The sequence below is a fragment of the Dendrobates tinctorius genome, unplaced genomic scaffold (genome assembly GCF_039654945.1).
Source record: "Dendrobates tinctorius isolate UK_male_01 unplaced genomic scaffold, ASM3965494v1 ptg000017l, whole genome shotgun sequence".
Taxonomy (NCBI): Eukaryota; Metazoa; Chordata; class Amphibia; order Anura; family Dendrobatidae; genus Dendrobates; species Dendrobates tinctorius.
This window is the reverse complement of record NW_027361685.1, coordinates 18130348-18351856: the sequence shown is the minus strand read 5'-3', so window position 1 is coordinate 18351856 and position 221509 is coordinate 18130348. Positions and strand designations below refer to the sequence as shown.

General features: G+C 46.0%; 3 protein-coding genes and 1 long non-coding RNA gene across 4 annotated transcripts; 3 read left to right on the top strand and 1 right to left on the bottom strand.

Annotated features, from left to right (window-relative positions):
• The first annotated feature begins 54615 nt into the window (after window positions 1-54615).
• Window positions 54616-65984, top strand: LOC141082467 (uncharacterized). Its single transcript, XM_073566408.1, has 2 exons — window positions 54616-54652; window positions 64636-65984. The coding sequence occupies exons 1-2, from the start codon at window positions 54616-54618 to the stop codon at window positions 65910-65912; spliced, it is 1314 nt and encodes a 437-aa protein (XP_073422509.1). The 3' UTR covers window positions 65913-65984.
• A 15284-nt stretch (window positions 65985-81268) lies between these two features.
• LOC141082466 (uncharacterized) lies at window positions 81269-179535 on the bottom strand. The gene is made up of 7 exons (XM_073566407.1): window positions 179354-179535; window positions 125858-126007; window positions 125549-125728; window positions 112865-112988; window positions 112684-112781; window positions 93509-93599; window positions 81269-83550 (listed from the first exon to the last, which is right to left on the bottom strand). The coding sequence occupies exons 2-7, from the start codon at window positions 125933-125935 to the stop codon at window positions 81587-81589; spliced, it is 2535 nt and encodes an 844-aa protein (XP_073422508.1). The 5' UTR covers window positions 125936-126007; window positions 179354-179535; the 3' UTR covers window positions 81269-81586.
• On the top strand, window positions 117218-122503 carry LOC141082321 (uncharacterized). Its single transcript, XR_012230501.1, has 3 exons — window positions 117218-117451; window positions 119872-120301; window positions 120374-122503. It is a non-coding gene; the product is annotated as an uncharacterized lncRNA (long non-coding RNA).
• Window positions 179536-208759: 29224 nt separating the features above from the next.
• Window positions 208760-217208, top strand: LOC141082465 (uncharacterized). Its single transcript, XM_073566406.1, has 7 exons — window positions 208760-208777; window positions 209914-210063; window positions 210193-210372; window positions 210455-210578; window positions 210662-210759; window positions 210958-211048; window positions 215396-217208. The coding sequence occupies exons 1-7, from the start codon at window positions 208760-208762 to the stop codon at window positions 216994-216996; spliced, it is 2262 nt and encodes a 753-aa protein (XP_073422507.1). The 3' UTR covers window positions 216997-217208.
• Window positions 217209-221509: the final 4301 nt, after the last annotated feature.

Here is a 221509-nt window from a genome sequence, read left to right as displayed (position 1 = left end):
GTGAGAATATTATATGGGAGATTTATAGGATAAACCAAATACCAACAGAAAATAAACGACCCAAAACAAACATTTATCAGTAAAAATAACTCCTCTTTATTAGGTAAAGTATAAAATAATTGCACCATTTTCCGATACCCGTCGCATCTCCATTTTTCATGATCTCGGGTTGGGGGAAGGATTATTTTTTGTGTGCCGAGCTGACGTTTTTAATGATACCATTTTGGTGCAGATACGATCTTTTGATCGCCCGTTATTGCATTTTAATGCAAGGTTGCAGCGATCAAAAACCTAATTCTGGCGTTTTGACTTTTTTTCTTGTTACGCCGTTTAGCGATCGGGTTAATTCTTTTTTTATATTGATAGATCAAGTGATTCAGAATGCGACAATACCAAATATGTATATGTCTTATTTTCTTTGAAACAAACATTTTCGGGCCAATATACCATGACGGCACCAAAAATCATGAAGAGATCCAGTATGAAAATAAAATATCAAATTTTATTGAAAAAACATTAAAAATATTTAAAAAATTACAAAAATGCCCAGCAGGAGGCGCTCAAAACATTCATGCCATTAGTTATTATAGTCGCACAGACAAATGTGAATGCTTGCACATAAGTAATTATAAATAATTTCCAACAGGAGTATAATATCTCTATAAATGTAGAGAATATTCACACCACAGTATTAAAAAACACATTGAATATAAATCAGGCCCGATATATGTAACTTAATTAAATAACCTCAGTGTCAAAATAACTGAATATATCGTGACTGAAAAAAAAAATACTGTGTGGAAATCATCTGTGACAACACTACAGGCAGCTCACTCTGAATGTAATAGAGACCACATTAAATGGCACCGGAGTGATGGTAACCCAGTCTGATATATGCTGCAGGTAAAAGTAAATGACCTCAATGTCAGCACGATTAACTAATATCACGGCTGAGAAAGTACTAGAGGATTGCTGCATAAATCCACAAAGGTTCAACATAAAGGTAAAAAAGGTAATACCTATGAAAACGCTGATGCCGGGTCTCTGGTGAATGTGAATGACGCAACCTCCCTCACCCCAACGCGTGTTTCGCACTAGCTTCTTCCGGGGGCGTGTCTACGTGGTGGGTCTTGTGTGTTTAAATATACCCAGGAACCAATCAGAGAGCATCATAAGGTAATGAAGGCGTGAACTATCTGTGACATCACGAAACACCTCTTATAGCGCATGCCTAGATCTGCCCTGATGTAGGAATCACTTCCCAATGATGCGCTCCCTTAGACTCCAAGCTGACATGCACGAGGTCTAAGTGTGGAGCACTCATGGAAGCGAGCACCAATGCCTAAACTGTGCAGGCGAACCTAGTGTTCGAGACACAGTGATCACAAAAAGATTGTGTGTAATAAAGTTACTAAATAGAGGGGTTTATAAATTTCATATATAATGATTTTATTAAAGGAATAATTTATTATAATTATTAAAGTGTAAAAGTGCCTATAGTGCAATTATAATAAAATGAACTAGAACCGCAGTATAATGACTCGGAATTCATCTTTATTCCTTTACCATGTATGTGATAATTCTACACTGTTATATATTCAATAGTGTTTATGGTGCAAAGATAGTCACAAGAAGGAGTGGAATGGTCACAGAAAAAAATCTAATACCCTATATCAATAATTAGAATGACCACAGGGAAATTCCAATACAAATATTCCACGCAGCAAAAAAAGGAAGAAAAAGAAAAAATGAAAGGAAAAAATTGGGTAGAAAGGAGACTAGAAAAACCTAGTAATAGAATTCACACTTATCTAAGCATGCTCTCACAGCATCTACCAAAACCCTGATGAAAGGATGTAACAATTAGACTAATGATTCCATCAAATGCAGAATAGGAATAATAATACAAAACATATAATAATGCTGGAATCCCTGAAAAGCAGGCCAAAAGGATATCAACTATAGCCCGGATATCGTCCTGTACATTGGAATGAGCATGCACAATACACAGAGTAATTATTAGTCCACCTAGTATAATTCTTCTTCCCTCAACGATTCTTCTTATAACAGGAAAGGTCTCCTCTAAAGTGTGGAATATCCCAATGAAAGAGATCATGTGGAAGAAAGGGAACAGATAGGAACAAGCACAGGCATAATGAAAGCCAAATAAAATAAACCCCACCCCATAAAGAGATGCCGCAAACAATAGATCTCTACAAAAAAGAGACAAAACCTACATTTTCGTTAAGGCCCAACAGACTCCTCGTGCCCGGCCGATGTATGCATTGGCTTTCTTTTTGGGCAAGGATCTTAGATAGATCTCCCCCTCTGATATCCAAAACAACTTGATCTGTTCCCTTAATCATCAAACCACTTGCATTACATTGATGGTAACGTTTAAAACGCCTAGGCAAGGTTTTCAAAAGGGAGTCATCTGGAATGTTCTTGGCTTTTTCAATGTCCCTCACATGCTCACGGGTTCTGATCTTACGTTCACGTGTGGTAAGACCCTCCTAGATCTTCCCACACGGACACTGGGCATGATAGATAACACCCTGGGAGGAGCAATTGAAATGCCTTATTTTAAAAGTTTTGGACCCATCCTGATTCTGAAAAGTGCTTGTTTTTACCAAATTAAGACATCCCTTGCAAATGCCACATGGGAAAAAACAGGGTTTACCCGTATTTTTCTTTGCTCTTTTTTTTATTAGTGTCTGAAACGTAGTGGCTATGCACCAAGATGTCCTTCAAACTTTTAGATCTTCTGGCCACAAAATTCGGGGTAGATGGAAGTAATTGCTTCAGAATCGGATCTATTAGGAAAGTGTGCCAATGTTTATGGACTATCTCCGCGAGACCTTTCCATTGGCCATTAAAAGTAGAGATAAAACGTACCGTATCCATGTTTGATGATTCTTATTTGTGGATTGCCCATAGAGAAGTTGGTCCCTGTTCATTTTTGAAGCTCTCGAATATCCCCGCTTAATTGATCTCTTGCTGTAGCCTCTTTCTAGAAATCTTCTGACAAGATCTTCAGACTGTTTTTCAAATGCTTGATCATCTGAGCACATTCTTTATGTCCGAAGGAATTGACCAATCGGTATTCCATTTATCATAGATCTCGGATGTGAAGATTGTGCCAGCAAAAAGGAATTAGTTGCTGTTTGCTTACGAAAAATATCGGTATTCAGATGACCGTCAGGAGAGGCAGAAATAAAAATATCTAGAAATTCCAGATTTCTTCCATATTTAAAGGTTTCACATTGATCTCAGTTTGATTGAGCCTGTCAATAAGAGCACATAATTCATTATATATGAAATTTATAAACCCCTCTTTTTAGTAATTTTATTAGACACAATCTTTTTGTGATCCCTGTGTCTCGAACTCTAGGTGCGCCTGCACAGTTTAGGCATTGGTGCTCGCTTCCATGAGTGCTCCACACTTGGACCTCTTGCATGTCAGCTTGGAGTCTAAGGGAGCGCATCACTGGGAAGTGATTCATACATCAGTGCAGATCTAGGCATGCGCCATAAGAGGTGTTTCGTGATGTCACAGATAGTTCACGCCTTCATTACCTTATGATGCTCTCTGATTGGTTCCTGGGTATACTTAAACCCAGAAGGCCCACCACATAGACACGCCCTGGAAGAAGCTAGTGCGAAACACGTGTTGGGGTGAGGGAGGTCGCGTCATTCACATTCACCAGAGACCTGCAGTTTTCATAGGTATTACCCTTTTTTACCTTTATGCTGAACCTTTGTGGATTTATGCAGCAATCCTCTAGTACTTTCTCAGCCGTGATATTATTTAATTGTGCTGACATTGAGGTCATTTACTTTTACCTGCAGCATATATCAGACTGGGTTACCATCACTCAGGTGCCATTTAATGTGGGTCTCTATTGTCAGCGTCGGGATTTTTTCTCTAGTCACCCACCTCGGGTAGAGCTCAGGTGGAGCCTCTCTTACCTAGGAACCTAGGAGTGGAGAAATAAAACGAGAGACACAGGTTGCTTGTCTATCAAGTAAATCTCATTTATTAAAGGGGCAGGCTTGATCTTTTATAGTAAACCAGAAAAGGAAATGGACAAATATGGACAATTCCGTAACATTGTGTAACCATTGGCAAAATACAGATAAGGTTGTACAATTATTGGCAAGAAAGATAAGTTATATAATGATATGTCAACTATATCATGAGTTATGAGATATAATTTAATTGGAGGTGACGGGAACATGTGGGGGTTTTGGCATTTCCCTTAGGTCAATTTAACAATTCGTGGAACCATATCCTGCTAGTGCTTTTTGGCCAAGAAGATACTTGGCCTTGGCATATTTAGACATTATTCAAATATAGAAGGGGGGAATTTGGAGCTGACCACTGGCAAAAGCATCTAACCACGTAGACAGATGGTAGCAATTAAAATGGTGTCATGGGTTACGAAGTTGTTTTTCTGATGTTTTTCTAGACTTTAGAGTACTAAGATTAACCATTTCTTTGACAACTCCCGTCTTTTTAGCATTCTGTCTACCTTTCACCCTGCCTTTTTCCGAGGCCTGCAAGATAACCCTACTTCACAAAATACATGGCTTGTCCTATGTATATCATGGGACACCAGTCCTGCTGTGTATCCATTCAGATTATACTTGAGAATCAGACCTCCTTTCCCTTCTTCTCTTCTACTTATTGCCCTATCTCAGAGGAATACAGACTTTATTAGGGGAGTTATGTCTGTCTTGTGTGTAATGTGTTAAGATATAGCGAATACATAATTACTGTAATACATGGTAACGTATATTTTGATATATTAGTATATATGTATTCTTATATCTTTATTCATCAGTGTTAGTCATTTAAAATCCACAATGCATATAAATCTTCATTGTTGTAGTTCTTTGTAAAGTTCTTGTCTTTGGCTTTGTTCAGACCAGTGGTTTTCCACAATGCCTGCAATCAGCCAGGTCTACTGCAGTTTGCTTGTTGCAGAATGTACATTCACGCTGAACGGTGGTTATGAAGGTCGTCAGCACTTGGGTTTGCTTGATCTCTGAATCACTACGTTTACCTGGAAAACATTTACAATTAGAGCCAAGAATTTTCTTTATGAGTAAAACAAATAATCTTATCATTACTGCAATAACCAATATTACAAAGACTGCTTGAATTAGAAAATGAATTATTCCTGATATCCATCCGCCTATCCCTTTAAACAAATTCAAAGGATTTAACCATGCGAGCCATTCAGGGAGGGGCAGGTCCTCCAGGGAATTAACCTTCCGTATTCCTTCCTTTATCAGCCTAGCTTGTTCTATGTCATGAGTGACTCTCATCAGTCCGGACGGATCTATATAGTGGCAGCAGGCGGGTCCCACTACCTGACAGAATCCCCCTTGAGATGCTGTGAGATAGTCGAGCACCATAGAGTGTTGGTTGGTTATGACAATGAGCTGTCTCATATAAGCAGATCCTACATTAATGGCATCAAATAAATACTCAGTCACATTATCAAAGATATCACCCAATTCTTCTATCATCTGAGCATTCCTTAGAGTTCCGAACATAACTCCCAGAGGACCAGTGAGGACCATTCCGGTCTTAAGATACCATGGAGTGTGCATTAAATGCTTGGGTGGCTAGGAGAAGGTGCACTACGCTTTGCTATCATGTGACCAGGGACATTTTTATAAGGGAAGTCCTTTTCATCCCATACCCAGGTGGCCGGCTCTAACCTAGCCAGTGTACATGCTCCTTCAGCTCCTTTAGGAATCCACCTATACACATTGCTCCCACAGACTATATAAACTCCCTTCGGTAATTCAAACTGAAATTCATTAAGAAAAGCTATTGCTATTGAAACCAACCGGGTGGTGGCAGTGTAGAGGCACCAGGAGTTCTCCAGATCTGTAGTGACTGCCCTATAATATCGTAATGGCTGACATTCTGGGTCTGTATTAATGCTTATGGACATCTCAGCTGCTCCATCTCCATACTGACCTTCTCCGGTTTCCTCATCTACATGAACCGCCTCTCTTGCTGTACATTGTGCTGTATTACCATAAAGGAAGAAATGATTCCTTGTCCAATTAGTATCATGTAGGAATCATTCTAAACACACTTGGTCACTACAAATTTGCTTATCTCCCAGGGAAAAAGGAGTTTTTACTGCAAAACTAAGTTTTAGCTCCTGATCTGTCACCTTTCCTATATAATTTTTATCAGTAGCCTTGTTTCCCCAGTTTCCATCATATTCCTTAAATTCAAACAAATTGATTGGTCGCTTATTTACAGGTTCCTGTTTTCTGGTAAGATTGATTTGGAACCACGGCTGTTGTCCAACCAGTAATAGACAAGGCAGCAGAAGTTTCACTCTGCTGCTCAGCCAGATTGAGGGCCCGCATTTCCCAACACTTTCCTCTGAACAGCTCCTCTTCTGTCAGTGGAGTTATGAAATATGGCATAGTTTTTGCAGCAATGGGGGCATGTGAACAGATCCAACAGTTGGATAAATTTCGGACTTAATCATAGAATCATAGAATCGTAGAGTTGGAAGGGACCTCCTGGGCCATCTGGTCCAACCCCCTGCTCAAAGCAGGATTCGCTAAATCATCCCAGTCAGATGTCTGTCCAGCCTCTGTTTGAAGACTTCCATTGAAGGAGAACTCACCACTTCTCGTGGCAGCCTGTTCCACTCATTGATCACTCTAACTGTCAAAAAGTTTTTTCTAATATCTAATCTGTGTCTCTTCCCATTCAGTTTCATCCCATTCCTTCTAGTCTTTCCTTGTGCAAATGAGAATAAAGTTGATCCTTCTACAATGTGACAGCCCTTTAGATATTTGTAGACAGCTATTAAGTCTCCTCTCAGTCTTCTCTTTTGCAAACTAAACATTCCCAAATCCTGCAACCTTTCCTCATAAGACAGGGTTTGCAGACCGGTCACCATTCTGGTCGCTCTTTTCTGAACTTGCTCCAGTTTGCTGATGTCTTTTTTAAAATGTGGTGCCCAAAACTGGACACAATATTCCAGATGAGGTCTGACCAAAGAGGAGTAGAGGGAAATAATGACTTCACGTGATCTAGACTGTATGCTTCTGTTAATACATCCTAGAATTGCATTTGCCTTTTTTGCTGCTGCATCACACTGTTGACTCATATTCAGTCTGTGATCTATTAGTATACCCAAGTCTTTTTCACATGTGCTGTGACTTAGCCCTATTCCTCCCATTCTATATATGCTTTTTTCATTTTTATTGCCCAGATGTAGTACTTTGCATTTCTCCCTGTTAAAAACCATTCTGTTAGTTGCTGCCCACTTCTCCAGTTTATTTAAATCTTTTTGAATCCTCTCTCTCTCTTCTCTAGTATTAGCTATCCCTCCTAGCTTTGTGTCATCAGCAAATTTAATCAGTTTACCCTCAATTCCTTCATCTAAATCGTTGATAAAGATGTTGAACAATACAGGGCCCAGGACAGAGCCCTGTGGTACCCCACTTGAGACATTCTTCCAACTGGATGTGCAGCCATTTACGACCACTCTTTGGGTCCGATCACTAAGCCAGTTATGAATCCACCTAACAGTTGCCTTGTCCATTCCATACTTAGTCATTTTTTCAATAAGGATTGTATGAGAGACTTTGTCAAATGCTTTGCTGAAGTCAAGATATACTATATCTACAGCATTTCCTTGATCCACCCAATCAGTGATACCGTCATAGAAGGAAATTAAGTTAGTCTGACATGACTTATTAGTTAGAAACCCATGCTGACTCTGTTTAATCACTTCATTCTTATCCAGGTATTGACATACATGTTGTTTAATAATTTGTTCAAAGATCTTTCCTGGTATAGAAGTCAGACTCACCGGCCTATAGTTGCCTGGGTCCACCTTCTTCCCCTTTTTGAAGATAGGAACAACATTTGCTCTTCTCCAGTCTTCTGGCACTTCTCCTGTTCTCCAAGAATTTTCAAAGATTATGGAGAGGGGTTCAAAAATTTCTTCTGCTATCTCCTTCAGTACTCTGGGGTGTAATTCATCTGGACCTGGAGACTTGAATTCATTTAGGTTAGCTAAGTGTTTCCTCACTATCTTTCTGTTTATAGATATCCTGGATTCTTCTATTCCCTTAATAGGACAGTGAATAACAGTTGGTGTTGCATTTCCTTTCTGAGAGAAAACAGATGCAAAATAGGAATTTAAAAGTTCAGCCTTCTCAACATCCTGTCTTACCATTTCATCATTTTCATCCTGTAAAAATCCTATAGCATCTTTGACTTTTCTTTTACTTTTGACATATCCCCAAAATCCTTTATTATTGCTTTTGACATCTCTTGCAAGCCTCAGTTCATTTTCAGCTTTAGCTAATCTGATTTGTGCCCTGCAGGTTCTGCAGACAGCATTATATTCTTCTTTAGATATGCCTCCCTCTTTCCATTTTATAAACATTTTTTTCTTCCTTTTTAGCATGTGCTTAAGTTCTGTGTTCATCCATCCTGGTTTCCTTAAATGCTTCCTATTCTTCCCTCTTTTCGGAATTGTTAACAACTGTGCTTTGAGAATTTCATTTTTCAAGATTTCCCATCCTTCCTGGACATTTTTGTCTTTAAGGATATCCAGCCATTGGATCCCTCCAATTCTCTTTCTGAATCCCTTAAAATCTGCCTTTCTGAAATCTAACCTTGACGTCTGAGTCTTCACAGGTCTTCCACCTCTAGTAATCCAAAATTCTAAAATAGCATGGTCGCTACCTCCTAGGGTCCCAGCCACTTTTACCTCCTCAACCATTTCCTCCCTGTTTATAAGGATTAGATCCAAGGTAGCAGTTCCCCTTGTTTTCTCCCTTACCTTTTGGAAGATAAAGTTGTCAGCAAGAGAGGATAAGAATTTCCTTGACCTGTTAGTTTTGCCTGAGAGAGATTCCCAACAAATGTCTGGATAGTTGAAATCTCCCATGACAACTATGTCATATTTTTGGAGAACTTGGCCATCTGATGCATAAAGAGTTCATCCATATCTTCGGCTTGCACAGGCGGCCTGTAGTAAATGCCTACAATGGTGTCCTTTCCATTGTTCTGTCCTTGTATTCTTACCCAAACAGTTTCCACAGAACTCCCAGTCTCTGAAGCTTCAATCTCTGTGCAGATATACGCGTTTCGAACATACAATGCGACACCCCCTCCTCGTTTATCAAGTCTGTTTCTTGCAAATAAGTTGTATCCTTCTAGTCTTGTATTCCAATCATGTGTATTGTCCCACCAAGTTTCAGTGATTCCAATTACATCATATTTCTGTTCCTGTGTTAGTAGTTCCAATTCTCCTTGTTTGTTGCCCATGCTTTGTGCATTAGTATAGAAACATTTTAGTTTGTGATTGGTTTCTCTTTCTCCAATATTTTTATTAATTAGATTCTTTCGTCTTTGTTCTTCCTTTCCACTTCTAATAGCAGAGTTCTCAATAGCATTTGTCAGGTGTATGGCTTTTTCTGGTCTTTTGCTTCCCTTCCCATGTTGTTCTAGTTTAAAGCTCTCCTTACAAGTGTAGCAAGGCGACTTCCAAATACATGCTTTCCAGTCTTCGTAAGGTGCACCCCATCTCTAGCAAGTAGTCCATCGTATAAGTAGTTCACTCCGTGATCCAGAAATCCAAATCGTTGCTGACGGCACCATCGACGTAGCCAGTTGTTCACCTGCAGAATCTTATTCCACCTCCTTGTTCCATGGCCATCCACTGGGAGGATGGAAGAGAAGACCACCTGCGCTCCCAGTTCTTTCACTTTCTTGCCTAAGTCTTCAAAGTCTCTGCAGATGGTTTCCAGGTCGTTTCTTGCGGTGTCATTTGTCCCCACATGTAGTAGCAGGAATGGGTAGTCATCTGTAGGTCTGAAGAGTCCTGATATCCTGTCAGTCACATCTTTAATTTTTGCACCTGGAAGACAGCACATTTCTCTTGTAGTTATATCCGGTCTGCAGATAGCGGCCTCTGTTCCTCTCAGCAGGGAATCCCCCATGACCACCACTCTCCGTTTCTTCTTCACAACATTTTTCTTTCTCCATCCAGGAGGACTCTGAGGGCGTACAAGGTTGCTGTTTGTTGGCAAAGTCTTATCCTGATGTATTTCTTCATCGTTTTCCTGCGTGAGAGCCTGGTACTGGTTCCTGAGCAGTATGGGTGCTGACTGCCTCCTGATCCTCCTGCTTCTCTGGGTCACATGTCTCCATTCCTCTGTTTCTTCAGGTGCACTTCGAATTTCTTCTCTTTCTGTAACATGAAGAGATAATTGTGCTCTGTCCAAGAACTCTTCACCTTCCTTAATGATCTTCAACGTAGCTAACCTCTCTTCGAGATTTTGCAACTTTTCCTCCAACAGGGACACAAGCTTGCATTTGTGGCATGTGAAGTATGGCTTTTGCACTGGTAAATCTGTGAACATGTAGCAAGAAATGCAGCTCACCAAATGGCTCCTGGCCTCTTCCATCTTGAGATTTCTTAAAAACGATGAAAGATGAGCCAAATTTCGCGCGCCGATAGGCGCGTGGTTTTTCCAATTTCCTCTTTTCAGCTGCAACGGCCAAAACCCAGTGATCGTTGAGCTCGCGGAGACTCTTCACTTATCCCAGAAGGCACTGGGAATATGCAAATGATCTCCTCAAGACTCTTCCCCTGGTTTTCCGATTTCCTCTTTTCAGCTGCAACGGCCAAAACCCAGTGATCGTTGAGCTTGCGGAGACTCTTCACTTATCCCAGAAGGCACTGGGAATATGCAAATGATCTCCTCAAGACTCTTCCCCTGGTTTTCCGATTTCCTCTTTTCAGCTGCAACGGCCAAAACCCAGTGATCGTTGAGCTTGCGGAGACTCTTCACTTATCCCAGAAGGCACTGGGAATATGCAAATGATCTCCTCAAGACTCTTCCCCTGGACTTGGGCAATATAGCTATGGTACTGGACAAATTTATTAGCCCACAGTTTTGACACGTCATTATCCCATGGTTCAAAGACATCATTATCTTTTTTACATTGAATAGATATCACAGTGAGAAACAAGAATGGATAGTACTTCCCAAATTCCATTCTTTTAGTTCCTGTAAAATTTCTTGCAGCGAGACGTGTGTGGGCGTGATCAGCTGGACTTGATAGGGTCCCTCAAAGTGAGGATCTAGACTTTTCCTCAGGTGCTTTCGCGTCACCACCCAGTCACCAGGCTTAAGGTCATACGAATTTGCTGCAACACCTGTTGCAATGCTCCCACATAGGCCGTCATATTTGAATGAGAGGCCTGCATCTGCTGGGGAAAGTACAATCCTGTCTTGGGAGGGCTCCCAAACAATACCTCATATGGACTCAAACTTGTCTTTCTGTTGGGAGTTACCCTAACAGTGTACAATGCAATGGGAAGACACTCAGTCCATGGTTTACCTGTTTCTGCCATTGCTTTCTGAATTTTCAATTTCAGTGTACCATTTAACCCTTCCACCCTGCCACTGCTCTGAGGATGATAGGGAGTGTGAAATGATTGCTCCATTCCTAAGGCTCGGGTGATTCCTTGGCACACCTGTGAAGTGAAATAACTACCTTGGTCACTTTCAATTACCTCTGGCACTCCAAATCTGCAAACAACTTCTGACAACAGCTTTTTAACCATGGTGCGTGCATTTGCATGAGCACAGGGCCATGCGTCTGGCCAGTTGGAAAAAAGATCCACACATACCAGCACATATTCATAGTTGCCTATTCTTGGAAGCTGAATTAAATCAATCTGCAGTCGCTGAAAAGGGTGCAATGGCCTGGGGGTGCACTTTGGTGGCACCTTCACCGTTTTCCCCTACATTATGGCATGCACAGATAACACATCCCTGTACGAATTTTGCAGCTGCATAATGGAACCCTGGTGCGACCCAACTTGCTTTTACCTGGCTTACCATTCCATCCTTGGATTGGAGTGTTAATCCATGGGAGAGGGAGCACACTATAGGGAACAATGCCCTGGGCAAGCAATACCTACCGTCCGCTCTCCACAATCCATCTTCTTCCTTCACACCTGCGTACCTTTGCCATTCTTCCTTTTCTGGTGCAGAGGCCTGGTCTTGCAGGCTCTGGAGTAATTGAAGATCCACCTCCCCCGACACCTGTACAGTGTATGTTCCTGCGGGAAGAGGGAACAAAGCAACCTTGGCTGCAATATCAGCTCGGTTGTTGCCTTCGGCTTCCTTAGTGCGCTCTTTAGTGTGAGCTTGCACTTTCACTATAGCAACTTTCTTAGGCAGCTCCAATGCTCTGAGAAGCTGGGCCACCAAATCTGCATTTTTAATGGGCTTACCAGAGGAACCAACAAACTTTCTGCTCTTCCATATGGGACCATAATCATGGCAGATGCCAAATGCATAGCGGCTATCTGTGAAAGTATTTTCTGTCAAATGTTCAGCGATTACACACGCCTCAGCGAGTGCTTTCAATTCAGCTTCTTGAGTAGACATCCTAGACATCCTAGAATGCAAAGCTTTACTTTGTACCACCTTATGTTGATCAACCACGGAATAACCTGCATAAGGTACTTCATCTTGGTAAATCTGTGGCAAATCTACATAAAACTCTTGATCTACATTAGGGATTGGTGTCTCTTGCACATTGGCAAGTAGCCATGTTAAAAATACAGTATACCCTTAGCATGTCCCCCCCCAATTCATGACAAAGCAAATGGAAGTGGAGGTCATAATTTGGGATTTCTAGAGCCGAGGCTGAGAGAATGGCCTACTTCAAGTTCTTGAACCCCTCTTTTGCTTCCGGGGTCAGTTGGCATGGCTTCTCTACAGTAGCTGGTCAGCCCCAGGAATATACTCAGTGGCAGATGGAAGTGAGCTCCATTGCTTGGCTTATGGCTTTTTCTATGCAATGACCTAAGAAAAGAACTTTTTCCTTTGCTAATTGCAGTTACCTCTTGACACCTTACATCCTTCATGGTACAAAAATATTAACAAGGAAGCTGTTTCCATTAGACATACAGTACCTGTTTGATCTCTCTGCTCAGGGGATATCGTCTAATACGTACCGGGACAGTTCCTGGCTTCAATCTAATGAATACTGGCACTATCCTAAACCCACACCTGTTTTATCTTTTACCCATAGTGCAGCTGCTATCTGCTCGAGCATCTGCAGTATTTCCTCATCTTGCTCAACCTGTTGGTTTTCCTGTTCTTCTAACTGCATCATGGACATCACCGTGGATAGTGCTTCTTCCGATAAAGGGCCTGAAACAGTAATTCCCTTTTTCCCAAACTTAATGATTGCATTGACAGCATTCAAAATATCAGCGCCTATCAAGTTCAGCGGACATTTCTCTGAAACTAACAATTGGGCACATAAGTCAGTAGTCTGAGCTATTCGTACATTCATAGGTTCTGTTTCATACAAAGGATGAACCATTCCTCCTGCTCCTAATCCCTGTACCATTTTCCCTGTCCTGAATTGTTGTGGCATATCCTTTTTCTTATATATTATAGTACGGCTCACCCCCAATCAATCAGGCATTTTATTTGTTGGAGGAAGATTTAATTGTGTGATAGTGATTGGACCATCCTGTGGGGGAACCGCTATTCTTGTTTCCACTTCTCCGGGTCTGTTCTCCCATCTTTCCTTTTCTTCTCTCCCCCTGTGATGTATACCTGCCGCCTGCACCACAGTTTTCACAGCATTAATAAATGCATCCGGAGGTATATTCACCATAACAGGAGTCGCCTTCTGCTGCTTCTTCACTTTCCTATTATTAATCTGGTCCTCTATCCCCTGAACATGGGAAGGGATTGTATATACATTCTGGCCGTACTCTCATCACTTCTGTTCTCAGATCTTCCTTCAGTCCTATCAGTAACATATTTTTACAAATCTGGCCTCTCTGGGGTTTTACAAATCATAGTTATGAGGTGTAAGGGTTGTCTGCAAGTGTAATGTAAAATGTTTCCTCATTTCTCCCCTCCGTAGGAATTGCTTGGGGCTGTTCTTACCAGAGTGGAGAAACTGTCTGTGAACCCCTGTGGCAACCCAAGGGTAATAAGTATAGAGGAGAAGCATCATATACAAGTCAGCTAGTTTGCATCTGCGGAGACATGGGGATCAGTCCTCCCCCCGTGTTTGGCACCTATGGGACCCCTGGCTGATGGTATATCACCAGGGTCTACCAGAGATGGGGCGTATAGAATTATACAGATGTTAAGGCTGCAGACAGAAATCTCCTGTCAGCACATAACTTCGCTCTTTGGGCTGCTTAACCCCTTACCTACAAATGACGTAATATTCCGTCCATGTGACCATGGACCTAATTACCATGGACGGAATATTACGTCATCGCGATCAGCGGCGCCCACGTGGTGAGCGCCGCTGATCGCGGCCGAGTGTCAGCTAATTATCATAGCTGACACCCGGCACAATGTGTCAGGGGCGGTCACGGACCGCCCCCGACACGTTAACCCCTTGCACACCGCGATCAAACACGATCGCGGTGTACCGGGGGTTAAAGGGAAGCATCGGCAGGGAGGGGGCTCCCTCCGTGCTTCCCTGAGCCCCCCACGGCAGCGCAATTTGCAGCGCTGCTGCGGGGGACTCCTTTCCTGCAGGTCCCCGGATCCAATATGGCGACGGGGACCTCCGGGGGCCTGCAGGAAGCTGGCTTCCTCAGTGCCTGCAAAGCGCAGGCATGAGGAAGCCTGTGCAGTGCCTGTGACAGATCGCTGATCTGTCACAGTGATCTGTGATGTGACAGATCAGCGATCTGTCACAGGACAGTGATGTCCCCCCTGGGACATTGTAATAAAGTAAAAAAAAATAAAAAAAAAGTGTAAAAATAATTAAAAAAAAATCGCCAAATAAATAAAAAAAAAAAAAAAAATATTCCCCAATAAATTCATTTTTTGGAAATAAAAAAAAAGAAACAATAAAAGTACACATATTTGGTATCGCCGCGTCCGTAACGACCCGCCCTATAAAACTGTCCCAATAGTTAACCCCTTAAGCGAACCCCTTAAAAAATAAAAACAAAAAACGAAGCAAAAAATAATGATTTATTATCATACCGCCGAACAAAAAGTGCAATAACGCGCGATCAAAAAGACGCATATAAATATCCATGGTACCGCTGAAAACGTCATCTTGTCCCGCAAAAAACGAGCCACCATACAGCATCATCAGCAAAAAAATAAAAAAGTTATAGCTCGCAGAATAAAGTGATGCAAAAATAATTATTTTTTATATAAAATTGTTTTCATTGCATAAAAGTGCCAAAACATAAAAAAACGACCTAAATGAGGTATTGCTGTAACTGTACTGACCCGAAGAATAAAACCACCTTATAAATTTTACCGCACCCGGAACGGCGTAAACGCACCACCCAAAGGAAATTCATGAAACACTGGTTTTTGTAAATTCTGCGTCCCAAAAAACGAAATAAAAAGCGATCAAAAAATGTCACATGCCCAAACATGATACCAATAAAAGTGTCAACTCGTCCCGCAAAAAATAAGACCTCACATGACTCGGTGGATCAAAATATGGAAAAATTATAGCTCTCAATATGTGGTGATGCAAAAACTATTATTACAATAAAAAGCGTCTTTTAGCGTGCGACAGCTGTCAAACATAAAAACCGCCATAAATAGTAAATCAAACCCCCCGTTATCACCCCCTTAGTTAGGGAAAAATAATAAAATTAAAAAAATGTATTTATTTCCATTTTCCCATTAGGGTTAGGGCTAGGGTTAGGGCTCAGATTAGGGTTAGGGCTAGGGTTAGGGCTAGGGTTAGGGTTAGGGCTAGGGTTGGGGTTAGGGCTATGGTTAGGGTTAGAATTGGGGGTTTCCACTATTTGTGCACATCAGGTGCTCTCCAAATGCAACATGGCATCTGATCTCAATTCCAGCCAATTCTGCGTTGAAAAAGTCAAATGGTGCTCCTTCCCTTCCAAGCTCTGCCATGCACCCAAACAGTGTTTTACCCCCTCATATGGGGTATCAGCCTACTCAGGACAATTTGTAAAACAACTTTTGGGGTCCTATTTCTCCTGTTGCCCTTAGGAAAATAAAAATTTTGGGGCAAAAATATCATTTTTGTGGAAAAAAATTTTTTTGTTATTTTCACGCCTGGGCGTTATAAACTTCTGTGAAGCACTTGGGGGTTCAAAGTTCTCACCACATATCTAGATAAGTTCCTTAGGGGGTCTAGTTTCAAAAATGGGGTCACTTGTGGGGGGTTTCCACTGTTTAGGTACATCAGGGGCTCTCCAAATGCGACATGGCGTCCGATCAGAATTCCAGCCAATTTTGCATTGAAAAAGTCAAACGGCGCTCCTTCCCTTCTGAGCTCTGCCATGCACCGAAACAGTGGTTCCCCCCCACATATCAGGTATCAGCGTGCTCAGGACAAATTGCACAATAATTTTTGCAGTCCAATTTCTCCTGTTACACTTGGTAAAATAAAAAAAATTTAACCTGAAGTAATTTTTTTTGTGAAAAAAAGTTAAATGTTAATTTTTTTTAAATATTCAAAAAATTCCTGTGACGCACCTGAAGGGTTAATAAACTCCTTGAATGTGGTTTTAAGCACCTTAAGGGGTGCAGTTTTTAGAATGTTGTCACTTTTGGGTATTTTCTATCATATAGACCCCTCAAAGTGGCTTCAAATGTGATGTGGTCCGTAAAAATAAAATGGTGTTGCAAAAATGAGAGATCGCTGGTCAACTTTTAACCCTTATATCTTACTAACAAACAAAAATTTTGGTTCCAAAATTGTGCTGATGTAAAGTAAACATGTGGGAAATGTTACTTATTAACTTTTTTGTGTGCCATATCTCTGTGATTTAAGGGCATAAAAATTCAAAGTTGGAAAATTGCGGAATTTTCAAAATTTTCGCCAAATTTCCCTTTTTCTCATAAATAAATGCAAGTTATATGAATGAAATTTTACCACTAACATGAAGTACAATATGTCACGAGAAAACAATGTCAGAATCACCGGGATCCACGGAAGCGTTTCAGAGTTATGACCTCATAAAGGTACAGTGGTCAGAATTGTAAAAATTGGCCCGGTAGTTAACGTGCAAACCACCCTTGGTAGTGAAGGGGTAAAGGGGGGCCGGTCTCATCCCCTCCGCTACTACAGGGGTGGAGGGAGCTGTGGAAACACAGACTGATCTTGTGAAGGGGAGCAGCCTGTGTGTGGAGACGCTGCAGATTGCCTGACATACATTCTCTCATTCTAACATCATCACACTTAGTATTAACTTCATCATTCATCATAACTTCTTAGTAATAACTTCATCATTCTTAGTAATAAAACACAACATATCATTCAGAGGTTCTGATCCATGCTGCAACTTGCACACCATAATCACATTTTCCCAATGTCATACAGCATGCTCCTTACTTAAACACTCATCGTATCTCTCAGCATCCAAACATCCATTCCTTGGCACTTCTGCCTTTTCAAGAATTGTCAGCGGTATTGTTAACTGCTTCATAATCCTGCAGGTCCTTTATCTTATATCTCGGATCCATAGTCTATCCTGACCTGGTGTGCCTAGCACCATAACAGCTGTCAAGGGTAGCGACCCCTGTCTTCAGCCCTGTTATGTAATAGCGGGATCCCACTGGTCTACTACAATAGCCAGCAATCCCACTATCAAAGCAATAACCTGAACCGCAGCTCTCTGTTCTATCCTAATGATGATACACACTCTCCCAAATAATCAGACAGATTACTGTCAACAACACAGCTCCAAACACAAGCGCTATATACTCCTCATACATCTGGATCTGAGCCCTTACTAGACTCTGAATATGCAAGGTCTATTCCTGAATCCGCTCCGGGTTCAATAAGATAATATTCGTGCGTGATATTATCTTGCCACCTTGGCATATACCCTCTAGAGTCCAATACATCTACCCAGCTTTTGAACAATGCATATGACAAGAATATACTCTGTGCCTATACTGGTGAACTGAATACAGACCCTTATCACACAGCATATGGTGCACACATGGTAAGCATCTGTCTGACACTTCAATCACATCCATACACGCAGTACTTCTGTACTCTCCCGCTCCCCGCATCTTATCAAAAATGCTCTAGTGCCAATGGACGAAAACATGAATCGCATCTATTTGTAGAAACTCTTGCTTGGTTCACTATATCCTCTAATTAGTGTCCTATCTGAGTACCGGGTTACATACAAAAAACATTTACATTTATATTCCCATAGATTGTCTTCACGTGATTTTCCCTCTTCACTACAAACTCCCACCCAGGACCTTCCTGTAAATTTTTCAAGTAGCAACTAACTAGAGAGTTTTATCTTACTCACTGCTTTGAGTAAGAAAACTATTTTATACACTGAGCACCCATCATTTATCAAATTTCCTTTGATAATCCTTTAATTTTATTTTTGCAGATTCACACCAAACAATCAACCAATTCTTATCATTTTACTACTTACCAACTGGATTCTGTCCCTTGTAGGACTGCAACTACTGGTAACATTTGAGTCACTAAGAGAGATTTCCCTACTCTCACTCAAAGGGGCGGAGGGAGCTGCGGACACAGACTGTCGCTGTAAAGGAGGGGCTGCTGCTCGTCCCTGCGCTATTTGATTTCTCCCTCTCCTACTTTGGGCGAACTCCCTCTAGTCATCATTCTTATCAGTATTAAAATATGGATCATGCTGCTCAGCTGTTCTCATCCATGCGGCCACTTGCTCCTCATAACCATATTTCTTAATCCATTTATCATGTTCTCTGCTAAATTGCTTCCATCTCTCAATCTCAACAGCGCAGCTTAGTACCCAACAACACAGACATAGCAACATATCAGGACAGCATTATCAGTACTACTTATCAATTAACATTTGACAAGGCATCAACAAACAAAAGAAGAATAAAAGTTAGAACAAACATAAACCAAGTATAGCAAAGCAGGATCAAGACAATTTGATTGCAATATTTTCAATATTAACAAACACTGATATCATTACAAACAGAAAGACAGGAACCTTTGTTATAGATACAGACAAAACAAATGGAAAATCATCGCACTTCATCCTGAAACAAAACAATTGTTAACAGCACTTTTGGTCTATTGCCCGGTCTTTACTTTGCAACAACAATTAAGCACATAATATTAGAATGTTAAGATGGTTAGTATTTTTAGACAGATGAACAAGTGCAAATATGCAACAACAGACAAAGACACAAAAACAAAATAGATTAAAGCAAAGAGACAAAAATAAAATAAACCTAAATCTTTTAAATTTTGTTACCCGAGGGGATTCCCATTCAAAGATCCAGACAGACTGACCTACCTACCTTGCCTGAGGGAGACAAGAAAGGATGCGAGCAAAAATGCTCACTTACCCGGGTCCTCTTTCTGCTCTCCCTGACAAAAGCAAGGCAATCTTTTTCAGTCCAAATCGATAGTTAAAAGGGAATGCAATCCCGCTGTGGGCCTCCAAGTTGTCAGTGTCAGGATTTCTTTTCTACTCACCAATCTCAGGTAAAGCTCACTTAGAGCTTCTCTTACCTAGGATCCTAGGAGTGGAGAAATAAAAAGAGAGACACAGGTTGCTTGTCTTTCAAGTTAATCTCCTTTATTGGGAGGGTCAGGGTAGATCTTTTATAGCTCATCAGAAGAGGAAATGAACAAATATGGACAATTCCGTAATATTGTGTAACAATTAACAAAAATGGCGGAGAGCTTACACAATAACTGGCAAGAATGATAGTTATATAACAAGATGTCAACAGTATCATGTATCATAAGATATATTTAATTGGAGGTAACGGGAGTTTTTGGCATTTCCCTTTTATTAATTTAATAGTTCATGGAACCATATCCTGTTGGCCAGGAAATGGATTTGGCCTCAACATATCTAGACATTTATTATGAGAGAGATTTGGAACTGACCACTGGCAGAATTATCTAACCACGTAGACAGATGATAAAAATTAAAATGGTGTCATGGGTTACAAGTTGTTTTTCAGTTATTTTTCTAGAATTTAGAGAACTAGGATTAACCATTTCTTTGACACAATTGACTGTACGGAACCACAGATGGGTGAGTCTGAAGAGCTGTTCACACATTCTATCATGAATTCATCAGAAGTGTACTCAAAAGCTTCACAGAGTCAAGAGGAGGAAATCTGCACCGATGCCCATTTATTTAGCTGGATCCAGGGCAGAACGAAGTATGGTCTGAACAGCATCCTGACCCTCATCAGCAGACGCTTACCCCTGGGGGAGATGGTCCTGATGAGACTCAGATATCTGAGGCTCATATGGATTGTACTGTGCTGTCAGGGCAAGAAGAGGAGGAGGGTGACTCCAATGGCGAGGAATGTGATAACACGGAGGATGATGATGATGAGGTGATAGATCCCAGTTGGTGTGAACATAGAGACACACAGCTGAGTAGGTCATCTGAGGAAGATGAGGTTAGGTTGCGCTGTACATCGCAAACACGCAGTGAGGCAGCCACGACGAGCGATGCATCCTCAGCCACAACTGTGCCTCTGACCAGCAGCGTCCATGGGTCTGCAGTTCGCAGAGGTGGCAAGGGTTGCCTAATCTGGGCCTTTTTTGACACTGCAAATTATGAGCCAACTCATGTAATCTGCCAACTTTGCAAAAAAAAAAAACTGAGCCAAGGTAAAAAGTGCAATAATTTGACTACTTGTATGAAATTTCACATGCGCAATCAACACAAAGGCTTTAAAAGTGAACCTGGAAATTATAGGCCAGTAAGTCTAACCTCTATTGTTGGCAAAATATTTGAAGGGTTTCTGAGGGATGTTATTCTGGATTATCTCAATGAGAATAACTGTGTAACGCCATATCAGCATGGGGTTTTGAGGAATCGCTCATGTCAAACCAATCTAATCAGTTTTTATGAAGAGGTAAGCTATAGGCTGGACGTGGTATATCTTGATTTTCCAAAGCGTTTGGTACCGTGCCACACAAGAGGTTGGCACACAAAATGAGAATGCTGGGTCAGGGGGAAAATGTGTGTGAATGGGTAACAGGCTTAGTGATAGAAAGCAGAGGGTAGTTATAAACGGTATATTTTCTAACTGGGTCGCTGTGACCTGTGGGGTACCACAGGGGTCGGTGTTGGGACTATGATTCTATGATTCTATGACTTATTCTAATCAACATATTTATTAACAATCTGGAAGAAGGTTTACACAGTAAAATATCGATATTTGCAGATGATGCAAAACTATGTAAAGCAGTCAATACAAGAGAAGATAGTATTCTGCTACAGATGGATCTGGATAGGTTGGAAAGCTGGGCCGAAAGGTGGCAGATGCAGTTTAGCAATGATACATGTAAGGTTATACACATGGGAAGGAGTCCATATCACTATTACACACTGAACGGGAAACCACTGGGTAAATCTGACATGGAGAAGGACTTGGGGATCCTAGTTAATGATAAACTTACCTGGAGTAGCCAGTGCCAGGCAGCGACTTCCAAGGCAAACAGGATCATGGGGTGCATTAAAAGAGATCTGGATACACATGATGAAAGCATTATACTGCCTCTGTACAAATCCCTGGTTACACCACACATGGAGAACTGGTACAGTTTTGGACACCGGTGCTCAGGAAGAATATAATGGAACTAGAGCGAGTACAAAGGAGGGCAACAAAATTAATAAAGGGGATGTGGGAACTACAATACCCAGAGAGATTAGCAAAATTAGGATTATTTAGTCTAGAAAAAAACCAACTGAGGGGCGATCTAATAACCATGTATAAGTATTTAAGGGGACAATACAATCACTCCGAGGATCTGTTTATACTAAGGAAGGTGACGGTCACAAGGGGGTATTCTCTGCGTCTGGAGGAGAGAAGGTTTTTCCACCAACATAGAAAAGGATTATTTACTGTTAGGGCAGGGAGAATCTGGAATTCCTTGCCTGAGGAGGTGGTAAAGGCGAACTCAGTTGAGCGGTTCAAGAGAGGCCTGGATGTCTTCCTGGAGCGCAACAATATTGTATCTTACAGTTATTAGGTTCTTTAGAAGGACGTAGATCTGGGGATTTATTCTGATGGAATATAGGCTGAACTGGATGGACAAAAATCTTCTTTTTAACTATGTTAGCATGCTTTATTGTGGGAATTCAATTGCACAAAAATGCGGACCAGTGGACATCAACAACCATCAGCCGCCCCATCAATCACATCTGCTGCTTCCTCCTCCTCGGTTACTGTATCAACTATTGAGACACAGGTCTTCAACCACAAAACCTCACGTTCTGTACTTGCACCAATCACGCTGACTGAGATGCCGCCTTCAGATGTAACGGAACCGGACAAGCCTAGATTTTGACTGATCAGAGAGAACGATCACACCACAAGTTTCTCAAACCACAGTAACATCTCCGCTTGCAACTCTCTCACGGTCCAGCAGTTTGTCTGGTTCACCGTTCTCCGCCCTCTCTCAGCACTGCAGCCAGCCCATGGTTCCGCAGTTGTGGTCACGTAAAAGATAGCTTTGTCATGCGTAGGAGGAAATAAAGAGGTTGAACTCCACCATCTCCAATTTGTTGGCCACAGAAATGCTGCCTTTCTGCCTGATACAGACAGTTTACGAAATCTCATAGCCGTCGCAGTCCCCCAGTACCAATTACCCAGTAGTCATTACTTTTCTAAGAAAGCTGTGCCTGTGCTACACCAGCATGTCGCAGACATCACCCATTCCATGACAAAATCACTGTCTGCTAGAATGCATTTCATCACAGACACTTGGACGAGTAAGTATGGCCAAGGGGGTTACATCTCGCTGACTGGGCACTGGGTGACTCTACTGGCTGTGGGAACAGGTGCTGCTCCACAAGTCTTGGAATCCCCAAGGTTTGCAGGACAAACCTCTACATTTAACACTTCCTCCACTGCTTTTGCCTCCTCTATCACCTCTAGGGCCTCCACCTGTGCCCTCAACCTCTGCCTTAATGAGACACACGTTCCAAGTGCGGAGCAGACCCCCACCACCTCCGTACTGCACAACATGGGCTCTCTGCAATCAGGCAGTCTTAAAATTGATATGTCTTGGAGATTGCAGTCATACAGCTGAAGAGTTGTGGACAGTTCTCCAGGCTCAGTGTGATCAATGGCTGTCTCCGCTGAACCTGCATGCAGGGAAGGTGATAACGGTGCAAACTTGGTGGCGGCCCTACAGCAAGGCAAGCCCACACACGTGCCTTGCATGGCTCATGTCCTCAACTTGGTGGTACAGCGTATTCTCCACCACTATTCTGGCCTGGGTGAACTGCTCAAGAAGGCACGTAAGCTGTGTGCTCATTTCTGCCGTTCACACCCCTCTCCTCATCGACTTGCAGTGGAATTCCACTGTGCACGTTGGAGCAACTGTGGCAGCAGCAACAAGCCCTGACGCAGTATGTCATGTCATATAGCCTGGGCCAACGCAGTATGGACCTGGCGCATGTCACATTTAGAGTGCGCACAGATTAAGGACTTCTGAACCCTTCTGCACAGTTTCAAAATGGCTACTGAGATAGTTCTCACTGATGCCGCCATCATCAGCATCACTATTCCGGTCAGCTATATGCTGGAGAAGACATTGAAAAGCCTGCGGGAAGAGATGGTGGTCCCAGAAGAGGAGGAAGCAGAGGCGGATGCAGAAGGGATAATACTGTCTCTAAGTTCAAGACTGTCACCACACAGGTGGGTGCCAAGGGAGGGTGGATTACTGTGATCAAGTGGGGGTGGTGATAGACACGCTGTTATCGAAGGTGCAAGATCCAAGGAACAAATGGAGGAGAAAGAGGTGATGGGCGAGCAACTGTAAGATGAAGAGGATAATACTTCCCTCTCTGTTATTCGTGGTTGGAGGGATGGGACGGAGGAAATGAGCCTCATTGTTACCCAGCCACCAACACAGCATGGGCTTTGGGCTTAGACCTCATGGTAGAGCCCGACATATGAGTGCCTTCTTGCTACACTATCTGCAACATGATCCCCGTATAGTTATGATTAGGAATAATGCTGACTACTGGGTTGCCACTTTCTTAGATCCACGTTATAAAACCAAATTTTGCCAGACGATCCCCGCCCTAGAAAGGGAACAGCGAATGCTGGAGTATTGAAACACGCTTTTACACAACCTTAAGAGAGCTTTTCCCTAAGACAGCAGTGAAGCACACAGTTCGAATCGTGGTTGTAGACTTCCAACCTCCGGACCGTCAATTCTTCAATGCCAAAATATTAGCAGCAGCAGCAGTGGTGGAAGTAGAAGAAGCAATTTCTGTGAGTCCTTTGACACTTTTTTAGGCCAACGCATGACGTGGGTTACTTGCTTACGTATTTTGGCCAAAATATTTACTAATAACTCTCATATTTTTATATGTGTTTTTTGCACTATATTTTTCAGGGTGCAGTTGGGCCCATTCGGTCTTGCAAACTGTGGTGTCTGTTCACATGGGATGCATTTGGATAGCACTGGGCAGCCCGCCTGATCTAATAGTATGGGTGTAACTAATATGCTGTTAGCCTGGATGCTGTGCATTCCCATTGTGTGAACAGCGGAGCATACAAGTCTTCATTGTGCATTAAATATACCAAGCAACCGCCCCTCCATACATTGGTAGGTTGTGAGCGGTAGTCTCATCAGTATTCTTGCACCTGTGTTGCCCCCATCCTAACTATATGGGCCCACTCACCCTGATAGTGCATTTGTTTGGAGGTCTGGGCAGGTCAGCATCTCTGCTTTTTTACTGTGTTTTTGAACATTTGACATTTGCCTGAATTTTTATATCTACACATGATTTACACAAATTATATTTTCTTGTCTTAACTCTTTACTATTTAACATTAGAAGCTGTGTATTTCTGTATTTATTTGTATGTATACATGATTAATTACCACTTCTGTCTCTGTAAAAACAATCCCCTTTAACCCCTTTCTGACATCGGGTGTAAATGTACACTGATATCGGACTCCCTCCTTTTGATGTGGGCTCCGGCGCTGAGCCTACATCTTTTCTTGCACATGATGGGCCAGAAATCCTGCACTTCAGTGACCGTCACATGATTGCGGGTCACCGATAGGTTGGCATGACAACCAGAGGTCTCCAGCAGACCTCTATGGTTGTCACTGCCGGATCCTATGAGCGCTGCCCAGTGGTTGGCGCTCATAGCAAGTGAGCAACTCTGCTACATGCAGGTGATCTGATCATTGCCTGTATGTAGCAGAACCGATCGGGTTATAGCAGCTTCTAGCCTCCCATTCAGACTATTGAAGCATGCCTGTGGAGACATGGGGTGGTCAGCGCGCACCCCAGTGCGCTGACCGAAACGAGATGGATCAGGGATCCTCCCACCTAACGCAGGCTCTCCCTTTAACATGGGCATAATGCTACTCAGACAACACACAGTGAGGGTAATGCAGTGTGGCAATGCTTTATTGTACCACAAAACAGGCAGATAACACATAGAACAGTCCCAGCAAAATACCCAACAGAGTGCACATTACAGAGTCTCACCCTTCCGCTGATTTGCTCCTGGGGTCGCTACCCCACCTGTGGCACGCACAAAGAGGAGGTAACGACAAGTGTAGGAAGATGACAATCCATACAGTTCATACAAGGTAAAAGGCCAGTTGATCTGAGGATCACAACCTGGCTTCTCCAAATGTATCCATGGTTCAGCGATGGTCAGTGGAGCAGATCTGTATTCTTCCAACCGAGGCTGAAAACCCCTAGGTTGTTTCCTGTAGAATGATAGATCCGTGTCCCTCGTGATGTAAAAACTATACGAAGTATAAAATTTGAAGTCTGGGATCTGCCAATATGTGGCTAGTTTTCTGTTACAGATAACATGATTTTAATTTTTTTTTGTCTAGTCTCGCTTGAATATAGATCAATATTAAATAGTCAACTGATGACGCCTTTGGTGAGGACAATGAAACCCGTAGAAATGTGAGGCTTGGAGAGTGAGTGTGTATACATCACCTCACCCTATATACTGAGGTGTGGGGTATATGTTTTTTTCTATTAGTCACCTTCTGTCTAACATTCAGGGGGTGAATTATGTGTATAGTTTTACATTTGGAATTAATAAAGTTTAGTTTTAGCCTTTTTTCAGCATACATGAGGAATGACAAGAGACAACCCATTTAAGAAAATTCAATTTTGGTTAAAACTATTCCAACATTATGAACATAAAAAAAGGCTTCTACCCTATGTGATGTTTCTGATGTTTATTAACAGCTGATTTCCAAGTAAAATATTGACTACATTAAGAAAATCAAAAAGGCTTCTCCCCTGTGTAATTGCTCTGATGTCTAACAAGCGCTTTCCGGTTAAAATATTTCCCACATTCTGAACAGGAAAAAGGCTTCTCCCCTGTGTAAGGTCTGTTGAGGTGGCTCAGTGGTTAGCACTACAGCCTTGTAGTGCTGTAATCCTGGGTTCAACTCCCATCAAGGACAACATCTGCAAGGAGTTTGTATGTTCTCCCCGTGTTTGCGTGGGTTTCCTCCCACATTCCAAAGACATACTGATAGGGAATTTACATTGTGAGCCCCATTAGGGACAGTGATGATAATGTGTGCAAACTGTAAAGGGCTGCAGAATAGATTAGCGCTATATAAAAATAAATATTATTATTAGTAGTAAGATTTCATTTCTATTAAAAGATTTCCCACATTATAAACAGGAAAAATGGCTTCTCTGATGTGATCAAGATTTATTTTCGATTAAACATGAAGGAAGTTTCTCCCCTGTGTGAGTTATTTGGTGTGGAACAAGACTCCCTTTCTGGTTAAAAATTGTTCCACATTCTGAACATGAAAAAGGCTTCTCCCCTGGTGAGTTCTCTGGTGCCTAACACAATCTGATTTAGTGCAAAAACATTTCCCACATTCTGAACATGAAAAAGGCTTCTCCCCTGTGTGAATTCTCTGGTGTTTAACAAAATGTGATTTCCAGTGAAAACATTTCCCACATTCTGAACAGGAAAAAGGCTTCTCCCCTGTGTGAATTTTATGGTGATTAACCAAATCTGATTTCCGGTTAAAATATTTCCCACATTCTGAACAGGAAAAAGGCTTCTCCCCTGTGTGAGTTCTATGGTGATAAACCAATTGTGATTTCCAGTGAAAACATTTCCCACATTCTGAACAGGAAAAAGGCTTCTCCCCTGTGTGAGTTCTCTGGTGAGTAACAAAATTTGATTTCTGTATAAAACATTTCCCACATTCTGAACAGGAAAAAGACTTCTCCCCTGTGTGAGTTCTATGGTGATTAACCAAATCTGATTTCAGTGTAAAACATTTCCCACATTCTGAATAGGAAAAAGGCTTCTCCCCTGTGTGAGTTCTCTGGTGTGCAACAAAATGTGATTTCCATGTAAAACATTTCCCACATTCTGAACAGGAAAAACGTTTCTCCCCTGTGTGAGTTCTCTGGTGTGTAACAAAACGTGATTTCCACGTAAAACATTTCCCACATTCTGAACATGTGAATGACTTCTTTGCTTTAGTAGCAGTTTGTTTTTTATTGCCTCTTTTGTGACATTGCTTTCCCTTATTACTCAGTAAGGAATCAGAAGATGGGACCTCTTTCATAGGACCAGATGACAGATCTTTGCTGTGAATGGATGATGGTATATCTGGAGTAATAGCAATCACTTCAGTTGTATCTTGTAGGATCTCAAGATCATCAGATTTAAAAATTGAAGATGTCAAATGTCCCTCTGATCTCCTGGTACATTCATCTGCTAAGATAAAAAACAATTACTACTTATTAATAAAATATCCTTTGGTTTTATATTTTTGAACATTTCTACTTAAACTGTCCATAAAAATGGCAAGCTATGTAAAAAACTTTAATTATTTACCAAGTCAATGACAGTTCACAGTCTAATAGAAAACCTTGTTGGATGAGCCAGTAGTGTGTGGTGTTCAACTGTTTGTTCATTCTGCCTCCCAAATATCAAATATAAAGAAACCAATCAATGTTATGTAGGCGAAAATAATACCAATTCTCATCTCACAAAAACAAGTCCCCACTCAGGTCCATCATCTGTCATTGGAAAAACATAGGTTCCCACACGATTAGTGGCTCAAAGGCTGTTGAAAAGCAACAAGGTTTCTATAAACCAATCCAGCAAAATCCGCTCTCACTTCGGAGTCTTGCAGTGTGTGCAAACAACATTTAGGATCCCTGTATTTAGCAATATTGCTGGGTAATAAAATGGCAAATGTGTAATTTTCACTCCAACATCCACTGCGTGTTAATTTCCAGAAAGTTGCTGTGGAGTCAAATTATACACTCCTTCTACACATGTGGCCAAAATTGTTGGTACCAGTTGTTTAATGAAACCCACAATGGTCACAGAAATAACTTTAATCTGACAAAAGAAATAATAATTAAAAAATCTATGAAAATGAACAAATTAAAGTCAGACATTGCTTTTCATCCACGCTTCCACAGAACTTAAAAAAAATAAAACTCATGAAATAGGCCTGGGCAGAAATGATGGTACCCTAAAGTAAAATATTTTGTTGCACAACCTTTAGAGACAATTACTGAAATAAAATGATTCATGTACCTGTCAATGAGACTTCTGCACCTCTCGACAGGTATTTTGGCCCACCCCTCAAGGGCAACTGCTCCAGTCGTCTCGTGTTTGAAGGTTGCCTTTTCCAGACGGCATGTTTTCAGCTCTTTCCAAAGATGCTCATTAGGATTTAGGTCAGGGCTCATAGAAGGCCATTTCAGAATAGCCCAATATTTTCCTCTTAGCCATTCTTGCGTGTTTTAGCTGTGTATTGTGTGTCATTATCCTGTTGCAAGACCCATGACCTGCGACTGATACCAAGCTTTCTGACATTGGGCAGCACATTTCTCTCTAGAATCCCTTGATAGTCTTGAGATTTCATTGTACCCTGCACAGATTCTAGACACCCTGTGCCAGATGCAGCAAAGCAGCCCCAGAACGTAACAGAGTCTCCTCCATGCTTCACAGTAGGGATAGTGTTCTTTTTGTGATATGCCTCATTTTTCCATCTGAGAACATAGAGCTGATGTGCCTTGCCAGAAAGTTCCATTTTTGTCTCATCTGTCCATAGGAAATTATCCCAGAAGCTTTGTAGCATGTCAACATGTGGCTTGGCAAATTCCAGTCTGTTTTTTTATGATTTTTTTTTCAACAATGGTGTCCTCCTTGGTCGTCTCCGTGAAGTCCACTTTGGGTCATAGAATGACGGATGGTGTGATCTGACACTGATGTTCCTTTAGCTTCAAGTTCACCTTTAATCAGTTTACAAGTTATTCTGGGCTATATTACCATTCATATTATCTGTCTCTTTGATTTGTCATCAATTTTCCTCCTGCGGCCACGTCCAGGGAGGTTGGGTACAGTCCCATGGATATTAAATTTCTGAATAATATGTGCAACTTTAGTGACAAGAATATGAAGCTGCTTGGAGATGGTCTTATAATTTTTACCTGTAACATGTTTTTCTATAATTTTCCTTCTAATCTCCTGAGACAACTCTTTCCTTCGCTTCCTCTGGTCCATGTTGAGTGTGATACACACCATGTCACCAAACAGCACAGTGAGTATCTGTAGCCTCTATACAGGCCACTCACTGATTCCAGGATTGTAGACACCTGTGATGCTAATTAGTGGACACACCGCGATTTGCACATTCTGTTGAAGCTTGGTTGAAAAGCAATGTCTGACTTTCATTTGTTCATTTTCATAGATTTTTTATTTATTATTACTTTTGTCAGATTCAAGTTATTTCTGTGACCATTGTGGGTTTTTGTCATTAAACGAGTGGTAAAAACAATTTTGACCACGTGTGTATAGTTTATAACCATCAGTGAATTAATTAATTACATGGAATTACTTTATGGGGATTTCGACTGTTCTGGTTTTCTGTCATTTAGTTATATTAGGGCTTCTGCATATGGTGTGACCAATCTCATCTGGGATCTGTTCCTACTGTCCAGCTGGAGTAATCTGCTCCCTACTTCAGCCAATTGGAAAGTACCACACCCTACTAAAGCGCAAAGCACATGGCCGGAATCTGCCAGATACAGCGCTGTTCTTCTCTGGTTCAGTCCTCTGTGCTCAGCTTGTGGATTAAAAAACTGGAGTCTGAACTGAGAAAGTAAGTTAATGTGTATGCACAATGTAAGTGCATATTAACACATGACCATTAACCAGAGAAAACAAAAAGCAAAAAACACAACTATCCTAAACTAAAAAGTAAAAAATAAACTGCAAATAATGCATAAAGGTAATAATAATAAGGGTATTTAGTAAACATAATTTTGATCAAAATAATGTACAAGCCATCCCACCACGTCACGGCAACCCCGGTGGGACAGTCCTAACTCTAGTATTTAAAAGCTTTTCACTTGCCAAGTGACGTAAATGTGAACAAGGATCGAGCGACTAAACCACTAGTAAAAGCATAGGCCAGACAGGATGGTTTTCCCAGCTCAGAAAAGAGGGCGGTCACACCCTTATATGCACTGAATGCACAATAAAATGAATAAAAAACTGGAGTCTGAACTGAGAAAGTAAGTTAATGTGTATGCACAATGTAAGTGCATATTAACACATGACCATTAACCAGAGAAAACAAAAAGCAAAAAACACAAATATCCTAAACTAAAAAGTAAAAAATAAACTGCAAAGAATGCATTTTTTACTTTTTAGTTTAGGATATTTGTGTTTTTTGCTTTTTGCTTTCAGCTTGCAGATTGTGTATTTATCACCTGTTGTGACCGTGGCCCGTTTACTGACTACTCTTGTGTCTTCTGATTCTGTATTCTGTCCTTCTGGTTCTGACCCAGCTACCTGACTATTCTTCTTGCCATCTAACACCACAGAATAGCAGGTAACACCATGGTCCAAGCCTAGAGGTCCCTGTGTAAGTCCAGATCCATGTAATTGTGTTAAAGGGCGATGAGCAAGGCAATCCTTGGGATATGGAAAGCAGAGAAGATAGAGCCAAGCATGTTCATGGTGGACATCTTTTGAGCTGCCAGTTGACCATGAACAGTGCTCCCAATACAATGTGTCTGCAAACTATTCCAGCAAGATCTGCATTCAAATAGCTAAATGGCGCTCCTTCCCTTCTGAACACTGCCATGTGCCCAGACAGTAGTGTACAACCGTATGTAGGGTATAGTGAGAAGCTGGAAAATAATTTGTAAGATCCATTTGTTTTCTATTATCCTCTGTGAATAATTTATCACCACATAAAGTGACACACGTCAGTTATTAATAATGGGGCCTGATTAGGAACACAAAACTGGCTGCAGGAAGAGGTTAAATCAGAGGATTTTGGACACTACTGTAATCAAACACTGTGACTATAGACAATAACATCTACTGAAATGATCAAACTCCACAGTCTCCATCAGTAATAAATAAGCAGCTAGTGGTGAAACCTCTCTGGGGTAATTAGTGTATGGGGCTCGGTGACGTCACAATCTAAACTATCGTAAGGGCCAATATTTTCTGTCAGATGAGTTTCAAGAAGAAATATTACACATTTATAGAGAACTGTGTATAATAGTGCAGAGCTGAGATGTCTTAAAGGGAACCTGTCAGCAGGATTGTGCTCAGTAACCTACAGACACTGTCAGGTCGGCGCCGTTATACTGATTACAATGATACCTGGTGATGAAATCCGTCTTGTGGTTGTTGTTTAATCTGTATTTGTAATTTTCAGTTAATGATATTATCGTGCTCGGGGCGGGGCTGTGGGTGGGGCTGTGGGCGGGGCTTTATGTGGTGCTCTGATTACATATTCCTCTGTATTGGCTTATGACAGGTCGCTGATCCCTCACTGACCTGCCCCCATTATTACATAATGCATATAATAGCATTGATGTTATTGGTGATAATGCCTATAATATTGTGACTATTGTGAGGCTTAGAAAAAATTACATCCAGCAAAATGTCACCAGCGGCGCCAGCGCAGTAACCTCTGTCTCTTACTTATAGATGCTACTGCGCAGGCGCCGGATGTAATACAGATGAATATATAATCAGAGCACCACCTAAAGCGCATATTTTTCTTCAAGTGATTTTCTATCTTGTCAGCACATTCTACGTACGCTGTCATTTGGCTTTATAGTTACAGATCTGGGCAGGTAACGGTCAGCGTCTCCTAATGTGAAGGAGAGAATGGCTAATGAAATCAATTATTAAACCTTATATAAGTCAGTTCAGATATGGTGAACCAAGATGGCGTCTGTGTCTTCAGACAACACCCTGGAAGGAATCCTTGGAATGCAGAAGCTGAGATACTGGATACCATATATGGAAGTGAAGCTGAAATGGACCTATCATAGACTGACACTGGCTCCTCAGAAGATTGTGTGACACCCATTTCCTGTCTCTTTGTCTTGAGAATAAACTTCAGCTGTGTGCAAGCCTTTACTGAGAAAGGAGTAGACATCTAACTCTGTGCTCGGTGTGACTCTTTAAGCGTGCACTCGGCCTATATTGGGTCAGGTACAAGCAATCATATAGATCTTGCTTTAAGGATCACCCTCACACTAATCCCAGGGGTAGGTGGATCCTCCAGGTTGTAAGTTCTATAGAAAAGGGCTATCAATACCCAAAGTCATTTGAACAGTTTTGGGTGGAGGAGAATGTTGTGGTCTAGAGGCAAAATGGTGATCATGGTAATACGGCCGGACTACACCACCGATAAAGCAGCCACAGCCGTTGACTGAGAGGAATCTGTGACTTCTCTGCATTCAGTGGTTACTACTCACCTGGGTAGTCATATGTGGGAATCTCCTCTTTACACCACTCATCACCCCTCACATCTGTCTCTGTAGTATTAATATGGGTCAGATCTTCACCCTGAAACAAATATTGTAAGAAGTCCCATCTATGATCAGCTCTAATCCTGCCATCTTCACCGTTCTCATTACACAAGTATAAAACATACAATACTGGAGGATAAAACAAGATTGAGCACAAGACCTTCACAGCCGTCTACACATCATAGGGGAGATCTCCTGACACCTTCTCTCCATCTACCTGATGATCCTGGGGAGCACTGGGATCTTCTTGGTTACAGTCCTGTGGAAGAAGAGGACGGGGACATCTCTCTGGTGTTGTCCTCTTACTGGATAGATCTGGAGGAAACACATACAGGGACTGAATTCATTCTCTACATACAGATAATTATAGGCCGTGTGTATTTAGTCCTGTCTATTACCTGGTGATGTGAGGGGCTGGGGAACCTCCATTATGACGTTCTTGTACAGATCGTTGTGTTCTTCTAAATACTCCCACTCCTTCATGGAGAAATAGACAGCGACATCCTGACACCTTATAGGAACCTGACACATACAATGATACCATCATCCCCCCGATCCCTTCATCGTGTTACTGTATAATGTCCCAGCATTCCCAGCAGTGTCACCTCTCCAGTCAGCAGCTCAATCATCTTGTAGATGAGTTCTAGGATCTTCTGGTGATTGATGTCCTCATAGATCAGGGGGTGAGGTGGAGGCCCCGTAATTGGGCTCAGGGGTCTTCCCCATCCCTCAGACACAGGGTCCTGACAGCGATCACTAGAGGTCTTCTTCACCACTGTGTAATCCTGGTTATGGAGAGACACATTAATAAATCTCACTACAGACATTTCCAGAGTCCTCACCTCTCCAGTTCTGTCCATCTGTTATTCCCATAGATAAGAATGATGTAATGTGACGTCATCAGAATCTCTCACCTCTCCAGTGAGACGGAAGAGGATCTCTAGGGTGAGGTGTAACATCCTCTCCGCCATCTTGTCTCTGTCCATATCCATCCTTGATGGGTAAATCAGGAAAATTCTCTTCTGTAGAAGATCTTCACTGAGAGGATCCGATATTGTAGAGCCCTGAATGAGAAGAAGATGATCCGATGTAACATCATAAGAATCCTGTGTAATAATACAATTACTGGAGATAATAAGGGAAACATGAGGAGATTTATTATTCTACAGGGTTTAGTTTTCTTCCCTGACATCTACTAATAAAACCTATATATTTAGGCCCCAGACAACAAGCAGTTTCCTCCTCGGAGTCGGCAGCTGAACACGTTCCTCATAGACTCATCTTCCATAACGCTAATTCTCGTCTCATTACCGACACTGGAATCGGCATTAGCAATACTGCAGGAGATATTCATTACACGCGACATGAGAAATAACTCCTTCATGATGAGGACGACATCTTCATCTTCTACTGCGGCTCTAGAGACAGATTTGGCCAGAGTCGGTCACTGCCTCCATCCCCACCGGCCGTCTATATGAAGGTTTCCCGTCTTCCCCGCACTGGAATCTTCTATCACGTTAGATCTCAGCTCTGAGTCACACACAGAAGTTTGAGGCTTTTAGAAAAGATTTTTTGTTTCCACAAACACAATGGACAGAAATGATCTGATCCCAAAGTCTCCATGTACAGTGATTTATGGGGTTTATTTCTGGCCTTAGGCTTTCCTATATTACAAGAAAAACTCCAGAAAAAGCCGATATTAAAATGTTTCTAAAGAAAATTGGCTCCAACAATTCTTGTAAGAAGAAAAAAATATGCAAAAAGCAGAAGACACAATTTATAATTTTTAACATGTTGAACATTTATTAAAAAGAAATTAATCTGTTTGGGCCCCAGAACATAGATGTACACCGCAGGGACGGCACAGATGAGGCTGCAACAAAAACCCTGACAGTTTAACCACTTGCTGCTGTGAAAAGCAAACATGACATGTAAGAAGGTGTGACAGAGTTTGGCTGAATGCCCCCCGCCTCCAAGTACTCGATAGTATGGGGCGGCCTAGTTACTCCGATACTTACATGCCTAATAATGGGGTCTGGGCTGCAATGTATGAAGGTCTATTAGGCCGGGCCAGAGGCAGCGTCCAATAAGTTACCTCATAACGCCCCCATACACATTAGACTAAAGCTCCATGAAAGCACTGATTTCGGGGATTTGGCCGACCATACAATGTATTTGGGGGCCTCCCGACAGATGATGTCAGGGCAGAGAAGGATCTGACATCCTGAATTTCAGAGGATAATCCATCTGTTCTTCCTGTAGATAATCCTCCTCTAGAGGAGTCTGGAGGCGACTCTCTCATACAGACCACAGGAAAGCTGGAATATTTGTGTGTATGGGGGGTCGGGAGAGATCGCCGTCTGCCAAATGACCGTTCAGCCAACTCTGATCTCATGTGTATGGGGCCGTTAGTATTACACTGACAGGCAGTGATGATACACGGCACTACAGTAGTACAGGGCATCACCGGAGCCATCAGAGGCTTGTATGTTGTATGATCGCACTGATCAGAGGGGTTTAAAAAAGGTTTAAAGTGGAAAAAAATCACAGTTTCAGCAACAAGAAATATCCATCACTATATGGAAAGCAGAGTCACTGCACAATGTTAGTTACGTCACGTCCATAACTACTTTATTATACTCTATTATCCTGTACACAGTGGAGTAGATAGAAATCACAGATCCCACAGCAATAGCTGGAATTGGACCCTCCAATGTAAAGAAAAAAACTATCTATCTATATACACTGTTCAAAAAAATAAAGGGAACACTTAAACAACAGAATATAACTCCAAGTAAATCAAACTTCTGTGAAACCAAACTGTCCACTTAGGAAGCAACACTGATTGACAATCAATTTCACATGCTGTTGTGTAAATGGAATAGACAACAGATGGAAATTATTGGCAATTATCAAGACACCCTCAATAAAGGAGTGGTTCTGCAGGTGGGGACCACAGACCACATCTCAGTACCAATGCTTTCTGGCTGATGTTTTGGTCACTTTCGAATGTTGGTTGTGCTTTCACACTTGTGGTAGAATGAGACAGACTCTACAACACATACAAGTGGCTCAGGTAGTGCAGCTCATCCAGGATGGCACATCAATGCGAGCTGTGGCAAGAAAGTTTGCTGTGTCTGTCAGTAGTGTCCAGAGGCTGGAGGCACTACAAGGAGACAGGCCATTACACTAGGAGATGTGGAGGGGGCCGTATGAGGGCATCAACCCAGCAGGACCGCTACCTCCACCTTTATGCAAGGAGGAACAGGAGGAGCACTGCCAGAGACCTGCAAAATGATCTTCAGCAGGCCACAAATGTGCATGTGTCTGCACAAACGGTTAGAAACTGACTCCATTAGGATGGTCTGAGGTCACGACGTCCACAGATGGGGGTTGTACTCATAGCCCAACACCGTACAGGACGCTTGGCATTTGCCACAGAACACCAGGATTGGCAAATTTGCCACTGGTGCCCTGTTCTCTTCACAGATGAAAGCAGGTTCACACTGAGCACATGTGACAGCCGTGACAGAGTCTGGAGACGCCGTGGAGAGCGATCTGCTGCCTGCAACACCCTTCAGCATGACCGGTTTGGCAGTGGTCAGTAATGGTGCGGGGTGGCATTTCTTTGGAGGCCACACGATGTTGGGCTGTGAGCACAACCCCCATGGAGACACAATTGTGCCTTTACCTGGAGATAAATTCCCAGTGGGGGCAATTTCCAAAATGCAATAACTTAAGTGGGGAATTCAGCTCTTTTTGCACTTAAGGGATCTGTATATGGAGTCTACAAACTACAGTGGGGAAAATAAGGATTTGTTACGCTGCTAATTTTGGGGCTAAAGTCACATTTTTGTGAGTAAAAAAGTAAAATTGTCATTTTTTCCTTCCACATTGCTTATATTCCTGTCACACTGTCCGAATTCAGATATTGTCCTGTCAGAAAGGAGAATACAGGGAGCGAAAGGGTTAATAGGACTCACAGGAGGAACCGGCCCAGAAAGCAGAAGATCCAGGAGTGTCCGCCACATATATGACTGCTCTGTGCACAGGACCTGTGATGAGGTCACAGGAGGGGAGGAGTCAGGGGTCACATGATCAGGGGCCTCAGTGTGTGCAGGACTCAGTGTGCTGGAGCGCTCCCGATAATCAGCTGCGTGTGTCGCGCTGTGTGATAGTCACAGCACCTGCATGGAGGGCGACACATGCAGCTGATTATCGGGAGCGCTCCAGGGATCCGGGGTCCCGATGCAGCTATTCGGTAAGTGATATTAGCCAATAACAACTTCTCCGACGATATTCGCTCATCTCTAGTAATAACAGCTCAAAGAAATTCACCGAACTTTTCATTAAGTTTAATAGTGAGACCCTATTAAATATTGAGCACCAGCGGGATGAAGCATTGACAGCGGCATGTAAAAGTGTGGGCGCCCCGGGTCAAAATGACCGTTATTGTGAGCAGTAGTAAGATGAAGATGAAATGATCTCTAAAAGCCCGAACCTCTAAGATGACACATGGCCTTTGTATTTTAGGCAACAATAATAATAAAACATATATATATATATATAGACTTTTTTACAATTTCATAATTGCAAAAAGGAAAAAGGGCGATGCAAAACTTTGGGCACATTTAGAGATTTGTGTACTGAGATAATTTTGATCAAGATTTCACACCTTAATTAGCTTGTTTGGGTTATGGTGAGATCACATGGTGACCAGGAGCTACAGTCTGAGGAAAGGGCTAAAAAGCCTTCACTAGACCCCTGTACAGCTGTATAATGAGGCCCAGGCTTTATAGTGAAGGGACAGGAGTGAGGGCCTGTTCCCAGGAGCTACAGTCTGAGGAAAGGGCTAAAAAGCCTTCACTAGCCCCCTGTACAGCTGTATAATGAGGCCCAGGCTTTATAGTGAAGGGACAGGTGTGAGGGGCCTGTGCCCAGGAGCTACAGTCTGAGGAAAGGGCTAAAAAGCCTTCACTAGACCCCTGTACAGCTGTATAATGAGGCCCAGGCTTTATACAGAAGGGACAAGAGTGAGGGCCTGTGCCCAGGAGCTACAGTCTGAGGAAAGGGCTAAAAAGCCTTTACTAGACCCCTGTACAGCTGTATAATGAGGCCCAGGCTTTATAGTGAAGGGACAGGTGTGAGGGGCCTGTGCCCAGGAGCTACAGTCTGAGGAAAGGGCTAAAAAGCCTTCACTAGACCCCTGTACAGCTGTATAATGAGGCCCAGGCTTTATAGTGAAGGGACAGGAGTGAGGGCCTGTTCCCAGGAGCTACAGTCTGAGGAAAGGGCTAAAAAGCCTTCACTAGACCCCTGTACAGCTGTATAATGAGGCCCAGGCTTTATAGTGAAGGGACAGGAGTGAGGGCCTGTTCCCAGGAGCTACAGTCTGAGGAAAGGGCTAAAAAGCCTTCACTAGACCCCTGTACAGCTGTATAATGAGGCCCAGGCTTTATAGTGAAGGGACAGGAGTGAGGGCCTGTTCCCAGGAGCTACAGTCTGAGGAAAGGGCTAAAAAGCCTTCACTAGACCCCTGTACAGCTGTATAATGAGGCCCAGGCTTTATAGTGAAGGGACAGGAGTGAGGGCCTGTTCCCAGGAGCTACAGTCTGAGGAAAGGGCTAAAAGCCTTCACTAGACCCGTGTACAGCTGTATAATGAGGCCCAGGCTTTATAGTGAAGGGACAGGAGTGAGGGCCTGTTCCCAGGAGCTACAGTCTGAGGAAAGGGCTAAAAAGCCTTCACTAGCCCCCTGTACAGCTGTATAATGAGGCCCATGCTTTATAGTGAAGGGACAGGTGTGAGGGGCCTGTGCCCAGGAGCTACAGTCTGAGGAAAGGGCTAAAAAGCCTTCACTAGACCCCTGTACAGCTGTATAATGAGGCCCAGGCTTTATACAGAAGGGACAAGAGTGAGGGCCTGTGCCCAGGAGCTACAGTCTGAGGAAAGGGCTAAAAAGCCTTTACTAGACCCCTGTACAGCTGTATAATGAGGCCCATGCTTTATAGTGAAGGGACAGGTGTGAGGGGCCTGTGCCCAGGAGCTACAGTCTGAGGAAAGGGCTAAAAAGCCTTCACTAGACCCCTGTACAGCTGTATAATGAGGCCCAGGCTTTATAGTGAAGGGACAGGAGTGAGGGCCTGTTCCCAGGAGCTACAGTCTGAGGAAAGGGCTAAAAAGCCTTCACTAGACCCCTGTACAGCTGTATAATGAGGCCCAGGCTTTATAGTGAAGGGACAGGAGTGAGGGCCTGTTCCCAGGAGCTACAGTCTGAGGAAAGGGCTAAAAAGCCTTCACTAGACCCCTGTACAGCTGTATAATGAGGCCGAGGCTTTATAGTGAAGGGACAGGAGTGAGGGCCTGTTCCCAGGAGCTACAGTCTGAGGAAAGGGCTAAAAAGCCTTCACTAGACCCCTGTACAGCTGTATAATGAGGCCCAGGCTTTATAGTGAAGGGACAGGAGTGAGGGCCTGTTCCCAGGAGCTACAGTCTGAGGAAAGGGCTAAAAGCCTTCACTAGACCCGTGTACAGCTGTATAATGAGGCCCAGGCTTTATAGTGAAGGGAGAGGAGTGAGGGCCTGTTCCCAGGAGCTACAGACTGAGGAAAGGGCTAAAAAGCCTTCACTAGACCCCTGTACAGCTGTATAATGAGGCCCATGCTTTATAGTGAAGGGACAGGAGTGAGGGCCTGTTCCCAGGAGCTACAGTCTGAGGAAATTGCTAAAAAGCCTTCACTAGACCCCTGTACAGCTGTATAATGAGGCCCAGGCTTTATAGTGAAGGGACAGGAGTGAGGGCCTGTTCCCAGGAGCTACAGTCTGAGGAAAGGGCTAAAAGCCTTCACTAGACCCCTGTACAGCTGTATAATGAGGCCCAGGCTTTATAGTGAAGGGAGAGGAGTGAGGGCCTGATCCCAGGAGCTACAGACTGAGGAAAGGGCTAAAAAGCCTTCACTAGACCTCTGTACAGCTGTATAATGAGGCCCAGGCTTTATAGTGAAGGGACAGGAGTGAGGGCCTGTTCCCAGGAGCTACAGTATGAGGAAAGGGTTAAAAAGCCTTCACTAGACCTCTGTACAGCTGTATAATGAGGCCCAGGCTTTATAGTGAAGGGACTGGAGGGCCTGTTCCCAGGAGCTACAGTATGAGGAAAGGGCTAAAAAGCCTTCACTAGACCTCTGTACAGCTGTATAATGAGGCCCAGGCTTTATAGTGAAGGGACAGGAGTGAGGGCCTGTTCCCAGGAGCTACAGACTGAGGAAAGGGCTAAAAAGCCTTCACTAGACCCCTGTACAGCTGTATAATGAGGCCCAGGCTTTATAGTGAAGGGACAGGAGTGAGGGCCTGTTCCCAGGAGCTACAGTCTGAGGAAAGGGATAAAAAGCCTTCACTAGACCCCTGTACAGCTGTATAATGAGGCCCAGGCTTTATAGTGAAGGGACAGGAGGGAGAAAAGTGGGGGAAGGAGCCAGAAGAGCCGGACTGCTCATCACTAACCTGCAGAACCGCACTCCACATATATGGCTGCTCTGTGCACAGGACCTGTGATGAGGTCACAGGAGGGGAGGAGTCAGGGGTCACATGATCTCCGGAGTGCAGACCTCCATGGAGCCTTCTCCTCAGTCAGTGACATTCCCGCCATTATTCGCCCCTCACTACTGGCACAATTACCCCGCGCCGCCTTCTCTACACAGTGTTATGTGTGGAATGTAACGTGTGATTTCTCTGGAGGGAAATAGACCCCACACATGAGGGAATTCTCCCCAGTTACCGGCCGTCTACTATATGGCGGCATATGATTGTGCTATCGACTCCACACCAGGAGCTAAAATGCCCAAATCTCTAATGTAACCGCTATAAGAGAAGATATAACAAATTTCCCCTAAACTCACACAGCGGAGGAGGCCTCACTTGGAGCAATGTGACTCGCGCACAGAAAATCTATTCCCGGTTCTGTGATAAGTTATCGGCCGACAGGAAGAAGAAAGGTCTGAATTACATCCCAGACTGGAGGAGAAACTGCAGGAGTGAGAATTGGCCAATCAGCGCTCTTCACCCCTATACTTATCTACACAAATACAAGATATGAAATGACAATTAGACGCCATTCTCACCACCAGAACGGAGAGGCGCTAACTTGGAGTAAAGCCGCGTTTTATCACCATGCCAATAAGCCTAATAAGATGCCGCTCGTAAGCTCAGAATGAGAGAGTCACTGCATATAATCTCCTCTATAAAAGACCCTAAGGGTCAGACCTCAGCCCACCCCGATGTCATGTATAGCACTTATAATGAATACCCCCAGAGTTTGTATTCCCCCCACAATCACCCCCCTCACTACTGGAGTCATTCCTTCACACACTACATCTACCTAACCTGACTGAGTCCGCGGCACAACAACTCCATTTACACATCTCTGAGGAGGAAATAGTTTCAACAATCAAAAAACTAAAAAGAGGAAAGGCCCCGGGGCCGGATGGTCTTACAGCAATATATTATAAAAAATGCAGCGATGTGCTGACACCACATATAAAAACCTCTGTAATTCACTACTAAATGGCTCACAGCTGCCCCCTGAGCTCTACGTGGCGCATGTAACCGTAATCCCTAATCCTAAGAAAGATCATCTCACCACAAATTATAGACCTATATCCCTCTTATACATTGACTTCAAAATCTTTACATCCATTGTGACTAACAGGACCAATAAAATCCTCCCTCACCTCATCCATCGGGGTCAGGTTGGTTTTATACCAGTGTGACAGGCCCCAGATAATATTAGGAGAGCGTTAAATATTATTCATACAACTAACCTACAGCGAAAGCGACTTCTCCTGCCTGCATTAGATATTGAGAGGGCTTTCGATTCGGCGTCCTGGACGTATCTCTTTACGGTTCTATCAGAAGTCGGATTCTCCCCTAAACTTATAAAGTGCCTCCAATTGTTATATGATAGCCCTATCGCTTATGTAAAACTCCCGTCACCACATCCCCCTCCAATTAATATTCAGAGGGTACCAGGCGGGGCTGTCCTCTATCTCCGGATCTTTTTGCACTTGTAATGGAACCCATTGTGGAAGCAATAAGGAGAGATCAGAATATCCTGGTCCCTGAGAATATGGGAGACCAATATAAAGTCAGCCTCTTTGTGGATGATCTCCTGCTAACATTAATAAGTCCCCACACTACACTCCCTCACTTGTTTTCCCTCCTTCACAAATTTGAGAAGATTTCAGGGTTAAAGATTAACATTGATAAATCCGAAGCATTATTTGTAAATTTTCCTAAGACAGAGCAAACTAATATAGCCTCCCATTTTGGGTTTATAGACAAAGAACATTATCTAACATATCTGGGTATCAACTTAACAGCCAACAGGTCACCTCTGTTTAGGTGGAATTACACTCCACTGATCCAAAACTTCCAGAGGGACCTGGATAGATGGGCTTCCACAAAGTTATCCTGGCTCGGCAGAACACAGGCATTAAAAATGGTGTCACTGCCTCGCTTCTTATATCTATTTAGGTCCCTCCCAATTATGGTACCAGCCAGAACGTTCACTCAGTTACACTCCATGATGTCTAAGTTTCTTTGGCTCGGAAAACAACCCAGAATTGTGCAAAAACTTATGTTCCGTCATAGAAAAGAAGGGGGTTTATCCCTCCCTAATTTTACACTTTATTACAAGTCGGCACAGATTGCTCCATTAATAAGTGCGTGTTCATATCCCAATAGTCCGAGATGGGTTATTCTGGAATCATTTCTCTCCAAACCATTCTCTTTATCAGGCCTAATGTGGACCACAGACCGACTTCCACGGGGGTTAATGAATGTGGCTCCTTTTACAGTCCACTCGTTGCTTCTTTGGAGGAAAGTCCGGTTTCAATATAACTTACAATCAAGCCCTTCTCCCCTGACAGCTATATTACAAAACCCCATGTTCCCACCAGGCCTTGAGCCACAAATTTTTTCTTGGTGGAAGCTGAAAGGTATTCATATACTTAAACATTTGTGATCCCCATTTAATATCTTACTTGATAGACAGGAATTTGTTCAAAAATTTGACCCTCCAGTTAGGGAGGTAATGCGATTGAACCAGATCTTTCTACTTTGCAAAGCAGATCCTCCCGAGCGGTACTACTCTCAGGGCAAGGAGTTTTGAAAATTAATGTCTAAATGACCCTTTGGGCAGGGGAACGATCTCATTGATCTACTATGCTATAAATTCTCCACAAAATGATAAAAAATTGAAGTATATGTTACAATGGGAGGAGGATCTGGGGTTTGAACAGTCAATTGATGAATGGTATCGTAGCTGTGACACCATATCATGAGGCAGTCACCAGACTTCCCTTGTGGAGACCTCCTTAAAACTATTGTACAGAGTCTATTATGTACTGGAAAAAATTCACAGCATTTTTCCTAAAATCTCGGGAGACTGTTTTAGGGGCTGCAGAATATCTGGTGACATGAGACATATTTGGTGGTCTTGTACGGTGGTTTCTGGGTTTTGGGAGAAGGTGAAGCGTCTGATAGCACAGATGTATGGTTGACCGGTTGATCTGGAACCTTCTACCCTTTTACTGAGAACCAGGCCTTCCCGGCTTCCAGAAAGCTTTCAGAAGCTAGTAAACTACTTATGTATGGCCACTAAAATCCACATTGCGGCAAAGTGGAAGTCGCCCTCACTGCCAATATCTATGGTGAAAGAGAAGATGAACGACATTATGTTATTCTCATTTGTGGCCCCAGCGTTTCTTGTAGAATAAATCCCTTTCTCACACAGTCCTGTAGTAATGACTTTGTTCTCACGTTTTGTAGGAGGGTTCGTCTGACTCCATCTTATGTTATCAGTATAAGTGCGAGAGATGAGAGATCGACGACCGCAGTTTTACCGTGTGTGTCCGGCGTCTGTTCTACAGTGTGAGAGATGCAGGGTCTGTGACCGAAGCTGGGGGTAAAGGGGTGTATACAGCATACACAGGGGTCTACGACCGAAGCTGGGGGTATACGGGTGTATACAGAGTACACAGAGGTCTGTTACCGAAGCTGGGGATATACGGGTGTATACAGCATACACAGGGGTTTGCGACTGAAGCTGGGGGTATACGGGTGTATACAGAGTACACAGGGGTCTGCGACCGAAGCTGGGGGTAAACGGGTGTATACAGCATACACAGGGGTTTGCGACTGAAGCTGGGGGTATACGGGTGTATACAGCGTACACAGGGGTCTGCGACCGAAGCTGGGGGTATACGGGTGTATACAGAGTGCACAGGGGTCTGCAACCGAAGCTGGGGGTATACGGGTGTATACAGAGTACACAGGGGTCTGCGACCGAAGCTGGGGGTATACGGGTGTATACAGAGTACACAGGGGTCTGCGACCGAAGCTGGGGGTATACGGGTGTATACAGCGTACACAGGGGTCTGCGACCGAAGTTGGGGGTATACGGGTGTATACAGCGTACACAGGGGGTCTGTGACCAAAGCTGGGGGTATACAGGTGTATACAGCGTACACAGGGGTCTACGACCGAAGCTGGGGGTATACGGGTGTATACAGAGTACACAGAGGTCTGTTACCGAAGCTGGGGATATACGGGTGTATACAGCATACACAGGGGTTTGCGACTGAAGCTGGGGGTATACGGGTGTATACAGAGTACACAGGGGTCTGCGACCGAAGCTGGGGGTAAACGGGTGTATACAGCATACACAGGGGTTTGCGACTGAAGCTGGGGGTATACGGGTGTATACAGCGTACACAGGGGTCTGCGACCGAAGCTGGGGGTATACGGGTGTATACAGAGTGCACAGGGGTCTGCGACCGAAGCTGGGGGTATACGGGTGTATACAGAGTACACAGGGGTCTGCGACCGAAGCTGGGGGTATACGGGTGTATACAGAGTACACAGGGGTCTGCGACCGAAGCTGGGGGCATACGGGTGTATACAGCGTACACAGGGGTCTGCGACCGAAGTTGGGGGTATACGGGTGTATACAGCGTACACAGGGGGTCTGTGACCAAAGCTGGGGGTATACAGGTGTATACAGCGTACACAGGGGTCTGCGACCGAAGTTGGGGGTATACGGGTGTATACAGCGTACACAGGGGGTCTGTGACCAAAGCTGGGGGTATACAGGTACATACAGCGTACACAGAGGTGTCTGCGACCGAAACTGGGGATATACGGGTGTATACAGCATACACGGAGGGGTCTATGACCGAAGCTGGGGGTATACGGGTGCATACAGCGTACATAGGGGGATCTGTGACCAAAGCTGGGGTATACGGGTGTATACAGCGTACACAGGGGGGTCTGTGACTGAAGCTGGGGGTATACGGGTGTATACAGCATACACGGAGGGGTCTATGACCGAAGCTGGGGCTATACGGGTGCATACAGCGTACATAGGGGGATCTGTGACCAAAGCTGTGGGTATACGGGTGTATACAGAGTACACAGAGGGGTCTGCGACTGAAGCTGGGGGTATACGGGTGTATGCAGCGCACACAGGGGGGTCTGTGACCAAAGCTGGGGGTATACAGGTGTATACAGCGTACACAGGAGTCTGCAACCCAAGCTGGGGATTTACAGGTGTATACAGTGAACACAGGGGTCTGTGACCGAAGCTGGGGGTATACAGGTGTATACAGCGTACAGAGTGGTCTGCGACCGAAGTTGGTGGCATACGGGTGTATACAGAGTTCGCAGAGGCGTCTGTGACAGAAGCTGGGGGTATACAGTTGTATGCAGCATACACACAGGGTTCTGAGACTGAAGCTGGGGGTATACGGGTGTATACAGTGTGAGAGACATGGGGTCTGTGACCGAAGCTGGGGGTATACGGGTGTATACAGTGTACACAGAGGCGTCTGCGACCGAAGCTGGGGGTATACGGGTGTATAAAGAGCACACTGAGGGGTCTGCGACCAAAGCTGGGGAATACAGGTGTATACAGCATACAGAGGGGTCTGCAACTGAAGTTGGGGTTATACGGGTGTATACAGCATACAGAGGGGTCTGTAACCGAAGCTGGGGGTATACAGGTGTATACAGTGTACACACGGGTCTGAGACCGAAGCTGGGGAATACAGGTGTATACAGCATACAGAGGGGTCTGCAACTGAAGTTGGGGTTATACGGGTGTATACAGCATACAGAGGGGTCTGTAACCGAAGCTGGGGGTATATGGGTGTATACAGTGTACACACTGGTCTGAGACCGAAGCTGGGGTATACGGGTGTATACAGTGTACACACGGGTCTGAGACCGAAGCTGGGGAATACAGGTGTATACAGCATACAGAGGGGTCTGCAACTGAAGTTGGGGTTATACGGGTGTATACAGCATACAGAGGGGTCTGTAACCGAAGCTGGGGGTATATGGGTGTATACAGTGTACACACGGGTCTGAGACCGAAGCTGGGGTATACGGGTGTATACAGCATACACAGAGGCATCTGCGACCGAAGCTGGGAGTACACCTCGTACACACACAGCTCTGCTCGGTACATCTCGTACACACACGGCTCCACTCCGTACACCTCGTACACACACGGCTCCGCTCCGTACACCTCGTACACACACGGCTCCGCTCCGTACACCTCGTACACACACGGCTCCGCTCCGTACACCTCGTACACACACGGCTCCGCTCCGTACACCTCGTACACACACGGCTCCGCTCCGTACACTTCGTACACACATGGCTCTGCTCCGTACACCTCATACACACTCGGCTCCGCTCCGTACACCTCGTACACACGCGGCTCCGCTCCGTACACCTCATACACACTCGGCTCTGCTCCGTACACCTCATACACACTCGGCTCCGCTCCGTACACCTCGTACACACACGGCTCCGCTCCGTACACCTCGTACACACACGGCTCCGCTCCGTACACTTCGTACACACACGGCTCTGCTCCGTACACCTCATACACACTCGGCTCCGCTCCGTACACCTCGTACACACACGGATCCGCTCCATACACCTCGTACACACACGGCTCCGCTCCGTACACCTCGTACACACACGGCTCCGCTCCGTACACCTCGTACACACACGGCTCCGCTCCGTACACCTCGTACACACACGGCTCCGCTCCGTACACCTCGTACACACACGGCTCCGCTCCGTACACCTCGTACACACACGGCTCCGCTCCGTACACTTCGTACACACACGGCTCTGCTCCGTACACCTCATACACACTCGGCTCCGCTCCGTACACCTCGTACACACACGGCTCCGCTCCGTACACCTCGTACACACACGGCTCCGCTCCGTACACCTCGTACACACACGGATCCGCTCCATACACCTCGTACACACACGGCTCCGCTCCGTACACCTCGCACACACACGGCTCCGCTCCGTACACCTCGTACACACACGGCTCCGCTCCGTACACCTCGCACACACACGGCTCCGCTCCGTACACCTCGTACACACACGGCTCCGCTACATCCACCCTGTAAACCCCTCCTGACCCCACACATAAACTTCCCCTCATCCAGCACCATGACAACCAGCACAGCAGAGTCCTGCCCACACTGAGGCCCCTGATCATGTGACCCCTGACTCCGCCCCTCCTGTGACCTCATCACAGGTCCTGTGCGCACAGAGCAGCTGTAGAAATCTCCGGCCTCGGGGGTCTCACCAGACTTCGCTCTTTTCTTGCAGGGGCCGCAGTGGATTTCATCCTGGATCCATAGAGCTGAATAGAGGAGCGATGTTCCTTCACTCTGATGGGAATTGATGGTGACGTTTGTCCAACGTCCACGTTACCGGGTAAATCCCCCCAGGACTGCAGCCGGTAAAGACCCCGATATCCACAGGTGTCCCCTCTAATTGGGGGAAAGGGATAGAAAAGCCTCTTATCCCGAGGGGAAACCCTGTACATGGAGACATCGGCCTCAGATCTCTCCTGTCCTGTTCTTCCAGAAAAGCCTCAAACTTCTGTGTGTGACTCAGAGCTGAGATCTAACGGGAGAGAAGATTCCAGTGCGGGGAAGACGGGAAACCTTCATATAGACGGCCGGTGGGGATGGAGGCAGTGACCGACTCTGGCCACATCTGTCTCTAGAGCCGCAGTAGAAGATGAAGATGTCGTCCTCATCATGAAGGAGTTATTTCTCATGTCGCGTGTAATGAATCTCTCCTGCAGTATTGCTAATGCCGATTCCAGTGTCGGTAATGAGACGAGAATTAGCGTTATGGAAGATGAGTCTATGAGGAACGTGTTCAGCTGCCGACTCCGAGGAGGAAACTGCTTGTTGTCTGTGGCCTAAATATATAGGTTTTATTAGTAGATGTCGGGGAGAAAACTAAACCCTGTAAGATAATAAATCTCCTCATATGTTTCCCTTATTATCTCCAGTAATTGTATTATTACACAGGATTCTTATGATGTTACATCGGATCATCTTCTTCTCATTCAGGTCTCTACAATATCGGATCCTCTCAGTGAAGATCTTCTACAGAAGAGAATTTTCCTGATTTACCCATCAAGGATGGATATGGACAGAGACAAGATGGCGGAGAGGATGTTACACCTCACCCTAGAGATCCTCTTCCGTCTCACTGGAGAGGTGAGAGATTCTGATGACGTCACATTACATCATTATCTATGGGAATAACAGATGGACAGAACTGGAGAGGTGAGGACTCTGGGAATGTCGGTAGTGAGATTTATTAATGTGTCTCTCCATTACCAGGATTACACAGTGGTGAAGAAGACCTCTAGTGATCGCTGTCAGGACCCTGTGTCTGAGGGATGGGGAAGACCCCTGAGCCAAATCACGGGGCCTCCACCTCACCCCCTGATCCCTGAGGACATCAATGACCAGAAGATCCTAGAACTCCTCTACAAGATGATTGAGCTGCTGACTGGAGAGGTGACACTGCTGGGAATGCTGGGACATTATACTGTAACACTATGAAGGGATCGGGGGGATGACGGTATCATTGTATGTGTCAGGTTCCTATAAGGTGTCAGGATGTCGCTGTCTATTTCTCCATGGAGGAGTGGGAGTATTTAGAAGGACACAGAGAGCTGTACAAGAACGTCATAATGGTGGTTCCCCAGCCCCTCACATCTCCAGGTAATAGACAGGACTAAATACACACGGCCTATAATTATCTGTATGTAGAGAATGAATTCAGTCCCTGTATGTGTTTCCTCCAGATCTATCCAGTAAGAGGACAACACCAGAGAGATGTCCCCGTCCTCTTCTTCCACAGGACTGTAACCAAGAAGATCCCAGTGCTCCTCAGGATCATCAGGTAGATGGAGAGAAGGTGTCAGGAGATCTCCCCTATGATGTGTAGACGGCTGTGAAGGTCTTGTGCTCAGTCTTGCTGTATCTACCAGTATTATATGTTTTATACTTGTGTAATGAGGACGGTGGAGATGGCAGGATTAGAGCTGATCATAGATGGGACTTCTCCATCTGTCGGTGACTTTTACAATATTTGTTTCAGGGTGAAGATCTGACCCATATTAATCCTACAGAGACATATGTGAGGGGTGATGAGTGGTGTAAAGAGGAGATTCCCACATATGACTACCCAGGTGAGTAGTAACCACTGAATGCAGAGAAGTCACAGATTCCTCTCAGTCTCCGGCTGTGGCTGCTTTACCGGTGGTGTAGTCCAACCGTATTACCATGATCACCATTTTGCCTCTAGACCAGGGGTCCCCAACCGCCGGTCCGTGGCCCAGCACCGGGCCGCTGCAGTGCCCTTGCCGGTCCGCGGACACAAGGGGAGGCAGGGGCGGTCAGTGGCGTAGCGGGGGCTGGGGCGGCGCGCAGCAGTTCTTAGCGGCGGCCAGGGAGCGATCCAAGCAGCTCCGCTGCCTGCAAGAGGGAATAGCAGGAGCGGAGCTGCAATGACCCATCCACTGCATCCAGCTTCCTGCCCGCCGCCCACGCTTCCTGTCTCTGACTGACACAGAGAGGAGAGCGCGGCCGCTGCTGTGTCAGAGTGCGGAAGTGCGGGTGGCGGGCAGGTGAGAGGAGAGAGGTGGTGTGTGTGTGTGTGTGTGTTTGTGTAGCCTGGCCCTGGAGGAGATGGGGACATGAGGAGAAGGCCATGAGGGGAGTGATGGAGAGACAGCAGTGATGGGGAGAGGGGAGTGATGGGGTGAAGGCAATGATGGGGAGAAGGGAGTGATGGGGTGAAGGCAATGATGGGGAGACAGCAGTGATGGGGAGAGGGGAGTGATGGGGTGAAGGCAATGATGGAGAGATGGCAGTGATGGGGTGAAGGGAGTGATGGGGTGAAGGCAATGATGGGGAGACAGCAGTGATGGAGAGAAGGCAGTGATGGAGAGAAGGCAGTGATGGGGTGAAGGCAATGATGGGGAGAGGGGAGTGATGGGGTGAAGGCAATGATGGGGAGAGGGCAATGATGGAGAGATGGCAGTGATGGGGTGAATGGAGTGATGGGGTGAAGGCAATGATGGGGAGAGGGGAGTGATGGGGTGAAGGCAATGATGGGGAGACAGCAGTGATGGAGAGAAGGCAGAGATGGGGTGAAGGCAATGATGGGGAGAGGGGAGTGATGGGGTGAAGGCAATGATGGGGAGACAGCAGTGATGGGGAGAAGGCAGTGATGGGGTGAAGGCAATGATGGGGAGAGGGGAGTGATGGGGTGAAGGCAATGATGGGGAGACAGCAGTGATGGGGTGAAGGCAGTGATGGGGTGAAGGCAATGATGGGGAGAGGGGAGTGATCGGGTGAAGGCAATGATGGGGAGACAGCAGTGATGGGGTGAAGGCAATGATGGGGAGAAGGGAGTGATGGGGTGAAGGCAATGATGGGGTGAAGGCAATGATGGGGAGACAGCAGTGATGGGGTGAAGGCAATGATGGGGAGACAGCAGTGATGGGGTGAAGGCAATGATGGGGAGAAGGGGGTGATGGGGTGAAGGCAATGATGGGGAGAAGGGAGTGATGGGGTGAAGGCAATGATGGGGAGAAGGGGGTGATGGAGCACTTATTCAAAACCTATGGTGAGTTGAGTCACATTATAAATGTTATTTAATTATAAGTATGCACTGCTACACTACAACCGTGTCCATAGCCCCGCCCCCTTATGACCAAAGCCCCACCCCTGCCACACCTCCATCCCCGCCCTGCCGGGCCATGGAAGAATGGTCTTGCTTGAAACCGGTCCCTGGTGCAAAAAAGGTTGGGGACCACTGCTCTAGACCACAACATTCTCCTCCACCCAAAACTGTTCAAATTTCTTTGGGCATTGAAAGCCCTTTTCTATAGAACTTGCAACCTGGAGGATCCACTTGGTATTAGGAGATGCTGACCGTTACCTGCCCAGATCTGTAACTATAAAGCCAAATGACAGCGTACGTAGAATCTGCTGACAAGATAGAAAATCACTTGTAGAAAAATCTTATGGTGGGTCTGTAAGAGAAAGCGGAGGGTAATGATGCTGTTGGCTTCCTAGATCCCTGAGATCTTATCGGATGAATCTCCCTTCTGTGCTGCTGAATGTCTCATGGTCCCTAGGGATGAGCGAGTATACTCGTTAGGATTTGGTACTCGTAGTACTAGAATCCTGGCGAGTATTTCACAACTCGCCTCTCTAAGCTGTGCGTGGCTGATGGCTGTAATATACATTTATTCCCGCCTGCAGGAGATGTGTTGGCTCCAGCCCTGGTGTCATGGAGTCACTCCACGTCATAAATTACATTGTTTTTGATCCTAAGGAATTCAGATTACTGCACAATCTCTCCTGAAATGGGGAGCAATATTATTTTCTCTAATCTTCTGCTCCGGATCCATAGTAGCTCCAATGCTCCACCATAAATGAGGGCAACTCTGGTTTACTGTTGTGTAATCTGTATTTGTAGTTTTCAGTTAATGAGATTCTCGTGCTCTGGGGCGGGGCTGTGGGCCGGGCTGTGGGCGGGGCTTTATGTGGTGCTCTGATTACATATTCATCTGTATTGGCTTATGACAGGTCGCTGACCCCTCACTGACCTGCCCCCATTATTACATAATGCATATAATAGCATTGATATTATTGGTGATAATGCCTATAATATTGTGGCTATTGTGAGGCTTAGAAAAAAAATTACATCCAGCAAAATGTCACCAGCGATGGCGGCGCCTGCGCAGTAGCTTTTATCTCTTACTTTGCTGGTTGTCATTATCTTCTCTGCTTTCCATATCCCAAATATTGCCTTGCTCATCGCCCTTTAACACCCTCACATGGAATCTGGACTTACACTGGGACCCCTAGGCTTGGCCCATGGTGTTACCTGCTATTCTGTGGTGTTAGATGGCAAGAAGATTAGTCAGGTAGCTGGGTCAGAACCAGAAGGACAGAATACAGAATCAGAAGACACAAGAGTAGTCAGTAAACGGGCCACGGTCACAGCAGGAAACAAATACACAAGCCGCAAGCTGAGCACAGAGGACTGAACCAGAGGAGAACAGCGCTGTATCTGGCAGATTCCGGCCATGTGCTTTGCGCTATAGTAGGGTGTGGTACTTTCCAATTGGCTGGAGTAGGGAGCAGATTACTCCAGCTGGACAGCAGGAACAGATCCCAGATGAGATTGGACACACCATATGCAGAAGCCCTAATATAACTAAATGACAGAAAACCAGAATAGTCGAAATCCCCATAAAGTGATTCCATTTTATAAATTAATTCACTGAGGGTTACAATCTATACACACGGGGTCAAAATTGTTGGTACCCCTCGTTTAATGACAGAAAAACCCACAATGGTCACAGAAATAACTTGAATCTGACAAAAGTAGTAATAAATAAAGCATTTCTGAAAATTAAGAAATGAAAGTCAGACATTGCTTTTCCACCATGCTTCCACAGAATTTAAAAAAAAAATGAAACTCATGAAATAGGCCTGGACAGAAATGATGGAACCCCTGAAAATAATGTGACAAAAGGGACATGTTACATCACAGTGTGTTCACTAATTATCATCACAGGTGTCTACAATCCTGGAGTCAGTGAGTGGCCTGTATAGAGGCTACAGATACTCACTGTGCTGTGTGGTGACATGGTGTGTATCACACTCAACATGGACCAGAGGACGTGAAGGAAAGAGTTGTCTCAGGAGATTAGAAAGAAAATGATAGACAAACATTTCACAGGTAAAAGGTATAAGACCATCTCCAAGCAGCTCGATGTTCCTGTGACTAGAGCTGCACATAATATTCAGAAATTTAAGCTCCATGTGACTGTAGTCAACCTCCCTGGACGTGGCCGCAGGAGGAAAATTCATGCCAAATCAAAGAGATGGATAATACGAATGGTAACAAAAGAGCCCAGAAAAACTTCTAAACAAAAGGTGCACTTCAAGCTCAAGGAACATCAGTGTCAGATCCCACCATCACAAAAATTTTCCTTTAGACCTAATTTTTTTTTACTTTCGTAAGGGTAATAGAAGAAAATGGACTATACATTTTGTTTTGCAATTTCTCCTGAGCATGCCGATACCCCATATGTGGGGGAAATCTTCTGTTTGGGCACACGCCAGGGCTCGGAAGGGAAGGCGCGCCATTTGATTTTTTGAATGTAAAATATGCTGTAATAATTAGCGGTTGCCATGTCGCGTTTGGAGAGCCCCTGATGTGCCTAAACAGTGGAAACCCCCAGTAAGTGACACCATTTTGGAGACTAGACCCCTTTAGGAAACTTATCCAGATGTGTATTGAGCACCTTGAATCCACAGGTGCTTCACAGAAGTTTATAACTTAGAGTCGTCGAAATAAAAAAAATAACATTTTTCACAAATAATTCATTTTTTGCCCCATATTTTGCATTTTCATAAGGGTAACAGGAGAAATTGCTCCATACAATTTGTTGTGCAATTTCTCCTGAGCTCGCCGATACCCCACATGTGGGAGAATACTACTGTTTGGGCGCATGGCAGAGCTTGGAAAGGAAGGAGCGCCATATTGGAGAGCAGATTTTGCTGGAATTGTTTGTAGGTGACATGTCAGATTGTCAGAGCCCCTGAGGTGTCTAAACAGTGAAAACCCCCAACACATGACCCCATTTTTGAAACTAGACCCCCAAGGAGCTTATCTAGATGTGTGGTGGGCTCTTTGAACCCCCAAGTGCATCACAGAAGTTAATTACGTAGAAACGTGAAAGTAAAAAATCATATTTTTTTTTTAAAAAAAGATCTTTTCGCCCTCCATTTTTTATCCAAAGGGTAACAGGAGAAATTGGACCGCAAAATTTGTTGTGCAATTTGTCCTGAGTATTCTGACACCCCATATGTGGGGGTAAACCACTCTTTGGGCGCATGGCAGAGCTCGGAAGGGAAGGAGCGCCATATTGGAGAGCAGATTTTGCTGGAAGTGTTTGTGGGTGACGTCACATTGTCAGAGCCCCTGAGGTGCCAGATAAGCATAAGCCCCAAAAGTGACTGCATTTTACCAAATACTTCCCTGAATGAATTCTTCTAGTGGTGCAGTGAGCATACTGACACCACAGCTGTTCCATAGAAAATTACACCATTGGGCGGTGAAGAAAAATAATTACATTTTTACCACTAAAATGTTGTTTTAACCCCATATTTTACATTGGAAAATATATAGATAGGTAAATGGTCACTACACCCATAGATGAATTCACAGAGAGGGGTCGTTTCCAATTCCCAGAGGGGTGTCATTTCCAAAATGGGGTCACTTCAGGGGGGATTCTGCGGTTATGACACTTTGGAGAGCCGCTAAGTTTTTTGCGAATGGTCCCACAAGCCCCTATATTATGTTCAACCAGAGGTATGCTGGTGCAGTAGTTGTCAACATACAGATTGGAGCCTTTTTGTAAAAATGGAGTTATCAGCTCCCAAACCATTTTTCCAGACGTACCCAGATAAGTAGGGCATCCTGGTGGGTTTAGTTGGCTATCTTCCCCCTCATAAATGTGAATTGCTGATGTGTATCTGGTTGAACTCTCGCACATTTTATAGAGCTTTATTCCGAACCTTGCCCTCTTAGAAGGAATAAATTGCTTGAGGTGCAGTCTTCCTTTGAATTTTACAAGGGACTCATCAATGGAAATGTTTTCTGTTGGGGTGTAGAGCTTTAAGAACTTTTCTGTCAAGTCTTCGATGATAGGTCTGATTTTGAATAGTCTGTCATGTTCTGAGGCATCTCTGGGCAGGCATTGACTATTGTCGTTAAAATGCCAAAATTTCATGAGCATTTCATAACAGGTCCTAGGAAGAACGGCAGAAAGCATAGTGGTGGCTTGAACAGGGCAGTTGGACCAATAGGACCGAATGCTCGTTTTTTAAAAAGCCCCATAGCAAATGTAAGTCCTAAAAATGTTTTCATTTCTAGGACATTAGTTGGTGTCCATGAATTTGGCCTAGCATAATAAGATCGTGGATTCTGTCTGATGAATTGGGACCCATATAAATTTGTAGGACAATATGCTCTAGCAAGCTATCTGTCATAAACAAATTAGAAAAATTATTTGGTCCAAAATTTTCCACCTCCACATTTATACCAGGAATGGCATTAAAATTAGGGATGAATGGAGTAGCCGAATCTGAAGCCTCCCATCTGGGAAATGCTACATCAAGAGGCAAAGCCCCTTGGATATTGGTGTGCGCCAATTCACGAGCACTAGGGACAGCGCTAGTACTGGGCATTGTTCCCTGAATTGGAGACATTTCTCCAGAAGCGCTATTTGTCCTTCTTGCTGTACTGGTTGTGACGAACAGCCCACGGCCGTTCGTCCACTTACGGGCGACGACTAACGGGGGTCCCGCTGCCACCAAAACGCGACGGACAGCGGACCCTGTGTCACCACTATGTCACGATCCCACCACTGACACCGGTGTATCAGCGGACGGAGGGACGTGACACAATGCCGGCACACGGCTATCACAGGCGCAGTGGGGCTTATCTTAGTTATCCCACCACTGGCACCATGTGACAAAAATATCCAGCAAGCTAATCTCGCTCTACAATTTGCCGCAGGGGGAGTTTAATTTGGATGCCCCACCACTGCTATCAATCTTCCAAGTACTGCGGGGATTTGTGTATATCCCACTTTCTCAGTTCCACCTTGGAACTCGCAGCTCTCCGGCGCCCCCCTTACCCTCAGGTCAGTCAGGGAACTGCACCTAGGATAATTGGTCGCCGGACGGGCTGCCTGTTGTGAACCGGCAATTAGGCTTCTGCAGTAAGGGAATTATCAATGCTGTGGCCGCAGACCCTTATTCAGCAATATAAGACCCTTCTGTACTGCCAGCAAGCCGTAATAGCCGTACACAACGCGCTGCCACCAGTCACGGTTACTTAATTCACAGTGTTAAATTAAGAGGGTCCGTGGCAAACCCCTTGAATTAGTAGCGATTATCTATCAAAGGCGTATAGTTCGATTCTTAGAGCATGGAGACAGATCTAAATAATTTCATTTATTTTCCGAAAGAGGACAGTGATTACAGATAAAAGTTGCTATAAAATTGAGACATAAAATATGTACAGTACAGGTATAAAATAAAAGTGGAGAAAACAAAGAGATTACACTCACAGTTCCATATTGTTCCTTAGGCAGACCATGCGGCTAAGGTGGGTGGAGGCGGAGCTGCACTTCTCCGCTCATCTGAGTTCTTGTCAGCACGGATTCTGCAGCTGTTCTGAGCTGGTTCTGCCAGGGAATGCCTTATAGACTTTCCTATGTGACATCACAGAGAGGTGCATTCTGGGTTGATCCCACCTCTCTTATCCAAGTTATGTTTTGGCTACAAAACTTAGATTAGCTATAACTTTATGGGAGAAGCTGGTATGGACTCATCAGTGGTATCATGTTTCCCAGCGTAATGAGCCCATCAAGAAAACATCAAACATCTATGCGATATGACCGTCCATTTGGGCGCAAATCATATCTCAGGTTCTGGACATCCGAGAGTTTTGCAACAGGCACCACAGCGAAGCTGGGTCTGCTCGGATCGCAGAAATATGATTTTTATATTTCTGCTGGGTATGGTTTTCGCGGGACAATCCCTTATTGTTTTATTCAAACTTCTGGTTTCAAACAAAGAGTTTAGTTCCCGCACTTTTTTTCTCTTTCAGCTGAGAGAAGCCAAATGGTGTGAGGAAGAGGGTCTAGCTAATTAACATTCCTGCTCTTCCAGAGGAAGTGGCAGGGTTGATAAAACCTGGGGGGAAGGAATTCCTACTACTGACAGTTTACAATGTCCTAGGATGGAGGATTTGTTAGCACATTGCAACAGAAAACATATCTTCGGGCATTGTACATCACACCTCCCCCCTTAAGAGGGCGCTAAGGAGGCATTACCTCTCGGTAATCTGCCATGCGCACCTCAGCGGGTTCGCCCCGGCGGGACAACCCATTGGCATTGCCGTTTTCACTGCCCTTCCTGTGTTTTACAGTGAAGTCATACTGCTGAAGGGCAAGGCTCCAGCGGAGCAATCTTCCATTGGTTCCCGACACTGTGTGCAACCAGCTCAGAGGGTTGTGGTCAGTTACCACCGTGAAGGCGCGCCCGTACAGGTAGGGCTGCAAACGTTGCAGTGCCCACACCATGGCCAGACACTCCTTCTCGATGGTCGAGTATGCCACTTCCCTCGGCAGAAGTTTCCGGCTCAGGTACAACACGTGGTGCTCTTGGTCCCCCGAGTCGACCTGGCTAAGCACAGCACCGAGGCCAAACTCGCTGGCGTCGGTCTGTACCAGAAACGGGCGACTGCTGTCGACTGCTCTCAACACTGGAGAGTTGCACAGGGCTGCTTTCAAAGCTTGGAAAGCCGCCTCACAGTCATCTGTCCAGTTGACTGTTTGGGGTAGCCTCTGCTTGGTGAGGTCAGTCAAGGGTTTGGCAAGGGCGCTATAGTCCTGTACGAACCGCCTATAGTACCCTGCAGTGCCCAAGAAGGACTTCACCTGTTTCTTGGTCCTGGGGGTGGGCCAGGACACGATTGCGTCCACTTTTTCTGGCTCCGGGCTCATGGAACCCCCGCCTACCCGGTGCCCCAGGTAGTGGACCTTGTGCATGCCTATCTGGCACTTCCCCGGCTTGATGGTCAGGCCTGCCTGGTGAAGACGCTTGAGCACCTCCTGGAGGTGCTGAAGGTGTTCCTCCCAGGTGGAACTGAAGACGGCAATATCGTCTAAGTACGCCACCGCGTACTCCTCCAGTCCCCGAAGCAGGTGGTTGACCATCCGCTGGAAAGTGGCAGGGACATTCTTCATGCCGAAGGGCATGACCGTGGACTCGTACAGTCCAAAGGGGGTGATAAAGGCGGATTTCTCCTGCGCCTCAGGGCTCAGGGGAATCTGCCAGTATCCCCGACTCAAATCCATGATGGATATGTAGTTGGCGTTTGTCAACCGCTCGAGCAGATCCTCGATGCGCGGCATTGGGTGGGCATCAGAGGTTGTGATGGCGTTGAGCCCCCTGTAGTCCACGCAGAACCGGGTGGTTCGATCCTTTTTAGGCACGAGGACTACAGGTGAAGCCCACGCACCTTTTGACCGTCGAATCACTCCCAGCCTTAACATCTCATCGACCTCTTGGCGCATGACTTGTTGCACCGTTTCAGAGATCCGATAAGGTGTTCGCCGTAATGGGGCATGATTCCCGGTGTCCACCTCATGAACCGCTAACTCCGTCCTCCCAGGACGGTTGGTGAACACGGGCCGGAAGAGTTCCAGGGTGGCCATCAACTGCAACCGCTGGGACACGGTGAGCGAACCACTTATCTCCATGTCCTCAATGGACCCATCGGCCTTGGCCTGGGCCAGCATGTCCAGGAGGGGATCTTCCTCCCCATCCTCTGGCAGATTGCAGACCGGTAGGACGCAAGCTTCACGTTCGTAGTGCGCCTTCAGCATGTTGACGTGAAAGGCCTTGCGCCTACCCCGAGCATGGTCAAGCGTGACCACGTAGGTGACCGGGTTGAGCTGTTGGTGGACGACGTACGGGCCTTCCCAGGCTGCCTGAAGCTTATCCGTTGGTACAGGGACCAACACCCATACCTTTTGACCCACCTGGTAGGTCCGCTCCCGGGCGTTCTGGTCGTACCAGTGCTTCTGGTCAGCCTGAGCCTGCGTCATGTTGTCATGCACCAACTGCGTCAAGGTCTGCATCTTGTCACGGAAGCGCATGACATAATCCACGATGGACACTTCTGTGGGGTTTGGCTCATCTTCCCAGGATTCTCTTATCAACTCAAGGGGTCCCCGGACTCGCCTGCCATACAGGAGCTCGAAGGGGGAGAACCCGGTCGAGGCCTGCGGAACTTCTCTGTAAGCGAACAGCAGGTGTGGGAGGTACCGCTCCCAGTCGCGCCCTTGGGTCTCAACCAGTATGCGGAGCATCTGTTTGAGGGTACCGTTGAAACGTTCACACAAACCATTAGTCTGTGGGTGATACGGACTCGATACCAGCTGCGTCACCTGCATTTTCTCACAGAGAGCCTCCATTAGGCGAGACATGAATTGGGGCCCTTGATCGGTAAGCATCTCCCTGGGAAATCCTACTCTTGAAAAGATGGTCACCAGTGCGTCAGCCACCTTATCTGCCCTGGTTGAAGACAGAGCTACTGCCTCTGGGTACCGGGTAGCGTAGTCTACCACGGTGAGAATGTATCGCTTTCCGGAGCTGCTGGGGACGGACAGCGGTCCTACAATGTCCACCGCGATTCTCTGGAAAGGCTCCTCTATCACCGGCAAAGGAATAAGGGGAGCCTTAAGAGCAGGCCCCGCCTTACCCACTTTTTGACAGGTGGTGCAGGAGCGGCAGTAGTGTGTTACATCTGTCCCCATCTTGGGCCAATAGAAGTGTTGAGACAGCCGTGCCTTTGTTTTGCTGATCCCCAAGTGTCCAGCGAGTGGAATCTCATGGGCAATCCGCAACAACTCGCTTCTGAACTGATAGGGGACGACCAGCTGTCTTTCCCTCAACCACTCCTTTTTAGGATCTCCGGGTACTGTCTCCCGGTACAACCTTCCTCGTTCCCAGAACACCCTCTCCTTATCAGACTTGGAGGTGGGCGTCTCGGCGAGACCTCTCAATTTCTCCAGGCTGGCATCTGAGTGCAGAGCAGCCTGGAACTCCATGCTGGAGGCTGCCAGAAGTGACGTCAGGGTACCTCCTTTACTGGGACCCTCTGGAAACGGCTCTGGGTTCACCTCTGGTTCAGTCTCTCCTGTAGCAGCAGAGGGTCCAGAAGACAGTGCGTTACCTGCGATCTGGGCACTCTGACTGCGTGTGACAGCTGCTATGTATGCTGTCTCCCTGGGGATTTCTACAGACCCACCAGCCGGTGCTGCCCTGGGCTCTCCCTCCCCATCCACCCCCAACACTTTAGGAGCAGTGCTACTTATGAGCCAGTTACCTTCCTCGGTGGCACTGGTCAGCTGCATGGCATTACCTTCCTCATGGTCCCCATGCACCTCCCCATTCTCTTGAGCACCGTTGCTTGCTCCTGCCAGGGGTTCCTCAGCCGTCTCACTCCGCAGAGTGACGGGGCTGAGCACCTCGGTACCTGTGGACACATCTACCGTTTCAAAGAAAGGGTTAACGGGTTCAGTCGGCACAGATACATCATCATTCCTAGGAAAAGAATGGTTATCAGTTTGCTTTGGTACATTCACATCAGCATCAGCATCATACCTTGGGAAAGAATGGTTGTTAGTTGCATCATTACTCATCAAGGCATTAGCAGGTAACACATTCAGTTTCCCATCATCAACATCATCAGGGTTAACGTTACCCTCATTATCAGTTTGGGGAAGGGTGTCAGGGACATAGTATGCAACCATCCTCCCCAAGTCAGTCCCCAATAAAACATCAGTGGGCAAATTTTCAGACACTCCCACCTCCCTCAACCCGCTCCCGGCACCCCAATCAAGAAAAACTCGTGCCACTGGCAAGGGACAACGGGTGCCTCCAATCCCGGTGACAGTCAGGGTTTTCCCCTCAACAAACTCTTCAGGGGCCGCCAGTCCAGGACGGATGAGGGTTCGTTCAGCCCCGGTGTCCTTGAGGCCTGTAGCAAGACGGGCCCCCACCTGAACAGGTTGAACGTTGTCGTCAGCCCTCCCAACCACACCTCCCACCAAAAGAACAGAGGCGTTGGGCCCGGGGGCCTTGGCTGGGGGGTTCTTCGGCCTATTCGGACAGGTGTAAAAGAAGTGACCAGGCCGCTGGCAGTGGTGACACAGGCGACTGTCAGTAGCCGGCCTGCTGTTGGCAACAGGGACAGGGCCTCCGGAGGGACGGCTAGCTGGGGCATTGGGGTTGGTTGCTGGCTTACCCCCTTTCCAGCTGGTGGCGACTGGCCTCCGCGTCTCGGGCTTCCGTTTGGCCTCGTGGTTGTCGGCGATCTGCGCCGCTTTGTCCGCGTTCGTTGGTTCGCGGTCCAGGATGAACTGTCGGACCTCAGCTGGGCAGAGATGCAGGAACTGGTCTTTGATCATCAGGTCCCGTAGCTGCTCAAAGGTTTCAACGGACAGTCCATGGATCCACTGGTCAAAGTGGGTCCTGAGTCCTTGCACCACATCACTGTAGCTATCATGTGGGCCACGTTGGAGGTGCCGGAACTTCTTTCGGTATACCTCAGGTGTCAGCCGGTATTTGGCGATCAGCGCCTGCTTTATGTCGTCATAGTCGTCATCGGCTTCTGGCGGAAGAGAAGCAAATGCCTCCAGGGCTTTGCCTTTTAGCCCTGGGGTCAAGTACCTTGCCCATTGGTCTCTAGGCAGCTGGTACTGTCTGCAGGCTTTCTCAAAGGCTCGCAGAAATGTGTCCAAGTCCCCATCCTTTTCCATCACGGGAAAATGCTCTGGCCGGGGTTTAGGAGTCTGGACGCTGCTGGGCTCACTGCTTCGGGCTGTGGGGGCATTCCCACCCCGCTGGAGTACCTCCAGTTCATGGGCCCTCTGCGCCTGGCGCTCGGCTCTCTCAGCCTCAGCTTGGCGCTCACGTTCGGCTTGGGCCTCCTGCCGATATTGCTGGATCAGCCTCACCCGCCCATCCCTGTCTTCGGCGGGGAGTTCGTCCAAGGCCATTTGCAGATAGGGGTCCACCCCGTTCTGGTTGAATGTGGGGCCAGCGCTCAGGAGTGGAGCCTCTGCTGCAGCCCTATGGCAACTTGGGCCAACTTCTGCGCTCGCTGGATTCTGGTCGTTGTCCAGCTGCACTAGAGCCGCGATCATTTGATCTTTGGTTCCGCCTGCGGCGTCTATGCCTCGGTACGTGCATAACCCAGCAAGGGTGTCCTTTTTCTGCTTCTGATACCACTCCACTGTCATCGCCGCCATGGTTGCCAAATAAAAGATAGAAAAAGAAAAACGAAGAAACGGGAGGGGGATACTTGCAAGTACACACTAATGTCTCAGGACTAGTAACCACTGAGTCTGTTCTCCAAAACCTATGATGCAGGATTCCCGCAGGAACCGTGCAGGTCTTTAGTGAGAGGAATGATTGCTCAAACCAAATCACTAATGCTCTAGGATTATCCCACTGCTGCCACCAATATGTGACGAACAGCCCACGGCCGTTCGTCCACTTACGGGCGACGACTAACGGGGGTCCCGCTGCCACCAAAACGCGACGGACAGCGGACCCTGTGTCACCACTATGTCACGATCCCACCACTGACACCGGTGTATCAGCGGACGGAGGGACGTGACACAATGCCGGCACACGGCTATCACAGGCGCAGTGGGGCTTATCTTAGTTATCCCACCACTGGCACCATGTGACAAAAATATCCAGCAAGCTAATCTCGCTCTACAATTTGCCGCAGGGGGAGTTTAATTTGGATGCCCCACCACTGCTATCAATCTTCCAAGTACTGCGGGGATTTGTGTATATCCCACTTTCTCAGTTCCACCTTGGAACTCGCAGCTCTCCGGCGCCCCCCTTACCCTCAGGTCAGTCAGGGAACTGCACCTAGGATAATTGGTCGCCGGACGGGCTGCCTGTTGTGAACCGGCAATTAGGCTTCTGCAGTAAGGGAATTATCAATGCTGTGGCCGCAGACCCTTATTCAGCAATATAAGACCCTTCTGTACTGCCAGCAAGCCGTAATAGCCGTACACAACGCGCTGCCACCAGTCACGGTTACTTAATTCACAGTGTTAAATTAAGAGGGTCCGTGGCAAACCCCTTGAATTAGTAGCGATTATCTATCAAAGGCGTATAGTTCGATTCTTAGAGCATGGAGACAGATCTAAATAATTTCATTTATTTTCCGAAAGAGGACAGTGATTACAGATAAAAGTTGCTATAAAATTGAGACATAAAATATGTACAGTACAGGTATAAAATAAAAGTGGAGAAAACAAAGAGATTACACTCACAGTTCCATATTGTTCCTTAGGCAGACCATGCGGCTAAGGTGGGTGGAGGCGGAGCTGCACTTCTCCGCTCATCTGAGTTCTTGTCAGCACGGATTCTGCAGCTGTTCTGAGCTGGTTCTGCCAGGGAATGCCTTATAGACTTTCCTATGTGACATCACAGAGAGGTGCATTCTGGGTTGATCCCACCTCTCTTATCCAAGTTATGTTTTGGCTACAAAACTTAGATTAGCTATAACTTTATGGGAGAAGCTGGTATGGACTCATCAGTGGTATCATGTTTCCCAGCGTAATGAGCCCATCAAGAAAACATCAAACATCTATGCGATATGACCGTCCATTTGGGCGCAAATCATATCTCAGGTTCTGGACATCCGAGAGTTTTGCAACAGGCACCACAGCGAAGCTGGGTCTGCTCGGATCGCAGAAATATGATTTTTATATTTCTGCTGGGTATGGTTTTCGCGGGACAATCCCTTATTGTTTTATTCAAACTCCTGGTTTCAAACAAAGAGTTTAGTTCCCGCACTTTTTTTCTCTTTCAGCTGAGAGAAGCCAAATGGTGTGAGGAAGAGGGTCTAGCTAATTAACATTCCTGCTCTTCCAGAGGAAGTGGCAGGGTTGATAAAACCTGGGGGGAAGGAATTCCTACTACTGACAGTTTACAATGTCCTAGGATGGAGGATTTGTTAGCACATTGCAACAGAAAACATATCTTCGGGCATTGTACATCACACTGGTCCTTGTGTGTGAGGATGGACCAGAATCACTGCTCATTTCTGAGCTATCACTGTCACTGATACTAAAGCCCTCGAAATCCACATCGCCATCTGACACTGCACTTTCTTCACTGTCAGAACAGGAAAGTGCATAAGCCTCCTCTGTACTATAATACTGACGGGACATTTTATTCGTTTTTATTTTTTTTTTCTGGAAATAGAAAACTCTGACATGACCAAATTATTTGGGAGACAATTGAGAAAAGCCTAATTCTTTACCCTACCCCTAACTTCAGAATAAACCCTAACTTTAGAATAAACCCTGACTTTAGCCTAACAGTAACCCTAACTATAGCATTAACTGTAACCTGCGTTATCTGTTTTTCCATTGACAAATGATGGACCCGAGTGGGGACTTGTTTTTTGTGAGATGAGAATTGGTATTATTTTCGCCTACATAACATTGATTGGTTTCCTTTTATTCGATATTTGGGAGGCAGAATGAACAAACAGTTGAACACCACACACTATTGGCTCATCCAACAAGGTTTTCTATTAGACTGTGAACTGTCATTGTCTTGGTAAATAATTAAAGTTTTTTACATAGCTTGCCATTTTTATGGACAGTTTAAGTAGAAATGTTCAAAAATATCAAACTCAAAGATATTTTATTAAAAAAAATGTTTTTTTTATCTTAGCAGATGACTATAACAGGAGATCAGAGGGACAGCTGACATCTTCAATTTTTAAATCTGATAATCTTGAGATCCTACAAGATACAACTGAAGTGAATGCCGTTACTCCAGACACATCATCATCCATTCACAGCAAAGATCTGTCATCTGATCCTATGAAACAGGTCCCATCTCCTGATTCATTACTGATTACTAAGGGAAATCAAAGTCACAAAAGAGGCAATAAAAAAACTTCTCCTAAAGTAAATAAGTCATTTTCATGTTCAGAATGTGGGAAATGTTTTAACAAGAAATCTCTTTTTGTTACTCACCAGAGAATTCACACAGGGGAGAAGCCTTTTTCCTGTTCAGAATGTGGGAAATGTTTTAACAGTAAATCAGATTGTGTTAAGCACAAGAGAATCCACACAGGAGAGAAGCCTTTTTCATGTTCTGAATGTGGGAAATGTTTTAACGAGAAATCACATTTTGTTACTCACTATAGAACTCACACAGGGGAGAAGCCTTTTTCCTGTTCAGAATGTGGCAAATGTTTTAGCCAGAAAGCAATTCTTGTTAGACATCAGAGCAGTCACACGGGGGAGAAGCCTTTTTCCTGTTCAGAATGTGGGAAATGTTTTAGCCGGAAAGTGATTCTTGTTAGACATCAGAGCATTCACACGGGGGAGAAGCCTTTTTCCTGTTCAGAATGTGGGAAATGTTTTAACCGGAAATCAGATTTGTTTAATCACCATAGAACTCACACAGGGGAGAAGCCTTTTTCCTGTTCAGAATGTGGGAAATGTTTTAACAAGAAAGGACATCTTATTACTCACCAGAGAACTCACACAGGGGAGAAGCCTTTTTCCTGTTCAGAATGTGGGAAATATTTTAATAATAAATCAGATTGTGTTAAGCACCAGAGACTCCACACAGGGGAGAAGCCTTTTTCCTGTTCAGAATGTGAGAAATGTTTTAACCGGAAATCACAATTGGTTAATCACCAGAGAACTCACACAGGGGAAAAGCCTTTTTCCTGTTCAGAATGTGGGAAATGTTTTAACCAGAAATCACAATTGGTTAAGCACCAAAGAACTCATACAGGGGAGAAACCTTTTTCATGTTCAGAATGTGGGAAAACTTTTAACCAGAAATGTCATCTTGTTACTCACCAGAGAACTCACACAGGAGAGAAGCCTTATTCATGTTCAGAATGTGGGAAATGTTTTATCAATAAATCAGAATTGGCTAGGCACCAAAGAACTCACACAAGATTCATGTTCAGAATGTGGGAAATGTTTTAACCAGAAAGAGCTTCTTGTAAGACATCAGAGCAGTCACACAGAGGAGAATAGTTTTAACCAAAATTGAATCTTCTTAAATGGGTTGTCTCTTGTCATTCCTCATGTTTGCTGACAAAAGGATAAAACTAAACTTTATTAATTCCAAATGTAAAACCTTACCCATAATTCACCCCCTGAAGGTTAGTTAATAGGTGACTAATAGAAAAAACATGTACCCCACAGTTCAGTATATAGGGTGAGGTGATGTATACACACTCACTCTCCAAGCCTCTCATTTCTATGGTTTCATCGTCTTCACCAAAGGAGACTCATCAGGAGACTATTTAATATTGACCTATATTCAAGCGAGACTAGACGAAAAACTAAAATCATGTATCATGTTATCTGAAACAGTCAGAAAACTAGCCACATATTGGCAGATCCCAGACCTCAGACTATATACTACAGAGGTTTATAAGTCACTTCAGTGTCAGGAATAGATAGTATGTGATAATACAGTATAATTCTTGTGTTTTTCCCCTATAGGGACTGCCCTAGTTTGGTAATGTAACTGCTGTTAATTAGTAGTGCAGATAAATTGTCCTAGACTAAACTCAGTCTTCAGACGGCCCAATATGTACCACTCAGGGAAAACTTACCTGCTCCAAAGATCATTAGCAGCTTCTAACTAATGGCCATGCTGCGGTCTGTCAGGGAATGAGTGCAATATCGTTATAAAGACTAGGGATATGTGCAATCATAATGTCTGGGAGATCTGTGCCATTATTTAGTATGAATATGGAAATTATCTCTGAAAGGTAAGTGTTCCCTGAGCGGTATATACGGTATTGTCACATACTATCTGTTCCTGACACAGGAGGGGCTTATAAACTTACACAGTATATAGTTTGAGGTCTGGGATCTGCCAATATGGGGCTAGTTTTCTGACTGTTTCGGATAACATGATACATGATTTTAGGGTTTTCTTCATCTAGTCCCGCTTGAATATAGTTCAATATTAAATAATCTCCTGATGAATGAATGATGAATCCAATGAATATTCATTTCTCTTAAGCAGCGGCACACGTGACCACCGGCAGCTGACTCTGCGCTCTACTGAAGAGCAATGAATATTCACTCCGATCTCCGATGAACAGTCCCGGCGAGTACTCCGGTAGCTGTGCTCTGCTTGTGAGCAGCGTATGACGTCCCTGCCATGTGCTGCTTACAAGCATATAGCAGTTACTGACACCGGAGCAGGACGCTGTGAGGGAGCGCCGGGTAGGTAAGTGTAATTTTTTTTTTTTAATGTTTTCTGATGGTGCCATGCATACCAGGATGGGGGTGGAGGCTCTGCATACCAGGACGAGATGGGGCCCTGCATATTAGTAAAGGGATGAGGGCGATCATTCCTGCCAGGATAGGGATGAGGGATCCATACATACCAAGATAGGGATGAGGGGGGGTTGTGTATCGGGATGGGGGTGAGGGGACCATATATATCAGGATAGGATAGGGGATATTAACCCCTTCACGACCTTTGACGCCACGTAGGCGTCATGAAAAGTCGAGACAATACGACCCATGCCGCCTATGTGGCGTCATGAATTGATTGCCCCCCTGCGGGTCGGGTGACCGGGGTCACTGAAAGGTCACCCGACCCGCACACAAAGGACCCTTCAGAGTTAACACATGGGGGTGTGGCTTAGCCCCCACGTGCCTACGATCGCTCTGATTGGCTGTTAAAAGAAACTGCCAATCAGAGCGATTGTAATATTTCACCAATGAAAATTGGTGAAATATTACAATCCAGCCATGGCCGATGCTGAAATAGCATCGGACATGGTTGGACACCGAGACCCGACCCCCCCCACACCGACTGACGGCACCGATCGGCTGCCGCCACTGTCTGACAGCACCGATCGGCAGCCGCCGTCATAATCTGCTCCCCCGCCTTCCCTCCACCCCCCAGCCCTCCGATCATCCCCTCTCACCCTCCGATCACCCCCTCTCACCCTCCTTTGTGCCTCCGATCTCCCGCTATCCGTCCCGGTGTCCCGCGGTCCAGCGTCATGGGCGCCGCCATCTTGGAAGATGGTGGGCGCATGCGCAGTGCGCCGAATCGAATCTGCAACGCTGCAGATTCATTCATTTATTTTGATCACTATAATAAACTTTCATAGTGATCAAAATAAAAAAAAGTAAATCACCGCCCCCCTTATCACCCCCATAGGTAGGGACAAATAATAAAAAAACAAAATATTTTTTTTTATTTTTCCATTAGGGCTAGGGTTAGGGCTAGGGTTAGGGCTAGGGCTAGGGTTAGGGCTAGGGTTGGAATTAGGGTTAGGGTTAGAAATAGGGTTAGGGTTGGACTAAGGGTTAGGGTTGGACTAAGGGTTGGAATTAGGGTTAGGGTTGTAATTGGGATTAGGGTTGGGTTGGGGTTGGGATTACGGTTAGGCTTGTGGTTAGGGTTAGAGTTGGGATTTCGTTAGGGGTGTGTTGGGATTAGTGTTGTGGTTAGGGTTATGATTAGGGTTGGGATTAGGGTTGGAGATAGAATTGAGGGGTTTCCACTGTTTAGGCACATCACAGGGTCTCCAAATGCGACATGGAGCCACCATTTATTCCAGCCAATTTTGCGTTCAAAAAGTCAAACGGTGCTCCCTCCATTTCGAGCCCCGACATGTGCCCAAACAGTGGTGTACCCCCACTTATGGGGTATCAGGGTACTCAGGAAAAATTGCACAACAACTTTGGGGGTCTAATTTCTCCTGTTACCCTTGGGAAAATAAAAACATGAGGGCTAAAATAATTATTTTTGTGGAAAAAAATGATTTTTTATTTTCACGGTTCTGCGCTATAAACTTCTGTGAAGCACTTGGGGGTTCAACGTGCTCACCACACATCTAGATAAGTTCCTTGGGGGGTCTAGCTTCCAAAATGGGGTCACTTGTGGGGGGTTTCCACTGTTTAGGTACATCAGGAGCTCTGCAAATGTAACATGACGCCCACAGACAATTCCATCAAGTCGGCATTTCAAAACGTCACTACTTCCATTCCGAGCCCCAACGTGTCCCTGAACAGTGCCCCCCCCACATATGGGGTACCAGTGTACTCAGGACAAACTGGACAACAACTTTTTGGGTCCAATTTATCCTGTTACCCTTGTGAAAATAAAAAATAGTGGGCTAAAAATAATTTTTTGAGGAAAAAAAAAATAATTTTTTATTTTCACAGCTCTGCGTTATAAACTTCTGTGAAGCACTTGGGGGTTCAAAGTGCACACCTCACATCTAGATTAGTTCCTTGGGTGATCTAGTTTCCAAAATGGGGTCATTTGTGGGGGGTTTGCACTGTTTATGTACATCAGGAGCTCTGCAAACATAACATGACGCCCACAGACCATTCCATCAAGTCTTCATTTCAAAGCGTTACTACTTCCCTTCTGAGCCCCAACGTGTGCCCAAACAGTGGTCCCCCCCACTTATGGGGTACCAGCGTACTCAGGACACACTGGACAACAACTTTTGGGGTCCAATTTATCCTGTTACCCTTGTGAAAATAAAAAATAGTGGACTAAAAATCATTTTTTGAGGAAAAAAAATATTTTTTTATTTTCACGGCTCTGCGTTATAAACTTCTGTGAAGCACTTGGGGGTTCAAAGTGCTCACCTCACATCTAGATTAGTTCCTTGGGTGATCTAGTTTCCAAAATGGGGTCATTTGTGGGGGGTTTCCACTGTTTAGTTACATCAGGGGCTCTCCAAACGTGACATGACGCCCACAGACCATTCCATCAAGTCGGCATTTCAAAACGTCACTACTTCCCTTCCGAGCCCCAATGTGTGCCAACACAGTGGTCCCCCCCACTTATGGGGTACCAGCGTACTCAGGACACACTGGACAACAACTTCTGGGGTCCAAAATATCCTGTTACCCTTGTGAAAATAAAAAAATAGTGGACTAAAAATCATTTTTTGAGGAAAAAAAAATATTTTTTATTTTCAAGGCTCTGCGTTATAAACTTCTGTGAAGCACTTGGGGGTTCAAAGTGCTCACCTCACATCTAGATTAGTTCCTTGGGTGATCTAGTTTCCAAAATGGGGTCATTTGTGGGGGGTTTCCCCTGTTTAGGTACATCAGGGGCTCTGCAAAAGTAACATGACGCCCACAGACCATTCCATCAAGTCTTCATTTCAAAGCGTCACTACTTCCCTTCCGAGCCCCAAAGTGTGCCCAAACAGTGGTCCCCCCCACATATGGGGTACCAGCGTACTCAGGACAAGCTGGACAACAACTTTTGGGGTCCAATTTATCCTGTTACCCTTGTGAAAATAAAAAATAGCAGGCTAAAAATTTATTTTTTGAGGAAAAAAAAATATTTTTATTTTAACGGCTCTGCGTTATAAACTTCTGTGTAGCACCTGGGGGTTCAAAATGCTCACTATGCATCTAGATAAGTTCCTTAGGGGGTCTAGTTTCCAAAATGGGGTCATTTGTGGTGGAGCTCCAAAGTTTACGCACACAGGGGCTCTGCAAACACGACATGGTGTCCGCTAACGATTGGAGCTAATTTTCCATTCAAAAAGTCAAATGACGCTCCATCCCTTCTGAGCCATGCCGTGCGCTCAAACAGTGGTTTCCCCCCCCACATATGGGGTACGAGTGTACTCAGGACAAACTGGACAACAACTTTTGGGGTCCAATTTATCCTGTTACCCTTGGGGAAATTAAAAATAGCGGGCTAAAAAAATCATTTTTGAGGAAAAAAAAATATTTTTATATTTTCATGGCTCTGCATTTATAAACTTCTGAGAATCACTTGGGGATTCAGAGTGCTCACTACACATCTAGATAAGCTCCTTGGGGGTTCTAGTTTCCAAAATGGGGTCACTTATGGGGGTTTCTACTGTTTAGACACACAGAGGCTCTGCAAACGCAACATGACGCCCGCAGAACATTCCATCAAAGTCTACATTCCAAAATGGCGCTCCTTCCCTTCTGAGTTCTCCCGTGCTCCCAAACAGTGGTTCCCCCCACATATGGGGTATCGGTGTACTCAGGACAAATTGCACAACAACTTTTGTGGTTCAATTTCTCCTGTTAGCCTTGTGAAAATAAAAAATAGTGGGCTAAAAAATCATTTTTGAGCAAAAAAAAATGATTTTTTATTTTCACTGCTCTGCGTTATAAACTTCTGTGAAGCACTTGGGGGTTCAAAGTGCTCACCACACATCTAGATAAGTTCCTTCGAGGGTCTAGTTTCCAAAATGGGGTCACTTGTGGGGGAGCTCCAATGTTTAGGCACACGGGCTCTCCAAATGCGACATGGTGTCCGCTAACGAATGGAGCTAATTTTCCAATCAAAAAGTCACATGGCGCTCCTTCCCTTCCGGGCCCTGCCGTGCGCCCAAACTGTGGTTTATGACTACATATGAGATACCAATGTACTCAGGAGAAATTGCCCAACAAATTTTAGGATCCATTTTATCCTGTTGCCCATGTAAAAATGAAAAAACTGAGGCTAAATAAAATTTTTGTGAAAAAAAAAGTACTTTTTTTTTTACGGATCAATTTGTGAAGCACCTGGGGGTTCAAAGTGCTCACTATGCATCTTGATAAGTTCCTTGGAGGGTCTAGTTTCCAAAATGGGGTCACTTGTGGGGGAGCTACAATGTTTAGGCACACAGGGGCTCTTCAAACGCGACATGGCAACCGCTAAATATTCAAGCATATTTTCCATTCAAAAAGTAAAATGGCACTCCTTGCCTTCTGAGCCCTGCCGTGTGCCCAAACAGTGGTTTATGACCACATATGAGGTATCGGTGTACTCAGAAGAAATTGCCCAACAAATTTTAAGATACATTTTATCCTGTTACCCATGTGAAAATGAAAAAACTGATGCTAAAAGAACATTTTGGTTGGAAAAATTAAAATGTCCATTTTTTCATTCCATGTTGCTTTAGTTCCTGTGAAGCACCTGAAGGGTTAATAATCTTCTTGAATGTAGTTTTGAGTAGCTTGAGGGGTGCAGTTTTTAGAATGGTGTCACTTTTGAGTATTTTCTGCCATATAGACCCCTCAAAGTGACTTCAAATGTGAGGTGGTCCCTAAAAAAATGGTTTTGTAAATTTTGTTGTAAAAATGAGAAATTGCTGGTCAACTTTTAACCCTTATAACTTCCTAACAAAAAAAAATGTTGTTTCCAAAATTGTGCTGATGTAAAGTAAACATGTGGGAAATGTTATTTATTAACTATTTTGTGTCACATAACTCTCTGGTTTAACAGAATAAAAATTCAAAATTTGAAAATTGCAAAATTTTCACCAAATTTCCATTTTTTTCACAAATAAACGCAAAAGTTATCGACCTAAATTTACCACTAACATGAAGCCCAATATGTCACGAAAAAACATTCTCGGAATCGCTAGGATGCGTTGAAGCGTTCCTGAGTTATTACCTCATAAAGGGACACTGGTCAGAATTGCAAAAAATGGCCAGGTCATTAAGGTCAAAATAGGCTTGGTCATGAGGGGTTAAGTACAGAATTGACCAAATTTTTTGCTTTAATTTTTTTTTCCTAATTTCCTGCTCTAAAACCTAGGTGCGTCTTATAGTCCAAAAAATACGGTATATATATCTTTTTTTTCTTAGTGAACTCGCTCCTCATGTTTGGCCTCTTTAAAATAAAAACACTCCTACTCCACTGGCATGCCGGCTCCACTTCAGCGGTGCTGAGACTCACTGTCCCGGGGCTTATGTGTCACATCACACGAGCCCTGCACCCAATCAGCGGCAGCTTCACTGTTCCTTCCTTCGGACATATTGAACAGGAAGCCAGGGCTGCAGCTGCTCTCTGACGGCCTCATGATGATGGATTTGTCCGAAGGTGGGGACAGTGACGTCAGCGCTGATTGGGCACAGGGCTCACATGACGTAAAAACCTCAAAAGAGCCCCAAGAACGCAAGTGCCCACACCACTGAAACGAAGCCAGCATGGGAGGTTTGTGTAAGTGTTTTTATTTTTAACAGGACCGAACATGAGGAATGAGAAGGGGTTGTCCAACTAGTTCTCAACCTTTTTATCAAAAATCCCACACAGGGAAAAGTCATTATATAGGTATTATTATACCTAGAGTGAATTTAGACTTTTCAGACCATTTTACATCTTTCATATAATCTATTACTGATGACGGATCTTTTAAATAACCTGGGATTCTGGGAATGAATGGCTGTAGATAATCTACCCATCGGCTTAAATTCTCATTCAAGGAAGACATGCTCGATATAATGGGATGCAGAGGTGTAGGAAATTCTAATTTATGGGTTTTTGGAAGCCCATGAAATATTGGTGTTTTTCCTCTATGGTTAGATTATTTCTTTTGAGTGATACATTCTGTTTATTTTTTTGAGAAAGTTCTATCAAATCTCTTTCAATTAAAGACTGAAAAGTTGAAATACATTCTACCTTGGAATCTTTTCGGTAAAATAAGAAAAAAGCAATCACCAGCTTATCCCAAAGAGAAGACCTGGTGATTAAGAAATCCCATAAAGCCGGCTGCATTGTCCTTATGGATAAGAAACTTTATGGAAAATGGGTTTATGATTTCCTGGATTCAATTTGACCCTACAGAATCGTGCAGAAAAACCCTGGGTAACTGGTTGAAGATGGAGAGAAAATGGGGGTGTTCTTTAACCAAATAATTTGCAATATTATACCTGATAATCCGATAACACCAATATTCCATGGGCTTCCATAAATTAGATTTCCTACACCCTGCGTCCCATTATATCCAGCATTTCTTCCTTGAATGAGAATTTAAGCCGATGGGTAGATTTTTATCTACAGCCATTCATTCCCAGAAGCCCAGGTTATAAAAGATCCGTCATCAGTAATCGATTATATGAAAGATGTAAAATGGTCTGAAAAGTCTAAATGCCTGCCGTGTGATGTGGTGAACCTGTTCTCATCTATTCCACAGAACTTAGCACTGCTGTGTTCCATCACCTACAAAAATACAGCGGATACACGGATGAAACAAAGGAAATTATTATCCGCAGCACTGAATATCTGTTAGAGCATAACTTTATGTTCAATGAGGAATATTACTTCCAAATCAGAGGTTGCCCAATGGGCTCGTGCTTCGCTCCATCTTTAGCGGTACTTTTTGTATCGTGGTGGGAAGAAAACATTATTTTTACCGACAAAAATCCATTCAAAATTGACCTTGAGCTATATGTGAGATATTTGGATGATGTTCTATTAATATGGGTCGGGCAAGTGGAGAAAATCCCACATTTTGTATCCTATATCCATGCCAATGATGTAAATGTAAAATTTACATATACCGAACCACAGGGTAAAATCAGTCTCTTGGATTTGTTTCTTATGGGAGATGTAAAACAACAAAAAGTCAGATATCGGCACTACAGAAAATCAGTGGGAACACCACCCTTAGAGCGGACAGCTGCCACCCTGCACCCACTGCGAATTCATCCCTTATGGGGACTAAATAGAATCTATAGAAACCGCTCTGACATCACACTATGCCATGAGCAAGCAGAGACAGCGACATCGAGACTGATGGGGACACAGGAAGAAACAAACTGATACAGCAATAACAAAAGGTCTTGTAAGAAACACTCGAGATGACGGAATAAATAGTAATAACAAAGTAATAACAAAATGAAAAATAAAACCATTTTTAGTTCTCCATATAGTGGCCAATTTCAGGAAATAAAAACATTGTACATAGATATGTCCCTATATTATTCCAAGGTCAGGACTTATATAAAATCCTGGAAAATGGATTAGTATGTGTGCCGGGAAAAGGGCGATCAGTAGGTGCTACTCTTTCCCCAAGTCTATACAGGCCTCCAAAAGTGATAAAGAACCTTGGCTAAGCTGCAGAGGTTTATTAAATTTGCATGTCCCAAATGCGCCGTGTGTCAGTATACCCTGCAAACGCCAAAGATTGATGCCGCCAACGAGATCAGAAGATTCATCAATTGTAGCACAAACCATGCCGTGTATTGTATATTCTGCAAAGAACGTAAAATGAAATCCATGGGCCGCACAATGCGTAAATTACAGAAAAGGACACAGAACATGTTACTAACATCAGAGATAAGAAGGCCTCCTACTCAGGAGCAGGAAACACTGTGCAGAGAGACAGAAGGGGGAACAACCAATGTTTCACTCTATGGGATAGAAAGAGTGGAGAATCCTATCAGAGGCGGTGAGTGGAAGAAAAACTCCTCCGAAGAGAACGATTTTGGATCATCAGGCGTGACACAAAATGCCCCAATGGTAAGAATGATAGAAATGACACTATCTATATTAAATTCCGGTGGTTTGATTATGGAGTGTGATTTTTTTTTCCTTGGGATCTAGCTTGCTGATTATGCAAATTATTCTCAAAATGTGATTGATTGCTAACATGTGTGTTCATTGATCAGCGGTTGGTTACCATTTGTTTTTAGACCATGTATCATAAGGAATCTGCATCTCAGTGAATAAGGGCTTTTGCCAGAAACGCGTTGAGATGTATCCCCAACCTGTATGAGCTTTTAAAATATTTGAAATAAATTTGAGGATTTTGTCCATTTTTGGGACTCGCCAAGATTTCTTTCTTGTGATAAGTCACAAGTCACGACTATTGGCTGGAGACCCACTACATTGCAAGACGAACTGAATCCTAATATAGGACACAGTGAGGCTAATTTTTTTGTTTGTTTTACCTTGTTGTTAATGTGACTTTATTTAAATTTAAATAAAATCTTATGGAAAAAAACAGAGTTCTATGCCTCCAGGAGACTCATTTAGAGGGAAAAGGTGGAGGTGGAAGAGGAGGTGGATTGGTGGAGCATATCATTCCACGTATTCTTCATATGCTAGAGGGGTCTCGCCATTAATAGGAGCGTCTACGCCATGTGAAGAAATTGAAAGCCATGTTGATAGTGAAGGACGGTATATTTTTGTTATTTGTAGAATCTATGGGCAATCACTATGTATAGTAGCTATGTACATACCACCGCCATATAGCGGGAAAAAGCTATGTGAGGTTATGGAATTATATAAGCGGGGTACGGGATTACCACTACTTATTATTGGAGATGTCAATAATGTTATAGATGAGGGGTGGGATAGACCTAAACAGAGTGCAGGTAAAAGCATTAGGAAACTGACGGCATTTGGGAATTATATTACAGAGATTGGAATGATGGACCTGTGGAGGGTGAGGAATGAGAACGCGGTGTGCTACTCTTGTTATTCGGCGACACATGGGTCTCTCTCACGAATAGATATGGCACTGGGACATGAACTAATGGCGCAACTGGTCTGTGGAGTGGAATACCCCCCAAGGGTGATTCCAGACCATAAGCCTATAGAATTGTCCATTAGATGGGTAGGAGGGAAGATTGGGAAGGGAGGTGGGTGGAAGCTGAACCCAGTGTGGCTGGAATATATTGATATGAATACTATAAAGGAAGAACTGGAGGAGTATTGGCGGATTACTGAAGGCAGTGCTGATAGTCGGGTGGTGTGGGACGCTATGAAAGCGGTCCTAAGGGGTCTTTTGCTTCAAGAGATGTCCAGGTGTAGGTCGAAATCTCAGCTAGAAGACAGGAAAATAATAGAAACTTGGGAGAGGGTGGAGAGGGATGTGGTACTGGACCATCAGCAGAAAATCAGAGTAGGCCAAGGGGTGCACAGGAAGAGGTTAATAAGGTGTATCTGAGGAAAGCAGAGAGGAGGAGGGCCTTCCAGAAAACGCAATTTTATGATGAAGGTGAAAAAGTGGGGCCTCTGTTGTCAGTGGTGGTAGCGGCGCAGAGGGAATCGTCTTATGTATATAAATTGAAGACTGATGAGGGAAGGGAGGTGGGGGACACAGTATTTTGGAGGAATTTAGACGATTCTATAATCAGTTATATTCTTCGGGATCCGGGGACTCATTTAGGGACATAGAGGGTTTTCTTCAGGAAGCATGGCTCCCGAGTATTAAAGATAGTGATAGGGGGAGACTGGAGCTGCCCGTAACAAAAGACGAGATAGAAATGGCTATTACATCTATGGCTAATAATAGGGCCCCGGGGGCAGATGGTATCCGAGTGAAATTTACAAACAATTAATTGAGATGGTAACACCCAGCCTGCAAAAGGTTTTTGAAGAGACTCTTCAGCAGAGTGAATTACTGGCGTCCATGAGGGAGGCGGTGGTGGTGGTTATTCCGAAAGAGGCAAGAGATCCGGGGTTGGCAGAATCTTATAGGCCCATCTCGTTGCTGACGGTGGATGTAATGATTTTGGCTAGCCGTTTGGCGAGTGTGGTTCAGGATCTTGTCCATCCGGACCAATACGGTTTTATGCCAAAAAAAGTGTACGGCGATTAATTTGCGTAGAATTTTTCTGAACTTGCAGCTGCCGTCACACAATAGGGGCAGTAGGGTTGTGGTATCATTGGATGCGCGTAGAGCATTTGATAGTGTTGAGTGACAGTATCTTTGCAGGGTATTGGAACGCTTTGGTTTTGGGCCAACCTTTATTTCATGGATACGGTTGCTATATACTTTCCCGACCGCTAGGGTCAAAGTTAACGGGCAAATGTCTGGGAGTTTTTCGTTTCATAGGGGGACTAGGCAGGGGTGTCCACTGTCCCCCTACTTTTTGTATTGGCAGTGGAGCCCCTGGAGCAGACAATTAGGAGGACGGCTTCGGTTAAAGGGTTCAGATATGGCTTGGTAGAAGAAAAAGTATAACTGTATGAAGATGATGTGTTGCTTTTTTTGGAGGATTCCGGAGAGTCGTTGTTGAGAGCAATGGAAATTATTAAAACATTTAGGTCTACATCGGGATTAGAAATTAAGTGGGAAAAATCCACTGTCATGGCTGTAGATGATTGTGTTGTTGATTTGCCAGTGTCGGGGGAGGGTAGTAGGTTAGCAGTGGCGAGACAGTTTAAATACCTGGGCATTCAGGTGGCACTTCTGATTTTGAGCTATGCAGATTTGAATCTGATTCCACTGCTGAGTAAGTTTGGGAGTAAAGTAGGGGCGTGGTGTAAACTGTATCTTTCAGTAGAGGGAAGAATTAATCTGATTAAGATGATTTTGATGCCCCAACTGCTATACGCCTTGCACAATGCCCCTATCTGGTTCCCTAAGCGGTGGTTTCGTACTATTGACTCTATATTTAGGGATCTTGTGTGGGAAAATAGCAGCCAAGGATCAGACTTGAGATATTACAGAGGCCCAAGGATGGAGGGGGACTGGTGCTTCCGAACCCTTGGATTTATTACTTAGCTGCTCAGGGCCAACAGATGAGGGGGTGGAAGGATGTGTCTGGGGCTGGTTCAATACAAAGGGTCTTGGTCCAGGTGACGGGGAGGGATACCTTGGTTCAGGGGTTGGAGGCAGGAAGGTTTAGGAAGTTGGGTTTGATGTATCCTACTTTAGCGCTGATACATAAAGTCTGGGAGGCAATTAAAAAGATGAGGGGTTTGGAACACTTGACAAATTTTTCCCCGATATAGCAAAACGAGACTCTACCGGAATTTGTTAAAATGGGAGAATTTAAAAAATGCATGAGACTGGGAATACAGTACATGGTTCAGGTGCAGGACGCGCAGAGACTGGTGCCGTTTGGAAAGTTCCAGGAAGATTACGGGCTACGGGAGGTCTGCAGATTTCAATATGGGCAGTGTAGGCATGCTTATGGTACGCAGAGTAGGACGATGAATATGGAGGTTCACAAGGATATATTGATTATGTCTGTGCAGAGGGGGGAACAAAAGGGGTAGTGTCGGGCATTTATAAGGATCTAATGCATACTTTTTTAAATAATTATCCTATTAGAGCACAGGGGAAATGGGAGGAGTTGGGTAGGATAGAGGAAGATAAATGGGAAGTGATTATGGAATACATACCCCAATTATCGCTGAGTGAACCGGGCAGACTCTCGCAGATATATGTACTCCATAGAGTATATAGGACTCCTGGATGGCTGTATAGAGCGGGTCTGAGACAGACTTCTGAGTGTCCTCGGTGCCGAATGGAGGGGGCTGGAGTTCTCTATATGTTATGGCAGTGTCCAAATCTGAACCCATATTGGACGGCGGTGCTTAATGCCATAGGAGGCGCGTATGGTTGTAGGATTGAGAGGGATCCTGTGGTGTGTATACTGGGATATGTGGAGGAGGTCCAGGTACATAATAAATATAAGGTGGCTCTAGCTAGATTATTATATATTGCGCAAAAACTGATCGCCAGACACTGGATAAATGAAGATCCGCCGACACTGAGGGAATTTTTCAGACAATCTGACTATATTGTGAATACGGAAAAAAACATTTACATTAAAAGAAAAGGCAAAAGAACATCTGAGACACTGTGGACACCTTGGGTGGAGAGAAGATGACCCTGAACTTAGGTTACACCATCCATTATTTGCTGCTCTTGTATGTAATGGGGGGGAGAGAATTTCTGAAACTAATGACCATTGTTAATGCTGTTCTCATTGCGATTTTTGTTCTTTTGTTTTGTACCTTAAATTTGGTTAAATAAAAATTTATCTGATTTAAAAAAAACTATATGGGCCCACTCACCCTGACAGTGCATTTGTTTGGGGGCCTGGGCAGGTCAGCATCTCTGCCTCTTATCTGTGTTTTAAATTATATTTTGCACAAATTATATTTACCCAAATTATATTTTCTTGTCTTAACTCTATACTATTTAACATTAGAAGCTGTGTATTTTTGTAGTTATTTGTATGTATACATGATTGATTACCACTTCTGTCTGTAAAAACAATCCCTTTTAACCCCTTTCTGACATTGGGTGTAAATGTACGCTGTCAGACTCCGTCCTTTTGATGTGAGCCACGGCGCTGAGCCTACATCTTTTCTCGCACATGATGGGCCAGAAATCCCGCACATCAGTGACCCTGTCACATGAGCGCGGGTCACTGATGAGTTAGCATGACAACCAGAAGTCTCCAGCCGACCTCTATGGTTGTCACTGCCGGATCCTATGAGCGCTGCCCAGTGGTTGGCGCTCATAGCAAGTGAGCAACTCTGCTACATACAGGTGATCTGAGCATTGCCTGTATGTAGCAGAGCCGATCAGGTTATAGCAGCTTCTAGCCTCCCATTGAGACTATTGAAGCATGCCTGTGGAGACATGGGGTGGTCAGCGGGTGCCCCCATCCACTGGCTGAAACCACATGAATCAGGGATCGTCCTACCGAACGCCGGCTCTCCCTTTAACATGGGCATAACGCTACTCAGACAACACACAGTGAGGGTAAAACAGTGTGGCAATGCTTTTTTGAACCACAAAACAGGCAGCTAACACATAGAACAGTCCCAGCAAAATACCCAACAGAGTGAACATTACAGAGTCTCACCCTTCCGCTGATTCGCTCCCAGGGTCGCTACCCCACCTGTGGCACGCACAGAGAGGAGGTAACGACAAGTGTAGGAAGATGACAATCCATTCAGTCCATACAAGGTAAAAGGCCAGTTGATCCGAGGATCACAACCTGGCTTCTCCAATCGTATCCATGGTTCAGCAATAGTAGATCTGTATAGATCTGTATTCTTCCAACCGAGGCTGAAAACCCCTAGGTTGTTTCCTGTAGAATGATAGATCCATGTCTCTCGTGATGTGAAAACTATATGAAGTATATAGTTTGAAGTCTGGGATCTGCCTATATGGGGCTAGTTTTCTGTTTCGGATAACATGATACATGATTTTAATTGTTTTTTGTCCAGTCTCGCTTGAATATAGATCAATATTAAATAGTCACCTGATGACGCCTTTGGCGATCACAATGAAACCCATAGAAATGAGAGGCTTGGAGAGTGAGTGTGTATACATCACCTCACCCTATATACTGAAATGTGGGGTGTTTTTTTCTCTTAGTCACCTACTGACTAACCTTCAGGGGGTGAATTATGGGTATAGTTTTACATTTGGAATTAATGAAGTTTAGTTTTATCTCTTTGTCAGCAAACATGAGGAATGACAAGAGACAACCCATTTAAGAAAATTCAAGTTTGGTTAAAACTATTCCAACATTATGAACATAAAAAAGGCTTCTCCCTTACGGGACGTCTCTGATGTTTATTAACAGCTGATTTCCAAGTAAAATATTTCCCACATTAAGAAAATAAAAAAGACTTCTCCCCTGTGTGACTGCTCTGATGTTTAACAAGAAGCGCTTTCCAGTTAAAATATTTCCCAGATTCTGAACAGGAAAAAGGCTTCTCCCCTGTGTGGGTTCTCTGGTGAGGTGGCTCAGTAGTTATCTCTGCAGCCTTGTAGTGCTGTAATCCTGGGTTCAACTTCCCACCAAGGACAACATCTGCAAGGAGTTTGTATGTTCTTCCCGTGTTTGCGTGGGTTTCCTCCTGCATTTCAAAGACATACTGATAGGGAATTTACATTGTTATCCCCATTGGGGACAGTGATGATAATGTGTGCAAACTGAAAAGGGCTGCGGAATATGTAAGCGCTATATAAAAAGATAGATTATTATTAGTAAGATTCCATTTCTGGTTAAAACATTACCACATTATGAACAGGAAAAATGGCTTCTCTGATGTGATCAAGATTTATTTTTCATTTAACAAGAAAGAAGTTTCTCCCATGTGTGTTATTTGGTGTGGAACAAGACTCCCTTTCTGGCTAAAAATTGTTCCACATTATGAACATGAAAAAGGTTTCTCCCCTTGGGTGAGTTCTCTGGTGCCTAACACACTCTGATTTAGTGCAAAAACATTTCCCACATTCTGAACATGAAAAAGGCTTCTCCCCTGTGTGAATTCTCTGGTGTCTAACAAAATGTGATTTATGTGCAAAACATTTCCCACATTCTGAACAGCAAAAAGGCTTCTCCCCTGTGTGAGTTTTATGGTGATTAACCAAATCTGATTTCAGCTTAAAACATTTCCCACATTCTGAACAGGAAAAAGGCTTCTCCCCTGTGTGAGTTCTATGGTGATAAACCAATTGTGATTTCCGGTTAAAACATTTCCCACATTCTGAACAGGAAAAAGGCTTCTCCCCTGTGTGAGTTCTCTGGTGTCTAACAAAATCTGATTTATGTGCAAAACATTTCCCACATTCTGAACAGGAAAAAGGCTTCTCCCCTGTGTGAGTTCTCTGGTGTCTAACAAAATCTGATTTATGTGCAAAACATTTCCCACATTCTGAACAGGAAAAAGGCTTCTCCCCTGTGTGAGTTCTCTGGTGAGTAACAAAATGTGATTTCTGTATAAAACATTTCCCACATTCTGAACAGGAAAAAGGCTTCTCCCCTGTGTGAGTTCTATAGTGATTAACCAAATCTGATTTCTGGTTAAAACATTTCCCACATTCTGAACAGGAAAAAGTCTTCTCTCCTGTGTGAGTTCTCTGGTGAGTAACAAAATGTGATTTCTGTATAAAACATTTCCCACATTCTGAACAGGAAAAAGGCTTCTCCCCTGTGTGAGTGCTATGGTGATTAACCAAATCTGATTTCTGGTTAAAACATTTCCCACATTCTGAACAGGAAAAAGGCTTCTCCCCTGTGTGAGTTCTATGGTGATAAACCAATTGTGATTTCTGGTTAAAACATTTCCCACATTCTGAACATGAAAAAGGCTTCTCCCCTGTGTGAATTCTCTGGTGTCTAACAAAATGTGATTTATGTGCAAAACATTTCCCACATTCTGAACAGCAAAAAGGCTTCTCCCCTGTGTGAGTTTTATGGTGATTAACCAAATCTGATTTCAGGTTAAAACATTTCCCACATTCTAAACAGGAAAAAGGCTTCTCCCCTGTGTGAGTTCTATGGTGATAAACCAATTGTGATTTCCGGTTAAAACATTTCCCACATTCTGAACAGGAAAAAGGCTTCTCACCTGTGTGAGTTCTCTGGTGTCTAACAAAATCTGATTTATGTGCAAAACATTTCCCACATTCTGAACAGGAAAAAGGCTTCTCCCCTGTGTGAGTTCTCTGGTGAGTAACAAAATGTGATTTCTGTATAAAACATTTCCCACATTCTGAACAGGAAAAAGGCTTCTCCCCTGTGTGAGTTCTCTGGTGAGTAACAAAATGTGATTTCTGTATAAAACATTTCCCACATTCTGAACAGGAAAAAGGCTTCTCCCCTGTGTGAGTTCTCTGGTGAGTAACAAAATGTGATTTCTGTATAAAACATTTCCCACATTCTGAACTGGAAAAAGGCTTCTCCCCTTTGTGAGTTCTCTGGTGAGTAACAAAATGTGATTTAAGTGCAAAACATTTCCCACATTCTGAACAGCAAAAAGGCTTCTCCCCTGTGTGAGTTTTATGGTGATTAACCAAATCGGATTTCTGGTTAAAACATTTCCCACATTCTGAACATGAGAATGACTTCTTTGCTTTAGTAGCAGGTTGTTTTTTAATGCCTCTTTTGTGACATTGATTTCCCTTATTAGTCAGTAATGAATCAGAAGATGGGACCCGTTTCATAGGATCAGATGACAGATCTTTGCTGTGAATGGATGATGATATATCTGGAGTAACAGCAATCACTTCAGTTGTATCTTGTTGGATCTCAAGATGATCAGATTTAAAAATTGAAGATGTCAGCTGTCCCTCTGATCTCCTGGTACAGTCATCTGCTAAGATAAAAAACTATTATTTATTAATAAAATATCCTTGAGTTTTATATTTTTGAACATTTCTACTTACGGTAGCTTGCCATTTTTATGGACAGCTTATGTAAAAACCTTTAATTATTTACCAAGACAATGACAGTTCACAGTCTAATAGAAAACCTTGTTGGATGAACCAGTAGTGTGTGGTGTTCAACTGTTTGTTCATTCTGCCTCCCAAATATCAAATATAAAGAAACCATTCAATGTTATGTAGGCGAAAATAATACCAATTCTCATCTCACAAAACCAAGTCCCCACTCAGGTCCATCATCTGTCAATGGAAAAACAGAGGTTCCCGCACTATTAGTGGCTCAAAGGCTGCTGAAAAGCAACAAGGTTTCTATAAACCAATCCAGCAAAATCCGCTCTCATTTTGGAGTCTTGCAGTGTGCGCAAACAGCATTTAGGCTGTGCTCACACGTAGCGTTTTTTTCGCGCTTTTTCCACGGATTTGCCAAAAAAACGATTAAAATACACTTCCTATTCATTTCTATGCATTTTGCACTTTTTGTGCATATTGATGTTTTTTACCGCGAAAAAACAAAACCGCTTCGCTGTAAAAACGCAGCATGCTCATTAATTTCACGGATTTTTCCGCATTTCTGGCTAGTTCTATGTGTATGGAATTGCGCGGAAAAAAAACCGCATAAAAACCGTGCTTTTTTTTTGCGCAAAAACCATGCAAAAAACACACGGAAAACGCGCAGAAAAAACGTGCGGTTTCTGGGAAGGAATCCGGTTTATAAGCAGAAATTTTCTGCATACATGTGCACATAGCCTTAGGATCCCTGTATTTAGCAATATTATAGTGAGAAGAATCCACTTAATTTTTGGTGTGTGTCTCCTGGAGCACAATCTGGGCACTATGTGCTGGGTAAGAAAATGGCAAATGTGTAATTTTCACTCTCCAACATCCACTGCATGTTAATTTCCGGAAAGTGGCTGTAGAGTCAAAATATTCACTCCTCCTACACACATGGTCTAAATTGTTGGTACCCCTCGTTTAAGGACAGAAAAACCCACAATGGTCACAGAAATAACTTGAATCTGACAAAAGTAATAATAAATCAAAAATCTATGAAAATTAACAAATGAAAGTCAGACATTGCTTTTCAACCATGCTTCCACAGAATTTAAAAAAGGAAAACTCATGAAATCGGCCTGGACAGAAATGAAGGTTCCCTTAACTAAAATATTTTGTTGCACAACCTTTTGAGGCAATCACTGCAATCAAACGATTCCTGTACCTGTCACTGAGACTTCTGCACCTCTCGACAGGTATTTTGGCCCACTCGTCTCGTGTGTGAAGGTTGCCTTTTCCAGATGAAATGTTTCAGCTCTTTCCAAAGGTGCTCATTAGAATTTAGGTCAGGGCTCATAGAAGGCCACTTCAGCACAGTCCAATATTGTCCTCTTAGCCATTCTTGCCTGTTTTTAGCTGTGTATTGTGTCATTATCCTGTTGCAAGATCCATGACCTGCGACTGAGATCAAGATTTCTGACATCGGGCAGCACATTTCTCTCTAGAATCCCTTGATAGTCTTGAGATTTCATTGTACCCTGCAGATTCTAGACACCCTGTGCCAGATGCAGCAAAGCAGCCCCAGAACGTACAAAGTCTCCTCCATGTTTCACAGTAGGAACAGTGTTCTTTTTGTGATATGCCTCATTTTTCCGTCTATGAACATAGAGCTGATGTGCCTTGCCAGAAAGTTCCATTTTTATCTCATCTGTCCTTCGGAAATTCTCCCAGAAGCTTTGTAGCTTGTCAACATGTAGTTTGGCAAATTCCAGTCTGTTTTTCATGATTTTTTTTTCAACAATGGTGTCCTCCTTGGTCATCTCCCATGAAGTCCTCTTTGGCTCATACAACGACGGATGGTGCGATCTGACACCGATGTTCCTTGAGCTTAAACTTCACCTATAATCTGTTTAGAAGTTTTTCTGGGCACTTTTGTTACCATTCATATTATCCATCTATTTGATTTGTCATCAATTTTCCTCATATGGTCATGTCCAGGGAGGTTGGCTACAGTCCCATGGATATTAAATTTCTGAATAATATGGGCAACTTTAGTCACAAGAACATGAAGCTGCTTGGAGATGGTCTTATAATTTTTAAGGGGCCTGTCACACTAAGCGATATCGCTAGCAATATCGCTATAACGTCACTGGTTTTTGTGACGTTATAGCGATATTGCTAGCGATATCGCTATGTCTGATACTTACCTCCGACCGCTCCCCCGCTGGTTATCGCTGATCGCGCAAGAACATCCTGGACCGTTTCTCGTCGTCAGCCTCCTGCTGGGCTTCCTGTGGCGCCGACGAGCGATTGGTGGATGCGGGCGGGAGGACGTCAGGATCGCCTCGTCTGACAAGTAGCGACCCCCGACCCCTGCGATGTCGCTGGTGAGATTTGCCTGTGTGGCAGCTCACTAGCGACCACTTAGCGATGCACCAGAGATCCTGACTGCGTCATATCGCTGGTCGGGATCGCTGGTGCATCGCTAAGTGTGACAGTATCTTAACATGTTTGTCTATAACTTTCTTTCTAATCTCCTGAGACAACTCTTTCCTTCGCTTCCTCTGGTCCATGGTGAGTGTGATACGCACCATGTCAACACACAGCACAGTGAGGATCTGTAGCCTCTATACAGGCCACTCACTGATTCCAGGATTGTAGACACCTGTGATGCTAATTAGTGAACACCCCGTGATTTACACATTCTGTGGAAGCTTGATTGAAAAGCAATGTCTGACTTTCAATTGCTCATTTCCATAGATTTTTTCTTTATTATTACTTTTGTCAGATTCAAGTTATTTCTGTGACCATTGTGGGTTTTTCTGTCATTAAAAGAGGGGTACCAACAATTTTGACCCCGTGTATATAGATTACAACCATCAGTGAATTAATTAAAAAACATGGAATCACTTCATGGGGATTTTGACTATTCTGGTTTTCTGTCATTTAGTTATATTAGGGCTTCTGCATATGGTGTGTCCAATTTCATCTGGGATCTGTTCCTGCTGTCCAGCTGGAGTAATCTGCTCCCTACTTCAGCCAACTGGAAAGTACCACACCCTACTAAAGCGCAAAGCACATGGCCGGAATCTGCCAGATACAGCGCTGTCTCCTCTGGTTCAGTCCTCTGTGCTCAGCTTGCGGCTTGTGTATTTGTTTCCTGCTGTGACCGTGGCCCCTTTACTGACTACTCTTGTGTCTTCTGATTCTGTATTCTGTCCTTCTGGTTCTGACCCAGCTACCTGACTATTCTTCTTGCCATCTAACACCACAGAATAGCAGGTAACACCATGGTCCAAGCCTAGGGGTCCCAGTGTAAGTCCAGATTCCATGTAAGGGTGTTATAGGGCGATGAGCAAGGCAATCCTTGGGATATGGAAAGCAGAGAAGATAGAGCCAATCATGTTCATGGTGGACATCCTTTGAGCTGCCAGGTGACCATGAACAGTGCTCCCAATACATTGTGTCTGCAAACTATTCCAGCTAGATCTGCATTCAAACAGCTAAATGGCGCTCCTTCCCTTCTGAACACTGCCATGTGCCCAGACAGTAGTGTACAACCGTATGTAGGGTATAGTGCGAAGCTGGAGAATAATTTGTAAGATCCATTTGTTTTCTATTATCCTTTGTGAATAATTTACCACCACATAAAGTGACACACGTCAGATATTAATAATGGGGCCTGATTAAGAACACAAAACTGGCCGCAGGAAGAGGTTAAATCAGAGGATTTTGGACACTACTGTAATCACACACTGTGACTATAGACAATAACATCTACTGAAATGATCAAACTCCACAGTCTCCATCAGTAATAAATGAGCAGCTAGTGGTGAAATCTCTCTGGGGTAATTAGAGTATGGGGCTCGGTGACGTCACAATCTAAACTATCGTAAGCTCCAATATTTTCTGTCAGATGAGTTTCAAGAAGAAATATTACACATTTATAGAGAACTGTGTATAATAGTGCAGAGCTGAGATGTCTTAAAGGGAACCTGTCAGCAGGATTGTGCTCAGTAACCTACAGACACTGATTACAATGATACCTGGTGATGAAATCCGTCTTGTGGTTGTTGTGTAATCTGTATTTGTAGTTTTCAGTTAATGAGATTCTCGTGCTCTGGGGCGGGGCTGTGGGTGGGGCTGTGGGCGGGGTTTTATGTGGTGCTCTGATTACATATTCATCTGTATTGGCTTATGACAGGTCGCTGATCCCTCACTGACCTGCCCCCATTATTACATAATGCATATAATCAAGAAAAACACATCCAGCCCATAAACTGAACTTGGTCCACACCCTAAATCAAGTTTCTGAGACTGGGATAAAAGGCTGCTACTATATATAAGTGTAACTGAATTTTATACTATTAGGATTTGTACTGTGTTTTTATGATACCTGATGAAGGATATACACTGTATCCGAAACGCGTTGTCTCTCTTTTTTAACCTATGAAATAAAAAAATATGGAATATCATCTTTGGATGTGAGTCCTGGGAAGCGCTGCCGTTTATGGGCTGGATGTGCCTTTCTTGATTTACTCATCCTGTGTGAGCCTGAACCCGGCTCTTTCACTTGGATCCACCCGAGGCAAGCTGCAAGCCCTGTCTTCTGAGAAGTATTCCAAAAGGAAGGATTTTTGAGGATACATAATCCAAAGCTATATTAGTCTTCTATCAGGTGAGTGCATAAAATTGTGCACCCTTTAAAGACTACAATATTGTGTTTACGCACTTAGGGCTCCGCAAATTGTCTGTCTTCTCTCCCAAACAGGGGTTTTTTTGCATAATGCATATAATAGCATTGATATCACTGTTGATAATGCCTATAATTGTCACGTCCGCCATGTCTGTTTTGCCTCATGAACCCCTGGAGCGATGTGCATGCGCACCTTGGGTCTGCTATAACTGCTTGATCCCTAGAGCAGTGTGCACACTCACCTCAGGTCTGCTGGGCTGCAGGATGCCAAACATAAGGGATATGATGTAAAATTATTGGAAAAAACTACAGAAGTAGTTAGAAAAAATACAAAGGGACCAATTATTGGACTCTACAAAAGAACGGATTCCGAATGATTTTTTTGTCAAAAATGAAATTCCGATTATTTTACAATATAATTCGAACGTCAGGATTATTAGGAACATTGTCAATAGACATTGGAACATTTTACAAAATGATAAAATTATTGGGGAAACATTACCTATGTATCCGAGGTTTGTTTTTCGGAAGGCAAATAATCTTGGTAATTTGATTGCACCTTCAATTCCAAGAATTTCCAACGTTAACAGTAATGGTGGTCAAAATCTCTTATGTGGTTTTTTCTCGTGTAGGAAATGTGGACCATGTAAAAAATTAAACACTAAAAAACAAAAAATGATCACTAATAAAGGGATTGAGAATAGAATCACCGATTTTATTGATTGCAATACTAAAGGGGTTATTTATGGGTTTAGTTGTCCATGTGGCAAATTATATATTGGAAGAACCATTCGTCCAATGTGGGTACGAATCGCTGAACATCTTCGTAATATTATCAATAAATTTACTGGCCATCCTCTTTCCAATCACTTTTTTACACATCATGGAGGTTCTATTAGTGGTATTACGGTAACTGGTATTAGAATAGTTAAGAAAAACTGGAGAAAAGGAAATTTTATTGAACAAATGTCTAAAGTAGAAAGTGAGTGGATATTTAAAATGAACACTCTTAGACCACATGGCTTAAACAGCGAGATTGAATTATTTGCTTTCAATAAATAGGTCCAATACATTATATGGACTGGGTATATATGTGTCTCCTCAATGACAGCAAACATCTCTGAGGAAGGAGGCAGTAAGCCTCCGAAACGCGTAGGATTGGTTGCGAGTTCCGTCAGTCTTACTTTGCCGATCACGTGACCTAACACGTGACTGTGACGTCACGCAAGGTCCTGTACCTTGCCGGCATTTACCGCGTCTCCCGCTGCATGTTCCATTGTCCACGGACATTGCAGCACTGGGGAGACTGGGCGATTGCTACCGGCCGGAGCATCGCCCGTTAGTATATTAGAGGTGACCATATCATTTTTTACCCATTATTACTCCTCAATTTTTTGGACTTACTATTTCACCACTATTGGAGTTCATCAAAGTTCATCAGGAGAGGAATTGCCAGGTGGTGAATCCAAGACTGTCACACATCGCATATGGTCTGAACAACAACCTGTATGGTCAGTACGATTCCCCTCCTTTGGTGAGAGACGCACCAATGTATATTGAACATTAAGATTGGCTGCATTTTTTTTAAAAAGTTTTGCTCCTTGGTTGTAGTGAGATATACATATTTACACGTTTATACTTGAAATCCTGTTTTCTATGAAGTTAGTGTTTTATGTGGGTGGTTTTTCTCTTTATAGTGAGATATATAGGTTCTTATACGGAGACATATGAAACACTAGACAATAATCCTGCCTCCCACTAAGAGAGTGATTATATGTGGGTATTACTAGCGCAATTCTTTGTTTTTATTTTAATATATATATATATTTATCTTAAATTGTCTGTCATCCACTTCCGTCTGGATGTCGTCGAATCCCACAATCCACAGCGCCGCACCGGAAGTACGCCGACCGCCATATTGGAATACCAAAGTGATGGGTATTCCAATATGGCACATGCTGGTGATACCAGGCCCTCCCACAGTACCACCAGTGGGATACCGCCGGGACCCTCCCGCCACCACCGGACCCGCCGCTGCCTGCCCACCTACCTCTGTCACAGCCGGCAGTAAAGACCGCAGCTTGCGGCCTGTGCTGGAGATGGGGTGCGGGCGCCCTCTGGTGACGCCGCACCCCATCTCCAGCACAGGCCGCAAGCCACAGTCTTTCCTGCCAGCTGGCTGCTGCTAGAAACCCACCTCGCCGCTGGACCCGCCGCTGCCTGCCCATGTACATATACACACACGTACTCACATACACACATGTACTCACATACACACAGACACACCTCCAGCACAGGCCGCAAACCACCCTCTTTCCTGCCAGCTGTGACTGCACGGAGGTGGGTGCGCAGGCAGCTGCGGGACACACACACCCACATGTACACACACATACACTTCCCTCTCGATGCGATAACATCGGGCACACCTCTAGTCAACAATAATATCAATGCTATTATATGCATTATGTAATAATGGGGGGCAGGTCAGTGAGGGGTCAGTGACCTGTCATAAGCCAATACAGATGAATATGTAATCAGAGCACCACATAAAGCCCCGCCCACAGCCCCGCCCCAGAGCACGAGAATGTCATTAACTGAAAACTACAAATACAGATTACACAACAGTAAACCAGAGTGGCCCTCATTTATGGTGGACTATTGGAGCTACTATGACTCCTGAGCAGAAGATTAGAGGAAATAATATTGCTCCCCATTTCAGGAGAGATTGTGCAGTAATCTGAATTCCTTAGGATCAGAAACAATGTAATTTATGACGTGGAGAGAATCCATGACACCAGGGCTGGAGCCAACACATCTCCTGCAGGCGGGAATAAATGTATATTACAGCCCTCAGCCACACACAGCTTAGAGATCTATCATGGCACAGGTGGAATGTTTGTCCTGGAGATTATCACAATCCTCCTTGAAGTTAGTTGGTTTTAAAACAAATTGAAAAGTCAGGATAAAGCGAAATTCTGCTGTTATTCTACAGAAATTCACACTTAGCCTAAGGCCATGTGCACACGATGCAGATTTGCAGCGTTTCCGCAGCGGATTTTATCGCGCAGAAACGTTGCATATCCGCATTGTGATGTACAGTACCTTTAAAATGAATGAAAAAAAAAAAAAACGCTGTGCAGACGCTGCGGATTTTTGCGCGCGGTTTTCCTGCGGTACAAAATCCGCAGCATGTTACTTCTTTTGTGCGGTTTTCTATCTCCCCTGTTACCAAATCCGCAGGGGGAAGACCGCAATGGAAAACCGCGTGAAAAATGGAAGAAATCCGCAGGAAAAATGCAGGTCATTTGACCCGCGGTTTTCTTCCATTCTGCACGGAAAAATCCGCAGGGCTCAAAACTCCGTCTGCACTCAGCCTAAATGTGCAGTGAGGTTATGTGCACACGTTGCGGAACTCCAGCGGAAGTTACCGCGAGAATTCCGGAATTCCATTCCGCGGGAAAATCGCATTTTAAATTCCCGCGATTTTCCCATGGAAAAACTTGCGTTTTGCAAGTGTAATTAGCTTGCAGAATGCTAGCATTTTCCAAGCGATCTGTAGCATCCCTTGGAGAACTGATTCACAGGTTGGTCACACTCGTCAAACATAGTGTTTGACGAGTGTGACCAACGTTTTACTATTGAGGCTGCCTATGCGGCATCAATAGTAAAAGATCTAATGTTAAAAATAGTAAAAAAAAAACAAATACAAAAATTGGGCCATATTCACCTTCTGGCGTCCCGCGCAGCGTCCCCAGGCCTCCGCAATCCTCCGGCAGATCCCGTTCCCAGTGATGCATTGCGGCAATGACCTTTGACGTCGCGGTCTCACGAGATCGCTACATGATCGCGACACACGACGTCAGCAAAGGCATTGCAATGCATTACTGGGAACGGGAGCTGCCGCGTGTATTGCTGAGGCCTGGGGACGCTGCGCGGGACGCCGGAAGGTGAATATAACCCGATTTTTTTATTTTAATTCTATTTTTTACAGGGATATGGTACCCAGAGCCTGGAGGACAGTCTCCTCTCCTCCGGACCGTGGGTACCATCCGCAAATGTTCTGCTTACTTTTCGCATGGTGGGCACAGCCACATGCGGAAATTAAGCAGAACAATGCATCCCTACGTGGGTGGAATCGCCGCGATTCCACAAATTAATGAGCATGCTGCGGATTTTACCGCAAAGCGATTCCACCGCGGGAAAAGCCGCAGCATTAGCACAGCATTGCAGAATCCCATAGGATTGCATGGGTTGCTGTTTTTTCGTGTTTTCGCGGCAAAATCGCACGGTAAAAACCACCGCGAAAAAAACGCGATGTGTGAACGCAGCCTTACTGTTGTTAATCATAAAAGGGAAGTTTGGCCAGAAAGACTGGACCTGGTCTTGTAGGGACCATGAGACATTCAGCAGCACAGAAGGGAGAGAAGATTCATCCGATAAGATCTCAGGGATCTAGGAAGCCAACAGCATCATTACCCTCCGCTTTCTCTTACAGGCCCAGCATAAGATTTTTCTTCAAGTGATTTTCTATCTTGTCAGCACATTCTACGTACGCTGTCATTTGGCTTTATAGTTACAGATCTGGGCAGGTAACGGTCAGCGTCTCCTAATGTGAAGGAGAGAATGGCTAATTCCTGTCTCTTTGTCTTGAGAATAAACTTCAGTTTTGTGCAAGCCTTTACTGAGAAAAGAGAAGACATCTAAGGCCGGGATCACACTACTGTGTGTGATGCGAGAAACTCGCACGAGTCTCTCACATCAACAGCCATGTATTTCTATGCAGCCGCAGCTCCGGTCCTGAGTACAGGCAGCAGCGCTGGATGTTGATGCGAGAGACTCATGCGTTTCTTGTATCACACACGGTAGTGTGATTCCAGACTAACTCTGTGTTCGGTGTGACTCTTTAAGCGAGCTCTCGGCCTACATTGGGTCAGGTACAAGTAATCATATAGATCTCGCTATAAGGGATCACCCTCACACTAATCCCAGGGGGTAGGTGGATGCTCCAGGTGGTAAGTTCTATAGAAAAGGGCTTTCAATGGCCAAAGTCATTTGAACAGTTTTGGGTGGAGGAGGATGTTGTGGTCTAGAGTCAAAATGGTGACATGGTAATACGGCCGGACTACACCACCGATAAAGCAGCCACAGCCGGTGACTAAGAGGAATCTGTGACTTCTCTGCATTCAGTGGTTACTACTCACCTGGGTAGTCATATGTGGGAATCTCCTCTTTACACCGCTCATCATCTCTCACATATGTCTCTGTAGTATTAATATGGGTCAGATCTTCACCCTGAAACAAATATTGTAAGAGTCACAGACAGATGGAGAAGTCCCATCTATGATCAGCTCTAATCCTGCCATCTCCACCGTTCTCATTACACAAGTATAAAACATATAATACTGGTGGATAAAACAAGACTGAGCACAAGACCTTCACAGCCGTCTACACATCATAGGGGAGATCTCCTGACACCTTCTCTCCATCTACCTGATGATCCTGAGGAGCACTGGGATCTTCTTGGTTACAGTCCTGTGGAAGAAGAGGACGGGGACATCTCTCTGGTGTTGTCCTCTTACTGGATAGATCTGGAGGAAACACACACAGGGACTGAATTCATTCTCTACATACAGATAATTATAGGCCGTGTGTATTTAGTCCTGTCTATTACCTGGTGATGTGAGGGGCTGGGGAACCTCCATTATGACGTTCTTGTACAGATCTTTGTGTCCTTCTAAATACTCCCACTCCTCCATGGAGAAATAGACAGCGACATCCTGACACCTTATAGGAACCTGACACATACAATGATACCGTCATCCCCCGATCCCTTCATAGTGTTACAGTATAATGTCCCAGCATTCCCAGCAGTGTCACCTCTCCAGTCAGCAGCTCAATCATCTTGTAGATGAGTTCTAGGATCTTCTGGTCATTGATGTCCTCATGGATCAGGGGGTGAGGTGGAGGCCCCGTGATTGGGCTCAGGGGTCTTCCCCATCCCTCAGACACAGGGTCCTGACAGCGATCACTAGAGGTCTTCTTCACCACTGTGTAATCCTGGTTATGGAGAGACACATTAATAAATCTCACTACAGACATTTCCAGAGTCCTCACCTCTCCAGTTCTGTCCATCTGTTATTCCCATAGATAAGAATGATGTAATGTGACGTCATCAGAATCTCTCACCTCTCCAGTGAGACGGAAGAGGATCTCTAGGGTGAGGTGTAACATCCTCTCCGCCATCTTGTCTCTGTCCATATCCATCCTTGATGGGTAAATCAGGAAAATTCTCTTCTGTAGAAGATCTTCACTGAGAGGATCCGATATTGTAGAGACCTGAATGAGAAGATGATCCGATGTAACATCATAAGAATCCTGTGTAATAATACAATGACAGCAGCAATCTGCAGAGTCGGGAGATATGACTCTGCCAAATATAAATAGTATGAGATTCAGGACAGCCCTTAGTTCAGAACTACTACGGGCATACTCGCTGTCCCTATTTTTGATCACAAGGACCACATCCTTCATGAACCACTACATTGTTCAAGGCGACTTATGTGATCAAGGTCTTGAATGACCGAAACGTCATTCTGTCGCAATCACTATAAGAGCACTTGCTTTCAATAAATTTCACTAATAAGCAAATACTCCTTAAGTGTATGTGTGCAGGGATTCTAATAGACATATATATACATACACACACATTATATATATATATCTCTCTCTCTCTCTATCTATATACACACACACACACTAGCTGAAGAGCCCAGCGCTGCCCAGGCATAGTAACTAACTGTGGTTAGTTATAGCAAATTATAATTATCCTCCATCCCACAGAACCATGCCCATATACCCATCATACATATCCGCCATCCCATAGTCCCGTGCCCATATACTCATCATACATATTCGCCATCCCATAGTCGAGTGCCCATATACCCACCACACATTTTTCATCTCATAGTCCCATGCCCATATACCCATCATACATATCCTCCATCCCATAGTCCCATGCCCATATACCCATCATACATATCCACGATCCCATAGGCCAGTGCCCATATACCCATCATATATATCCTCCATCCCATAGTCCCATGCCCATATACCCATCACACATCCTCCATCCCATAGTCCCGTGCCCATATACCCATCATATATATCCTCCATCCCATAGTCCCATGCCCATATACCCATCATACATATCCTCCATCCCATAGTCGAGTGCCCATATACCCATCATATATATCCTCCATCCCATAGTCCCATGCCCATATACCCATCACACATCCTCCATCCCATAGTCCCGTGCCCATATACCCATCACACATCCTCAATCCCATAGTCCCGTGCCCATATACCCATCATACATATTCGCCATCCCATAGTCAGGTGTCCATATACCCATCACACATCCTCCATCCCATAGTCCCGCGCCCATATACCCATCATACATATTCTCCATCCCATAGTCCCGTGCCCATATACCCATCATACATATTCTCCATCCCATAGTCCCATGCCCATATACCCATCACACATCCTCAATCCCATAGTCCCGTGCCCATATACCCATCATACATATTCGCCATCCCATAGTCGTGTGCCCATATACCCATCATACATGTCCTCCATCCCATAGTCCCATGCCCATATACCAGTCATTCATATCCACGATCCCATAGGCCTGTGCCCATATACCCATCATACATATCCTCCATCCCATAGTCCCGTGCCCATATACCCATTACACATCCTCCATCCCATAGTCCAGTGCCCATATACCCATCACACATCCTCCATCTCATAGTCCCATGCCCATATACCCATCATACATATTCTCCATCCCATAGTCCCATGCCCATATACCCATCATACATATTCGCCATCCCATAGTCGAGTGCCCATATACCCATCACACATCCTCCATCCCATAGTCCCATGCCCATATACCCATCACACATTCTTCACCTCATAGTCCCATGCCCATATACCCATCATACATATCCTCCATCCCATAGCCCCGTGCCCATATACCCATCATACATGTCCTCCATCCCATAGTCCCATGCCCATATACCAGTCATTCATATCCACGATCCCATAGACCTGTCCCCATATACCCATCATACATATCCTCCATCCCATAGTCCCGTGCCCATATACCCATTACACATCCTCCATCCCATAGTCCCATGCCCATATACCCATCATACATATTCGCCATCCCATAGTCGAGTGCCCATATACCCATCACACATCCTTCATCTCATAGTCCCATGCCCATATACCCATCACACATCCTCAATCCCATAGTCCCGTGCCCATATACCCATCATACATATTCGCCATCCCATAGTCGAGTGCCCATATACCCATCACACATCCTCAATCCCATAGTCCCGTGCCCATATACCCATCATACATATCCTCCATCCCATAGCCCCGTGCCCATATACCCATCATACATGTCCTCCATCCCATAGTCCCATGCCCATATACCAGTCATTCATATCCACGATCCCATAGACCTGTCCCCATATACCCATCATACATATCCTCCATCCCATAGTCCCGTGCCCATATACCCATTACACATCCTCCATCCCATAGTCCCATGCCCATATACCCATCATACATATTCGCCATCCCATAGTCGAGTGCCCATATACCAATCACACATTCTTCATCTCATAGTCCCATGCCCATATACCCATCACACATCCTCAATCCCATAGTCCCGTGCCCATATACCCATCATACATATCCTCCATCCCATAGTCCCGTGCCCATATACCAGTCATTCATATCCACGATCCCATAGGCCTGTGCCCATATACCAGTCATTCATATCCACGATCCCATAGGCCTGTGCCCATATACCCATCATATATATCCTCCATCCCATAGTCCTATGCCCATTACACATCCTCCATCCCATAGTCCCATGCCCATATACCCATCATATATATTCTCCATCCCATAGTCCCATGCCCATATACCCATCATACATATTCGCCATCCCATTGTCGAGTGCCCATATAGCCATCACACATCCTTCATCCCATAGTCCCATGCCCATATACCCATCATATATATTCTCCATCCCATAGTCCCATGCCCATATACCCATCATACATATTCGCCATCCCATAGTCGAGTGCCCATATACCCATCATACATATTCTCCATCCCATAGTCCGATGCCCATATACCCATCATACATATTCGCCATCCCATAGTCGAGTGCCCATATACCCATCACACATCCTCCATCCCATAGTCCCATGCCCATATACCCATCACACATTCTTCACCTCATAGTCCCATGCCCATATACCCATCATACATATCCTCCATCCCATAGCCCCGTGCCCATATACCCATCATACATGTCCTCCATCCCATAGTCCCATGCCCACATACCAGTCATTCATATCCACGATCCCATAGGCCTGTCCCCATATACCCATCATACATATCCTCCAACCCATAGTCCCGTGCCCATATACCCATTACACATCCTCCATCCCATAGTCCCATGCCCATATACCCATCATACATATTCTCCATCCCATAGTCGAGTGCCCATATACCCATCACACATCCTTCATCTCATAGTCCCATGCCCATATACCCATCACACATCCTCAATCCCATAGTCCCGTGCCCATATACCCATCATACATATTCGCCATCCCATAGTCGAGTGCCCATATACCAATCACACATTCTTCATCTCATAGTCCCATGCCCATATACCCATCACACATCCTCAATCCCATAGTCCCGTGCCCATATACCCATCATACATATCCTCCATCCCATAGTCCCGTGCCCATATACCAGTCATTCATATCCACGATCCCATAGGCCTGTGCCCATATACCAGTCATTCATATCCACGATCCCATAGGCCTGTGCCCATATACCCATCATATATATCCTCCATCCCATAGTCCTATGCCCATTACACATCCTCCATCCCATAGTCCCATGCCCATATACCCATCATACATATTCGCCATCCCATTGTCGAGTGCCCATATACCCATCACACATCCTTCATCCCATAGTCCCATGCCCATATACCCATCATATATATTCTCCATCCCATAGTCCCATGCCCATATACCCATCATACATATTCGCCATCCCATAGTCGAGTGCCCATATACCCATCACATATCCTCCATCCCATAGTCACGTGCCCATATACCCATCATACATATCCTCCATCCCATAGTCCCGTGCCCATATACCCGTCATACATATCCTCCATCCCATAGTCCCGTGCCATATACCCATCATACATATCCTCCATCCCATAGTCCCGTGCCCATATACCCATCATACATATCCTCCATCCCATAGTCCTGTGCCCATATACCCTTCATACATATTCTCCATCCCATAGTCCCATGCCCATATACCCATCATACATATCCTCCATCCCATAGTCCAGTGCCCATATACCCATCACACATCCTCCTTCCCATAGTCCAGTGCCCATATACCCATCATACATATCCTCCATCCCATAGTCCAGTGCCCATATACCCATCATACATATCCTCCATCCCATAGTCCAGTGCCCATATACCCATCACATATCCTCCATCCCATAGTCCCATGCCCATATACCCATCATACATTTCCTCCATCCCATAGTCCCATGCCCATATACCCATAATACATATCCTCCATCCCATAGTCCAGTGCCCATATACCCATCATACATATCCTCCATCCCATAGTCCAGTGCCCATATACCCATCATACATATCCTCCATCCCATAGTCACGTGCCCATATACCCATCATACATATCCTCCATCCCATAGTCCAGTGCCCATATACCCATCATACATATCCTCCATCCCATAGTCCAGTGCCCATATACCCATCATACATATCCTCCATCCCATAGTCCCATGCCCATTTACCCATCATACATATCCTCCATCCCATAGTCCAGTGCCCATATACCCATCATACATATCCTCCATCACATAGTCCCATGCCCATATACCCATCACACATCCTCCATCCCATAGTCCCATGCCCATATACCCATCATACATATCCTCCATCCCATAGTCCAGTGCCCATATACCCATCATACATATCCTCCATCCCATAGTCCCATGCCCATTTACCCATCATACATATCCTCCATCCCATAGTCCAGTGCCCATATACCCATCATACATATCCTCCATCACATAGTCCCATGCCCATATACCCATCACACATCCACCATCCCATAGTCCCATGCCCATATACCCATCATACATATTCTCCATCCCATAGTCCCATGCCCATATACCCATCACACATCCTCCATCCCATAGTCCCATGCCCATATACACATCATACATATCCACCATCCCATAGTCCAGTGCCCATATACCCATCATACATATCCTCCATCCCATAGTCCCATGCCCATTTACCCATCATACATATCCTCCATCCCATAGTCCAGTGCCCATATACCCATCATACATATCCTCCATCACATAGTCCCATGCCCATATACCCATCACACATCCTCCATCCCATAGTCCCATGCCCATATACCCATCATACATATCCTCCATCCCATAGTCCAGTGCCCATATACCCATCATACATATCCTCCATCCCATAGTCCCATGCCCATTTACCCATCATACATATCCTCCATCCCATAGTCCAGTGCCCATATACCCATCATACATATCCTCCATCACATAGTCCCATGCCCATATACCCATCACACATCCTCCATCCCATAGTCCCATGCCCATATACCCATCATACATATTCTCCATCCCATAGTCCAGTGCCCATATACCCATCATACATATCCTCCATCCCATAGTCCCGTGCCCATATACCCATCATACATATCCTCCATCCCATAGTCCAGTGCCCATATACCCATCACACATCCTCCATCCCATAGTCCAGTGCCCATATACCCATCATACATATCCTCCATCCCATAGTCCCATGCCCATATACCCGTCATACATATCCACCATCCCATAGTCCAGTGCCCATATACCCATCACACATCCTCCATCCCATAGTCAACCATTATGACATAATGAGCGGCGGGGCTTGCAACCTATGACGACATCAGCGTCGCCATGGCAACCATTATGACATCATAATGAGGGGCGGGGCTTGACGTGCACACACTTTTTCTCCAGTATGTAGATAGAGGCAAAATTGTTTGGTGAATTGGACCGTGCAGGGTTAAAATTTCGCCTCACAACATAGCTTAGGACACTCTCGGGGTCCAGACGTGTGACTGTGCCAAATTTTGTGGCTGTAGCTGCGACGGTGCGGATGCCTATCCCGGACATACACACATACTTACATACACACTTGAGCTTTATATATTAGATATATATAATTTCACCATCAAAGAAAGTAAGGACTGCAGCACCCACTGATCCATATTGAAAGTCCATAGTTTATTTGTAGCAAAAGGTTAAAACTTCATGGCCGGGAGGCTGAAGAAAGGAGTGAGCAAACTCTGACGACGGCCTAACAGCGCTTCCACAGGTCAGCTATATATAACACATATATATATATTTATCTATTTATATAATCGTCTAATTCTGTCTGTCTGTAACGGAAATCCCGCGTCGCTGATTGGTCGCGCCTGGGGACATCACTGAAGGTGGAGGAAGATGGCGCCGCAGCAGTCCTCCACAGGAACTTCACCAACGATGTGCCCTGCCTTAACTTGAGCAGAGGAGGGCAAAACACCCCGGTCAGCAAGGGGCAAGCCTAAGGCAGGACGCAGATACTGTTCAGAAGGAAATCTCCACACCGCCCGAACACCGGGTAGCGGTGACGTCACCACAGAGTAGGAAGATGGCGCCCGCAGCAGTCCTCCACAGGAACTTCACCAACGATGTGCCCTGCCTTAACTTGAGCAGAGGAGGGCAAAACACCCCGGTCAGCAAGGGGCAAGCCTAAGGCAGGACGCAGATACTGTTCAGAAGGAAATCTCCACACCGCCCGAACACCGGGTAGCGGTGACGTCACCACAGAGTAGGAAGATGGCGCCCGCAGCAGTCCTCCACAGGAACTTCACCAACGATGTGCCCTGCCTTAACTTGAGCAGAGGAGGGCGAAAACCCGCGGTCAGCAAGGGGCAAGCCTAAGGCAGGACGCAGATGCTGTTCAGAAGGAAATCTCCACACCGCCCGAACACTGGGTAGCGGTGACGTCACCACAGAGTAGGAAGATGGCGCGTGCAGCAGGCAGACACGGAACCTTCACCAGCGGTGTGCCCATGGAGTACAAGGTCAGATGAGGGTCCAGCCCCCCAGGTCTGCAAGGGGCAATCCCAAAGTCGATCCCAGAAGCCTTTCCAAAGCAATTTTCTACACCGCCCGAACATGTATATTTGGCAGAGTCATAACTCCCGACTCCACAGATTGCTGCTGTCGTAGTAGGCCCAGACCAGATAGTATGGAGATGAATGAGGGAGACCAAAGTTCAAAAATAGACTTTCCTTTACTTAACAAGACCTTGATGAGAAGTATATACATCAGATGGCAGGCACAACACTTTATGAATGCTTCTTCTGCGTTATGCAGTCAGGAACTTTCCGGTGACATGCGGCAGTACATAACATTTGTTATATGCCACAATAGTGCAGCAAACCTGAGCTAATGACCTCTTCCTGCTCTGTGTCTCCGCTATGACCCCTGCCTGGAATCCGAATTCTTACTGCCATTATATCTTTGCTTTCCTTCAGAACGTACTATCTGATGTCTCCCTCCTGACACACAACACCATATCAATTCAGGAGGACGGCAATCAGATAGACCAAAGGCCTGGATTTCTCACTTTCTGACTCATCACAAGGAAATTGTTCTCCTGTGTGGCCATGTAGCTCAGTATGAGGTCTCCCTCACAGTATGACGGCCCCACAGCACCTCACACAGTATTATGGCGAGAGATGAGCGAATATTTCAATGCTCGGCCCACGATCGCCGAATTTGCAATATTTGCTGATTTAATCACAGAATATAGCGGAAAATGCACAACACAAAAGCCGGTGTTTCCCAAGCTGTGTGGCAGTGTGGTAAACACCGGTGTAGCACTTCTGATTGGCGGTAAACATCTCCGCCGGTCACAGAGCCGTGGTTCCCACACTGTCAGAACACAGCATGACCGCTCAGCTGTGATCGGAGGTAAAAAGTTTATCTCCGGTCACTGGTGTTGTTATGGAAAGATATATGTACAGTTGTGGTCAAAAGTATTGACACCCCTGCAATTCTGTCAGATAATACTCAGTTTCTTCCTGAAAATGATTGCAAACACAAATTCTTTGGTATTATTATCTTCATTCAATTTTTCTTAAATGAAAAAACACAAAAGAGAATGAAGCAAAAAGCAAAACATTGATCATTTCACACAAAACTCCAAAAATGGGCCAGACAAAAGTATTGGCACCCTCAGACTAATACTTGGTTGCACAACCTTTAGCCAAAATAACTGCGACCAACCGCTTCCGGTAACCATCAATGAGTTTCTTACAATGCTCTGCTGGAATTTTAGACCATTCTTCTTTGGCAAACTGCTCCAGGTCCCTGATATTTGAAGGGTGCCTTCTCCAAACTGCCATTTTTAGATCTCTCCACAGGTATTCTATGGGATTCAGGTCTGGACTCATTGCTGGCCACCTTAGAAGTCTCCAGTGCTTTCTCTCAAACCATTTTCTAGTGCTTTTTGAAGTGTGTTTTGGGTCATTGTCCTGCTGGAAGACCCATGACCTCTGAGGGAGACCCAGCTTTCTCACACTGGGCCCTACATTATGCTGCAAAATTTGTTGGTAGTCTTCAGACTTCATAATGCCATGCACACGGTCAAGCAGTCCAGTGCCAGAGGCAGCAAAGCAACCCCAAAACATCAGGGAACCTTCGCCATGTTTGACTGTAGGGACCGTGTTCTTTTCTTTGAATGCCTCTTTTTTTCTCCTGTAAACTCTATGTTGATGCCTTTGCCCAAAAAGCTCTACTTTTGTCTCATCTGACCAGAGAACATTCTTCCAAAACGTTTTAGGCTTTTTCAGGTAAGTTTTGGCAAACTCAAGCCTGGCTTTTTTATGTCTCGGGGTAAGAAGTGGGGTCTTCCTGGGTCTCCTACCATACAGTCCCTTTTCATTCAGACGCCAACGGATAGTACGGGTTGACACTGTTGTACCCTCGGACTGCAGGGCACCTTGAACTTGTTTGGATGTTAGTCGAGGTTCTTTATCCAACATCCGCACAATCTTGCGTTGAAATCTCTTGTCTATTTTTCTTTTCCATCCACATCTAGGAAGGTTAGCCACAGTGCCATGGGCTTTAAACTTCTTGATGACACTGCGCACGGTAGACACAGGAACATTCAGGTCTTTGGAGATGGACTTGTAGCCTTGAGATTGCTCATGCTTCCTCACAATTTGGTTTCTCAAGTCCTCAGACAGTTCTTTGGTCTTCTTTCTTTTCTCCATGCTCAATGTGGTACACACAAGGACACAGGACAGAGGTTGAGTCAACTTTAATCCATGTCAACTGGCTGCAAGTGTGATTTAGTTATTGCCAACACCTGTTAGGTGCCACAGGTAAGTTACAGGTGCTGTTAATTACACAAATTAGAGAAGCATCACGTGATTTTTCTAACAGTGCCAATACTTTTGTCCACCCTCTTTTTTATGTTTGGTGTGGAATTATATCCAATTTGGCTTTAGGACAATTCTTTTTGTGTTTTTTCATTTAAGACAAATTAAATGAAGATAATATACCAAAGAATTTGTGTTTGCAATCATTTTCAGGAAGAAACTGAGTATTATCTGACAGAATTGCAGGGGTGTCAATACTTTTGGCCACAACTGTATATGTATTTCATCTAGATCTCACTTGCCTGCTGTAGGCTATATGCTATATACTTACAGCATATACGCTATATACTCATTCATGTGCACCTAGATATAATCACAGCTGTCCTGAACTTTATAATCAGTTGCTAATGATGACCTAACCCCATGAGCCAGGGCCTGGGGAGCTGATGTTATCTCATGATAGCATTATCTTGTGACATTTGTCCCAGACATACAGAAGAGGAAGTAAGGCCAGATGTGCCAGCCGATATCTGAACATTGCTGACATTGTAAGACAAGGGGCAGTAAATCATCTGATTCTTAAATCACCTCAGGTCGGACACCCATATATGTACATGTATTTAAACTGACCAATTAGATAAGAAGTTCAGCCTTTATGTTAATGAGTAACCACTCCTTTGTACGAACTGATAAAACCAAGTATATTCAATAAACTTCCAGAGTTTTGCTGGAATGGATTGCTGCTAACTAGGTGTGGCGTCTTTCATTCCTTGAGCGCTCAATAAGACTCAGCCACAGCACGCACGAGGGTATATCTAACTAATCAATCAAATTTCCATGCCAATTGGCGCCCAGACGCGAGGCTGTGGACGAAAACGCAAGGGGATCCTGCTGACCGGAGAGGACAGAGGTGCCGGCCAAGGCCTTGGCTCATGAGAACGGAGATTTGCGCAATTCCATAAGTAAGGTAAGAAAATCTAGTTATCTTACCTGAATGTTCCCTGTGCCCAGTCCGGGTCAGCAACTCTAGCCGGTCAGTGTGGTCACCAAACCAAGGTAGTGTAAAAAAGTCCACCCTTATCCAAACCCTGGGATAAGCTAAGTGTCTGCTGTGGTCCTGTGTGTTTTGATCCGGGAGAGAGCTGGTGGAAACACGGTGACTGATTTGTGCTTGTGGCTGCTGGGAAACTGATAACAGGGTAGTTTGACTCGCTCAGATAGGTCCTCACAAATACACCTGGACACAGGGGAAGGACAGGAGAAGCCTTGCCCAGGGACAGGTGGTGGGGTCTTACAGAGTTATCACAAGGCGAATCTCACATCAAGCTATCACAATAAACACCTGTGCATAGGAATGGACAACAGCGCCCACGCCAGGCACGCGGTGGTGTTAGCTTAGGGGAAATATTGCAAGCCAAACCACTTGACAAATTGCCACCAACACACCTGGTCACAGGGAAGGACAGGAGAAGCCGGCCCAGGTATCAGGTGGTGGCAGTTTCGTGGGATTTATCACATTCCTGTTATGGACGAGCCAGCCAGGACGTCCGAAACAGCGTGGTAAACATTCCCGGGTCACCAAGCGTAGTGCACCTAGTGTGGTTAGCAGTTATGGGTTACCAGCAGCTGTTTGACAGACGTGTCACAAAACAAGGGCTTCGATCTCTACCCAGACGTCTATATGTGCATCAACCTGTTTTTTCCACTGCAGTTCTCCACAAAGATCTGAAGCAGAAAAAGTTTTTCCTTTTTTATTGTACACTTCCTCTTTTGCCTACAGGGTGTGCCCCTGAGATATATATATATTTTTTTCATATTGTCATATTTGTACTCTGCTTTTCCCTATTTTATGCTTTATCTTGCATTTTTGGTGGAGATTATTGTTACTGTAGTGTGAGCATTTTCGGGAAAGTTGGGTCTTTTTGAGTATATCACTGCAGTCTCCGTTAGGTTTTCTTTTTCTCTCTCTTCCATTGTTCTCAGAAGATTTCACTGAGAGACGCAGGCAGAAAAAAGGGAAGTGTGTGTGTTCTGCAGTCAGCACACTTTTTATATTGTTGGAAGTGTACTTGCATCGATCTTTGATTTTTTCGAAGTGGTTTCTAAGTTTTATCAACTTTTTGATTTGTTTTTCCTTTTAAAAATCTTTTACTCCCTGATCATTTTTCTCTTTTTCTTTTGGGTTTTTCCATTTTTGAGTTTTGTTTTCAGTCTTTTTGATTTTCACTTCTCAGACATTTTTCCTTTTCCTTTATTTTGTTTAAAACAGAAATTTTGCCTGCTTTTGGTTATTCCTGTGTTCTCTTGTCAATTTTGATTTTCCATTTTGTGTCCACTACTTTTGAAATTTTTTACTAAATATTTTTGTTTTGTTTTTCATTCCGTTTTAAGCAAGTTAAAAGGGGTTGCAAAGTTTTTAAAGTTTTGATCACTTTTTTCAGTTTTTAAAACAGACATAGTATGTGGTTTTGCAAGAACAGTTTCCTTTAAAGCTGTAGCATGGCATGATGTATTGAAAGGAAAAAGGGAAGTAGCTAGTAATTGCCGTCTGCATTTCTTAAAGTGACAGCGGATTTTACAGCGTAGAAGGCGCTAACAGATAGTGTGAACAGGAAAGGATTGTTTTTTTTACGTGTAGAGAAAAAGTGTTTTCAGCGGCATTCTAATCTGTGCCGTCTGAGAGGTACCACAGATCTAAGCATGCCTTCTGTGATGGCAGAAGGGGGGCAGCAGGTCGCTCCCCCCACCATCTCCTCTCTCCCCACTCTTCCCTCCTCCCATCTCTCTCACCTCTCTCCTCCCTCTATCTCCGCTATTCTCACTCCCAACTCCCCTCTCTCATCTATTTCTCCTCCTATACCTCATCCTCCCTCACCATATCTCTCTCTCCCTCCTCTATCTTATTCATCTCCACCTATCTCTCCCCCTTCTCTCTCTCATCTCTCCTCCCTCTCCACCATCATCACCAACATCATCTCTCATCCCCCTCATCTCCACTTTCTCCTCCTCTTTTGTCTCCTCCCCACTCTCCTCCTATTCCAAATCTCTCCTCCACCCTCCCCTGCTCCTCTCTCCCCCACCCACCTCTCAGTTCATCGTCACCAGCTGGCCCAGTGCCAGATCCAGACAATGAGGTGTCCCTATTTCCACAAGGCACCCTCTCTAAAGAGACAGCTATGACACCGGGAGAAGAAAGTGAATCACTCCCCACACATAACAAAACAGGTGCCCTCCCTATACAACAGCTAGCAGAAGGGAGGTGTGTGCCATCAGAGACTGCACCTGCTAAGTCTAACACGGAGCTGCAGTCTCAGAAGGGGGGAGTACTACCCACACAATGGCACAGTTCCTCCTCTGATGAATATGAAGAGGAGATTATGCTTCATAGTACTAGGAGAAACTCACAGACACCAAGTAGGCAGAGGCAGATAGAGCCAGAACTCTTACACTATGTGCCCTTCACCCCTAGTCAGGTGTTCAGTATTCTAAGAAATCTGCCAAACCCAGATATGGACCCAATGCCATTTTACCGAAGAATGCAGCAGAGCCAGCAGACATATGCTGCAACCTGGAGTGATCTCTGGTCCATAATGGCGATAAAAGCAGGTGAAACACTCTGGCCAATCATGAAGGAACACTTCAAGCTTCCATCAGAATTAGATGTGCATTCCTGGGAATCAGGATCAAAGCTAATTGAACAGCTCAGAGAGTGGGCCAAAGCCAGACAAGCACTCAGCATGCATAACATGAGCCAGGCCGAGACAGAGTCTGTACACGAGTTTCATGGCAGAGTGAGGCAAGTATTCCAAATTTTAGGCTTCACTATTCATGATCAGATACACGGACAAATGTTGGCACAAGCCTTTGTGCATGGACTAAGAAAACCAATCAAGAAACTACTGATAGTGGCCAGGCCTGAGTACAGAACAATAGCAGTAGATGTCATGCTCGCAGTAGCCAGAAGAATTGAGTCCCTCCCAGGAGTGCAGAGGACAGGCCCTCCTGTGGTGGCCACTGACGTGAAGGAGCAACTATCACACAGAGTCAGGAGAGCTAGCAAGTGTTTCAACTGTGGCAACCTTGGCCATTTCTGGAACCAGTGCACAGCACCCCAGGAACCCAGGTCATCCCGCGGAGGAATAGGCCAAGAAAGAAACACAGAAGACAATGAAGAACCCTGTCCATAGGACAGAGGCAAACCAGGTCTGCAGACGTCACGCCCCTGACATGTGAAACCCCGTCAGCGGACCCAATACCTCAAATCACTGGGGGCTGTCATATTTTTCCTTGTGGACACTGGTGCAGTCAGAAGTGAAAATCCCCGACCCCACCAGTCTATCAGAGCACTGTGTGTCTTATATAGGGACTGCAGGTCAAGACGGACGTTCCCCAGCTTGCAAGACCCTGAGCATGTGGACACAGCCAGGAAACTCCATCCCATTCCAGTTTATGGTGGAGACCTGCCCACCACACCTGATGAGAGCAGACCTACTGCATGAACTGAAGGTGACCAAAGTGTCCCATGAAAATGTGACCTTGACCTCCTCTCCACCCCAGGCCCAGGAAGAATCAATCATGCCCATGCTGGTGGCCCTACAAGAGCCTCGCTCGAACAACCGGTTCAAGTCTACCCAAGGAGGTGCTGGACATAGCACCCGGAAGCCTGTGGTCCAAGGGAGACTTCAAGTTGTGCCAGTGTGGGTGTCACTCAAGTCTGGAACCCCGGACGCTCAGAAGGCCCAGCATCCGCTGCTCATCACCCAGAGCCAAACTGCCTCTGACCAACTGGAGGTCTAAGTGGAACTGCGGTTCAAGAAATGGCCTAAGAACTTTGGCATGGGCCAGGAAAACTCTCAACCCAGAGGGACCACATCCGCTCCGTGAGATGGCTGCACTGCTTCCAGCTCCAGCGCCAGAGGATCATCTTGGACAAGATTCTGAAGGTGCTCCCTGAAGTTAATCCAGGCCCTGGACTGGAAGACAACCACTTAGCTCCTCAAACTGGTTAACAAAAGCTGACCTGAGATCAAGCTGGGTGAAAGGAACTGCTGCAGGCTGGTAAAGAAGACGCCCCAGCAAAAAGACCCCCTGTGAGAGCAAGAAAGCTCAGCTGGACGTCATCTCTGATGAAGAGGTCACCAGTATAACGGCTTGTTTTCCTGCTGGCCCTGTGCCAGAAGATGGGAGTCACTCACGGCACTGTGAAGAGCAAGGCCAGATTGAGCCGCCTCACTCATGGGAATCATCATGCAGTCCCAGCTTTTCTCAATCAAGAGGAAGACTGTGAAAGGAGAACCAGACTGGGTTGAATGGTGCATAACCTGAGGGCTGTGAACAAAGCAACCGTGTTTGAAACCCCAGTTGTGCCAGATCTGCACACTCTGCTGACAAATGTGCCAGCCACAGCAACGGTGCTCACGGCAATGGATCTGCCTGAAGCTCTCCTCAATGTTCCCCCCCCACCTGGACGACCAGTTCCTGAAAACGCACAAGGGGGGTGCGAAACAAATGGACAGTGATGCCCAAGAGGGCCCGGAACAGCCTTTCACAGCTCGCCAGAGCATTGTCCTCCATCCCCGTCAACTGGATTGCGGAGCATGCAGAAGTCATCGACATCGCTACCTGCACAGCGCTTTCCATGTCTCCTCTACTCTGCCTGACGGAGCAGCAACGTAAGTTCTGCAAAACAGAGTCCAGTGGTGTCAAAAAGCAAGTTCCTGAAGACACCGTATCGCCCACTACATGAAACACTTGACAGATGACCGGAAGACCGCGGAGAAGATGGCTCCCTCAACAACTCCGAAGATGCAGGCCTTCCTTGGTCCAGTCTCGTACTGCAGAACTTGGATCCCTGGTGCTCCAGGCTTAATGCAGCCTCTGCACAATTGCATCAACGCATTGCAGCCTTCATCTCGTACAGGAAACTGAAAGACTTCATAGTCTCTGCGCCAGCTCTAGGCCTCCCTGACTACGAGAAGCCATCCCGTCTGTGCCGAACAGAAAAGGAAGGACAAGGATGGAGAAGGTCATGCTACTGGCCTAAAACAGACCCGCCGAGGAAAACCAGAGGCCTCTAGACTACCTCTCAGCCGGTCTGGATCCAGTTGCAAGGGGGGGCCCCTCCTGCATGAAAACAATATCTGCAGCACACGCCCTCCTGACAAGGCTGCTCTCCACCACTTTTCAGTGCTCTCAGCAGTTACCTGTCTCTACTCCCACTTCCAAGGGGTGATGCGGTTACGGACCCTCAGATGAAAAGTCTGCAAGATACTGTAGATGGCTCCAGTTTTGCAGATGATGAAAGAAGGTTCCACACGGGATGTGCAGTGACCAGCCATCAAGACATCCTATGGTCCAGAAGTTTGTCAGCCCAAGAAGCGGAACTGGTAGAGCTGACGAAAGGTCTGCCACATTGCAAGGAACAAAACTTCCAGGTACTCGCATGACATGGCACCCGACTTCAGACCCATCTGGGCTTCAAGAGACTTCATCACAGCAAGCGGATCGACCATGAAGCATCATGGAGCCATCAGAGACCTGCTGGACGCTCTTCAACTACTAAAAGTGGTGGGAGTGTTGAAGGTCAAGGCACACGGAAACCTGAACACAGTAGAGACACGGGGCATCAACAGCAGACGTGGCAGCCAAAGAAGCAGCCAAGAGGAAGACAATATGGAAAATGGGAGAGGTCGTAGAGCCGGACGGCTACTACAAGACGACTGAAGACGAGAAAGCCTGACAAAATGACTTCCCGAAGCCTGTACAAGAAGTAGCATGATCAGACTCGGAAGGAGAAGGAAAGCTGGATGCTGTAGGGCAAAAGCACTGGGCTCCAAGAAACCTGTCTACCTCAAACATGTCTACCTCAAGACGTCTACCTCAAGACAGACCCAGTCTACCTCAAAGTGTGTACCCTACGGCGGTTCAATGGGCACATGGCCCCCGCACAGAACTGACGACACAGATGAATGACCTGATTGACTGGACTCTCACCTTAACAGCCAAATTCCCAGCAGCTGTTTGGCCTCGGACAAATTCAACATCGGACAAGCGGGAAAAGTTCCCCCACATCATCTGGCCTGAAGACTTCCCAGTAAGGATCCGGTTGGCGAAGACTACTGCAAAAAAGCTACCCTCAAAAATAGTGTGCAGATATGGGGGTTCCAGAAGCAATAGCAAGTGATCAGGGACCCACATACACAGCAAACCTGACACAAGAGATCTGATCAGCAGTAGGGTTAGACTTAGGCCTACACACACTTCCCACCCCATCCTACACCATAGACTAGGTGGGACATTCAAGAGCAGCATGCTAAAAAATTTGCCCAAGAGACAGACAAACCCTGACATTAGACACTCCCATAGGCTCAGAAAAAGCTGTCACCAATATGAAACTTGATTTGGGTCTAACCCCCATGTTAGGGGTATTCTTTACTTAGCAGTTGACTATGCAAAATGATACTTTGTCTGCATGTGTAATTGAATTTATCAAGAATCTTTCTAATGTCCATTCTCGAGTTTTCTCCTTCATTGCCAGGTCCAGATTCGGTGCCTGGTATGCACACCCTGAGGTCAGGAGACTGCTGAGTGTTGGTGGAAAAAGTCCATAAAGAGAAGCACTCGATCCCAGATTTGATGGCCCTTCTCCAAGTGCTGACGCCACCAACCTGGAAGGAAAACCCCCACCTGAATCCACGCACCGCATTGCAGGAAAAGGCCTTCATACCAGAAGATACACCTGAGCTGGAATGATGCCGTGGATGACCTACCTGACTGAATAAATTACCTACCTGATAGAGAATACACATGCACTGACTGCATAGACTGCTAACTAAGAGACTTTGATTACATTGCACAAAACCCCCGTTAGGGACAGATCTCCTGACCGCCCATTTGCGAAAGTCTGTACAGAGGAGGATGTATGCGCTAGGCGTGCGACAAACCACTGGCAGCATAAAAGAGTTGCAGCGCTTTGGGCCAGGAGCAGGACTTTAGGGCAAGTGATATCTAAGGGGGGATTGTTATGGAAATATATATGTATATGTATTTCATCTAGATTTCACTTGCCTGCTATAGGCTATATACTTATATACTCTATATACTCATTCATATGCGCCTAGATATAGTCACAGCTGTCCTGAACTTTATAATCAGTTGCTAAAGATGACCTAACCCCATGAGCCAGGGCCTGGGGAGCTGATGTTAACTCATGATAGCATTGTCTTGTGACATTTGTCCCAGACATACAGAAGAGGAAGTAAGGCCAGATGTACCAGCCGATATCTGAACATTGCTGACATTGTAAGACAAGGGGCAGTAAATAATCTGATTCTTAAATCACCTCAGGTCGGACACCCATATATGTACATGTATTTAAACTGACCAATTAGATAAGAAGTTCAGCCTTTATGTTAATGAGTAACCACTCCTTTGTACGAACTGATAAAACCAAGTATATTCAATAAACTTCCAGAGTTTTGCTGGAATGGATTGCTGCTAACTAGGTGTGGCATCTTTCCTTCCTTGAGCGCTCAATAAGACTGTCTAATTAGGACAGGCCACAGCACGCACGAGGGTATATCTACCTAATCAATCAAATTTCCATGTCAGTGTCAGCTGTAATCCTGCCATCTCCACCGTTCTCATTAAACAAGTATAAAACATATAATACTGGTGGATAAAACAAGACTGAGCACAAGACCTTCACAGCTGTCTACACATCATAGAGGAGATCTCCTGACACCTTATCTCCATCTACCTGATGATCCTGAAGAGCACTGGGATCTTCTTGGTTACAGTCCTGTGGAAGAAGAGGACGGGGACATCTCTCTGGTGTTGTCCTCTTACTGGATAGATCTGGAGGAAACACATACAGGGACTGAATTCATTCTCTACATACAGATAATTATAGGCCGTGTGTATTTAGTCCTGTCTATTACCTGGTGATGTGAGGAGCTGGTGAACCTCCATTATGACGTCGTTGTAGAGATCTCTGTGTCCTTCTAAATACTTCCACTCCTCCATGGAGAAATAGACAGCGACATCCTGACACCTTATAGGAACCTGACACATACAATGATACCGTCATCCTCCTGATCCCTTAAAGTGTTACTGTATAATGTCGGTCTGTCATTCCAAGGATGTCGTTCTAAGGCTAACAACTGAAATATGCCTGAAAATGACTCCCTGCTATAGATGCTTCATTATTATTACTAACACTCTGACAATCGATCTGCTTCGACAGGTATGTGTTCTGGCTGCAATACCATCATCACACATCTTTCCTGAACCCCAATCACCCCTGAATCTGTCTGCTATCAATGGTATGTGTTCTGGTTGCAATACCATCATCACACATCTTTCCTGAACCCCAATCACCTCTGAATCTGTCTGCTATCAATGGTATGTGTTCTGCCTGCAATACTATCTCCCTTAGCATTTCCTCTTGTTACTTCTAATTAATCATCTCCTGTGTCTGCATCCAGTCCCCCTACTGCTCCTTCCTTTCAGATCACACCTGGGCCCTTTCATATGCTGTTTAGTATAAATTCAGACTAAAGCCCCCGTCACACATAGCGATGCACCAGCGATCCCGACAACGATATGACCTTGTCGGGATCGCTGGTGTGCTGCTATATAATCGCTGGTGAGCTGCCAAACAAGCAGATCTCATCAGCGATCAAGACCAGCGACGACTCGGGTAACAAGCATGCTCGTTGCTTAGTTACCCGCTGTGTACCTTGGATACCAGCGTGCTGGCGCTGGGAGCCAGTATGCAAGGTACACAGCGGGTAACTAAGCGACACGCGCACTTGTTACCCGTGGTTTACCTTGGATACCAGCTCGCTGATCGATCGTCTCATGCTGCCACACGCAGCGATGCGTGCTGGCCAGCGGGAGACTAACGATCAAAAAAATGTCCAGGGCATTCGAGCACGATCAGCGATAAATGGTGGGGGGCGGTCGCTGATACGTCACACACAGCGAGATTGCTGATGAGATCGCTGTTGCGTCACAAAACTTGTGACTCAGCAGCGACCTCGCTAGCGATCTCGCTGTGTGTGACGGGGGCTTAAGAGGTCTGCCTGACCTCGGTCTGTTATTCCAAGGATGTCTTCTAAGGATAACATCTGAAATGAGCCTGAAGTGACCAGAAGGTACGACTAACCACTGCGTTTACATGTTCTAAATTTCTTTTGCCTTCTAAATTACTCTCACCATGCTGACATACGCACTAACAGTTTTGGCTCCACTACTACTCACTCTCCTTCGATATCCACAAACCCCAGCACCCGCTAACCAAATAATAATCTCTTCTTCCCTCTGGCCTTCCCACCTGACCTCCTCTGCTGGCCTGCTCCTCGACCTCAGAGCTCTCCTAATAAAATACAAAACAAGCCACCCACCCTCCTTCTCCCACATGCTCTCCCTCTTTCTGCTTCTCCTCACTGCTGGCGACATATCTCCCAACCCTGGACCCCCACAGCCCACACCTCCCATTATTACCTCCTTCTATCGTTCCCAAACCAACACAAACACCAGAAATCTTTCCCACCTCAAATCCGTGCCCTTGACGCCCACCACCATGCTCCCACTCTCTGGATCACTCTGGAATGCCCGCTCCGTCTGCAATAAACTCCATGTGATTCACGACCTCTTTACCTCTCATAATTTTTCCTTCCTTGGCCTCACCGAAACATGGCTGACACCCTCCGACACAGCCTCCCCTGCTGAGCTGTGTTACGGCGGCTTCCACTTCACCCACACTCCTCGCCCTGGCAACAGACATGCTGGAGGAGTGGGCCTTCTCCTTTCTTCCAATTGCACCTTCAACCCAATCCCACCTCTACCCTCCCTTATCCTCCCCTCTTTTGAAGTCCACTCTGTCTGCATCTACTCTCCCTCCAACCTCCAAGTGGCCATCATATACCGACCTCCAGGCCAGACCAATGCCTTCATTGACCAATTATCCACCTGGCTCCTTCACTTTCTCTCTGCTGACATTCCCACCATCATCATGGGTGACTTCAACATCCCCATTGACACCCACCATTCATCAGCCTCCAAACTCCTGTCCCTTACTTCATCTTTTGGACTTACTCAGTGGTCCTCCTCAGCAACCCGCACAGACGGACATACATACATTAAACGTGGTCTTCACCCGCCTCTGCTCTCTTTCTAACTTCACCACCTCCCCTCTCCCTCTATCTGACCACCATCTACGCACTTTCTCATCCCTGTTCTCCACCTGTCACCCATGTCCAGCAGCATGCGCACCCCCGTACAAACCTCACATCTAGACACTCGCACACTCTCTGACTCTATTCTACCACTGTCCTCCATATCTTCGCTCCACGACACAGACACTGCAACTACTTTCTACAATGCCACTCTTGCATCAGCCATGGACTCAGTCGCCCCTGTCATGCATAACAGAGTGCGACGAATCAATAGACAACCCTGGCACAATAACACCACTAAAAAGCTTCGGCAAGCATCCAGAATTACAGAACGATGCTGGAAGAAAACACATTCGCAAGACGACTTCACTGCACTAAAACAAGCAACACTTGCATTCAAATCTGCCCTCACCTCTGCTAAACAGGCCTACTTTACATCCCTTGTATCTTCCTTATCCCACAATCCCAAACAGTTGTTCAATACTTTTAACTCCCTCCTCCGCCCACCACTGCCTCCTCCGACTTCCCTCATCTCTGCCGAGGACTTTGCCGCACACTTCAAAAACAAGATAAGCAATAAAGACTTGCCGTGTTTGGTCTAACCACCACAACCCTTTTGCACACCAGACCAATGCCCAAACCCCATAACCTCCCTATCTAACATCACTGAAGGGGAGCTTGCTCATCTTCTCTCCAAATCACACCTCACCACTTGTGCACTTGACCCTATTGCCATCCCACCTCCACCCCAACCTCACCACCACACTTATCCCATCCCTAACCCACCTCTTCAACCTATCACTAACTTCTGGTACCTTCCCTTCTGCTTTCAAACATGCCACAATCACGCCTATCCTTAAAAAGCCAACCCTCGACCCAACAGCCACGTCCAGCTATCGCCCAATATCGCTGCTCCCATTCACTTGTAAACTCCTGGAGCAGCATGTCCACGCTGAACTTTCCTCCCACCTCTTATCTAACTTGCTCTTTGACAATCTAAAATCTGGCTTCCACCACCATCAATCCACTGAGACAGCCCTGACAAAAATTACCAAAGACCTACTTACAGCAAAAGCTAACGGACAATACTCTATACTCCTCTTTCTAGACCTGTCCTCTGCTTTCAACACAGTTGACCACTGCCTCCTACTACAAATCCTCTCCTCCTTCGGCATCAAAGACCTCGCCCTATCCTGGATTTCCTCATACCTTTCCAACTGCACATTCAGGGTCTCCCACTCCCACACTACCTCCTCATCCCACCCTCTCTCTGTTGGGAGTCCTCCAAGGCTCTGTTCTAGGACCCCTACTCTTCTCAATCTATACACTTGGCCTGGGGCAACTCGTAAAGTCCCACAGATTCCAGTACCACCTTTATGCTGATGATACTCAGATCTACCTCTCTGGCCCAGACATCATCTCTCTGCTCTCCAGAATCCCGGAGTATCTATCACCTATATCCTCCTTCTCCTCTCGCTTCCTCAAACTCAACGTGGACAAATCTGAACTAATCATCGTTCCCCCCATCTCACAGATCTTCCTTAACCGACCTTTCTATAACAATTGACAACATCACACTTTCCCCACTACTGGAGGTCCGCTGCCTTGGAATAACCCTTGACTCAACCCTTTTCTTCAAACCGCACATCCAAGCTCTCTCCACCTCCTTTCGCCTCCAGCTCAAAAATATTTCCAGAATCCGTCCCTTCCTCAACCCTCAATCTACTAAGGCCTCTTTCACACTTCAGTTTTTTGCCATCAGTCACAATCCGCCAAAATTTGAAATTGGCGGATCCGCTTTTTCTTGTTGCGGATCCGCCAATTTCCCCATTGGGATACATTAGTGGCGGATTTTGACGGATGGTCGTCCGTTGCGTCCGATATTCGGCGGATCCGCAAAATTCTTTGCGGATTCTGTCTGAGGGGGACGGAGAATGTAACGTTTTTTTTCGCCGTCAAAATGGCGGATGACGGCGGATCCGCCGTCATCAGCCATGCGGTAGAATGGGGCCCTATGGGCGGCGGATCCGCCGGGATCCGCGATTTTGCGGAATCCGCCGGCAGGATCCGCAAAATCGCACTGCGCATGCCGAGAAAAAAAGATACTTTTCCAGACAGTCCCAAAACTATATAAGATGGGCTAATTGGGCCCAGACATGCAGTAGCAGCCAGACAGCAAGCAAGCCAGACCACCACCAAGCCTGCAAGACAGCCACCAAGCCTGCAAGACAGCCACCAAGCCTGCAAGACAGCCACCAAGCCTGCCAGACCACCCAGCCTGCCAGACACCCACCAAGCCTGCAGCCACAGCTATCAAGAGGCCTGCCAGTACCAGCTTTACCAAGTGTGAGTATACCTATGACATTTCTGTGTATGGCCTGCAAGTGTGTAGCGTGTGTGTGTGTGTGTGTGTGTGTGTGTGTGTGTGTGGTCTGCGAGTGTTGCATGTCTGTTTTTTTTTTTTTTTATATTTTTTTTTTCTGTTGCTTGTGTACTGCATTTTATTTTCATACAACTGTAATTATATTGTATTTTTTATGCTGTGATTGCTGCGATTGAGTGGTGTATTGTATGTGGTGTAATTGGGCCCAGACAATCCGGCACCAGCAACACTGAATACTCCAAGCAAGATATCCGACTCCAGCCTGCCTGACAGAAGATTCAACTAGAGCTATAAAACCTGTCTGCCCAGCTGCAAGTCTACCACCTGCAAGACCCCTGGAGCGTGTGTGTGTATGTGTGTGGCCTGTGTGTGCATTTTTTTTTTTTTTTTTCTTTCCATTTTTTTTTTTTTTTTTTTTCTGTTGCATGTGTACTGCTTTTTATTTTCATACAACTGTAATTATATTGTATTTTTTATGCTGTGATTGCTGCGATTGAGTGGTGTATTGTATGTGGTGTAATTGGGCCCAGACAATCCGGCACCAGCAACATTGAATACTCCAAGCAAGATATCAGACTCCAGCCTGCCTGACAGAAGATTCAACTAGAGCTATAAAACCTGTCTGCACAGCTGCAAGTCTACCACCTGCAAGACCCCTGGAGCGTGTGTGTGTGTGTGTTGCATTTTTTTTTTTTTTTCTGTTGCATGTGTACTGCATGTTATTTTCATACAACTTTAATATTGTATTTCTTGCTGTGATTGTGTGGTGTAAAGGCTGGTTTCATATTTGCACTTTATAGCGCAGTGATAACCTGCACACGTCCACCACTAATCCCCGTCCCATCTGGTCATCACCGCCTACTAGCACACATGGACGCTTGCGATCTGCACACCCTATCTTTAGTATGGGGTGCGCAGATTGCAAGCGTTCATGTGCGCTAGTAGGTGGGGATTAGTGGCGGACGTGTGCAGGAAATAGCTGCGCTATAAAGTGCAAATGTGAAACCGGCCTAAAAGGTATTGTATGTGGTGTTATTGGGCCCAGACATCTACATCAAACACCAGCCTGACTGTATCAGTCAGGCTGGTGTTTTAATGTAGATGTCTGTGCCCAATAACACCACATACAATACCATTTAGGCCGATTTCACATTTGCACTTTATAGCGCAGCGATGGCCTGCACACGTCCGCCACAAATCCCCGCCTACTAGCGCACATGAATGCTTGCGATCTGCGCACCCTATCTTTATCATAGGGTGCGTAGATGGTGCGCTGGCAGGATTTTACCATGTGCTGCGCACTTTTGAAGGTGTGCCCTTGCGCGCCAAACGCAGCATGTTGCATTTTGGCGCGCACGGCACACCTTCAAAAGTGCGCAGCACACTGTAAAATCCTGCCAGCGCACCATCTGTGCACCCTATGATAAAGATAGGGTGCGCAGATCGCAAGCATTCATGTGCAGTAGTAGGTGGGGATTTGTGGCGGACGTGTGCAGGCCATCGCTGCGCTATAAAGTGCAAATGTGAAACCGGCCTAAATGGTATTGTATGTGGTTTGTGCCCAGACATCTGGCAACAGCCACACTGAAGAAACCGAACCAGACATCAAACACCAGCCTGACTGATAGAATTTCAAACTCCGCTGCAAATCTTCCACCTGCAAGACACCTGGAGTGTGTAGCCTGGCTGTGTGTTATGCGTGTTTGCGTTTTTTTATTTTTCATGTATTGTGGTATTTAAAATAAAGAGCAGAGTAGCTCCTATTTTTTGGAAAAAAAAAAATAATAAAAAAATAAATAAATAAATTGTTTTGAAAAAATCTACTTTGTATCATTTTAAAAAAGGTAAAATTAAGTTACCATAAAGGTAATTGAAGTGTTCTGGTATACAAGTGTGGTTAAAAGTGAGATTGCAACATACCATGAAAAAATGGGTATACACAACTGAGTTTCAGGGAATTCAAAACCATGCAAACACAGTGGGTATACACAGAAATTAAACACCTTCAATCACTGGTTACATACTCTGTTGAGAGTTTCAGGGAATGCAAACACTGGTATACACAGCAATTACACACTACACGCCTTCAATCACTGGTTACACGGTGAGACCTTTAATCACTGGTTACACTCTCGGTGAGAGTTTCAGGGAATGCAAACTGGTATACACAGCAATTACACACCTTCAATTACTGGTTACACTCAGTTACAAAACACAAAGAAAGTAGGTTTACACAAAATATTAGACACCTTCAATCACTGGTTACACTCTGAGATAAGGGAATGTAGACATGCAAACACTTAAAATTGCGTATAATTAGTTTCAGGGAATTACACATACAAAATGTGTTTTTTTTTTAAACTTTCATATCATTTTCTTTCAGTTCACACAATGAAGCGCCACCATACCGGCAGACACGGCCAGCCCAACCGTAGCAGAGATTCAGACCGCAGCAGGGATCAACGCAGCAGACATGACCGGTCAGACCGCAGCAGAAACAACCCTGACCGCAGCAGAGAGGAACAGCCACACCGCGGCGTACAGGCAACCATTAGTTTCCCTGTAAGTATAAAGACCTGAAAGCTTATTATGATCCTTTGTATAGTAGCTTAACAAGTCTCTTTATACTTGCAGATCACTTCAAGCACTACCAGCAGGGTAGCAGCAGAGAGAGCCAGCCAGGCTGCAGCAGAGAGGCCCAGCCAGACCGCAACAGAGACTGCCAGCCAGGCTGCAGCAGAGAGGCCCAGCCAGACCGCAACAGAGACTGCCAGCCAGGCCGAAGCAGATACTGCCAGCCAAACATTTTCCCTGTAAGTATAAAAGCCTGAAAGCTTATTATGATACTTTGTATAGTAGCTTAACAAGTGTGTTTATACTTGCAGATCAGTTCAGGAAGCAACACAGCTGCCCCAAGCCGTAATGTCTTCTCCTGAAAGCTCCCCCTCACATCATCAGCGAGCTGAGGTAAAAAAAATTTTGTTTATTTTTTATTTAAAATAATTTTTTTGTGGTTAAAAACACTATCCTATTATGTTTTAACAGGAAGCTGATTCAGAGGAGCTTCCAGGAGGAGACGTGCAGGGTGGAGAGACACACGGAGGGGGTGCGCAGATTGTAAGTTTAGCACATACACAGATACATAATGCTACACCCAACACAAACATTCATCACAGTGCACACCATAACTGCATCCATCCAAACATTTTTTTTTTTTTTTCCCACAGTCTTCAGAATCCGGTGCCCGCACTAGAGTGACTCCCAGGACATCCCAGGGTCGTCAAGGTGATGCCTCTGGTGGTCGGCAAACGGTAAGTAACCCTATTTTGATAATTGTTTAAATGAACATCATGTGTTTGAATATAATGTAATTTTTTGCTTTTTGTTTTGTTTTTTATCTTCACAGGTTTCACAGCGTGCTCCCCGCAGACATCAGGAGGAGGGTGTCATTATTGATAGTGATGACCTCATCCATGAGGTGGAAATCCGGGAGCCGCTGTGGAACATGGCAAACCGTCTTCATGCCGACCAACCAACCACACGACGGCTCTGGGATGAAGTCTGTTCTTCAGTTATTGACAACTGGGAGGAACTCAATGCGAGGGCCAGGGATTTTGTGCGTAAGTATTACAACTTCAGTAACTTATATTTCCAGCATGTGAAGTGTTGAATACTAAACCTTTTTTTTTTTTTTTGCTTCACAGGTGACAGGGTTATCACACGGTGGCGGTCGCTCCGGGATCGCTTCAAGAGGGACTACAACAAAGAGATTCAGACCCCGAGTGGATCGTCGGGAGGACGCCGGGGACCCCAGTACAAAAACTACCAAGCCCTGGCGTTCCTGCGATCTACAATGGCGTGCAGAAGGTAAATATTCCCCAAACAATTCCTGTAGTAGAAATGTTTAACCAATTTTTTTTTCAGCAGACTTAAATTAAATATCAATATTTTTAATATACATTTTTTTCTTCTTTTTTTTTTTTTTAGCACCATCTGCAGCACTCGGGAGTCTGCATCAGAGTTGCGTCCCTCTGGAGTGATCCCTAGTGAGACCGCCCCCGGTGACCACATCGAGGTATCCGACCCCTCTGTACCTACCCTCTTGTCTGATCCCTCTATCCCCTCCACCAGCACTGGAGCAGCAGGGCAGACTTCATCACATGAAGCTGCTGGTGACGACTTGTTCCCTGTTCCCCACCCCTCAGACACTGCCGCAACATCTCGACCAACTTTTGGTTCTGGCCGGCAGCGTCTGAGGAGTCAGGAAAGGATGACCTTGTCTGACTGTTTGAGTCTAAACTCAACTGTTCAACACGGTTTCCACACTTATGGACAACGGTTATCTTCTGGGTTGACCATGATCAATCAAAGTATCATGGAACTCAGAAGATACATGGAACAGATGAGTTTAGAATCAAACCAGACACCGAGACATACCTTTTTTCAATCTGTTGTCCGGCAAATGGAAGGTTTAAGTACTCACCAGCAGATGCGTGTGATGCAAGCCTGTCAGAATGCTCTAGTGGAAGTGCTTGCTGAAGCATCTCTTCCTCCCCCTGTCTATCCTTCCACAGTCCATCCTCCCCCTGTCCATCCTCCCCCTGTCTATCCTTCCACAGTCCATCCTCCCCCCGTCCATCCTTCCACCACCATCAATCACACAGCCGTCCCTCCTCCTACCACTCCCTCTCCTTTCTCTAGTTCCCCATTCCATTCTTCCCAGTACCTACCTTCCCCATTGCATTATACCCCAATGCCCTCACCATACCCACCCCCACATACACCTTCAATGTACCCACAAACCTCGTCTGTCCATCCACTCCCGTCCCAACCACATGTGTTAAACCCCCCTTCCACTTCTGGTCCTCACCAACTCCCTCCCCAGTCCCCTACCCCCCCCCCTCGATGTGGTCAACCCTGTTAACCCCCCCTCCAATACTATCTCCACCCAACATTATCATAGTTTGTAATTTTTCTGTTGTAATATACCAAAAAAAAATTAAAAAAGTAATATACCAAAAAAAATTAAAAAAGGTAATATTATACCAAAAAAAAGTTACCAAAAAGGTAATACCAAAAAAAGTTACAAAAAAAGTTAAGAAAAAAAAAAAAAAAAAAAAAAAAAAAAATACAGTTAATACAAATTGTCAGAAATAAACTTTTTTTTCAAAAAACTTTATTGTGATGTTTATTTTTTGCTTCTTTATTCAAATTACACCAGTGGTGTAAAAGGTAAACACAACACTTGTTAACACAACACACAACCCTGGGTAATATTTCACAGTACACCGGTGGTGTACAAGGTACAAAAAAACACTTGGTAGCACAACATTTGATAACCAACACTTGTGAACATTTCAAAGTGTAAAACGCTTGGTACACAACACTTGGTAACTTTACGCTTGGTACACAACACTTGGATAACTTTACGCTTGGTACCCAACAATTGTTAACACTGCAAAGTGTAAAATTAACCAAATCACATGGTAAAACACAATGCTTGTGCAAAGCAAACACTTGGTAAAATTTCAGATAAAAAAAAAAAAAATTACTCACAATTGGTAAGAAGAAAATTATATCATGTGATATTGCCAGTCCACTTGTCCCTCTGGTGTAACAAAATAATCTGCAAAGGTATCCCTAATTCTTGCCACTGAACCAGTACTCCGAAAAGTTTGCTGCTCATAATCCCACAAGGTGGTTTCATACACATTTTCATCGATGGAAACTGGTTCCTTTGAAAGGACAAAATTGTGCAGGATTACACAGGCCTTTACCACCTCATCCACAGTCTCTGTTTTCATTTTCATGGCCGTTAACAGGACTCTCCATTTTGCAGTTAAAATTCCAAACGCGCACTCCACCACTCTGCGCGCTCTGGTTAACCGATAGTTATAGATTCTTTTCTGGTGTGTTAATCCACGACTACCATATGGCTTCAGTAGGTGTTTTGAAAGTTGAAAAGCATCGTCGCCAACGCACACAAAAGGCATTGGTGGGCCTGTTGTTCCAGGGAGTGGTCTTGGAGGTGGGAAGTTAAAATTGTCTCCATACAAGCGACGGCCCATGGTGGAACTCTTGAATACCTGTGAGTCGTTAGAACGACCGTATGCACCAATGTCCACGGCAATGAATTTGCAGTTTGCATCCGAAATGGCCATTAGCACAATGGAAAAGTATTTTTTATAGTTGTAAAACTGTGAACCAGATCCCATGGGTTTCACAATCCTGATATGCTTGCCATCCACGGCACCGATGCAGTTTGGAAACTGGCAGATATCTTGAAACTTCTCTGCAATCTCCAGCCACCTCTCCTGGGTTGGCTCTGGGATGTATTCCTCCTGTAGAGAATCCCATAATGCCCGGCAGGTCTGTTGTACAATTCCAGCAATAGTGGAAATCCCAATCCGGAACTGGAAATGGAGGGAGGTGAAGGATTCTCCAGTTGCCAGGAATCTTAAAAAAAGGGAAAAAAAGTAAAATTAATACAAACTACAAGCCATAACATAACAATAAAAGCCTGCAGAATCTGAAACATTTTAAAAGGTAGATAACTTACCGAAGGGTCACCATCAAACGCTCCGCCGGTGATATAGAAAACCGCATGTAGGTTGTCCCTTCTCCGGATTTGTTCTCCAACACGATCCACCAATATCTCAAAGAATTCCATCCGCATGCGCACGTAGTTGAAGAACTTGTCCGGATTCTCCCTCAATTCCAGGTACAGTGTGGAAAAAACGCCACGGGTGAACCTCTGCGCATTAATGGGATGAATCCACTGGCGCCGTCTCCTCATACGCAGGATTCGCAGTCTTTTCTCCCTCTCGATAGCAATAATTGCCAACCGATTCAAGTGAAGATCCAATTCCACACAGAAGCTGTCAATACTCGCAATAACTCCTTCCAGACTCGCACTAACTCCTTCCATCGCTGCCACTAGCTCTAAAACCTTTCAAAGAAATTGTATCACAACACCCTAGATATATTTCTCCCTAGTTTCCAGCATCCAATCACATTTGAGAGCATTTTCCAAGAGCGAATCATATTTGGGAGCATCCCATTTTGGAGGTGTGGAAAAACGGATCCGCAAAAAAACGGATCCTACGGACGACAAAACGGATGCAAACTGATGGTACGGATTCGTTTTGTTGAGGATCCGCAGTAAAATCGGTATGGCGGATCCTCAACAAAACGGATCCGTAGCATCAGTTTGCATCCGTTTTGTTTCCATTTTTGCGGATCCGCCATTTTCAAATTTTTGGCGGATTGTGACTGATGGCAAAAAACTGAAGTGTGAAAGAGGCCTAAACTACTTGTGCATGCCCTCATCGTCTCCCGCCTCGACTATTGCAACATCCTTTTCTGTCGCTTCCCTGCTAACACCCTTGCACCTCTCCAGTCCATCCTTAACTCTGTGCCTGACTAATTCATCTCTCTCCTCGCTACTCCCCCGCTTCTCCCCTCTGCAAATCTCTTGACTGGCTCCCATTCCCTCAGCGTATCCAATTCAAATTACTAATACTGACCTACAAGCCCATCTATAACCTGTCTCCGCCATACATCTCTGAACTAATCTCCTGATACCTTCCATCACGTAATTTCTGGTCCTCCCAAGACCTCCTTCTCTCCTCCACACTTATTCGCTCCTCACCCAACCGCCTCCAAAACTTCCCCCGAATAGCACCCATCCTCTGGAATTCCCTGCCCCAACACGTCCGGCTATTATCCACACTCGGATCCTTCTTACGGAATCTGACAACCCACCTCTTCAGGAAAGCCTACAGCCTGCAATCATCCCCGCTGCCTCCTCACCACTACTGGAGCTACCGCGTCACCATCACTGGAGCTGCTGCAACCCCCCAAACTACTGTCTCCTTCCCCACCATCCTGTAGCATGTAAGCCCGAAAGGACAGGGTCCTTTCCCCTCTGTATCAGTCTCTCATTGATAGTTTGCTTACTGTAAGTGATATCTGTAATTTGTATGGAACCCCTTCTCATGTACAGCACCATGGAACCAATGGTGCTTTATAAATAAATAATAATGTCCCAGCAGTGTCACCTCTCCAGTCAGCAGCTCAATCATCTTGTAGATGAGGTCTAGGATCTTCTGGTTATTGATGTCCTCATGGATCAGGGGGTGAGGTGGAGGCCCCGTGATTGGGCTCAGGGGTCTTCCACATCCCTCAGACACAGGGTCCTGACAGCGATCACTAGAGGTCTTCTTCACCACTGTGTAATCCTGGTTATGGAGAGACACATTAATAAATCTCACTACAGACATTCCCAGAGTCCTCACCTCTCCAGTTCTGTCCATCTGTTATTCCCATAGATAAGAATGATGTAATGTGACGTCATCAGAATCTCTCACCTCTCCAGTGAGACGGAAGAGGATCTCTAGGGTGAGGTGTAACATCCTCTCCGCCATCTTGTCTCTGTCCATATCCATCCCTGATGGGTAAATCAGGAAAACTCTCTTATGTAGAAGATCTTCACTGAGAGGATCCGATATTGTAGAGACCTGAATGAGAAGATGATCCGATGTAACATCATAAGAATCCTGTGTAATAATACAATTACTGGAGATAATAAGGGAAACATATGAGGAGATTTATTATCTTACAGGGTTTAGTTTTCTTCCCTGACATCTACTAATAAAACCTATATATTTAGGCCACAGACAACAAGCAGTTTCCTCCTCGGAGTCGGCAGCTGAACACGTTCCTCATAGACTCATCTTCCATAACGCTAATTCTCGTCTCATTACCGACACTGGAATCGGCATTAGCAATACTGCAGGAGATATTCATTACACGCGACATGAGAAATAACTCCTTCATGATGAGGACGACATCTTCATCTTCTACTGCGGCTCTAGAGACAGATGTGGCCAGAGTCGGTCACTGCCTCCATCCCCACCGGCCGTCTATATGAAGGTTTCCCGTCTTCCCCGCACTGGAATCTTCTATCCCGTTAGATCTCAGCTCTGAGTCACACACAGAAGTTTGAGGCTTTAATTAAGAAAATATTTTTAGTTTCCACAATCAACACAGACAGAAATGATCTGATCCCAAAGTCTCCATGTACAGTGATTTATGGTGATTATTTCTGGCCTTAGGCTTTCCTATATTACAAGAAAAAACACCAGAAAAAGCCGATATTAAAATGTTTCAAAAGAAAAATTGGCTCCAACAATTCTTGTAAAAATGAGAGAAAAAAAATTAAAAAAGCAGAAGACATATTATTGTATTTTAACAAGTGAAACATTTTTTTTTACAAATTAACTCTTTTGGGCCCCATAACATAGATGTACACTGCAGGGACAGCACAGGAGCGGCTGCAACAAAAACCCTAGCAGTATAACCACTTGCTGATGTGAAAAGCAAACATGGCATCTAAGAAGGTGTGACAGAGTTTGGCAGAATGTTCCTCCGCCCCCCAAGTATTTGGCGGCCTAGTTACTACTATACTTATGTAAGAAGATGAGCCAGGGCAGAGTCAGCGGTTCTCGGTACACTTTGGGGCCGGAACTATCGGGACTGTCACCACTGTTGCTGAGGGACGATTACTTTGAGTGGGGAGGACCTTTGCACTGGACAGCAGGGGACGTGGGGGAGATAGAAGGGGCTGAGCGAGGTAACAGGGGAGAATTGTCGGGAACGGCGACAGGAGAAGAAGGAGAAGGATGACTCCTTCCCCACTGCTCCGACTGCTAATTCCTCATCAGCTATTCCCCAGCGGTTTGACGTACCCACTGACTATGTCCTTACTGAGCTGTCCCCAGACCTTCCTTTACTGGACGGCTCATTCCCGCTCTCAGTGAAAGACAATCTGACTCGCTCTGTTCCTAGCGACTAGTTCAGAGGTTTGCATGCTGCTGCAGCCTGCAAGCATGCATGCTGTTTGTGTACTGCGTCATTCCAGAGGAATCAACAAAAGAGACTGTTTCTACATTCCAACGCACTCAAGCCCAGTGAGCCCGGATACATGGGCACGGTCGGGAGACAGTACTTTTCGTCCCTCCGCAACAGGGTCAGAGACATTGTAGACGATTTACGATGCCGGCGGTAGATATTCCAGCCTCTCCACAACAAGAACTGCAAGCGATAAGTTCTCTCTTTTTCGTACACCTTTATTCCAAATATTGTGTTTTTGTGCAAATCTTGTTGTTGTGCTCAGTGTTCCCGCGTTTTCCCACTGTTGATTTCATCTCCCTGCGCGGAGTATTCCTTGTACCACAATAACCTGTTGTAGTAAACCCTGCTAACCCCTTCTCTGCCTCCGGCTCTTCACTGCATCCAACGAACCTCATTTCCAGTGCCCTCTTACATTTGGCGTAGTCGGCAGAATGCAGTCCAATTGCACAGAGGCCGCAGAACAGGCGGCTGGGCCCAGAACCAGTATCTCCCTGGGGGGCCATGCTGAGTAAGTTGCCTAAATATACGGGGTCCAATACTATGTTGTGGAGTTGGACGGAGCGCACGAGGGGTATGATGAGAATGCACCCTATGAGCCCTGCACTCAAGGCCGAGGTGGCCATTAAGGCTTTGGATGGAGAGGCTAGAGACTCTGTGAAGCTGCATACCCCCCGAGATCGTGATATGTTTTACCAAAGTTCTCCAAATTTTAGAGGAGACCCATGGGGACCCCACTCACATAGGAGAACTTAGGACTCGCCTGTTTAGCCGCATGCAAAGAGAGGGGGAGACAGTTACACAGTATATGAATGTGCTGCAAGAGTTACACACCACCATTGTTAGAAAGGACTGAGTGGTGATAGGGTCAGCAGATGTCGTGTTGCATGACTTGTTAGTGACTGGCTGCGGGATGCTCTGACCAAGCAGACTCAGAGAGCAGGTACGGGCGGACTCTCGTATCACTTTTGCGGACATAGGAAAAGAGGCCCGCTTACGTGAACAGGAGCAGGGGGTGACAGTCCCAGTAAGGAAGGTCCAGAGGTGTGATGCAGCAGAGCAGTAAAGACTGAACCCCAATGTTGCTGAACCCCAATGGGTTGAAGAGATGAGAAAGGAGCTGTTGAATATTCAAGGGTTACTGGCTCAAGTGAAGGAGAAAGTTGAAATCGGTCAGTATGCAGCCGGGGGCCAAAGTGAAACAGAAGCCCGTAACGATGCCAGAAGGTTCCGCCGGCAGAGGCCCTTCGCTTGCTATAACTACGGAGAAGTGGGACATATGGCCAGGAAACGTCCACGGAGGAACGGGTCCCGGCCGCACCGTCCGTTAAACTAGAGGGCTCCGAGCCTGGGGGATGTCGCCCGGAACCAGAATGGAAAGGAAGGAGTAGTGAAAGTCCCACAAATCTGGGGTCTACGTGGCTGTTGGTCTGGGCCGAGTTAGATGGTCGAGCCGTGCTTTGCCTGGTAGATACTGGGTTCCAAGTGACCACGATGCCATGCCTGAAGGGTATTTCCGATGACACTTCCCAGAGCCTCTCTGGCCTGAGTGGGGCCCGGTAGTGAAGCTGACAGAGGCAAACCACTTGCCCATCCCGGTCGCATGGGTGGTGTGGATGCAGGTCTCCTTGTGAGGGAAAGATCTTGGACGGAAGGGTATAGTGCTGACACTGGGGGAAGCGTCACCCTGGGGATGAATATCCTGAAAGAGTTTGGAAAACTGCTCATCGATGAACCTTCTCATTTGTCTCTGAAACAGTGGAGTCCGCATACCCCCCAGTGACAAGTGTTTCAATGGTTAATTCGTACAGCTCAAGCTTAGGGAGGCCTCTAGTCAGGGGAAACATTAGAAAAAGTGGTTGTGCCGGCCTCCACTAAACTCACCCTACCACCAGGACAGATCATACTGACTGTCAGTCCGAGCACATGCCCCACTAGAGGGGGTAGAAGTACAGTTGGAACCCTCTGTAACAATTGCCTGCAGGACTCTTAGCGGCCCGGACACTGGCCATGGTGCGTGAAGGGACGGTTCCTGTATGCTGCGTTAATTTGACAGATCAGGAATTTGTCCTTCCACACAGGGGTGAAGTGGCACTGGTAGTGGGAATAACCTCAAGAAGTTATACATCCACAGACCATACAGTTGGCAGTAAATCCAGAAAACCTGTGGTCGGTAAAGGTCACCACTTCTCCGACAGCCGAACCTCAATACATCCAGGAGGGTCGACGCATACTGGAACAGATGTGCGCCAAACTATCTGAACTCACCCCCACCAAGGTACAACAAGTGGAAGAGTTACTGCGGCGATACCAATCCATGTTCGCGAAACATGATGATGACTTTGGCTGCACTACAGCGATTACCCACAAAACACCAACGGGGGATACGGCACCCATTCAAGAATGTTATTGGCAGTTTCCCCCTCAGTTATATCAGGAAGTAAGAGAGATCTTCGGTCAGATGCTACAGGCGGGCGTCATCAGGGAGAGCCAAAGTCCGTGGGCATCCCCATTGTGCTGGTGCGAAAGAAGGACGGGACACTAAGGTTCTGTGTAGACTACTGTAAACTCAATGCCTGCACCGTGAGGGATTCATACCCTCTACTCCGGATTGAGGAATCTCTGTCTGTATTGGGGAAAGCCAAATTTTTCTCGAAGCTGGATCTCGCCAGTGGCTAATGGCTAGTGTACATATCGGAGAAGGACCAGGCAAAAATGGCCTTTATACTACCTATGGGCCTCTTTGAATTCAAAAGGATGCCATTTGGCCTGGCCAATGCCCCTGGTACGTTCCAACAACTGCTGGAGAGGTGCCTAGGTGATTTGAACTTTGAAGCCACACTCATTTACCTGGATGACATCATATTATATGCTGCCTCATTTGAAGATCACCTGCGGAGACTAGAGCAATTGCTGAGCTGTCTGCAGAAGTATGGCCTGAAGGTGAAACCACAGCAATGCCACTTGTTCCAGACCCGGATAGAGTACCTAGGTCATGTTGTTTCAGCTGAAGGAGTGAAGCAGTCATGGGAGGAAATCAAGGTAATTTAGGATTGGCCGACCACAGAGACCGTAAAAGATGTCTGAGCGTTCCTGGGACTGACGGGGTACTATCGTCGCTTCGTGAAGAACTTTGACCATGTGGTACAACCTCTGCTCAAGCTTCTGAAAGGGGTACTCCCGAATGTGATGGGTTAATCCATCTGTTGGGAGGAAAGGCAGGAGAAGGCTTTTCGTGACTTGAAGAAAGCGCTGACCGAAGCTGCGGTACTGTCCTATGCGGACTTCTCTATACTGTTCATTCTCCGCACCGACGGACTCTTGCACGGACTTGAGGCTGTGTTGTCACAGGTCCAGGATGGGAAGGAGGGTGATTGCCTATGCTAGTCAGTCCCTTCACGATTCCGAGCGCAACCCGGACAACTACTTTTCCTTCAAGCTCGAATTGTTGGCATTAGTGTGGGCTATGACGGAGAGATTTGCAGAATACCTGTCTGGCTCGGAGGTGTTGGTGCGCACCGTCTATTAGCACATCTGGAGAACGCCAAGTTATGGGGCTCTGGAACAGCGCTCGGTGGCCCGGATGGCGAAGGTCTGATATAGAATTGCTTACAGGGGGGGGGTGGAGAATACCCACACCAACACCCTATCCAGAGCAAAGCATGCGACACCTGGAAAGAGTAAAGATGAGATGCTGGAGGAGGAGATTCCCCGGTTTCGGAAGACCGCTGGGAGGGTGGTGGCCACGCTGGACCAGATACGGACCCCCCACCATGAAGGAGTATTGGGAAAATCTCAGGATAAGTGGGTCCGGTTGCAGCAGGAAGACCGTGAACTTGCCCTGCTTAGACAATGGGTGACACTGAAGAAGCTGCCTAATCAAGAACAGAGGAGTACTCTGACTTCAGAAGCACTGAAGATAATCTGGCAGTAGGAGCACCTCCAGATGAGAAACGGGCTGTTATATGGGAACGTTCAACTGCAAAAAGAGTTAGGAGCCTCCTGGTAGGTGGTGATTCCGGCGACAGTGCTGTCTACAGTGGCCGCTGAATCTCATGAAAAATTAGCTCACTTCAGTCATGAAAAAACTTTCCAGTGGCTACAGCGGTTTGTCTACCACCCTCGGTTAAGAACAGTGGTTGAAGAGGCTTGCAGTCTCTGCCGGGCATGTGAGTTGGCCAAATCCCCAGAAAAGAGAGCTCCTACACAAACTGTAGCGACATCAGCCCCCCAGGAGATGTTGACTATCGACTACTTGACCATCGGGCCAGCACACCAAGGATGCGACCACTGTCTAGTGATGATAGATCAAATGGATGCCCACAGCGGATCCATTCTGATCAAGGAGCCCGTTTCTTGGGAAGAGTAATGGATGAGCTAAAATAGATCTATCAGCTTGACAGGTCTCATAGCACACCGTACCACCCTCAGGGAAACGGGGCCTGTGAACGGTTTAACCATATTCTAATCAAAATGTTAAGGACCCTGGAAGACGATAGGAAGGCTCGGTGGCCCGAGTACGTGTCTGAGCTTGTGTGGATCTACAATAATCGAGTCCATCAAACCACCGGTTACACGCCCTACTCCTTGTTGTTTGGCCGAACAGGAAAGACGTCACGGAACTAGAGCTGGACCCGATGGAGGACTACCCACAGACGGGGGAGTCTTCCTGGATCTGAGAACATCAAAACCCACTTAACACCAGAAACTATATCCAGAATGAATAAAACTTGGGATACAATGGTAGAAGGTTCTGCAGATATAATGCTGTCTGCAGAACCTGCAGGGCACAAATCAGATTAGCTAAAGCTGAAAATGAATTGAGGCTTGCAAGAGATGTCAAAAGCAATAATAAAGGATTTTGGGGATATGTCAAAAGTAAAAGAAAAGTCAAAGATGCTATAGGATTTTTACAGGATGAAAATGATGAAATGGTAAGACAGGATGTTGAGAAGGCTGAACTTTTAAATTCCTATTTTGCATCTGTTTTCTCTCAGAAAGGAAATGTAACATCAACTGTTATTCACTGTCCTATTAAGGGAATAGAAGAATCCAGGATATCTATAAACAGAAAGATAGTGAGGAAACACTTAGCTAGCCTAAATGAATTCAAGTCTCCAGGTCCAGATGAATTACACCCCAGAGTACTGAAGGAGATAGCAGAAGAAATTTTTGAACCCCTCTCTATAATCTTTGAAAATTCTTGGAGAACAGGAGAAGTGCCAGAAGACTGGAGAAGAGCAAATGTTGTTCCTATCTTCAAAAAGGGGAAGAAGGTGGACCCAGGTAACTATAGGCCGGTGAGTCTGACTTCTATACCAGGAAAGATCTTTGAACAAATTATTAAACAACATGTATGTCAATACCTGGATAAGAATGAAGTGATTAAACAGAGTCAGCATGGGTTTGTAACTAATAAGTCATGTCAGACTAACTTAATTTCCTTCTATGACGGTATCACTGATTGGGTGGATCAAGGAAATGCTGTAGATATAGTATATCTTGACTTCAGCAAAGCATTTGACAAAGTCTCTCATACAATCCTTATTGAAAAAATGATTAAGTATGGAATGGACAAGGCAACTGTTAGGTGGATTCATAACTGGCTTAGTGATCGGACCCAAAGAGTGGTCGTAAATGGCTGCACATCCAGTTGGAAGAATGTCTCAAGTGGGGTACCACAGGGCTCTGTCCTGGGCCCTGTATTGTTCAACATCTTTATCAACGATTTAGATGAAGGAATTGAGGGTAAACTGATTAAATTTGCTGATGACACAAAGCTAGGAGGGATAGCTAATACTAGAGAAGAGAGAGAGAGGATTCAAAAAGATTTAAATAAACTGGAGAAGTGGGCAGCAACTAACAGAATGGTTTTTAACAGGGAGAAATGCAAAGTACTACATCTGGGCAATAAAAATGGAAAAAGCATATATAGAATGGGAAGAATAGGGCTAAGTGACAGCACATGTGAAAAAGACTTGGGTATACTAATAGATCACAGACTGAATATGAGTCAACAGTGTGATGCAGCAGCAAAAAAGGCAAATGCAATTCTAGGATGTATTAACAGAAGCATACAGTCTAGATCACGTGAAGTCATTATTTCCCTCTACTCCTCTTTGGTCAGACCTCATCTGGAATATTGTGTCCAGTTTTGGGCACCACATTTTAAAAAAGACATCAACAAACTGGAGCAAGTTCAGAAAAGAGCGACCAGAATGGTGACCGGTCTGTAAACCCTGTCTTATGAGGAAAGGTTGCAGGATTTGGGAATGTTTAGTTTGCAAAAGAGAAGACTGAGAGGAGACTTAATAGCTGTCTACAAATATCTAAAGGGCTGTCACATTGTAGAAGGATCAACTTTATTCTCATTTGCACAAGGAAAGACTAGAAGCAATGGGATGAAACTGAATGGGAGGAGACACAGATTAGATATTAGAAAAAACTTTTTGACAGTTAGAGTGATCAATGAGTGGAACAGGCTGCCACGAGAAGTGGTGAGTTCTCCTTCAATGGAAGTCTTCAAACAGAGGCTGGACAGACATCTGACTGGGATGATTTAGCGAATCCTGCTTTGAGCAGGGGGTTGGACCAGATGGCCCAGGAGGTCCCTTCCAACTCTACGATTCTATGATTCTATAAGCATGTTATGTACATGTCCTATTCTAGGGGGGTGGCCGTTATGATACATGGATCTTTGAGATGGTCGGTTCACATGGTCAAGAGGGACCCGAAGGGCAGATTTATTTTTATATACAGTATGCATTTATAGATCTGCCACCGGCAAAAATGGATGTAGTCCAACAGGCTGCAATTTTTGTATCACAGTATCCTGATGCCAAGATGTTATGTCTGGGTGATTTTAATATGTTTCTTAACACGTACTTGGATGAATGAGTGCTGCCACACTCTAGGCCTAGTAATCAGGACACTACTGTGTTAGATGCTTTCATAACAGAGATGGGCTGGATTGATTTGTGGAGATAGCAGAATCCTCTTAAGAAAGAATTCTCCTGTTATACGCCATCTGTTCACTGTTTATCCAGAATTGATCATACATTTGGGAATAATGCTGTATTATCGGATCTGCGTGAAACTGAGTACTTTCCTAGGGCAGTATCAGCCCATGCTCCATTGGTGATGTGCCTTCATCTAGGTGGCCCTAACAGACCTAAGAGGCTCCGCATACATCCGTTTTGGCTCTCCCTCATAGGGGAACAAGACAGAATAATAGACCAATTAGAGGTATTTAGACTATGCTTATTTCCCTGACAGATTGCTAGTGTGGGATACACTTAAAGCATAATTGAGGGGATGTGTCAGGTCCACGATTTCATATATTAAAAGGAAATCCTGTATTGGGGAGCAGAGACTTGCTGAGGAGTGTAAATTATTGGAAGCTGAGTATATCAATAACCCCTCTGATGATTCTTTACATCGGTGGCTTGGGAAGGGGAGGATTTGATACAATTACAGGATAAAGCCCAGAGAAGACTTTTTTTCTCTAAACAAACTCATATTGAATTGAATAACCAATTGTGTAAATTCTTAGCATACGTAGTCCAACAATATCAAATGTCTCCATCCATTCTGACCATTAATACAAGAGAGGGAACTCCGCTACTTAAATCTGACCAAATCGCAGACAGATGTGAAGAATACTTTAGAGTTATATGACTCTCAACTGAATCCCACTATAGAAGAGATTGATGAGGACTTGGACCATATAGAATTTCCTAAACTTTCTGGTGAGGATCGGGCGTTCTTGGATAGAGATATCACGTTGGAGGAAATTCGGGAAGCAGCCATGTCTCTCTCCAATGGGAACACTCCGGGCCCTGATGGCATGCCCATAGAACTATATAAAAGATACATCGATCAGACAGGGCCGGGTCTGCTGCAAACCCTCTCCGAAGCACTTGTAAAACACTCGCTTCCCCAATCCTTTTATGATGCCACTGTAGAGGTAATTCCAAAGCCAGATAAACCTTCTGAGGAGTGTGGTGCTTATCGCCCTATATCCCTGCTTAATACAGACTATAAAATACTCACTAAACTTATAGCTAATAGAAAGCGGTAATACTAAGCATTGTACACGAAGATCAATCCGGCTTCATGCCAGGAAGATCCACTTCCTCTAATGTTAGAAGGGTACAGGTTCTAACGCAGATAGGCCACAAATATAGGAAACCTCGGGCGATAGCCTCTTTAGATACAGCCGAGGCTTTTCATTCATTGGAGTGGAAATTTTTGCAACTTGTGCTTCTGAAATTTGGCTTCTCTGACAAATTTTGCAAGTGGATTGAATGACTCTCTTACATGCCGAGAGCGAATATACTTGTTAATGGCTCGCTATCGGAGTATTTTAATCTGGGTAGAGGGACTAGACAGGGCCGCCTACTATCCCCAATGCTCTTTGCCCTCGCGATTGAACCAATTGCACTTAGGCCTCTTTCACACTTCAGTTTTTTGCATCAGTTCAAATCCGCCAGAAAGTCAGACAAGCGGATCCACTCTCAACTGATGTGAACGGATGCCACAGGATCCGTTTTCAGACAGATCCTGAAAATGAGGAAATTTAAAGGAGAGGGAGAGGGAGAGGGAGAGGGACAGGGACAGGGAGAGGGACAGGGAGAGGGACAGGGAGAGGGACAGGGAGAGGGACAGGGAGAGGGAGAGGGAGAGGGAGATTTTTTGTCCATCCAGAAAGAATTTCGGGTTAAATGAGTGTCTGGAGGATCCGCCAGAGAAAAAAACGTTGCAAGCTCAGTTTTGAAATCTTTGAGGATGGTGATGGACAGAAACTTTTGGCGGATCCTCCAAAAAAACGGATACAACGGGCAGCAATCCGTCACAATCCGCCATTAATGAAAGTCAATGGGGAAAAAAACGGATCCTCAAAAGAAAATTGAGGATCCGTTTTTTTTCAAAACCTGGCGGATTGTGACTGATTGTAAAAAACTGAAGTGTGAAAGAGGCCTTAGGATTAGACAAGATCTTTTGGTGGAAGGAATTAATGTTAATTCTAGGGTGGACAAGGTGGGATTATAAGCTGATGATCTGGTACTCTTTCTAGTTAAAATAGAGCAATCTCTTCCAAGAGCAATTCACCTCATCAATCGTTTTGGAGAATTGTCAGGTCTTAGGTTGAGTTCACACGTGGCGTTTTTTTCGCGTTTCCGCGGCGGTTTTAACCGCGCGATTTTGCCGCGAAAAATAAGCATCCCATGCATTCCTATGGGATTCCGCAATGCTGTGCTAATGCTGCGGTTTTTACCGCGGCGAAATCACTTCGCGGTAATAACCGCAGCATGCTCATTAATTTTGCGGAATCGCGGCGATCCCGCACCCGTAGGAATGCATTGTTCCGCTTACTTCCCGCATGTGGCTGTGCACACCATACCAACATTAAGCAGAACAATTGCAGATGGAACCCATGGTCCGGAGGAGAGGAGAATGTCCTCCGGGCTTTGGGTACCATATCACTGTAAAAAATAGAATTTAAAATAAAAAATATTGTTATTCTCACCTTCCGACGTCCCGTGCAGCCCTCCCGCCTCTCTCCACGGTCCCGGTCCCAGTAATCCTTTGCAAAAATGCCCGCGATGGCGTCCGTTCTCGCGGGATCGCGAAGTCTCGCGGTAATTCGCGCGACATCATCGCGGGCATTTTTGCAAAGGATTACTGGGAAGTCTGCGCGGGACGTCGGAAGGTAAGAATAAATACCATTTTTTATTTTTTTTTATTATTTTTTACATTTTATCTTTTACTACTGATGCTGCATTGGCGGCCTCAGTAGTAAAAAGTTGGTTACACTTGTCAAACACAGTGTTTGACGAGTGTGACCAACCTGTCAATCAGTTCTCCAAGCGATGCTCCAGATCGCTTGGAAAACGCTAGCATTTTGCAAGCTAATTACGCTTGCAAAATGCTAGTTTTTCCGCGGGAATTTAAAATGCGATTTTCCCGCTGAATGGAATTCCGGAATTCTCGCGGTAATTTCCACGAGAGTTCCGGTACGTGTGAACTTAGCCTTAAAATTAATTGGAGTAAATCTGTGGTCATGCCGCTAGTCGATATCATAACCGTACGATATAATTCCTTATGAAAACATATTATATAGACACAGAAGATGTCCCTAGAAGTTCCATAGGATTCGGGAATGGTGGTGTATCTCACCCTTGTCACACTTGGCTCCTAATGCCATGGTCTCCTCCATCTCGCGATACAATCCCTGATGTATATCCCTTCCAGAGTATGCGAGTGATGATATGTGTGGGCTTGGGAATATGTGTATAACCTGACCTGGTACGAGCTCATAACATAATAACGGACCTGTTGGTGAGGAGGAGCAATGCTTTATAGAGCACATTATGGTGAATGCTGTCTCATTCGTTTTATTACTGAAAGTGTGACATTATATCTGTGTCACTGTGGATGGAGATTATACGGATTATTCTGATCTTACACTGCATTGTCATATGTCTGTCATCTTATTTTGTGGAATCTTTCAATAAAAAGAGTTTAAAAAAAGAAATAATCCGTCACTATATGGAAAACAGAGTCACTGCACAATGTTAGGTATGTCAGGACCTTAACAATTTTATTGTACATACTCGTACATACATACACACAGGGTCGGACTGGCCTGGGGGGTATCGGGGAAATCCCCAGTGGGCCCTTGGTTGTGGGAAGGAAAGGAGGAGAAGAAGAGAAGAAGAAAAAAAAAAGTCTGCAGTTTTTAGGGGTGCGGGCCCTTTAAAAGCACGGGCAGAGTATGTGCAGGGGTGCGTGCACGCAGCGGTCATTACATGAACCACTGTGCCGAGCGTCTCGATCAATACTGAAGAGTGTGCGCCCGTCGTCACCGGCGTATGACATCAGTGTCATTCAGCGCCGGCCTCTGCTATGTCGGCGGCCATTTTACTTTGTGCGCTCTGGACCTGAGGAAAGGGACGCTGTACAGCGCTGGAAGCGCAGGAAGGTAAGAGGAATCTTTTTTTTTTGTCCCCTCTCTCTGTACATAAAGCCAGGACAAAGGGCCGGGAGGCAGACACATGCGGGGGCCACGGGAGGCAGACACATGGAGGGGCCACGGGAGGCAGACACATGGAGGGGCCACGGGAGGCAGACACATGGAGGGGCCACGGGAGGCAGACACATGGAGGGGCCACGGGAGGCAGACACATGGAGGGGCCACGGGAGGCAGACACATGGAGGGGCCACGGGAGGCAGACACATGGAGGGGCCACGGGAGGCAGACACATGGAGGGGCCACGGGAGGCAGACACATGGAGGGGCCACGGGAGGCAGACACATGGAGGGGCCACGGGAGGCAGACACATGCGGGGGCCGGGAGGGAGACACATGCGGGGGCCGGGAGGGAGACACATGCGGGGGCCGGGAGGCAGACACATGGAGGGGCCAGGAGGGAGACACATGGGGGGCCAGGAGGGAGACACATGGGGGGCCAGGATGGATATATATGGGGGGTAGGACAAAAGACCAAGAAGCATATATATGGGGGTTCAGGATGCACATATATGGTGGTCCAGGATTCATATATATGGGGAGCCAGGAAAAGGGACCAGGAAGGATATATGGGGGTCCAGGAAAGGTATATGGGAGACACAGGATAAAACACATATACAGTTGCGGCCAAAAGTATTGACACCCCTGCAATTTTGTCAGATAATACTCAGTTTCTTCCTGAAAATGATTGCAAACACAGATTCTTTGTTATTATTATCTTCATTTAATTTGTCTTAAATGAAAAAACACAAAAGAGAATGAAGCAAAAAGCAAAACATTGATCATTTCACACAAAACTTCAAAAATGGGCCAGACAAAAGTATTGGCACCCTCAGCCTAATACTTGGTTGCACAACCTTTAGCCAAAATAACTGCGACCAACCGCTTCCGGTAACCATCAGTGAGTTTCTTACAATGCTCTGCTGGAATTTTAGACCATTCTTCTTTGGCAAACTGCTCCAGGTCCCTGATATTAGAAGGGTGCCTTCTCCAAACTGCCATTTTTAGATCTCTCCACAGGTGTTCTATGGGATTCAGGTCTGGACTCATTGCTGGCCACCTTAAAAGTCTCCAGTGCTTCCTCTCAAACCATTTTCTAGTGCTTTTTGAAGTGTGTTTTGGGTCATTGTCCTGCTGGAAGACCCATGACCTCTGAGGGAGACCCAACTTTCTCACACTGGGCCCTACATTATGCTGCAAAATTTGTTGGTAGTCTTCAGACTTCATAATGCCATGCACACGGTCAAGCAGTCCAGTGCCAGAGGCAGCAAAGCAACCCCAAAACATCAGGGAACCTCCGCCATGTTTGACTGTAGGGACCGTGTTTTTTTCTTTGAATGCCTCTTTTGTTCTCCTGTAAACTCTATGTTGATGCCTTTGCCCAAAAAGCTCTACTTTTGTCTCATCTGACCAGAGAACATTCTTCCAAAACGTTTTAGGCTTTTTCAGGTAACTTTTGGCAAACTCAAGCCTGGCTTTTTTATGTCTCGGGGTAAGAAGTGGGGTCTTCCTGGGTCTCCTACCATACAGTCCCTTTTCATTCAGATGCCGACAGATAGTACGGGTTGACACTGTTGTACCCTCGGACTGCAGGGCAACTTGAACTTGTTTGGATGTTAGTCGAGGTTCTTTATCCAACATCCGCACAATCTTGTGTTGAAATCTCTTGTCAATTTTTCTTTTCCGTCCACATCTAGGGAGGTTAGCCACAGTGCCATGGGCTTTAAACTTCTTGATGACACTGCGCACGGTAGACACAGGAACATTCAGGTCTTTGGAGATGGACTTGTAGCCTTGAGATTGCTCATGCTTTCTCACAATTTGGTTTCTCAAGTCCTCAGACAGTTCTTTGGTCTTCTTTCTTTTCTCCATGCCCAATGTGGTACACACAAGGACACAGGACAGAGGTTGAGTCAACTTTAATCCATGTCAACTGGCTTCAAGTGTGATTTAGTTATTGCCAACACCTGTTAGGTGCCACAGGTAAGTTACAGGTGCTGTTAATTACACAAATTAGAGAAGCATCACATGATTTTTGGAACAGTGCCAATACTTTTGTCCACCCTCTTTTTTATGTTTGGTGTGGAATTATATCCAATTTGGCTTTAGGACAATTCTTTTTGTGTTTTTTCATTTAAGACAAATTAAATGAAGATAATAATAACAAAGAATTTGTGTTTGCAATCATTTTCAGGAAGAAACTGAGTATTATCTGACAGAATTGCAGAGGTGTCAATACTTTTGGCCACAACTGTATGAGGGCCAGTATGTATATCTGGGGGCCAGGCTGGACAAGGGACATAAGGGGATCAAAATGGGGCATATTATAAAATAAAGTGGGCAAGGCTGGAGCATATTATAAAATAAATGGGGCCAGGCTGGGTGAGATTATTAAATAAAGGGGGCCAGGATGAGGGACTAAATTACTGCTTGAAGGCCAGAATGAGGAACACGCTATATTAATTTATGGTGACAAGTGGGAAACATAATTTCTTTAGGGTCCAATTAGGGACATTACTACTGTAATATAATTTACTTTTTAGGAAATACTGTACATTGGGGATCTGCACAACGGAGGCAAGCGCAAGCAAAAGGCAACAGGATTAACCTCCTCTAAAATTTCGTAAGGACCAATGAACTTGGGACCCAACTTAGCAGAAGGAACCTTCAACCTTATATTCTTGGTGGATAACCATACCTTATCCCCCACCTGGAATGCCGGCCCCACCAAGCGTCGTTTATTCGCAAAAAATTTATACTTGCCCTGAGCCTCCCCAATGTTCCTCTGGTCCCTCCAGATATCCACCTACCGCAGAATGGTCGAATCAGCCCCTGGACACTCCAAATCAAGCTGGGAAAACTCACCAAAATGAGGGTGAAAACCATAATTACAGAAGAACGGGGAAGTACCAGTGACTGATTGACACGATTATTAACCGCAAATTCTGCCATGGGTAAAGAAGAGCACCAATCATCCTGTCGAGATGTGGAAGACACCGTAAAATCTGCTCCAAAGACTGATTGGTCCTTTCAGTCTGACCGTTGGTCTCGGGATGATGGACTGATGTAAAGGTCAAACTGATACCCAGCCTTTTTTCAAAAAGCCCTCCAGAACTTAGACACAAACTGATACAATACACCCCTTCAAACAATTAGGACCCCAATTAGCAATGTCCTGGGATTCCCAGTCAATAATCGGGTTATGTACTCATAACCAGGGAAACCCCAACATCAATCCCGCAGGAAGATGGTCCAGAACAAAACATGTAATACGTACTTGATGACAGGACCCCACCTTGAGGATAATCTCCTCTGAGACAAACTTAATAACATTATTAGCAAGAAGTGTCTAATCAATAGCCACGATATTAATGGGAGTTCCCAACCTGGCTGTCCCTAACTTACATTTGGCCACCGTTAGATTCAATCAAGTTCAAAGATGACCCGCAGTCCACAAAAGCCGAAGTGGGAGTACAATAGTTCTGGACATAAAGTTCCACTTCCAGCAGTAACTTAAACAATAAGGAAAAAGGTACCTGAGAGTCTGGGCAACCTCCTCAATAGTTACCCAAACTTAGGCGTTTCCCGGCACATTGGGAAGGGAGGAGGGGCAGTCCATTTTCCAGTGTCCCGAACTACCACAGTAGAAGCAGAGTCTCTCTTTCCATAGTCGTTTCCTCTCCTTTTCCTTGACGGTGGTGGCCCCCACCTCCATGGGCTCGGAATGTAGTGTAACGTTGAGATTACTTGGAAGTAATGGAACTTCCAGCTGCATAACACACCTCTCCCATAGTCTTCGATCTATCCGGATGACCTGAGACATAGCCTCCTCCAAGGAACTAGGTGGTGGATGGAGAGCCAGAGCATCCTTCAGATGATCAGACAGTCCCCTCCGGAACTGGCACCTGAGAGCAGAGTCGTTCCTCGGGGAACTATCGTCTAAACTCCGAGCAATACCACTCGGCTGAGCGCTTTCCCTGAACAAGACCCATGATAGTGTCCTCTGCCAACCTGACATGGTCCAGTTCGTCATAGATAAGTCCTAAGGACTCAAAAAACCTATCCACCGACATCCGTTCAGGGGCAGTAGGGGGCAGCAAGAAAGCCCCGGACTGAGGATCCTCCCTGAGCAAGGATATAATTATCCCCACCCGATGACTCTCATCCCCACAGGATCGAGGTCAAATAATAATTTGTAACTCTCACTGAACGTACGAAACTTATCCTTCTCACCAGAAAAGGTGTCAGGTAGCTTGACTGAGGGTTCGGGAGAGTGCAAGGCGACATCTACAGAATCACCAGTCCTACCAACAACATGGGGGGCACCCAGCACAGTCTTTTAGTCTCCATCAACTCTTTCTGCAATTGAGTATGGGACGTGGCCAGGGCCCGGTGTTCTACCAACAATTCCCGCAACATCTGCATCAAACTGGACACCTGATCCGCCAAGTTACGAAGCAGATCCATAACCATGAGAAAATAATGATAAACACCTTTAAATATACTGGTCAGTTATAATGTAATGCTGCTGTAGCGCAGTAGTGCTTAACCTCCACCAGGGGGTGCTGATGAGAGAAGAAAGGTTGCACTCACAGCATAGCACCACATTGCAGCAGCACAGGTGCCACTAAGTGGCAAGAGATTGGTCAGACGAGCCGGGTCAATAATGGACAGGGAACACAGTACAAGGAAAGAGCAATACAAGTGGTCAGCTACAAGCCAGAGAAGTCAGAGCCAGTCGGGAGCAGAGATGCCAGAGACGTGAGACAGTAACAGGTCAGAGGACAAGACGGGTCAAATACCAAGAGGTCACAGCACTGGGAGCAGACACTAAGATGAGCGGGGAAGGCATGGGAGCTCAGGAAACGGGCAGAGGACAAATCAGGGTGTAACGGAGTCAGCCGGTCAAGCCAGGGGCAGGAACTATATGTCACGCTCGCGCCTTGGCGCGAGCCGGGGGGTTGTGGCCCCACTGTGCCACAGACGAGACTACCCTGGAAGAGGCGTGACTGCGACAGCTACCTTGGTCTTCACTGGAGCCTCTGATGGTGAGGTCAGGCTTGTGCGGCAGATAGCTGTCGGGTGCCACTCCAGGGTGGTGTCTGGCTGTGGCTGCTGATCCCACTTGGAGACAAGTCACTTGGACAGGTGTGACTGACAGGCAGGCTGAGACACAGGGCAAGAAGGTATGACAGACACAAGACAGGCGGGCACGGCTTGAGACACAGGACAGGCGGGCACGGCTTGAGACACAGGACAGGCGGGCACGGCTTGAGACACAGGACAGGCGGGCACGGCTTGAGACACAGGACAGGCGGGCACGGCTTGAGACACAGGACAGGCGGGCACGGCTTGAGACACAGGACAGGCGGGCACGGCTTGAGACACAGGACAGGCGGGCACGGCTTGAGACACAGGACAGGCGGGCACGGCTTGAGACACAGGACAGGCGGGCACGGCTTGAGACACAGGACAGGCGGGCACGGCTTGAGACACAGGACAGGCGGGCACGGCTTGAGACACAGGACAGGCGGGCACGGCTTGAGACACAGGACAGGCGGGCACGGCTTGAGACACAGGACAGGCGGGCACGGCTTGAGACACAGGACAGGCGGGCACGGCTTGAGACACAGGACAGGCGGGCACGGCTTGAGACACAGGACAGGCGGGCACGGCTTGAGACACAGGACAGGCGGGCACGGCTTGAGACACAGGACAGGCGGGCACGGCTTGAGACACAGGACAGGCGGGCACGGCTTGAGACACAGGACAGGCGGGCACGGCTTGAGACACAGGACAGGCGGGCACGGCTTGAGACACAGGACAGGCGGGCACGGCTTGAGACACAGGACAGGCGGGCACGGCTTGAGACACAGGACAGGCGGGCACGGCTTGAGACACAGGACAGGCGGGCACGGCTTGAGACACAGGACAGGCGGGCACCTGTTCACACAGCAGGTGCAGGTATGGATGCAGGCAGGCAGGCAGGCGTGGAATATGAAGGAACAGGTTTGGACCTGTTCACACAGGAGGTGCAGGTGAAGGCAGGAGTGGAGAGAGAAGCTGCATCAAGAGGTTCCGCAGCGGCAGCAGGAATGGAGCAAAGCAGAAACACAAGGTCTGTGGAGAGAAGCTGCAGCAAGAGGTTCTGCAGCGGCAACAGGACTGGAGCAAAGCAGAACCACAAGGTCTGTGGAGAGAAGCTGCAGCAAGGGGTTCTGCAGCGGCAGCAGGAATGGAGCAAAGCAGAACCACAAGGTCTGTGGAGAGAAGCTGCAGCAAGAGGTTCTGCAGCGGCAGCAGGAGCCGCGCAGGCAGAGCGGCTAAGGAGCCGCGCAGGCAGAGACAGACCCGGACCAAAGGTTATGGAGATGAATAAGGGAGACCAAAAGTTCAAAAACAAACTCCATTACTTAACAAGAACTTGATGAGAAGTATATACATCACATTACGGTTGTAACACTTTATGAATGCTTCTTCTGCATTATGCATATTCAGGAACTTTCCGGTTTCCTGTGGTGGTACATCATTTTTGTTATAAGTCACAATAGTCCAGCAAACCTGAGCTAAGGACCTCACCCTACTCTTTGTATTCCAGGCCTGGAGCGTAGCGGAGACAAATTCCCAATTCCCATTTTTGCTTTCCTTCAGAGCTAATGACCTCTTCCTGCTCTTGGTCTCCGCTATGCCCCCTGCATGGAATCCAGATTTCCACTGCCATTATATCTTTGCTTTACATCAGAACATACTATCTGATGTCTCCCTCCTGACACACAACACCATATCAATTCAGGAGGACGGCAATCAGATAGACCATAGGTCACTAATCACAAGGAATTAGTTCTCCTGTGTGCCCATGTAGCTCAGTATGAGGGCTCCCGCACAGTATGGTGGCCTCCACAAACCCCACACAGTATCACGGCCCTCACAGCACCTCACACAGTATTATGGCCACCACAACCTGCTACAGAAAATAAGGACCCCCAGTCAGTATGGAGGAACTTACAGTCCACCACAACCCCTTACTCAGTATAATGTCCCGTACCAGCCACACATTCAGTATGAGAGTCTCAACAGCTCTTCTCTTAATAATAAGCCTCCACAATTCCTGATATAAAAACACACACTACTCACCCAACCCCGTTCCCGAGGTGAACTGCTCCAGTCTCTGCGGTGTGAGCACTGAGGCTCCATACTACAGGTGTGATGTAGTGACGCCATTGTGCCTGCAGTGCACGGAGTCTCAGACTCACAGGTGAAGACTGAATGGTGGAGCAGGAGCTTTGGACTCCCTGATTCACTATTGTATTCAATGGTATCAACGTCATGGGAATGTGGATATCGCTGAAATTGTGATGATGGGAAGGAGAGGGTGACCAATACCAAACCCCACGAGCCCTCTCAATGTATGGGCATCATAGCAACCGAGTGGGCTAACTTTATGGGTGATACACTCCTGCCTATCCAACTATTGTATGGTAAATATCTAATAGATCCTGGGTTCATTAGTATCTGCACCAAGAATGAGGCGAAGTGAGTATATGATAATTAGCTGTGAGGTTGTCAGTGGGGTAGATGGTACCATCTTGTGCATGTAGGGGGAAGTACTGTTGGAACATTAGAAAGTGGGGGAGAAGGCAGTACTGTGGGAACAATATACTGTGTGTGAGGGGGATGCCAGTCCTGTGGAAACATTATCCTGTGTATGGCAAGCTGCTAATGTGGGAACATTTTAATTTTACTATGTAGGGGGATGGTGATAATGTGAGATTATACTGTGTGTGGTGGGATGGTGATACTGTGAGATTATACTGTGTGTGGTGGGATGGTGATACTGTGAGAAGATTATACTGTGTGTGGTGGGATGGTGATACTGTGAGAAGATTATACTGTGTGTGGTGGGATGGTGATACTGTGGGAAGATTATACTGTGTGTGTGGGATGGTGATACTGTGAGAAGATTATACTGTGTGTGGTGGGATGGTGATACTGTGAGAAGATTATACTGTGTGTGGGGGGATGGTGATACTGTGAGATTATACTGTGTGTGGTGGGATGGTGATAATGTGAGAAGATTATACTGTGTGTGGTGGGATGGTGATACTGTGAGAAGATTATACTGTGTGTGGTGGGATGGTGATACTGTGAGAAGATTATACTGTGTGTGGTGGGATGGTGATACTGTGGGAAGATTATACTGTGTGTGGTGGGATGGTGATACTGTGAGAAGATTATACTGTGTGTGGTGGGATGGTGATACTGTGAGAAGATTATACTGTGTGTGGGGGGATGGTGATACTGTGAGATTATACTGTGTGTGGTGGGATGGTGATACTGTGAGAAGATTATACTGTGTGTGGGGGGAAGGTGATACTGTGAGAAGATTATACTGTGTGTGGGGGGATGGTGATAATGTGGGAAGATTATACTGTGTGTGGTGGGATGGTGATACTGTGAGATTATACTGTGTGTGGGGGATGGTGATACTGTGAGAAGAATATACTGTGTGTGGTGGGATGGTGATACTGTGAGAAGATTATACTGTGTGTGGTGGGATGGTGATACTGTGAGAAGATTATACTGTGTGTGGGGGATGGTGATACTGTGAGAAGATTATACTGTGTGTGGTGGGATGGCGGTACTGTGAGAAGATTATACTGTGTGTGATGGGATGGCGATACTGTGAGAAGATTATACTGTGTGTGGTGGGATGGTGATACTGTGAGAAGATTATACTGTGTGTGGTGGGATGGTAATACTGTGAGAAGATTATAATGTGTGTGGGGGGATGGTGATACTGTGAGAAGATTATACTGTGTGTGGAGGGATGGTGATACTGTGAGATTATACTGTGTGTGGTGGGATGGTGATACTGTGAGAAGATTATACTGTGTGTGGTGGGATGGTGATACTGTGAGAAGATTATACTGTGTGTGGGGGATGGTGATACTGTGAGAAGATTATACTGTGTGTGGTGGGATGGTGGTACTGTGAGATTATACTGTGTGTGGTGGGATGGCGATACTGTGAGAAGATTATACTGTGTGTAGTGGGATGGTGATACTGTGAGAAGATTATACTGTGTGTGGTGGGATGGTGATACTGTGAGAAGATTACACTGTGTGTGGTGGGATGGTGATACTGTGAGAAGATTATACTGTGTGTGGTGGGATGGTGATACTGTGAGAAGATTATATTGTGTGTGGGGGGATGATGATACTGTGAGAAGATTATACTGTGTGTGGGGGGATGGTGATACTGTGAGATTATACTGTGTGTGGTGGGATGGAGATACTGTGAGAAGATTATACTGTGTGTGGGGGGATGGTGATACTGTGAGAAGATTATACTGTGTGTGGTGGGATGGTGATACTGTGAGAAGATTATACTGTGTGTGGTGGGATGGTGATACTGTGGGAAGATTATACTGTGTGTGGTGGGATGGTGATACTGTGAGAAGATTATACTGTGTGTGGTGGGATGGTGATACTGTGAGAAGATTATACTGTGTGTGGGGGGATGGTGATACTGTGAGATTATACTGTGTGTGGTGGGATGGTGATACTGTGAGAAGATTATACTGTGTGTGGGGGGAAGGTGATACTGTGAGAAGATTATACTGTGTGTGGGGGGATGGTGATAATGTGGGAAGATTATACTGTGTGTGGTGGGATGGTGATACTGTGAGATTATACTGTGTGTGGGGGATGGTGATACTGTGAGAAGAATATACTGTGTGTGGTGGGATGGTGATACTGTGAGAAGATTATACTGTGTGTGGTGGGATGGTGATACTGTGAGAAGATTATACTGTGTGTGGGGGATGGTGATACTGTGAGAAGATTATACTGTGTGTGGTGGGATGGCGGTACTGTGAGAAGATTATACTGTGTGTGATGGGATGGCGATACTGTGAGAAGATTATACTGTGTGTGGTGGGATGGTGATACTGTGAGAAGATTATACTGTGTGTGGTGGGATGGTAATACTGTGAGAAGATTATAATGTGTGTGGGGGGATGGTGATACTGTGAGAAGATTATACTGTGTGTGGAGGGATGGTGATACTGTGAGATTATACTGTGTGTGGTGGGATGGTGATACTGTGAGAAGATTATACTGTGTGTGGTGGGATGGTGATACTGTGAGAAGATTATACTGTGTGTGGGGGATGGTGATACTGTGAGAAGATTATACTGTGTGTGGTGGGATGGTGGTACTGTGAGATTATACTGTGTGTGGTGGGATGGCGATACTGTGAGAAGATTATACTGTGTGTAGTGGGATGGTGATACTGTGAGAAGATTATACTGTGTGTGGTGGGATGGTGATACTGTGAGAAGATTATACTGTGTGTGGTGGGATGGTGATACTGTGAGAAGATTATACTGTGTGTGGTGGGATGGTGATACTGTGAGAAGATTATATTGTGTGTGGGGGGATGATGATACTGTGAGAAGATTATACTGTGTGTGGGGGGATGGTGATACTGTGAGATTATACTGTGTGTGGTGGGATGGAGATACTGTGAGAAGATTATACTGTGTGTGGGGGGATGGTGATACTGTGAGAAGATTATACTGTGTGTGGTGGGATGGTGATACTGTGAGAAGATTATACTGTGTGTGGAGGGATGGTGATACTGTGAGATTATACTGTGTGTGGTGGGATGGCGATACTGTGAGAAGATTATACTGTGTGTGGTGGGATGGCGATACTGTGAGAAGATTATACTGTGTGTGGTGGGATGGCGATACTGTGAGAAGATTATACTGTGTGTGGTGGCATGGCGATACTGTGAGAAGATTATACTGTGAGAAGATTATACTGTGTGTGGTGGGATGGTGATACTGTGAGAAGATTATACTGTGTGTGGTGGGATGGTGATACTGTGAGATTATACTGTGTGTGGGGGGATGGTGATACTGTGAGAAGATTATACTGTGTGTGGTGGGATGGTGATACTGTGAGAAGATTATACTGTGTGTGGAGGGATGGTGATACTGTGAGATTACACTGTGTGTGGTGGGATGGTGAAACTGTGAGAAGATTATACTGTGTGGGGATGGGATACTGTGAGAAGATTATACTGTGTGGGGTGGGATGGTGATACTATGAGAAGATTATACTGTGTGTGGTGGGATGGTGATACTGTGAGAAGATTATTCTGTGTGTGGGGGGATGGTGATACTCTGAGAAGATTATACTGTGTGTGGTGGGATGGTGATACTGTGAGAAGATTATACTGTGTGGGTTGGGATGGTGATACTATGAGATTATACTGTGTGTGGTGGGATGGTGATACTGTGAGAAGATTATACTGTGTGTGGTGGGATGGTGATACTATGAGAAGATTATACTGTGTGTGGGGGATGGTGATACTGTGAGATTATACTGTGTGTGGTGGGATGGTGATACTGTGAGAAGATTATACTGTGTGTGGTGGGATGGTGATACTGTGAGAAGATTATACTGTGTGGTGGGATGGTGATACTGTGAGAAGATTATACTGTGTGTGGTGGGATGGTGATACTGTGAGAAGATTATACTGTGTGTGGTGGGATGGTGATACTGTGAGAAGATTATACTGTGTGTGGTGGGATGGTGATACTATGAGAAGATTATACTGTGTGTGGTGGGACGGTGATACTGTGAGATTATTATACTGTGTGGTGGGATGGTGATACTGTGAGAAGATTATACTGTGTGTGGTGGGATGACGGTACTGTGAGAAGATTATACTGTGTGTGGTGGGATGGCGATACTGTGATAAGATTATACTGTGTGTGGGGGGATGGTGATACTGTGAGAAGATTATACTGTGTGTGGTGGGATGACGGTACTGTGAGAAGATTATACTGTGTGTGGTGGGATGGCGATACTGTGAGAAGATTATACTGTGTGTGGTGGGATGGTGATACTGTGAGAAGATTATACTGTGTGTGGTGGGATGGTGATACTGTGAGATTATACTGTGTGTGGGGGGATGGTGATACTGTGAGAAGATTATACTGTGTGTGGGAGGATGGTGATACTGTGAGAAGATTATACTGTGTGTGGAGGGATGGTGATACTGTGAGATTATACTGTGTGTGGTGGGATGGTGATACTGTGAGAAGATTATACTGTGTGTGGTGGGATGGTGATACTGTGAGAAGATTATACTGTGTGTGGTGGGATGGTGATACTGTGAGAAGATTATACTGTGTGTGGTGGGATGGTGATACTGTGAGAAGATTATACTGTGTGTGGAGGGATGGTGCTACTGTGAGAAGATTATACTGTGTGTGGTGGGATGGTGATACTGTGAGAAGATTATACTGTGTGTGGTGGGATGGTGATACTATGAGAAGATTATACTGTGTGTGGGGGATGGTGATACTGTGAGATTATACTGTGTGTGGTGGGATGGTGATACTGTGAGAAGATTATACTGTGTGTGGTGGGATGGTGATACTGTGAGATTATACTGTGTGGTGGGATGGTGATACTGTGAGAAGATTATACTGTGTGTGGTGGGATGGTGATACTGTGAGAAGATTATACTGTGTGGTGGGATGGTGATACTGTGAGAAGATTATACTGTGTGGTGGGATGGTGATACTGTGAGAAGATTATACTGTGTGTGGTGGGATGGTGATACTGTGAGAAGATTATACTGTGTGTGGTGGGATGGTGATACTGTGAGAAGATTATACTGTGTGTGGTGGGATGGTGATACTGTGAGAAGATTATACTGTGTGTGGTGGGATGGTGATACTATGAGAAGATTATACTGTGTGTGGTGGGACGGTGATACTGTGAGATTATTATACTGTGTGGTGGGATGGTGATACTGTGAGAAGATTATACTGTGTGTGGGGGATGGTGATACTATGAGAAGATTATACTGTGTGTGGTGGGATGGTGATACTGTGAGAAGATTATACAGTGTGTGGTGGGATGGTGCTACTGTGAGAATATTATAATGTGTGTGGTGGGATGGTGGTACTGTGAGAAGATTATACTGTGTGTGGTGGGATGGTGATACTGTGATAAGATTATACTGTGTGGTGAGATGGTGATACTGTGAGATTATACTGTGTGTGGAGGGATGGTGATACTGTAAGATTATACTGTGTGTGGAGGGATGGTGATACTGTGAGATTATACTGTGTGTGGTGGGATGGTGATACTGTGAGAAGATTATACTGTGTGTGGTGGGATGGTGATACTGTGAGAAGATTATACTGTGTGTGGGGGATGGTGATACTGAGAGAAGATTATACTGTGTGTGGTGGGATGGCGGTACTGTGAGAAGATTATACTGTGTGTGGTGGGATGGCGATACTGTGAGAAGATTATACTGTGTGTGGTGGGATGGTTATACTGTGTGTGGTGGGAAGGTGATACTGTGAGAAGATTATACTGTGTGTGGTGGGATGGTGATACTGTGAGAAGATTATACTGTGAGTGGTGGGATGGTGATACTGTGAGAAGATTATACTGTGTGTGGGGAAGGTGATACTGTGAGAAGATTATACTGTATGTGGGGGGATGGTGATACTGTGGGAAGATTATACTGTGTGTGGTGGGATGGTGATACTGTGAGAAGATTATACTGTGTGTGGTGGGATGGTGATACTGTGAGAAGATTATACTGTGTGTGGTGGGATGGTGATACTGTGAGAAGATTATACTGTGTGTGGTGGGATGGTGATACTGTGAGAAGATTATACTGTGTGTGGTGGGATGGTGATACTGTGAGAAGATTATACTGTGTGTGGAGGGATGGTGGTACTGTGAGAAGATTATACTGTGTGTGGTGGGATGGTGGTACTGTGAGAAGATTATACTGTGTGTGGTGGGATGGTGATACTGTGAGAAGATTATACTGTGTGTGGTGGGATGGTGATACTGTGAGAAGATTATACTGTGTGTGGTGGGATGGTGATACTGTGAGAAGATTATACTGTGTGTGGTGGGATGGTGATACTGTGAGAAGATTATACTGTGTGTGGAGGGATGGTGGTACTGTGAGAAGATTATACTGTGTGTGGTGGGATGGTGGTACTGTGAGAAGATTATACTGTGTGTGGGGGGATGGTGATACTGTGAGAAGATTATACTGTGTGTGGAGGGATGGTGGTACTGTGAGAAGATTATACTGTGTGTGGTGGGATGGTGGTACTGTGAGAAGATTATACTGTGTGTGGTGGGATGGTGATACTGTGAGAAGATTATACTGTGTGTGGTGGGATGGTGATACTGTGAGAAGATTATACTGTGTGTGGTGGGATGGTGATACTGTGAGAAGATTATACTGTGTGTGGTGGGATGGTGATACTGTGAGAAGATTATACTGTGTGTGGTGGGATGGTGATACTGTGAGAAGATTATACTGTGTGTGGAGGGATGGTGGTACTGTGAGAAGATTATACTGTGTGTGGTGGGATGGTGGTACTGTGAGAAGATTATACTGTGTGTGGTGGGATGGTGATACTGTGAGAAGATTATACTGTGTGTGGTGGGATGGTGATACTGTGAGAAGATTATACTGTGTGTGGTGGGATGGTGATACTGTGAGAAGATTATACTGTGTGTGGAGGGATGGTGGTACTGTGAGAAGATTATACTGTGTGTGGTGGGATGGTGATACTGTGAGAAGATTATACTGTGTGGTGAGATGGTGATACTGTGAGAAGATTATACTGTGTGTGGTGGGATGGTGATACTGTGAGAAGATTATACAGTGTGTGGTGGGATGGTGATACTGTGAGAAGATTATACTGTGTGTGGTGGGATGGTGATACTGTGAGAAGATTATACTGTGTGTGGTGGGATGGTGATACTGTGAGAAGATTATACTGTGTGTGGAGGGATGGTGGTACTGTGAGAAGATTATACTGTGTGTGGTGGGATGGTGATACTGTGAGAAGATTATACTGTGTGGTGAGATGGTGATACTGTGAGAAGATTATACTGTGTGTGGTGGGATGGTGATACTGTGAGAAGATTATACTGTGTGTGGTGGGATGGTGATACTGTGAGATTATACTGTGTGGTGAGATGGTGATACTGTGAGAAGATTATACTGTGTGTGGTGGGATGGTGATACTGTGAGAAGATTATACAGTGTGTGGTGGGATGGTGATACTGTGAGAAGATTATACTGTGTGTGGTGGGATGGTGATACTGTGAGAAGATTATACTGTGTGTGGTGGGATGGTGATACTGTGAGAAGATTATACTGTGTGTGGTGGGATGGTGATACTGTGAGATTATACTGTGTGGTGAGATGGTGATACTGTGAGAAGATTATACTGTGTGTGGTGGGATGGTGATACTGTGAGAAGATTATACAGTGTGTGGTGGGATGGTGATACTGTGAGAAGATTATACTGTGTGTGGTGGGATGGTGATACTGTGAGAAGATTATACTGTGTGTGGTGGGATGGTGATACTGTGAGAAGATTATACTGTGTGTGGAGGGATGGTGGTACTGTGAGAAGATTATACTGTGTGTGGTGGGATGGTGATACTGTGAGAAGATTATACTGTGTGGTGAGATGGTGATACTGTGAGAAGATTATATTGTGTGTGGTGGGATGGTGGTACTGTGAGAAGATTATACTGTGTGTGGGGGGATGGTGATACTGTGAGAAGATTATACTGTGTGTGGTGGGATGGTGATACTGTGAGAAGATTATACTGTGTGTGGTGGGATGGTGATACTGTGAGAAGATTATACTGTGTGTGGTGGGATGGTGATACTGTGAGAAGATTATACTGTGTGTGGTGGGATGGTGATACTGTGAGAAGATTATACTGTGTGTGGTGGGATGGTGATACTGTGAGATTATACTGTGTGTGGGGGGATGGTGATACTGTGAGATTATACTGTGTGTGGTGGGATGGTGATACTGTGAGAAGATTATACTGTGAGAAGATTATACTGTGTGTGGGGGGATGGTGATAATGTGGGAAGATTATACTGTGTGTTGTGGGATGGTGATACTGTGAGATTATACTGTGTGTGGGGGATGGTGATACTGTGAGAAGATTATACTGTGTGTGGTGGGATGGTGATACTGTGAGATTATACTGTGTGGTGGGATGGTGATACTGTGAGAAGATTATACTGTGTGTGGGGGATGGTGATACTGTGAGAAGATTATACTGTGTGTGGTGGGATGGCGGTACTGTGAGAAGATTATACTGTGTGTGGTGGGATGGCGATACTGTGAGAAGATTATACAGTGTGTGGTGGGATGGTGATACTGTGAGAAGATTATACTGTGTGTGGTGGGATGGTGATACTGTGAGAAGATTATACTGTGTGTGGTGGGATGGTGATACTGTGAGAAGATTATACTGTGTGTGGTGGGATGGTGATACTGTGAGAAGATTATACTGTGTGTGGGGGGATGACGATACTGTGAGATTATACTGTGTGTGCGGGGATGGTGATACTGTGAGATTATACTGTGTGTGGTGGGATGGAGATACTGTGAGAAGATTATACTGTGTGTGGAGGGATGGTGATACTGTGAGATTACACTGTGTGTGGTGGGATGGTGATACTGTGAGAAGATTATACTGTGTGTGGGGATGGTGATACTGTGAGATTATACTGTGTCTGGTGGGATGGTGATACTGTGAGATTATACTGTGTGTGGTGGGATGGTGATACTGTGAGAAGATTATACTGTGTGTGGTGGGATGGTGATACTGTGAGAAGATTATACTGTGTGTGGTGGGATGGTGATACTGTGAGAAGATTATACTGTGTGTGGAGGGATGGTGATACTGTGAGAAGATTATACTGTGTGTGGTGGGATGGTGATACTGTGAGAAGATTATACTGTGTGGGGTGGGATGGTGAAACTATGAGAAGATTATACTGTGTGTGGTGGGATGGTGATACTGTGAGAAGATTATACTGTGTGTGGTGGGATGGTGATACTGTGAGAAGATTATACTGTGTGGGGTGGGATGGTGATACTATGAGATTATACTGTGTGTGGTGGGATGGTGATAATGTGAGAAGATTATACTGTGTGTGGTGGGATGGTGATACTATGAGAAGATTATACTGTGTGTGGGGGATGGTGATACTGTGAGATTATACTGTGTGTGGTGGGATGGTGATACTGTGAGAAGATTATACTGTGTGTGGTGAGATGGTGATACTGTGAGAAGATTATACTGTGTGGTGGGATGGTGATACTGTGAGATTATACTGTGTGTGGTGGGATGGTGATACTGTGAGAAGATTATACTGTGTGTGGTGGGATGGTGATACTGTGAGATTATACTGTGTGTGGTGGGATGGTGATACTATGAGAAGATTATACTGTGTGTGGTGGGATGGTGATACTGTGAGAATATTATACTGTGTGGTGGGATGGTGATACTGTGAGAAGATTATACTGTGTGTGGGGGGATGGTGATACTGTGAGAAGATTATACTGTGTGTGGGGGATGGTGATACTATGAGAAGATTATACTGTGTGTGGTGGGATGGTGATACTGTGAGAAGATTATACAGTGTGTGGTGGGATGGTGATACTGTGAGAATATTATAATGTGTGTGGTGGTACTGTGAGAAGATTATACTGTGTGTGGTGGGATGGTGATACTGTGATAAGATTATACTGTGTGTGGTGGGATGGTGATACTGTGAGAAGATTATACTGTGTGTGGTGGGATGGTGATACTGTGAGAAGATTATACTGTGTGTGGGGGGATGGTGATACTGTGAGAAGATTATACTGTGTGTGGAGGGATGGTGATACTGTGAGATTATACTGTGTGTGGTGGGATGGTGATACTGTGAGAAGATTATACTGTGTGTGGTGGGATGGTGATACTGTGAGAAGATTATACTGTGTGTGGGGGATGGTGATACTGTGAGAAGATTATACTGTGTGTGGTGGGATGGTGATACTGTGAGAAGATTATACTGTGTGTGGAGGGATGGTGATACTGTGAGATTATACTGTGTGTGGTGGGATGGTGATACTGTGAGAAGATTATACTGTGTGTGGTGGGATGGTGATACTGTGAGAAGATTATACTGTGTGTGGGGGATGGTGATACTGTGAGAAGATTATACTGTGTGTGGTGGGATGGTTATACTGTGTGTGGTGGGATGCTGATACTGTGAGAAGATTATACTGTGTGTGGTGGGATGGTGATACTGTGAGAAGATTATACTGTGTGTGGTGGGATGGTGATACTGTGAGAAGATTATACTGTGTGTGGGGGGATGGTAATACTGTGAGAAGATTATACTGTGTGTGGTGGGATGGTGATACTGTGAGAAGATTATACTGTGTGTGGAGGGATGGTGATACTGTGAGATTACACTGTGTGTGGTGGGATGGTGATACTGTGAGAAGATTATACTGTGTGTGGTGGGATGGTAATACTGTGAGAAGATTATAATGTGTGTGGGGGGATGGTGATACTGTGAGAAGATTATACTGTGTGTGGAGGGATGGTGATACTGTGAGATTATACTGTGTGTGGTGGGATGGTGATACTGTGAGAAGATTATACTGTGTGTGGTGGGATGGTGATACTGTGAGAAGATTATACTGTGTGTGGGGGATGGTGATACTGTGAGAAGATTATACTGTGTGTGGTGGGATGGTGGTACTGTGAGATTATACTGTGTGTGGTGGGATGGCGATACTGTGAGAAGATTATACTGTGTGTAGTGGGATGGTGATACTGTGAGAAGATTATACTGTGTGTGGTGGGATGGTGATACTGTGAGAAGATTATACTGTGTGTGGTGGGATGGTGATACTGTGAGAAGATTATACTGTGTGTGGTGGGATGGTGATACTGTGAGAAGATTATACTGTGTGTGGGGGGATGATGATACTGTGAGAAGATTATACTGTGTGTGGGGGATGGTGATACTGTGAGATTATACTGTGTGTGGTGGGATGGAGATACTGTGAGAAGATTATACTGTGTGTGGGGGGATGGTGATACTGTGAGAAGATTATACTGTGTGTGGTGGGATGGTGATACTGTGAGAAGATTATACTGTGTGTGGAGGGATGGTGATACTGTGAGATTATACTGTGTGTGGTGGGATGGCGATACTGTGAGAAGATTATACTGTGTGTGGTGGGATGGCGATACTGTGAGAAGATTATACTGTGTGTGGTGGGATGGCGATACTGTGAGAAGATTATACTGTGTGTGGTGGCATGGCGATACTGTGAGAAGATTATACTGTGAGAAGATTATACTGTGTGTGGTGGGATGGTGATACTGTGAGAAGATTATACTGTGTGTGGTGGGATGGTGATACTGTGAGATTATACTGTGTGTGGGGGGATGGTGATACTGTGAGAAGATTATACTGTGTGTGGTGGGATGGTGATACTGTGAGAAGATTATACTGTGTGTGGAGGGATGGTGATACTGTGAGATTACACTGTGTGTGGTGGGATGGTGATACTGTGAGAAGATTATACTGTGTGTGGGGATGGGATACTGTGAGAAGATTATACTGTGTGGGGTGGGATGGTGATACTATGAGAAGATTATACTGTGTGTGGTGGGATGGTGATACTGTGAGAAGATTATTCTGTGTGTGGGGGGATGGTGATACTCTGAGAAGATTATACTGTGTGTGGTGGGATGGTGATACTGTGAGAAGATTATACTGTGTGGGTTGGGATGGTGATACTATGAGATTATACTGTGTGTGGTGGGATGGTGATACTGTGAGAAGATTATACTGTGTGTGGTGGGATGGTGATACTATGAGAAGATTATACTGTGTGTGGGGGATGGTGATACTGTGAGATTATACTGTGTGTGGTGGGATGGTGATACTGTGAGAAGATTATACTGTGTGTGGTGGGATGGTGATACTGTGAGAAGATTATACTGTGTGGTGGGATGGTGATACTGTGAGAAGATTATACTGTGTGTGGTGGGATGGTGATACTGTGAGAAGATTATACTGTGTGTGGTGGGATGGTGATACTGTGAGAAGATTATACTGTGTGTGGTGGGATGGTGATACTATGAGAAGATTATACTGTGTGTGGTGGGACGGTGATACTGTGAGATTATTATACTCTGTGGTGGGATGGTGATACTGTGAGAAGATTATACTGTGTGTGGTGGGATGACGGTACTGTGAGAAGATTATACTGTGTGTGGTGGGATGGCGATACTGTGATAAGATTATACTGTGTGTGGGGGGATGGTGATACTGTGAGAAGATTATACTGTGTGTGGTGGGATGACGGTACTGTGAGAAGATTATACTGTGTGTGGTGGGATGGCGATACTGTGAGATTATACTGTGTGTGGTGGGATGGTGATACTGTGAGAAGATTATACTGTGTGTGGTGGGATGGTGATACTGTGAGATTATACTGTGTGTGGGGGGATGGTGATACTGTGAGAAGATTATACTGTGTGTGGGAGGATGGTGATACTGTGAGAAGATTATACTGTGTGTGGAGGGATGGTGATACTGTGAGATTATACTGTATGTGGTGGGATGGTGATACTGTGAGAAGATTATACTGTGTGTGGTGGGATGGTGATACTGTGAGAAGATTATACTGTGTGTGGTGGGATGGTGATACTGTGAGAAGATTATACTGTGTGTGGAGGGATGGTGCTACTGCGAGAAGATTATACTGTGTGTGGTGGGATGGTGATACTGTGAGAAGATTATACTGTGTGTGGTGGGATGGTGATACTATGAGAAGATTATACTGTGTGTGGTGGGATGGTGATACTGTGAGATTTTACTGTGTGTGGTGGGATGGTGATACTGTGAGAAGATTATACTGTGTGTGGTGGGATGGTGATACTGTGAGAAGATTATACTGTGTGGTGGGATGGTGATACTGTGAGAAGATTATACTGTGTGTGGTGGGATGGTGATACTGTGAGAAGATTATACTGTGTGTGGTGGGATGGTGATACTGTGAGAAGATTATACTGTGTGTGGTGGGATGGTGATACTATGAGAAGATTATACTGTGTGTGGTGGGACGGTGATACTGTGAGATTATTATACTGTGTGGTGGGATGGTGATACTGTGAGAAGATTATACTGTGTGTGGGGGATGGTGATACTATGAGAAGATTATACTGTGTGTGGTGGGATGGTGATACTGTGAGAAGATTATACAGTGTGTGGTGGGATGGTGCTACTGTGAGAATATTATAATGTGTGTAGTGGGATGGTGGTACTGTGAGAAGATTATACTGTGTGTGGTGGGATGGTGATACTGTGATAAGATTATACTGTGTGTGGGGGGATGGTGATACTGTGAGAAGATTATACTGTGTGTGGTGGGATGACGGTACTGTGAGAAGATTATACTGTGTGTGGTGGGATGGCGATACTGTGAGAAGATTATACTGTGTGTGGTGGGATGGTGATACTGTGAGAAGATTATACTGTGTGTGGTGGGATGGTGATACTGTGAGAAGATTATACTGTGTGTGGGGGGATGGTGATACTGTGAGAAGATTATACTGTGTGTGGGGGGATGGTGATACTGTGAGATTATACTGTGTGTGGAGGGATGGTGATACTGTGAGATTATACTGTGTGTGGTGGGATGGTGATACTGTGAGAAGATTATACTGTGTGTGGTGGGATGGTGATACTGTGAGATTATACTGTGTGTGGTGGGATGGTGATACTGTGAGAAGATTATACTGTGTGTGGTGGGATGGTGATACTGTGAGAAGATTATACTGTGTGTGGAGGGATGGTGGTACTGTGAGAAGATTATACTGTGTGTGGTGGGATGGTGATACTGTGAGAAGATTATACTGTGTGGTGAGATGGTGATACTGTGAGATTATACTGTGTGTGGAGGGATGGTGATACTGTAAGATTATACTGTGTGTGGAGGGATGGTGATACTGTGAGATTATACTGTGTGTGGTGGGATGGTGATACTGTGAGAAGATTATACTGTGTGTGGTGGGATGGTGATACTGTGAGAAGATTATACTGTGTGTGGTGGGATGGCGGTACTGTGAGAAGATTATACTGTGTGTGGTGGGATGGCGATACTGTGAGAAGATTATACTGTGTGTGGTGGGATGGTTATACTGTGTGTGGTGGGAAGGTGATACTGTGAGAAGATTATACTGTGTGTGGTGGGATGGTGATACTGTGAGAAGATTATACTGTGAGTGGTGGGATGGTGATACTGTGAGAAGATTATACTGTGTGTGGGGAAGGTGATACTGTGAGAAGATTATACTGTATGTGGGGGGATGGTGATACTGTGGGAAGATTATACTGTGTGTGGTGGGATGGTGATACTGTGGGAAGATTATACTGTGTGTGGTGGGATGGTGATACTGTGAGAAGATTATACTGTGTGTGGTGGGATGGTGATACTGTGAGAAGATTATACTGTGTGGTGGGATGGTGATACTGTGAGAAGATTATACTGTGTGTGGTGGGATGGTGATACTGTGAGAAGATTATACTGTGTGTGGTGGGATGGTGATACTGTGAGAAGATTATACTGTGTGTGGTGGGATGGTGATACTGTGAGAAGATTATACTGTGTGTGGAGGGATGGTGGTACTGTGAGAAGATTATACTGTGTGTGGTGGGATGGTGGTACTGTGAGAAGATTATACTGTGTGTGGGGGGATGGTGATACTGTGAGAAGATTATACTGTGTGTGGAGGGATGGTGGTACTGTGAGAAGATTATACTGTGTGTGGTGGGATGGTGGTACTGTGAGAAGATTATACTGTGTGTGGTGGGATGGTGATACTGTGAGAAGATTATACTGTGTGTGGTGGGATGGTGATACTGTGAGAAGATTATACTGTGTGTGGTGGGATGGTGATACTGTGAGAAGATTATACTGTGTGTGGTGGGATGGTGATACTGTGAGAAGATTATACTGTGTGTGGTGGGATGGTGATACTGTGAGAAGATTATACTGTGTGTGGAGGGATGGTGGTACTGTGAGAAGATTATACTGTGTGTGGTGGGATGGTGGTACTGTGAGAAGATTATACTGTGTGTGGTGGGATGGTGATACTGTGAGAAGATTATACTGTGTGTGGTGGGATGGTGATACTGTGAGATTATACTGTGTGTGGTGGGATGGTGATACTGTGAGAAGATTATACTGTGTGTGGAGGGATGGTGGTACTGTGAGAAGATTATACTGTGTGTGGTGGGATGGTGATACTGTGAGAAGATTATACTGTGTGGTGAGATGGTGATACTGTGAGAAGATTATACTGTGTGTGGTGGGATGGTGATACTGTGAGAAGATTATACAGTGTGTGGTGGGATGGTGATACTGTGAGAAGATTATACTGTGTGTGGTGGGATGGTGATACTGTGAGAAGATTATACTGTGTGTGGTGGGATGGTGATACTGTGAGAAGATTATACTGTGTGTGGTGGGATGGTGATACTGTGAGAAGATTATACTGTGTGTGGAGGGATGGTGGTACTGTGAGAAGATTATACTGTGTGTGGTGGGATGGTGATACTGTGAGAAGATTATACTGTGTGGTGAGATGGTGATACTGTGAGATTATACTGTGTGTGGTGGGATGGTGATACTGTGAGAAGATTATACAGTGTGTGGTGGGATGGTGATACTGTGAGAAGATTATACTGTGTGTGGTGGGATGGTGATACTGTGAGAAGATTATACTGTGTGTGGTGGGATGGTGATACTGTGAGAAGATTATACTGTGTGTGGTGGGATGGTGATACTGTGAGAAGATTATACTGTGTGGTGAGATGGTGATACTGTGAGAAGATTATACTGTGTGCGGTGGGATGGTGATACTGTGAGAAGATTATACAGTGTGTGGTGGGATGGTGATACTGTGAGAAGATTATACTGTGTGTGGTGGGATGGTGATACTGTGAGAAGATTATACTGTGTGTGGTGGGATGGTGATACTGTGAGAAGATTATACTGTGTGTGGAGGGATGGTGGTACTGTGAGAAGATTATACTGTGTGTGGTGGGATGGTGATACTGTGAGAAGATTATACTGTGTGGTGAGATGGTGATACTGTGAGAAGATTATATTGTGTGTGGTGGGATGGTGGTACTGTGAGAAGATTATACTGTGTGTGGGGGGATGGTGATACTGTGAGAAGATTATACTGTGTGTGGTGGGATGGTGATACTGTGAGAAGATTATACTGTGTGTGGTGGGATGGTGATACTGTGAGAAGATTATACTGTGTGTGGTGGGATGGTGATACTGTGAGAAGATTATACTGTGTGTGGTGGGATGGTGATACTGTGAGAAGATTATACTGTGTGTGGTGGGATGGTGATACTGTGAGATTATACTGTGTGTGGGGGGATGGTGATACTGTGAGATTATACTGTGTGTGGTGGGATGGTGATACTGTGAGAAGATTATACTGTGAGAAGATTATACTGTGTGTGGGGGGATGGTGATAATGTGGGAAGATTATACTGTGTGTTGTGGGATGGTGATACTGTGAGATTATACTGTGTGTGGGGGATGGTGATACTGTGAGAAGATTATACTGTGTGTGGTGGGATGGTGATACTGTGAGATTATACTGTGTGGTGGGATGGTGATACTGTGAGAAGATTATACTGTGCGTGGGGGATGGTGATACTGTGAGAAGATTATACTGTGTGGTGGGATGGCGGTACTGTGAGAAGATTATACTGTGTGTGGTGGGATGGCGATACTGTGAGAAGATTATACTGTGTGTGGTGGGATGGTGATACTGTGAGAAGATTATACTGTGTGTGGTGGGATGGTGATACTGTGAGAAGATTATACTGTGTGTGGGTGGATGGTGATACTGTGAGAAGATTATACTGTGTGTGGAGGGATGGTGATACTGTGAGTTTATACTGTGTGTGGTGGGATGGTGATACTGTGAGAAGATTATACTGTGTGTGGTGGGATGGTGATACTGTGAGAAGATTATACTGTGTGTGGGGGATGGTGATACTGTGAGAAGATTATACTGTGTGTGGTGGGATGGCGGTACTGTGAGAAGATTATACTGTGTGTGGTGGGATGGCGATACTGTGAGAAGATTATACAGTGTGTGGTGGGATGGTGATACTGTGAGAAGATTATACTGTGTGTGGTGGGATGGTGATACTGTGAGAAGATTATACTGTGTGTGGTGGGATGGTGATACTGTGAGAAGATTATACTGTGTGTGGTGGGATGGTGATACTGTGAGAAGATTATACTGTGTGTGGTGGGATGGTGATACTGTGAGAAGATTATACTGTGTGTGGGGGGATGACGATACTGTGAGATTATACTGTGTGTGCGGGGATGGTGATACTGTGAGATTATACTGTGTGTGGTGGGATGGAGATACTGTGAGAAGATTATACTGTGTGTGGAGGGATGGTGATACTGTGAGATTACACTGTGTGTGGTGGGATGGTGATACTGTGAGAAGATTATACTGTGTGTGGGGATGGTGATACTGTGAGATTATACTGTGTCTGGTGGGATGGTGATACTGTGAGATTATACTGTGTGTGGTGGGATGGTGATACTGTGAGAAGATTATACTGTGTGTGGTGGGATGGTGATACTGTGAGAAGATTATACTGTGTGTGGAGGGATGGTGATACTGTGAGAAGATTATACTGTGTGTGGTGGGATGGTGATACTGTGAGAAGATTATACTGTGTGGGGTGGGATGGTGATACTATGAGAAGATTATACTGTGTGTGGTGGGATGGTGATACTGTGAGAAGATTATACTGTGTGTGGTGGGATGGTGATACTGTGAGAAGATTATACTGTGTGGGGTGGGATGGTGATACTATGAGATTATACTGTGTGTGGTGGGATGGTGATAATGTGAGATTATACTGTGTGTGGTGGGATGGTGATACTGTGAGAAGATTATACTGTGTGGGGTGGGATGGTGATACTATGAGATTATACTGTGTGTGGTGGGATGGTGATAATGTGAGAAGATTATACTGTGTGTGGAGGGATGGTGATACTGTGAGATTATACTGTGTGTGGTGGGATGGTGATACTGTGAGAAGATTATACTGTGTGTGGTGGGATGGTGATACTGTGAGAAGATTATACTGTGTGTGGGGGATGGTGATACTGTGAGAAGATTATACTGTGTGTGGTGGGATGGTGATACTGTGAGAAGATTATACTGTGTGTGGAGGGATGGTGATACTGTGAGATTATACTGTGTGTGGTGGGATGGTGATACTGTGAGAAGATTATACTGTGTGTGGTGGGATGGTGATACTGTGAGAAGATTATACTGTGTGTGGGGGATGGTGATACTGTGAGAAGATTATACTGTGTGTGGTGGGATGGTTATACTGTGTGTGGTGGGATGCTGATACTGTGAGAAGATTATACTGTGTGTGGTGGGATGGTGATACTGTGAGAAGATTATACTGTGTGTGGTGGGATGGTGATACTGTGAGAAGATTATACTGTGTGTGGGGGGATGGTAATACTGTGAGAAGATTATACTGTGTGTGGTGGGATGGTGATACTGTGAAAAGATTATACTGTGTGTGGAGGGATGGTGATACTGTGAGATTACACTGTGTGTGGTGGGATGGTGATACTGTGAGAAGATTATACTGTGTGTGGTGGGATGGTGATACTGTGAGAAGATTATACTGTGTGTGGTGGGATGGTGATACTGTGAGAAGATTATACTGTGTGTGGTGGGATGGTGATACTGTGAGATTATACTGTGTGTGGAGGGATGGTGATACTGTGAGATTATACTGTGTGTGGTGGGATGGTGATACTGTGAGATTATACTGTGTGTGGTGGGATCGTGATACTGTGAGAAGATTATTCTGTGTGTGGTGGGATGGTGATACTGTGAGAAGATTATACTGTGTGTGGTGGGATGGTGATACTGTGAGAAGATTATACTGTGTGTGGTGGGATGGTGATACTATGAGAAGATTATACTATGTGTGGTGGGATGGTGATACTATGAGAAAATTATACTGTGTGTGGGGGATGGTGATACTGTGAGATTATACTGTGTGTGGTGGGATGGTGATACTGTGAGAAGATTATACTGTGTGTGGTGGGATGGTGATACTGTGAGAAGATTATACTGTGTGGTGGGATGGTGATACTGTGAGAAGATTATACTGTGTGTGGTGGGATGGTGATACTGTGAGAAGATTATACTGTGTGTGGTGGGATGGTGATACTGTGAGAATATTATACTGTGTGGTGGGATGGTGATACTGTGAGAAGATTATACTGTGTGTGGGGGGATGGTGATACTGTGAGAAGATTATACTGTGTGTGGGGGATGGTGATACTATGAGAAGATTATACTGTGTGTGGTGGGATGGTGATACTGTGAGAAGATTATACAGTGTGTGGTGGGATGGTGATACTGTGAGAATATTATAATGTGTGTGGTGGGATGGTGGTACTGTGAGAAGATTATACTGTGTGTGGTGGGATGGTGATACTGTGATAAGATTATACTGTGTGTGGTGGGATGGTGATACTGTGAGATTATACTGTGTGTGGTGGGATGGTGATACTGTGAGAAGATTATACTGTGTGTGGGGGGATGGTGATACTGTGAGAAGATTATACTGTGTGTGGAGGGATGGTGATACTGTGAGATTATACTGTGTGTGGTGGGATGGTGATACTGTGAGAAGATTATACTGTGTGTGGTGGGATGGTGATACTGTGAGAAGATTATACTGTGTGTGGGGGATGGTGATACTGTGAGAAGATTATACTGTGTGTGGTGGGATGGTGATACTGTGAGATTATACTGTGTGTGGAGGGATGGTGATACTGTGAGATTATACTGTGTGTGGTGGGATGGTGATACTGTGAGAAGATTATACTGTGTGTGGTGGGATGGTGATACTGTGAGAAGATTATACTGTGTGTGGGGGATGGTGATACTGTGAGAAGATTATACTGTGTGTGGTGGGATGGTTATACTGTGTGTGGTGGGATGCTGATACTGTGAGAAGATTATACTGTGTGTGGTGGGATGGTGATACTGTGAGAAGATTATACTGTGTGTGGTGGGATGGTGATACTGTGAGAAGATTATACTGTGTGTGGGGGGATGGTAATACTGTGAGAAGATTATACTGTGTGTGGTGGGATGGTGATACTGTGAAAAGATTATACTGTGTGTGGAGGGATGGTGATACTGTGAGATTACACTGTGTGTGGTGGGATGGTGATACTGTGAGAAGATTATACTGTGTGTGGTGGGATGGTGATACTGTGAGAAGATTATACTGTGTGTGGTGGGATGGTGATACTGTGAGAAGATTATACTGTGTGTGGTGGGATGGTGATACTGTGAGATTATACTGTGTGTGGAGGGATGGTGATACTGTGAGATTATACTGTGTGTGGTGGGATGGTGATACTGTGAGAAGATTATACTGTGTGTGGTGGGATCGTGATACTGTGAGAAGATTATTCTGTGTGTGGTGGGATGGTGATACTGTGAGAAGATTATACTGTGTGTGGTGGGATGGTGATACTGTGAGAAGATTATACTGTGTGTGGTGGGATGGTGATACTATGAGAAGATTATACTATGTGTGGTGGGATGGTGATACTATGAGAAAATTATACTGTGTGTGGGGGATGGTGATACTGTGAGATTATACTGTGTGTGGTGGGATGGTGATACTGTGAGAAGATTATACTGTGTGTGGTGGGATGGTGATACTGTGAGAAGATTATACTGTGTGGTGGGATGGTGATACTGTGAGAAGATTATACTGTGTGGTGGGATGGTGATACTGTGAGAAGATTATACTGTGTGTGGTGGGATGGTGATACTGTGAGAAGATTATACTGTGTGTGGTGGGATGGTGATACTGTGAGAAGATTATACTGTGTGTGGTGGGAAGGTGATACTATGAGAAGATTATACTGTGTGTGGTGGGATGGTGATACTGTGAGAATATTATACTGTGTGGTGGGATGGTGATACTGTGAGAATATTATAATGTGTGTGGTGGGATGGTGATACTGTGAGAAGATTATACTGTGTGTGGTGGGATGGTGATACTGTGAGAAGATTATACTGTGTGGTGGGATGGTGGTACTGTGAGAAGATTATACTGTGTGTGGTGGGATGGTGATACTGTGAGATTATACTGTGTGTGGGGGCATGGTGATACTGTGAGAAGATTATACTGTGTGTGGGGGGATGGTGGTACTGTGAGAAGATTATACTGTGTGTGGTGGGATGGTGATACTGTGAGAAGATTATACTGTGTGTGGTGGGATGGTGATACTGTGAGAAGATTATACTGTGTGTGGTGGGATGGTGATACTGTGAGAAGATTATACTGTGTGTGGTGGGATGGTGATACTGTGAGAACATTATACTGTGTGTGGTGGGATGGTGATACTGTGAGAAGATTATACTGTGTGTGGTGGGATGGTGATACTGTGAGAACATTATACTGTGTGTGGTGGGATGGTGATACTGTGAGAAGATTATACTGTGTGGTGGGATGGTGATACTGTGAGAAGATTATACTGTGTGTGGTGGGATGGTGATACTGTGAGATTATACTGTGTGTGGTGGGATGGTGATACTGTGAGAACATTATACTGTGTGTGGTGGGATGGTGATACTGTGAGATTATACTGTGTGTGGTGGGATGGTGATACTGTGAGCAGAATATACTGTGTGTTGTGGGATGGTGGTACTGTGAGATTATACTGTGTGTGGTGGGATGGTGATACTGTGAGAAGATTATACTGTGTGTGGGGGGATGGTGATACTGTGAGAACATTATACTGTGTGTGGTGGGATGGTGATACTGTGAGATTATACTGTGTGGTGGGATGGTGATACTGTGAGAAGATTATACTGTGTGTGGTGGGATGGTGGTACTGTGAGAAGATTATACTGTGTGTGGTGGGATGGTGATACTGTGAGATTATACTGTGTGTGGTGGGATGGTGATACTGTGAGAAGATTATACTGTGTGTGGTGGGATGGTGATACTGTGAGAAGATTATACTGTGTGTGGGGGGATGGTGATACTGTGAGAAGATTATACTGTGTGTGGGGGGATGGTGATACTGTGAGAAGATTATACTGTGTGTGGGGGGATGGTGATACTGTGAGAAGATTATACTGTGTGAGCGGCACCATATATCACATAAGGGGTGTTAGAAATGGCGTCATAAGAACAAATCCTCAGGGCTGTGCGGCATTTGTACATAGACTGCCATCTGCCGTCCAGACGGGACTATGTGGAATCAATGGGAAGAGGGAGAGTTTCAGGAAGGAAGAGTCTAGATGGTGCACCAGGTCAGGTGACCTTGATGACCCAGTTTACTGTTATTATAAAGTCCATAGCCCCAAAGGAAAGGAGTGCGAGGAGGAATCTGAGGTATCGGCCATGGTAAAGTGCCCGAGGCAGCTGGGTGTGGGGCAGAACCCTGCCTGTGGGGCATAATGGGGGCATTACACTGTGTGGGGCCAAGAAAGGGGCCCTGTACTATGAGAACACTCCGTCTCCTCACTGCCTGTCTTCCATAGTGGGGTCGTATGTATCTATTACAGGAAATAGAAACGTGATGATTCTTATAAAGAGTCTCAGCGCAGAAGGGGTTAATGTCCCCCCCGCGCTCAGTAATGGGGGGTAATCTTCACATACCTCCACCTGCAGAGCAGCACTCCACATATATGGCTGCTCTGTGCACAGGACCTGTGATGAGGTCACAGGAGGGGAGGAGTCAGGGGTCACATGATCTCCGGAGTGCAGACCTCCATGGAGCCTTCTCCTCAGTCAGTGACATTCCCGCCATTATTCGCCCCTCACTACTGGCACAATTACCCCGCGCCGCCTTTTCTACACAGTGTTATGTGTGGAATGTAACGTGTGATGTCTCTGGAGGGAAATAGACCCCACACATGAGGGAATTATCCCAGTTACCGGCCGTCTACTATATGGCGGCATATGATTGTGCTATCGACTCCACACCAGGAGCTAAAATGCCCAAATCTCGGTTATTTCCTCCCTTCCAGAGTCCGGCTGAGGCCGGGGTCACACTTGGGAGAATCTCGCACGAGTCTCGCTCCTCAATACCCGGCACTGCCGCCGGCCCTCGGACCGCAGCACATAGAAATCCATGGAGCTGAACGCTCCGGTCCCGAGTGCCGGCGGCAGTGCCGGGTATTGAGGAGCGAGCCTCGTGCGAGTTTCTCTTATGTCTGACCCCGGCCTATATGTGATTATATGCTAATGTCAGAATTTATATGTGGGAAGGACGACCCAACCCGGCGCCGTATTTGGCATTGATGCTGCCCGAGGCGCTGTGAGTGGTCGCTCCCCCTATTGGGAAGTCAGACAACAGTCTCCTGCAGCCGTCAGTGTCACACGGACAAATTCTCTCCGGAGTTTTCACACCTACAGGACACCATTATAGTCTATGAGGCCACATGGATGTGATTTCTCACTGTGCGCCTGGGCAAAACTTACAGAGATTTCTCTGTTTTTTTACAGCACAACATATGAAAAGTGCTAATACAAGTCTATGGGTCCAGAAAACCTATCACACGGGTAGTATTAGTATACAGCGTGTGCGCCATCCGTGTGCTGCCTGTGATTAACACTGCAAAGTATAACAGAGCCCCATCATTTATTTACCCATCTGTGAAAACCACTGACGATAACTGATGGTAAAAACGGGCGCGCGGACCGCACACTGATGACACACGGACTGTGTCACACACAGGGTGTGTGTGATAGAGGGGTGCAAGAGGGTGCAGGGGGTTTGATCCCCTCTATCACACACCCCCTGCACCCTCTCGCTCCCCTCTATCACACCCCCCCTGCACCCTCTCGCTCCCCTCTATCACACCCCCCCTGCACCCTCTCGCTCCCCTTTATCACACCCCCCCTGCGCCCTCTTGCTCCCCTCTATCACACCCCACCTGCACCCTCTTGCTCCCCTCTATCACACCCCACCTGCACCCTCTTGCTCCCCTCTATCACACCCTCTTGTTCCCCTCTATCACACACCCCCTGCACCCTCTTGCTCCCCTCTGTCACACACCCCCTGCACCCTCTTGCTCCCGTCACACACCCCCTGCACCCTCTTGCTCCCCTCTGTCACACACCCCCTGCACCCTCTTGCTCCCCTCTGTCACACACCCCCTGCACCCTCTTGCTCCCCTCTATCACACCCCCCGCTCCTATCACACACCCCCTGCACCCTCTTGCTCCCCTCTATCACACACCCTGGCCTCATCTTCCCTGTTCCCGTCATTACCGCGGACCGTACACTGATGACACTGGCACCATCTTACACGTACGTGGTTATACACAGCTGAGTGACAGATGCTGATAAGAGCCGTTCCCATTACAGAGTAGTTACTGTCCCCATACACATTAGACTACGGTCAGCCACACCGGCAGATCTCAGCGCGCTCGGCGACACTCTGACCCTAGACCCCTAGATTAGCACACCGTGTGTTACTGAGAGAAGCCACTGACTGTTCTCCACGTTGTTACATTGTTTCTCTCCAGTTTTGTGTCACTGAAGAGGCGTCACTTCACCCAATACAAAACCCTCGGAAGGTCACGGGTTATTCAAGGTCATCACTGAGAAACAAATGCCATCAATTCACTATTACTGAGAGAAGCAGGATACATGGGACCGGCCTGTGACCCCCGGTAGGAAATCACATGTGTAAGGGCACGGGGTCGCTCTCTGGTATCAGGGAACCGTCACAGCGTGAATACAGACTCTTGTTCTAAGTCTGAGCGCCCCTTTATGGTATTGGCGGGATGTTTGGGCTCGCTGTACAATCTGGAGCCAGACGCCTCCTTGGTAATCACCTGCCTCAGCTAGGTGTATCCAGCCAAAAATGATGGAGGACCGAGCAGAGGCCGACTCTGCCCCATTATAGTCACTGACCCCATCAGCCACATCACTGACCGCTGCTCTGTGGGGTCAGATCTAAGCCCGACAGCCCCCGAATGCACAGAACAGCCTGTCACTCACACACTGCACGAGCAACATGTCCGACCACTGAGCGACAGACAGGATAAGATTGTGTACTGAGGCCACGACTTTACCACCGATGACCGATCCGTATCCTTAGGATGGGTGATCAATGTCTGATCAGTGCAACACCGCCACTCCCATCACTCACCTGTCACTGGAGGCTGGAACGGCACATACCCGACACCCCTCCATCTCCCGCAGCCTGCGCCCCTCTGTCTCATGCACCCTCTCGCTCCCCTCTATCACACACCCCCTGCACCCTCTTGCTCCCCTCTATCACACACCCCCTGCACCCTCTTGCTCCCCTCTATCACACACCCCCTGCACCCTCTTGCTCCCCTCTATCACACACCCCCTGCACCCTCTTGCTCCCCTCTATCACACACCCCCTGCACGCTCTTGCTCCCCTCTATCACACACTCCCTGCATCCTCTTGCTCCCCTCTGTCACACACTACCTGCGCCCTCTTGCTCCCCTCTATCACACACACTACCTGCACCCTCCCGCTCCCCTCTATCACACCCCCCTGCGCCCTCTCGCTCCCCTCTATCACACCCCCCCAGCGCCCTCCCGCTCCCCTCTATCACACCCCCCCTGCGCCCTCTCGCTCCCCTCTATCACACCCCCCCAGCGCCCTCCCGCTCCCCTCTATCACACCCCCCCAGCGCCCTCCTGCTCCCCTCTATCACACACACTCCCTGCACCCCTCTTGCTCCCCCTATCACACACCCCCTGCACCCTCTTGCTCCCCTCTATCACACACTCCCTGCATCCTCTTGCTCCCCTCTGTCACACACTCCCTGCGCCCTCTTGCTCCCCTCTGTCACACACACTACCTGCACCCCTCTATCACACACTCCCTGCACCCTCTTGCTCCCCACTATCACACACACTCCCTGCACCCCTCTTGCTCCCCACTATCACACACACTCCCTGCACCCCTCTTGCTCCCCTCTATCACACACCCCCTGCACCCTCTCGCTCCCCTCTATCACACACACCCTGCACCCTCCTGCTCCCCTCTATCACACACACCCTGCACCCTCTCGCTCCCCTCTATCACACACCCCCTGCACCCTCTCGCTCCCCTCTATCACACACCCCCTGCGCCCTCTATCACACACCCCCTGCACCCTCTCGCTCCCCTCTATCACACACACCCTGCACCCTCCTGCTCCCCTCTATCACACCCCCCTGCACCCTCTCGCTCCCCTCTATCACACACCCCCTGCACCCTCTCGCTCCCCTCTATCACACACCCCCTGCGCCCTCTTGCTCCCCTCTATCACACACTCCCTGCACCCTCTTGCTCCCCTCTATCACACACACTCCCTGCACCCCTCTTGCTCCCCTCTATCACACACCCCCTGCACCCTCTATCACACACTCCCTGCATCCTCTTGCTCCCCTCTGTCACACACTCCCTGCGCCCTCTTGCTCCCCTCTATCACACACACTACCTGCACCCCTCAATCACACACTCCCTGCACCCTCTTGCTCCCCTCTATCACACACACTCCCTGCACCCCTCTTGCTCCCCTCTATCACACAGCCCCTGCACCCTCTCGCTCCCCTCTATCACACACACCCTGCACCCTCTCGCTCCCCTCTATCACACACCCCCTGCACCCTCTCGCTACCCTCTATCACAAACCCCCTGCACCCTCTCGCTACCCTCTATCACACACCCCCTGCACCCTCCTGCTCCCCTCTATCACACACACCCCCTGCACCCTCTCGCTCCCCTCTATCACACACCCCCTGCACCCCTCTATCACACACCCCCTGCACCCTCTTGCTCTCCTCTATCACACACCCCCTGCACCCTCTTGCTCCCCTCTATCACACACCCCCTGCACCCCTCTATCACACACCCCTTGCACCCTCTCGCTCCCCTCTATCACACACCCCCTGCACCCTCTCGCTCCCCTCTATCACACACCCCCTGCACCGTCTCGCTCCCCTCTATCACACACCCCCTGCACCGTCTCGCTCCCCTCTATCACACACCCCCTGCACCCTCTCGCTCCCCTCTATCACACACCCCCTGCACCCTCTCGCTCCCCTCTATCACACACCCCCTGCACCCTCTCGCTCCCCTCTATCACACACCCCCTGCACCCTCTCGCTCCCCTCTATCACACACCCCCTGCACCCTCTCGCTCCCCTCCATCACACACCCCCTGCACCCTCTCGCTCCCCTCCATCACACACCCCCTGCACCCTCTCGCTCCCCTCTATCACACACCCCCTGCACCCTCTCGCTCCCCTCTATCACACACCCCCTGATCCCTCTCGCTCTCCTCTATCACACACCCCCTGCACCCTCTCGCTCCCCTCTATCACACACACCCTGCACCCTCTCGCTCCTCTCTATCACACACCCCCTGCACCCTCTCGCTCCTCTCTATCACACCCCCCCTGCACCCTCTTGCTCCCCTCTATCAAACACACCCTGCACCCTCTCGCTCCTCTCTATCACACACCCCCTGCACCCTCTCGCTCCCCTCTATCACACACCCCCTGCACCCCTCTATCACACACCCCCTGCACCCTCTCGCTCCTCTCTATCACACCCCCCCGCACCCTCCTGCTCCCCTCTATCACACACCCCCTGCACCCTCTCGCTCCCCTCTATCACACACCCCCTGCACCCCTCTATCACACACCCCCTGCACCCTCTCGCTTCCCTCTATCACACACCCCCTGCACCCCTCTCGCTCCCCTCTATCACACACCCCCTGCACCCCTCTATCACACATCCCCTGCACCCTCCTGCTCTCCTCTATCACACACCCCCTGCACCCTCTCGCTCCCCTCTATCACACACCCCCTGCGCCCTCTCGCTCCCCTCTATTACACACCCCCTGCACCCTCTCGCTCCCCTCTATCACACACCCCCTGCACCCTCTCGCTCCCCTCTATCACACACCCCCTGCACCCTCTCGCTCCCCTCTATCACACACCCCCTGCACCCTCTCGCTCCTCTCTATCACACCCCCCCTGCACCCTCTTGCTCCCCTCTATCAAACACACCCTGCACCCTCTCGCTCCTATCACACACCCCCTGCACCCTCTCGCTCCCCTCTATCACACACCCCCTGCACCCCTCTATCACACACCCCCTGCACCCTCTCGCTCCTCTCTATCACACACCCCCGCACCCTCCTGCTCCCCTCTATCACACACCCCCTGCACCCTCTCGCTCCTCTCTATCACACACCCCCTGCACCCTCTCGCTCCCCTCTATCACACACCCCCTGCACCCCTCTATCACACACCCCCTGCACCCTCTCACTCCCCTCTATCACACACCCCCTGCACCCCTCTATCACACATCCCCTGCACCCTCCTGCTCTCCTCTATCACACACCCCCTGCGCCCTCTCGCTCTCCTCTATCACACACCCCCTGCGCCCTCTCGCTCCCCTCTATTACACACCCCCTGCGCCCTCTCGCTCCCCTCTATCACACACCCCCTGCGCCCTCTCGCTCCCCTCTATCACACACCCCCTGCGCCCTCTCGCTCCCCTCTATCACACACCCCCTGCACCCTCTCGCTCTCCTCTATCACACACCCCCTGCGCCCTCTCGCTCCCCTCTATCACACACCCCCTGCACCCTCTCGCTCTCCTCTATCACACACCCCCTGCACCCTCTCGCTCTCCTCTATCACACACCCCCTGCACCCTCTTGCTCTCCTCTATCACACACCCCCTGCACCCTCTCGCTCCCCTCTATCACACACCCCCTGCACCCTCTCGCTCTCCTCTATCACACACCCCCTGCACCCTCTCGCTCCCCTCTATCACACCCCCCTGCACCCTCTCGCTCCTCTCTATCACACCCCCCCTGCACCCTCTTGCTCCCCTCTATCAAACACACCCTGCACCCTCTCGCTCCTCTCTATCACACACCCCCTGCACCCTCTCGCTCCCCTCTATCACACACCCCCTGCACCCCTCTATCACACACCCCCTGCACCCTCTCGCTCCTCTCTATCACACACCCCAGCACCCTCCTGCTCCCCTCTATCACACACCCCCTGCACCCTCTCGCTCCTCTCTATCACACACCCCCTGCACCCTCTCGCTCCCCTCTATAACACACCCCCTGCACCCCTCTATCACACACCCCCTGCACCCTCTCGCTCCCCTCTATCACACACCCCCTGCACCCCTCTATCACACACCCCCTGCACCCTCTCGCTCCTCTCTATCACACACCCCAGCACCCTCCTGCTCCCCTCTATCACACACCCCCTGCACCCTCTCGCTCCTCTCTATCACACACCCCCTGCACCCTCTCGCTCCCCTCTATAACACACCCCCTGCACCCCTCTATCACACACCCCCTGCACCCTCTCGCTCCCCTCTATCACACACCCCCTGCACCCCTCTATCACACACCCCCTGCACCCCTCTCGCTCCCCTCTATCACACACCCCCTGCACCCCTCTATCACACACCCCCTGCACCCCTCTATCACACACCCCCTGCACCCTCCTGCTCTCCTCTATCACACACCCCCTGCGCCCCTCTATCACACATCCCCTGCACCCTCTTGCTCCCCTCTATCACACACCCCCTGCACCCTCTCGCTCCCCTCTATCACACACCCCCTGCACCCTCTCGCTCTCCTCTATCACACACCCCCTGCACCCTCTCGCTCTCCTCTATCACACACCCCCTGCACCCTCTCGCTCTCCTCTATCACACACCCCCTGCACCCTCTCGCTCTCTATCTACACCCCCTGCACCCTCTCGCTCCCCTCTATCACACACCCCCTGCACCCTCTCGCTCCCCTCTATCACACACCCCCTGCACCCTCTCGCTCCTCTCTATCACACCCCCCCTGCACCCTCTCGCTCCCCTCTATCAAACACACCCTGCACCCTCTCGCTCCTCTCTATCACACACCCCCTGCACCCTCTCGCTCCTCTCTATCACACACCCCCGCACCCTCCTGCTCCCCTCTATCACACACCCCCTGCGCCCTCTCGCTCCCCTCTATCACACACCCCCTGCGCCCTCTCGCTCCCCTCTATCACACACCCCCTGCGCCCTCTCGCTCCCCTCTATCACACACCCCCTGCGCCCTCTCGCTCCCCTCTATCACACACCCCCTGCGCCCTCTCGCTCCCCTCTATCACACACCCCCTGCGCCCTCTCGCTCCCCTCTATCACACACCCCCTGCGCCCTCTCGCTCCCCTCTATCACACACCCCCTGCGCCCTCTCGCTCCCCTCTATCACACACCCCCTGCGCCCTCTCGCTCCCCTCTATCACACACCCCCTGCCCCCTCTCGCTCCCCTCTATCACACACCCCCTGCCCCCTCTCGCTCCCCTCTATCACACACCCCCTGCCCCCTCTCGCTCCCCTCTATCACACACCCCCTGCCCCCTCTCGCTCCCCTCTATCACACACCCCCTGCGCCCTCTCGCTCCCCTCTATCACACACCCCCTGCGCCCTCTCGCTCCCCTCTATCACACACCCCCTGCGCCCTCTCGCTCCCCTCTATCACACACCCCCTGCGCCCTCTCGCTCCCCTCTATCACACACCCCCTGCGCCCTCTCGCTCCCCTCTATCACACACCCCCTGCGCCCTCTCGCTCCCCTCTATCACACACCCCCTGCGCCCTCTCGCTCCCCTCTATCACACACCCCTTGCGCCCTCTCGCTCCCCTCTATCACACACCCCCTGCGCCCTCTCGCTCCCCTCTATCACACACCCCCTGCGCCCTCTCGCTCCCCTCTATCACACACCCCCTGCGCCCTCTCGCTCCCCTCTATCACACACCCCCTGCGCCCTCTCGCTCCCCTCTATCACACACCCCCTGCGCCCTCTCGCTCCCCTCTATCACACACCCCCTGCGCCCTCCCGCTCCCCTCTATCACACACCCCCTGCGCCCTCCCGCTCCCCTCTATCACACACCCCCTGCGCCCTCCCGCTCCCCTCTATCACACACCCCCTGCGCCCTCCCGCTCCCCTCTATCACACACCCCCTGCGCCCTCCCGCTCCCCTCTATCACACACCCCCTGCCCCCTCTCGCTCCCCTCTATCACACACCCCCTGCGCCCTCTCGCTCCCCTCTATCACACACCCCCTGCGCCCTCTCGCTCCCCTCTATCACACACCCCCTGCGCCCTCTCGCTCCCCTCTATCACACACCCCCTGCGCCCTCTCGCTCCCCTCTATCACACACCCCCTGCGCCCTCTCGCTCCCCTCTATCACACACCCCCTGCGCCCTCTCGCTCCCCTCTATCACACACCCCCTGCGCCCTCTCGCTCCCCTCTATCACACACCCCCTGCGCCCTCTCGCTCCCCTCTATCACACACCCCCTGCGCCCTCTCGCTCCCCTCTATCACACACCCCCTGCGCCCTCTCGCTCCCCTCTATCACACACCCCCTGCGCCCTCTCGCTCCCCTCTATCACACACCCCCTGCGCCCTCTCGCTCCCCTCTATCACACACCCCCTGCGCCCTCTCGCTCCCCTCTATCACACACCCCCTGCGCCCTCTCGCTCCCCTCTATCACACACCCCCTGCGCCCTCTCGCTCCCCTCTATCACACACCCCCTGCGCCCTCTCGCTCCCCTCTATCACACACCCCCTGCCCCCTCTCGCTCCTCTCTATCACACACCCCCTGCGCCCTCTCGCTCCCCTCTATCACACACCCCCTGCGCCCTCTCGCTCCCCTCTATCACACACCCCCTGCCCCCTCTCGCTCCCCTCTATCACACACCCCCTGCCCCCTCTCGCTCCCCTCTATCACACACCCCCTGCGCCCTCCCGCTCCCCTCTATCACACACCCCCTGCGCCCTCCCGCTCCCCTCTATCACACACCCCCTGCGCCCTCCCGCTCCCCTCTATCACACACCCCCTGCCCCCTCTCGCTCCCCTCTATCACACACCCCCTGCCCCCTCTCGCTCCCCTCTATCACACACCCCCTGCGCCCTCTCGCTCCTCTCTATCACACACCCCCTGCGCCCTCTCGCTCCCCTCTATCACACACCCCCTGCACCCTCTCGCTCCCCTCTATCACACACCCCCTGCACCCTCTCGCTCCCCTCTATCACACACCCCCTGCACCCTCTCGCTCCCCTCTATCACACACCCCCTGCACCCTCTCGCTCCCCTCTATCACACACCCCCTGCACCCTCCTGCTCCCCTCTATCACACACCCCCTGCACCCTCTCGCTCCCCTCTATCACACACCCCCTGCACCCTCTCGCTCCCCTCTATCACACACCCCCTGCACCCTCCTGCTCCCCTCTATCACACACCCCCTGCACCCTCTCGCTCCCCTCTATCACACACCCCCTGCACCCTCTCGCTCCCCTCTATCACACACCCCCTGCACCCTCTCGCTCCCCTCTATCACACACCCCCTGCACCCTCTCGCTCCCCTCTATCACACACCCCCTGCACCCTCTCGCTCCCCTCTATCACACACCCCCTGCACCCTCCTGCTCCCCTCTATCACACACCCCCTGCACCCTCTCGCTCCCCTCTATCACACACCCCCTGCACCCTCTCGCTCCCCTCTATCACACACCCCCTGCGCCCTCTCGCTCCCCTCTATCACACACCCCCTGCACCCTCTCGCTCCCCTCTATCATACACCCCCTGCACCCTCTCGCTCCTCTCTATCACACACCCCCTGCACCCTCCTGCTCCCCTCTATCACACACCCCCTGCACCCTCCTGCTCCCCTCTATCACACACCCCCTGCACCCTCCTGCTCCCCTCTATCACACACCCCCTGCACCCTCCTGCTCCCCTCTATCACACACCCCCTGCCCCCTCCTGCTCCCCTCTATCACACACCCTCTGTCCTCCCCATGTTCCCTGTTCCCGCCATTACCTCTCACAAGTTTCCCATATCTTTCAGCTTTCAGCCTGCAAACTCTCTGGCTCCTCCCCCATTGCGGCACATGGTCGTGACGTCACCGCAGGTCCTGTACCATCCAGTCACATGTCATGTCTTCCGGCGGGGATGTGGCAGCCAGTGAGGCCCCTGATCATGTGACCCCTGACTCCTCCCCTTCTGTGACCTCATCACAGGTCCTGTGCACAGAGCAGTCATATATGTGGCAGACGCTCCTGGACCTTCTGCTTTCTGGGCCGGTTCCTCCTGTGAGTCCTATTAACCCTTTCGCTCCCTGTCTTCTCCTTTCTGACAGGACAATCTCTGAATTCGGACAGTGTGACAGGAATTTCAGCAATGTGGAAGGAGAAAATGACAATGTTACTGTTTTCCTCACAGAAATGTGACTTTCCCCCAATGTATCATTGTCCTACAGGTGACAGGAGCGCTGAGGCCGCACAGTGCGCCGTGTCTCCTGAGTGCCGATACCCCACAGGCTCGGGAGGGAAGGGGCGCCATTGTGGCTGGGATAGACGGCGGACGCCGTGTGACGTGTGAAGAGCTCTGACACCAGAACAGCAGAGACCCCACAAGTGGCCCCATGTTACCCCCTCCACCTCTGGGGGGCTCCTCTAGGGGGCAGGGAGGATTATTAACCCTCAGGGGTCACAGAATTGTGTAACATTGAGCGGAGGAATGAAATGTTCCCACTAAAATGTCGCTCCGTCCCCAAGTCTGTAATTATCACACGGGAGAAGAGGAGAAAACAGAAACCACTTGTTCCACAATTTCCCCTGAGCGCCGATACCCCATAAGGGGCCGGACACTCCTCAGGAGGGAAGGAGCGCCGTCTGACAGGGCTGAGTCTGCTCTTATGGTGTTAGGGGCCATGTCACATTATCAGAGCCCCCAATAAGAGGCGCCATGTTACACCCGCCACCTCTCAATTACTCATCTGTGGCCCAGAATTTTATACCATTGGGCGATGAAGAAACATTTTACCACAAAAAATAGTTTTCTCCCCAGAGTTTACCTTTATACAAGGGGAAATAGGTAAGAATGGCCCCAAAATGTGTCCGACAATTCCCGATGACTGTCCAGCGCTTCATGCCCACCCGGCGAGGCTTGGGAGGGAAGACGCTATTGGATTCCTGGAGAACACATTTTCTCAGGATACAGTAGGGAGAATAAGTCTTTGATGTTCTGCCGATTTTCCAGGTTTCCCCCTACAGAGAATGGAGAGGTCGGTAATTGTTATTGTAGGAAGACCACCTGTGAGAGACAGAATCTAACAATAAATAACAGAAGATCACACCCTATGATTTCTAAGGAATTAATGGGAATTTTATTGCATGAAATAAGTATTTGACACAATAGAGAAACAGGATTTTTGCCCCCCCCCATACAGATCTTCTCCAGATATTTCAGTCTTCGGGGCTGTCGCTTGGTAACATTGAGTTTCCGCTCCTCCACAGATTTTCTGTTGGGTTCAGGTCTGGAGACCGGCTAGGCCACTCCAGGACCCTGACATTCTTCTTTAGTAGCCACTCCTTAGTTTCCCTGTCTCTGTGTTTTGGGTCATTGTTCTGCTCAATGACCCAGCCTCGACCCATCTTCAATGCTGTTACTGAGAGAAGGAGGTTGTTAGCCAAAATCTCCCGGTACATGACCCCATCCATCCTTCCTTCAATACGTTGCAGTTGTCCTGTCCCCTTTGCAGAAAAGCACCCCCAAAGTATGATGTTTCCCCCACTAGGCTTCACGGTTGGGACTGTGTTCTTGGGGTTGTACTCATCCTTCTTGTTCCTCCTCACATATGTATGGAGTTGATACCCAAAAATTCTCTTTTGGTCTCATCTGACCACTTGACCTTCTCCCATGCCTCCTCTGGATCATCCAGATGGTCATTGGCGACCTTCAAATAGGCCTGGACATGTGCTGGCATGAGCAGGGGAACCTTGCGTGCCTTGCAGGATTTTAATCCATGACAGCATCATGTATTGCTAACTGTAATGTTTGAGACTGTGGTCCCAGATCTCTTCAAGTCATTGACCAGGTCCTCGTCCCATGTAGTTCTGGCCTGATTCCTGACCTTTCTCAGAATCACCCTTACTCTACGAGGCGAGATCTTGCATGGAGCCCCAGACTGCGGAAGATCAGTCATCTTGTATTTCTTCAATGTTTCTAATAATTGCACCAACAGTTGCCTTCTCACCTAGCTGCTTGCCTATTGTCCTGTAGCTCATCCCAGCCTTGTGCAGGTCTACAATTTTTTCCCTGGTGTCCTTGGACAGCTCTTTGGTCTTGGCCATTGTGGAGAGGTTGGGAGTGTGATTGAGTGTGTGGACAGGTTTCTAGTATACAGGTAATAAGTTTAAATAGGTGCAATTAATACAGGTAATGAGTGCAGAGTAGGAGGCTTCATAAAGAAAAACTAACAGGTCTGTGAGAGCCAGAATTCTGGCTAGTTGGCAGGTGATCAAATACTACTTTACTACTTTCATCCAATAAAATTTAATTTACTTATTTAGAAAACATACAATGTGATTTTCTGTTTTTTATTTTTACATTTTGTCTCACAGTTGAAGTGTACCTGCAATAAAAATTACAGACCTCTTCATTCTTTGTAGGTTGGAAAACTTGCAAAATTGCCAGCATAACAAATACTTATTTTCCCCACTGTAGTTTGTGGACTCCATATACAGTATGTGGGCCCTGCTATATACTATGTGGGCTGTGCTATATACTATGTGGGCTGTGCTATATGCTATGTGGGCCGTGCTATATACTATGTGGACTGTGCTATATACTATGTGGGCTGTGTTATATACTATGTGGACTGTGCTATATACTATGTGGGCCGTGCTATATACTATGTGGGCTGTGCTATATACTATGTGGGCTGTGCTATATACTATTTTGGCTGTGCTATATACTATGTGGGCTGTGCTATATACTATGTGGGCTGTGCTATATACTATGTCGCTGTGCTATATACTACGTGGACTGTGTTATATACTACGTGGGCTGTGTTATATACTACGTGGGCTGTGTTATATACTATGTGGGCTGGGCTATATACTATGTGGGCTGTGCTATATACTACGTGGACTGTTATATACTACGTGGGCTGTGTTATATACTATGTGGCTGTGCTATATACTATGTGGCTGTGCTATATACTATGTGGCTGTGCTATATACTATGTGGCTGTGCTATATACTATGTGGGCTGTGCTATATACTATGTGGGCCGTGCTATATACTATGTGGGCCGTGCTATATACTATGTGGGCCGTGCTATATACTATGTGGGCCGTGCTATATACTATGTGGGCCGTGCTATATACTATGTGGGCTGTGCTATATGCTATGTGGGTTGTGTTATATGCTATGTGGGCTGTGCTGTATGCTATGTGGACTGTGTTATATACTATGTGGCTGTGCTATATACTATGTGGGCTGTGTTATATACTATGTGGACTGTGTTATATACTATGTGGCTGTGCTATATACTATGTGGGCTGTGCTATATACTATGTGGGCTGTGCTGTATACTATGTGGGCTGTGCTGTATACTATGTGGGCTGTGCTGTATACTATGTGGGCTGTGCTGTATACTATGTGGGCTGTGCTGTATACTATGTGGGCTGTGCTGTATACTATGTGGGCTGTGCTATATACTATGTGGGCTGTGCTATATACTATGTGGGCTGTGCTATATACTATGGGCTGTGCTATATACTATGTGGGCTGTGTTATATACTATGTGGGCTGTGTTATATACTATGTGGGCTGTGCTATATACTCTGTGAGCTGTGCTATATACTATGTGAGCTGTGCTATATACTATGTGGGCTGTGCTGTATACTATGTGGGCTGTACTGTATACTATGTGGGCTGTGTTATATACTATGTGGGCTGTGCTATATACTATGTAGGCTGTGTTATATACAACGTGGCTGTGCTATATACTATGTGGCTGTGCTGTATACTATGTGGGCTGTGTTATATACTATGTGGGCTGTGTTATATACTATGTGGGCTGTGTTATATACTATGTGGGCTGTGCTATATACTATGTGAACTGTGCTATATACTATGTGGGCTGTGCTATATACTATGTGGGCTGTGCTATATACTATGTGGGCTGTGTTATATACTATGTGGGCTGTGCTATATACTATGTGAACTGTGCTATATACTATGTGGGCTGTGCTATATACTATGTGGGCTGTGCTATATACTATGTGGGCTGTGCTATATACTATGTGAGCTGTGCTATATACTATGTGGGCTGTGCTATATACTATGTGGGCTGTGCTATATACTATGTGAGCTGTGCTATATACTATGTGGGCTGTGCTGTATACTATGTGGGCTGTGCTGTATACTATGTGGGCTGTGCTGTATACTATGTGGGCTGTGCTATATACTATGTGGGCTGTGCTATATACTATGTGAGCTGTGCTATATACTATGTGGGCTGTGCTATATACTATGTGAGCTGTGCTATATACTATGTGGGCTGTGCTATATACTATGTGAGCTGTGCTATATACTATGTGGGCTGTGCTGTATACTATGTGGGCTGTACTGTATACTATGTGGGCTGTGTAATATACTATGTGGGCTGTGCTATATACTATGTAGGCTGTGTTATATACAACGTGGCTGTGTTATATACTATGTGGGCTGTGTTATAATATTATTGGGGGGTATATTATATTCTATGGGGGAGGCTGTGTTATATACTATGTGGGCTACATTATATTCTATATGGAGGACTATGGGAAGTGTATAATACTATATGGAAGACTGAGCAGTGTATTTTAATATATGGAGGACTATAGGGAGTGTATTATACTATATAGAGGACTATGGGGCACATAATAATATATGGAGGACTATAGGGAGTGTATTATACTATATAGAGGACTATGGGGCACATATTATATGGAGGACTATGAGGTGTGGATTTTACAATATGGAGGACTGCACATTATAATATATGTCGGACTATGGTGTGAATAATACTAAACAAGCAAAATGCTGCATATTCATTGAGTGATTGGATTGTTTATGCCGGAAGAAAAATCATTGTTCTCAGCAGCACATCGCCGGTGTAAACTGTAGATGTGCTGCTGATAACATGATACTGTCTGGGGACAGATTGATCTAATAGTGATTGTTCTGTTCCCATCATTATTCCTCAGCCAGTGGAAAGAGGCCGGGAAACAAGTGTGGAACGATTTCAATATTGTCAATCATGCTTGTTTAGCGGCCTGAACTCAGCGCATGCAACTACAACCGAAATGCTCCTGTGTGATGTGCCATATGTCAGCATTTGGGCCCCATTTTAAACTTTGCCTAGGGCCCCACTTTGCCTAAAACCGGCCCTGTGTGTCACAGTAAGTTTGTAAAACCATTTAGCTCAGGATAATTGGATAAACAGGTCAGGTATAAGGGGTAAAGGATAGGGAAGGTGAACCGTGACTCACAGGCACAACCCTCCATCCTTCTACCAAACCCCCCACGGTGACCGGAGAGGAGCATGGCCGTTTATGAGCCTCAGTCGGTCTCTGGAAGGGAGGAAATAAACGAGATTTCAGCAGATTAGTTTCAATAAATTTTTATTTAGAAACTTATTAAACCAAGTCCAAGTTATGATCTCCCATGCAAGGGAGCATAAGCTAACAATTTACCATACATTCAATAAACTTCAAATAATATAAGGGGAGACAGGACATAGACAGGGGTAGGGAAAGGCACAAAGGATTTATTTATACGATATCCAATAATCTATAATGGTATCATCAATGACCAATCCAGGGCGATTAAAGCAGTTATGCAACTCACTATTGTAGGATCATATCTGAATCCCGTCCCAGGCCGTGATCAGTTCTCAATTGGCTACAGAGAGAGCCTCCGTGCCTGATCCAGTCGAGTATCTGAGTGAAGCTCCATCCAGGGATGCCAAACCCTGAAGAAAGAATCCCACCTGTCGGTTCTAGTTGCTTCTATTCTTTTATATAACATAATGTCGTTCATCTTCTCTTTCACCATAGATATTGGCAGTGAGGGCGACTTCCACTTTGCCGCAATGTGGATTTTAGTGACCATACATAAGTAGTTTACTAGCTTCTGAAATCTTTCTGGAAGCCGGGAAGGCCTGGTTCCCAGTAAAAGGGTAGAAGGTTCCAGATTAACCGGTCCACCATACATCTGTGCTATCAGACGCTTCACCTTCTCCCAAAGCCCAGAAACCACCGTACAAGACCACCAAATATGTCTCATGTCACCAGATATTCCACAGCCCCAAAACAGTCTCCCGAGATATTGGGAAAAATGCTGTGAATTTTTTCTGGTCCATAATAGACTCTGTGCAATAGTTTTAAGGAGGTCTCCACAAGGGAAGTCTGGTGACTACCTCATGATAGGGTGTCATAGCTACGATACCATTCATCAATTGACTGTTCAAACCCCGAATCCTCCTCCCACTGTAACATATACTTCAATTTTTTATCATCTTCTGGAGAATTTATAGCATAGTAGATCAATGAGATCGTTCCCCTGCCCAAAGGGTCATTTAGACATTAATTTTCAAACCTCGTTGCCCTGAGAGTAGTACCGCTCGGGAGGATCTGCTTTGCAAAGTGGGAGATCTGGTTCAATCGCATTACGTCCCTAACTGGAGGTTCAAATATTTGAACAAATTCCTGTCTGTCAAGTAAGGCTGTGTTCACACACAGCGTTTTTTTAGCGGTATTTTTAGCGGTTTTTCCAATAAAACCGCTAAAAATAAGCTTCCCATTCATTTCTATGCATTTTTCACCACGAAAAAAAACGCATCACGGTAAAAAACGCAGCATGCTCAATAATTACGCAGATTTTTCCGCGTTTCTGGCTAGTTATATGCGTTTTGAAAACGCAGAAAAAAAACACACAAAAAACACGCGCAGAAAAAAACGCGCGGTTTCTGGAAAGGGAGTCAGGTTTTTCAGCAGAAAATTTCTGCTACGTGTGCACTTAGCCTAAGATATTAAATGGGGAACACAAATGTTTAAGGCTATGTGCACACGTAGCAGAAATTTTCTGCTGAAAAACCTGACTCCCTTTCCAGAAACCGCGCGTTTTTTTCTGCGCGTTTTCCGCGTGGTTTTTTTGCGTTTTTTTCCGCGTAGTTTCTAGACACATGGAAAAAGCCAGAAACGCGGAACAAAACGCGAAATTAATGAGCATGCTGCGTTTTTTACAGCGATGCGTTTTTTTTTTTCGCGGTAAAAAACGCATCAATGTGCACAAAAAGTGCAAAATTAATGGGAAGCTTCTTTTTCGCGTTTGCCAAAAAAACCGCGATAAAAACGCTGTGTGTGAACACAGCCTAAGTATATGAATACCTTTCAGCTTCCACCAAGAAAACATTTGTGGCTCAAGACCTGGCGGGAACATGGGGTTTTGTAATATAGCTGTCAGGGGAGAAGGGCTTGATTGTAAGTTATATTTAAACTTTCCTCCAAAGAAGCAACGAGTGGACTGTAAAAGGAGCCACATTCATTAACCCCCGTGGAAGTCGGTCTGTGGTCCACATTAGGCCTGATAAAGAGAATGGTTTGGAGAGAAATGATTCCAGAATAACCCATCTCGGACTATTGGGATATCAACACGCACTTATTAATGGAGCAATCTGTGCCGACTTGTAATAAAGTGTAAAATTAGGGAGAGATAAACCCCCTTCTTTTCTGTGACGGAACATAAGTTTTTGCACAATTCTGGGTTGTTTTCCTAGCCAAAGAAACTTAGACATCATAGAGTGTGAATGAGTGAACGTTCTGGCTGGTACCATAATTGGGAGGGACCTAAATAGATACAGTCATATGTAAAAGTTTGGGCACCCCTATTAATGTTAACCTTTTTTCTTTATAACAAGCTATTTCAGTTTCATATATCTAATAACTGATGGACTCAGTTATATTTCTGGATTTTAATGAGGTTTATTGTATTAACAGAAAATGTGCAATCTGCATTTAAACAAAATTTGACTGGTGCAAAAGTATGGGCACCCTTATCATTTTCTTGATTTGAACACTCCTAACTACTTTTTACTGACTTCCTGAAGCACTAAATTGGTTTTGTAACCTCATTGAGCTTTGAACTTCATAGCCAGGTGTATCCAATCATGAGAAAAGGTATTTAAGGTGGCCACTTGCAAGTAGTTCTCCTATTTGATTCTCCTATGAAGAGTGGCATCATGGGCTCCTCAAAACAACTCTCAAATGATCTGAAAACAAAGATTATTCAACATAGCTTTTCAGGGGAAGGATACAAAAAGTTGTCTCAGAGATTTAACCTGTCAGTTTCCACTGTGAGGAACATAGTAAGGAAATGGAAGAACACAGGCACAGTTCTTGTTAAGCCCAGAAGTGGCAGGCCAAGAAAAATATCAGAAAAGCAGAGAAGAAGAATGGTGAGAACAGTCAAGGACAATCCACAGACCACCTCCAAAGACCTGCAGCATCATCTTGCTGCAGATGGTGTCACTGTGCATCGGTCAACAATACAGCGCACTTTGCACAAGGAGAAGCTGTATGGGAGAGTGATGCGAAAGAAGCCGTTTCTGCAAGCACACCACAAACAGTCGCCTGAGGTCTGCAAAAGCACATTTGTACAAGCCAGTTACATTTTGGAAGAAGGGCCTGTGGACTGATGAAACAAAGATTGAGTTGTTTGGTCATACAAAAAGGCGTTATGCATGGAGGCTAAAAAACACAGCATTCCAAGAAAAACACTTGCTACCCACAGTAAAATTTGGTGGAGGTTCCATCATGCTTTGGGGCTGTGTGGCCAATGCCGGCACCGGGAATCTTGTTAAAGTTGAGGGTCGCATGGATTCAACTCAGTATCAGCAGATTCTTGACAATTATGTGCAAGAATCAGTGACGAAGTTGAAGTTACGCAGGGGATGGATATTTCAGCAAGACAATGATCCAAAACACCGCTCCAAATCTACTCAGGCATTCATGCAGAGGAACAATTACAATGTTCTGTAATGGCCATCCCAGTCCCCAGACCTGAATATCATTGAACATCTGTGGGATAATTTGAAGTGGGCTGTCCATGCTCGGCGACCATCAAACTTAACTGAACTGGAATTGTTTTGTAAACAGGAATGGTCACAAATACCTTTATCCAGGATCCAGGAACTCATTAATAGCTACAGGAAGCGACTAGAGGCTGTTATTTTTGCAAAATGAGGATCTACGAAATATTAATGTCAATTTTATGTTGAGGTGCCCATACTTTTGCACCGGTCAAATTTTGTTTAAATGCAGATTGCACATTTTCTGTTAGTACAATAAACCTCATTTGAATCCAGAAATATAACTGAGTCCATCAGTTATTAGATATATGAAACTGAAATAGCTGTTGCAAAAAACAAAATTGTTATAAAGAAAAAAGGTTAACATTAATAGGGGTGCCCAAACTTTAACATATGACTGTATAAGAAGCGAGGCAGTGACACCATTTTTAATGCATGTTTTCTGCCGAGCCAGGATAACTTTGAGGAAGCCCATCTATCCAGGTCCCTCTGGAAGTTTTGGATCAGTGGAGTGTAATTCCACCGAAACAGAGGTGACCTGTTGGCTGTTAAGTTGATACCCAGATATGTTAGATACCGTATTTTTCAGACCATAAGACGCACTTTTTTCCCTCAAAATTTTGGGGGAAAGTGGGGGGTGCATCTTATGGTCGCAATATACTAACCTGCGGTGCGGTGGTGGCAGCGGGCGGGGCTCTGCGGTGCGGGGTGGCGGCGAGATCTGAACCCGCGCATGCGCCGTCCCCGGACCAGCGGCCATCTTTCCGGCAGCCATGTTCCCGGAGGCCACCGCAACATGGCGGCAGCCAGCAAGGGATGTGCGGGGGACTCCGGGCTGTGAGGAAATGCCGGCGGAGCCGCCGCCCCTGCACCGGAGCACAGCCCGCCACCACCCTCACCCAGCACAGGCCACCTGCCCCTGCCCCAGCACAGCTGCCCCTGCCCCAGCACAGCTGCCCAGCATAACCAACCTGCCCCAGCACAGAGCCGTCACCGCACGAGCCTGGACCACTGAATGACCCCTGTGAATACTCCTCCACCTGTGCCGGATCCCTTCCCAGGTAAGCTGAATTCGGACTGTAAGACGGACCCCCATTTGACACATTATTATTTTTTTCCCTATTTTCCTTCTGAAAATTGGGGTGCGTTTTATGGTCCGGTGCGTCTTGTAGTCCGAAAAATACAGTAATGTTCTTTGTCTATAAACCCAAAATGGGAGGCTATATTAGTTTGCTCTGTCTTAGGAAAATTTACAAAAAATGCTTTGGATTTATCAATGTTAATCTTTAACCCTGAGATCATCTCAAATTCGTGAAGGAGGGAAAACAAGTGAGGGAGTGTAGTGTGGGGACTTATTAATGTTAGCAGGAGATCATCCGCAAAGAGGCTGACTTTATATTGGTCTCCCATATTCTCAGGGCCCAGGATATTCTGATCTCTCCTTATTGCTTCCACAATGGGTTCCATTGCAAGTGCAAAAAGATCCAGAGATAGAGGACAGCCCTGCCTGGTACCCTCTGAATATTAATTGGAGGGGGATGTGGTGACGGGAGTTTTACATAAGCGATAGGGCTATCATATAACAATTGGAGGCACTTTATAAGTTTAGGGGAGAATCCGACTTCCGATAGAACCGTAAAGAGATATGTCCAGGACACCGAATCGAAAGCCCTCTCAATATCTATTGCAAGCAGGAGAAGTCGCTTTCGCTGTACGTTAGTTGTATGAATAATATTTAACGCTCTCCTAATATTATCTGGGGCCTGTCACGCTGGTATAAAACCAACCTGATCCCGATGGATGAGGTGAGGGAGGATTTTATTGGTCCTGTTAGTCACAATGGATGTAAAGATTTTGAAGTCAATGTATAAGAGGGATATAGGTCTATAATTTGTGGTGAGATGATCTTTCTTAGGATTAGGGATTACGGTTACATGCGCCACGTAGAACTCAGGGGGCAGCTGTGAGCCATTTAGTAGTGAATTACAGAGGTTTTTATATGTGGTGTCAGCACATCGCTGCATTTTTTATAATATATTGCTGTAAGACCATCCGGCCCCGGGGCCTTTCCTCTTTTTAGTTTTTTGATTGTTGAAACTATTTCCTCCTCAGAGATGTGTAGATGGAGTTGTTGTGCCGCGGACTCAGTCAGGTTAGGTAGATGTAGTGTGTGAAGGAATGACTCCAGTAGTGAGGGGGGTGGTGATTGTCGGGGCGAATACAAACTCTGGGGGTATTCATTATAAGTGCTATACATGACATCGGGGTGGGCTGAGGTCTGACCCTTAGGGTCTTTTATAGAGGAGATTATATGCAGTGACTCTCTCATTCTGAGCTTACGAGCGGCATCTTATTAGGCTTATTGGCATGGTGATAAAACGCGGCTTTACTCCAAGTTAGCGCCTCTCCGTTCTGGTGGTGAGAATGGCGTCTAATTGTCATTTCATATCTTGTATTTGTGTAGATAAGTATAGGGGTGAAGAGCGCTGATTGGCCAATTCTCACTCCTGCAGTTTCTCCTCCAGTCTGGGCTGTAATTCAGACCTTTCTTCTTCCTGTCGGCCGATAACTTATCACAGAACCGGGAATAGATTTTCTGTGCGCGAGTCACATTGCTCCAAGTGAGGCCTCCTCCGCTGTGTGAGTTTAGGGGAAATTTGTTATATCTTCTCTTATAGCGGTTACATTAGAGATTTGGGCATTTTAGCTCCTGGTGTGGAGTCGATAGCACAATCATATGCCGCCATATAGTAGACGGCCGGTAACTGGGGAGAATTCCCTCATGTGTGGGGTCTATTTCCCTCCAGAGAAATCACACGTCACATTCCACACATAACACTGTGTAGAGAAGGCGGCGCGGGGTAATTGTGCCAGTAGTGAGGGGCGAATAATGGCGGGAATGTCACTGACTGAGGAGAAGGCTCCATGGAGGTCTTCTCTCCGGAGATCATGTGACCCCTGACTCCTCCCCTCCTGTGACCTCATCACAGGTCCTGTGCACAGAGCAGCCATATATGTGGAGTGCGGCTCTGCAGGTTAGTGATCGGCAGTCCAGCTCTTCTTTCTCCTTTCCCCACTTTTCTCCCTCCTGTCCCTTCACTATAAAGCCTGAGCCTCATTATACAGCTGTACAGGGGTCTAGTGAAGGCTTTTTAGCCCTTTCCTCATACTGTAGCTCCTGGGAACAGGCCCTCACTCCTGTCCCCTCACTATAAAGCCTGGGCATCATTATACAGCTGTACAGGGGTCTAGTGAAGGCTTTTTAGCCCTTTCCTCAGTCTGTAGCTCCTGGGATCAGGCCCTCACTCCTGTCCCCTCACTATAAAGCCTAGGCCTCATTATACAGCTGTACAGGGGTCTAGTGAAGGCTTTTTAGCCCTTTCCTCAGACTGTAGCTCCTGGGAACAGGCCCTCACTCCTGTCCCTTCACTATAAAGCCTGGGCCTCATTATACAGCTGTACAGGGGTCTAGTGAAGGCTTTTTAGCCCTTTCCTCAGACTGTAGCTCCTGGGAACAGGCCCTCACTCCTGTCCCTTCACTATAAAGCCTGGGCCTCATTATACAGCTGCACAGGGGTCTAGTGAAGGCTTTTTAGCCCTTTCCTCAATGTGTAGCTCCTGGGAACAGGCCCTCACTCTTGTCCCTTCACTATAAAGCCTAGACCTCATTATACAGCTGTACAGGGGTCTAGTGAAGGCTTTTTAGCCCCTTCCTCAGACTGTAGCTCCTGGGAACAGGCCCTCACTCCTGTCCCTTCACTATAAAGCCTGGGCCTCATTATACGGCTGTACAGGGGTCTAGTGAAGGCTTTTTAGCCCTTTCCTCAGACTGTAGCTCCTGGGAACAGGCCCTCACTCTTGTCCCTTCACTATAAAGCCTGGGCCTCATTATACAGCTGTACAGGGGTCTAGTGAAGGCTTTTTAGCCCTTTCCTCAGACTGTAGCTCCTGGGAACAGGCCCCCACTCCTGTCCCTTCACTATAAAGCCTGGACCTCATTATACAGCTGTACAGGTTTCTAGTGAAGGCTTTTTAGCCCTTTCCTCAGTCTGTAGCTCCTGGGAACAGGACCTCACTCCTGTCCCTTCACTATAAAGCCTGGGCCTCATTATACAGCTGTACAGGGGTCTAGTGAAGGCTTTTTAGCCCTTTCCTCAGACTGTAGCTCCTGGGAACAGACCCTCACTCCTGTCCCGTCACTATAAAGCCTGTGCCTCATTATACAGCTGTACAGGGGTCTAGTCAAGGCTTTTTAGCCCTTTCCTCAGACTGTAGTTCCTGGGATCAGGCTCTCACTCCTGTCCCTTCACTATAAAGCCTGGGCCTCGTTATACAGCTGTACAGGGGTCTAGTGAAGGCTTTTTAGTCCTTTCCTCAGACTGTAGCTCCTGGGAACAGGCCCTCACTCCTGTCCCTTCACTATAAAGCCTGGACCTCATTATACTGCTGTACAGGGGTTTAGTGAAGGCTTTTTAGCCCTTTCCTTGGACTGTAGCTCCTGGGATCAGGCCCACACTCCTGTCCCTTCACTATAAAGCCTGGGCCTCATTATACAGCTGTACAGGAGTCTAGTGAAGGCTTTTTAGCCCTTTACTCAGACTGTAGCTCCTGGGAACAGGCCCTTACTCCTGTCCCTTCACTATAAAGCCTGGGCCTCATTATACAGCTGTACAGGGGTCTAGTGAAGGCTTTTTAGCCCTTTCCTCAGTGTGTAGCTCCTGGGAACAGGCCCTCACTCTTGTCCCTTCACTATAAAGCCTAGGCCTCATTATACAGCTGTACAGGGGTCTAGTGAAGGCTTTTTAGGCCTTTCCTCAGACTGTAGCTCCTGGGAACAGGCCCTCACTCCTGTCCCTTCACTATAAAGCCTTGGCCTCATTATACAGCTGTACAGGGGTCTAGTGAAGGCTTTTTAGTCCTTTCCTCAGACTGTAGCTCCTGGAAACAGGCCCTCACTCCTGTCCCTTTACTATAAAGCCTGGGCCTCATTATACTGCTGTACAGTATTTTAGTGAAGGCTTTTTAGCCCTTTCCTCAGACTGTAGCTCCTGGGATCAGGCCCACACTCCTGTCCCTTCACTATAAAGCCTGGGCCTCATTATACAGCTGTACAGGGGTCTAGTGAAGGCTTTTTAGCCCTTTCTTCAGTCTGTAGCTCCTGGGATCAGGCCCACACTCCTGTCCCTTCACTATAAAGCCTGGGCCTCATTATACAGCTGTACAGGAGTCTAGTGAAGGCTTTTTAGCCCTTTCCTCAGACTGTAGCTCCTGGGAACAGGCCCTCACTCCTGTCCCTTCACTATAAAGCCTGGGCCTCATTATACAGCTGTACAGGGGTCTAGTGAAGGCTTTTTAGCCCTTTCCTCAGTGTGTAGCTCCTGGGAACAGGCCCTCACTCTTGTCCCTTCACTATAAAGCCTAGGCCTCATTATACAGCTGTACAGGGGTCTAGTGAAGGCTTTTTAGCCCCTTCCTCAGACTGTAGCTCCTGGGAACAGGCCCTCACTCCTGTCCCTTCACTATAAAGCCTGGGCCTCATTATACGGCTGTACAGGGGTCTAGTGAAGGCTTTTTAGCCCTTTCCTCAGACTGTAGCTCCTGGGAACAGGCCCTCACTCTTGTCCCTTCACTATAAAGCCTGGGCCTCATTATACAGCTGTACAGGGGTCTAGTGAAGGCTTTTTAGCCCTTTCCTCAGACTGTAGCTCCTGGGAACAGGCCCCCACTCCTGTCCCTTCACTATAAAGCCTGGACCTCATTATACAGCTGTACAGGTTTCTAGTGAAGGCTTTTTAGCCCTTTCCTCAGTCTGTAGCTCCTGGGAACAGGCCCTCACTCCTGTCCCTTCACTATAAAGCCTGAGCCTCATTATACAGCTGTACAGGGGTCTAGTGAAGGCTTTTTAGCCCTTTCCTCAGTGTGTAGCTCCTGGGAACAGGCCCTCACTCTTGTCCCTTCACTATAATGCCTAGGCCTCATTATACAGCTGTACAGGGGTCTAGTGAAGGCTTTTTAGCCCCTTCCTCAGACTGTAGCTCCTGGGAACAGGCCCTCACTCCTGTCCCTTCACTATAAAGCCTGGGCCTCATTATACGGCTGTACAGGGGTCTAGTGAAGGCTTTTTAGCCCTTTCCTCAGACTGTAGCTCCTGGGAACAGGCCCTCACTCTTGTCCCTTCACTATAAAGCCTGGGCCTCATTATACAGCTGTACAGGGGTCTAGTGAAGGCTTTTTAGCCCTTTCCTCAGACTGTAGCTCCTGGGAACAGGCCCCCACTCCTGTCCCTTCACTATAAAGCCTGGACCTCATTATACAGCTGTACAGGGGTCTAGTGAAGGCTTTTTAGCCCTTTCCTCAGACTGTAGCTCCTGGGAACAGGCCTCCACTCCTGTCCCTTCACTATAAAGCCTGGACCTCATTATACAGCTGTACAGGTTTCTAGTGAAGGCTTTTTAGCCCTTTCCTCAGTCTGTAGCTCCTGGGAACAGGCCCTCACTCCTGTCCCTTCACTATAAAGCCTGAGCCTCATTATACAGCTGTACAGGGGTCTAGTGAAGGCTTTTTAGCCCTTTCCTCAGACTGTAGCTCCTGGGAACAGACCCTCACTCCTGTCCCGTCACTATAAAGCCTGTGCCTCATTATACTGCTGTACAGGGGTCTAGTGAAGGCTTTTTAGCCCTTTCCTCAGACTGTAGTTCCTGGGATCAGGCTCTCACTCCTGTCCCTTCACTATAAAGCCTGGGCCTCATTATACAGCTGTACAGGGGTCTAGTGAAGGCTTTTTAGTCCTTTCCTCAGACTGTAGCTCCTGGGAACAGGCCCTCACTCCTGTCCCTTCACTATAAAGCCTGGGCCTCATTATACTGCTGTACAGGGTTTTAGTGAAGGCTTTTTAGCCCTTTCCTCAGACTGTAGCTCCTGGGATCAGGCCCACACTCCTGTCCCTTCACTATAAAGCCTGGGCCTCATTATACAGCTGTACAGGGGTCTAGTGAAGGCTTTTTAGCCCTTTCTTCAGTCTGTAGCTCCTGGGATCAGGCCCACACTCCTGTCCCTTCACTATAAAGCCTGGGCCTCATTATACAGCTGTACAGGAGTCTAGTGAAGGCTTTTTAGCCCTTTCCTCAGACTGTAGCTCCTGGGAACAGGCCCTCACTCCTGTCCCTTCACTATAAAGCCTGGGCCTCATTATACAGCTGTACAGGGGTCTAGTGAAGGCTTTTTAGCCCTTTCCTCAGTGTGTAGCTCCTGGGAACAGGCCCTCACTCTTGTCCCTTCACTATAAAGCCTAGGCCTCATTATACAGCTGTACAGGGGTCTAGTGAAGGCTTTTTAGCCCTTTCCTCAGACTGTAGCTCCTGGGAACAGGCCCTCACTCCAGTCCCTTCACTATAAAGCCTGTGCCTCATTATACAGCTATACAGGGGTCTAGTGAAGGCTTTTTAGCCCTTTCCTCAGACTGTAGCTCCTGGGAACAGGCCCTCACTCCTGTCCCTTCACTATAAAGCCTGGGCCTCATTATACAGCTGTACAGGGGTCTAGTGAAGGCTTTTTAGCCCTTTCCTCAGACTGTAGCTCCTGAGATCAGGCCCTCACTCCTGTCCCTTCACTATAAAGCCTGGGCCTCATTATACAGCTGTACAGGGGTCTAGTGAAGGCATTTTAGCCCTTTCCTCAGACTGTAGCTCCTGGGATCAGGCTCTCACTCCTGTCCCTTCACTATAAAGCCTGGGCCTCATTATACAGCTGTACAGGGGTCTAATGAAGGGTTTTTAGTCCTTTCCTCAGACTGTAGCTCCTGGGAACAGGCCCTCACTCCTGTCCCTTCACTATAAAGCCTGGGCCTCATTATACACCTGTACAGGGGTCTAGTGAAGGCTTTTTAGCCCTTTCCTCAGTGTGTAGCTGCTGGGAACAGGCCCTGACTCTTGTCCCTTCACTATAAAGCCTAGGCCTCATTATACAGCTGTACAGGGGTCTAGTGAAGGCTTTTTAGCCCTTCCTCAGACTGTAGCTCCTGGGAACAGGCCCTCACTCCTGTCCCTTCACTATAAAGCCTGGGCCTCATTATACAGCTGTACAGGGGTCTAGTGAAGGCTTTTTAGCCCTTTCCTCAGTGTGTAGCTCCTGGGAACAGGCCCTCACTCCTGTCCCTTCACTATAAAGCCTGGGCCTCATTATACAGCTGTACAGGGGTCTAGTGAAGGCTTTTTAGCCCTTTCCTCAGTGTGTAGCTCCTGGGAACAGGCCCTCACTCTTGTCCCTTCACTATAAAGCCTAGGCCTCATTATACAGCTGTACAGGGGTCTAGTGAAGGCTTTTTAGCCCTTTCCTCAGACTGTAGCTCCTGGGAACAGGCCCTCACTCCTGTCCCTTCACTATAAAGCCTGGGCCTCATTATACAGCTGTACAGGGGTCTAGTGAAGGCTTTTTAGCCCTTTCCTCAGACTGTAGCTCCTGGGCACAAGCCCTAACTCCTCTCCTTTCACTATAAATCCTGGGCCTCATTATACAGCTGTACAGGGGTCTAGTGAAGGCTTTTTAGTCCTTTCCTCAGACTGTAGCTCCTGGAAACAGGCCCTCACTCCTGTCCCTTCACTATAAAGCCTGGGCCTCATTATACAACTGTACAGGGGTCTAGTGAAGGCTTTTTAGTCCTTTCCTCAGACTGTAGCTCCTGGAAACAGGCCCTCACTCCTGTCCCTTTACTATAAAGCCTGGGCCTCATTATACAGCTGTACAGGCGTCTAGTGAAGGCTTTTTAGCCCTTTCCTCAGACTGTAGCTCCTGGGAACAGGCCCTCACTCCTGTCCCTTCACTATAAAGCCTGGGCCTCATTATACAGCTGTACAGGGGTCTAGTGAAGGCTTTTTAGCCCTTTCCTCAGACTGGAGCTCCTGAGATCAGGCCCTCACTCCTGTCCCTTCACTATAAAGCCTGGGCCTCATTATACAGCTGTACAGGGGTCTAGTGAAGGCATTTTAGCCCTTTCCTCAGACTGTAGCTCCTGGGATCAGGCTCTCACTCCTGTCCCTTCACTATAAAGCCTGGGCCTCATTATACAGCTGTACAGGGGTCTAATGAAGGCTTTTTAGTCCTTTCCTCAGACTGTAGCTCCTGGGAACAGGCCCTCCTGTCCCTTCACTATAAAGCCTGGGCCTCATTATACAGCTGTACAGGGGTCTAGTGAAGGCTTTTTAGCCCTTTCCTCAGTGTGTAGCTCCTGGGAACAGGCCCTCACTCCTGTCCCTTCACTATAAAGCCTGGGCCTCATTATACAGCTGTACAGGGGTCTAGTGAAGGCTTTTTAGCCCTTTCCTCAGACTGTAGCTCCTGGGAACAGGCCCCCACTCCTGTCCCTTCACTATAAAGCCTGGACCTCATTATACAGCTGTACAGGGGTCTAGTGAAGGCTTTTTAGCCCTTTCCTCAGACTGTAGCTCCTGGGAACAGGCCTCACTCCTATCCCTTCACTATAAAGCCTGGGCCTCATTATACAGCTGTACAGGGGTCTAGTGAAGGCTTTTTAGCCCTTTCCTCAGACTGTAGCTCCTGGGAACAGGCCCCCACTCCTGTCCCTTCACTTTAAAGCCTGGACCTCATTATATAGCTGTACAGGGGTCTAGTGAAGGCTTTTTAGCCCTTTCCTCAGTCTGTAGCTCCTGGGAACAGGCCTCACTCCTATCCCTTCACTATAAAGCCTGGGCCTCATTATACAGCTGTACAGGGGTCTAGTGAAGGCTTTTTAGCCCTTTCCTCAGACTGTAGCTCCTGGGAACAGACCCTCACTCCTGTCCCGTCACTATAAAGCCTGTGCCTCATTATACAGCTGTACAGGGGTCTAGTGAAGGCTTTTTAGCCCTTTCCTCAGACTGTAGCTCCTGGGAACAGGCCCCCACTCCTGTCCCTTCACTATAAAGCCTGGACCTCATTATACAGCTGTACAGGGGTGTAGTGAAGGCTTTTTAGCCCTTTCCTCAGTCTGTAGCTCCTGGGAACAGGCCCTCACTCCTGTCCCTTCACTATAAAGCCTGGGCCTCATTATACAGATGTACAGGGGTCTAGTGAAGGCTTTTTAGCCCTTTCCTCAGACTGTAGCTCCTGGGAACAGACCCTCACTCCTGTCCCGTCATTATAAAGCCTGTGCCTCATTATACAGCTGTACAGGGGTCTAGTGAAGGCTTTTTAGCCCTTTCCTCAGACTGTAGCTCCTGGGAACAGGCCCTCACTCCTGACCCTTCACTATAAAGCCTGGGCCTCATTATACAGCTGTACAGGGGTCTAGTGAAGGCTTTTTAGCCCTTTCCTCAGACTGTAGCTCCTGGTCTCCATGTGATCTCACCATAACCCTAACAAGCGAATTAAGGTGTGAAATCTTGATCAAAATTATCTCAGTACACAAATCTCTAAATGTGCCCAAAGTTTTGCATCGCCCCTTTTACTTTTTGCAATTATGAAATTGTCTATATATATATATATATATATGTGTTTTATTATTATTTTTGCCTAAAATACAAAGGCCATGTGTCATCTTAGAGGTTCGGCCTTTTAGAGATCATTTCATCTTCATCTTACTACTCACAATAACGGTCATTTTGACCAGGGGCGCCCACACTTTTACATGCCGCTGTCAATGCTTCATCCCGCTGGTGCTCAATATTTAATAGGGTCTTGCTATTAATCTTAATGAAAATTTCGGTTAATTTCTTTGAGCTGTTATTACTAGAGATGAGCGAATATCGTCGGAGAAGTTGTTATTGGCTAATATCGCTTACCGAATAGCTGCATCGGGACCCCGGATCCCTGGAGCGCTCCCGATAATCAGCTGCATGTGTCGCCCTCCATGCAGGTGCTGTGACTATCACACAGCGCGACACACGCAGCTGATTATCGGGAGCGCTCCAGCACACTGAGTCCTGCACACACTGAGGCCCCTGATCATGTGACCCCTGACTCCTCCCCTCCTGTGACCTCATCACAGGTCCTGTGCACAGAGCAGTCATATATGTGGCAGACACTCCTGGTCTTCTGCTTTCTGGGCCGGTTCCTCCTGTGAGTCCTATTAACCCTTTCGCTCCCTGTATTCTCCTTTCTGACTAGGACAATATCTGAATTCGGACAGTGTGACAGAAATGTAAGCAATGTGGAAGGAAAAAATGACAATTTTACTTTTTTCCTCACAAAAATGTGACTTTAGCCCCAAAATTGGCAGCGTAACAAATCCTTATTCCCCCACTGTAGTTTGTAGACTCCATATACAGATCCCTTAAGTGAGAAAAGAGCTAAATTCCCCACTTAAGTTATTGCATTTTGGAAATTGCCCCCACTGGGAATTTATCTCCAGGTAAAGGCACAATTGTGTCTCCATGGGGGTTGTGCTCGCAGCCCAACATCGTGTGACCCTCCAAAGAAATGCCACCCCGCACCATTACTGACCACTGCCAAACCGGTCATGCTGAAGGATGTTGCAGACAGCAGATCGCTCTCCACGGCGTCTCCAGACTCTGTCACGTCTGTCACATGTGCTCAGTGTGAACCTGCTTTCATCTGTGAAGAGCACAGGGCGCCAGTGGTGAATTTGCCAACCCTGGTGTTCTGTGGCAAATGCCAAGCGTCCTGTACGGTGTTGGGCTGTGAGCACAACCCCCATCTGTGGGCATCGGGCCCTCAGACCATCCTCATGGAGTCAGTTTCTAACCGTTTGTACAGACACATGCACATTTGTGGCCTGCTGAAGATCATTTTGCAGGGCTCTGGCAGTGCTCCTCCTGTTCCTCCTTGCATAAAGGTGGAGGTAGCGGTCCTGCTGCTGGGTTGGTGCCCTCCTACGGCCCCCTCCACATCTCCTGGTGTACTGGCCTATTCCTGGTAGCGCCTCCAGCCTCTGGACACTACGCTGACAGACACAGCAAACCTTCTTGCCACAGCTCGCATTGATGTGCCATCCTGATTGAGCTGCACTACCTGAGCCACTTGTGTGGGTTGTAGAGTCTGTCTCATGCTACCACGAGTGTGAAAGCACAACCAACATTCAAAAGTGACTAAAACATCATCCAGAAGCATTGGTACTGAGATGTGGTCTGTGGTCCCCACCTGCAGAACCACTCCTTTATTGAGGGTGTCTTGATAATTGCCAATAATTTCCATCTGTTGTCTATTCCATTTACACAACAGCATGTGAAATTGATTGTCAATCAGTGTTGCTTCCTAAGTGGACAGTTTGATTTCACAGAAGTTTGATTTACTTGGAGTTATATTCTGTTATTTAAGTGTTCCCTTTATTTTTTTGAACAGTGTATATAGATAGATAGATTTTTTTTTCTTTGCATTGGAGGGTCCAATTCCAGCTATTGCTGTGGGATCTGTGATTTCTATCTACTCCACTGTGTACAGGATAATTGAGTATAATAAAGTAGTTATGGACGAGACGTAACTAACATTGTGCAGTGACTCTGCTTTCCATATAGTGATGGATATTTCTTGTTGATGAAACTGTGATTTTTTTTTCAACTTCAAACCTTTTTTAAACCCCTCTGATCAGTGCGATCATACAACATACAAGCCTCTGATGGCTCCGGTGATGCCCTGTACTACTGTAGTGCCGTGTATCATCACTGCCTGTCAGTGTAACACTAACGGCCCCATACACATGAGATCATAGTTGGCTGAACGGTCATTTGGCAGACGGCGATCTCTCCCGACTCCCCCATACACACAAATATTCCAGCTTTCCTGTGGTCTGTATGAGAGAGTCGCCTCCAGACTCCTCTAGAGGAGGATTATCTACAGGAAGAACAGATGGATTATCCTCTGAAATTCAGGATGCCAGATCCTTCTCTGTCCTGACATCATCTGTCGGGAGGCCCCCAAATACATTGTATGGTCGGCCAAACCCCCTGAAGTCAGTGCTTTCATGGAACTTTAGTCTAATGTGTATGGGGGCGTTATAAGGTAACTTATTGGACGCTGCCTCTGGCCCGACCTAATAGACCTTCATACATTGCAGCCCAGACCCCGTTATTAGGCATGTAAGTATCGCAGTAACTAGGCCGCCCCATACTATCGAGTACTTGGAGGCGGGGGGCATTCAGCCAAACTCTGTCACACCTTCTTAGTTGTCATGTTTGCTTTTCAGGGTTTTTGTTGCAGCCTCATCTGTGCCATCCCTGCGGTGTACATCTATGTTCTGGGGCCCAAAAAGATTAATTTCTTTTTAATAAATGTTTAACATGTTAAAAACTATAAAATGTGTTTTGCTTTTTACATATTTTTTTCTTCTTACAAGAATTGTTGGAGCCAATTTTCCTTAGAAACATTTAAATTTCGGCTTTTTCTGGAGTTTTTCTTGTAACATAGGAAAGCCTAAGGCCAGAAATAAACCCCATAAATCACTGTACATGGAGACTTTGAGATCAGATCATTTCTGTCCGCGTTGATTGTGGAAACAAAAAATCTTTTCTAAAAGCCTCAAACTTCTGTGTGTGACTCAGAGCTGAGATCTAACGGGATAGAAGATTCCAGTGCGGGGAGACGGGAACCCTTCATATAGACGGCCGGTGGGGATGGAGGCAGTGACCGACTCTGGCCAAATCTGTCTCTAGAGCCGCAGTAGAAGATGAAGATGTCGTCCTCACCATGAAGTAGTTATTTCTCATGTCGCGTGTAATGAATCTCTCCTGCAGTATTGCTAATACCGATTTCAGTGTCTGTAATGAGACGAGAATTAGCATTATGGAAGATGAGTCTATGAGGAACGTGTTCAGCTGCCGACTCCGAGGAGGAAACTGCTTGTTGTCTGTGGCCTAAATATATAGGTTTTATTAGTAGATGTCAGGGGAGAAAACTAAACCCTGTAAGATAATAAATCTCCTCATATGTTTCCCTTATTATCTCCAGTAATTGTATTATTACACAGGATTCTTATGATGTTACATCGGATCATCTTCTTCTCATTCAGGTCTCTACAATATCGGATCCTCTCAGTGAAGATCTTCTACAAAAGAGAATTTTCCTGGTTTGCCCATCAAGGATGTATATGGACTGAGACAAGATGGCGGAGATGATATTACACCTCACCCTAGAGATCCTCCTCCGTCTCACTGGAGAGGTGAGAGATTCTGATGATGTCACATTACATCATTCTTATCTATGGGAATAACAGATGGACAGAACTGGAGAGGTGAGGACTCTGGAAATGTCTGTAGTGAGAGTTATTAATGTGTCTCTCCATTACCAGGATTACACAGTGGTGAAGAAGACCTCTAGTGATCGCTGTCAGGACCCTGTGTCTGAGGGATGGGGAAGACCCCTGAGCCAAATCACGGGGCCTCCACCTCACCCCCTGATCCATGAGGACATCAATGAGCAGAAGATCCTAGAACTCATCTACAAGATGATTGAGCTGCTAACTGGAGAGGTGACATTGCTGGGAATGCTGGGACATTATTACTATTTATTTATAAAGCACCATTGGTTCCATGGTGCTGTACATGAGAAGGGGTTACATAGAATTACAGATATCACCGACAGTAAACAAACTAACAATGACAGACTGATACAGAGGGGAGAGAGGACCCTGCCCTTTCGGGCTTACATGCTACAGGATGGTGGGGAAGGAGACAGTAGGTTGGGGGGTTGCAGCAGTTCCGGTGTTGGTTGAGGTGATATCTGCGGTAGTGGTTAAGAGGTAGTGGAGTCATTGCAGGCTGTAGGCTTTTTTGAAGAGGTGGGTTTTCAGGTTCCGTCTGAAGGATCCGAGTGTGGTTGATAGCCGGACGTGTTGGGGCAAAGAATTCCAGCGAATAGGGGCACTTCGGGAGAAGTCTTGGAGGCGGTTGGGTGAGGAGCGAATAAGTGTGGAGGAGAGAAGGAGGTCTTGGGAGGACCAGAGATTACGTGAGGGAAGGTATCAGGAGATTAGTTCAGAGACATATGGGGGAGACAGGTTATAGATGGCCTTGTAGGTCAGTATTAGTAAATTGAATTGGATACGCTGAGGGAATGGGAGCCAGTGAAGAGATTTGCAGAGGGGAGAAGCAGAGGAGTAGCGAGGAGAGAGATGAATTAGTCAGGCGGCAGAGTTAAGGATGGACTGGAGAGATGCAAGGGTGTTAGCAGGGAAGCCACAGAAAAGGATGTTGCAATAGTCGAGGTGGGAGATGATGAGGGCATGCACAAGTAGTTTAGTAGATTGAGAGTTGAGGAAGGGACAGATTCTGGAAATATTTTTGAGCTGGAGGCGGCAGAAGGTGGAGAGAGCTTGGATGTGCGGTTTGAAGGACAGGGCAGAGTCAATGGTTACTCCCAGGCAGTGGACCTCGGGTAGGGGGGAAAGCGTGATGTCAATTGTTATAGAAATGTCGGGTAAGGAAGATCTGTGAGATGGGGGAAAGATGATGAGTTCAGATTTGTCCACATTGAGTTTGAGGAAGCGAGAGGAGAAGAAAGAGGATATGGCTGATAGACACTCTGGGATTCTGGAGAGCAGAGAGGTGACGTCTGGGCCAGAGAGGTAGATCTGAGTATCATCGGCATAAAGGTGGTACTGGAATCCATGGGACTCCATGTTGCCCCAGGCCAAGTGTATAGATTGGGAAGAGTAGGGGTCCTAGAACAGAGCCTTGGGGGACTCCAACAGAGAGAGGGTGGGATGAGGAGGTAGTGTGGGAGTGGGAGACGCTGAATGTGCGGTTGGAAAGGTATGAGGAAATCCAGGATAGGGCGAGATCTTTGATGCCGAAGGAGGAGAGGATGTGTAGTAGGAGGCAGTGGTCAACTGTGTTGAAAGCAGAGGACAGGTCTAGAAGGAGGAGTATAGAGTGTTGTCCCATAGATTTGGCTGTAAGTAGGTAATTGGTAATTCTGGTCAGGGCTGTCTCAGTGGAATGATGGGGGCGGAAGCCAGATTGTAGATTGTCAAAGAGCAAGTTAGATGAGAGGTGGGAGGAAAGGTGAGCGTGGACATGCTGCTCCAGGAGTTTAGAAGCGAATGGGAGCAGCGATATTGGGCGATAGCTAGATGTGGCTATTGGGTCGAGGGTCGGCTTTTTAAGGATAGGCGTGATTGTGGCATGTTTGAAAGCAGAAGGGAAGGTACCAGAAGTAAATGATAGGTTGAAGAGGTGGTTTAGGGATGGAATAAGAGTGGTGGCGAGGTTGTGGAGGAGGTGAGATGGCATAGGATCAAGTGCACAAGTGGTGAGGTGTGATTTGGAGAGATGAGCAAGCTCCCCTTCAGTGATGTTATATAGGGAGGTTATGGGGTTTGGGCTTTGGTCTGGTGTGTAAAGGGGTTGTGGTGGTTGAGCAATAAAGACATGCCATGTTTGGGCCATCTTGTTTTTGAAGTGTGCGCAAAGTCCTCGGCAGAGATGAGGGAGGTTGGAGGGGGCAGTGGTGGGTGGAGGAGGGAGTTAAAAGTACTGAACAACTGTTTGGGGTTGTGGGATAAGGAAGATACGAGGGATGTAAAGTAGGCCTGTTTAGCAGAGGTGAGGGCAGATTTGAATGCAAGTGTTGCTTGTTTTAGTGCAGTGAAGTCGTCTTGCGAATGCGTTTTCTTCCAGCGCCGTTCTGCAATTCTGAATGCTTGCCGAAGCTTTTTAGTGGTGTTATTGTGCCAGGGTTGTCTATTGATTCGTCGCACTCTGTTATGCATGACAGGGGCGACCGGGTCGATGGCTGATGCAAGAGTGGCATTGTAGAAACTAGTGGCAGTGTCTGTGTCGTGGAGTGAAGATATGGAGGACAGTGGTAGAATAGAGTCAGAGAGTTTGTGAGTGTCTAGATGTGTGAGGTTTCTGCGGGGGTGCGCATGCTGCTGGACATGGGTGACAGGTGAGGAGGACAGGGATGAGAAAGTGCGTAGATGGTGGTCAGATAGAGGGGAGGTGGTGAAGTTAGAAAGACAGCAGAGGCGGGTGAAAACCAGGTCTAATGTATGTCCGTCTGTGTGGGTGGCTGAGGAGGACCACAGAGTAAGTCCAAAGGATGATGTAAGGGACAGGAGTTTGGAGGCTGCTGAATGGTGGTTGTCAATGGGGATGTTGAAGTCACCCATGATGATGGTGGGAATGTCAGCAGAGAGAAAGTGAAGGAACCAGGTGGAGAATTGGTCAATGAAGGCAGTGGTCGGACCTGGAGGTCGGTATAGGACGGCCACTTGGAGGTTGGAGGGAGAGTAGATGCGGACAGAGTGGACTTCAAAAGAGGGGAGGATAAGGGAGGGTAGAGGTTGGATTGGGTTGAAGCTGCAATTGGAAGAAAGGAGAAGGCCCACTCCCCCGTCATGTCTGTTGCCAGGGCGAGGAGTGTAGGTGAAGTGGAGGCCGCCGTAACCTAGCACAGCAGGGGAGGCAGTGTCGGAGGGTGTCAGCCATGTTTCGGTGAGGCCAAGGAAGGAAAAATTACGAGAGGTAAAGAGGTCGTGAATCACATGGAGTTTATTGCAGATGGAGCTGGCATTCCAGAGTGATCCAAAGAGTGGGAGCAGGGTGGTGGGTGTCAAGGGCATGGATTTGAGGTGGGAAAGATTTCTGGTGTTTGTGTTGATTTGGGAACGATAGAAGGGGGTAATAATGGGAGGTATGGGCTGTGGGGGTCCAGGGTTGAGAGATATATCGCCAGCAGTGAGGAGAAGCAGAGAGAGGGAGAGCATGTGGGAGAAGGAGGGTGGGTGGCTTGTTTTGTATTTTATTAGGAGAGCTCTGAGGTCAAGGAGCAGGTCAGCAGAGGAGGTCAGGTGGGGAGGCAAGAGGGAAGGAGAGATTATTATTTGGTTAGCGGGTGATGGGGTTTGCGGATAGCGAAGGAGAGTGAGGAGTAGTGGAGCCAAAACTGTTAGTGCGTATGTCAGCATGGTGAGAGTAATATAAAAGGCAAAAGAAATTTAGTACATCTTAATGCAGCAGTTAGTCATACCTTCTGGTCACTTCAGGCTCATTTCAGATGTTATCCTTAGAAGACATCCTTGGAATAACAGACCGAGGTCAGACAGACCTCTTAGTCTGAATTTATACTAACTTAACAGCACATGAAAGGGCCCAGGTGTGATCAGAAAGGGAGGAGCAGCAGGGAGACTGGATGCAGACACAGGAGACGATTAATTAAAGTCACAAGAGGAAATGCAAAGGGAGATAGTATTGCAGCCAGAACACATACCAGTGATAGCAGACAGATACAGGGGTGATTGGGGTTCAGGAAAGCTGGGTGATGATGGTATTGCAGCCTGAACACATACCAGTGATAGCAGACAGATACAGGGGGTGATTGGGGTTCAGGAAAGATGGATGATGATGGTATTGCAGCCGGGATACATACCATTGATAGCAGACAGATACAGGGGTGATGATGGTATTGCAGCCGGGATACATACCATTGATAGCAGACAGATACAGGGGTGATTGTGGTTCAGGAAAGATGGGTGATGATGGTATTGCAGCCAGAACACATACCTGTGGATGAAGCAGATCAATTGTCAGAGTGATAGTAATAGTGAAGCATAGTAATAATAATAATGAAGCATCTAGAGCAAGGGAGTCATTTTCAGGCATATTTCAGATGTTATCCTTAGAACGACATCCTTGGAATGACAGACCGACATTATACAGTAACACTATGAAGAGATCGGGGGGGATTGACGGTATCATTGTGTGTGTCAGGTTCCTATAAGGTGTCACGATGTCGCTGTCTATTTCTCCATGGAGGAGTGGGAGTATATAGAAGGACACAGAGATCTATACAAGGACGTCATAATGGAGGTTCCCCAGCCCCTCACATCTCCAGGTAATAGACAGGACTAAATACACACCGCATATAATATATGTAGAGAATGAATTCAGTCCCTGTATGTGTTTCCTCCAGATCTATCCAGTAAGAGGACAACACCAGAGAGATGTCCCCGTCCTCTTCTTCCACAGGACTGTAACCAAGAAGATCCCAGTGCTCCTCAGGATCATCAGGTAGATGGAGAGAAGGTGTCAGGAGATCTCCCCTATGATGTGTAGACGGCTGTGAAGGTCTTGTGCTCAGTCTTGTTTTATCCACCAGTATTATATGTTTTATACTTGTGTGATGAGAACGGTAGAGATGGCAGGATTAGAGCTGACACCAGTGACCGGAGGTAAACTTTTTACCTCCAATCACAGCTGAGCGGTTATGCTGTGTTCTGACAACGTGGGAACCACGGCTCTGTGACCGGCGGGGATGATTTTACCGCCAATCAGAAGCGCTACACCGGTGTTTACCGCACCTTCACACAGCTTGGGAAACACCGGCTTTTGTGCTGTGCATGATCGGCTATATTCTGCTATTAAATCAGCAAAAGTGTTGTGCCTGCCATCTGATGTATATACTTCTCATCAAGTTCTTGTTAAGTGAAGGAAAGTCTATTTTTTAACTTTGGTCTCCCTCATTCATCTCCATACTATCTGGTCTGGGCCTACAACGACAGCATGCAATCTCCGGAGTCGGGAGATATGACTCTGCTATAATGTATGTGTGTATATATATATATATATAATTATACTATACTAGATGGTGGCCCGATTCTAACGCATCGGGTATTCTAGAATATGTATGTAGTTTATTTATGAAGATTTAAGAATAATGCAATGAATGTTCGGGCGGTGTAGAAAATTGCTTTGGAAAGGCTTCTGGAATCGACTTTGGGATTGCCCCTTGCAGACCTGGGGGCCTGGACCCTCATCTGACCTTGTTTTCCCTGGGCACACCGCTGGTGAAGGTTCCCTCTCTGCCTGCTGCACGCGCCATCTTCTTCCTTTGTGGTGACGTCACCGCTACCCGATGTTCGGCCGGTGTGGAGATTTCCTTCTGAACAGTATCTGCGTCCTGCCTTATGCTTGCCCTTTGCCGAACGGGGTTTTTTCGCCCTCCTCTGCTCAAGTTAAGGCAGGGCACATCGTTGGTGAAGTTCCTGTGGAGGACTGCTGCGGCGCCATCTTCCTCCACCTTCAGTGACGTCCCCGGGTGCGACCAATCAGCGACGCGGGATTTCCGTTACAGACAGAATTAGACGAATATATATATATACTAGATGGTGGCCCAATTCTAACGCATCGGGTATTCTAGAATATGGCCAAATTCGCATGCGTTTTGCCGCAGAAAACATGCGTTTTTCACGCGCGGAATTCAAGCGCATACCAAACGATTTGAAGCATCGCTTGGAATGTGATTGACAGGTTGGTCACACTTGTGAAGCATAGTGTTTTTGACAATTGTGATCAACTTTTTACTATTGATTGAAACCACAATTTTTTGCAAGTATTTAAATAGGCACTTCAACACATGAATCCACACTTGCGGGTAAAAAAGAATATTACTCCTTCTTATCCAAAATGAAGCGAACCACAATTATATTACCAACATGTAACTTTATTAAACAAAATAAAGACATTTAAAATTGGCTACATATTCATTGTTTCCTGATAACCTACCCCAAAAGGGGAAAAAAACAGCAGACAATTATCTCTGTTTTGTTTAATAAAGTTAGATGTTTTTAATATAATTGTGGTTCGCTTCATTTTGGATAAGAAGGAGTAATATTCTTTTTTGTCCGCAAGTGTGGATTTTTACTATTGATGATGCCTATGCAGCATCAATAGTAAAAGATAGCATGTAAAAAAGAATAAAAAAAAATTAAAAAAAGGTTATTCTCACCTTCCGACGGTCCCCGGACTCTTTCTTTCCTCTCCACGCTCCCGGCATCTTCCGTTCCCAGTTATGCTTAGCGCGAATTACCGGAGATGACGTCACTCTCGAGAGCGCGATGCTTGCGAGATTGCGACGTCATCAGCGGTCTTTCTCGCAAAGCATTACTGGGAACGGAAGATGCCGGCTGCGTGGTTAGAGGCGGGAGAGCTCCGGGGGCCGTCGGAGGGTGAGTATATCACTATTTTTTGCTTTAATTCTATTTTTACAGGTTTATGGTACCCACGGTCCAGAGGAGTCTCCCGACGGTAGCGGTGGCGTGTGTCCTTCAAATTCCGGACTGCGCCTGCGCACTGCGCCTGTCGCTGATTGGTTGCGGCCTGCCGGCCACGACCAATCAGCGACACGGGATTTCCGTTACAGACAGACAGAGTTAGACGATTATATAAATAGATATATATATATATGTTATATATAGCTGACCCGTGGAAGCGCTGATAGGCCGTCATCAGAGTTTACTCACTCCTTTCTTCAGCCTCCCGGCCATGAAGTTTTAAACTTTTGCTACAAATAAACTACGGACTTTCAATATGGATCGGTGAGTGCTTCAGTCCTTACTTTCTTTGATGGTGAAATTATATATATATAGATATATTCTGTATATATGTGTGTATGTGTATATATATATGTTTGGCAGAGTCATATCTCCCGACTCTGCAGATTGCTGCTGTCATTGTATTATTACACAGGATTCTTATGATGTTACATCGGATCATATTCTTCTCATTCAGGTCTCTACAATATCGGATCCTCTCAGTGAAGATCTTCTACAAAAGAGAATTTTCCTGATTTACCCATCAAGGATGGATATGGACAGAGACAAGATGGCGGAGAGGATGTTACACCTCACACTAGAGATCCTCTTCCGTCTCACTGGAGAGGTGAGAGATTCTGATGACGTCACATTACATCATTCTTATCTATGGGAATAACAGATGGACAGAACTGGAGAGGTGAGGACTCTGGAAATGTCTGTAGTGAGATTTATTAATGTGTCTCTCCATAACCAGGATTACACAGTGGTGAAGAAGACCTCTAGTGATCACTGTAAGGACCCTGTGTCTGAGGGATGTGGAAGACCCCTGAACTCAATCACGGGGCCTCCACCTCACCCCCTGATCCATGAGGACATCAATGACCAGAAGATCCTAGAACTCATCTACAAGATGATTGAGCTGCTGACTGGAGAGGTGACACTGCTGGGAATGCTGGGACATTATACAGTAACACTATGAAGGGATCGGGGGATGACGGTATCATTGTATGTGTCAGGTTCCTATAAGGTGTCAGGATGTCGCTGTCTATTTCTCCATGGAGGAGTGGGAGTATTTGGAAGGACACAGAGATCTGTACAAGGACGTCATAATGGAGGTTCCCCAGCCCCTCACATCACCAGGTAATAGACAGGACTAAATACACACGGCCTATAATTATCTGTATGTAGAGAATGAATTCAGTCCCTGTATGTGTTTCCTCCAGATCTATCCAGTAAGAGGACAACACCAGAGAGATGTCCCCGTCCTCTTCTTCCACAGGACTGTAACCAAGAAGATCCCAGTGCTCTTCAGGATCATCAGGTAGATGGAGAGAAGGTGTCAGGAGATCTCCCCTATGATGTGTAGACGGCTGTGAAGGTCTTGTGCTCAGTCTTGTTTTATCCACCATTATTATATGTTTTATACTTGTGTGATGAGAACGGTGGAGATGGCAGGATTAGAGCTGATCATAGATGGGACTTCTCCATCTGTCGGTGACTTTTACAATATTTGTTTCAGGGTGAAGATCTGACCCATATTAATACTACAGAGACATATGTGAGAGATGATGAGTGGTGTAAAGAGAAGATTCCCACATATGACTACCCAGGTGAGTAGCAACCACTGAATGCAGAGAAGTCACAGATTCCTCTCAGTCACCGGCTGTGGCTGCTTTATCGGTGGTGTAGTCCGGCCGTATTACCATGATCACCATTTTGCCTCTAGACCACAACATTCTCCTCCACCCAAAACTGTTCAAATGACTTTGGGCAGTGAAAGCCCTTTTCTATAGAACTTAAAACCTGGAGGATCCACCTACCCCCTGGTATTAGTGTGAGGGTGATCCCTTAAAGAGAGATCTATATGATTACTTGTACCTAACCCAATATAGGCCGAGTGCGCGCTTAAAGAGTCACACCGAACACAGAGTTAGATGTCTACTCCTTTCTCAGCAAAGGCTTGCACACAACTGAAGTTTATTCTCAAGACAAAGAGACGGGAAATGGGTGTCACACCATCTTCTGAGTAGCCAGTGTCAGTCTATGATAGGTCCATTTCAGCTTCACTTCCATATATGGTATCCAGTATCTCAGCTTCTGCATTCCAAGGATTCCTTCCAAGGTGTTGTCTGAAGACACAGACGCCATCTTGGTACACCATATCTGAACTGACTTATATAAGGTTAGCTGCGTTGTACAGTACCATGAAAGTGAATGTAAATTGAAAAACGCTGTGCACATGCTGCAGAAAAATCTGCGTGGAAACGCTGCGGGTTCATGTCAATTCTTTGTGCGGATCTGCAGCGTTTCTGCACCCATTGACTTGCATTAAGTCGGGCATATCCGGAGCAAAACCGCAGATCTAAAAAATATCTGCGTTTTTGCTGTGGATGAAACGCTGCAGATCGGGAGGGGGGGGAAGAGTGGGGGCGGCGTGTCGGCGGAGACTGTCTGCTTGTGTATGTGTGTGGGCGGTGACTGTGTGCGTGTATGGGCCTGTGTGTGCGGGGGTCATCAGGCGGTCTGCCGGGCTGTGCGAAGGTCATTAGGCATATGTCAGGGCTGTGCGGGGGTCATTAGGCATATGTCGGGGCTGTGCGGGGGTCATCGGGCGGTCTGCTGGGCTGTGTGTGGGTCATTAGGCATATGCCGGGGCTGTGTGGGGGTCATTAGGCATATGTCGGGGCTGTGCGGGGGTCATTGGGCGGTCTGCGGGGCTGTGCGGGGGTCATTAGGCACATGCCGGGGCTGTGCGGGGGTCATTAGGCATATGTCGGGGCTGTGCGGGGGTCATCGGGCGGTCTGCTGGGCTGTGCGTGGGTCATTAGGTATACGCCGTGGCTGTGTGGGGGTCATTGCGCGGTCTGCCGGGCTGTGCGGGGGTCATTAGGCATATGTCGGGGCTGTGCGGGGGTCATTGGGCGGTCTGCCGGGCTGTGCAGGGGTCATTAGGCATATGTCGGGGCTGTGCGGGGGTCATTGGGCGGTCTGCCGGGCTGTGCGGGGGTCATTAGGCATATGCCGGGGCTGTGCGGGGGTCATTGGGCGGTCTGCGGGGCTGTGCGGGGGTCATTAGGCATATGCCGGGCTGTGCGGGGGTCATTAGGCATATGTCGGGGCTGTGCGGGGGTCATTGGGCGGTCTGCTGGGCTGTGCAGGGGTCATTAGGCATATGCCGGGGCTGTGCGGGGGTCATTGGGCGGTCTGCCGGGCTGTGCGGGGGTCATCAGGCGGTCTGCTGGGCTGTGCGGGGGTCATTAGGCATATGCCGGGGCTGTGCGGGGGTCATTAGGCATATGCCGGGCTGTGCGGGGGTCATTAGGCATATGCCGGGGCTGTGCGGGGGTCATCGGGCGGTCTGCTGGGCTGTGCGTGGGTCATTAGGCATACGCCGTGGCTGTGCGGGGGTCATTGGGCGGTCTGCCGGGCTGTGCGGGGGTCATTAGGCATATGTCGGGGCTGTGCGGGGGTCATTGGGCGGTCTGCGGGGCTGTGTGTACTACAAGTCCCATCGGGCTATGCCTGCTACACTGTCAGTGCTTATACACTTAGATTGGAAGGAAGGATCATCCCCGCGCTGCCGCAAGAAGAATTCCAGAAATTGTAGAGGTGTTAACGTGGTTTCTTCTACGTGTTTGGGGGGTTCAGGTGACCCCTTCATCAGGACATACCACAAATATTGTACCAAATCATTCTCAAACACTATCCGAAGCCAGGAAACATCTAGAAAAGATTAAATTACAAATTAATCTAATTTAAAGATAAAACCACTGCTGCCCCGAAGACACTGAGAGGTAATAATAAATCTGGGACCAAAGGAGCCAACTCTAATTCGGATCTGTCCAGTTCTCTCCCTCTTTCACTTCTTGAGTTATCCATTCATGATACCACTCCAAGCATGTTGGTACCTTCACTAACCACTATCTCATTAGGTCCTGACGACCCTGATACCTCCACTCCACCAGCCCCACCAATGACACTATTGTAGTGGATCATTCAGATGCCTCTAAATCCGGGACGGTTCCTCTTTTACCCCGGGCAATAAAAAACTCCCAACTGAACCAATTTTTTGTACCCAAAACCGTAAAAAGAAAAAGCACTACAGAGGAACTAGGGGAGGGAGAAAAAGAGGAAAAATACCACCTTAACCCCTCCATCGCTAATGAATTAACTTCTAATAGTTGTAATCTTTCTGACTACAAACTCTCTGAAAGTGAGGAATCCCTCCTATCTAGAGGATTGTCCTTCTGTCTCTCCAACAAACCTAAGGATTTTAATTTATTTTTAGATTTACAAATTTTCATAAGGAAATTAAACCTTAAAAGACATTTCTTTATTAAGGAAAATAAATCCAACCCTCCAACCAACACAGAAAATACTGAAGAAACAGATGAATGGTTTCACCTGAACGTACCTGCTAAGTCTAAATTTTATCCTGTTGAGGACAAAAGCCACCATCTATCTATTATCTATCTATCTATCCTTCTATCTATCTATCCTTCTATCTATCTATCTATCTATTATCTATCTATCCTATAGCTATCTATCTATTTCTCTATTTATTTATCCTTCTATCTATTTATCCTTCTATCTATTATCTATGTATCTGTGTGTTATGGAGTGTGGGTTGGACAAATGTAAATGAGGAGGTTGGACAGAAATGACATCACAAATCTTTTTTTTTTGTTAAATAAGATATCTTTATTTAGCTTACAAAAACGCATACAAATCCGCCTGAAAAACCGCAGCAAAAAGGCATCAAAGACGCAACTGAGTTTTCTCCCAAGAACTGTGGATTTTGTGCGGAAAAATCCGCGGCAAAATCTGCAACGTGTGCACGCAGCCTATATGTTGTTTGCGCACACTGCAAGACTCAGAAGTGAGAGCGGATTTTGCTGGATTGGTTTATGGAAACCTTGTTGCTTTTCAGCAGCCTTTGAGCCACTAATAGTGCGGGAACCTCTGTTTTTCCATTGACAGATGATGGACCTGAGTGAGGACTTGTTTTTTGTGAGATGAGAATTGGTGTTATTTTCGCCTACATAACATTGATTGGTTTCTTTATATTTGATACTAGATGTGTGCCCGATGCTATCGCATCGGGAGGGCAGTAACATCACGATGGGGGCAGCTTTGTGGTGCTGGGGGTGGCGGCCCACCCACTTCCATGCAGTCACAACTGGCAGGAAAGACTTTGTTTTGCGATCTGTGCTGGAGATGGTGTGCGGCGCTTCCAGAGGGTGGCCGCACCCAATCTCCAGCACAGGCCTCAAGTCGCAGTCTTTCCTGGTGACTGTGACTGCATGGAGGTGGGTGGGGAGGCAGCGGTGGGATCCGGCGCATGTAGTCAGACAGTGGGTCCTGGCGGGGGTCTGGCGGTGGCATCCCTCTCATTACTCCCCCCTCATTACACCCTCTCATTATACCCCCTTTATTACACCCCTCTCTTTATACCCCCTCGTTACACCCCTTTAACAGCCTCATGATCGCAGTGATGGCCGGGATCCGAGCGGTGGCCGGGATCCGAGTAGCGGTCGGGATCCCAGCGCCGGTAGGGATCACAGTGGCAGCCTGGATATAAGCGGCAGCTGGGATCCCAGGGGTATTCGGGATCGCAGCTGCGTCCTGGATCTGAGCGGCATCACTTGGGTGTACCAAAATAGCGGTCGGCGTACTTCCGGTGCGGCGCAGTGGATTGTGGGATTCGGGGACATCCAGATGGAAGTGGATGACAGACAATTTAAGGCAATTATATATATACATTTGGGAGGCAGAATGAACAAACAGTTGAACACCGCACACTACTGGCTCATCCAACATGGTTTTCAATTAGACTGTGAACTGTCATTGTCTTGGTAAATAAAGTTTTTTACATAGCTTGCCATTTTTTAAGTAGAAGTGTTGAAAAATATAAACCTCAAGGATATTTTATTTAAAAAAATTGTTTATTATGTTAGATGACTGTACCAGGAGATCAGAGGGACAGCTGACATCTTCAATTTTTAAATCTGATGATCTTGATATCCTACAAGATACACCTGAAATGAATGCCGTTACTCCAGACACATCATCATCCATTCACAGCAAAGATCTGTCATCTGAACCTATGAAACATGTCCCATCTTCTGATTCTTTACTGACTACTAAGGAAAATCAAAGTCACAAAAGAGGCATTAAAAAACAAACTGCTCCTAAAGCAAAGAAGTCATTTTCATGTTCAGAATGTGGTAAATATTTTACACGGAAATCAGATTTTGTTACTCACCAGAGAATTCACACAGGGGAGAAGCCTTTTTCATGTTCAGAATGTGGGAAATGTTTTAATCATAAAGGGAATCTTAATGAACACCATAGAACTCACACAGGGGAGAAGCCTGTTTCATGTTCAGAATGTGGGAAATGTTTTATCAATAAATCAGTTTGTGTTAAGCACCAGAGAATCCACACAGGAGAGAAGCCTTTTTCATGTTTAGAATGTGGGAAATGTTTTGCACATAAATCACATTTTGTTACCCACCAAAGAACTCACACAGGGGAGAAGCCTTTTTCCTGTTCTGAATGTGGGAAATGTTTTGCACATAAATCACATTTTGTTACCCACCAAAGAACTCACACAGGGGAGAAGCCTTTTTCCTGTTCAGAATGTGGGAAATGTTTTAACACTAAATCAGAATGTGTTACGCACCAGAGAACTCACACAGGAGAGAAGCCTTTTTCATGTTTAGAATGTGGGAAATGTTTTAACACTAAATCAGATTGTGTTATGCACCAGAGAACTCACACAGGAGAGAAGCCTTTTTCATGTTCAGAATGTGGGAAATGTTTTATCAATAAATCAGTTTGTGTTAAGCACCAGAGAACTCACACAGGGGAGAAGCCTTTTTCATGTTCAGAATGTGGGAAATGTTTTAACCTTAAAAGGAATCTTGATGAACACCATAGAACTCACACAGGGATGAAGCCTGTTTCATGTTCAGAATGTGGGAAATGTTTTAGCAGTAAATCAGCCTGTGCTAAGCACCATAGAATCCACACAGGAGAGAAGCCTGTTTCATGTTCAGAATGTGGGAAATGTTTTATCAGTAAATCAGCTTGTGCTAAGCACCATAGAATCCACACAGGAGAGAAGCCTTTTTCATGTTCAGAATGTGGGAAATGTTTTAAACTTAAAAGGAATCTTGATGAACACCATAAAACTCACACAGGGGAGAAGCCTGTTTCATGTTCAGAATGTGGGAAATGTTTTATCAGTAAATCAGCTTGTGTTAAGCACCAGAGAACTCACACAGGAGAGAAGCCTTTTTCATGTTTAGAATGTGGGAAATGTTTTAACAGTAAATCAGATTGTGTTAAACACCAGAGAACTCACACAGGAGAGAAGCCTTTTTCATGTTTAGAATGTGGGAAATGTTTTAACCAGAAAGGGAGTCTTGATGAACACCATAGAACTCATACAGGGGAGAAGCCTTTTTCATGTTCAGAATGTGGGAAATGTTTTACAAGGAAATCAAATTGTGTTAAGCACCAGAGAACCCACATACAGGAGAATTCCTGTTAATGTGGGAAATTTTTTAACCAGGAAGCGCTTCTTGATCGCCATCAGAGCAGTCACACAGAGGAGAAGCCATTTTCATTTTCTTAATGTAGGAAATATTTTACTTGGAAATCAACTGTTAATAAACATCAGAGATGTCACATAGGGGAGAAGCCTTTTTTTATATTCATAATGTTGGAATAGTTTTAACCAAAATTAAATGTTCTTAAATGGGTTGTCTCTTGTCATTCCTCATGTTTGCTGACAAAAGGATAAAACTAAACTTTATTAATTCCAAATATAAAGCTATACCCATAATTCACCCCCTGAAGATTAGTCAGAAGGTGACTAATAGAAAAAACATATACCCCACATCTCAGTATATAGGGTGAGGTGAGGTTTACACACTCACTCTCCAAGCCTCTCATTTCTGCGGGTTTCATCGTCCTCACCAAAGGCGACTCATCAAGAGACTATTTAATATTGACCTATATTCAAGCGAGACTAAGCGAAAAAAAAAACTATAATCATGTATCATGTTATTCAGAACAGTCAGAAAACTAGCCACATATTGGCAGATCCCAGACCTCAAACTATATACTTCGGAAGGTTATAAGCCCCTCCAGTGTCAGGAATAGATAGTATGAATTTGAATTTACCAAATGGCTGCAATGAAACAAAGAGTGAAAAATTTAAAGCGGTCTGAATACTTTCCATACCCACTGTATCAGTAAAAATAACTCCTCTTTATTAGGTAAAGTATAAAAGAATTGCGCCATTTTCCGATATCCGTCGCTTCTCCATTTTTCATGATTTCAAGTTGGGTGAAGGCTTATTTTTCATGTCAAGCTGACTTTTTTAATGGATGCCATTTTGGTGCAGATACGATCTTTTGGTCGTCCTTTACTGAATTTTAATGTTGCGGTGACCAAGAAAAGTAATTCTGGGGTTTTGACATTTTTTCTCGTTACGCCATTTAGCGATCGGGTTAATTCTTTTTTATATTGATAGATCGGGCGATTCTGAATCCGGCTATAACAAATATGTGTATGTTTGATTTTTTATTGTTTTATTTTGAAAGGGGCGAAAGGGGGGTGATTTGAACTTTTATATTTTAGTATTTTTAAAAACATTTTTTTTTACTTTTGGCATTGTGAAGACATACAGCATTGTATCTTAATTAACCAGACGACTATTTTTAGCAAACGAAAAATAATAGAATGTTATCTGTATGTTGGCTTTAAATTTAAGTGCTGATTTCTGGTTGGTCAAGAAAACAGACTTTTGCTTGTGTAAGCCGGTAATATTGACTTTTATTGTGCGCTTATCCTTGATCACTAGTGATGTTTGCTGATTGTAGAAAAATATATATATATATATATTTTCTTGCACGGTTGAGAATCAAAAGTAAAGGCAATGTTGAATTGAGGATAAAATAAATCTTGTTTTTAATTGTTCATTTCAAAAAGTGATTACAAAAATGAAGAAAAGTAAGTTCATGACATGCAGTAATTATTTGAAGAGAAAACGAGCATTGTTCTTACATATAGTCTTGAGCAGCTGTCCGGGTGTTCGAGAGTCTCAAGGGATATGAGATCTCCTGAACAAGAGTTAGGCCGGCTTTATATACTATTCTGACCTATAAACTACAACCACATATGGTGGCTTGCCACTATGTTCATAAGTTCTTCCATATTAAGTGAACCGTAGTTATTTTAACAATATGCATACAGTTATTTATGCATTACCTTAGTCTGAGATATTTAAGCCTAAAGTCTGAGATCTTTAGAACCATTCATTATCTCTAAATAGTCACATTTTGACAGCTTTGACTATTTTGACCTATACATTTGACAAGAGAGACAGCTGTGTGAGCCAAGGCACTCAGAATAAGTCAGTCACTTCTCTAAAGTAAGCAAAGCCTGTTAACTATATTCTGTATGAGAGAATTAATCCATATATTTTTTATTATAGAAATACTGATATTTTACAGTCCCCCCTGATTATGATTTGAGACATATCATAATCAATCCTAACTCATTCTCTCACCATTCGTATCACATTCATTCTTTATTCTGAAAACCTTGTATCACATCTGCCCTGAATGTCATCTGAATTTTCAAACCTATTGTAAAAACAAAAATTAGATCAGAGAGTTATATTTTTTCGTTTTAACATCTCTCTTAAAATATCATCTTCCTTTTTCATTTCTATCTTTATATTCTTATAAATTCTCCTAATTTTACACATAATAATTATTTGATATATTATACACAGCAAAACTATGATAAATAAAATAACGATCGGATTAGACAATACATTTCCTGCTGCCATTTTCGCTGAAGACTGTGACCAACTAGTTACAGATTTTCCTAAATTTCTCCACCAAGATGAGCCTGACATACTCGTCCATTCATGTTCAATATCATTTAGATTACCTTGTTCATGTCTAAATACAATTTCAGCTTCTTTTAATTGTTTTGTCAGCAGATTTAATAAACCCTTGTCTTTCTTTATTTCATTTGTCCACAAATCCCAAGGAAATTTATTGACTTGTGACAAATTGAACTGGATCGGAAGGATTTTCAGACGTCTTGAGCCTATTGACGTAATATTAATACTTCCTTCCCTCTTTGTGAGAGTTTTAACATTTCCCTCAATACAATATAAACCCATTGTCAGATTTTCGACATGTACACAAGATGAGAAGAATGCAGAAACTGCTTCTTTTCCTGACATGACTTGGAAACAAGTTTTGTTAGCGCTTACTGGTGTCACCAAGTCATGTATCGTGTGGACATTCTCAACTCTGGCATAACAAGAAGTATGATTATGGAAACATGAATGATAAATGACTTTATCCTGTCCAGGTAGACACATTACCTTGGAAACAAAATTTAAGCATGATGAAGTGTCTAATTGTTCAGTGTTTGTACCATCAAATGCAAAATCTGTGTACTGTAATTGATAATATAACAATTGTGTAGGACTGACAGGAAGTCCCAGAACACCTATAGGAACCAGGGTTTCTTCTCTTCCTGACACTGGGATCAATGATGTTCCTACACAAATGTTCTGTTCACATCCTAACCACTTATTTACCCACAAATCTGTATGGTTTAACGCAAAGTTATATTCTATGGGCAAATTTCTTATTAGCCCTAAAGGGGTAATTCCACTTTGTAAGGCTTGTGCAATCATTGTCAGATTGGTGGAATATTCAATCTGAATTTCTAGACATGTTTTGGCCACTTGAGATTCCTGTTCACTTTCCATTAAAGCTAAAGTAGCATCTTGAAGATGTGATACAGAAGATCCCAATACAGTAGCAGTGTTCAAAACCATCTTTTCAAGGACTTGATTCAAGCTTTTCTGAATCTTTACCCCTTTTCCTCCAATATACCCAATATTTTCCAGATCTGATTTAAGTGTATGAATGTCCATAGTGTTAATTAAACTTCCCACTGTTCCTAATCCCCCCAAAATACCTTCTAACACTCCCCTCTTACTTCTAACCTGTGTTGAAGTTCTTTTCCCAAACCATTGTTCTATTCCCATCTCCATGTTAGTGAGATGTGACTGACACTGGGGATATCTAGAAGAGATTTTCCAGTTAGACATGTTAAAAGTCCATACCATGGTCAGAAACACTCCATCTCGTAACAGAGGTTTAGTTTGGAACTGATTGATCTGAAAAGGAGTAGATGGTTGAAATCTTGTCTGTGTGCATACATTATCTACTGCTGACCATATATTTACCTTTACATCTCTACATTGTTTGTAGTTATATTTCGTTAAAATGCAACATTGGTAAAGTCCAGAATCCTTAGGAGATGGATTATCTACAGAAAAAATAAAATCCTTATTTAACCATCTCACGTTACCGGATTGACCTCTGTGTATAACATTTGTTGGACCATTTGAAAAACTTCCCAAAAATGATTTATCTTTGGTCCATATTAACAAAGATTCTGAAGGTAGCTCTAACCTCGTGCTGCATTTTAGTAATAAAGGAGACATATTTTCTTGACTATATACTGCTTGTGGTGTAACCCTTACTTCTGGAGCTATAGTATTTGAAACTGTAAAAACTACAGATACCTGTACTTGTACTGGTTCTCTGGTTATCTGAAAATTCCATGTTTTTACCCAATCCTCGTCTCCTTCTGTAATAGAAAGAAATGAAGGATCTAAAACTTTCCCAAAAAGTTGTGTCTTTAACAAAGCATCTGTTTTGGATGTTTCAACTTTCCCTTTTGCGATCATATCATTTGTAATGTCGCCTGACCACACAGCTCTCTCTTCACCTCTTATCTCTATATTCCAGAATAACACATCTGTAGGACTACATTCCCATGTGCCTGTCTTATTATTGTGTATATAATCTCCTTGTAACTGTGTGAACTTCGTCTTAGGTCCTGTGGCTGCATGTAATATTATGTCAGTGTCATGTATGAAGTGTAGCTCAATACAGCATTTTGCACCAAAACCCATGCAAATGTTTCCAGTAATATCTACTGAATCGTCCGGTATGTCC

What these genes read in the sequence shown, in the direction of transcription:
- LOC141082467 (XM_073566408.1), top strand. Translation starts at nt 54,616, where the DNA reads ATGGTCCCACAAGCCCCTATATTATGTTCAACCAGAG. An exon ending in TATATTATGTTCAACCAGAG is followed by an intron (nt 54,653 to 64,635) that starts GTATGCTGGTGC and finishes TTATCTTAGCAG; the next exon opens with ATGACTATAACAGGAGATCA.
- LOC141082466 (XM_073566407.1), bottom strand. Translation starts at nt 125,935, where the DNA reads ATGGATATGGACAGAGACAAGATGGCGGAGAGGATGTTACACCTCACC. An exon ending in TTGAGCTGCTGACTGGAGAG is followed by an intron (nt 112,989 to 125,548) that starts GTGACACTGCTG and finishes TGTATGTGTCAG; the next exon opens with GTTCCTATAAGGTGTCAGGA. An exon ending in TCCCACATATGACTACCCAG is followed by an intron (nt 83,551 to 93,508) that starts GTGAGTAGTAAC and finishes TTATCTTAGCAG; the next exon opens with ATGACTGTACCAGGAGATCA.
- LOC141082465 (XM_073566406.1), top strand. An exon ending in TCTTCCGTCTCACTGGAGAG is followed by an intron (nt 210,064 to 210,192) that starts GTGAGAGATTCT and finishes CTCCATAACCAG; the next exon opens with GATTACACAGTGGTGAAGAA. An exon ending in TCCCACATATGACTACCCAG is followed by an intron (nt 211,049 to 215,395) that starts GTGAGTAGCAAC and finishes TTATTATGTTAG; the next exon opens with ATGACTGTACCAGGAGATCA.